This window comes from Capricornis sumatraensis, chromosome X (genome assembly GCF_032405125.1).
Source record: "Capricornis sumatraensis isolate serow.1 chromosome X, serow.2, whole genome shotgun sequence".
Lineage (NCBI taxonomy): Eukaryota > Metazoa > Chordata > Mammalia > Artiodactyla > Bovidae > Capricornis > Capricornis sumatraensis.
In genome coordinates, this window is record NC_091092.1 from 84,269,585 (window position 1) to 84,557,942 (window position 288,358).

General features: G+C 39.8%; 4 protein-coding genes, 1 non-coding gene and 2 pseudogenes across 6 annotated transcripts; 6 read left to right on the forward strand and 1 right to left on the reverse strand.

Moving 5' to 3' along the window:
* The first annotated feature begins 580 nt into the window (after positions 1 to 580).
* RP2 (RP2 activator of ARL3 GTPase) lies at positions 581 to 51,114 on the forward strand. Its single transcript, XM_068963038.1, has 5 exons — positions 581 to 682; positions 30,360 to 31,025; positions 36,217 to 36,331; positions 49,480 to 49,565; positions 51,023 to 51,114. Exons 1-5 carry the CDS (start codon positions 581 to 583, stop codon positions 51,104 to 51,106), a joined length of 1,053 nt encoding a protein of 350 aa, XP_068819139.1. The 3' UTR covers positions 51,107 to 51,114.
* A 24,769-nt stretch (positions 51,115 to 75,883) lies between these two features.
* On the forward strand, positions 75,884 to 76,533 carry LOC138071777 (large ribosomal subunit protein P1-like). Its single transcript, XM_068963201.1, has 3 exons — positions 75,884 to 76,032; positions 76,172 to 76,265; positions 76,339 to 76,533. Exons 1-3 carry the CDS (start codon positions 75,884 to 75,886, stop codon positions 76,531 to 76,533), a joined length of 438 nt encoding a protein of 145 aa, XP_068819302.1.
* Positions 76,534 to 87,860: 11,327 nt separating this feature from the next.
* Positions 87,861 to 227,451, forward strand: JADE3 (jade family PHD finger 3). Its single transcript, XM_068962649.1, has 11 exons — positions 87,861 to 87,935; positions 158,570 to 158,626; positions 159,410 to 159,489; positions 179,660 to 179,817; positions 196,175 to 196,365; positions 199,530 to 199,741; positions 204,243 to 204,410; positions 206,713 to 206,829; positions 219,998 to 220,468; positions 222,213 to 222,330; positions 226,541 to 227,451. Exons 2-11 carry the CDS (start codon positions 158,581 to 158,583, stop codon positions 227,449 to 227,451), a joined length of 2,472 nt encoding a protein of 823 aa, XP_068818750.1. The 5' UTR covers positions 87,861 to 87,935; positions 158,570 to 158,580.
* LOC138071020 (4-hydroxybenzoate polyprenyltransferase, mitochondrial pseudogene) lies at positions 164,187 to 166,010 on the reverse strand (annotated as a pseudogene).
* Positions 227,452 to 246,433: 18,982 nt separating the features above from the next.
* LOC138071164 (serine/threonine-protein phosphatase 2A catalytic subunit alpha isoform pseudogene) lies at positions 246,434 to 247,373 on the forward strand (annotated as a pseudogene).
* Positions 247,374 to 256,518: 9,145 nt separating this feature from the next.
* RGN (regucalcin) lies at positions 256,519 to 270,996 on the forward strand. 2 transcript variants are annotated; one of them, XM_068962157.1, is made up of 7 exons: positions 256,519 to 256,616; positions 256,837 to 257,014; positions 259,789 to 259,971; positions 267,251 to 267,466; positions 269,041 to 269,172; positions 269,529 to 269,683; positions 270,598 to 270,996. In XM_068962157.1, exons 2-7 carry the CDS (start codon positions 256,846 to 256,848, stop codon positions 270,646 to 270,648), a joined length of 906 nt encoding a protein of 301 aa, XP_068818258.1. In that variant the 5' UTR covers positions 256,519 to 256,616; positions 256,837 to 256,845; the 3' UTR covers positions 270,649 to 270,996. The 2 variants fall into 2 exon arrangements, with proteins under 2 accessions (XP_068818258.1, XP_068818257.1); XM_068962156.1 differs by having other exon boundaries at positions 256,535 to 256,616; positions 256,834 to 257,014.
* Positions 270,997 to 286,596: 15,600 nt separating this feature from the next.
* Positions 286,597 to 286,669, forward strand: TRNAE-UUC (transfer RNA glutamic acid (anticodon UUC)). The gene has a single exon. It is a non-coding gene; the product is annotated as a tRNA-Glu (tRNA).
* Positions 286,670 to 288,358: the final 1,689 nt, after the last annotated feature.

The following is a 288,358-nucleotide window of genomic DNA, read 5'->3' on the forward strand; positions in this document are numbered from 1 at the left end:
GGACCCTTCCTGCACAAGCAGGAATTCCTGTTCCCTCACCAATAGCATCACAAAACTGAAGTCTAATGTCAACTAGGCTGCCCTTCCGCGTCTAGAACTTGGAAACAGAACCTAGGGCAAAAAGACCTGGCTGTCGCAGATGTACTACCGGCAGCCGGACAGTCCAGTTGAGTTCTAAGAGGGGCGGGGCAGGTTGGGAGCTGGGTCGGCTGTGAGGGCGCCGAAGCCGGCCGGATCAGCCCCTGGAGGCTGGCGCAGGAGCCCGGCGAAGATTGGTTGTGTTCGTGCGTCGACCTCTCTTCATAGGCCGCGCAGGCTGCTCGCGGGGCTTTGATTGGTTCCCCGAGCGCTGAGCGGTCATTGGCTGCAGTGGGTCGTCAGGACAACTGAGAGGAAAAAGAACAGGGCTGTTGGGCCTGGCGGGTAAACCTGGGCTGCGGGCTACTGGGCGGTTCCGCGGGGCAGTATTCAGACCGCTGCGGGGCCCAGGCGCCCGGGGTTCACATCACAACTCCAGGAGGTGTCTGAGCCAGCGGGCCGGCGAGGAGTAGCGGCCAGTGAGACCCCGCGGGCCAAGACCATGGGCTGCTTCTTCTCCAAGAGGCGGAAGGCTGAGAAGGAGTCGCAACCGGAGGACGAGGAAGTGCAGCCGAAGCAGTACAGCTGGGACCAGCGCGAGAAGGTAGATTCCCTTAGCGGCTGGTCTCAGTCCTGCTGAGCAGCTCGGCAAGGGTCCCCCGCGGCCAGCAGCGCTAAGGGGGCGGGCCCAGCAGCTGCTGCCCTTGCGCGCGTGCTCTCTCCCGCGAGCTGTTGAAGTCGAAGTGAATGACTTTTGGGGGAGCCGTGAAATTGAACGCTAGAGAAGGCTTCAAGGAGGGCGGTGCAGCTCTGGATGGGGCCCTAGAGCTCATTGTCCAGGCACTTGGACACTGCGGGCTTTCCCTCCTCTCTGCATCCTGCTCTCCGGTCCAAGAATGGACTCCGGAGAAGGAAGGAGAACCTGGAATGCCCCAAATCACGTCTGCTCATTTCACTTGCAGCGCTGAGCAGGGTTTTGTCCAGTCCTCGAGTTACTCTTGGGACTGATCTCATCTCTTTTGCAGCTTATGTTCTTTCTGTGGCTGTTTTCTCTTTTCTGTTCCCTAGTCAGTAAATCTCTGGTGCCTCCTGATATATTCCACTGCAAAATTTTCTCAGTGACGAAGTGGACCATTTGACATATACAGCCCTGCTTTCCCTCCTCTTCGCCGAAAGGAATAATGAAAATCAAATCAGTCTTTGGAATGTGTGTTAAGACTGTAAGGTGAAAATAATCTACATAAGCTAGGCAGTATTTTACTGTTGAATGAATGAAAATGCCCTTATTTTTACTTTTCCCTATAGCCAGAAACGAAAAACCTTTGAACACGTCCACTACCTTTGAACAGTTTTACAGTCTTACACAAAACACACTTAGTCATAAATTTCATAATGCTTCCTCTTTCTACATAGTTCTCCATTTATGTTTAGAAAAATACTTTGATAGATCCATTAATTTTTTTCTCTTCTAAACAAAATGATAAAAATTTTTAAATGAGTGTTATGAACAGCTAATACAACTCCTTGCTTAATAAAACATCTTTATCAATGAATGCTTTATAGTAAATGTTTTATTAATGATTTGTTTTCATAGACCATCCTACATGATTTCCAGTCCCCCGCAGAATTTATTCACATAAACTCGGTTCTCCAAGTGTCAGATTTTAAAAATTGGATGCCTTTTTACAGACTTCTCAGCCCCATCTTTCTGCCCCTGCTTCATAGGGTTGCATAGTCGGTTTATTCTATTTTATCCATACTTGATAGCAGCATTTTTAAATTATATTTATTTTTAATTGATTGATAATTGCTTTACAATATTGGTTTGCTTTCTGCGATAATCAACATGAACTAGCCATAGGTGTACATATGTCCCCTCGCTCTTGAACCTCCCTCCCACCTCCCACCCTTTCCAACCCCTCTAGGTCCTTACAGAGCCTGGGATTGAGTTCCCTGAGTCATACAGCAAATTTTCATTGGGATAGCAGCATTTTATAATGTAGGAGTGGAAAGTACTGTACTTTCTGTCTGAAAGCAAGCCCTTTTAAAAATCTTTTTTATTGTTAGAGAATTACCAGCTTACATTTTGAAACAACAGAGATAACACATTTCCCAACATTGCTTTTTCTTTTTGGAATTTTTTATTCTTTTGGAATTACTAAGAATTCATTCTTGGACCCCTCTAATTTATGATGACCTGCTAAGGTTTTATATGATTTTAAAGTTTTTTTTCTGCTCCTTAACTCATGAGCTCAGTATGGGTAGTATACATATGTTCTATATTAATCCAGTGATACTTTTATTGAGTTTAGCATGGTCTTGCTTGCTCCTAGAAGATTTTAATTGTACCTTAAAAGAAACAGGATGTAAATACAGCCCAGAGAACATGAATGAGATATATTGAAGTTATATTAACAGAATGGTTTGTATTAAAAGTTTAGATCTCTGTAATGTGATCATGAAATATAAACAATTTTAAAGTTACATCAGAAAATTACCATTCAACTTGTAAGACTTAGCTGTAAAAACAAAGTGCATTGCCTGAAAAGTTTCCTTGCAACTTGGAAAAGTGGTGTTTAGACTTTTCCTTAGGTTGCATAATCAGTATCCTTATTGAGAGGCACCCTCAGGGGTTTGGATTTTGAGTTGTGTAATTGAGTCAGTCTTAGGGGACTGAAGCTAGAAGAAATTGTCTCAATTAGAAAGAATGTTTGGGGACTTAGGTGTTGTTATGACAACGGACTTACTGTAATCAACAGTGTAAGAAGCTCATTTTCTGTTGCTGACTTTGAAAAAGAAAAAAAACTTATACAGTTACTACATTGATAAGATGCAAAGTATTTTTGGATTGTAAGATCTGTGTTTAAATCCTTTGGAAAGAAATGCTTGTATCCTTGTTATCTGTATGCTGCTTCCCATAGCTAGGTAAATTATTCAATATATATGTCCTCAAACACCAAGGAAGACTCACAATGACAAGAATTATTTTCCATGCCCTTGAAGAGCTAACTGGCATTTTTAAATTAAAACAGGAAATATTTAAGTACAAAGGAAGGATGAGTAGTACAGAAAAATAGCTTTCATTTTCTAGTTACTTATACCGTTCTCTTCCTAGATGATAGAAATGGTGGCATAGGTATGAAAGTTGTGATTTTGAGCACGGACAATACATATTATATCCGCTCAGTTTTCTCAGCTACAAAATGAAACCTGGTAAAGATTTCTCTACTATTTAGTAAGGTAAAGACCTGTCCTGAGGAAGAGAGGTTAGATAGTATGGGCTACCTCTGAGGACAGAACTTGGACAGGCAGAACCAATCTTAATACAGTTCAGTTCAGTTCAGTCGCTCAGTCGTGTCCGACTCTTTGTGACCCCATGAATTGCAGCACGCCAGGCCTTCCTGTCCATCACCAACTCCTGGAGTTCATTCAAACTCACGTCCATCGAGTCGGTGATGCCATCCAGCCATCTCATCCTCTGTCGTCCCCTTCTCCTCCTGCCCCCAATCCCTCCCAGCATCAGAGTCTTTTCCAATGAGTCAACTCTTCACATGAGGTGGCCAAAGTACTGGAGTTTCAGCTTTAGCATCATTCCTTCCAAAGAACACCCTTAATACAAGGCAGATCATAACTCAAGAGTTGTTTATCACCAGAAGGGGTGGTGACCAATCTTCATGTTGGTCAGAACATTCACATAGAGGTTGGATGGTGATTTACTGGAAAGAAGTATCTACATTGAGTAGGGGGCTGTTTTTGAGTAGATGGTGTTTTTAACCTCTTAAGTACCTAAGGTATTCTGTTACCCATGGTTGCCTACCAAACTACCCCAAAACTTAATGTCACAGAATAATGGCAAGTACTTATTTTGCTTACAACTCTGCAATTTGTGTGGGGCTTAGCCTGATTGGCTCTCTGCTCTGTGTGTCATCAATCACGGCAACTTGACTGGGGGATGGAGGATCTGCTTTCAATATGACTTAATCACAGAGGTGACTGGCAAGTTGATGCTGGCTTTTGGCTGGAAGCTTAGCTGGGGCTAAGGGCCAGGGACCTCGTCATGTAGCCTGGGCTTCCCCACAGCATGATGGCTGGGTTCCAAAGGCAAATGTCCTGAGACTGACAGAAGCTGCGTGGCTTTTTCTAACTGCTCTCTTAAGTAATGTAGCATTACTTCTGCCTTTTTTTTTTTTTTTGGCCATACCTCGAAGCATGTGGAATTTGGGATCTTAGTTCCCCAACCAGACCAGGAATGGAACCTGTGCCCCCTGCCCAGAGTCCTAACCACTGGACAGCCCGGGAAGTCTCTGCCATATTGTTTATTGAGGCAATCACAGGTGTCACCTACATCCAAAGGAAGGGGTTCTCTTGATGGGAGAAATGTCAAACTTGTCGACTTGTTTTAAATCCTGTACATAAAGTTGTTACTTAATGGAAATAACTAGTTTTTTCTTTATACATTTAAAAATAGTTTCATTGAGATATAATTAATAGGCATACAACAAGTTCACAGAGTTCTGTTTCCATCACTGTGATGTAATTTTTTAACATGTTCATCCATCACAAAAGAAACCCAGATCCATAAGTAGTTGCTCCCTACTCCCCAAAACCCCAGGAAACTATAATTTTACTTTCAATCTCTAGAGATTTTGTCTATTTGGAACATTTATCAGTGAAATCATACAGTATGTGTTCTTTTGTATACTTTCACTTAGCATGTTTCTGAGATTCCTCCATATTATAGCATATATCAATAATTTATTCCTTTTTATTGCTGAATAACCTTAACATAGAGTAGATATTTTATTTCATCTTATTTATAAATAAATTTTATTTATTTTACTATCCATTTTGTTAGACATTTGGCTTGTTTCCACTTTTTGGCCGTTACATTCCACTCCTAAGTATATCCCAGAGAAATTAAAACATACTTCCACACAGAAGCTTGTACACATATATTCGTAACAGCATTGTTTGTAATGGCCAAAAAGTTCAAATAAGCCAAAAACTAGAACAGTATGATCATTTCCCCAAATTTCCTCATGCCCTTTTGTAGTCAACTCTGCCTCTAGCCTCTGATCAGTTTTTTTTTAAATTTTTTTAATTGAAGGATAATTGCTTTAGAGAATTTTGTTGTTTTCTGTCAAACCTCAACATGAATCAACCATAGGTATACATATATACCCTCCCTTTTGAGCCTCCCTCCCATCTCCAGCCCCATCCAATCCCTCTAGATTGATACAGAGCCCTTGTTTGAGTTTCCTGAGCCATATTGTAAATTCCAGTTGGCTATCTATTTTACATATGGTAATGTAAGTTTCCATGTTACTCTTTCCATACATCTCACCCTCTCCTCCCCTCTCCCAACGTCCATAAGTCTATTCTCTATGTCTGTTTCTTCATTGCTCCCCGGCAAGTAAATTCTTCAGTACCATTTTTCTAGATTCCGTATATATGTGTTAGAATACGATATTTATCTTTTACTTTCTGACTCACTTCACTCTGTATAAAAGGTTCTAGGTTCATCCACCTTATCAGAACTGACTCAAATGTGTTTATTTTTATGGCTGAGTAATATTCCATTGTGTATATGTGCCAAAACTTCTTTATCCATTCATCAGTTGATGGGCATCTAGATTCCTTCCATGTTCTAGCTGTTGTAAATAGTGCTGCAATGAACAATGGGATGCATGTGTCTTTTTCAATTTTGCTTTCCTCAGGGTATATGTCTAGGAGTGTGATTGCTGGGTCATATGGTGGTTTTATTCCTAATGTTTTAAGGAATCTCCGTACCGTCTTCCATAGTGGCTGTATCAATTTACATTCCCACCAACAGTGCAAGAGCATTCCCTTTTCTCCACACCCTCTCCAGCATTTATTGTTTATTGACATTTTGATGAGGGCCATTCTGAACGGTGTGAAGTGATATCTCGTAGTTTTGACTTGCATTTCTCTAGAACTGGACGTGGAAGAACAGACTGGTTCCAAATAGGAAAAGGAGTACGTCAAAGCTGTATATGTCACCCTGCTTATTTAACTTATATGCAGAGTACATCATGAGAAACACTGGACTGGAAGAAACACAAGCTGGAATCAAGATTGCTGGGAGAAATATCAATAACCTCAGATATGCAGATGACACCACCCTTATGGCAGAAAGTGAAGAGGAGCTAAAAAGTCTCTTGATGAAAGTGAAAGAGGAGAGTGAGAAAGTTGGCTTAAAGCTCAACATTCAGAAAACGAAGATCATGGCATCCGGTCCCATCACTTCATGGGAAATAGATGGGGAAACAGTGGAAACAGTGTCAGACTTTATTTTGGGGGGCTCCAAAATCACTGCAGATGGTGACTGCAGCCATGAAATTAAAAGACGCTTGCTTCTTGGAAGGGAAGCTATGATCAACCTAGATAGCATATTCAAAAGCAAAGACATTACTTTGCCAACAAAGGTTCGTCTAGTCAAGGCTCTGGTTTTTCCAGTAGTCATGTATGGATGTGAGAGTTGGACTGTGAAGAAAGCTGACTGCCGAAGAATTGATGCTTTTGAACTGTGGTGTTGGAGAAGACTCTTGAGAGTCCTTTGGACTGCAAGGAGATCCAACCAGTCCATTCTGAAGGAGATCAGCCCTGGGTGTTCTTTGGAAGGAATGATGCTAAAGCTGAAACTCCAGTACTTTGGCCACCTCATGTGAAGAGTTGACTCATTGGAAAAGACTGTGATGCTGGGAGGGATTGGGGGCAGGAGGAGAAGGGGACGACAGAGGATGAGATGGCTGGATGGCATCACAGACTCGATGGACATGAGTCTGAGTGAACTCCAGGAGTTGGTGATGGACAGAGGGAGGCCTGGCGTGCTGCGGTTCATGGGGTCGCAAAGAGTCAGACACGACTGAGTGACTGAACTGAACTGAACTGAATAATGAGCAATGTTGCGCATCTTTTCATGTGTTTGTTAGCCATCTGTATGTCTTCATTGGAGAAATGTCTGTTTAGGTCTTTTCCCCACTTTTTGATTGGGTTGTTTGTTTTCCAGGTATTGATTTGTATGAGCTGCTTGGATATTTTGGAAATTAATCCTTTGTCAGTTGTTTCATTTGCTATTATTTTCTTCCATTTTGAGGGTTTTCTTTCACCTTACTTATAGTTTCCTTTGATGTGCAAATGCTTTTAAGTTTAATCAGGTCCCACTTGTTTACTTTTGTTTTTATTTCCATTACTCTAGGAGAAGGCAATGGCACCCCACTCCAGTACTCTTGCCTGGAAAATCCCATGGACAGAGGAGCCTGGTGGGCTGCAGTCCATGGGGTCACAACTGAGCGACTTCACTTTCACCTTTCACTTTCACACATTGGGGAAGGAAATGGCAACCCACTCCAGTGTTCTTGCCTGGAGAATTCCAGGGACGGTGGAACCTGGTGGGCTGCCATCTATGGGGTCACACAGAATCGGACATGACTGAAGCGACTTAGCAGCAGCAGTAGCAGGAGGTGGGTCACAGAGGATCTTGCTTTGATTTATGTCATCGAGTGTTCTGCCTGTTTTCCTCTGAGAGTTTTATAGTTTCTGGTCTTACATTTAGATCTTTAATCCATTTTGAGTGTATCTTTGTGTATGGTGTTAGGAAGTGTTCTAATTTCATTCTTTTACATATAGCTGTCCAGATTTCCCAGCACCATTTATTGAAGAGGCTGTCTTTGCCCCATTGTATATTCTTGCCTCCTTTGTCAAAAATAAGGTATCCATAGATGCATGGGTTTATTTCTGGGCTTTCTATCTTGTTCCATTGGTCCATATTTCTTTTGTGTGTGTGCCAGTAGCATACTGTCTTGATGACTGTAGCTTTGTAGTATTACCTGAAGTCAAGAAGATTGATTCTTCCAGCTGCATTCTTCTTTCTCAAGATTGCTTTGGCTATTCGGGGTCTTTTGTGTTTCCATATGAATTGTGAAATTTGTTGTTCTAGTTCTGTGAAAAATGTCATTGTTAATTTCATAGGGATCACATTGAATCTATAGATTGTATTTGGTAGTAATTTGCATAATATTGATTCTTCCCAGGAACATGGAATATCTCTCCATCTGTTTATGCTATCTTTGATTTCTTTCATTAGTGTCTTATAATTTTCTGTGTACAGCTCTTTTTTCTGCTTAGGTAAGTTTATTCCTAGATTTTTAATTCTTTTTGTTGCAATGGTGAATGGGATTGCTTCCTTAATTTCTCTTTCTGATTTTTCATTGTTAGTATATAGAAATGCAAGTAATTTCTTGCATTTTGTATCCTGCAACTTTGCTAAATTCACAGATTAGCTCTAGTAATATTTTGATACTATCTTTATGGTTTTCTATGTACAGTATTATATCATCTGCAGACAGTAAAAGCTTTACTTCTTCTTTTCTGATCTGGATCCCTTTTATTTCTTTTTCTTCTCTGATTGCTGTAGTTAGGACTTCCAGAACTATGTTGACTAATAGTGGTGAAAGTGGACGCCCTTGTCTTGTTCCTGATCTTATGGTGAATGCTTTCAGTTTTTCACCATTGAGAATGTTTGCTGTAGGCTTATCATATATGACCTTTACTATGTTGAGGTAGGTTCCTTCTATGCCCATTTCTTGAAGAGTTTTAATCATAAAAGGGTGTTGAATTTTTTTCAAAGGCTTTTTCTGCATCTATTGAGATGATCATATGGATTTTATCTTTCAATTTGTTAATATGGTGTATCACATTGATTGATTTGCGTATATTGAAGAATCCTTATATTCCTGGAATAAACCCAACTTGATTATGGTGTATGTGTTTTTTGATGTGTTGCTGAATTCTGTTTGCTAAAATTTTGTTGAGGATTTTTACGTCCATGTTCATCAGTGATACTGGCCTGTAGTTTTCTTTTTTGTGTTGTCTTTGTCTGGTTTTGGTATCAGGGTGATGGTGGCCTCATAGAATGAGTTTGGAAATGTTTCTTTGCAATTTTTTGAAAGTATTTTAAAACGATAGGCATTAGCTCTTCTCTAAATGTTTGATAAAATTCTGTGAAGCCATCTGGTCCTGGGCTTTTGTTTTTTTTTGGAGATTTTTGATCACAGCTTCAATTTCAGTGCTTGTAATTGGGTTGTTCATAATTACTATTTCTTCCTGGTTCAGTCTTGGAAGATTGAACTTTTCTAAAAATCTGTCCATTTCTTCCAGGTTATCTATTTTACTGCAATATAGTTGTTCATAATAGTCTCTTATAATCCTTTGTACTTCTGCATTGTCTGTTGTAACCTCTCCTTTTTCATTTCTAATTTTGTTGATTTGATTCTTTTCTCTTTTTTTCTTGATGAATCTGGCTAAGGGCTTGTCAATTTTGTTTATCTTCTCAAAGAACCAGCTTTTAGTTTTATTAATCTTTACTATTGTTTCTTTCATTTCTTTTTCATTTATTTCTGCTTGGGTCTTTATGATTTCTTTCCTTCTACTAACTTTGGGGTTTTTTGTTCTTCTTTTTCCAGTTTCTTTAGGTGTAAAGTTAGGTTGTCTATTTGACGTTTTTCTCATTTTTTGAGGTAGGATTGTATTGCTATAAACTTCCCTCTTAGAACTGCTTTTTTTGCATCCCATAGGTTTTGAGTTGTCCTGTTTCATTGTGATTTGTTTCTAGAAACTTTTTTATTTCCCTCTTGATTTCTTCAGTAACCTGTTGGTTATTCAGAAATGTGCTGTTTAATCTCCATGTGCTTGTGTTTCTTACAGTTTTTTTTTTCTTGTAATTAATATTTAGTCTCATAGCATTGTGGTCAGAGAAAATGCTTGATATGACTTCAATTTTCTTAAATTTACTGAAGTTTGATTTGTGACCCAAGATGTGGTCTATCCTGGAGAATGTTCCATGTGCACTTGAGAAGAAGGTGTATTCTTCTGCATTTGGATGGAATGTCCTGAAGATGTCAGTGAGATCCATTTCATCTCATGTATCATTTAAGGCTTGTGTTCCTTATTAATTTTCTGTTTTGATGATCAGTCCATTGGTGTGAGTGGGGTGTTAAAGTCTCCTACTATTATTGTGTTACTGTCAGTTTCTCCTTTTATGTCTGTCAGTGTTTGTCTGATGTATTGAGATTCTCCTATGTTGGGTGCATAGATATTTACAATTGTCATGTCTTCCTCTTGGATTGATCCCTTGATCATTATGTAGTATCCTTCCTTATCTCTTGTAATCTTTATTTTAAGGTCTGTTTTGTCTGATATGAAGATTGCTACTCCAGCTTTCTTTTGCTTCCCATTTGCATGGAATATATTTTTCCATTCTCTCACTTTCAGTCTATGTGCGTCTTGAGGTCTGAAGTGGGTTTCTTGTAGACAGCATATATATATGTCTTGTTTTTGTATCCATTCAGCCAGTCTGTGTCTCTTGGTTGGAACATTCAATCCATTTGCATTTAAAGTAATTATTGATACATATGTTCCTATTGCAACTTTCTTAATTGTTTGGGGTTGATTTTGTAGATCTTTTTTCTTCTGTTGTATTTCTTGACTATATAAGTCCCTTTAAGATTTGTTGCAAAGCTGGTTTGGTGGTACTGAATTCTCTTAACTTTTGCTTATCTGAAAAGCTTTTTATTTCTCCATCAATTTTGAATGAGATCCTTGCTGGGTACAGTAATCTTGGTTGTAGATTTTTCCCTCTGGTCTGCAGAAAGATCAGCTGTTAATCTTATGGGGTTTCCCTCATATGTTACTTGTTGCTTCTCCCTTGCTGCTTTTAATATTCTTTCTCTGTGTTTAGTCTTTGTTACTTTGATTAGTGTGTGTCGTGGTGTGTTTCTCCTTGGGTTTATCCTGTATGGGACTCTCTGTGCCTCTTGGACTTAATTGACTATTTCCTTTTCCATGTTGGGGAAATTTACAACTCTAATCTCTTCAAAAATTTTCTGATACCCTTTCTTTTTCTCTTCTTCTTCCGGGACCCATATAATTCAAATGTTGGTGCATTTGAAATTGTCCCAGAGGTCTCTGAGACTACCTTCAGTTCTTTTCATTCTTTTTACTTTATTCTGCTCTTCAGAAGTTATTTCCACCATTTTACCTTCCTCCTCACTGATTCATTCTTCTGCTTCATATATTCTGCTTGATTCCTTCTAGAGTATTTTTAATTTCAGTAATTGTGTTGTTTGTCTCTACATGTTTATTCTTTAATTCTTCTAAGCCTTTGTTAGTTGATTCTTGCATTTTCCCCATTTTGTTTTGAAGGTTATTGATCATCTTTACTATCATTATTCTGAATTCTTTTTCAGGTAGTTTGCCTATTTCCTCTTCATTTATTTGGACTTCTGTGTTTCTAGTTTGTTCCTTCATTTGTGTAGTATTTCTCTGCCTTTTCATTTTTTTTTTTCACTTACTGTGTTTGAGGTCTCCTTTTCCCAGGCTCCAAGTCTGAATTCTTTCTTCCTTTTGGTTTCTGCCCTCATAAGGTTGGTCCAGTGGTTTGTATAAGCTTCTTATAGGGTGAGATTTGTGCTTAATTTTTGTTTGTTTCTTTGTTTGTTTGTTTTTCCTCTGCTGGGCAAGGCTGAGTGAGGTGGTAATCCTGTCTACTGATGATTTGGTTTGTAGTTTTGTTTTGTTTGCTATCTAGATGAGGCATAAACACAGGGTGCTACTGGTGGTTGGGTGACACTGGGTCTTATATTCAAGTGGTTTCCTCTGTGTGAGTTCTCACTATTTGATACTCCCTAGGGTGGCTGGATGGCATCACTGACTCGATGGACATGAATCTGAGTGAACTCCGCGAGTTGGTGATGGACAGGGAGGCCTGGCGTGCTGCGATTCATGGGGTCGCAAAGAGTCGGACATGACTGAGCGACTGAACTGAACTGAACTGAACTGAGGGTTAGTTCTCTGATAGTCTAGGGTCTTGGAGTCAGTGGTCCCACTCTAAAAGCTCAGGGCTTAATCTCAAAAAAGAACAGGGGATCTTCAATGGTGGGACCAGAATTCAAAAAAGATGTCCCCACAGCCCCACCAAGTTGGTATCTCCAGATGTGCATCTCCACCACATGCTTTGCAACACACAGCACTGCAACCACTCCCATCTGGGTCCCCAAGTCAGTCCTGTAAGCTCCACCTATCCAGGTTGGAGGCTCAGATCCTCATTTCACGAGAGTCCTGGTAAGACTTCTGTATCTAACCTTGTCTTCCGGGTTGTCATTCTGCAAGCAGGAATGTACTGGGGGTCACATAGTTTATGCCTCCAGTCCAGCTGCGTGCCTTGGAGGACATCCTTGCTCCAGGTTCCTCATTTATAAAATGAAGGACTAGACTTCATACCCTCTGTAGCACCACAGTCTCTCTGATCAGTTTTTTTTTATCCCTGTAGTTTTATCTTTTTGAGAATCTCCTGTAAGTGGAATCATGTAGTAGATAACATTTTGAATCTGGCTTCTTTCAGTTAGCATCATGCATTTAAGATTCATCTATGTTATTGCATATATCAGTTCCTTTTTATTGCTGAGTCGTAATCCATTTTTTTGAATGTACCACGTATCCATTCACCACTTGAAGGACATTTGGGTTGTTTACAAATTCTGGTAATTAGAAATAGTTACCAGAAATATTTGCATACAGGTTTTTGAACAGAAGTAAGCTTTCATTTCAATTGAGTGAATACCTAGGAATGAGACTTCTGATCATATGGAAGTTGTATATTAAACTTTCTAAGAAACTGTTAAAACCTTTTCCAAAATGGCTGTATTATTTTACATTCTTGTGAGTAACGTATGAGAAATCTAGTTTCTCTGCATCCTCACCAGTACTTGGTAAGGTCAGTTTAAAAAAGGATAGCCATTCTAATAAGAGTGTAGTAGTATTTCATTGTGGCTTAATTTGCATTTCCCTAACTCAACGAAACTATGAGCCATGCCTGTGTAGGGCCACCCAAGATGGAGGGGTCGTGGTAGAGAGTTCTAACAAAATGTGGCCCACTGGAGAAGGGAATGGCAAACCACTTCAGCATTCTTGCCTTGAGAACCCCATGAACAGTATGAAAAGGCAAAGAGATATGACACTGAAAGATGAACTCCCCAGGTTAATAGGTGCCCAATATGCTATTGGAAAAGAGTAGAGAAATAACTCCAGAAGGAATGAAGAGCCTGAACCAAAATAGGAACAATGCCCAGTTGTGGATGTGTCTGGTGGTGAAAGTAAACTCCAGTGCTATAAAGAACAATATTCCATAGGAACCTGGAACATTAGATCCATGAATCAGGATCAATTGTAAGTGGTCAAATAGGAGATGGCAAGAGTAAACATTGACATTTTAGGAATCAGTGAACTAAAATGGACCGGAATGGGCAAATTTAATTCAGATGACCATTATATGAACTACTCTGGGCAAGAATCCCATAAAAGAAATGGACTAGTCTTCATAGTCAACAAGAGTCCAAAATGCAGTTCAGTTCAGTTCAGTTGCTCAGTCATGTCCAACTCTTTGTGACCCCATAGTCTGCAACACGCCAGGCTTCCCTGTCCATCACCAACTCCTGGAGCTTGCTCAAACTCATGTCCATTGAGTCAGTGATGCCATCCAACCATCTCATCCTCTGTTGTCCCCTTCTCCTCCTGCTTTCAATCTTTCCCAGCATCAGGGTCTTTTCCAGTGAGTCAGTTCTTCATATCAGGTGGCCAAAGTATTGGAGCTTCAACTTCAACATCAGTCCTTCCAAGGAATATTCAAGACTGATTTCCTTTAGGATTGACTGGTTTGATCTCCTTGCAATCCAAGGGAATCTCAAGAGTCTTCTCCAACACCACAGTTCAGAAGCATCAATTCTTTGGTGCTCAGCTTTCTTTATGGTACAACTCACATCCATATATGACTACTGGAAAAACCATAGCTTTGACTAGATGGACCTTTGTTGGCAAAGTAATCTCTCTGCTTTTTACTATCCTGTCTAGGTTGGTCATACTTTTTCTTCCAAGGAGCAAGTGTCTTTTGATTTCATGGCTTCACTCACCATCTGCAGTGATTTTGGACCCAAGAAAATAAAGTCTGTCACCGTTTCTATTGTTTCCCCATCTATTTGCCATGAAGTGATGGGACTGGATGCCATGATCTTCATTTTTTGACTGTTGAGTTTTAAGCCAACTTTTTCACTCTCCTCTTTCACTTTCATCAAGAGGCTCTTTAGTTCCTCTTCTGCCATAAGGGTGGTGTTATCTACATATCTAAGAGGTTATTGATGTTTCTCCCTGCAATCTTGATTCCAGCTTGTGCTTCATCCAGCCTGGCATTTCTGTAGATGTATTCTGCATACAAGTTAAATAAGCAGGGTGACAATATACAACCTTGACGTACTCCTTACCTGATTTGGAACTAGTCTGTTGTTCCATGTCCATGTTCTAACTGTTGCTTCTTGACCTGCATACAGATTTCTCAGGAGGCAGGTAAGGTGGTCTGGTAGTCCCATCTCGTGAAGAATTTCCCAGTTTGTTGTGATCCACACAGTCGAAGGCTTTAGCATAGTCAATGAAGCAGAAGTAGTTGTTTTTCTGGAACCCAAAATGCAGTATGTGGGTGCAATCTCAAAAATAACAAAATGATCTTTATTCATCTCCAAGGCAAACCATTCAATATCACAGTAATCCAAGTCTATGCCCCAACCACTAATGCCGAAGAAGCTGAAGTTGAACAGTTCTATGAAGACCTACAAGACCTTCTAGAACTAACACCAAAATAAGATGTCTTTTTCATCATAGGGGACTGGAATACAAAAATAGGAAGTCAAGAGCTATCTGGAGTAACAGGCAAGTTTGGCCCTGAAATACAAAATGAAGCAGGCCAAAGGCTAACAATTTTGCCAAGAGAATGCACTGGTCATAGCAAACACCCTTTCCTAACACAAGAGATGACTCTACACATGGACATCACTAGATGGTCAATACTGAAATCAGATTGATTATTTTCTTTGCAGCCAAAGATGGAGAAGCCCTATACAGTCATCAAAAACAAGACTGGGAGCTGACTGTGGCTCAGACCAGATCATGAACTCCTTATTGCAAAATTCAGACTTAAATGGAAGAAAGTAGGGAACCGCTAGGCCATTCAGGTACAACCTAAATCAAATCCCTTTCAATTACACAATGAAAGTGACAAATAGATTCAAGGAATTAGATCAGATAGACACAATGCCTGAAGAACTATGGGTGGAGATTTGTAACACTGTATAAGAGGTGGTAATCAAAACCATCCCCAAGAAAAATAAGTAGAAAAGGCAAAATGGTTGTCTAAGAAGGTCTTACAAATAGCTGAGAAAAGAAGAGAAGCGAAAGGCAAAGGAGAAAGGGAAGGGAAGATATATCCATCTGCAGCGTTCCAAAGAATAGCAAGGACAGATAAGAAAGCCTTCCTCTGCGATCAATGCAAATAAATAGAGGAAAACAATAGACTGGGAAAGACTAAAGATATCTTCAAGAAAATTAGAGATACTAAAGGCACATTTCATGCAAAGATGAGCACAATAAAGGACAGAAATCATATAGACCTAAGAGAAGCAGAGGATATTCAAAAGAGGTGGCAAGAATACACAGAAGAACTATACCAAAAAATCTTCATGACCCAGATAACCATGATGGTGTCATCACCAACCTAGAGCCAGACATCCTGGAGTGTGAAGTCAAATGGACCTTAGGAAGCATCACTACAAACAAAGCTAGTGGAGGTGATGGAATTCCAGCTGAGCTATTCAAATCCTGAAAGATGATGCAGTGAAAGTGCTGCATTTATTATGTCAGAAAATTTGGAAAACTCAACAGTGGCCACAGAACTGAAAAAGGTCAGTTTTCATTCCTGTTACAAGGAAAGGCAGTGCCAAAGATTGTTCAAACTACCACACAATTGCACTCATTTCACACACTAGCAAAGTAATGCTCAAAATTCTCCAAACCAGGCTTCAACAGTACATGAACTGAGAACTTCCAGATGTTCAAGCTGGATTTAGAAAAGATAGAGGAACCAAAGATCAAGTTTCCAACATCCGTTGGATCATAGAAAAAGCAGGAGAATTCCAGAAAAACATCTACTTCTGATTCATTGACTGTGCTAAAGTCTTTGTGTTGATCACTATAAACTGTGGGAAATTCTTAAAGAGATGGGAGTACCAGACCACCTTACCTGCTTCCTGAGAAACCTGTATGCAGGTCAAGAAGCACCAGCTAGAACAAGACTGGGAAAAATGGACTAGTTCAAAATTGGGAAAGAAGTACATCAAGGCTGTATATTTTTACCCTGCTTATTTAACTTGTATGCAGATTACATCATGGGAAATGCCAGGCTGGATGACGCACAAGCTGGAATCAAGATTGCTGGGAGAAATATCAATAACCTCAGATATGCAGATGACACCACGCTTATGGCAGAAAGGGAAGAGGAACTAAAGAGCCTCTTGATGAAAGTGAAAGAGGACAGTGAAAAAGTTGGCTTAATGCTCAACATTCAGAAAACTAAGATCATGGCATCTAGTCCCATCACTTCATGGCAAATAGATCGGGAAACAATGGAAACAGTGACAGACTTTACTTTGGGGGGCTCCAAAATCACTGCAGATGGTGACTGCAGCCAAGATATTAAAACACAGATGCTCCTTGGAAGAAAAGCTGTGACCAACCTAGACAGCATAGTAAAAAACAGAGACATTACTTTGCCGACAGTGGTCCATCTAGGCAAAGCTATGGATTTTCTAGTAGTCAGGTATGCATGTGAGAGTTCGATGGTAAAGTAGGCCAAGCACCAAAGAATTGATGCTTCTGAACTGTGGTGTTGGAGAAGACTCTTGAGATTCCCTTGGACTGCAAGGAGATCAAACCAGTCAATCCTAAAGGAAATCAGTCCTGAATATTCCTTGGAAGGACTGATGTTGAAGTTGAAGCTCCAATACTTTGGCCACCTGATGTGAAGAACTGACTCATTGGAAAAGACCCTGATGCTGGGAAAGATTGAAAGCAGGAGGAGAAGGGGTCGACAGAGGTTGAGATGGATAAATGGCATCACTGACTCGATGGACATGAGTTTGAGCAAGCTCCGGGAGTTGGTGACAGACAGGGAAGCCTGGCATGTTGCAGTCCATGGGGTTGCAAAGAGTTGGACACAGCTGAGTGACTGAAAACAACAAATGACTAATTATGTTGAGCATTTTTCATTTACTTATCTGCCATCTCTATATTTTCTTTGGTGACGTGTCTATTAAAATCTTTTGCCCATTTTTTTTTTACTGGATTGTTTTGTAATTATTGAGTTTTGAGAATTTTTTTTTTACATATCCTGGATACAAGTCCCTTATAATGTGTGTCTTGCAAATATTTTCCCCTCAAATAATGAGGTGTCTTCTCTTGATATATTTTGAAGAAGAGTTTCAATTTTGATAAAAGTCCAATTTTCAATTTTTTCTGTCTTTAATATTTATTTAATTTACTTGGCTGCTCCAGATCTTAGTTATGGCACATGGGATCCAGTTCCCTGATCAAGGATCAAACTCAGGCCGTCTGCACTGGGAGCGAAGTCCCAGCCACTATACCACTAGGGAAGTCCCTTACTTTTTTCTTTTATCAATCATGTTTAGTTTCACATCTAGGAAATCTTTGCCTAACCAAATTATAAAGATTTTCTCATCTGTTTTCTTTTAGAATTTTATAATTTGGTTTTATATTTAGGTTCTCTGATCCATTTTGGTTATTTATTAAATATGATACAAGATATGGGAGGTGCTTTTTACTTTTTGGCCACACCTTGCAGCATTCAGGTCCCAACCAGGGATCAAACCCATGCCTCCTGCAGTGGAAGCATAGAGTCCTAACCACTGGAGAACCAGGGAAGTCCCAGAGATACTTTTTATTTTTTTACATATAGGTGTCTAATTGTTCCAGCACTATTTGTTGAAAAGACTGACCTCTATTGAATTGGCTTCACACTCTTGTCAGTGTATACATAAGTCTATTTTTGAATTCTATTCTGTTGCATTGATCTATTCACATAGTAAAGATTGGTTTCTATTTAAATATGGTTGAATTGAAGATGCAGCCAAGAGAATGTACTTAGGAGCCATACTGCCTAAATCTGAGTCTCAGTTTAAGCAAGCACTTACTGTGTCACCTTGGCCAGGTTATTTAGCCTCTGGGTACCTCAATTTTCTCATCTGTAAAATAGAGATAATTATATTGATAGTGTTACAGACTAGGGTTCTTGGCCTACCCCAATCAATAGCAATTGACTAGAGTCCAGACAAGAACAGATTTGAGAGATGGACTGAAAAGAAGTCCATCTCAGTAAAGAAGTCTGAGCCCCAAAGAATTGATGCTTTTCAACTGTGCTATTGGAGAAGACTCTTGAGAGTCCCTCGGACAGCAAGGAGATCAAACCAGTTAATCCTAAAGGAAATCAACCCTGAATACTCATTTGAAGGACTGATGCTAAATCTGAAGCTCCAATATTTTGGCCAGCTGATGCAAAGAACCGACTCATTGGAAAAGACCCTGATGCTGGGAAAGATTGAGGGCAGAAGAGGGGGCTGATAGAGGATGAGATAGTTAGATAGTATCACCGATTCAATGGACATGACTTTGAGCAGACTCTGGGAGATAGTGAAGGACAGGGAAGCCTGGCATGTTGCATCCATGGACTCACAGAGTCAGACAAGACTGAGTGACTGAACAACAACAGACAAGAAACTCAGGCAAGGCTTTACCAGGTCCCCTGCTGCAGCAGCAGAGTGGTGCAAGAACAAACAGCAGATCCCCTTGCTTGTTCACTCCCTGCTGGGGGTGGCAGCAAGCTTGTTCCTTATATGAGATGAGTGTAGGAGTGTGTCTAGGGGTCAGGCTGGAGGGGTGGCTTAGGTGTTTTGCCCACTCATGAGGTGGTGTCATGTGCAGACAGCATGCTGCAGTATCCTGCTTTTGCTCTTGACACACCCTGTTTTTGCTGCAGGCTCTTCAAAAGTGGCAGTTGAGTTTTTTGGTCTCTTTGTATCTTTTGGGTCCAGAATTTGCCCTAACTGAGCCAAGACTATGGTTTTTCCAGTGGTCATGTATGGATGTGAGAGTTGGACTGTGAAGAAAGCTGAGTGCTGAAGAATTGATGCTTTTGCACTGTGGTGTTGGAGAAGACTCTTGAGAGTCCCTTGGACTGCAAGGAGATAAAACCAGTTCATCCTAAAGGAGATCAGTCCTGGGTGTTCTTTGGAAGGACTGATGCTAAAGCTGAAACTCCAGTACTTTGGCCACCTCATGTGAAGAGTTGACTCATTGGAAAAGACTCTGATGCTGGGAGGGATTGGGGGCAGGAGGAGAAGGGGACGACAGAGGATGAGATGGCTGGATGGCATCACTGACTCGATGGATGTGAGTGTGAGTGAATTCCGGGAGTTGGTGATGGACAGGGAGGCCTGGCGTGCTGCGATTCATGGGGTCGCAAAGAGTCGGACACGACTGAGCGACTGAACTGAACTGAACTGAGCTTGCATGCAGTTATTTTTTAGTCCCGTGTAGTTTCTTTGTATTTTGTTGCTGGAGGAAACGTGTGTCTAGGTACAAGCATTGCAGCACTGCAGCAAAGGGTCCCAGGTCCCAGGCCTGCCTCAATAGTACACAACCTTCATAGGGGTTTTTATGAGGATTGAGTGAATGATTATAAAGCATTTAAATGGTGCCTGGTACCTATGTAATGCTTCTTATACTCCTGAGTTTTATTTTGAGCTTCTACCAAGACCAGATTTCCACTGAAACTAACAAATTCCATTATTTCATCTCAGACTACTATGGAAATTTAACTGTGGAGTTGAATAATAATGAAAAATTTCCATAACGGCTCAGTAAAAAAATAATATGTTCACTTTTGTTTTCAGTCAGGAAAATAATATTTTCCTTTGTTTAGTAGCTGTATCTGGGGAATCCCAATTCCTGAAATGTTTCTTTGATTTTGAGAGTATATCCACTACGTTTCAAAGCTTGTAGTTAGAAATATGGATTAAACTAACCTCACTTCATAAGTAATTCTTGTGAAAAAGTAGTTTAAAAACTTGAACTTTTGTGTTTGTCATTTGGGGTACTTTGAGGACTAGTAACTTTTGTAAAAGTATTACAGTACTAAACTTTAAGTTGTTTATCACTTTTTGTTTTGAAGAGCTTTCAGGAATTGTTGAGAAAGTAAGTACAGCAACATAAATCCTAAATTTCTTTTTTTGTAGATCATATTGATAGTCCAAATAACTTTATACTATAGAACTCTTTAGCTATAGGATTAATTTCTGAATGAATGTGAGAACTGAAGTGTCCAGGTGAAATACTTAGAATAGTAAATTACATTTAATTCCTCAGCATTAGCAGCTGTTATAGACTGATTGTTTGTGGTTCCCCACCCCCACCTCCAAATTCATATGTTGAATTCCTAACTCCCAGTATGGTTGATTTTATTTGAAGATGGGGCCTCTAAGGAAATAATTAAAGTTAAATGAGGTCATAAAGGTGGGACCCTGATCTGACAAGATTAGTACTCTTATAAGAAGAGACATCAGAAAGCTTACCCTGCACTCACCCAGGAAAGACCATGTAAGGATAATTCAAAAAGGCAACCATCCAAAAGACAAAAAGAGAGGTCTCTCCAGAAACCAACCCCAGTGGCACCTTGATTTTGTACTTCCCAGCCTCCAGAATTGTGAAAAATAAATTTCTGTTTTTTAACTTAACCAGTCTGTATTATTTTCTTATGGCAGCCAGCCTTAGTCTACTCAGACCATTATAACAAGATACCATAGACTGGGTGGCTTAAACAACAGAGATTTATTTTGCACAGTTTTGGAGGCTGGGAGGTACAAAATCAAGGTGCCAGCAGATGCAGTGTCTGGTGTCAGAGATAAATACTGCTGGACATTAGTTAAAGCAGTGAAAACAGATCTTGTTCAGTAACTCCTGACAGGGGAAACAGCTGAGTTCCATTCCAATTTGTGCAGCAGTGATTTAAGCCATTTAAGAGAGAATGAGGGATGGGGGAAGAGCAGGGCCTCAGTAGAGTCAGAGAAGTGAAAAATTACAAAGTTGGTCCTTGTAAATGAGAATAGGCCAGCCATGTTTGTTAGCTGGCAATTTAGAAGTTAAGATCTTATCTTCCCACAGAGACTGGTAAACAGAGACCCTGTCCTTCCTAATAATTACATTTCGTAGCAGTGGCTCTCTGGTCCTTGAGAAAGACACTTCTAGTAAGGAATACAGTCACAATTGTAAGCCCTTTTCAGTAAATGTTCTAAGAAAGGGAGGTCACGGGCCTATCATCAGATATTGGCTAGAACAAATAGTAAATGTTCATGTAAGGTTGAGCTTTCTCAGGCAGACATTTTAATAGGACATAGCCTTGTGCTACTAGAAGCCTTGCTAGAGTTTGGTCAAGTTACTTAGTGCAAGGATTTGAATGGGCTTGCAGCGTGCCAAGAGTTCTGTATTTCTCACTGGTGAAAGCCCTCTTCCTACTTGTAGTTAGCTGCCATTTTCCTGTGTATTCACATGCCCTTCTTTTCCTCAGTGCCTGCCTGCATCTCTTCTTATAAGGGCATTAATTCCATCCTGAGGGCTCCTCCCTCATGACCTCCTCTAAACCTAGTTGGGCTTCCCTCATAGCTCAGTCGGTAAAGAATCTGCCTGCAATGCAGGAAACCTGGGTTTGATTCCTGGGCTGGGAATATCCCCTGGAGAAGGACATGGCAATCCACTCTAGTATTCTTGCCTGGAAAATCCCATGGACAGAGGAGCCTGGCAGGCTACAGTCCATGGGGTCACAAGAGTCAGACAGGACTTAGTGACTAAACCACCAAACAAACCTAATTACCTCCAAAGTCCCCACCTCCAAATACCATCACATCAAGGGATTAGAGCTTCAAGGCATGAATTTTGAGACAACACATTCAGTCCATAATGCAGCCCAAGCCTAAAACAGCAGCTCAGTATTTTTGAAGTTAAGGATAGATTTTCTTTCTGCATTTGCAACAAGTCTTAACTACACTAGTGATATAGTACTAGTTATATTATAATTAATATAGTTGAAATTTCTGTATGTTAAATACTCTGTGTTTATAATATATCATAAGTCATTTCCCATGCCAAAAAAATAGCTGAATTCCTTTAAGAAGTATTAACTGTTTTATTTTTTATCTTTATCCAAACAGTGGTTTGTTTCCTACTTAATTCTGAGATAAATAATGCTTGCAGACTTTTGAACTTGCTATCTATGTCTTACACAAAGATAATTTGTCCAGGATCTTGAAGCCAAATAAATTCCCCAGAAAAATACATAAAATTTTTACATAAAAATTTTAAGGAGTTTCTGGTACAGTGAGAGTAACCATACTGAAGCTTGAAGATTTCCCCTTGCTCATTGAGTTTGAGGCCTTGGTAGAGACAGACCAACTCCTGGGCTCTTTTTTTAAAAAACAAAAAAACCTGTTGGTGGCACTCTGCTGCTGCTCTAGATCTTCTCATTCCCACTGTGGGAGGTGGACTGGTGCCAAGAGACAAGCTGAAGACTACAGAGTGTTTTTTATCCTGCTTAAGGCCTAAAGCAGAACCAACTTCAACCACTCTTGCATGTTGCTGACTAGATCAATATTCTATTATCCTGCTCCATGACCGCATTCCCATCCCCTTCCACTGTTTGTGTTTTTGTTCTTTATTCTTGATCATTCTTGACAGAAAGTTACCTAATTTTTAGATCCCCACCCTCCACCAAAAAAAAATAAACACCTATTTGGGGCTTTGCTGATGTTTTCTACTGTATATTTGATTTCTAAATCAGTAGTCATATTATTTTTATCTCTTTTCCTTCTACTACAGAAAGTCAGTTTATTCTACTTTTTATTGTCTAATTTCTTAGGATGGACATTTAATGCATTAATCGGAGAGTTTTTATTGCAGCTATATAAGCACCATTTTTGGTGCATTCCATAGATGGTTTTTTAACATTTAATCCTAAATATTTTAGGTTATCTATTATTTAAAATAGAGACTTTCTTTATGATCTAGTACTAGTACATGAAAACGAAGATCATGGCATCTGGTCCCATCACTTCATGGCAAATAGATGGGGAAACAGTGGAAACAGTGTCAGACTTTATTTTGGGGGGCTCCAAAATCACTGCAGATGGTGACTGCAGCCATGAAATTAAAAGATGCTTACTCCTTGGAAGAAAAGTTATGACCAACCTAGATAGTACACTGAAAAGCAGAGACATTACTTTGCCAACAAAGGTCCATCTAGTCAAGGCTATGGTTTTTCCAGTGGTCATGTATGGATGTGAGAGTTGGACTGTGAAGAAAGCTGAGTGCCGAAGAACTGATGCTTTTGAACTGTGGTGTTGGAGAAGACTCTTGAGAGTCCCTTTGACTGCAAGGAGATATAACCAGTTCATCCTAAAGGAGAGCAGTCCTGGGTGTTCTTTGGAAGGAATGATGCTAAAGCTGAAACTCCAGTACTTTGGCCACCTGATATGAAGAGTTGACTCATTGGGAAAGACCCTGATGCTGGGAGGGATTGGGGGCAGGAGGAGAAGGGGACGACAGAGGATGAGATGGCTGGATGGCATCATCGACTCGATGGACATGAGTTTGGGTGAACTCCAGGAGTTGGTGATGGACAGGGAGGCCTGGCATGCTGCGATACATGGGGTCAAAAAAGAGTTGGACACGACTGAATGACTGAACTGAACTGAACACTAGTACATGATGTTTTAAAAAAATCTCCCATGTGTGCTTGAGAGAAAAACATGTGTATACGCTACTAGTTGGATGCTAGAACTCAAACTTATTCATTGTGTATTCTGGATCTCCTAGAATTGTGGAATTTGGGAGGAGATGTTTTTGGTGGCGGGGGTTGGGGGTGGTCTGCTAGTCCAATCAATATTTGAGAAGCAGCATTAGAAAACACTCCTTAGATTTTAATTTGCTAATTCTGAGGATCTGGAGAGATCCTAAATCACTATCAAAGTTAATCACCACCCATTTTTTCTTAGCTCTTCACAAGCACAGGGTTTTTACCCTGTCCTGAATTTGCTCCCAAGGAATTCTAGACCAGCAGTCTGAGTCCCAGTAGGTGTAGGGGAAGTATTGTTGTCTCAAGATTTGGGAGGGGGAGAAGCAAGAGCAGAAATCTGAGTTTCCTTTTCTGTTTTATCTTTCACACCCACCACAGGGGTTTTTCATCATTTCCCCTTTTCTTAGTGTTTTTCTTACTTGGTCCATTTGAGATTGATCTTGGGCAGTTGGGAGCCAACAACTATGCTAGTTCGGTATCTTGGTAGAGACCAAACTGGAGCACTGTACCTGTATATGTATGCATCACCTGTAAAATCCTACAAATGGAATTGTTTGAACACCCCTTCCCACTTTAAACCTGTTTTGCCTCTTGTATTTTCTTTTTTTTTTCTTTTTGGTGTGTGACACTGTGCTGTGCTATGCAAAGTCACTTCAGTCGTGTCCAACTCTTTGTGATTCCACGGGCTGTAGCCCACCAGCATCCTTTGTCCATGGGATTCTCCAGGCAAGAATACTGGAGTAGTTTGCCATTCTCTTCTCCAGGGATCTTCCCCACCCAGGGATCAAACCCGTGTCTCTTATGTCTCCTGCATTGCAGGCATATACTTTATGACTAGCGCTACCTGCACCACCAGCATCCAATCACATAAACCAGAGCAGTGTTTTTTCAAACCTGTGGGTGGGATAATAGAAAATATTAGGGATTTAACACGAAATAAGCATAAGTGTTATTTTGTGAAACTTTAATTTCATTGGTATGTGTATGCAAATATTCATATATATGTGTACTGGGCTGTGCTGGATAATGTTCTAATGTGGATTGTAGTCAAAAAGATTGAAAAACCAGACTAGAGAGCTAGGTATCATGTTTGACTCATCCTTCTGCCTTACCTCCTACAGCCACTGAATTACTAAATCTGCTGATTCTACTTCCTCAATTTCTCAAATTCATCCTATCTTCCTCTTCCCTGCTAACCGCTGATCTAGTTCCAGCCCTTTCTGGATGACTGCAACCGTCTCTCCAATCCCTTATGATTATACAGTGGAAGTGAGAAATATATTTAAGGGACTAGGTCTGATAGAGTGCCTGATGAACTATGGACGGAGGTTCGTGACATTGTACAGGAGACAGGGATCAAGACCATCCCCATGGAAAAGAAATGCAAAAAAGCAAAATGGCTGTCTGGGGAGGCCTTACAAATAGCTGTGAAAGAAGCAAAAAGCAAAGGAGAGAAGGAAAGATATATACGCATTTGAATGCAGAGCTCCAAAGAATAGCAAGGAGAGATAGGAAAGACTTCCTCAGTGATCAATGCAAAGAAATAAACGAAAACAATAGAATGGGAAAGACTAGAGATATCTTCAAGAAAATGAGAGATACCAAGGGAACATTTCATGCAAAGATGGGCTCAATAAAGGACAGAAATGGTATGGACCTAACAGAAGCAGAAGATATTAAGAAGATGTGACAAGAATACACGGAAGAACTGTACAAAAAGATCTTCATGACCCAGATAATCATGATGGTGTGACCACTCACCTAGAGCCAGACATCTTGGAATGTGAAGTCAAGTGGGCCTTAGAAAGCATCACTACGAACAAAGCTAGTGGAGGTGATGGAATTCCAGTTGAGCTATTTCAAATCCTAAAAGATGATGCTGTGAAAGTGCTGCACTCAACATGTCAGCAAATTTGAAAAACTCAGCAGTGGCCACAGGACTGGAAACAGTCAGTTTTCATTCAATCCCTAAGAAAGGCAATGCCAAAGAATGCTCAAACTACTGCACAATTGCACTCATCTCACATGCTAGCAAAGTAATGCTCAAAATTCTCCAAGCCAGGCTTCAGCGATATGTGAACTGTGAACTTCCAGATGTTCAAGCTGGTTTTAGAAATGGCAGAGGAATCAGAGATCAAATTGCCAACATCAGCTGGATCATGGAAAAAGCAAGAGAGTTCCAGAAAAACATGTTTCTGCTTTATTGGCTATGCCAAAGGCTTTGACTGTGTGGATCACAATAAACTGTGGAAAATTCTGAAAGAGATGGGAATGTCAGACCACCTGAACTGCCTCTTGAGAAATCTGTATGCAGGTCAGGAAGCAACAGTTAGAACTGGACATGGAACAACGGACTGGTTCCATATAGGAAAAGGAGTACATCAAGGCTATATATTGTCACTCTGCTTATTTAACTTATATGCAGAGTACATCATGAGAAACGCTGGACTGGATGAAGCACAAGCTGGAATCAAGATTGCCAGGAGAAATATCAATAACCTCAGATATGCAGATGACACCACCCTTATGGCAGAAAGTGAAGAAGAACTAAAGAGCCTCTTGATGAAAATGAAAGAGGAGAGTGAAAAAGTTGGCTTAAAAATCAACATTCAGAAAACTAAGATCATGGCATTTGTCCCCATCACTTCATGGCAAATAGATGGGGAAACAGTGGAAACAGTGGCTGACCTTTTTTTGGGCTCCAAAATGACTGCAGATGATGATTGTAGCCATGAAATTAAAAGACGCTTACTCCTTGGAAGGAAAGTTATGACCAACCTAGATAGCATATTAAAAAGCAGAGACGTTACTTTATGAACAAAGGTCCGTCTAGTCAAGGCTATGGTTTTTCCTGTAGTCATGTATGGATGTGAGAGTTGGACTATAAAGAAAGCTGAGCGCCAAGGAATTGATGCTTTTGAAGTGTGGTGTTGGAGAAGACTCTTGAGAGTCCCTTGGACTGCAAGGAGATCCAACCAGTCCATCCTAAAGGAGATCAGTCCTGGGTGTTCACTGGAAGGATTGATGTTGAAGCTGAAACTCTAGTACTTTGGCCACCTGATGCGAAGAGCTGACTCATTTGAAAAGACCCTGATGCTGGGAAAGATTGAGGGTGGGAGGAGAAGGGGACAACAGAGGATGAGATGGTTGGATGGCATCATTGACTCAATGGACATGAGTTTGAGTAAACTCCAGGAGTTGGTGATGGACTGGGAGGCCTGGTGTGCTGCAGTTCATGGGTTCTCAAATAGTCGGACACGACTGAGCTACTGAACTGAAACTGAACTGAACTCCAATCCCCATGCCATTTGTCTTTATTCTTACCAGAATAATCATCCTAAAATGTAAATTTTGCTTATTTATTTCCTTTTGTGGTACCTTATTACCCATAGATCACTTCCAAGTTTCATAATATGGCCCCTGCCTTTCTCTCTAGCTTTATTTGCTCCTATTACAGTTTCACTGGTAACACCAAACCACTTTCCATTTTCCTCACACTCCCTGAAGAGTTATTTTGTTTCATTTCTTTCGTTTTTGCCTGATAAGGGAAGGGAGATCCTTTACTCCCATCCCTTTTACCTGGTGAACTTCAGCTTATTCATTCTCACTTTAAATAGGAAGTCTTATACCCCTACCTTCCCTACCCCTGGTGTTGCTTCTCTGTATTTCCAGAATATTCTGGGCATCTCTCATTACCCAGCCATGTTATTTTATTGTTTTTTTCCCAAAAAATTCAGATGTCCAATTTATTTATTTATAACTTTTAATTTTGTATTGGAGTATAACCAATTAATGATGCTGTGATAGTTTCAGGTGAACAGTGAAGGGACTCAGCCATACGTATATATGTATCCTTTTACCCCCAGACTCCCATAACATCAGCCAGGTTGTTTTAAAATTATTTGTTTAGTTAGTGTTCAGTCCTTTTATGGAAAAAACTGGCCATATTCATTTTCGTGCTTAAAACAATGTCTGGCTCTTATTGGGTGTTCAGGAGACTGAATGGGTGAGTGACTGAAGATCTAGAAAGTTAAAGTGCCTTTTTCATTCATGTTGCTTATAGGTGACCAAATTGAGACTAGAAAAGAGGTGCCTCTTTTGTTGCCTCATGCTACAGACCAATATTTCTTCTAGTACATTGTGTAAAACCAAATGAGTACAACAGTTATTGTGTAATACTGAATAAGTCACTTTAAGCTAGTTTGCAAATGATTAAGGTGATTAAATTATTCCTTTGTACATAATGAAGTTTTTGATGTACTATACCTATGGGAGCCTGTTTCTGCTACATGAATAGTTTTGCCTGAAACTTAATATTCACAAAGAGGTAAGACAGTGCAAGTAGATTTCAAAGTAATTTGGAGAAATCAAAATGGTCTTTTAATGACTGTATTTTGAGAGGTCAGCTAAAATTTAAAAGATAATGGAAACAATCTAGATGTCCATTAGCAGATGAATGGATAAGAAAGCTGTGGTACATATACACAATGGAGTATTACTCAGCCATTAAAAAGAATTCATTTGAATCAGTTCTGATGAGATGGATGAAACTGGAGCCGATTATACTGAGTGAAGTAAGCCAGAAAGAAAAACACCAATACAGTATACTAACACGTATATATGGAATTTAGAAAGATGGCAATGACGACCCTGTATGCAAGACAGGAAAAAAGACACAGATGTGTATAACGGACTTTTGGACTCAGAGGGAGAGGGAGAGGGTGGGATGATTTGGGAGAATGGCATTCTAACATGTATACTATCATGTAAGAACTGAATCACCAGTCTATGTCCGATGCAGGATACAGCATGCTTGGGGCTGGTGCATGGGGATGACCCACAGAGATGTTATGGGGAGGGAGGTGGGAAGGGGGTTCATGTTTGGAAACGCATGTAAGAATTAAAGATTTTAAAATTAAAAAAATAAAAAACTAATTTAAAAAAAGGAAAAAAAAAGATAATGTGACAGATTCCAGGTATACTGTTTAAAAGATTCTGTGGGTTTTAGTTTAAAATACCTAAAGCTAGAAATGGTGAAATTTGGGAAAAAAATTATGTTGTAGGAGTAGCTTAATAAATGTTTGAATCAAATTTGTAGATACAAATTCTAACATACAATGACTCTTATGCCTTCACGTTCTTCCATTTTCTGTAGCACATTGCAGAAATCAGTTGGGGTTTAGAAAGTAAGACCCGAGGCATCAGTTTATAGAAGAAAAGAGAAGCATATTCCAATCTGGGTGTATTTCCAAATTCAGAAGTTTTAAAGAAACAGGTTTTTTTTTTTAAGTGAAGCATCAGAAAAAGAAAAGGGTCAAAGCTGAAATATTACTTAATATCATCCAATATGTAGTGTCTATGTATGAGAATTTCCCCAATTGTTTCTAAAAATTACTTTTACAGTTGATATATTGAAACAGGATCCAGCAGTGTCCACACATTGTTTGGTTGGTTTGTCCTTGAGCCTTTCTTTATCTATAACAGTTTCCTCTCCCTTTTCCCTCCCATGCCTTTTATTTATTTATTAAAAAAAATTTGTCATGTTTATTTTCTCACTATGTTGCAAAGTCAGTAAGAGTTGGAATGTATTATTTTATCATTAAAAATTGTTCCTTCCCTTCTAGGCACCATGTAGGGCTCTGAAAATCTTTCAAGTGAATGTCAAATGAAGTAGGTCTTCTGGGACTCCTAGCTGAGTTCCCAAGGACTAGGAAGGCCATTTTCTTCATAAGTCCTACCCAGTTTAGGGTATCATAAAAGGCCCTGCAGCTCTTAGTTGCCCCACTGTATCCACTAGGTTAGCCAGAACCTACCAGTTTGAGAGATGGGTAGATGTGCCTGACTGCCCCACCAAGAGATTGGACTGATTGACCTCCTCCCATGGTTTCAATGACTAGAACCCAAAGGTAGCTTTCTACTTTGGGGACTGGGTACTCAGCATATGTAAGCTCACTGGAACCCTGTGTAGGAAACTGCCAGGTCTGGTTCTAAGAAAAGTTTGTGCCGTCACCCCCACCCACATCAACCAGACATGTCTCCCAGGAAGCAGGTGTCCTGGAGACAGAGTATGTCAGGGCTCTACAATCTGTCTGTGTGGTTATTTGTGATCTTTTTTCTTTCCCTGTATTTATGAGGCTCCTAGGAAGGAGCCAGGAGTGTATAGACCCCACCTGGGGAGAGTAAAGATGACTGATTCGTTTTCTGTGTGTCCTTAGCTCTGTACTTGATTGTATCCCTGCTGGCAAAGTGAGCAGGCCTCCCCATGTCCACGATCCTAGGCTTTCCACTTGTGTATTCCCAGGCTGGCAAACCTTGGAGCCTCTGGGCTCTGAACACTACACAGTGATCATTAAAACCTGGCTTGAGTCTCTGTTCTGGCATTTTAAAAAATTGTTCCTGACACCTAATAGACAATGTTTGCTGAATAATGTTAATAATACTGAAGGTCTGTGTTTTGTTCCTACAGGTTGATCTGAAAGACTACATGTTCAGTGGACTGAAGGATGTAACAGTAGGTCGCTTACCTGGGAAAGTGGCAGGACAACAATTTCTCATTCAAGACTGTGAGAACTGTAATATCTATATTTTTGATCATTCTGCTACCGTTACTATTGATGACTGTACTAACTGTGTTGTTTTTCTGGGACCCGTGAAAGGCAGCGTGTTTTTCCGGAATTGCAGAGATTGTAAGTGTGCATTAGCCTGCCAACAGTTTCGTGTGCGGGACTGTAGAAAGCTGGAAGTCTTCTTGTGCTGCGCCACTCAGCCCATTATTGAGTCTTCCACAAATATCAAGTTTAGCTGTTTTCAATGGTACTACCCTGAATTAGCTTTCCAGTTCAAAGATGCCGGGCTCAGTATCTTCAATAATACCTGGAGTAACATTCATGACTTTACACCTGTGTCAGGAGAACGCAACTGGAGCCTTCTTCCAGAAGATGCTGTCGTTCAGGACCATATTCCTCTACCTACTACCGAAGAGCTCAAAGCTGTCCGCATTTCCACAGAAGCCAGTAGAAGTATCGTTCCAGTGTCCCGGGGTCAGAGACAGAAGAGCAGTGATGAGTCATGCTTAGTGGTATTATTTGCTGGTGATTATACTATAGCAAATGCCAGAAAACTAATTGATGAGGTAAGGAGAAGAGAGAGAACTGAAACAGACATACACCTATATAGGAACAAACCACTTCCTGGAGAACATCCATTCTTTTCAAATTGGCTATTAGAAATACAGGCAATCCTTAAATTATAGTCCTCTGCCCACTATGGATTTATCTGAAGTTAGGCCTCAAATGCTTAACCAAAGAAACTTTAAAAACATAATTAATTCAGGAAGCATCCGTTAAGCACTCATTATGTGGAAGTTACTGTTACCATATTTCATTGATTATAGGATATACCTTTGTTTTCCAGTTTTGCTTCTCTGAAATGCGTCTTACAATTGATGGAAGTTTAGAGCTGATGAAATGTAATATATGCTGGGAGGAGAGATACACAGACAAAATTATCTTCCCTGAAATAATTTCCATTCTTTATCACAAAAGTAGTACTACAAAGTGAAGCATGACCTTTTATAATTAGTTACTGGGGAAATTTATCTGGAGTTTTTAATTGTTTAGGGTGTGGGAAAGACATTTAGAAAATCACCTTTTGGAGCTTGTTTTGACTGTGAGAGCAACCTCCACATTACTTTCCTTACTTCCCTTTGCCCTATTGCCATGAAGAGGAAGTTAGTGTGGTAGAATGAGGTGGCAGCTGGGACACCAGAGGTTGTAGGCTCATGATCAGGGGCTTTTAGTGCATTCAGGAGTAGAGAAGGGTTCTTTGGGTAGCAACTTTCACTTGAGAAATAAGCGAGAATCTGGAGGTTAGGAATTCCAGAAGTAGTAATTCCTGGTTGGTGGGTGCTCCAATGGGGAGGCAGCAGTAGGATGTATTGATTATCCATTAATCAAGCTTTCTTCAGGAAGTCTCTTTGAATTTGAAAATCAAACTTCCAGAAATGGAGAGGTAAACAGAAAACTCTTTTTGAATGGATTTTTTTAAGTTGTAACATTTCTGTCAAAAAGAATGGTTTTAGGAAAAGGAAAAACAACTACAAGTGACTGCTTCTCTGAAGCTTATACATTCCACAATGTAGAAAGCCCATGTCTGAAATCTACAAAGTATATCTGAGGTCCAGTTTTCCAAACAACTGAAGCCAAGTATAATCTTAAGAATTTGATATTTTCTTTTTGATTATGCCAATCTGATAAACATGTGCTATGGATCTGGTGAGATGTAGAAAAAGTGCTCTGGCCTTTGAGCTGTCTAATCACATGTTAATCCAACATCTGAGGTAAACATTTTCATTATACTGTATGGTGATTTTTTAAAAAAATCTACATACAGTTTTCAAAAGAAGTAATTATTCAGGTTAAACTCCTTTTTGGTTGATAGTTCAAAGAGAACATAAAAAATGTATAATATGTTTAAAGAAAAAAGCCATCGAAGCAAACACTGTCATTCTTCATGAGTCATCAGACATTCTTAACCTTTTAACTTGGTATCTGATATGTGAAATGACAGGTTGTGTGCACTTGAAAGTAACCTGACCAGAAAGATTTGTGTTCTTTATATAGCCTTCTGGATTACAGAATAACTGAAATAAAAATGCAACAATAACAAAAATTAAAATGATGACAATAATAATAATAGCTAACATTTATATAGTGTTTATTATATAGTATTTAAGTGAATTAACTCACTTAATTCAGAATAACCTATGAAATAGGTGCCATTGTTCCTCTTTATACAGATAAGAAATTGAGTCACAGAGAAAGTAAGTAACCAGCAAGAGGTCACTTGCTGGTAAGCAGCAGAGCCATGATTTAAATCCAGGGAGTTTGGCTTTGTAGACCATAGTCTTAACCCTTAAGCATGATACTGTTATGCTGCCTCAGAGGTAAAGGAAAGTTTGTAAATGCCTCGTGGAGTAGAAATGTGACCAAAAGTGTGTGAAGGCAAAACAGATACTACCCTCCAGCCTAGAAGGAAGAACCATGGAACTTTTTGGCTAGAGTTATCCTAACTAATTCTGAAATCACAGAATAAAGAGAACAAAATGAAGAAAATGCCGAGTACATGTGAACAGGGTATCACAACATGCTGAAAGATCAGTGACTTATATATTAAGAGAGAGATTACATAGTTTTTTTTTTTTTAATGAAGCTAGAGTTCCTTAGAAAATATGTGTAGAAGCTAGTTAGTGCTGAGATGGAAAAAAATAAAACTTGAGTCTTCCCATATCATAACACAAATGTCTTAAAACAGCTTAGACTAAAACTGTGATCTCTAGCTCTGGTTTTGTTAAACCTGAGGAGTAGCACAGAATGTTTTTCATACTGTTTTTATAAATTAAAGCTATTATAATAGTTTTTTGAGATAGAAAGTATAAAACTTGAGAGAGTAGGAAGTCTAGAAAAACTGGGTAAACCAGAAAACACATTTCATAGGAGTCAAGAGAAATTCTTGTTGTTCAGTCACTCAGTCATGTCCAACTCTTTGGGACCCCATGGACTGCAGCATGCCAGGCTTCCCTGTCCTTCACCATGTCCCAGAGTTTGCTCAAATTCATGTCCATTGAGTCAGTGATGCCATCCAACCATCTCGTCCTCTGTCATCCAAGATGGTTGGATGGCATCACTGGAGCCTCAATTTTCTCATCTAAAAATCAGATTTCCTGCTGGCTCTTAACTGCATCACAGATATGCATAGGATAAATTAAAGTAAAAGTAGTTTGAGTTGTTTGGAAGTAACCACATGCATACGGGCTCAGTCATATCCGACTCTTTGTGACCCCATAGACTGTAACCCACCAGACTCCTCTGTCCATGAAATTGTCCAGGCAAGAACACTGGAGTGGGTTGCCATTTTTTCCTCTAGGGGATCTTCCTGACCCAGGGATCGAACCCACGTCTCCTATTTCTGCATTGGTGAGCGAGTTCTTTACGACTGCACCATCTGGGAAGTAAAGTATTGGATAATTTAAGTTGGGTAGTTACTGCTACTTTCAAGTCTTTAAAAGTAGAATTTTCATGAAACAGTTTCTTCACATGTCTGCAGTGAAATATCAAACTAGATATACTAGTTTCATAGTGCATTATTTGTTTTTAGGTAATGGTATTTTGAATTAATCATTTTATTTTTTGTCAGTTTATGTATCTGACTATAAAATGAGAGGTAATGAGCAGTCTAGGGAATTAGAAACAGATGTAGGATTGTTTCTGATATTTTAAGTAACTTTGCAGTCATCATCTGGCAGTGATGTTTATGTAATTTTCTTCTACTTTTTAAATGGGTGTTTCTTTTTATTTCTGAGGCAGCATTGAGGGCTCTAAAAAAGGATTTGAGTTTGAATCCAATTTGATGAAATGGTATGGAATAATGTAGCCATAGAATGAAATACTATCAAACATTAAAACTGATTTTATAGTAGAATAGTTGGAAAATGTTTATAACTAAGTAAGTGAAAATTTGTAGAATATTATGTATCTGATTTTTTTAAGTAGATAAGTCTGGAAAGTTATATATACTAAAATGTTAATAGTTGTGGTTCTTCTTAGGAAGTGGATTAAGAGCAGAGTTTTCTTTTCTTGTTTTTAGTTCTATGGATTTTATATAAAACCTGTATTATTTCTGTAATGGGGGAACAAAAACTGGAAGGGTAAAAGGAAGTATACCAGGACTTCCCTGGTGGAGTGGTCCAGTGGTTAAGACTCTGAGTTTCCACTACAGAGGGCATGGGTTTGATCCCTGGTTAGGGAACTTTTAAGAGCCCACAAGCCACGTGGCACGGCCCAAAAAAGAAGGTGTACTTATTACAGCAGTGGCATCTTTGAGTAGTGGCAGTTTGGTCAATATTTCTTTGTTTCTGTTTTTTTTTCTTAATGTTCTATATTGAGCTTATTTGTTACTTTTATGATTAAAACTTTCAATAGGCTTTAATTGAGTCACTTTGCATTTTTAAAAAATCTATTTATTTTTAATTGAAGGATAATTGCTTTACAGAATTTTGTTGTTTTCTGTCAAACCTCAACGAGAATCAGCCCCAGGTATACATATATCCCCTCCCTTTTGAACCTTCCTCCCATCTCCCTCCCCATTCCACCCCACTAAGTTGATACAGAACCCCTGTTTGAGTTTCGTAAGACATACAGCAAATTCCCATTGACTATCTATTTTACATATGGTAATAAGTTTCCATGTTACTCTGTCCATAATTTTACATTTTAAAAAACTGTTTTCATAATTATCTTAAAAATTAATGCATACTCATTTTATATATGACTGAACAGTCCTATTCCTAAATATTTGCCCAAGATGGATGAAAATTATCACGCAATAAATTGTGTTTGCATGTTTAAAAAAAATGTGTACTCACTGTAAAGAACTATAGAAATAGAGTAGAAATAAACTTTTTATGCTGTACCTTGAATTATCTTTGTAGGAATGATTTTTAATTTATTTAGTCTGTAATCACATTTGAGCAAACCCAGGGAGATAGTTAAGGACAAGGAAGCCTGGCGTGCTGCAGTCCATGGGCTTGCAAACATGGTCATGACTTAGCAACTGAACAACAGCAGTCAGATTAATGGGATTCAAATCACAGCTCTGTCACTTAATAGTTGTGTGATCATGGGCAGATGTTTTACCCACTCTGTGCTTTAATTTCTCATCTGTAAAATGAGAGTAATAATAACTGTCTTGTAAGAGGGTTAAATATGTTATACATATAGAATACATAAAACTGCCTGGCACATACATAGTAAGTGCTCCATAAACAGAATCTATCATTGTTGTGCTATACTATGTAAATTTGAATCATGGTTTTTAAAATTAACATTATTATATAAGCTTCCCCCATTATTATTTGTTATATTTAATGAACTATGATATTTTATCATGTGAACGTACCATAATTTATTTAACCATTCTCCTCTCAATTGGGTATTTGCACTATCACCAAACTAAAGCTTCTATTTGTTAGTTTTAGGCAAAAAAATTTAAATAATGCTTAAAATTTTGAGGGCTAATTTGTGTTTCTTTGGCTCTTAATTGTAACAGTAAGCATAGCAGTACTCATTCTTAACCAGAACCATGCATCTGGAAGGAAGAATCTTGTGTATGTGAAAACTTGTTACAGTAAACACCCTGAATTACAGTTCTAACTAAAATGAAAATCAGAGTGCTGTGTTGCATTATATATAGAAAAATTGTAGAAGGAAAACATTGTTTTAGCCTCAGGTCATTTTAAAATCTGAATGAAATTTTATTTCCCACAGATGGTTGCTAAAGGCTTTTTCCTAGTTCAGACAAAGGAGGTGTCAATGAAAGCCGAAGATGCTCAAAGGGTTTTTCATGAAAAAGCACCTGACTTCCTTCCTCTTTTGAACAAAGGTACTTCTGGATGATTGGTATATTTTTTGTGGTTATTCTCTTAAACTGCTGATTTGACTTACTCTTGCCTTTAGTATTTCTCTTAAATTGTCTTCTCTTTGTCATTTGTTTTATGTTTTTCCTGTTACCATTCAGAAATGTCAAAATGTCACATCATCCAAAATGTGATATATAATTAACTAGACATTAATGAAGTGAAAGGTGAAAGTGTTAGTCGCTAAGTCATGTCTCTTTTTGACCCCATGGACTATAGCCTGCCAGGCTCCTCTGTCCATGGAATTCTCCAGGCAAGAATACTGGAATGGGTTGCCATTCCCTTCCCTTGGGTCTTCTCTACCCAAGGATTGAACCTGGGTCTTCCACATTGCAGATAGATTCTTTACCATCTAAGCCACCAAGAAAGCCCCATAGACAGATGGAAGGGACCTCATACATGTGAAGCACATGCTTTACCACTGATCTGCAACCCCCCCTGCAACTAGACATTGGGCATTAGGTTTTTTCCTTCCCCTGTTCTATCATCTTAGTTCTTGAAAGTCACATTTTATTATTATGTATCTTATCATGTTTAATTATTATTTTATTATTGTTGTATTATTATACTATAGTGAGTGACCATTTCTTTCTCGCTGCCAGTTATAAAGGACTTGATAAAGATTCTTTCTGCCTTCACTGAGTGTGCTTTGACCATACTGGAAAAGAAATAAGAAATATAAATCAAAGGGCATACCATTCTGTGTACTTAACATGATTGATTAAGTTTCTATGCATAATTAGAATTGTTTTCCCCAGTGGGCAAATGCCACCAGTAAATTTCGGATGCTGGAAATATGTCTACAAACAGAGGAACTAGAGTTCATGTGTACTTCTGAAGTGTTGCTGTTTGATTTGAAGGTGTCCTGATTCTAGAAGACAGAGTTCATCCGTCAGAGCAGGGATGTTGTTGCTAAAGATTCATCAGGCTTTTCTTGACTGGCCTGAGCAAAATATATAATAATACATAATGATGATTGGATATACCCTGGAAAGGGGGCACATCTGCATTCATATGCTCTTTATGTATAAATAAGTTGTAATAAACTGCAAAAAGCTATAGGAAAATATTGGAGGATTGTTAGGATAATATTAATAACTAATGCTGGGTGTGATTTAGCCCTTAAATATTAATACAATATATTTTATATACTTTTGTGACTCCTCTGGTAGTAGCATAGACTGTCTCTAACCAATGTATGAATCTATCCCAGATTATATATAGGAAATTATGACCTGGCTCCTTTGATGCAGCCTTATTGATACAGGAACATTCTGATGGAACCTTGAAAATAAATCTTTAAACCCTTAGCACCTTTCAGAAAAGTCAATCAAATAATAAGTGTAATAGACATATGAAAGTGTAAGGATTAGGGATGAAGTGGGCATATGAATAGACCTTAATTAATGATTTATATGCTCGTGTAATGTTAGTGAAGTGGAATAGTGAAGAGCAATTTCATAGAATTGCTCTAACAACAACCATAGTATGTGTTTTTAAGTCACATAACATTCCACATGGAAGAAGTGTTCTGTTCCTGCAAAAAGTAGAACTCAAACTAATGGACAGATGTTTTAAGAATTTCAGCAAATCAATATATAGACAGCTTTTAAAATCAGAGATGTCCATAGGAAGTAGTCAGAGACTAATGAGGCCATGTCAAAAGGTCACAGGAGTCAGTTTAAAGGAATCTCAAGGAATTTCCACTGGTCAAATTTGGGACAATTTGAGCATCAAAAGCATAATGAAGTGGGGAGTGTAGGTTCAATCCCTGTTTAGGAAACTAAGATCCCACATGCCACGTGGTGTGGCCGCCCTAGGAAAAAACCACAATAAGGAAGGGAGTTGATTTAACAACAACAGAAATCCATGGATCCATAGTGGTAATAAAAAAAAGAGGAGAGAGGAAATTGGCACTGGAACCATGGACCAGCATACCCAGTCATCTTGGAATCTACCTAACTGTATGATCTACATGGATATCATGAATGACTGCTAGATATTCCCATGATCCAGAAGCTTCCCATGTATGTGTTAGTCACTCAGTCATGTCCAACTCTTTGTGACCCCATGAACTGTAACCCACCAGGCTCCTCTGTCCATGGAATTCTCCAGGCAAGAACACTGGAGTGGGTTGCCATTCCCTTCTCCAGGGGATCTTTCCAAGTCAGGGATTGAACCTGGGTCTCCTACATTGCAGGCAGATTCTTTACCATCTGAGCCACCAGGGAAGCACTCTTCCATTAGCTTGAAATGACCAGTTCTCCAGGACCCCAAATGGTCTCACAGTAATAATCAGTTTCTCATCTAGGTAATCACAAATCATCTGTTTAAAATTTGTTTTTATAATCTGAGGAATATCTCTATAAAATTCATCAGCCCATGCTTTTTGTCTAATTTGAAAAATCAATAGTATTTAATGTATTCAGTTAATAAATGTGTATTAAGCACCTGGAGAAAGGAATGCAACTCCAGTATTCTTGCCTGGAGAATTCAGAAACGACTGAGCAACTGAACTGAACTGAACAACTAAATGAAAGGAATGAACCTTAACTGGATTTTGGATTAGGGTGGGGTGAACTCTAAAGTTGTAAAAGTCATTTTGGGGACAACTGGGGAATTTTGAAGATGATATTATGGAGTTATTGTTGTAGCCTTAAGTATGATAATAGTACTGTGGTCATTTATATAGGAGATGCATGCTGAAGTGTTATGATATCTACTATTTTCAAATGGCTCAGCAATGCAAAGTGTGTGTTTGTGCATGTCTGTGTGCATGTGTGTGTATGTGTATAGTGTGTGGCAAGGCAAATGTGGCCAAATGTTAGCATTTGATGGGTATAAGTAAAGAGCAAGGGCTTCCCAGGTAGTACTAGTGATAAAGAACTTGCCTGCCAGTGCAGGAGATGTAAGAGACGTGAGTTCTACCCCTGGGTCAGGAAGATCCCCTGGAGGAGGGCATGGAAACCCACTCCAGTATCCTTTCCTTGAAATCCCATGGACAGAGGAGCCTGGTAGGCTACGGTCCATAGGGTTGCAAAGAGTTGGTCACGATTGAAGCGACTTAACATGCATGCAAGCGAAGAGCAAATGGATGTTTGTCATTCTTCCAACTTTTCTATAATATCTGGAATTTTTCAAAATAAAAGTTGGGCAAAAATTTTAAGCGGCCCAGTAATGCATTGATTGATATGGAACAATGAACAGGCTGTCCATGGAGATATTCCTGTAGGTGTTGGAGGCATTGGGTCTTTATGTAAAAGTGGCCATCAGTCACTCTAAGGAGAGTTTCTCAACCTCACCAGTATTTGATATTTTAGATAATTCTTTGCTGTGATGGGTTGTTCTGTACATTATAGGATGTTTAGCAACATCCTTGGCCTCTACTGACTAGATGCCAGTAGCACACTGCCCCAATTATGGCAACCAAAAATGTTTCCAGACATTGCCAAATGCCCCTTCGGGGGCTAAATTTGCCCCCAGTTGCAAACCACTGTTCTGAGAGGGGAGGGGAGTGGACTTACCCTTGGGAAAATTTGCTTTTATTTCAAATAGTTTTTATTTTAGAGTCTCTAAATTTTCGTCATCAGTTAAAGTAGTCACAGTTATTTCCTTTCTATTAATGAAGCTATTTGACAGCTTAATGAGAGAATTCATTGTGTCTTTCATCCTGAGAATCCTTCGAATCTGACTGATTCTCAGAACTGCCTGGGGTACTATTAAAGATTTAAATTTCCAACTCCCACATCAGGATTGATTCAAATATCTCTGAGATATTCCCTTGGCATCTGCATTTTACAAAGTTCCCCATAAGGTTCTGATGATTAGTCAGATTTGGGTTCCTTTGTTTTAAAGGATCATTTATTCAGCAAACATAGATGAGATATGAGAAGTAGTAAAGGAAGAATCAGATAATATAGGGCCATGTGAGCCACTATAGAGACTTTGGCTTCTAGTTTAACTGAGATGAGAATCTACTAGACATTTCTATTTTTTTTTTAATAAACTCTATATTGGAATAATTTTAGACTTTCAGAAAAGTTACAAAGGTAGTACAGAGAGCTTTACTACTTACCTTCCTCTTATGTTGACATAAGCATGGTACATTTGTCAAAACTACATTGGTAAAATACTCTTTATTCAAACTATAAACCTTATTCAAATTTCGCCAGGTTTTTTTTTTTTTCACTTATGTCCTTTTTCTGTTCCAGAATTTAATGCGATCCCACATTGCACTTAGTCATCATATCTCCTTAATCTCTTCTAATCTGTAACAGTTCCTTAAGTCTTTCCTTGTTTTTCATAACCTTGAAATATTTGAACAGTACTGGTAAATTATTGTAGAATGTCCCTCGATTTGTGTGTGTCTTAGTGTTTTCTCTGGTTATACTGGGGTTTTGAGTTTTGGAGGAGAGGTGAAGTGCCTTTCTCATCACATCACATCCCATCACACCACACCATAGGGCACATGATAGCAACATAACTTAACGCTGGTGATGTTGCCCTTAGTGACTTGGTTCAGGTGGTATCTGCCAGGTTTCTTAAATACTGTAAAGTTCCTTTTTCCCCCTTTCTATACTCTTTGGAAGTTCTTTCTATGTTTTTTGGAAGTTGAATCTCTAAGAACAGTCTACACTCAAGAAGAAGGAATTAAGCATCACCTCCTAGAGAGAGGAGTATCTACATACATTATTTGGAATTCTGTATGAAAGATTTGCCCCTTCTCTCCCATTTATTTATTCAGTCATTTATGTCTGTCAGTAGGGACTCATAGATATGTATTTTATTCTTTGGGTTATAGTCCAATACTGTCAAATTGTTCCAATTTTATTCTTTGGGAGCTCTTTTAGGTTAATTCCTCTGTCTCTTTGACATGCCTTTTATTTCCTTTTTCTGGCATTATTGTGTTGGCTAGGTCTTGTTGTATAAACTAGTGAAAAGAGGACATCTCTGCCGTGTTTCTGATCTCAGGATAAAAAGTGTTCAGTCTCACCATTAAGAATGATGTTAGTTACAGATTTTTTTCATATATATCTTTTATTAGACTGAGGGAGTTTCATTCTATTCCTGGTTTGTTAAGTTTTTATCACACATGGATATTGAATTTTGTTAAATTCTTTTTCTGCATTTATTGAGATGACCATATTTTTTTTAAATTATTGAGTCATTTAATCTGGTCAGTGACTTTTGTTAATTTTGAATGTCATACCAGCCTTATATTCCTGAGATGTATGCCCTTGATCATGATGTTTTAGCCCTTTCATATATTGCTGGATCCAATTTGCTAATTGAGAATTTTTACATTTTTGTTCATGAAGCATACTATGTCTGTCATTTTCTTGTAGTATCTTTGTCTGGCTTTGATATTAGGGTAATACTGGCCTCATAAAATGAGTTGAGAAGTATCCTTCATCTTCTGTTATCTTGGAGAGATTATAGAGAATTAGTATCATTTTTTTTCCTTAAATGTCTGGTCAAATTTGCCAGCAAAACCATCTGGGCCTGAAGACTTGAGGGGAAGATTTGTAGCCATACATTTAATTAATTTATTTATATATTACATATAGAGCACTTCAAGATATATTTTTTTACCTTTGGTGAGTTTTGATAGTTTTTGTCTTTTAGGGAATTATTTCATTTCATCTGAGTTATCAAATTTATAGGTGTAGAATTTATAGTATTTCCTTATTCTTATTAATGTATGCAGAATCAGTAGTGATGTCCTTATATTCCTGTTGGTGATTTGAGGCTTCTCCCTCTCCCATTGGCCTTGATAGTTTATCACTTTCATTGATAATTTCAAAGAAAGAACTCTTTGTTTTATTGATTTTCTCTATTTCTCTTTTAAGTTTCATTGGTTTCTGCTCTAATGCTTATTTACTTTTTATTTACTTTGGGTTTGATTTGCTCTTCTTTCTCTAGTTTCTTAAGGTTTTAGTTTGCGTTACTGGTTTCGTCTTTTCTAATAGAGTAATTCGCATTATTCATAGTAAATGTGTTCTATAAAGTTGCTGTGAACATGAATCAGTGAGTACTGTACTGCTACTCCTAGGAGAAATGTAGGGCTAGGTTCCTGCAAGTCTCCAGTCACAGCATTTCTTTCAACCAATCAGCATAACCTTGTTGTACGTGTATTTCTGTTTAAAGCCCTCATTTAGTATATTTTTTTGATTTCATTAACATTGAACTCACAGCCAACAGCGCTATAACTTGTACCTGAATGAAGCTTATCTATTAATAACAGATATTTTCTCTGTAAGGCACATCACAGATTTCCTAAGCTTAAGAACATTAGACTGTACTTGAGCACTACATTTGAAGGCCGTTTTAAATACCAATATTACCAACAAAACATGTAAAAATGTGGTACTGAATGGACTGTGAAAAAGCCACTTCTTTACAGAATGAATGCTTAAACAAGAAGGCAGAGCATCACTTTGTTCAAATTTACCTTGGAGCATGGATGTGAGGCAGCTCATATTTTTTGCCACTTTGTATATGTCCATGAATGACCATGAAAAAAGTGCAAGTATTGATATTAGGTAAAATATTTTGCCTGTTTGGTAAAATAAATTTTACCAAGTAAGCAATTAGCAAATAAGGAACCTGCAAATAATGAAGATTGACTGTATATGTATTTTGTGTTAGAAATTTTCCTTTAAGTGCTGCTGTAGCTGCATCCTGCCAATTTTAATATGATTTATTTTCATTTAACTCAGGGTTTGGCAAAGTATGGCCTACTGTATATTTTGTAAATGAAGTTTTATCAGAGCACAGCCGCACTTGTTTATTTAATATGTTTTGCTGCTACATCTCTGCTACAGAGATGATTAGTTGTGGCAAACATTGTATTTAGACACTAAGCCTAAAATGTTTCCCATCTGGCCCTTTACAGAAAATGTGTGCTGACCCCTGATGTAGTAGTTTCCCTTGAGACGTTCCATTTGATCCATGGATTATTTAGAAGTATAATGTTTATTTTCCAAACATTTGAGAGATTGTCCAGATATGTTGCTATTACTGATTTCCTTCCTATCCTTGTGTCATTGCTATATGTTTTACTATTATATATGCTGCTGCTGCTGCTGCTTCTAAGTCACTTCAGTCGTGTCCGACTCTTCGCAACCCCATGGACTGTAGCCTACCAGGCTCCTCCGCCCATGTGATTTTCCAGGCAAGAGTACTGGAGTGGGTTGCCATTGCCTTCTCCATTATATATTCTACAAACACCTAATGCATTGTTCACATTATTAAACTGTCAGTTTTTTCTTTTTCTCAAGGATTTTGATAGACATTCAAGAACACATTCAATTTATCAGAAGTTGTTCCTCTACAAGAGTTGTCTGCTGTTAATCCCCTAACCACAGAAACGCTTCTGGGCATCTAATATCTTTTCAGCAGAAATAAGAAATAAGGTTGCAAGATTATTGTAGTCACTCAGGAGAGAAATATTGTCCAGTAAGTCCATTGTCATGGAAAGAGGTGGAGAGAAGGGAACAAATTCTAGATATGCTTTGATCATTTGTACATAATATCACGTATAAAGGCCTTATTTCTATGACTTATATACACTGCTAATCAGCAAAGAGAATCCAAAAGTCCAATAAAAAGAAGCAATGGATATGAAGCATTCACAGTACAAGTAAGTGAGGAACTCAACATCCTTCATTATTAGAGAAACGTAAAATAAAAGGAATATGTAAAATATCCTTCAGTGGGAAAAAATGGAGGTACTTAAGAGTGTGATCTCAGTGTTGAATAACTATACTCTTTATTTCATTTTTTTAAGTTTTTAAAAATATTTATTTATTTTTGGCTGCACTAAGTCTTTGTTGCTACACAAGGGCTTTCTCCAGTTCTGGCGAGCGGGGGCTACTCTCTAGTTGCACTGTCAGGACTTCTCATTGCAGGGGTTTCTCTTGTTGCAGAGCACATACACTAGGCACGCAAGCTCAGTTGCCTTGCGGTATGTGGGATCTTCCTGGTCCAGGGATCAAACCAGTGTTCTCTGCACGGTTGCAAGGCAGATTCTTAACGACTGGACCACCAGGGAAGCCCTTTATTTCAGTTTTAAAGAAAGCTTATGGAAGAAAAAGTTAATTTTTATTTTTATTTTTTATATTCATCCTACTGTTTTAAACTTTTTACCATGGTTATTTCTAAATATTTTCATTTACCATTTTTTTGTTTCTTGTGTCGTTTATGCAGGGCTTATTTTCTCCTTTTTTGATAATACAAGCTTCAACACAAGTGTAATGAAAGTTCTGGACAAGCCTTATTCACAATCTAAGAAATGTAGCATTGTTTCCTCCATTTCTTCTTCTTCTTATTCCTCTTCTTTCTTTTCTCCTTTTCCCCCCCTCACTGTTCCTCCTTCTCCACAGTTGCCAGCATTTCCTACTGGTTTTCTTTATTTTGTTCCTCTTCTTTCTTTTTTACTGCCCTTCTCTTCCCTCCCTTCTCCCTGAATTATGCATTATTTCTCTTTCACAGATTCTTACATGACTTCAAGAGAGCTTCTCAATAAAAGAGGGAATCAGTGTGATATATGAACTATTTTTCTCAAAGACTATTAGGCAAATATTCTTTTTTAACTTTGGAAAAAAATTATTTAACAGTTACCATGCCCTCCTAACTATATTTCGTTATCAAAAATGAAATTAACAATTTATAGTAAGCTCTCTGTACATCTTTTCTGAAATAATTTTCAAATTATTGAAATAAATGTAAAATGTCATTTTCAGAATCCTTTTTAGAATGTGTTTTCCTAAGTAGAGAGAGATAAATTGAGTCCCCTGATGATCTTGGCATTCTGCCTTGAGACAATTGCAGACTTAAGTTTCAAGAAAAGTGATACCAGGAAAACCTGATGGTATCCTTCAATTGAAAGGAATAAGATCAGTTTCTCTGAGTGTAGGCAGATGGGTTTTATAGGAAATAACAGTGAGGAGCAGCTTTACAAAGAAATAACTCTAAATTTCCGCTTAGAGTTCTCTTAATTCTGTTGAGTATTAAGCTGTGCATGTGTAGGGTAAAACCAAGTTTCTTCTGCAGTTCTTTTTCATGTTCATTGTCCTCAGGTTCTTTCTGCAGTTCTTCTTTTTCACATTCACTGTCCTTCTGTGGTACAAATTGATCCATATTTGTAAGAACTGGAACCTTAAGTGTCAACAAGGGACTTCCCTGGTGGCCCAGTGGCCAAGATTCCACACTCCCAATGTAGGGGGCCTGGGTTTGATCCCTGGGCAGAGAATGAGATCTATGTGCCACAATTTAGAGTTCACATGCTGCAACTAAGACCCAGAGCAGCCAAATAAATAAATAAATTTTTAAGTGCCAACTAGAAAAATATATCCACAACCTAAATGTTAAGAGTTGTGTTTTATTTGGGTGGAAAGTTTTAGGACTTCAAGCCTGGGAGACAGCATCTCAGGTAATCCTGAGACAACTGCTCCCTAAACTGTCCATTATTTTTAGAACAATTAAAAATAAGAAAAATATAGACATATTTTACTGGAGGTTTTAGAGCATAGGAATGCCATGGTCCCTTTAAAATGTAGCTTTTATCATTCTGGTCACTCTAAGAGTAAAACGGAGAGACCAGCTGGGAGGCTGTTGCTGTAATCTAACTGAAACGTGATAATGGCTTGTTCCAAGGTCATGTTAAATAACACAGAGTTCATTAGATAGGATATCCAGAAATCATTTTTGTTTACTTCAGAGTCTCACATTTTTTTCATGATAGTTCGAATATTTAGATTTAAAGCTACTGCAAGCTATTTAATAAGACACTCACATTAAAACACTGAAAACATGACCAGTGATCTTCTTGACCTCATAATTCAGTTTGAAATAATCACTTGAAGTAATCACTTTGAGGTCATTGTAGTCCTCATCATTAGATGACTGGAGATGACTGCTACTGCTGCTGCTAAGTCGCTTCAGTCGTGTCTGACTCTGTGCGACCCCATAGACGGCAGCCCACCAGGTTCCACCGTCCCTGGGATTCTCCAGGCAAGAACACGAGTGGGTTGCCATTTCCTTCTCCAATGCATGAAAGTGAAAAGTGAAAGTGAAGTCGCTCAGTTGTGTCTGACTCCTGGTGACCCCATGGACTGCAGCCTACCAGGCTCCTCCATCCATGGAATTTGCCAGGCAAGAGTACTAGAGTGGGATGCCATTGCCGTCTCTGCTTCAGAGATGACTAGAACTGCTTAAAAACGGCATTGTTGGTGGTGTAGTTTTTTTAAAATCTAGGGTAATGCACACATTAATCAAAATTGATACGCTTGTCCACCTTTTTGGTTGATGTTTCTTTGTTGGCAAATTAAGTCACTTATCAGAAGTTCTTAATGTTCTATTCAAAGGATAGCAACCAAGTTACATACTTGGGTAATTCTACCAAAACTGTATTTCCAAATTATAGATTTTATTGTCTTTGTAGAATACAGTAATAAATGTCTGACTTTATATATATATATAGTGTGTATATATAATATATGTGTTTATGTGTATATATGTATCTATATATATGTATGTATCTTTTAGTGATCCTGAATAAAAGCATATTCCGTTCTACCTTAATTAAAACTTTCCATTCTCTGCAAAACTGGAAACCATACATTATCAACTTTTTCTTTTTAGTTCAATATTTATTCAGTTTAAAACGCATTTTTAAACTTTTTTTTGCAAATTTCTATATGTACTATCTCTACTGTAAAGTAGCTTCCAATGACTCCATGTGTACCCATACCCCAGTTTTATCAACTTTTTGCCATACTTTAAAAAATAATCTATATTCTTTTCTGCTGAAGTATTTTAATCAAGTTTTGATATGTCCTGTCATTTCATCCCTAAACATTTCAATATATGTCCTAAACAAAATGAAGTTTAAAATAACTGTTTTCTTTTTAAATAAAGATATAATTTATATACTACACAAATGTTCTCCTAAGTGGTATGTATTATCACATCCAACATGATTAACAATTTCTTAATATCTACTGATTAGTCCATATTCAAATTTCCCTAATTGTCTAAAAACATTCTTTATGTATTTTTACAATTAATTTGATCCAAATCTAAAATTGGCCTCCTCACTCACTGGATGTGGTTGTTTTGTATCTTATATCACTCTTAACCAGAAACAGGTATTCCCCGTCCCCTGTTTGTTTCATGCCTTTGTCTTGTAAAAGAAACCTGGTCAATTGTCCCAGAGTATGCATGGGTTTGTTTAATTTGTCCTTCTGTAGTTCTTGTGGATTGGAAGTTAAGTCAAAGCCTTGTTTACACTCAGGTTTAAGGAGTTTTTTGGGGGGGAGTGGAGGGTAAGAATATTTCACAGGTTGTACTGTTTTCTGTAATGAGAACGCACATAATGTTTGATTGTTGTACTTCTAGTGATGCTAAGATTCTTAGGCTCAGGTGGTGACAATCTTTTTATTGTAGTTTCCTGTCAGTCTTCCCTGTGGGATGCTAAAGCCATTGATGATTGTTGCCTGATCCAGTTATTTTATTAACAGTTTCAAAATGATCATTTTCTAATTGTGTCACTACCTCTGCATTTATTAATGGATATTAACAGAACTTCTTGTACACTGAGCTATTTGACTAACTTGAAATATGCTTCATATCAGAAATGCAAAGTAAATAAAGGAAAAATCATTAAACATCCATTTTCAAAGTAAAAAGTTGGTGCCCTAGCAACGTTCAGTGGTGTCCAATGAATTTTGTTTGTGTCTTTTTTGAATGTTATGAGCTCATGACTTTATGTGTTCAGTATGTTTTAATAAGTTGCCATCATTATTCCTTCTGATCTCACTATGTATCATCTTTGGCCATTAGTAGCCTCTTCAAGCTGGCTCCTATATCCTTTTGATAAAACCCTATATCCTTTGATAGGCTGATTGTTTTTTGACTCAACAAGATATTCCAGGTTGATCTTACTCATTTCTTGCCTCAGACATAGACTCATCCATTTTTTGAGAAAATATTCCTCAGTTATCTTCTTTACTCAGCACCTATCTTGATCTACATACTGTGATGCTGCCAAAACTCAAACTTGTTCAATGTATCTAATTGTATAGTTGACTGTGACATAGCCTGCCTTTTCTATATTTGTTGTCTGTATTAAGTCACAAGCCCTTTTCTCTCCTTCTTGTGCCTTGTTCTGAGGCACATGTCTACATTCATCTTAGTATTTCATTCCTTAATACTTCATTATCCTCCCTTGTTCCATATTGTTTAATAGATTTATGTCTTTTTTCAAGAAATTTGTAATTTCCTGGAGGTCAGAACTTCTACATTACTGGGAGATAAAGAGCAAATCTATTAGGAATATAACTGAAAAAATTGAATTGAATTGAAAGGCTTGTTTTGTTTGGCTCACTTATGGCCATGTTTGTCAATAACTTGACACCAGTAGTGCCAGTGCTACATTTAAATCCCAGCCCAAACTGAATCACTAATCTTTACGCCAGAATTTCAAGTACAGGTGGTTTAAAAGTAATCAAATTAAGTATGGAAAAGGAGGCACAAATGTTCTATCCAGAGAATTAAAAAATAAAAGCTTGTTCTTTGGTTCTAGAATATAGTTTTATGGTACATTCAAGAAAACACTTTCAGATGATCATGACTTTTGGTACCTGGCCTCAATTCCTACTTGGCTTAGCTTCATTACTGGTGGCCCAAAACTTGGCTGTAAGTGGGAGAGTTGGAAGAAAGACTGGCTGCCTGGCAAAATGACTTGAATAGCTTTTGATCTTATTTGTCATTTTATCAGCTATTTTTTATATTGCTAAATGGATGGACTTTTTATAGTTTTCATAGAAGAATGAAAGCCAGAAAAGCCAGACTATTTACAACACTTAAAAATGTGACACTAGACCTGTAATGGCACTGACGCTATTTGTCATGTGATAAAACTCTATGTTAATTTGTTTTATGATTAGAGTAAGAAGTAGCTGAAGTGATGTGTCCTATCTGTCTACTCTCTTCTTTCTTTTCTCTTACCCCCAAAGAAAAGGCTGTAGATTTTTCAAGGAAGAATAAGAAGATTAATTTGAGAATAGATTTGTGTTCATGATAAGACAACACTTCCTGGGTTTGCTTATAGGTCCTGTTATTGCCTTGGAGTTCAATGGAGATGGCGCTGTAGAAGGATGTCAACTTATTGTCAACGAGACATTCAGGGGGACCAAGGTACAAGATACTGTTGACTATATTTCAATCAAACCTTTCATTTCCTTCTCTTTTCATTACAATTAAATAGTACTTTTAGCACATCATGATTTTTAAAACTTTGGTAAACAATTGAGAACTAAGTGTTGGTTTTTCCTTGCCAAACTGAAATTTTAATAGCTTAAAAATTTACAAAGTGTCTACATGTTAAAAATCTCAATCATACATGTTTCTAAAGTCAAATGTCTCACCAAATGTCTCTTCAAGTTCTTCCTTTTTTAAAAATAGTGATGTGTTGGGACTTCTCTGGCGGTGCAATGGTTAAAAATCTGTGTTTCCAGTGTAGGCAGCATAGGTTTCATTCCTGGTCCGGGAACTAAGACCTCACAAGCCACACAGTGTGGCAAATAAATAAAAATAGTGATATGCTGAAAATGTTACATTTCTAAGATTGTATACTTTAAATGGACAAGCCTATTGCTCAGTGTTCACTTTTATTTGCTTCAGTAATGCTTCATCAAAACTTGAGCTATATCTAGAAATCATTACATGTAGGTATTTTCTAGATGTGGTTGATGAGTCTAAGAATTTCAAATTTTAACTTAATATAGCTTAGAAACAAACATATAAGATGATTAAATGAGTATACGTAACTTTTTAAATAAATATCTGAGAGGAAACGTTTGGTTTTGTAGTCTGATTTAGCTTATGGGCCTTTGAATTTGCATAATTTAAAGTACTTTGTCTTTTGTCTCATTTGATCATTGCAACAAGTACTAAGGGAGAGGGCAAATATAATCAGGTTGAATAGAAAAGGAAACAGAGAGAAAATGTTTATATGATTTGGAGCTTTTAGATCTGAATGAGTTATAGATTATCTAATCCAACTTTCTCATTTTACAGATGTGGAAATGGAGCCCAGAGAGGTTGATTAAATTGTCAGCATCATTCAGCTAGTTATGATCAAGATAAATAGAACTCAGGTCTCCTCTGATTTCTGGCAGACATTTATAAAAGCTGTTTTTGAAGGGTTCTATTGAGTACTGCTTTATTGATGTTTGGAAAATAGTTAATTTAAAATTAGTAAAATATCTTTAGCAGCTTTGAAAAAAAATATCAAGTTTTGCTTCTTGGTCTATTGAGATTCTTATTAGAAAATAAAAGAAATTAAGAGTTCTTTACATAAATCTCTTTATTCAGTAGCTTTCATAATATTGGTTTACATATTTTAAAAACTGAAATTCCAAGAGTAGTAAAATACAACCAAAGCATTATAAAGCAAAGACTTTAATTATATCATAAATGCTTTAAAAAGAGCTCCATTTACATCATAGCTAATTGAAACTATACTGCATGAATTCTACAGAAAATCCAGAATTTCTTTTAAATAGCAAGCTTTTGACTGTTTTGTGGAGGATGTGGGCTTTGGAATTTGGGGATTACTAATACATTATTTTTTTCTCTTACATTTAATGTAGATATTTGTATCAGAAAGCAAGGAGACGGCACCTGGAGATGTAGACAGCTTCTACAATTTTGCTGATATACAGATGGGAATATGAAGTGCAATGCAGAACCAAGGACTTCGTATTAAGCCCTTTTCAATTTGTGTGTTAGCAATGGCTTTTTTTTTTAAACTGATGCTAAAATTGTTAAAGTCATTTTTAAAATAAATTGTTGAATGCTGCATCATTTACATGAGATTTGGAAAGAGTTCATTTTAAATTAAATAGTTTTAATCAGCTTAAAACCCACTTAACCCAGTTCAGTGAGATTGTAGGTTTTCTCTGCATATGATACTGTTATTAGAGAACAGAAGTGACTAGCAGTTCATTATTTTAATCCTAATTAAACGTTCTTTCAAATCTCTAATTTACACTTTACTCAGTACTCTATAATACTTGTTTGAGAATATCTTCCATTTTCTTTTTTAATTTAGAAGGATTTCTTACTAGCTGATCAGTTAAAATGAACCTGTGTACATTTTTCATGTATACATATCCAGTTAAATATTTGCTTCCTAGTTCCATAATATGGAAAATGAGATTTTGTATACAGAGTTGACATAATACATTGTAAATTGAATTTTTTAATTAATAGGTATTTGATAACCAGTTTTGCAAGTAACTCATGTTGGTATAACTGTTTAAAGACTAAACATTTGTATGCTTATTTGAATATATTCTACATTGTTTAGTTTTTTAATAAAACTGTTAGATGACTTTTCTGCTTCCTGGTAGGAAAAGGTATATGGAATAATGAAACTATAGAAGCCCAGTCACCAGCAGTTCACAAAGGTGATTACTGTTTTATCAACTCTTATGAGCTATTAGAATTAAAACAAAACCTTGCAGCATTTTTACGTAAGAAATACTTAAGCATCTTGATGAATTATACAGATTGTTAAGATGCTAGATAAATTCCTATCAATCAATGTTCAAGTCTGATAAAAATTATTTTGGTTGCTTTAAAGCATTTTCTCCAGATCAACCTGAACGTAATAATTTACCAGGGGGCAGGAGGGAGCTACTTATTTAAAAATCCACATTCTTGGACCAGTCCTTAGGTGCATTGATTCAGTGCCCAGGGAAAACTGATTTGAGAGGGTTGTTGTAACGGAAAGTAATCAGAAGATTTTGATAGGTTGATCTTGTGAGAAGGGACTGAACCTGCCATCTACATCATGTACTGTGTGCTTAGTTGCTCAGTCGTGTCTGACTCTTGCAACCCCATAGACTATAGCCTGCCAGGTTCCTCCATCCATGGCATTTCCCAAGCAAGAATGCTGGAGTGGGTTGCCATTTCCTTCTCCATACAGAGTAGCTAACTGGAAGTTAGCTTTCATAGGTCTATTTTTAAATTTAATTCTATTTTGATAAAACTAAGACTGAAAAAATCACTTGTAAAAATTCCTCTTAAAATTGTAACTAACAATTTATTTTCATGTTTGAACTCTTTGTGGATATTTTCAGATTCATTTACAACTACTGTATTGTATGTCCAATGTTCAGAAATAATACATTAAAAGACTTTTCACTTTAAACTAATAAGTAATGTTGACCACCTTGTATTAGCATCATATCATTTCAGTCTTTTTACAAGAGCATTCTATATTACATAACCTCTCATTAAAATCAAAATGATTTTATAAGATGCAAATAAAAATCAGTGATGGATTTAATATAATTTTGATCATAATTTACAAATGAGCTTTGCCAAATAGTGGTCAGAGGGCATTAATTTTTCTCATAGATAAGCTAAATTAAGCATATTCTTTCTGATCATAATTATATTATTAAATCTCGTTATTCACAGTTTTAAAAATCATAATACTTTTTGTCTTCCAAAAATATAGTACAATGTTATGCAATGCTATAGACTGAGTTCTTTATCTATGGTATTTTAGCAAAAACTCAGGAATATTACATATAAGGCAGATGCTAATTTAAAAATTTCCACTAAATTTAGTGTCTATTAACCAAAGCCTAAAATTTTATACTCTTCAGTTAGGTAAGAGCTTTTACCCAGATTTAGTTTGTCTTTTAGGACAGTTCTTGCTTCTGAATGTATGAAAAGATTTTTAAAAATAAGTAGTACTATGGTTGTTGTTTCTATCACCTTAAACCTTGATTATGATTAGTATTATACATTTTATTTCTGAATAGCTTTTGGATTCATGCAAATGTATTAGCAATGAAAACAGTAATTTTATTAAGTTTATAGATGTTTGACATATTAGCTTATTTCTCTTGTGTCAATAGTACTGCTTTTTACTTCTATATATTTATGTCTAGCTTTTGTATGTAATTTATCTAGTGTTTATAAAATGTGATTTGTAATAAATATTGTCAAAATGAAGTTGATTTAACACTAATTTTTGAAGAGCACTTCTATAGTATAAATTTATTCATATGTGTACCAAAATTTGATCATGACACAACTTTTTTAATGATAAGAGTAAAATACAGTGGTCTAATCTGTCTTATATTAGTGAGAAATGAACTGTATGCCATGTTGTGTGTACAAAGCTCTCTGGAGAAATGCAGAGGAAGTAGAAAACTTATTTTAATCTGAGGAATTTCCAGTATCATGTTCCCTTTGTTAAAAGATACATTTTGTTATGATTGAATACTTACTAAGATTAGGCATGTTTTTCTTCCATATTTGAGAAAATAGCAAATTGTGACATACTTTCAGATTTATTCAAGTAGACCTTATTTTTAAATTACTACCAAATTTACCAGCCTTTCTATCTAGCTTCTCCCTCTCCCAGCCCATAAATCAGAGAAACTTCAGATTGGTGAGTTTTTAAAATAACATTTATTATTATTATTTCTATGTATAAAGCTTCTACATGTACATTTAGAGCATTAGGGGAAAAAACAGAACTGCACAAGACAGCAGCAAAAATTACTTCCTGCTTATTGGATAATTCTTGCTGTGCTGAGTTTAAAATTTTTTTTTCTCATTTTTAACTCTGTTTTCCATAGGAAGAGAAGATATTGTAATTAGGGTATGATTCTCCTTCAAAATCCATTCTAGAAAATATTTCACCCTTTAAAAGTATAATCTTAAAAACTCAAATTTCATTTTAATTTTAGTAATGAAAACTTTTTTGTGAAAATGGTTTTGGGTTTCTTTTTTGGTAGAGTGTTTGAGGAGGGGAGATGATCCCCTGGAGAAGGGAATGGCTACCCACTTTAGTGCTCTTGCCTGGAGAATTCCATGGACAGAGGAGCCTGGTGGGATACAATCCAGGGAGTCACAAAGAGTCGAACACAACTAAGTGACTAACATACTTCATACACACCTTAAAGTTGGAGAAGCTTTGTCCTAGACTATTAGCTCCTCAAGCACTAAAATCAAGGCTTAGAAACCTTTGTATTCATAGAGAGTAGCTTAGGGTCCAGTGAAAGTGAAAGTCGCTCAATTGTGTCCAAGTCTTTGCGACCCCATGGACTATACAGTCCATGAAATTCTCCAGGCCAGAATACTGGAGTGGGTAGCCTTTCCCTTCTCCAGGGGATCTTCCCAACCCAGGTATCAAACCCAGGTCTCCCACATTGCAAGCAGATTCTTTACCAACTGAGCCACAAGAGAAGCCATTAGGGCCCAGTAATGTGATCATTGGAACTCTCTTGCTTTTTCCATGATCCAGCGGATGTTGGCAATTTGATCTCTGGTTCCTCTGCCATTTCTAAAACCAGCTTGAACATCAGGGAGTTCACAATTCACGTATTGCTGAAGCCTGGCTTGGAGAATTTTGAGCATTACTTTACTAGCATGTGAGATGAGTGCAATTGTGCAGTAGTTTGAGCATTCTTTGGCATTGCCTTTCTTTGGGATTGGAATGTAAAATGACCTTTTCCAGTCCTGTGGCCACTGCTGAGTTTTCCAAATTTGCTGGCATATTGAGTATAGCACTTTCACAGCACCATCGTTCAGGATTTGAAACAGCTCAACTGGAATTCCATCACCTCCACTAGCTTTGTTCGTAGTGATGCTTTCTAAGGCCCACTTGACTTCACATTCCAGGATGTCTGGCTCTAGGTTAGTGATCACACAATCATGATTATCTGGGTCGTGAAGATCTTTTTTGTACAGTTCTTCTGTGTATTCTTGCCACCTCTTAATATCTTCTGCTTCTGTTAGGTCCATACCATTGCTGTCCTTTATCGAGCCCATCTTTGCATGAAATGTTCCCTTGCTGTCTCTAATTTTTCTCCCCAGACAGCCATTTTGCTTTTTTGCATTTCTTTTCCATGGGGATGGTCTTGATCCCTGTCTCCTGTACAATGTCACGAACCTCATTCCATAGTTTATCAGGCACTCTATCTATCAGATCTAGGCCCTTAAATCTATTTCTCACTTCCACTGTATAATCATAAGGGATTTGATTTAGGTCATACCTGAATGGTCTAGCGGTTTCCCCTACTTTCTTCAATTTAAGTCTGAATTTGGCAATAAGGAGTTCATGATCTGAGTCACAGTCAGCTCCCGGTCTTGTTTTTGTTGACTGTATAGAGCTTCTCCATCTTTGGCTGCAAAGAATATAATCAATCTGATTTTGGTGTTGACCATCTGGTGATGTCCATGTGTAGAGTCTTCTCTTGTGTTGTTGGAAGAGGGTGTTTGCTATGACCAGTGCATTTTCTTGGCAAAACTCTACTAGTCTTTGCCCTGCTTCATTCCGCATTCCAAGGCCAAATTTGCCTGTTACTCCAGGTGTTTCTTGACTTCCTACTTTTGCATTCCAGTCCCCTATAATGAAAAGGACATCTTTTTTGGGTGTTAGTTCTAAAAGGTCTTGTAGGTCTTCATAAAACCATTCAACTTCAGCTTCTCAGCATTACTGGTTGGGGCATAGACTTGGATAACTGTGATATTGAATGGTTTGCCTTGGAGACGAACAGAGATCATTCTGTCGTCTTTGAGATTGCATCCAAGTACTGCATTTCGGACTCTTTTGTTGACCATGATGGCTACTCCATTTCTTCTGAGGGATTCCTGCCTGCAGTAGTAGATATAATAGTCATCTGAGTTAAATTCACCCATTCCAGTCCATTTTAGTTCGCCTCTTGAGAAATCTGTATGCAGGTCAGGAAGCAACAGTTAGAACTGGACATGGAACAACAGACTGGTTCCAAATAGGGAAAGGAGTACGTCAAGGCTGTCTATTGTCACCCTGCTTATTTAACTTATATGCAGAGTACATCATGAGAAACGCTGGGCTGGAAGAAACACAAGCTGGAATCAAGATTACCAGGAGAAATATCAATAACCTCAGATATGCAGATGACACCACCCTTATGGCAGAGAGTGAAGAGGAGCTAAAAAGCCTCTTGATGAAAGTGAAAGAGGAGAGTGAAAAAGTTGCCTTAAAGCTCAACATTCGGAAAACGAAGATCATGGCATCCGGTCCCATCACTTCATGGGAAATAGATGGGGAAACAGTGGAAACAGTGTCAGACTTTATTTTGGGGGGCTCCAAAATCACTGCAAATGGTGGCTGCAGCCATGAAATTAAAAGACGCTTACTCCTTGGAAGAAAAGTTATAACAAACCTAGATAGTATATTCAAAAGCAGACATTACTTTGCCGACTAAGGTCCGTCTAGTCAAGGCTATGGTTTTTCCTGTGGTCAGGTATGGATGTGAGAGTTGGACTGTAAAGAAGGCTGAGTGACAAAGAATTGATGCTTTTGAACTGTGGTGCTGGAGAAGACTCTTGACAGTCCCATGGACTGCAAGGAGATCCAACCAGTCCATTCTGAAGATCAGCCCTGGGATTTCTTTGGAAGGAATGATGCTAAAGCTGAAACTCCAGTACTTTGGCCACCTCATGTGAAGAGTTGACTCATTGGAAAAGTCTGTGATGCTGGGAGGGATTGGAGGCCGGAGGAGAAGGGGACGACAGAGGATGAGATGGCTGGATGGCATCACCAACTCGATGGACATGAACCTGAGTGAACTCCGGGAGATGGTGATGGACAGGGAGGCCTGGCATGCTGCAATTCATGGGGTTGCAAAGAGTCGGACACGACTGAGCGACTGAACTGAACTAATGTGATCATTACATTTAATAAATGTTTCTGACTGAATGAAATAATCCAGTGCTTCATTCTATTAATTCTTTATCAGATCTTAGTCTTTCCTGTAATTCCTCTCTTCACATACTCTCCTTGATTGGCTTGGAATAAAAACACTCTACAATATTTACTCCCTGCCCCCTCCCCGCATGTTTTGTGTTGAAATAGTAACCAGGGTCTCTGCCCACTGAGGCTCCTAGGGAGCTTTAAGAACATCAGTGGTATGCATTGTAAACAGATAAGAGCACAGCAGTTTCTGACTTAACTTTTCATCTGATGTTCATATTCAGGTTTTATTTAATGAGGAAAGTCTAGTCAAAGTCATTCAGTCGTGTCTGACTCTGTGCGGCCCCATGGACTATATAGTCCATGGAATTCTCCAGACCAGAATACTGGATTGGGTAGCCCTTTCCTTCTCCAGGGGATCTTTCCAACCCAGGGATCAAACCCAGGTCTCCTGCATTGCAGGTGGATTCTTTACCAGCTGAGCCACAGGGAAGCCCAAGAATACTGGATTGAGTAGCCTATCTGTTCTCCAGCAGATCTTCCCGATGCAAGGATCGAACCCAGGTCTCCCTCATTGCAGGCGGATTATTTACCAGCTGAGTGTGATAATTTATTGCAGAAGCAGTTGGAAACTAATAAAGCCAGATTTCTGAGAACATCCAGGCCATATCCCAGAGACAATAAGAAAAGCTTCATGGTATTTCTGTTATTCAGAAATGTAATATATCTATCGCTGAACCAATGTATTCAACCATTATCTGGTAATTATTTGCCCATCCAGTTATATATCCATTTCTCCAGTGCTTTTTATGGACCTCCATTTGGTTATCTAGGCTCTGGTCAATAATATAAAGAGGGGGCTATGCACAATAAATACAATCCATGCACACAAATACATAATAAGTACACTGTAGGCTCACAAGTGGGCACAGAGTAGTACTTCAAATGGTGGGCACTGGTAGGCAATACATATGCTGTTGTTAAAATCCAATAGTTAAAATATATATACTCTCAAGCTTATTTTGTAGGGGTACATGCCACAAATGAAAGTGAAAGTCGCTCAGTCATATCCGACTCTTTGCCACCAAAGAGTGGCAGTCCATGTATAGTCCATGGAATTCTCCAGACCAAAATACTGGAATGGGTAGCCTTTTCCTTCTCCAGGGGATCTTCCCAACCCAGGGATCGAACCCAGGTCTCCTGCATTGCAGGCAGATTCTTTACCAGCTGAGCCACCAGGGAAGCCCATTTAATGAGGAAACGTGTTGCATAAACCCGAGTGGTGCTGGGGCTGAGTTAATCAGCAGTCAGCTAGTTGCTTTGGGCTTGTGGGGAAAGTCACTTAGTCCCTCTCAGATGTTATCCTCCCTCTTTATCTCTTGACATCTTCCCACCTCGAGAGAGCTTAGGGATGAGAGTGGCATCACCATCAACAGAACACGTGCAGGATTATCCAGGGAAGTAGGGGAGGAGAAGAGTAACTCTGAGCTTCCTTTCCCCGAAGACCAGCATTATCATAGCAAATAAGTGGTAGAGCTGGGGTTTAAATGGCTGTGTCTTAACCATTATTACAAAGAGAGAGGCCTATCAAAATTACTTGTGGGTACCAATGGCACCCCACTCCAGTACTCTTGCCTGGAGAATCCCATGGACAGAGGAGCCTGGTGGGTTGCAGTCCACAGGGTCGTGAAGAGTCGGACACGACTGAGCGACTTCCCTTTCACTTTTCACTTTCATGCATTGGAAAAGGAGGTGGCAACCCGCTCCAGTGTTCTTGCCTGGAGAATCCCAGGGACAGGGGGGGCCTGCTGGGCTGCGGTCTATGGGGTCACACAGAGTCGGACACGACTGAAGTGACTTAGCAGCAGCAGCAGCAGCATTTTTCAAAATATATATGGCCCTTCAGGCAGTTAGAAAGTCTAAACAAGATGATTATGTAAAGCATTAAAAATGGGGGAAGAAGATCAAAGATGGGCAGAGAAACAACATTCACATAGCAAAAACCAAAGATCCATCTTGACGTACTGTGGACAAAAAATGTGGATTCCCATCTCAGTAAACAACAATGTTGCCCCAACCCTCACCCCAAGGTGACCCTCAGAGAAATTCAGATGGAGAAAAACAAGATAATGGCTCTAGATAGTTAAGATGCCTATCAAAGGAACAATTTCAACAACCAGTGCATCTTCCCATACACAGAAAAGCACTGAAATCATTAACTGGAGGTAACTGGATTTTTTGTGATTAGCAGTAATCTTTTGATGTTCAACTACTTTTTTTGCAAAAGCTCCTATATATCCTGGCCCCTCCCTCACCTCTTCAGAACAATTCCTTAGAGCTTTCTGAGTGGCTGGCTCCTCAGCTATAGTCCTCTCTCAGTAAGGTTCTCGAATAAAACATAACTCACAACTTTTATGTTGTGCACTTTTCTTCAGTGGGCAGTACTGATAAGGAGTAATGTTACTTGTAGGTTACAAAACTAAGGTCTACAACAGTGTAACCACTATGCTACCTTATGTATAAGAACAGGGGAGATAATAAGTACACGCACACATATATTCTTAATTTTGCAAAAAGGACTACTGAAAGGGCAAATAAACCAAAAATTGCCCACAAGAGGCAAGAGGAACCAACAGGGATGAGGTCAGAAGTGGGGCTGAGACTCCTTACAGCTTTGACTTTTGAACTTTGTAAATATATTACCTGTTTTTAGATCTGAGTTGGGGGTAAAAAGCAGGAAGAAGGTGGTTAGAGAGTAAAAGAGGAAAAGAATAAGAACAGATAGAAAAATTCACGAGAATACTTTTGCCAAAGACTATTTTTTTAACTTGGGAGGGAATTCGGTCCAGTCACTCAGTCGTGTCCCCATGGACTTTGGGACCCCATGGACTGCAGCACACCAGGCTTCCCTGTCCATCACCAACTCCCGGAGCTTACCCAAACTCATGTCCATCATGTCAGTGATGCCATCCAACCATCTCATCCTCTGTCATCCCCTTCTCCCGCCTTCAATCTTTCCCAGCATGAGGGTCTTTTTCAGTGAGTCGGTTCTTCACATCAAGTGGCCAAAGTATTGGAGTTTCAGCTTCAGCATCAGTCCTTCCAGTGAATATCCAGGACTGATTTCCTTTAGGATGGACTGGTTGGATCTCCTTGCAGTCCAAGGGACTCTCAAGAGTCCTCTCCAATACCACAGTTCAAAAGCATCAATTCTTCGGTGCTCAGCTTTCTTTACAGTCCATCTCTCCCATCCATACATGACTACTGGAAAAAACCATAGCTTTGACTAGGTGGACCTTTGTTGGTAAAGTAATTGGAGGGAATTTAGGGAAAGTAAAAAGTTAGTACACAGAGATGGCTGGAAAGAGATGACCTTTGGCTTGATAGCTTAGACTGAATCTGGGGTCCAGATAGAAAAGATATTACCTGAGTGACTGAGAGAGTTGAGGAAGAATCCAACTTGATGAAGGGATAGGAACCAAATAACTATCAAGTCAGTGGCACATCTTCTGTTGCTATTCCTGTGCATTACTCTGCCCTCTTTGGCATGTGTTCTCTCCCTGCAGTGGAAGCATGGAGTCTTAACCACTGGACCACCAGGGGAGCCCCTCCCACTTTTTTCTGTGAGTGTCAATGCCACTTATATTTCAGAAGAGTGCCCCTAAATCTTCTCATGAAGATCCATAGATAACGGTTATCTTTTAGTTTTTAAAATCACACTTTTTCCCTGTAGCATTTTTCTCTGATAATCATTGCCTTGTTCTTTAAACTTTCTCCCACCTTGGTTCCTGTGATAATGATGCAGTTATCCACCATCCAGGAATTCACTGAATGCTCCTTCTTGGGCCAGGCACTGTGCTAGATTCAATTTTTCCTTCTTCTTTGAGACTTAGTTTCTTTGGATAGCTCCTCATTTCTTTTTTATTCTCTGACCTTCATTTTCCCTCTTCCATCTCAGCTGTCATCACAGTACAAGGGTCAGTTGTGAATCCTCTGCTTTGATCACCATGTCCTCTCCTTTGGCTCCATGAACCTTTCTCACAGCTTCAACCAGAACCACTGAGGACAGCTGTTTATCTGACTGCTATTGCTCAGTCTTCAACTCTACCAAATATGTCCACTCCAGTAGTTAAATTTTAATTGTTCTCCTGGTCGCACCACATACTACACTGAACTCATCGCATTTCTCCTTCCTAGATGGTCTCCCTGTCCTGGCATCTTTGTTTTCATTGATGACACACAATTATCTCAGTTATACCATTGCATTTGGAGTCATAGTAGAATGTTCTTCCCCCACCCAACCCACCCCTTGCTAGGCAGCTCTGCTTTTGGTTTTTTTGGTTTTTTGCTAGGCAGCTCTTAACTAGCTCTGATGTTGAAATGTTTCTGTTCTCCATCCTCTCCTTTTCATGCCCATACTCATCAGCTTAATGTACCTGCATGGTTTTTATATCAGTCTTCTCACTAGAAACCCTATTTAAGATCTTTGCTCACTTCCTCCCATGCATCCCATACACTGCAAGGTTTTGCCCTACATAGTAGTTAAGAGCGTAGCCTTTGGTGGTAGTTTTCTAAATTAATTTCTATTGGAGTATTGTTGCTTTACAGTGTGTTAGTTTTTGCTGTGCAGCAAAGTGAATCAGCCATACATATACATATATCCACTCTTTTAGATTTCCTTCCCATTTTGGTCACCATAGAGCAATGAGTAGAGTTTCCTGTGCTATACAGTAGTTTCTCATTAGTATGTATATATCAACCTCAATCTCCCTTTGGGGGTGGTTTTGTTACCATTAATCTCACAGCATCTTATGACACTTCCTATTGTGGAACTCTTAAATAATTTCATTCTCTCCCAAGCTAGATTGTCAGCTTGGAGTAATCCAAATGATGAACACTTTCATTTTCAAGTCTAGGACCACTTTCTTAAAGAACAAAAACAACATCAAAAACCAAGTGGAGGGGAGTAGTGGAGGGATGAATTGGGAGTTTGGGATTAGCAGATGCAAACTATTATATATAGAATGGATAAACAACTACTATGGATAAAGGTCCTACTGTATAGCACAGGGAACTATATTCAATAACCTGTAATAAACCATAATGGAAAAGAATATGAGAAAGAATATATATGTGTGTGTATAACTGAATCACTTTGCTATACAAGAGAAATTAACATATTATAAATCAACTATAATTCAATAAAATAAATTTTTAAAAAACTGAGCAACAACTACATGCCAGGTACTTCCACAAAATTAACTTTGGCATAGCCCACAGCAGCTACCATAGGATGCTGACAAAAGTCAACAGTTACTTATTTGTCTAAAGAGCTCAGTCCTCCACTTTAGCCATTTGATCTCCTGGCTGTCGAATAGTCATGATCAGTGAAAACTGATCTTTGCTTATGTTCCTCTCCATGCCTGGAAACTTTGATCATTCTTACTGCCCCCCCTTACCCCAAAGCTTCAAATTCTGCCCTTCTTTCAGGACTGGCCTGATTTCTATCTCCTCCAGTAAGCCACTGGCATCTGATCGTTTGAACAAGTCAGGTCAGAGTTGCAAAGAATAATTATGGATTTAAGAACCATCAGATCTGGATTTGACTTAAATTCTGCTATATATACTACCTGTGTAGATCTCCAAAAGCCATATATGTCTATAGTTTTATCCTCTGTAAAATGAAAATTATGCCTGCTTTTCAGTTATTTTGAGTACTCAGTGAAATAAAGTAAAATTTCTAGACTAGTGTTAACTCTTCTTAATCATGCAGAACCCTGAAGTGTTACTTTTTGTGTGTCTTATTTTTCTAAAATGGCACAAAATTCACTGCAGACAGACACCAAGACTTCTGTACCTGCCGTCTGTTAGCCTCAGGCAGCCAAATACTGCCTGATTGTAGGTTTGAATACCAACGACTGTAGACTTGAACCATATCTACAAAACATCTTCACATCTCCATCTAGATTAGTGTTTGAATGAATAGCTGGGAACTATAACCTAGCCCTAATGGTGTTGGTTGGTGTTTCATTTTGTTTTTAAATTCCATCAGAACACTTTTTGATCTTTGTGAAAATAAATCACAAGCCTGAACAAGCTTCCAAGAAGACAGAATACTGGTTGGATGAATACAAATATAAACATGTATAGGGGGCTCTAGTACTCTAGTTAGTGTTAGTGTTAGTGTTAGTCACTCAGTCATGCCTGACTCTTTGCGACCCCATGGACTGTAGTCCACCAGGCTCCTCTGTCCATGAGATTTTCCTGGCAAGGATACTGGAGTGGGGTGCCATTTCCTTCTCCAGGGGATCTTCCCAAACCAGGGATCGAACCCAGGTCTCCTGCACTGCAGGCAGATCCTTTACTGGCTGAGCTACAAGGGAAGCCCTCTAGTACTCTAATGCCACTCAATCAGTAACTCTGACTGAGTACCCTAAGAACATTGAACTTTTATGAGCTGAGATGATGAGTCATATGTAACAAAGTCTTAAGCTAGGCAGCTAGGCAGCCCAACAACTCCAAAATGTCTTTAAGATCCTAGGTTGTATCTTCCTGCTCTGCCATCCTAAACATGTTAACTTTTTTCTTATGCCAATATCATGGCTTTCATACCTCTAAATATGGTGACTGCTTTCTAGGTAGAAATAACACAGAAGGGGAATGCCAAAAGGCCAGCTAAGTCTGTACTTTTCCATTGGGAAAATAGTAACTTTCCCAGAAGTCTCACTCAGTGGACTTCTACTTATATCTCATTTGCCAGAGTTCAATCAAATGGCCATCCTACCTTCTAGGAAGTATACCCTATTCTTACTGGGCATATTGTCTCCCTGAAAAATTAAGGTTCTGACAGTAAATTGAAAAGATCAAAATAATGGCTATTTGGTAAGCAACTATCAGTATTTGCAACATGAAACTTATAATCTGTATAGTTTAGAATATACCATAAACAAATAGGAGGAGGAAAGTTTAAGAACATTTCCCCAAATAGCCCAAAAGTTTTTTCAGAGGAATAAAGAATGGAATGAGATTATTTGGGTAAAATCTCTCAGAGGAGTAAAAAAATTCCCAAGAAATTTCTGAAGAACTTCGGGAACCAAATTATTGCTGTTGTGATTCAAAGAAACAAACAAAAACATGTATCCCGTTCAGTTCAGTCCCTCAGTCATGTCCAACTCTGCAACCCCATGAATCGCGGCAAACCAGTCCTCCCTGTCCATCACCAACTCTCGGAGTTCACTCAGACTCACGTCCATCGAGTTGATGATGCCATCCAGCCATCTCATCCTCTGTCGTCCCCTTCTCCTCTTGCCCCCAATCCCTCCCAGCATCAGAGTCTTTTCCAATGAGTCAACTCTTCATATCAGGTGGCCAAAGTACTGGAGTTTCAGCTTTAGAATCATTCCTTCCAAAGAACACCCAGGGCTGACCTCCTTCAGAATGGACTGGTTGGATCTCCTTGCAGTCCATGGGACTGTCAAGAGTCTTCTCCAACACCACAGTTCAAAAGCATCAGTTCTTCAGCACTCAGCTTTCTTCACAGTCCAACTCTCAAATCCATACATGACCACTGGAAAAACCATAGCCTTGACTAGACGGACCTTAGTCGGCAAAGTAATGTCTCTCCTTTTTGATATGCTATCTAGGTTGCTCATAACTTTCCTTCCAAGGAGTAAGCGTCTTTCAATTTCATGGCTGCAGTCACCATTTGCAGCGATTTTGGAGCCCAAAAAATAAAGTCTGACACTGTTTCCACTGTTTCCCCATCTATTTCCCGTGGAGTGATGGGACGAGATGCCATGATCTTAGTTTTCTGAATGTTGAGTTTTAAGCCAACTTTTTCACTCTCTTCTTTCACTTTCATCAAGAGGCTTTTTAGTTCCTCTTCACTTTCTGCCATAAGGGTGGTGTCATCTGCAGATCTGAGGTTATTGATATTTCTCCCGGCAATCTTGATTCCAGCTTGTGCTTCTTCCATCCCAGCGTTTCTCATGATGTACTCTGCATAGAAGTTAAATAAGCAGGGTGACAATATACAGCCTTGACGTACTCCTTTTCCTATTTGGAACCAGTCTGTTGTTCCATGTCCAGTTCTAACTGTTGCTTCCTGACCTGCACATAGGTTTCTCAAGAAGCAGGTCAGGTGGTCTGGGATTCCCATCTCTTTCAGAATTTTCCACAGTTTATTGTGATCCACACAGTCAAAGGCTTTGGCATAGTCAATAAAGCAGAAATAGATGTTTTTCTGGAACTCTCTTGCTTTTTCTGTGATCCAGCGGATGTTGGCAATTTGATCTCTGGTTCCTCTGCCAGTTCTAAAACCAGCTTGAACATCAGGAAGTTCATGGTTCATGTATTGCTGAAGCCTGGCTTGGAGAATTTTGAGCATTACTTTACTAGCGTGTGAGATGAATGCAATTGTGCTGTAGTTTGAGCATTCTTTGGCATTGCCTTTCTTTGGGATTGGAATGAAAACTGGTCATTAGAGATGCATAATTTATGGATGGCCTTGACTAGAGCACAGAAGGCCTAGAACAGTTTTCATGGCCTTCTGTCTATGCCATAAGATCCTGGTGCTTATATCTTCAGAAAGTCAGATACAGACACTTCTGAGAACTCACTTAGATGGTGGTTTCCAAGAGGAACCTCTCTCTCCTAAGCCACACATGGTGCAGTTTACTTCTAATATGGAAAATGATGGTTAGTCTCTAAAGTTGAGCATCCTCTGGAATCAGACAGTTCATCCCTTTTGAAATTTCCAATCTAGAAAAATCCTACCTAAGGAGAGAAGATAAAGTTCTAGATTCTGGATTTATACATAAAAGTAAAGACAGTGGTTGTATCATTCAGGATTCCACCAGAGAAACAGAATCAAGGAATTGGTTTAGGTGATTGGGGGCTGGCTAGGTAAGTCCAAAATCTGAAGTCTGTAGATGGGGGATCAGGATGGGCAGGCTGAAGCTCTGAGGCACAAGCTGATGCTACTGTTTATGGGTAGGATTTCTTCTTCAGGGAAGCCCTAGCTCTGAAGGCCTTCAACTGATTGAATTAGGTCCACCCAGATTATCTAGGATAATCTTCCTTACTTTAAGTCAACTGTTTGTAGACTTGAATCATATCTACAAATTGCCTTCACACTTGATTACTTGTTAAATGAATAGTTAGGAACTATAGCCTAGCCCTGTAACACTAATGGTGTTGCTTGGTATTTATTTTGTGTTCAAATTCCATCCTAACACTTTGTTCTTTGTGATAATAAATCACAAACCTGGATGAGCTTCCAAGAAGAAAGAGAGCCAATATTATCAATCTGTGGCATCAGCATTAATACATATTTGGTCTATAAAGGTCATTAGCCATCTGGTAAAAGGAAACTTCATCGATTATAACTCACCCATTGGGTGTATGCTATTGCTTGATTCCACTAAATTGTTTTCAACTTAGTGGGCTTCCCTGATAGCTCAGTTGATAAAGAATCTGCCTGCAATGCAGAAGAGCTGGGTTTGATCCCTGGGTTAGGAAGATCCCCCGGAGAAGGGAAGGCTACCCACTCCAGTATTCTGGCCTGGAGAATTCCATGGACTATCCGTGGGGTCGCAAAGAGTCCGGCACAACTGAGCGACTTTTACTTTCTATTGGTAAGAAAACTAGTTCTCCAACTCAATTGCAGTTAACACCTAAAAAGGAAGAAAGCATTTCAAGGCATAGGTGTGTATTTCTTCATCTGTAAATCATGTATCTATTTATTTGGCTGTGTTACACAGCTTTTAGGATCTTAGTTTCTCGATCAGGGATTGAACCCAGGTCCCGTCAGTGAAAGTGCTGAGTCATAACAACTGCACCGCCAAGGGAATTCCCATCATGCAACAAATGTTTAATGAATATTGGGCTAGATTAATTGACAACTTTTACTCTCCCTTGAAATAAAAATGGTGGATGTTTTAAATAATGAAACCTACACAAGAGTAAAAAGCATTTTGTTTGAAGCATATCTACTCTCTGTTAATGGTGTGGGGAAAGTTATTTTCTCTCTGAATCTCAGTCTGTGTACCTGTGAAGTGGGAATAATGATTACTATCTGGAGGGTTTGGGGAAGGATTAGATGAGAAAATGTAAGTTGAAACACTTGAAACACAGTAGATTCTCCATACATTGATTTTCTGTCTCCTTCCATGACAGCCTTCACAAGTGAAATCTTGTGAGTTAAAAGTTCTCTCCAGTGTTCTTTGCAGATTGTTTCTATTTGACAGCATTATTTTGGATATCAATATATGGCAAAGAATCAACCGAGGTTACCAGTGCTTGTGAATTTATCACACTGGCTATACGCTCTCACTGTAGTTTCCTTTCTATTTACTTATGTGCATGTTTACATGTTATCATTTCAACCGCGAGTGCAGATAAAATTCTCCATGTGTTTACAATTGCTTTTTTGTTTGAAAAATCAACAATTTTTCAAATTTTATCTGAAAATGTTCCTGAGTCATAGTCTCGAAGTTCTGAACAAAGGTTAGGTGTCATCAGATTTCACAAGTCTGAAATAATTTTTGGCTGAGGAAAAGGGAGCATATCTTAAATTCTTTTCCTTATCAGTCTTTCTCATGTGGCCTGGAAGATACATGGGTTGTTTTGTTTTATTATTAATTGTTAATTGTGGATCAACTGGTAAAGAATCCACCTGCAATGCAGGAGACCTGGGTTCGACCCCTGGGTTGGGAAGATCCCCTGAAGAAGGGAAAGGCTACCCACTCCAGTAGTATGACTTGGAGAATTCCATGGACTATATAGTCCATGTGGTTGCAAAGGGTCAGACACAACTGACAGACTTTCACTTTCACACAAATAATACCATTTTATTTTCCCTGAGAAAAATGGAAATAAATCTAAAATCCTGTTTGATTCCTACTCCCCATTGATAACTACCATCATCAATTTGGTCTGTATTCTTCCAGACCATTTGTCTATGGATTTACACATATATTACAGTACACAGACAGATGAAATTATATGGAAAGTAGCTGTTTTGCTTGTCTAAGGAAAATGGGGCCTATTATTGATTTTTATCATATAAAATTGGTGTGATGGGTAAGAGAGACTGGAAAGAAAAGAGAAGGATGGAAGGTCTTGCCAAAAGTGATAATTTAGTTCACTGTATTTCTTTGGCCTTTTCACTTTCAGTCTCCTGAGCCCATTTCGGGCAAGCTACACACCATCATAATGTCTACACGATAGCATAGGCAGTATAAAGATCTTACATCAGTTTTATCAAGGACTGGCTCAACAAAGACAGATACACAGTCCCCTAGGCCTTCTGAAAGTCTCTCTCCACTGAAGTCCAAGCATTAGTACTTCTAATTTACAAATTAAAAAAAAGAAAGAAAGAAAGAAAAATAGTTTTGGCTTTAAAGTGCAAGCTGAAGTAATCATGATGGCAAATTCTTTCTGTTTTCCAAGTGAAACAAAAATCTCTTTGTTAATCATTTCATTAATTTCTTTTAAATGATGAGGTAACTTCATGTTCCAGACAAGATGGCATCGGCTCATTTCTCCTCACTCCTCCCTGCTAAGTACAACTAAAATCCCTCAAAATAGATAAAAGTCCATCATAAAGAGAATCTGGTTCTGGAAAGAGGAATGTGGGCTGGCCAGATACCATAGGACTTGAGGAAACATAGAGGTGAGGTCCCTGGTTTCTCAATATTCTAGATTGGGTGCTGGAGAAGCCTGCAACTTAGAATCTCCAATCAGAGCAGACAGAAGCAAACAAAAACAAAGTCAAAGAAAAACCTGTTCTTTCTGGCCAAAGTACCTGGAAAGGAGAGAAACACAGTCCAGCAGGAGAGAAACCTTTTTGACAGCAACTGAGGGCCAGCACTAGACTTTGGTCCTCCATTCTGTAGCTGTAGTCAGCTAGGGAAAACGCTTTCCTATGCTTTCTTCTTCCTCAAAGAGCATAAACCGTGTGAGTGGGAGTCCTGTAGCACCAGACAGCCTGGGAAGCCCTCCCTACCCCCACTCCACCCCTCATGGAGAGCAAGCTGGAGCCACAGTGGCAGCCACAGTGGCACAGGTGGGAGTAGGGGGGAGGGAAAGGTGGGGGTGGGGATGGTTCTGTGCTCTGCCGGCAAGAAATCCACACCACTGTGGCCCCCCACACCACTGTGGCCCACCCCGCAACACCAGGTAGTCAGGGTTAGCACTTTCAGCCCCAGCAGGCCTGCCATCTCCCAACCCCCTCCCCTCAACCTGGTGACATGGGAAGGCCAGGGAGGCACAGGATCTCCTGACCCCCATCAAGTGGCAGGTGGTGGGGAGTCACTTTCCTCTCCCACCAGGGTGTTGGCTGAGAGCACACGGGGGAGTTTGGATCTCTGTCACTCCTCTCCCACAAAGCACAAAGAGAGGATCCAGAGAGCCCCTCCCCCTGCCTGCTGTGTCAGTGGAGACCAAGTGAGAGGTCTAGACTTTTACCCTTGTCTGCCAGTGGCAACTATTGCCCTCATTCTCTCAATAAGAAAGTGAAGAGAGGATCTTAAAGAGGAGGGGGCTGGGGTGGGATTCTTTAAATCTGTATAGGAAGTCCTGGAAAGATACCTGACTGACCACAAGGAAAAACCGACTAAATCAACATGTCTGAAGGTCTGAGAACTGAACTACAGTGTGGAATACCTCTTCACTTGTCAAGGTCGTTTCAAATAGTACACAAACAAAGCAGACAGGGGTAGTACTGCAAAGGTTCTAAAAACAAAATTGTCATTGGAACCACAGCCCACAAAAGAAGGCTAGCACCTGTGCACTAAACCTAAATAGGATTATTGCCTGCTGAAATAGAAGATTTAAGTAGTATCCAGAGTCTCCTAATGTGCAAAATGTCCAAGAGACAATGGAAAAACACTCATCATACCAGGATCTAGTAAAATCACACCTTGACTGGGAAAAAGAATTAACGGATATACCACTGAGATCAATCAGAGGTTATATTTATCTTGAACGAACTTTAGCGCAGCTGTCATAAAAAATGTTTCAGTGAGCAATTACAAATTCTCTTGAAACAAATGGAGAGGGAATTCCCCGGCAGTCCAGTGGTTAGTACTCCCTGCTCTCACTACCAAGGGCCTGGGTTCAATCCCTGGTCAGGGAACTAAGATTCCTGCAAGCCATGTGGCACAGCCAAAAAAAGACAAAGAAAAGAGACAAATGGAGAAATACATAAAATTTCAGCAAAGAGATAGAAGTTTCAAAAAGAGAACCAAAGTATAGAAATAAAAAATACAATAATCAAAAACTCATTGGAGGTGTTCAATAGTAGCATGAAGATGACAGAATAGAATCAGTGATTGAGGACAGAACAGTAATATTTCTCCAATCTGAACAAAAGAGAGAGAAAAGAGGGGTAAAACTTCCCCTGTTGTTGGACAGTAACAACAAAAGTGCTAATATTCATAAAACTGAAGTCACTGAAAGAGAGGTGAAAATGAATTCAAAGAAATAATGGCTGAAAATGTCCCAAATTTGGTGAAAGACATAAATTTACAAATTCAAGAAGCTCAGTGAAACCCAGATAGGAAAACTAAAAAATATCCACACTAAGACACATCATAAATAATTTCTGAAAACTAAAGATAAAGAAAAAAAATCTTGAAAGAAACTAAAGAGAAAAAAATGTATTATCTGCAGAATGACACTGATTTAGATGATGGGGAATTTCTCATCAAAAATTACAAAGGCTAGAAGGAAGTAACACATTTTTCAAAAGATGGGAGAAAAGAATAGTCATATCTGGGAATTCACTGGTGGTCCAGTGGTTACGACTCCATGCTTTAACTGTTGAGGGAATGGGTTCAATTCCTTGTTGGGAACTAAGATCTGCAAGCCATACAGTACAGCGCAAAAAAAAAAAAAAAAATCAAACCTGAATTCCATGATCAGCAAAATATCCTTTAGGAATAAAGGGGAAATAAAGACATTCCTGGATAAGAGAAAACTTATAACATTTTTTATTAACAGACTTACTATTAATGAATGATAAAGAGAAGCTCACCAAACAGGATGGAAATGGTAACAGAAGGAAGCTTGGAACTTTAGAAAGAAAGGGAAATAAGAAACCGTCACAATATTGTAAAGTAATTATCCTCCAATTAAAATAAACAAATTTATATTTAAAAAATAAAAGTAAAAAAAAAAGAATGAGAAAGTAAAAAAATTTTTTTTTTAATGAAGGGAAACAAATGTGTCGAAATAAGGATAAGTAGTAGATTATCCTTCTCCTCATGAATTTTTTTCAATCATGATGGATTGTTGAAGCAAAATTATAACACCATCTGATGTTGGGTTTCATGTATACAGAGAAACAGATAAGAAAACTGTATTTTAAAAGTGGGAGGGTAAAGGGACATAAATGAAAATAAGATTTCTACACTTTACTAGAATTGGTAAAATTATGGTCATAGTACATTGTGATATTACATATGTGTATTTTAATACCTAGGGCAAAAATTAAAAAAACTATACAAGGAATTCCCTGGTGGTCCAGTGGTTAGGCCTCTGTGCTTCCACTGCTGGGGGCCTGGGTACAATCCCTAGTCCAGGAACTAAGATCCTTCATGCCATAAGGCAGGGCAAAAAAAAAAAACCTATATAAAAGGATATACTCAAAAAAACAATGTAAATAAAAAATGGAATTCTAAAAAAACATTCAAGCAACCTACAGTTAGGCAAGAAAAGGAAAACAGAGGAATGAGAAATTGAGGGGAAAACAAAAAGCAAATAAGAAAACATTAGACTTTAGCCCTAAGGTATCAATGACTGTGCTAAAGGTAAATAGTATAAATACATGAATTAAAAATGTCTCTGTATTTTAATGGCATTTAACAGAATGGCTTTTAAAAATACCCTACTATATGTTGTCTACAAGAAACTCACTTCAAATATAACATGGGTAGGTAGAAAGTAAAATGATAGAAAAGGATATACTATTCAAACATTAATTTATAAAACTAGGAGTGCCTATATTAATATAAGATAAAGTAGACTTCAGAGCAAACAAAATTATAGGGAAGAAGAGGAATATTACATAGTGATAAAAGAGTCAATTCACCAGGAAGACATAGCAATCCTAAATGTGTATGCACCAAACACAGGGCTTCAAAACACATGAAGTAAACTCTAATAGAACTGGAAAGAGAAACAGACATATCTATAACTATAGTTGGAAACTTCAATATTCATTCTTCGCAATAGAACTACTAAACATAAAATCAGCAAGATTATACAGCTCAACAACATCATAAAACAAGAGGACCTAATTTATAGGACACTCCACCCAAAAACATCATAATTCACATTCTTTTCAAATACCATTCACCAAGATAGCTCATATTCTGAGTCATAAAACAAACTTCAACAAAATGTCAAAGAACTGATATCATACAGAGTATATTCTCAGACCATAATGGAATCAAATTAGAAATCAATAACAAAGTCAACAGGAAAATCCCCCAATACTAGGAAACTAAATAACACATTTTTCATTAATCCATAGGTCGAAAGGAAATCTCAAGAGAAATTTTAAAAAATATACTGAACTGAATAAAACTGAAAATACAACACATCAAAATTTGTGGAATGTAGCTAAAATAGTGCTGGCATGGGAATTTAGAACTAAATGCTTACATTAGAAAAGAGGAAAGGTCTCAAATCAATCATATAAGCTCCCATCACAGGAGACTAGAAAAAGAAGGACAAAAGAAAATGAACCCAAAGTGAGCAAGCAGAAGGAAGGAAATAACAAAGATAAGAACAGAAATCAACAAAATTTAAAAACAATAGGGAAAATCAATTAAACAAAAAGCTGTTTCTCTGAAAAGATCAATAAAATTTATAAACCTATAGAACTAATTGACTAAGATAAAAAAGAGAGAAGACATAAATCACGAATATCACAAATGAGCCAGAGAAATGTTTCCACAGATCCTGCAGCCAACTGAAAGGAAAATAAAATTCTCAACCCAGTACCCAAAGTCTTTGGAAGAAAGATGCCATGGAAATGTTTGCCTATAGCAAACATATAGTCAATCCGTAACCAAAATATTCATTTTAAAATGTCACTATTTGCTTTTTTTTTTCTTTCTCTCTCTCTCTCTTTTTTTTTTTTTTTTTTTTTTGGCCACATTGTGTGGTTCGTGAGATCTCAGTTCCCTAACCAGGGATTGAACCCAGGCCACAGCAGTGAAAGCCCAGAATCCTAACCACGAGGCCACCAGAGAACACCCCCAAAATGTCACTATTTGGAAAAGAAACTTGCAAATTATTGTATTTCTTTGACATTAGGAACACCCCCCCCCCAAAAAAAAAGCTACCATATGATCCAGGAATTCACTTCTGGGAATATATCCAAAGGAATGGAAATCAGGATCTCGTGAGATATCTGCACGCCCATGTTCAAGGTAGCAATATTCACAAGAGCCAAGTTATGGAGGCAACCTAAGTGTGTGTCAACAGATCAAGTAATGGATCAAGTAAATATGATATATGTGTGTATATATATATATATATATATTTATTTATTTATTTATTTTTACACCATATATTCAAGAATATCATTTAGCCTTAAAAAAAGAGAAGGAAATCCTATTATTTGTGACAACATTGATGAATCTGGAGGGCATTATCTTAAGTGAAATAAGTCAGAGAAAGACAAATACTGCATGGTATCACTTACATGTGAAATTTTTTTTTAAAGTTAAACTAATAGAAACAGAATAGAATAGTGGTTGCCAGGGACTGATGGGGTAGGGAAAACCGAGAGATGTTGGTGTAATGGTACAAACTTCCAGGGAATTCCTGGGTGGTTCAGTGGTTAGGACTCCGTGCCTCCACAACAGGGAACATAGGTTTGGTCCTTGGTCTGGGAACTAAGATCCCACATGCCACATGGGCCAAAAAAAAAAAAAAAAACTACAAACTTTCAGCTATAAAATGAAGAAGGTCTGAGAATCTAATGTATAACATCGTGAGTATGGTTGATAGTACTATATTGTATAATTGAAATTGCTAAGAAAGTAGAACTTAAATGTTCTTACCAAAGAAAAAGAAAGGGAGAGTAAATATGTGAGATGATGGATGTGTTTTTATTTTTTAAAAGAAAAGAATACTATGGGGAATTCCCTGGTAGTCCAGTAACTGGGACTCTGAACTTCGACTGCAGGGGACATGGGTTCAATCCCTGGTCAGGAAACTAAGATCCTGAATGCCATGTGGTGTAAAAATAAATAATTTTTTTAAAAAAGGAATACTATGAAAAACCCTATGTGTATAAATTTAACAACTTAGATAAAATGGACTGATTCCTTGAAAAACACAAAATATCATAACTGAGAAAATATGAAATTTATAATCTGAATGGTCCAATAACTATTAAAGAAATTAGATTTGTAATTTAAAAGGTCTTGGGAAGAAAAGTTCCAGGTCCACATGGTTTCACTGGAAAATTCTACCAAACATTTAAAGAATTAACACCAATTTTCCACAGTCTTTTCCAGAATATCAAAGAGAAGGGAGCATTTCTGTGTAAGGGGTTTCCAAGACCATCCCTGTGCTCATGCGCAATGATTCACTAGGACCTCAGCATACAATCAGACTCAAGGCTATTATTTATTACAGTGAAAGAGAACGGAGCAAAATCTTCGAAGGAAAAAGGCACATGGGCAAAATCCAGAGAAAACCAGTACAAGGTTCTAAGAGTCCTCTCCCAGTGGAGTCACACAAGATATACTCACGTCCTCCAGCAGAGTTGTGACAACACATGTTAAATGCTGTCTATCAGGGAAGCTCATTAGAAACTTAGTTCCTAGGGCATTTATTGAGAGTTGATCATATAGGCACTCGCTGCTTAGCACTTACCAAAATTCCAGACTCCCAGAAGGAAAGCAGATGATCAACATAAACCATACTGTTTGTACAGTTTAGGCTGAGTGGGATATTCTTATCAGTCCTTGGAATGGGAGGAACTCACCCCAAATCCAAGTTTCCAGATGCCATCAAAGAACCAACTTTGCAAACAGGACTTTCAAAGGATAACAGTCAGCCTGCTATGTTAACTCTTCCGCACAGCTTGGAAATCAGGAGACTTGAATTTTAGTCCCAGCATAAATCACATTTGTACAAACAGTTTAGGCATAGTGAGTCACTCTTATCAGTTCTGGGGATGGTGGAAATCCTCCTGAAATCCCAGTTCCCAGAGGCCCACCAAGGTCCTGCTATGTTAACTCTTTTCTGTACAACTTCTCTACTCATATTATGAGGCCAGTATTCACCTAATACAAAAACCAGACAAACACACTATGAAAAAACTCTCCAAACTTCTTTTAGGGACTTTGACACAGAAATCTGCAACAAATTATTCTATATCGAATCCAGAAAGGTATAAAAACAATTATACCATCACCAAGTAGGGTTTATTCCAGTTATGCAAGATTAGTTAAAAAATCAATATTCAATCAATGTAAACCAAACTATGATATCCACAGGCTATAGAAGAAAAATCATATGTTCATATCAAGTAATGTAGAAAAAGCGTGACAAAATTCACCATTCATTCATGATAAAAACTCTCAGCAAATTAGGACTAGAAGGGTATCTGCTCAACTTGACAAAAAAAGCATCTACAAAAACAAACACACAGCAACTAACAGTTTTCTTAATGGTGAAAGACAGAATGTTTCCCCCTAATATAGGGAACAAGGGAAGGATGTCTGCTCAGGCCACTCTGAAAGTTCTCATCTGCACAATAAGGCAAGAAAAGGAAATAAAAGGCACACTGATTGGAAAGGAAGAAATAAAACTGCCCATACTCATGGACAACATGATTGTCTATGGAGAAAATCCCAAAGAATCTACGCAAAAAACTGCTAAGACTAATTAATAAGTGGATTCAACAAAGTCAAAGGCTTTCCTCAGCTGCCGCTAAGGTACACAGTCCTTCCAAGGAAGCTAAGGCCCCGTTGGGGTGAGACCCTCATTTCATCTGGGCGACTAGCAGCGTTCCCAGCAGCCCCCACCTGGCACTCGCCCGCACCATAGCCTCCTTGGAGCTCTCCTGCATCTACTCGGCCCTCATCCTGCAGGACACAGTGTAAGATCAATCCCCTCATTAAAGCAGCCAGTGTAAGTGTTGAGCCTTTCTGACCAGGCTTGTTTGGGAAGGCTTTGGCCAATGTCAACATTGGTAGCCTCATCTGCAACGTGGGGGCCGGAGGACTTGCCCCAGCAGCTGGTGCTGATCCTGCAGGAGGTCCTGTTCCCTCCACCACTGCTGCCTCAGCTAAGAAGAAAGTAAAAGCAAGGAAAGAAGAATCTGAAGAGTCTAATGATGACATGGACTTTGGTCTTTTTGACTAAACCATTTTAGTAACACATTCAATAAAAAGCTGAGCTCTTTGCTGCAAAAAAAAAAAGTCAAAGAACAAGATCAACACCCCAAATTAACTGTGTTTCTATATATTAATAATGAATAAAGAAGTTGAAATTCTAATCACAATATTATTTACAGTCACTCCAAAGAAAATGAAATATTAAGTGGTATACACTTACAAAACATGTACACGATCTGCATGCTGAAAATTCCGAAATGCAATGAAAGAAATCAAAGAATATCTAAATAAATGGAGAGATATATATTGTGTTTATAGGTTTGAAGACTCAGTATAGTATAGATTTCAATTCGCCCCAAACTGATCTATAATTTCAACACAATTCCTATCAAAATCCCAGCAAGGTTCTTGTAGATAGAGACAGGCTCATTCCAAAATTTATATAGAAAGGCAAAAACCTTGAATGGTTAAAACAGTTTTGAAGAAGAATAAAGAAATACATACCTACAGTAATCAAGATTGTTTGGTGTTGTACAGCAGAAACCAATTCAACATTGTAAAGTGATTATCTTCCAATTAAAAATAAATTTTAAGAAAGACTGCTTGGTATTCACAGAGGGATAGACAGGTATAACAGGAAAACAGAATGGTGAACCTAGAAATAGCCCCCAAACAGCCAAATACAATATGCCCAACTGATTTTGACACAGGTGCAAAAGCAATTCAATGGAAGAAAAAATAGTTATTTTAACAAATTGTGTTTCAGCCATCAGACATTCATAGGCAAAAATATGTACCTTGACCTCAAGTTCACATTTTATACAAAAATTAATTCAAATGAATCATGGCCTTATATGTAAAATATAAAACTATAATACTTTTACAAGGACGTACAAGAGAAAATTTTGTGGGACCTAGGGCTAGCTGAAATTTTTCTCAGACATGACACCAATCCATGATACATAAATGCAAAGATTGATAAGATGGACTTCATCAAAATTAAAAGTTTTGACCTTCAAAATCTCTTAAAAGGATGAAAAGACCAGTTACAGACTGGGAAAATATTTGCAGATCACTTATCTGACAGAGAACTTGTATCTAGAATATATAAGGAATTCTCAAAATGTAATGGGCAGGGCTTCCCTGATGGCTCAGTAGTGAGGAATTTGCTTGCCAATGCAGGAAACACAGGTTCGATCCCTAGTCCAGGAAGATCCCACATACCAGGGAGCAACTAAGCCCCTGTGCCACAACTATTGAGCCTGTGCTCTAGAGCCTAGGAGCCACAACTACTGAGCTCACGTGCCACAACTCCTGAAGTCTGCATGCCCTGGAGCCTGTGCTCCACAACAAGGGAAGTCACCCCAATGAGAAGCCCCTGCTTGCCACAACTAGAGAAAAGACTGCATAGCAACAAAGACCCAGCAGAGCAACACACAAAAAAACTTACTGTTGTGGGCAAAATACATGAGCAGACATTTCACTAAAGAGGATATACAAATGGCAAATAAGCATATAAAAAGATGTTTAACAACATCAGCTATTAGGGAAATGCAATTTAAAACAAAGAGGCATCACAACACATCTATTAGAATGATAAAAATAAAAACAGTCACTGAAAAGTCAGGGCAAGGCCAGGATGAAAGGTCAGGGCGAGGTCAGGACGAAAGGTCAGGGAAAGGTCAGGCGTGTTGAGGCATGCCCAGGCATGTCGGGACATGCCCCGGCAGAGGGCGCTGCAGACACACCCCGGAGACGGGCCGGCAACCAAGCCGACCAATCAGGAGCCGACACGAAGCCCTCGCCGTCCAATCAGGAACCGACACGGAGCCCTTGAACACCAATCACCGCTGAGCCCGCGTTTTCTTCCTTATATGGGAGCCCCGGCCCGGGCTATAAAACCCCTTCCCCACCCATCACACCTCGCAGACTCAACAGACTCCCTTTACCCTGCAGACTCCCTTTGCTTCGCAGACCCCCACCTCGCTCCCCTGCTTACCCGCCCCCAGGAGTTCTGCCCGAGAGCGACCGCCCAATAAAAGGCCCTGTTCAACGGTCCATAGGGGTGGTTCCTTCTTCCCGCGGCATTTCTTACATCTGGCGCCCAACGTGGGGCTCGAGGTGAGGGCTTCTGGCACTCGCCGTAGAGGCCCCCTCGAGCTCCACCGCTTCGGTAGCCCCCCGGGCCCAGGCGGCTGACCAACCCCCCGGATGGCAGGATACAGGGTAATACCCTTCGGCTTTGGAGCCCGCCCTCCCTGGCGACCACTTCCTAGGACCCGGTAACCAGTGGCCACTTACTGGGTCCTCCCGGTCACCAGCTCGTGAGGGAGACGTCCCAAACGGCTGTGTAGACCTCCGGCTTCGGCCTTCCTCGGTCCCCAGCTCGGGAGGGAGATGTCCCGAACGGCTGTGCGGATCCTCCAGCTTCGGCCTTCCTTGGTCCCCCAGTACGGGAGGAAGACATTCCGAACGGCTGTGCGGACCCCCGGCTTCCCTTGGCACCCGAAGACGTTCGGGCAGCGAGGGTTAGTCTCCGTTTGGTGATCGCCATGGGATCGACGGCCTCCAAACCCGATCCCCAATATTCCACCCCCTTAGAGTGCCTGCTGGCTAACCTGTGGACCCTAAAACTAAAAGGATATATCTGCTCCAAGCAGCTCACTTTTCTGTGTTCACAAGCCTGGCCTCAGTATCCCCTAGATAATGGCTCACAATGGCCAGCCACAGGGACATTTGACTTTGACGTCCTCTGTGATTTAGATAACTACTGCCGGAGAACGGGAAAATGGTCTGAGGCCCCCTATGTTCAGGCCTTTTGGGCGTTGCACTCTCGCCCCACCCTGTGCACCATGTGCACTCCCCGCCAAATCCTGCTTATCCTGGCTCCCCCTATTCCACTCTCCTGGGCCAAACCAGCTCCTCCCGTCTCTGAGTCCTCTGCTTTCTCTGTTCCCCCGGAAGATCTGGTGGCCCCTCCTCTCTATACCTCTCCCACGGCCCTTACCCCTTCCACTCCGGACTCTCCTACCTCTGCTCCCGCCCCCAAGACTCCACCACCGGTCCCGGATCCTCCAGCCCTTAACCCTATCTTGTATCCTCCTTTTCCCCCCGGTCACTCCCTCCCCTTCCCCGGTTAGCTCCCACACTCACTCCCACAGCAACCCTCCGGGAGCCTCCCTTCCCCCTCCCCCAGCCCCGCTATTCCCTCTCCGACAAGTAGCCGGAGCTGAGGGTCTGGCCCAAGTCCATGTCCCCTTCTCCCTCCAAGACTTAGCATAGATTGAGGCCAAACTGGGTTCCTTCTCCTCCAACCCCACTCAGTACATTAAGCAGTTTACTGGTCTGACCCGCTCCTACGCCTTGACATGGCAGGACATATATGTCATCCTGGGGTCTACCACCACCCCCGAGGAGAGGCAGGCCATCTGGACGGCAGCCAAGGCTCAGGCCGACCAGCGGCACTATGCCAACCCCTCCCCCGAGCGCCCCCCCAGGGGCTCAGGTGGTTCCCGACACTGACCCTGATTGGAGCTACCAGGAGAGGGGTGGTGGCCAGCTGCGAGTACGCTATATGATCGAGTGTATCCTCAACGGGATGGAAACGTCCTCTCATAAGGTTGTAAACCTCCTCAAACTAGATGAGGTGACCCAGGGGCCCGACGAAAACCCAGCCATGTTCCTTAATCAGCTGACCAAGGCCCTCGTCCAATACACCAGGCTGTCACCTGAGTCCCCCATCGGGGCGGCCACCTTGGCCAATCGTTTTATCTCCCAGTCTGCCCCCGATATCTGGAAAAAGTTGGCCAAGGCCGAGGACGGCCCTCAGACCCCTATCCGAGACCTGGTGAAAATGGCTTTTAAGGTCTACCATGCCCGCGAGGAAACTGCCGAGGCCAGCCGAAAGGCAAGGCTCAAGCAAAAGGCCGAATTTCAGGCAAGCCTCCTAAACCAGCAAACCCAGACCTTGGTAGCAGCCCTGCGGCCGGCGGCGGGCTCAGGGCCCCAAAACCCCCCTCTGGGGACCTGCTTCAAGTGCGGCCAAGAAGGGCACTGGGCCAGGATGTGCCCCAATCCGCGACCTCTTTCCAAGCCGTGCCCGTTGTGCAAACGACGAGGACGCTGGGCTAGTGACTGTCCCCAGGCCTTTCGGGCCTCGACCTCTAGGGGCCGGGGACCAGAGCTCCCCAGGGAGACCTCCTGCCCTCCTTCATCTTTGGAGCTGCTGAACTTCGACAGTGACTGACGCCGCCCGGACTTGGGGACCCCAATAACCCAAGCCGAGCCCAGGGTAACGCTCCAGGTAGCGGGTAAGTCCACCAATTTTTTGGTTGATACGGGGGCTACCTATTCGGTCCTTCCCTCTTTCGGAGGCACTTTACGTCCTTCCCAGGTTTTGGTTATGGGCATTGACGGCCAACCCTCGTGTCCGCTCCAAACCCAACCACTATCCTGTCAGTTAGATTCCTGTCTATTTACCCACTCCTTTCTGGTCATTCCCTCCTGCCCTACTCCTCTCTTGGGAAGAGACATACTTGCTAAGCTGAAGGCCACTCTTCAGTTAGCTCCAGGATCGGCTGCCACGTCAGGGGCCTTCCTAATGCTACTGGTTGACCCTCCAACCCCTTCTGTTAATCCTGAGGTCTGGGACACCCGAGTCCTGGTGGTGGTTCGGCACCACCCTCCGGTCGTCATCCAGCTAAGGGACCCCACCTGTTTCCCAGCCCGGTCCCAGTTTCATCTACTTGCAACCTCAGGGGGCTAAAGCCCATCATCGACCGTCTCATGGGACAGGGTCTCCTGATCCCCACGACCTCCCCCTGTAACACGCCTATCCTCCCTGTTCGGAAGGCTTCAGGAGACTACCGGCTAGTGCAGGATCTCTGCCTGATCAACGCGGCGGTAATCCCTGCCCATCCACTTGTCCCTAACCCCTACACCCTCCTTTCTTCCATACCTCCTCAGACTTCTCATTTCACTGTTATTGACCTCAAGGACGCCTTTTTTACCATCCCACTCCACCCCGACTGCCAATTTCTCTTTGCGTTCACCTGGACTGACCCCGACACCCAGCTGACCACACAACTCACATGGACCGTACTCCCTCAGGGGTTCAGAGACAGTCCCCACTACTTCGGGCAAGCTCTGTCCCGGGACCTGGCTAGGTGCTCGCTCCGCCCTAGCACCCCACTCCAGTACGTAGACAACTTGCTCCTTTGCAGCCCCTCAGAAGAGACCTCCCGACAACATACTGCAACCCTCCTCAATTTCCTTGGTTCCCAGGGTTACAGAGCCTCACAATCCAAAGCCCAACTGACTCAGACTTCTGTCGTCTATCTGGGTCTCCGAATCACTCCGACCACTAAAGCCCTGACAGCCGACCGGTGTAGCCTCCTCCGGTCCATTTGCCCTCTGGCCGATGGAAACCAGATATTGTCCTTCTTAGGACTGACGGGATTCTTCCGACACTGGGTCCCAAATTATGCTACCCTGGCCAAACCTCTATATGCGGCAGCTAAAGAGACTCCTACAGGGCCGCTGTCTTCCCCCACTGAAGTGATTCGGGCCTTCCACGCTTTACGCTCAACTCTATTGGCTGCACCCCCTCTCTTTCTCCCAAATCCCAACTATCCGCACCATCTATACTCTGATGAAAAGGGAGGGATAGCCTTTGGAGCCTTGGTGCAACAGATTGGTCCCGAATTGCTGCCTATTGCTTACATATCCAAACAACTTGACCCCACGGCCAGGGGATGGTTCCCCTGCCTGCGGGCACTAGCGGCAGCGACAACGTTGTATGCCGATGCAAAAAAGCTGATTCATGACCAACCCCTGACCATCTTCTCGCCCCACCATCTTGGTGACCTTTTAGCCTCTAGATTTCTTTCTGAACTCAGCGAGTCCAGGCTCCAACAATTTCACCTGGTATTTCTGGACAATCCTCAGGTTTCCGTGGGCCGCTCCCCACAATTAAACCCGCTTTCCTCGCTACCCTCACTCCCTCTCTCCTCAGAACCCCCAACCCACTCATGCTCGGAGGTCCTTGAGTCCCTTATGCAACCACCCCACAACCTGTTCTCCAAACCTCTACCAAATCCAAAGCTAACTTTGTTCGTCGATGGGAGCTCAAAGCGAGACCCCAATGGAAACCGAAGGGCGGCCTATGCTGTGGTAACCACCCGGGAAGTCCTGGAGGCTCAGCCCTTGCCACCCGGGACGACTTCTCAGAGGGCTGAACTAATAGCCCTGACTAGAGCCTTACACCTAGCAGAAGGAAAAAGGGCCAATATTTACACAGACTCCAAATATGCCTTCTTGATTGCCCATTCTCACGGGGCAATCTGGAAAGAACGGGGCTTCCTGACCACTAAAGGATCCCCCATCTGTAATGCCCCCCACATTACTCGACTGTTGGATGCCTTATCCTTGCCCAAAGAGGTCGCTATCATACATTGCAAGGGACACCAAAATACTCATGACATTGTCGCTCTGGGTAACAACATGGCAGATCAAGTGGCTCGACAAATTACCTTACAACAAGCCCCCGAGCCCTTGCTGACTTTGAGATCCACCCGCAACCCAGATTATTCGAGCAAGGAAGCCAGAGCCTTGCTGGTGCAAGAAGGGGCTCAGAGGCACCCATCGGGATGGATATTGCTACATAATAAACCGGTGCTTCCTGAGCACCAGGCTAAGACCATAATATCCCAGATTCACAATACCCTCCACATCAGACCAAGAGCTCTCTTTTCCTTTCTCAGCCCTGTCTTTTCTCCCCCACATCTCAGACAGACCATATATGCTGTCCACCGATTCTGCCTAACATGCACCTCCACCTCTCCTCAAGGAGGACTCCGACCCCCACAGGAGACTCACCAGTTGAGGGGACATATGCCCGGACAGGATTGGCAGATAGACTTCACCCACATGCCCAGACATCGAGCCTGCCGCTATCTGCTGGTCTTGGTGGACACCTTTTCAGGATGGGTCGAGGCCTTCCCCACAGCCCGGGAGACGGCAGCGGCAGTGGCGGAGGTCTTGACAGCCCATCTCATTCCCAGATTTGGGTTGCCAAACTCTCTCCAGTCTGACAATGGGCCAGCATTCATCTCGCAGATCTCTCAGCAGGTAGCTGCGGCCCTAGGTATCGGCTGGCATCTTCACATCCCCTATCGGCCCCAATCGTCAGGCAAGGTAGAGCGGGTGAACGGCATCATCAAGACGCATCTGACCAAGCTAGCCTCAGAACTGCGGCTATCTTGGGTCGACCTCCTTCCTCTGGCGCTCACTCGCATTCGCACCACACCACACTCCAAAACAGGTTTGACCCCTTTTGAACTGCTCTACAGCAGGCCCTATCTCCTGACTCACCTCCCCGAGGGAGAGGCTCCCCCACTCGCGGGATACCTCCCCCTCTTCTCCCTCCTACGATCCTTGCTGAGGGAACACACAGATCGGGTCCTGCCACAACCGACAGACGATGCAGGGCCCACCCGGCCTCTGGCACCAGGAGATCAGGTACTGCTGAAAACCCTGAGTCCCCGCCCACTACAGCCTCGCTGGACGGGCCCCCATACTGTAATCCTCACCACTCCTACAGCAGCCAAACTCCTGGGACACGAGCGCTGGTACCACCTGACCTGCCTCAAACGAGCTCCCCCTGGTCTCCCAGAGACAGGGGTGGCCCTGGCCCCGACCCCTCCTCCTGATCACTCCTACCGCTCCACCCTCACGGGGCCGACCAAACTGACCATTACCCGAACCCCTCTGTCGCCGATTCCTGAGTGACTGAGACACCACCGTCCAAATCTTTTATTAAGAGGAGAGGGAGGAACACCTTAGGGAGAGCACCAGAGGGAGAGGACAGAAGGAACAGGACAGAGAGGAGGAGACGCAGAGAAAGGAACAAAGACGAGGGAAGGAAAGAACCAGGGGAAATGGAACCAGAGAGGGAAAGAGGAGAAAGTCAGAGAAAGCAACCGAAAGTCAGAGAAAGGAAAGAGAAGAGTTGAAGAGCGAAAAGGAGAGAAGGCAAAAGAAAGTAGGAAAGAGAGATAGAGTGGCGGAGAGAGTGAGAAAAGGAAGGAAGAGAAAGACTGAAACTGAAAGAGTGAGAGGAAAGAGAGACAGAAAGGAATTAGAGAGTGTGACAGAAGAGAAAGGAGAAAGCAAGGCAGAGAAGCAGAAAAGAGAGACAGAATCGAAGGAAAAGAGAGAGAGACGAAGGCAGAAACTGCCAGGAAGGAAGGCAAAAGGCGAGAGAGAGAGAGGCCCAGCAGGGCTGGTTTGAATCCTGGTTCCAGAGCTTCCAGAGCTCCCCTTGGCTGACAACTTTGCTATCTTCCCTAGTGGGACCGATCATCATTCTCCTACTGCTCCTGACTTTCGGGCCCTGTATCCTGAATAAGCTTTTGGCCTTCATCAAACAACGGCTCAACACGGTCCAGCTGATGATGCTGTGACAACAGCACCAAGGGCTTCCAACAAACACTCCGTGGCAAGATTAACGGCAGATGCCCCCTGTCATCCCGACCGTACCCTACCCCATTCCCGGCCGTACCCTACCCCTCGTCGCCCCCGTTCAGCAGGAAGTAGCCAGAGAGAGTCGGCGCCCCTTGTCCTATATCAAAAAGGCTGGGATGAAAGGTCAGGGCAAGGCCAGGATGAAAGGTCAGGGCGAGGTCAGGACGAAAGGTCAGGGCGACGTCAGGACGAAAGGTCAGGGAAAGGTCAGGCGTGCTGAGGCATGCCCGGGCATGTCAGGACATGCCCCGGCAGAGGGCGCTGCAGACACACCCCGGAGACGGGCCGGCAACCAAGCCGACCAATCAGGAGCCGACACGAAGCCCTCGCCGTCCAATCAGGAACCAACACGGAGCCCTTGAACACCAATCACCGCTGAGCCCTTATATGGGAGCCCCGGCCCGGGCTATAAAACCCCTTCCCCACCCATCACACCTCGCAGACTCCACAGACTCCTTTTACCCCGCAGACTCCCTTTGCTTCGCAGACCCCCCCCCCTCGCACCCCTGCTTACCCGCCCCCGGGAGTTCTGCCCGAGAGCGACCACCCAATAAAAGACCCTGTTCAACGGTCCATAGGGGTGGTTCCTTCTTCCCGCAGCATTTCTTACAGTCACTATACCAAATGCAGGCAAAGATGTAAAGAAACTGGATCTCTACATTGCTGGTGGGAATGTAAAATGGTATAGACAGTGTGGAAATTTTTGGCAGTTTCTTATAACACTAAACATACTCATACCATCCAACCCAGCAATTGCACTCCTGGGTATTTGTCACACAGAAGTTAATGTTTACACAAGAAACTCTGCATGAATATTCATCGAAATTTTATTCTTATACACAAAAATTGAAAACAACCCTAATACACATCCAGGTGAATAGTTAAACTGTAGTACATCCATAGCAATACTACCACTCAGCAATAAAAAGGAATGATCTATTGATATGTGCAACTACTTGGATGATTCACAAGGAAATGATGCTGAAATGAAGAAAAGCCAGTTTCAAAAGGTATGATTCCATTCACATGTGATAAAATTGCACAGTTCTATACATACAGACACAGAAATGAGTGCATTTAAAACTGGCGAAATCTAAGTAAGGACTGTGGCTTGTACCAATGTCAATATCTTGGTTATGTAAGATATTACCATTGGGGAAAATTGGGTGAAGAGTACTTGAAACTGTTTTGTAATACTTTTTTTTTTTTACAGATCCTGTGAATCTATAATTATTTCAAAATAAGTATAATATTGAGGTAAGGCTTCCCTGGTAGTTCAGCTGGTAAAGAATCTGCCAACAATGCAGGAGACCTGGGTTCCTTTCTTGAGTTGGGAAGATCCCGGGAGGAGGGCATGGCAAACCACTCCAGTATTCTTGTCTGGAGAATCCCCATGGACAGAGGAGCTTGGTGGGCTACAGTCCATGGGGTCACAAAAAGTCGGACACGACTGAGCGACTAAGCACAGCACAGTCCAGCAATACTGAGGTAAATAAAAGGAGGATAATAAATAAATGAGGTAAGTCTGAAGGATCACGAATATTTTAGAATTCACATATTTGCACATTATGAAATAGAACTACATCTTTAATACTGAAAACAGACAAAATACAAAAAGAGCCCACATTTTTGTTTAGCCTAGAAATGTGAATGAAAATGACAATTATGAGTTCATGGTAAAGAGTTTGCTGCTTAAACATCTGTATGAGTCAGTTTTCATCCAGAGACAGACACACACAGACGCACACACAGTCACACTTTTATTCATTCATTGATTAGAAGACATTGGCTTACAAATGTGGGGCAGGCAAAGCAAATCCAAAATCTATAGGGCACGCAGTCAGAAAGGAATGACCAGACCCATCCAGATTATCCAGGATAATCTCCCTCACTTTATGTCAACTGATCAGGAGCTTTAATTACACGAAAATACCTTCACAGCAACACCTCAGTTAGTGTTTGAATAACTGGGGGCTGTACCCTAACCAAGTTGACTCATCAAAAAGCCACACCTCATAAACCACTTGTGCCTGCAACTGAATAAATTTATTCTGTGAATAGCCACTTCGGCTTGAATATTATTATAGGTGTAATTCAAGCGCAAACGGCTTAAATCAATAGTGACCGACAACAAGTTGCATACAGGAGGGTCCACTTGTAGAACTTCAGAGTTGAAAGGGGCCATGAAAAGCTTAGGTAGCATTTCAACACAACCCAGGCACCTCCCCATCGTCGGCGTCTCCAGCCCTCAGAGGTGGTGAGGCGCCTCCAGGCTGCAGCGCACCCAGCAGGAGCTGAGAGGAACCCACCTGGAGCCCCGCGCGGCGCGTGCGGGAGCACTAAGTGGGCGGGGCCTCAAGGCGCGCGGCGGTGGCAAACTGCGCCCGGCCCGCCAGAAGAGCGCGCGGCGGTCAGAGCGGTCGGACAGCAGGGAGCCAGAGACGGGTAGGGCGAGCGCGGCCGGCGGTTGGCTGCGGGTGGGGGGGCGGTTGGAGTGGAACGCGGAGGTTGGGGAGACGGTGGAGAAGGAAGGAAGGGGAAGAGGCGGAGCGTGGGAGCGCACAGTGTCAGGAATACAATAGTGTTCCGCGCCGCTTCAGCCGCTGCCGCCGCCGCCTCCTTCGCTGCCGCCGCCGCCCAACCGCCTGCCCAGCGCTGAGGCCTGACGGGCCGGGCGGGCGGGCGAGGGCCGAGGGCGGGAGCTGAGGCGCGGGGGCCGGCCCCGGCGGATCCGGCGGCGGGGCGGAGGGCGGGGGGTAAGGGAGGAGATTAGGGGGCAGGTGCGAGGGAGGGGAGAGAAGAAAGCGAGCGGTTCAGGGGGCGGTTACCACCTCTGCCGGACTCGCCCGGCACGTTGCCGGGCCCTAGTGTGGAGCCGGGAAGGAGCAGCGGTCGCGCCGCGCCAAGGTAGGCGCCGCTGACGCTGGACGCGGGGCGAGCGGGTTTGGGGGGCGTCGCGTCGGGTGGGTAGCGGGAGTGGCGGCCTCAGGGAGTGGAAACGGGCGCCACGGAGCGCAACGTCCCAGACCAACCTCGCCGCGCTCCGGGTCGGTCCGGCTCCACACGGCGGTGGCCTCAGGCGTCCCCAGAGCCTTGGAGCCGAGAGCGTGTGTGGGCTGAGGTAAAAGTGCCCGGTGGCTCCTCGGCCGGCTCCGGGCAGCGCTGGGTGGCCGGCCCGGGGGCGTGGGTGGTGGGGGCGGCCGGCCGGGTTCGGCTGCGGCTACACTCGGGCAGAAATTGAGCGCCATAACTGTTGCGGCCGTTTCCTCCGGTGCCCCCTCCTGGCGCCCCCTCCCTCCCGGTTCACTGCCTGCTCTCGGGGCTCCCGGGGTCCGACCCGCGGCGTGAGGACGCGCTCTGCGGGCCTCCTGGGGCCGGAAGCTCCAGGGAGCGGGGGCGCACCCCGACTGTTTCGCTGTTGAGGGGCGGGAAGAACCGAGTCCCAGAGACTGGGGGCCGGGCGGTGCGGGCGGCGGCGTGGTCCCGCCGTTAGTGAGCCCCGGCGTCCCGCGGGCTGACGAACTTTCCCTCCCCCTCGCGTTATTGTTCCAGAGCTGCCGGTCCGGGCCGCCGCGACCGGAGAGTGCCGGGCGGTCCGGGGGGGCGGGGGTGGGAAAAACGGGAGGGCTTTCCGAATCTTACGGGAAAATTTTTCCCACAGCTGGGCACGGAAAACTTAACTTTTCTCAGCGATTGAGTTGGTTTTATTCCCCACGCCATGGTGATATCGATTAAAAAAAAAAAAAAAAAGTCTGCCTCCAATCTTTTCCTCTCGCTTTTCTCGAGCTACTGCTTCGGTGAAGTCCGACTTTAAATTGCACGCGGTAACCAACCTGCGTTTATTATTTGTGAGGGGGGAAAGCGGGGGGAGGGACCTCGAGTGTGGGACCATAATGGTGGTATGTGAAGGCATGTTTAGAAGTTGGTATCATTGTGTAGCCCTGGGACATATGCAGCTCCTAAGCATTTGGCAAGAAACTTGTTTGGCCGCTTCTCTGACTTTCTGAGATGCAAGGAAATCCATGCTCTCAGATGTTCATGGGGTTGTTTTGGATGTGAGATCCGTTGATCTGTAAAGCTGAGGTTGAGATCCCCGTGTCCGCCCCCCTACCCCGCGGGCCTCCTCGCCGCCCCCCCCCCCCCCACCGCGCGCGCGCCTGATTGTGTAAGAAATCAAAACCGTGTTGATGGTGATTCCAGTGGCCTGGAGGGAAAGGCGACCTCATTCTCTGATAAAGATAACTGTCTGCTTCTCTCAAAACTGGCGAAGTAATGGAAAATAATTTAGGTAAAGACTGGTTGCACAACATCTTGGCTTAGTTTAAGCAACCCAGAACCCACTTTCCCAGAGTAGTTCTCTTAAATACCTTCCCTGCAGCCATTTCTTGTCAGCCTGGGGGGTGAGGTGGCGGGAGCGGGGGGGGGGGGGGGGGGCGGGTGGCGGTGAGAAAGGAGTCGGCCTGAACAAAGCATTCTATTTTTATTTAATACTTTCATAACATCTGTAAACAATGGGAATGTGGATCCTAGGCCTCTGTACCCTTTAAATAGTGTAGTTCTCATGCTTTTATAGCATCATGTGGGTAAGTGAAATAGATGTAGTTTTTTTTTCCCCTCTCTTCTGTTTATAGCCTAGGAGTAAGGATCCCACCTGCTAACGCAGGAGACTTAGGTTTGATCCCTGGGTTGGGAAGATCCCCTGGAGGAGGGCACGGCAACCCACTCCAGTATTCTTGCCTGGAGAATCCCATGGACCAGAAGAGCCTGGCGGGCTATAAGTCCATAGGATCGCAAAGAGTCCAACTTGACTTAGCAGGCAGGCATTCTATCTACCTTTATAACGTGTCATTTTCTTTTTCATCTAAAGTGAGCTCTGAATTTAAATACTTGAACTATAAGAGGGTAAAAACTCTCTCCAAGGGTGAAAGAATTACATGAGATCTTCTCAGTGTTAGCTGCCATCACTGACACCTTTTCTTCAACTGTGCTCTTCTCTACAGTTTTGTTTGCTTGAGAAGTGCTTGTAACCTAGTCTTGGTGCCTTGACAGAGTTTCTTGCATTCTTCGTCCAGTCATTTCTGAAATATTCAGGGGTCCTTGTCTGGTTCTAGAACCTGCACTTTCATTCTCCCACTTTTCTGAGTCGTGTTGCTGTGAGTTGGTGAATCTTGGTCACAGGTAGGGGAGAGTGAAGAAGGGCCTCTCAGTCCTTTCTGAAGTGTTTGTGATAAGTTGGCCACCAGGAGTGACTTGGAAGCAGCCTGAGGGGCACCTGTGACCCACCTTCTGGCCTGTAGAGAAGGTTCCCAGGAGCAGGACAGATGATGGTTCATGGCTCCCATAGTTGAGTTGTATGGGTTAGAGAAAGTTAAAATATTTAAGAACAAAGGATGTTGAAGGCTGTAGGTTGAGTATGAATTTCTTTGGTAATGCTTGTCTTTTTTCTCCTTTGTGTTCCACCAACTCTAACAACCCATTTCTCCCCTAAGCTACACAAAGCCATTTCTTCTTTATACATACTTTGAGGTATGGCTGGAACTAAGCAAGTATTTGGGGGGGAGGCACGAGGCAGAAGGCATTGGGTGCTTTTGAAGACATGGCATTACAGAGGGCTCTAATAAGCCTTGATCAGGGATACAGAGGTTGAACATTGTGTAGGACATAATGCATCTACCTCCTCATAGAGCTTACACAAAACAGGAGCTGAGGAAGGTAGAGATCATATGCTGGTTTACATTAAGAAACTCTCATCCAAGGATAACTTACTATGATCTTCATTTGTCTCACCTTATAGGTGAGGGTTGAGTGTTGGGTGACACCCATGTGGCACTCTTCTGAAATGGCTAATATGGGGACACTTGAATGATTTCAAGTTTCTATCTGTTGTCCTACTTACAGTGGCTAGGAAAGCTGAAGCATTCTGTTTTGAGGAGTGGGGAAGGTCTAGGATGAGTAGGTAGAAGTGATGAATGAATAAAAGGGTGCTAGCAAGTGGTCGTTACAGACCAAGTAACTACTGCTTTGAGTTTTCCGTTTTCTGGAATCTTTGTGATTCCCCCAGGGTTATTTTTTCTTACTCTCTGTAAGTCTCTCCATAGACAATAGCAGCAAAGCTCTTACCATCAGATCTGTCTCTGTGCTGCTCTTGTGTGGGTGGAACAGTGAACAAGAAAGTGTGAGGAGAATTTGCCTGGCCCCATAACTGAGCTTGGGGAAGGGAAAGTAAGGACTCAGAGGGTAGCTGACTGAAGAAAGTAGGGTGCTTGGTGTGGGGAATAGTACTGGAGCTTTGTCCAATAGGAGATACCTATGCATTCATTAGTACTCTTCAAGCAATAAATAATTTAATCTCTGTCCCAACCCAGAAGTGGTGGCTGAACCCTGTTGCCCATGGGATTTTTGTCCTTTGATATTGGCTGATAGGCAAGGAAACATGACTCTGGAGTGTGTTTTTTGGAACAGGTGACAAGGTAATATGGTACCAGCATGGCCAGTACCTTGTGTGTTCAATCCCCTGGGAATATCTTTTTTTTATTTCAAATTTTCAGAACTTTTTATTTTGATATAATATTATAATTACAGAAAAGTTGCAAAAATAGTACAAAGAACTCCTGTATTCCTTTTACTCAAACTTACCATTTACTAACAGTTTGCTCCCATTTGCTTTATCATTTGCTCTGTTTTCTTTTATGACCCATTTGAAAGTAACCATTGAGATATTTGTCAAAGACATCTGCTCATGAGGGTGGCTCGAATGCAGCTGCTGGGTATAGCAAAATATTGGTGAGTGGTCTACCTAAAGTTGTAAAATACCCGTTTGTAAATAACATGGAATCTCTGGTGCTAGATATAGAAATCATTATCAGTTGTAAAAGTGGTTAAGATAAACTCCCTTTTTGTTGTCATTTTTGTCAAATTTGTTTTTAGCTATGCCAAACTTTAATATTTTTATGAAAATTCATTCTACCACTCCCCAACTTTGTACTTATTATATATTCTCCAACATTTTAATTTATTTAACAAATTTGTTTGCTAGGGGTATAAGAGGTAAAAGATATTCATCCCCTTGAAAGCTCAACATCCAGTGGAAAGGTAAGGAAATCTACCATCTCAATCAAGGGGAAGAGTATTCTGCTGAAGGAATTTACACGGCTGATTGGAACATCAGGCTGGTTAAGGATTTGAAGAGTTAAATACCTGGGTGTTGTTTGGGAAGTATGTAAATATGAAGATTCGTTTTTTCTGATGCTCGCTGCTCTTAGTTGAGAAGGTTCATGAGTTAGAGAAACCTTTGGTGTCATATACAGCACAGGCTGTAGGGTCATGCCAACTTGGATTTTAATCCATCACTTGATTTTGACCAGTTACTTAACTTCACTGTGCCTCGGTTTCTTCATCTGCCAAAACACACTTTTGAGGTAATAATTGCTCTATAAACATTCATCTTCCCTTCCAGAATTGCATTATGGGGGAAATAGCATGAAAGGGATTAGGTATTAAGGTGAAATCCAAGGAGGTGTTTCTATTTTTCTACAAATAAATATCTAATTACTAATTGTACTAAATTGCGATGAAGATTTACTATGAGGTAATAGCAATAACAGCAGTGATGATTTGTTAACCATTTCTTGTGTGCTAAGCATTGTGCTAAGTGCTTATCACATGGTTTCTTTCTGAGATATGAAGCTCAAAGAGGTGAAACAAAGGTAACTTGCCTAAAGTCAAACAGCAAGTAAGACGTAGAATGCTTCAGAGAGGGAGATGGAGACCAGCATGGTGCCTTGGATCCTGAAGGCTTAGCAGGAAAAAGCAGGGTAAAAGAGAGAAGGGATTGCCAGGCAGAGGGAACAGCAGGTGTTGTAAGGGCACTGAGGTGGGAGAGAGGTGGAAAGGATCCAAAGAGGTTTGACTAGGACCTGGAGAAAGAGATGAGACAGGCAGGGTAAGATTGACAGGGTCTTATGGGACCTCGTTAAGGAGCTTGTGTTTTACTCCAAGGGCTGTAGGAGGCTGCTAGAAGGTGTTTCTGTGTGTGTATGTGTGAATCCAGAAAGGCATCTCCTGAAGCCTAAACAAAAGTGGCTTAAGAGAGTCATTTCCCTTTTAGTGTCTCACTTAGTGATCCAATAGAGGCAATATTTCTGGCCCAAATGTGTAGATCTTAAACAGTTTTTACTGCCCACCATTAACATCGCTAAAAAGAGTTGCTGTGTGTGATGCTGGAAGAAGCTGGTCCTGTGGAATGCTTCTAGAAGGAGGTTTAATTGGGCTCGTATTACCTGATGCTTTTTAGGCTGCATTGAGGGAGCTCTTTCAGCTTTCACCAAGCCCTGTCAAATGGGGAAACAAGTAGAATTGAAAGAAAAAGTAATTCCTGGAAACCTGAGTTCATGTTAGAAATGGAACTGTTGACTATAAGACTTTGGTTTAAATATATCATGATAAAGATGCTTCATTGACTAAATGGAAATTTTTTGTGTTTTGTGTGTATGTGTGTTTTAGTGTGTGCCATCTGTGATGGCAGACAGCGCATTTGTGAGAATCCAGGAGGACTCAGGAATTTTTTCGATACTTACATATTTATTCTCATCCAGGTACTGCAGGTTTTTCTGTTTGGAACTATTATGTGCAGACTAAACTTCATAGGGGAAGATCAGTGTTCTCTTCCCCTTTCCATATGTATTGGACCACAGATATATTTACTTTGGAGTAGCCTATGTCAGTTAACTTTTTTTTGGAGGAGGGGAGGGAGGGTGGTTAGCTGGCAACTGCATGATCTAGGATGGCCTTGCTCATACATCTGGTAGTTGCCAGGCTGGTTGGTCTAGGAGGCCCTAAGCTGGGATGGCTCATCCTCACTCCAAGTGGTCCCTCATCCAGCTGGCTAGTTTGGACTTGTTAACATCATAGTCTCAAAGGCACAAAGAGTAGCAGATGAGAGCAAGCACCAAGGCAAAAGCACTTCTCAAGTGTCTGTCACATTTGATACTGTCCCATCAGCCCAACCACAGAAGTTCCTTGGCCAAGCCCAGAGTCATTGTGGGAGGGGACCATTACTACAATAATGCATATTAATTATTAATGAATATAATCTGTTTTCCTTTGATAAATCATTTTAAACACTTACTTATAAATGTAGTGTATTCTCTTTTTTTTGCCACACCACACAGCATTGTGAGATCTTAGTTCCTCAACCAGGGATCAAACCTGTGCCCCTGGCATTAAAAGCACAGAGTCTTAACCACTGAACCACGAGGGAAGTCCCAATGTAGTGTATTCTTGAGACTAAATAATATGATTGTGCCATCTCTCTTTTATCGGTTTGAAGCTGAGTGATGGTTTTTCTGGAAGGAAGCCAAAGGGTGACAGTGTGGCTCAAGATACAGTCTCATGAGTGGCTTGGTTGCTCACTGATCTTATATGGCTATTATCAAAGGAGCCCCTGGGTTTCCTCAACCTCTGGTTCAAGCTTTAGCACAAAAACTGTAATGTGCTAGACTGCACTAGGTTTTGAGGTCAAGCAAAAAGATAGTTAATTGGGAATCCATCACTACCTGAAAGATGAGAGAAACTTCTGCAGCCTTTCTTCATAACCTTTATGTGAGTTACAATTTTATCTAAGAGAAGAAATCCTTATTTGGGCATTATAACAAGGACAAAGAATTCTGTTAGGTATATTTTATTTGGTCAAAATTTAAAAATCTCTGTGTGGTTGCAGTGGAGAATCCACTGTTGTGCTACAGAGTTAGTGGCCAGTGATTAGTAATTTGGGGCATCAGCCGGCTTTTGCTTGTGACGATTTTAGAAGTAACACCTTTTACATACCTGAAATAGGCTTTGCAACCAGCTTGTGGCCTGAAATATATTACATGAAAATTCAGCTGGATCCTAGTAAGCACATGGGGAAAACTGAGTAGAAGGCTTTATTTTGTACATCTTAGAGCTCCAGAAAATTGCCTGGTGATAGAATCTCAGTATCTTTTTTTTCCTCTTAGGATAAAAATTAAACATCCCTGATATTTTAAGTCAATGACTTGGAAATAGCCATCAAAATTATATATGCACTTATCATTTGACCCAGCAAACACTTGCAGAAATGAATTCAATAAATACTTGCATATTACTTGGAGTATTGCTTATAATAGCAAAAGAGTGGTTATAGCCTAAGGATCAATCAAGGCTTGATTTCTACAGTAAAATATTACATTGATATCGCATGATCTTCAAGATGTACAAAATGAAAAATAAAGCAAGAAATAGAGCACTGTATATTGTATACTAACATTTGTGTATAATAGTACTCTTGCCTGGAAAATCCCATGGACGGAGGAGCCAGTAGGCTGCAGTCCATGGGGTCGCTAAGAGTCAGACACGACTGAACGACTTCACTTTCACTTTTCACTTTCATGCATCAGAGAAGGAAATGGCAACCCACTCCAGTGTTCTTGCCTGGAGAATCCCAGGGACGGCGGAGCCTGGCGGGCTGCCGTCTGTGGGGTCGCACAGAGTCGGACACGACTGAAGTGACTTAGCAGCAGCAGTGGGGCAGTAATACATGCATTTTTGCTTATATAAGCATAAAATATTTCTGAAAGGATACTCAAGACACTGAGCTTTGGGGCACACATGGCTGGGGTAGAGGGAGGGAAGGAGACTTCATTACATAAACTTTTATGTATACTTTTGGAATTTTAAGCCATGTGAATATATTACCCTATTTAAAAATTAAGGACATTTATCTAAAAAGAAATGGTATATGGTTATGGTGATATGAACTTCCATTGACCTGGTCAGAACTATCCTTGTTAAAAAATATATCCAGCCAGTTTTGTTTCCTAGAAATGCCTCAGAATAGCATACTTCTGAATTTTTAACTATAGCCCTACCTTTTCCAAAATGTCATATGAATGGAATAAATGCAATATGTAGCCTTTTTTGGTCTGCTTTTACATGATTCATCTAATAATACTTTTTCCTTTTTATCATTGAATGGCATTCCATTGTATGGATGTACCACGGTTTGTTCATTTACCTGTTTGAGGACACAACTTGGTTGCTTCCAGGCAATTATGAGTAAATCTGAATAAACATTTTGTGTGGACATAAGTTTTCAGTTCACTTGGGTAAATACCTAGGAATGGGATGGCAGAGTTTTTATAAGAAACTGCCAAACTATCTTCCAAAATGATTCTCTGTCATTTTGCATTCCCACCAGCCATGAAAATGACTGTGTGTCAAAGTTCATTTTCCTGTGTATGGATGTCCAGTAGTTTCAGAACCATTTGTTGAAAAGACTGTGTTTCTCCATTTGATTGCTTTTGTACTTCTGTCAATGCTTGTGACATATGACAATGCTTGTGTGGGTCTATGTCTGAAATCTCTATTCTGATGAGTTGATCTGTGTGTCTATCACTTTGCCATTACCACACTGTCTTGACTACAATAGATTCATAGGATTCTTCAGTTCAGTTCAGTCGCTCAGTCATGTCCGATTCTTTGCGACCCCATGAATCGCAGCACGCCAGGCCTCCCTGTCCATCACCAACTCCCAGAGTTCACTCAGACTCACGTCCATCAAGTCCAGTGATGCCATCCAGCCATCTCATCCTCTGTCGTCCCATTCTTCTCCTGCTCCCAATCCCTCCCAGCATCAGAGTCTTTTCCAATGAGTCAACTCTTCGCATGAGGTGGCCAAAGTACTGGAGTTTCAGCTTTAGCATCATTCCTTCCAAAGAAATCCCAGGGCAGATCTCCTTCAGAATGGACTGGTTGGATCTCCTTGCAGTCCAAGGGACTCTCAAGAGTCTTCTCCAACACCACAGTTCAAAAGCATCAATTCTTCGGCGCTCAGCCTTCTTCTCAGTCCAACTCTCACATACATATGTGACCACAGGAAAAACCATAGCCTTGACTAGACGGACCTTAGTTGGCAAAGTAATGTCTCTGCTTTTGAATATACTATCTAGGTTGGTTATAACTTTTCTTCCAAGGAGTACGCGTCTTTTAATTTCATGGCTGCAGTCACCATCTGCAGTGATTTTGGAGCCCAAAAAATAAAGTCTGACACTGTTTTCCACTGTTTCCCCATCTATTTCCCATGAAGTGATGGGACCGGATGTCATGATCTTCATTTTCTGAATGTTGAGCTTTAAGCCAACTTTTTCACTCTGGACTTTAACTTTCATCAAGAGGCTTTTTAGTTCCTCTTCACTTTCTGCCATAAGGGTGGTGTCATCTGCATATCTGAGGTTATTGATATTTCTCCCGGCAATCTTGATTCCAGCTTGTGCTTCTTCCATCCCAGCATTTCTCATGATGTACTCTGCATATAAGTTATGATGTACTCTGCATATAAGTTAAATAAGCAGGGTGACAATATACAGCCTTGACGTACTCCTTTTCCTATTTGGAACCAGTCTGTTGTTCCATGTCCAGTTCTAACTGTTGCTTCCTGACCTGCACATAGGTTTCTCAAGAGGCAGGTCAGGTGGTCTGGTATTCCCATCTCTTTCAGAATTTTCCACAGTTTATTGTGATCCACACAGTCAAAGGCTTTGGCATAGTCAATAAAGCAGAAATAGATGTTTTTCTGGAACTGTCTTGCTTTTTCCATGATCCAGAGGATGTTGGCAATTTGATCTCTGGTTCCTCTGCCATTTCTAAAACCAGCTTGAACATCAGGAAGTTCACAATTCACGTATTGCTGAAGCCTGACTTGGAGAATTTTGAGCATTACTTTACTGGCATGTGAGATGAGTGCAATTGTGCAGTAGTTTGAGCATTCTTTGGTATTGCCTTTCTTTGGGATTGGAATGAAAACTGACCTTTTCCAGTCCTGTGGCCACTGCTGAGTTTTCCAAATTTGTTGGCATATTGAGTGCAGCACTTTCCCAGCACCATCTTTTAGGATTTGAAATAACTCAACTGGAATTCCATCACCTCCACTAGCTTTGTTCGTAGTGATGCTTTCTAAGGCCCACTTGACTTTACATTCCAGCATGTCTGGCTGTAGGTAAGTGATCACACCATTTGTGATTATCTTGGTCTTGAAGATCTTTTTTGTACAGTTCTTCCGTGTATTCTTGCCACCTCTTCTTAATATCTTCTGCTTCTGTTAGGTCCATACCATTTCTGTCCTTTATTGAGCCCATCTTTGCATGAAATGTTGCCTTGGTATCTCCAATTTTCTTGAAGAGGTCTCTAGTCTTTCCCATTCTGTTCTTTTCCTCTATTTCTTTGCATTGATCGCTGAGGAAGGCTTTCTTATCTCTTCTTGCTATTCTTTGGAACTCTGCATTCACATGCTTATATCTTTCCTTTTCTCCTTTGCTTTTCGCTTTTCTTCTTGTCACAGCTATTTGTAAGGCCTCCCCAGACAGCCATTTTGCTTTTTTGCATTTCTTTTCCATGGGGATGGTCTTGATCCCTGTCTCCTATAAAATGTCACGAACCTCATTCCATAGTTCATCAGGCACTCTATCTATCAGATCTAGGCCCTTAAATCTATTTCTCACTTCCACTGTATAATCATAAGGGATTTGATTTAGGTCATACCTGAATGGCCTAGTGGTTTTCCCTACTTTCTTCAATTTCAGTCTGAATTTGGCAATAAGGAGTTCATGATCTGAGACACAGTCAGCTCCTGGGTTGTTTTTGTTGACTGTATAGAGCTTTTCCATCTTTGGCTGCAAAGAATATAATCAATCTGATTTTGGTGTTGACCATCTGGTGATGTCCATGTGTAGAGTCTTGTGTTGTTGGAAGAGGATGTTTGCTATGACCAGTGCATTTTCTTGGCAAAACTCTATTAGTCTTTGCCCTGCTTCATTCCGTATTGCAAGGCCAAATTTGCCTGTTACTCCAGGTGTTTCTTGACTTCCTACTTTTGCATTCCAGTCCCCTATAATGAAAAGGACATCTTTTTTGGGTGTTAGTTCTAAAAGGTCTTGTAGGTCTTCATAGAACCGTTCTAGTTAGCTTCTTCAGCATTACTGGTTGGGGCATAGACTTGGATTACTGTGATATTAAATGGTTTGCCTTGGAAACGAACAGAGATCATTCTGTCGTTTTTAGATTGCATCCAAGTACTGCATTTCAAATTCTTTTGTTGACCATAATGGCTACTCCATTTTTTCTGAGGGATTCCTGCCCATAGTAGTAGATATAATGGTCATCTGAGTTAAATTCACCCATTCCAGTCCATTTTAGTTCAGTGATTCCTAGAATGTCGACGTTCACTCTTGCCATCTCTTGTTTGACCAGTTACAATTTGCCTTGAATCATGGACCTGATATTCCAGGTTCCTATGCAATATTGCTCTTTACAGCATTGGACCTTGCTTGTACTACCAGTCACATCCACAACTGGGTATTGTTTTTGCTTTGGCTCCATCCCTTCATTCTTTCTGGAGTTATTTGTCCACTGATCTCCAGTAGCATATTGGGCACCTACTGACCATAGGATTCTTGAAATCATGTAATATGAATACTGTTATTTTTTCTTCTTTATCAGAGTTTTAGTGGTGAGAGAGGACATCCTTAATTTGATCCAATCTTGGAAAGTATTCCATTTCTCACTATTAAGTATGATGTTAGCTGCAGGGTTTTTTTTTAACCCTCTTGTGCTGAATAGGGCTTCCCAGGTGGTACTAATGGTAAAGAACCCACCTGCCAATGCAGAGATGGAAGAGATGCGAGTTCAGTCCCTAGGTCGGGAAGATCCCCAGGAGGAGGACATGGCAACCCACTCCAGTGTTCTTGTCTGGAGTATCACATGGACAGAGGAGCCTGGCGGGTTACAATCCTTGGGGTCACAAAGAGTTGGACATGAGTGAAGAGACTTAGCATGCACACACACTGAAAAGATTTAATATAGGCCTAAGGCTGCTATCTTTAGAAGACCCGCTTGAAAGATTGACCCTTGACTGGTATCTGGGAAATTGGCTTTTCAAACATTGTTAAATAACATTTTTAAAAAATTTATTTGGTTGTACCAGGTCTTGGTTGCGGCACGCACAGTCTTTGATCTTTGTTGCAGTGTGTGAATTCTTTAGTTGCAGCATGTGGGATCTAGTTCCTTGACCAGGGATCAAATCCAGGCCCCCTGTGTTGGCAGTGTGGAGTCTGAGCCACTGGACCACCAGGGAAGTCCCTCATTTTTGAAACATTTTGAAAAGAAAATATTATATTCTACATTCATTTATTCCTTTTCCAGTGCTTTTCATTTCTTTATGCTAATCCAAGTTCCTACCTTATTCTTAATCTTTCTGCCTGAAGAATGTTCCTTTAACATTAACTTTTATGCCAGATATACTGTCAGTAAATATTTTGTTTCTGTTTGAGAAAGTCTTTTTTTCCCTCACTTTTGAAGGACATTTTCATGGAATGTGGAATTTTCATGGAATGTTGACACTTTTTTCCTTTCTACACTGTTGCCTTGCTTGCATGGTTTCTGATAAGTCTGCTGTAATTCTTATCTTGTTCCTCCATAGTTAATTTGTCTTTTTGCCTCTGGTTCCCTTCAATCACTTTGTATTTGCTTAGGTGTGGCTTTCTTTTTTTCATATTTGTGCTGCTTGGTATTCTCTGAGCTTCTTGTATCTGTGGTTTGTTGTCTGTCACTAATTTTGAAAGTTCTCAGCCATTTTTTCTTCAAATAATTATTATGCCCAGTTCTTTTTTCTTCCTTCCTTCTGGGGTTCCAATTAGAAGTATGTTATTCTGTTTGATATTGCCCCACAGTTCTTGAATGCTGTGTTCTGTTTTTTTCTCTTTTGTCTCTTTTCATTTTTATTTTTATTGACCTGATCAGTAAACTTGATCTGTATGTTCACTTATTCTTTCTTTGTCTGTGTCAGTTCTGCTGTTGAGCATGGTGTGTTTTTACTGTTTTTTTTTTTTTTTTTTGAGCGTTTCCATTTGATTCTTTATCACAGTTAACACCTCTTTGGTGAAATTATCCATCTGCTCTTGCATATTGTCTACCTTTTCCATTAAGAGTTTTTAGCATAGTAATCATAATTCTTTTAGATTTCATTTCTGATAGCTCTGACTTCTGTGTCATACTGAGTCTGGATCTGATGATTGTTTTGGCATTTGTAATATCTTCCTGAAAGTGAAAGTGAAGTCGCTCAGTCGTGTCTGACTCTTTGCGACCCCATAGACTGTAGCCTACCAGGCTCCTCTGTCCATGGGATTTCCCAGGCAATAGTACTGGAGTGGATTGCCATTTCCTTCTCCCGGGGATCTTCCCAACCCAGGGCTCGAACCCGGGTCTCCCACATTGTAGACAGACGCTTTACCGTCTGAGCCACCAGGGAAGTTCAAACTGTTGACATGAATCTTGAAGAAAGCCAGTGAAGTGAAGTCACTCAGTCGTGTCCAACTCTTTGTGACCCCATGGACTGCAGCCTACCGTGCTCCTCCGTCCATGGGATTTTCCAGGCAAGAGTACTGGAGTGGGTTGCCATTTCCTTCTCCAGGGGATCTTCCCAACCCAGGGATCGAACCCAGGTCTCCCACATTGTATGCAGATGCTTTACCATCTGAGCCACTGCCTTTTGTTATACCTCATAAATAAGCTGAAAGCTGAACATGGGCAGGAGAACACAAGTTTCCTTCTGCTAGGCCTTTAGTGTGGGGATTTAAATTAATCAGGAGTTGGCCTATGTTCCATCTTTGTTTTTGCTATGGGCACCAGAGATTTCTGATTCTTCTAGTGATACCTTCTTTTTGACTCCTGCTTAGCTTTGGGTTTTTCCTTGTGCTTTTTCCCAAGAGCTGTCTCTTATAGCCCTCCCAGTTGTATTCCACCATTGCTAACCCAGTAGCTGGTTTTCCAGGTGGTGGTTGGTGGGGGAGGAGGAGTTCTCTGATGATTTGATTAACTCTCAGGCAGGTGCTAGAACTGCCTTTAGTGTGTCTTGAGTATGTCCTTCACAAGATTTCCTGCCCCTCTTCCGGGGGTGGAGCTTCTTTTTCTTTTACCTCTGTTCCTTCTCCCAGCTGCAATGAGTATCCACCAGTATCCTCAAGCCAGAGATTTTAAGTCCACCCCTCAAACCCCTGCAAATTAAGCCTTTTGTTCTCTGTGATAAAGGAAAGGGGTCTGGGTGGATTTCACAGTGAGTGCTGTTTTCCTCAGCCAACCAGCACCTTGGTGGAAGCTTTGACATTTTTCCTAATCCTCCCTGTAAAAACCTTGTGGGATTCCTTTTGGTAAAACTTGAGGATGGGAAACCCCACCCCCACAATGTGGAGTCCAGGAACTTCAAACTCTCATGATGTTTCCATACTCTGGTCTGCAGTAATTTGTCAGAATCTCTGGTTTAATCTTCCTACCAGCTTACACGTTCGGATCCTGTGTCTACCTGCAGGCACCAATCTCTTCAGATAGTGGGATGGGGGTTTGCCCTGTGACTTCATTTCTCTGATAGAGCCGTTGAGCATATCAAGAGGAGTCATTGATTTTCAGTGGATCTAGCTTCTTTCTTTTTGTAAAGGTGGAAATGATGGTCTCCCAATACTTTACATGACCGAACTGACACTTAAGTCCTCAAAGAAAGTTTTATTCTACATAAATCTCCAGTATGCAGCTCATAGAAATTTAGTGCAGGTTAGTTTTTCCCCCCTATTTTTATTTTTCTCATACCCTTGAATTTTATAGTTGTATGGTTAGGGAGCCAGGAATAATTGATTCTGGTTTGGCTACTGCCTATTTTAGACTTTAAAAACCTCTATACCACTGGCAGTATGTTAAATGTTTGTCTTGCTCTCTTTCAAAATTCTGTGTGTGCCTTTGTAATTATTGAGTATGTTGTTAGCAGTCAATAATAATTTGCTTCATTCAAAATTAGAGCATGGTTTAGCCTTTCTAGATTATAGGGTTTGTTGGTGACCATGTGTTTGTCATTTTTATTCTCCGCATTTCCAGGTGCAGTTCAGTTCAGCTAATATTTGAGTGCCCACTGTGTTATGAGTGAGGCACTGTGTTAAGTAGAATACAAGCCTAACCTGGTAAATAGAGTAACCAAGGGGTGCCTGAAGGCAGTGGAAGCCCCATGGATGGAAATATATTGTAACATTAGAATCATCTCCATTTTAATTGAGAAGGATTTTTTAAATTCTTTTTAAATTTTTGTTTTTAATTATACTAGTGATGCATGAATGCATTCTAGTAAAAACTGAAAAGTTGTAGAAAGAGCTGTGGTTGTCCATGACATCCTTATGACACTCATTCCATCACGTTCTCCTTTCCAGAGTTAATTTTGGTTACATACTTTTGTTTTAGTCTGCAAATTGCTATATTAAATATATCATCTAATAAGTTTACTGAAATACTTTTAATATTTTTTGGCCACACCACATAGCATGTGGGATCTTAGTTCCCCAACCAGGGATCGAACCCATGCCCCTGCAATGGAAGCAGAGAGTCTTAACTTGGACTTCCTTCAGGGAAGTCCTGTGAAATACTTTTATTTTTAAGGAAATAAGCACCCAAATTCATTTAACTTTTAAGGAATATTTATTAGAGGTAACTGTCATTCCGATTGGATGTGTGGCCTAATCATGGTTCTTTGCTTCACATTAAAATTTAACTCTTCTAATTTTTAAACCTGAAAACTAGTGTTGGTGATACATTGAACTGTAGAAGGTTATTGTGAGTAAATGAGAAATACAGAAATTAGTACTGACTGAAAAGATGATGACCTGTTGCCTTTTTCTTTATCATATGGTATATATGACTTTTGGGGGGATATGTATAGTTGTGTGGATTTTGACACATGTATATAGATCAGTGTAACCACTGCCAAAATCAAAGTACAAAACAATTCCATCACTTCAGGAAATTCCTTTGTGCTACCTCTTTCAGTCACATTCTGTTCCCACCCCAACTCCTGGCAGCTACTGATGTGTGCTCTGTCATACTCTAGTTTTGTCACTCTGATGTAACATAAATGTAGTCAGACTATATGTAATCTTTTGAATCTTGTTTTTTTCACTCAGCATAATGCTTTTGAGATTTCATCCAAGTTGTGTGTTTCAAATGGCTTGTTCCTTTTTATTATTGAGTAATCTTCTATTGTATGAATGTACCACATTTTGGTTGTTTCCAGTTTTGAGTGATTATAAGTAGAGCTGCTATAAAAGTTCACATGCAAGTGTTTGTGTGCCCATAAATTTGCATTTTTTTCTAGGGTAAATATCTGAGGGTGAGATTGCTAGAATTACACTGCCATTCATGGTAAAACTAGTTAGCTAAAGTTTGAATGCTAGAATGGATAGAATAGCAAAGAGCCAAGTTGTTTAAATCTTGCTTTTGCCTTTTTCTAGCTATGCAACCTCAAGTGAGTTTAACCTCTTTGTGCCACAGTTTCTTTATTTGTATAGTTTTAATTGAGTTTTTTTTTTTTTTTCCCTCACCACACCACTTGGCTTGTGGGATCTTAGTTCCTTGACCAGGGATTGAACCCACACCCTCTGCATTGGAAGGTAGAGTCTTAACAACTGGGCTGATGGGGAACTCCCCAGTTTCCTTGTTTGTAAAATGAAGTTCATATGGGCTTCCCAGGTGGCACTAGTGGTAAAGAACACACCTGCCAGTACAGGAGACACAAGAGACACTGGTTCGATCCCTGGGTGAGGAAGATCCCCTGCAGGAGGACATGGCAACCCACTCCAGTATTCTTGCTAGAGAATCCCATGGACAGAGGAGCCTAACAGGCTACAGTCCATGGGGTCACAGAGTAGGACACAACTGAAGTGATTTAGCATGCACGGGATTATGTGTGGAATTAATGGCATATTAAGAATAAAATGCTGATCAGTGTCTGGCAAACAAATACATTATTCTTATCATCTCATGTTTAATAGAACCTTTACTTGTCAGAAACATTTACCTTTAGTCAGTTAAAATGGAGAAATTAAATAATCCATAGGGGTGGTGTGTTTGGTAGGCAAGTCTTCAAAGTATGTTGTCTGTGAGTGAAATCTTAAAAGTTGTCCTTAGTGGTGAAAAAGTTTAGGAACATATAGATGTATGGGAGTCCTATATAATATCTGAAGCTTGGACCCACTTTTGAACAACCCAGATGCCCACTGTTAATGGTTTTCCTTGTCCTCCCAATGTTAAAGAATCAGTTCACCAAAAATTTAGTGTATTGCTATATTTTATAAAGAAGCTGCAAAAAGCTCAGAATCAGGTAGTTCAGAATCAGTTAACATTCTTTGAGTGCTTGCTGTATACCAAGCCCATGTCTAGACACTCCTCAAGTATATAAACCTGAGTATCTTCCCCATGAAATAATTTGGATAATCACTAAATGTTATTTTTATACTTTTTTAAAAAGCTAACTGTTAAGGACACTAATGAGGCATGATTTCTTGGAACCTCCATGATGTGAACCATCAGATCCTACAATAAAACACATATTTTTAAAGGAAGTCTCCCCAGTTTTGAAGAGCACATTGAGAGAATTGGCAAAAACTCAGCATGCCCACTCAGATCTCTCCCTAGAACACTATGTCATTAGAAAATGCAGTGGAGGTCCCTTTCTTGCATAACTGCTGTATACTGTGGTCCGGCTCAGTCTGAGCAAGCACCAAGGGCAGAGGAGATGTGTTTTCCCTTGAAGAACTTTTTCCTATCCTGTGATGTGCTCACAAAGGGCCACCCATTCACCTACCAGACAGTAGATGAAGCCCTGTATATGCAAAAAGGAACCTAAATATCCTTTCTTTTCCTGTCTGTTAGTTGAGTTGTTTGTAATGTTTCCCCATGATACAATCCATCAACTGAAGACAGTTCCTCACCTGGAATTTCAAAGCAACTAGGTGGAACAGTCTGGGAAGTCATTTCTGAGTTGTTTCCTCACTGCCTCGCCTCTACCAATACCACCAGCGCTCCAGCACTCCAGTTTACCTGGAGCCTTTCCTCACAACTGGATCATCATGTCCTCTTCGCCCTGCCAGTCAGTCCTGCCTGGGCCAATTCCAAATTCTTGGAAATTCTAGCTTAGCAGGAGATTCCCTGCTTCCCCAAAGGCCACTCATTTGGATGTAATCCTCTACACCATATTCTCTCATTTTAAGTCTTGTCTTTTGTATTCACTTTGGCACCTAATGCCATACTTCCTTACTCTGTGACTTATTTCATATACACATGACCTGAAGGTTACAACTAGACTGCCACTCCCATGGTGCTAGGAAGCCTTCAAATTCTCTACATTTTATCTCTCAGAAATACCTGAAACAGAAATGTTGCCTGCTGATGTTTTTATTTTCTATTGAAGTATAGTTGATTTACAATGTTGTGTTAGTTTTAGATGTACAGCAGAGTTATTCAGATACATATATATGTATGTATATAAGTGGCACTAATGGTAAAGAACCCGCCTGCCAATGCAGGAGACATAAGAGACGTGGGTTCAGTCCCTGGTGGCTCAGACAGTAAAGAATCTGCCTGCAATGTGGGAGACCCAGGTTGGATCCCTGGGTTGGGAAGATCCCCTGGAGAAGGGAATGACAACCCACTGCAGTATTCTTGCCTGGAGAATTCCATGGACAGAGGAGCCTGATGGGCTACAGCCCACAGGGTCACAAAGAGTTGGACACGACTGAGTGACTAACAGACACACACGCACACACACACAGATTCTTTTTCAGATTATTTTCCCTTATAAATTATTACAAAATATTTAGTATAGTTCTCTGTGCTATACAGTAAGTCCTTGTTGGTTATCTATTTTCTGCCTGCTGTTTAATTAACAAACCAAATACCACTTCTCATTTTGTGTTTAAAAATCACACATAGCATATTCTGATGGCCACATAAGTCCTGTGGAAAGCAGTAATTTGGGAGAAAGAAATACACATTTTGCAGACTGTCAAAAGAAAACTGGTATTTTCCTATGCTGCCAATGTGAAAAGTGTAGCTATACCGTCTGCCTGGGTAGAGCATGGCTTCACAGTATAGATTACAGTCAAAACTGCAGGCAGCTTTCACCTGGCTCCATCATAGTTTCCAGCCTTATCCACAACCCCTTGCCTACTTATAATATTAAGGAGCACTAGGATTTTTTCTTTTCAAATATAGACAAAACTTTGACTGTAAACAGTTGTATCCTACTTGTCACACGTGAAACTTGCATCTTACACAGGAGAGAGGGGTGTGTGTGTGTGTGTGTGTGTGTGTGTGTGTGTGATGAGTCTAAATTTAGCTGTCTCTAGGATAACCTTATATGCAGAATACATCATGAGAAATGCTGGGCTGGATGAAGCACAAGCTGGAATCAGGATTGCCAGGAGAAATATCAATAACCTCAGATATCCAGATGACGCCACCCTTATGGCAGAAAGCGAAGAACTAAAGAGCCTCTTGAAAGTGAAAGAGGAGAGTGAAAAAGTTGTCTTAAAAATCAACATTCAGAAAACAAAATCATGGCATTCAGTCCCATCACTTCATGGAAAATAGATGGGGAAACCGTGGAAACAGTGGCAGACTATTTTTGGGGGCTCCAAAATCACAGCAGATCATGAGTGCAGCCATGAAATTAAAAGACGCTTACTCCTTGGAAAGTTATGACCAACCTAGATAGCATATTAAAAAGCAGAGACATTACTTTATGAACAAAGGTCCGTCTAGTCAAGGCTATGGTTTTTCCAGTAGTCATGTATGGATGTGAGAGTTGGACTATAAAGAAAGCTGAGCACTGAAGAATTGATGCTTTTGAACTGTGGTATTGGAGAAGACTCTTGAGAGTCCCTTGGACTGCAAGGAGATCCAAGCAGTCCATCCTAAAGGAGATCAGTCCTGGGTGTTCATTGGAAGGAATGATGCTGAAGCTGAAACTCCAATACTTTGGCCACCTGATGCGAAGAGCTGTCTCATTGGAAAAGACCCTGATGCTGGGAAAGAAAGATTGAAGGCGGGAGAAGGGGACGACAGAGGATGAGATGGTTGGGTGGTATCACTGACTCAATGGACATGAGTTTGGGTGAACTCCAGGAGTTGGTGATGGACAGGAAGGCCTGGCTTGCTGCAGGCCGTGGGGTTGTAAAGAGTCGGACATGACTGAGTGACTGAACTAACTGAGGATAACCAGTTAAATCCAGAATAAACATTTTTTTATACTTCTAAATAAGCTTGCTTGTAAAAACTCCAATTATGCCCTTTAACACCTTGAGCAGAATCCATGTAAGCACTTGGCTTTAGGGAAACTGTCTCTAGGCTGATTTCCTGCCATGATCTCTGTACCACTCCAGGTCCAACTCAACTTCCTTCCAAATGGCTGTTCATAAAGATGCACGTTGCAAAGGCCTCTTCTGTATACCCACTTCTGCCACTAAGGCCACCATGCACCCCTCACTGCTCTCTGCATGTACTCCTGAGAGCCTAGCAGGTAAAGTCCGCCACAGCCAAGTATAACCTTTCCCATCATTCTTGCCACTTATGTCCGAAATCCTCTCCTCTACCCACTGTACCCAAGTGTACATTCACTAGAGTCTAAACATACCATGAGTCATCCTGCCACTCCGTCTGTACTGACCCTGCCTGAAGTTCTGCACATTCCTCTGTGTTTGTTCTAGCTGCATGTTTCTCAGGATCCACTCAGAAGCTCATATTTTTTTCACCTCAGTGGTTCCTACCATCTCTCAAGGCTCAAGAACTATGTGCTCAACACTTATATTCCCAAATGGGATAGTGTGATAGAGTGCTTAGTGCCCACCCAGTCTTACATCTCTGTATATATACCACTTTATAGTGTGACTTTGCAGCTCCTCCCATCAGGAGGTGGAATATATTTCTCTACTCCATGTGTCTGGGCTGTTTGTGTAACTTGCTTTGGCCAAATATGCAGCATGAGTAACTCTGGGTGACTTCTGAGCCTAGATCTCAAGAAGTCTTGTAGCTTTCCTCTTTTCCCTGGGAACTCTGAAGCAACCATGTGAAGAAGCCCCAACTAGTCTGCTGGAGGAAGAGAGATGGTGTGGAGAGGCCAGTCAACTGCTAACCATTAGACATGTGAGTGAAGCCATCTTTATTCAGCCCTGATCATATTGCCAGATGACTAACCTCATGAGGGACTCTAGGAAGGACTAGCAGAAGAACCACTCAGCTGATTCTTGCCCAAATTGCTGATGCAGAGAATTATGAACAAATAAAATGGTCGTTATTTTAAGCCACTAAGTTTCGGGGTGAATTGTTTCATGTAGCAATAAATAACTGAAAGGGCAGATTTTGTTCTGCTGTATTCCTGGCTTCTAGAGAGTATGTCCATGATAGGTTTTCAGTAAGAGATCGTGGATAACTGTCATTATGGTGTCATTCCTCTCTTTACTTAGTAAGCAACCAAACTTCCCAGTCCTCATGTCTCTCCCTGGCTCTCAAACAATTCAAAGCTTGAGCTCAACACTGTCTTCTAGAATGACACCTTGTAGTTCTTTTTTGCTCCACTGAACCAAAATCCATTCACTTGCTCCCTTCACACCCCTGTGACAGGTTGTATCTCTCAGCTCTACTCTGCATCCCTCACTACTTACCTCATTCACTAACTCTGAGGGGCCACCCATGGACTGCCTCAGTGCCATAAAGCTGTTCTCAATTTCCCAGCCTTCCATCATCACTCTGAACCCTAAACACCTGATTCACATGTGCTTATAGTTAGGAGAGACCCAAGAGATTGTCTAGGACAACCCCTTCTAGTTATGAATGAGGAAAGATGGTCTCAGATAAAAAATAATAATAGTAAATGGCTTATTCAGGGTCACATGGTGGCAGTCTCAATACCAGAACCCACATGTCATGTAGATTATCACCTAGTAGATTGCTTATTTATGCTTGGTTCCTGTGTATGCAACTGTGCCCTGTGATTTAGACTGTGAAAGTTCTTTGGAGACAGACATAATATCTTTAACTTCTGCTTTTTTTACACTCTCCTGCTATCCCCAAAGACTAACCAGTAACTATTGGACACATCAGTAGTCAATAAATACTTGTTGATTAATTGACATTTAAGAGGAAATTATGCTTGGAACTGTTTTGTATTTTGTTTCTGATGGTAATTGCAACCATAGGTATTTGTCAAAACTCGAACTGTATATTAAAAAGGGTAAATTATACTGTGTGTAAATTTTTCAATTAAGGTATAATTCAAAGCAATTATGCTGAAGAGATCTATTTATTTGATAAAAGTGGCTAAATGTATAGGTAATGTATTACTGTGAGAAAATAAATTTGTACATAATAGGCACTCAGTAACGTTAGTTTCCTCCCTTTACACAAATGCTTCATGATTACCTGTCAAGACTGTAAAAGAAAGCATTCCTGTCCTAGGAGATGCCTGGATCTCAGATGACTTCTAAGATCCTGTGATTGGTTTGAAAGGTAAATAAATTATTATTTTGGAATGTGTGTGTAAAGTAAAATACAGAAGTGCTACCACACTATTCTAAAGGTGAGCCCCCTAGAACCTTAAATTTTGTTTCCAAAGATTTAGACTCACATATAAAACTATTAACCCTCTGTTAATAGAGATTATTTTAAAACTTAAAAGTAATACAAAAGAATGATCAAATGTCCTTTCATTGTCATCCTGGAGCATTGTCTGAGAGGCCCACCCAGGGATTATTTAGTTCTCTAGGGAATTACATCTTTGCTTGGCTTATTATTCACTAATGATTAGGATCTAGACCTTTTGAAGAGACATGTTAACTTACAGATTTTTGTCTGGTAGAAATGAAAAAAAAATCTGTTCGGTAGAAGAAATAATCCCAAAGACTATGGATTAACTGTCCTATAGTGCATTAACCACATTTCTATCTAATTTAGCTATCTTATTTTAGCATTTTTACTTTCAGTATCTGTATATACTGAGTCTCTCAAATATTCTTTGAATCAGCCTTGCATAATTCTGGGCCCTCACTAATAAATTAGTCTTTGACATATTCATTCTGTATTTGTATATAAGTCACGTTTTTAATTGTTTTTAAGATTTTTTTTTGTTTTTTATTTTATTTTTAATTTAAATTTATTTTAATTGGAGACTAGTTACTTTACAGTATTGTATTGGTTTTGCCATACATCAACATGAATCTGCCACGGGTGTACACATGTTCCCAATCCTGGACCCCCCTCCTACCTCCCTCCCCATACCATCCCTCTGGGTCATCCCAGTGCACCAGCCCCAAGCATCGTGTTTTTAATTTTGAAAATTACATCTGACACTCCAAACATCCTATAATGTTGTCTGTGGACCATGCCCCATCCTATACAAAGTCACTGAAATCTACTACTGATTGCTGGTTTTAATGCTGTATGAACACCTTGAGATACATTTTTGATCATGCTGGTACCTAAAGAGGTCTTCTCAGGAAAAAAACTAAGTGCCTCTGCAAGTGCTCAAGAAAACTGCAGAAAGACTTTCTGGAACTACTCCCACAAAATTCGAAACTGTTGTTCTTTCCTATCCTGTTACTCTTCTCTATCTATAAACCAAGAGGATGGCATTAAGAACCATGGTTTTAGAGATCCAGAGCAAACAGTCACACTGGGCCCTTCTTTCCTGTTAAACATTAATCCTATAATCCGCTTTTGCTAGTAATGGCCATAAAATAACTATATTGGGGCACTAAAAATTGATAAACTAGCAGCTGCCTCAAAAATCTAATAGCTTTGGCAAAATATACTGCAGCTTGTTGTGATAGAGCCTCCTTTTCCCTAACAGGTTTTATTTTAACACTTTATTTTTCACACCACTGAATAGCATAATCAAATTAACAAATTCAGCAGATGCTCAGTGAGTTCCAGGTACTAGGCACTACTCAGCCCTGACTGCCCTCACCTTCTTCCTAAGCAGGCTCAGCTAGTACTCAGTATCAATCATTGATTTTCAGTTGTCCAGGATGAAAATGGAGACTAGAACGCAAATGTAGGGTTGCAGTCTGCCCTGTCATCACCCAAAAGATTTAAAATGGAGTCAAGCAAAAGAATGGATCTGTTTCACTTTAAAACAATTTAATGATCTACAACACCACTGAATATTAAATGCATAGATTTGAAACATCCTGAGAAACAGGAAGGGTGGGTTAAAACGTGGTTCACAAACAAACTGGTATTTATAAATATTCTGAAATCAGCTTGACAACTTTATTGAAAGAGGTATGAAACAAATACCTTCCAATAAATACTCAAACTCAAAAATAATCCAAATGTGCCCTTTCTCACAAAGACCAAAGTGCCAAGTTTCCATGCAGTGCAGGGAATCCTCTGCAAAGGAAGTCTGAATCAAAATTCTAAAACACCAGAGAGGAGGGGGTGAAGTGGGTTGAGGCTATGGAACAGGAATAGGAGAAATTTTTTCAGAGATTCAGTTTCTAGTTAATTGCCACCATATAGAAATATGATTGATTTCTGTATTGACCTTATATCCTGCTTCCTTGCTAGGCTGTTAGTTATAGGACTTAAAAAAGTAAATTCTCTGATATATTCTAAACAAACAATCATGTTGTTTAGGAGTAGGGATACTTTCATTTTCTTTCAATCTTTATACCTTTTATATATTTTTTGTCTTTTGTTGCACAGGCCAAGATATCTAGTATGAGCTTTAATAGGAGTGATGAAAGAGCACATCTTTTTCTTGTTTCACCTTTAAGTTCTTTATCAAGTTGAAGAAGTTCCCTTCTTTTCCTAGTATGCTAAGAGTTTCTATTAGAAATGCATTCTGAATATTGTCAGATGCTTTTGTCCTCATCAACTGATATGATCATTTGGTTTTTCTTCTTAGACTCAATATGTTGATTACACTGAATGACTTTCAAATATTGGACCTGCCTTGCATTCCTGGGAGAAACCCCATTTGGTTGTATATGTGTGTTCAGTCGCTCAGCTGTGTCCAACTCTTTGTGACCCCATGGAGTATAGCCCACCAGGCTCCTCTGTCCGTGGAATTTTTCAGGCAAGAGTACTGTAGTGGGTTGCCATTTCTTGTTCCAGGGGATCTTCCCAACCCAGGGATCTACCTGCATCTCTTTGCATCTCCTGCATTCACAGGCAGATTCTTTAACACTAGTGCCACCTGGGAAGCAAGGTGTTAGTTTTTTGGTGTGTGTGTGTGTGTGTGTGTGTGTGTGTGTGTGTGTGTGTGTGTTGCTGTTAGATTTGGTAATATTTTGTTGAGGGTATTTTCTGTTATATTCCTGAGGGATATTGGTCTATAGTTTTCTTTTTCGTATTATGTTTGTCTGGGCTTAGTATCAGGGCTTTATAAAGTGAGTTGGGAGAAATTCTATCCTCTCCTGTTTTCTAGAAGAGATCTTACAAAATTAGGGTTATCTTTTTTTTTTTAAGTTAGTTCAAATTTGCAAGCAAAACTATCTGGGCCTAGGCATTTCTTTCCAAAAAGATTTTTAGCTATGAATTTAATTTCCTTAATAATAGATGGAGCATTATTCAGGTTACCTATTTCATCTTCAGTGAGTTTTAGTAGTTTGTGGGGTTTGAGCAGTGTATTTCATTTAAGTTGTCTAACTTACATGCATAGAGGTATTCATCATAGTATCCCCCTTATTATCTTTTTATGTCTGTGGGGTCTATAGTGATAATCTCTTTTGTTCTGCATATTAGGTAATTTGTTCTTTTTTTCTTTCTCAGATAAGCTAGAGGTTTATCAATTTTATTGCTCTTTTGAAAGTATCAGCTTTTGTTTTCATTTATCTTTCTCTGTTATTTTTCTGTTTTCACCTTCATTGATTTCTGCTTTATCTTGATTATTTCCTTTTTCTGCTTGCTTTGAGTTTATTTTGCTTTTTTTAATAGTTTCCTAAGGTGGAAGTGTAGATTATAGTTGACCCTTGAACAATAGGGATTTGAACTGCATAGGCCCACATATATGTGGATTTTTTTTCAGTAGTAAATACTACAGTACTACATGATTGGTTGAATCCACAGATGTGGAACTGGCAATACAGAGGAATAGACGTTATGGAGGAACCATGGATAGGGAGGGCCGACAATAAGTTAGATAAGGATTTTCAACTGTGCAGAGGTTTGCCACCCCTGGCCCCTGCATTGTTCAAGGGTCAACTGTATTTATATGAGAGCTTTTTTTTAATCTAAATGATTATTTATTGCTATGAGTTTTCAAGTCAACAAATTGAGTTATGTGTATTTTCATTTTTCTTTAATTAAAAATATTTTCTAATTTCCCTTAAAAGTTTATCTTTGATTAATGAATTATTTAGGTGCATGCTATCCAGTAGCCAAGTGTTTGGAGCTTTTCCTCTTATCTCTCTGTTGTTGATTTCTGTTTTATTTCCTTTATAGTCAGAGAACATATTCTTTATGATTTCAATTCTTTTATGTTTGAGGTTTGTTTTGTGGCCCAGGATGTGGTCTTTCTTGTTGAAAGAATATATATTCTGCTATTGTTGGATAGAGTGTTCTGTATCTATTGGCTAATTCCACTTGGTTGATAATGGTGTTCAGTTCTTACGATTTTCTGTCTACTAGTTCTGTATATTAATTAGAGAGCAATATTGAAACCTCCAACTATAACTGGATTTTTCTGCTTCTGATTTTAGATTTAAGAGGTTTTGCTTCACCTATTTTGAAGCACTGTTGTTAGGTGTTTACAATTTAGGATTGTTAAGTCTTTGAGGTGAATTAAATAACCCTTTTAGCATTATGATACTCCCTTTATATCCCGCTTTATCCTTTAGTTTAATATACATTTATTCTATTATTATATATAGTTGAACAGCCACTACACACACAATTGTATGGTGTTTTTTTTTTTTTTTTTGAGTGGGAAGGAATTTGGGTCTCAGAAATTTTTGTGAGCCTGATACATGTTTTCTGGCAGTCATTTAAGTGAGTTTTTTAAAAGCCCCTTGAAGAAAATATGATAAAAGTTGGTTCAAGAAAACCAGCAATTAGATTTCAAAATTAAACTACCTGTGAAGATAGTAAACCAAGAATTGGAAAGAACTGGGGCAATTACTGTATATTTCCTATATACCCAAATCCACCCTGGGAAACAGAAGCCTAGTCTAATGGGAAGACATGATGCAAGCAGAATGTGGTGGTATGCCCAGCCACAACTGGTGGCCTGGCAAGTTTGTGGAATGATGAGGCTCTTGAGGATAGTTTGAGCAGGGATGAGAAAGATAGCTGTAGGCAACACACAGAATTGGAAACCAACTGAAATTGTGTTGATACCAACTACATGACTTTTCTCAGTAGCCTTATGGGAATAGATAAAGTGACTTGACCCATAATAACACTGATTAGACTTCGCAATGTTATTTTTAAATAAAACCAACCCTATTTCCCCACTAAGGTGGCTTAGAGATACTGCAGATAAAACATTTAAAGTTTTGGTCCAAGCTTTTTCTGTCCTCCCACACTTGAAAGGTATTTGATGAACACCAATTTCCCAATCCTAGCATCACTAGGGAGAAGGCAGTGGCAACTCATTCCAGTATTCTTGCCTGGAGAATCCCAGGGACAGAGGAGCCTGGTGGGCTGCTGTCTGTGGGGTCGCACAGAGACACGACTGAAGCGACTTAGCAGCAGCAGCAGCATCACTAGTTTACAAATCTTAGGGCTAATTAACTCCCTTCTCATTTACCTAATGTGCAGTTTCCATCTGTTTCAGTAACCAGTGTAAATAGCGTGATTATTTTGCATGAAGTTCAGTATTCTACAGATCCCAGTTTTGTGATTGAACCAGGAACTCCCACCTTTTATGTGAATTTTAGTGGTACCATGGAGGCCAAAGCATTTTAATTTAGGTTAGCCAGGATGTTTCATTTGTAAAACCCTCTTGCAACAGGTTTATTCAATTCTCTTTAAAATGGTGGCATTCCTTTACTTTTCACCTTTCAGAAGCAGCAATTACATAAATTGAATATTAGATTAGGTCTAAAAATGTGGGCCCTATCAACTTTCATTGTTTTTCTGTATATGATCATGATAAAGGATTAAGACAAGGAAAATCCAATTTAAAAAGTTTGTCCTTGCCAAACTCCATAAAATAGCCACTTTAGAGTAAACCAGCAGAGCATTGTATCACCCCCCAGAAGCTGTAGATTTCATCACATGCACCAATAAATCTGCATGGCTAGTTTCTGCACTCTTCTTTTACAGAATCTATTTTACACCGATTATACCAAAGAGCATTTTAAACACAGACATATCAACTCTCTCATAAAGCAAAAACAAAGACATTTCCCATATTAGAAACAAGATACACCATCACTTAAAGTCTTCAAACATTACTGCACTTTAATTTTCATAATTGGACACTGCATTCAATGAAACAATCTGCAGAAAAGTAGTTTTAACAGACAATTAAAATACTTTTAAGCAGACATTTATTAGGTAATTTTACAAACATTACTTACATTAATGGTAATGGTAGAACTGGAGAGTATTGTACCTTTATCCCTGTAACTTTCTTTGCTCTGAATTCTTTCTTTTGATTAGCATTTGCATTATATCTTTTTTCATCTTTTACCTCTCATCTATCCATATCATTATATTTTTAATTATTTTCTTATAGTCTGTGTAGTGAGATTGTGTTTTTTTAATTTGTTCTGACAGTCTCTGTCTTCTAATTGTATGTTTAGACCATTACACTTAATGTTATTGATATGCTTGGTTTAAACCTACCATTTTATTATTTTTTATGTTACCTCTGTTATTATTTCCTCTCTTTTCTACTTCCCTGCCTTTGGGGTTATTTGAACATTTTTAGTGCTCTATTTTAATTCATCTACTGTGATTTTTGAGTTTATTGCTTGGCATATCTTTTGTGGTTGCTCTAGGGATCATAATATACAGCTTTACACAGTCTACTTAGAATCTATACTTTACCACTTCAAGAGGAATGCAGAAACCTTGTACCCTGTAGGTCCCTTTATCCTCTCCCCTTTATATTTGTCTTATGTATTGCATCTACACATTTAAAATCCCTTCACACATTCATTATTTTTGCTATCAGTTGCCAAACACATTTTAAATAATTCAAGAGAAGAACAGTCTGTTATATCTACCCAAATTTTACTATTTATATTGCCATTTCTTCATTCCTAATGTGCTAAATTTCTTTCTGTTGTAATTTCCCAACTGACTGAAGAGCTTCCTCTAACAATTCTTTTAGAGTAGATTGCTGCTATAAATTCTCATTCCTGAAGGATATTTTTGCTAGATATAGAATTGTATGTTGACAGTTCTTTTTTCCCCACACTTCAAACAGGTTGTGTCATTTCCTTCTGACTTCCATGGTTTCTGGTAAAAGAAATCCACTGTAATTCAAACTTTTATACCCTGATAAGATAATGTGTTTTTCCTCTGGCTGCTTTCAAGATTTTTTCTTTGTATTTATGTTCAGCAATGTGATTTGGATATGTCTGAAAACAGGTTTCTTTGGGTTTATTCTGTTTGGGATTTTTTTCACTGCTCAGGCTATTCAAAGTCGTCCTATGAGCAGGCTGTGGCTCCAGAATAGATTGGAATAATAATGACAGAATACTTCTTATGAAAGTATATTTGCTTCATAGGGACCTTCACACAGTAGAAAAGAAGTCTTTCTGTATATCCCAGATAGAATTTAACATTAGTGAATAATAGTTGTAACTCTTGCTCCCTTTCAGGTATGTGGAAGATTATTGCAAATGGACTAGAATGGAGAGAATTGAGCTTCAGAGAGAATGAGTTCTGTACTTTTACACACCTAGTAAATTTGCAAGTCTCTAATTTAGCGTTCAAGTTCTGCTTACATTACTGTAATATGTTCTTATGCATTGACAGAATTTATCCCTCCTCCGAAGCTGAAATTTTAACATAAGTTTATGATGAGATGCTGATTTGAAATGTCTACTTTTTAAAAAAATCAGGGAAGGTTTGAAATTTAAATTCCTTCAGGGAGGCATCAAGTCTTGGTTTGAGCAAAGACTAGTACGCTCTAGTGTGCCAGCTAAATCTGGCCCACTACCTGTTTCTGTACAGTCCATAAGCTAAGAATGGGTTTTTCTGTTTTTAAGTGGTTGAAAAAAATCAAAAGAAGAATATCTGATGACGTGACAATTATATGAAATTCAGGTTTCAATGTCTATAAGTGAAGTTTTATTGGAACAAAGCCATGTTCATTTATGTACATAAATAAATGTCTGTGGTTTCTCTTATACTGTAATGGCAGAGTTGAATAGTTAAGACAGAGGCTGAGTGGCCTGCAAAGCCAAAAATATATAGTGTCAGGTCCTTCACAGAAAAAGGTTGCTAACTCCTTATCTAGAACAATGTCCAGTGAATTGAGTTAGGATGTCATTGATCTGAACTGTGTGAAAAGGGTAGCTGGAATTCAAACTTTGCTCTTTGAATAAGTGTCTTAGGTATAAGAAAAGTAGAAGATAAGAATTATTAACTGATTGCAGTACTAGTCTATTGACATGTATTAAATGTTTTCAGTTCTGCAATATTCTGTTCTTTTCAAAGTAGCCCTTTAGGAAATCCTGCATTTGCAGCACCATGAACAAACCTGGAAGGCATTATGCTCAGTGAAATAAGCCAGACAGAGAAAGACAAATACTGCATGGTATCACTTACATATGGTATTAAAAAGGCAGGGGGTCAAACTCATAGAAACAGATTAGAATTGTGGTTGCCAGGGGCTAAGAGGTGGAGGAGGTGGGGAGAGGTTGGTAAAAGGGTACAAACTTTCAGTTATAAGATGAATAAGTTCTGGGGATGTAATGTACAGCATGGTCACTATAGTTATCAATACTCTATTTTATACTCGAAAGTTGTTAAGAGAATGCTAGCTACCATGGTCTCAGTGGTAAAGAATTAGCCTGCAATGCAGGAGATGTAAAAGACACTGGTTCAGTCCCTGGGTCGGGACGATCCCCTGGAGGAGGAAATGGCAACCCACTCAAATATTCTTGCCTGGGAAATCCCATTGACAGAGGAGCCTGGCGGGCTATAATTCATGGAGTTGCAAAAGAATCGAAGGCCACTTAGTGACTAAACAACAAGGGAGTAGATCTTAAATGTTCTCACCACAAAAAGATAAAAAGGTAACTGTGAAGTGTTAACTTGATGGGGGGAATCCTTTCACAATGTATGGGTATATCAAATCAAATCATCACATCATACACTTTAAATATATTATAATTTTATTTGTCAATTATACCTCAGTAAAACTGAGGGAGAAATTAAATAAATAAAGGGCAAAAAAGTAAAATAGCCTTTCAGATCAGGAGGAATTGATTAGAAGAAAAGCCAGAACTGTTTCTACCTGGTTGAAGATGATTGTCAGTTGAGGGTATTTGAGGCCCAAGTCGGGGGACTTTGGGAGGTTTTCTTGGCTGGACGAGATAAAGGTCATTATTTAAATTTTGTTTTTCCTGCTTCTCTGTTTGGGCTTTTGTGAGTCTTTTTCTTTAGGACTAATGAGAGGAAATGGCTGATCACTTTTAAATGAAGAGGAAAGCCCAACTCAGACTAGGAATCATTGCCACTCAACTCAACCCCTATAGGTAGGCCTTTCCTCTGGGCTTACTGACCTGCCTTGCCAGCTGGCATCAGAAGTCAATTGAGATGTCCATGGCCTGTTTCTGCTATAACCTCTTCCCTCCATCTCAAGGACCAAATGAACCACATCTGAATTATGCATGCATTTAAGGACTTTTTTTTAAGTCTGAGTGAACTTCTGTTGCCCATTAAAATTTAAACATCTCAGGTGGGTTGCCTATCATAGAGTTCCTAGCAACAACCAATTTTAATGCATACACATTAATTTTTAGGATAAGAATATTTTTATCTTGATTTGGAAGCTTACCTTTTAGGTGACAGGAAAACAAATCTCTCTGTGCTATGCATGCATATGTATTTTCTATGTATGTGTGTTCTATAATTACATAGCCACTCTTGGATGTATTACTATCATGAAATATAGCTGTTCTGAATGTCCTTGGCCACACCATTCTGGAGGTGAAAGCAGGGTTTGAATATCAGTCCCTTAGACTTTTGCTATCTCTGTTATAGTTCTACAGCTTCCAGGGAAGTCTTCAAACATACTAGTTTACCCTGGAGGTATCTGGTATTTTCCTGAATAGGTATTCTAGAGCTCCAAGTGTCATCTCCCTCCTCTCCTCTTTCCTCTTAGCTTTGACCTCTAGGGCAGGGTCCTTGATGGGCTTCTAGTGTTTTCAACCGCTATAGGTTCTCCTGTGTTTGTACAGCCTTCAGTGCTGCAAATACCACTGACATGCCTGATTCTGTCCACATGGATGACCCAATCATACAGTACCCAGTTAAGGGTACTGGTGTCTATGCTATGACTCTTGACTCTCTCTCATCCTCCTGCTGCAGCTGGAGTTTCTGGGGCTGTGGGGGCTGCATGTCAGCTTGTTTAGATTTCTGTGGTAAGTCCATCTCTTACTAGATTCTGAACCAAGTCCTTGAAAGCTAAGCTTTTACATAAACCTGAATAACACCCTTCCTTCCCGTTTTCTGAGTCATTCCTCTCTCATATCTTGGGGGTATTGCCTCTAGATCCAGTTGATGAGCTACCATCTTCTTTGGGAACCCCTTCTTTACTAGGGAATTCTTGGTCCCTCAAGAAACTAGATTCTTAGTAAGATAGACTGCACACCTGACAGGTGAGAATCTGTTAATCACCTTCTACTCAAGTTAGGCCCCTCTGTAAGTCTTTGTGTAGGTACTGATAATATATGCCCTGTGGTACATATCCTTGAAGAGATTTTAAAACTGGACAGCAACTGTAGGAAGCCCAGAGCTTATTTTCTGCTTTTACCTAAACTAGGCCATCTCTTGCATTCATCTGAGATGTTAGCATTCGTTTGGCCTTCTCCCTGCCCAAACATTCTGCCATGTACCACCTGGTGCCCATTTCAGACCTGAGTCATTGACCTACCTATCCAGTGTTGCTGTTTCATAGAAGTTGACTGTCATTCTTCCCAAATCTTCATCTACTTTGGTATCCTATTCCAAGAATTGTTATCCTCTTTTTTCCTAGTTTCTTGAGGCAAGTGCTTTGATTATTGACTTGAGACTCTTCTTTCCTAATGTATTTAGTACTATAAACTTCCTTCCTAACACCAGTTTAGCTATGCCCCACAAATTTTGATATGTTCTATTTTCATTTTTATTCAGTTCAGTGTATTTTAAAATTTTCCCTTGATATATCCTCCTTGACCCATGGCTTATTTAGAAGTATGTTATTTACTGAGATTTTCCTGTTGTCTTTCTGATATTGATTTCTGATTTGAGTCCATTGTAGTCAAAAATGCACTCCACATGATATCAATCCTATTAAATTTGTTTAAGCTTGTTTCATGGCCCAAGATATGCTCTATCTTGGTATATTAACTGTGGGGGCTTGAAAAGAATGTAATCTGTTGTTTTGGATGCAGTGTTCTACAGATGTGAATTAAATCCTGTTGGTTGACTGTATTTGTTGAGTTCTTCTATCAGTATATCCTTGCTGATTTTCTTTCTACTAGTTCTGTCAATTGTTGAGAGAAGAATTTTGAAATCTCCAACTATGACTGGATTTATCTGTTTCTCCTTTCAAGTCAGTCAGTTTTTGTTTAACATATTTTGCAGTTCTGTTTTTTTAGAGCATACACATTTAGGATTGCTATGTCTTAGTAGATTGACCCTTCTATCATTATTTAATGTTCTCCATCTGTAGTGATTTTCTTTTTATTGATATTAATATAGCCACATCTGCTTTCTTTTGTGTAATATTTATATTTTATATCCTCCATTTTTTTCACTTTCAACCTACTTATATCCTTATATTTGAAGTGAGTTGTGGCAGACAACATATAGATAGATCATGTTTTTTCACCCACTCTGCCAGTCTCTCTCTGTCTTCTGATTGGCTTATTTGGACCATTTATATTTGCTGGTCATTCAGAGACCAATAAAATGTCTTATCTATAGAATGTATTTTCTAGATTTGTGTCTAACTGCTTCATGAGTGACTCTTAAATATATATTATAATGAAAAGCTCACTAGATGAGGAGCCAAGTGTCTTGGGACATAGGCCTTCCTTTGCCATACAGCAATTCTGTGACATTGGACAAATGATACTAAGCAGATCCATCTAAAAATGCTCACTGAGTTTCTGTTGGACGCTAAATACTGGGTTATGTACTAGAAACATAAAGATAAGACGTGACACACTCCACCTTCCTGGAATTTAGAGTCCACTGGGAGACATGTACAAATGATCAAATGATCACAGGGGATGAATATTATGGTAAAGTTTAGTACGGGCATTTTAAAGCTTTGTAGTGGGAGGGGAGATTAGGAAAGGCTTCCAACAGAGATGATGACTGTGCTGAATTTGAAATGACTGGTAGAGACTGACAAGGTAAAATGGAGCAGAGGAAGAAAATTTAGAATATTTCTGAGTTTTTGTTTTCTTGTGTTCAAGGAGATTGGCAGTCCACTCAAAAAAAAAAAAATTCAGCTCCTCACCCCCTGAAAACATATCTAATATTGTGTAATCTTGATATCCTCAGACCTTGGCATCCTGTGGCTCTGTTTGTACCCAGATTACATTGTTCTTGGTTCTACTGGTTCCTGCTGGTCTTTCAGGGTCCAGCAAAGTGTTTGTGGGGTATCTTACATGTGTTATAAGTCAATATTAATTAAAGCCATTATTCTTCTGTGCAAAATATTTGTACAGTAGATGCTTAGGATAGATGGTAGGGAAAGGGACAAATCATAGTCTTTAAAGGACTATTAATTTATGTTTGATATTTTTCACATTTCTAATTCCCATATTCACCCTAATGGTGTCTTTGTATAAAAGTAAGTTTATAATATTTGTTTCCCTCTTCCTAAATAATGTTTGTATTTATTAGTAAGGATTAAATAAATTTTTTTAAGTTCTTCAACTAGCTTAATTATTCTTAACTCCATTTTTGAGAGTTCCCATGGTTTTTCTAATAATTGATGAATATATGGTAATACAAAATACAGGAACTACAGGGTAACCTCCTTATGGTGTTCACCAGTGGTCATGCCTTTTAGAAGAGTATTTGGCTTGGGAAAACATGGAGAATAATAAAGAGTTGGAAAGCAAGACTTTAGAGTAGCTGGTAAAGCATTATGATTATTGACTCTGCAAAAGAGAAGGTTGAGGGTACTCCTTCAGTACTTGGGGATAATTTAAACAAAATTTTGTAGTGGCCAATTATAATATGAGTACTAAAAATAATATAAGAACTTTATTGCTATGATGGGCTTAAGAAAAGAAGGAAGTATTTCTAACAACTGTTGAGATGGATTCCAAAAGTATATAGTAGAATTTCCTAGCTGGGCCTGAGAGAAAAATTTCAGTCTCCCTTTTAGGAGTTCAGGTAAATGTAGAGAACTTAAGAGGCAGTGGGGCAGGATTAGGAAGGGGCATTCTTACATCATCACCCAGCCTTCCCATAGAAGTAGCATGAACTAATGGGGAGATACGGTTTTGGGAATCAGTCTATGGGTAAAAACCTCATGTCCATAATCCTTCACTGAGGCTCTTTTGTATAAATGGATAATATCACATGACTGCTGCTGCTGCTAAGTCACTTCAGTTGTGTCCGACTCTGTGTGACCCCATAGACGGCAGCCCACCAGGCTCCCCCCGTCCCTGGGATTCTCCAGGCAAGAACACTGGAGTGGGTTGCCATTTCCTTCTCCAATGCATGTAAATGAAAAGTGAAAAGGAAGTCGCTCAGTCGTGTCCAACTCTTAGTGACCCCATGGACTGCAGCCTACCAGGCTCCTCTGTCCATGGGATTTTCCAGGCAAGAGTACTGGAGTGGGGTGTCATCAGCTTCTCTGATATCACATGACAGGTATGATTAAATGAATTAAAGTATATGAAGTATTTACCACAGCAAAGGGTACCCCCATAAGTATGATACCCCAATCCCCTCTTTATATTCTGTCCCTAGCTTGGCTTCCCAAATTCACTGCTCATCCATCTCTTATACCTCCCTATAATCTACAGAGTGAATATTCTAGTCTATGCAGAATTACTTATTTCTTTGTCTGTTAGCTTGTTAATTTTATTTTGTTTTCAGCATGATGGGCCTTTCCATGCCATCATGTGTGTTATGCTCTTCACCTTGGAGAATTCACCTTGGTCCAGGGCTGGACTTCCACTTGGTGGACTCCAAACTCCAGTAAGGATGGACCCCTACTTAGGGATTGACTTAAGGTCACTTAGCTCTTGAGATCTGATCTTTATAAGCCAAGATGACAATTTATTGATATATAGTGGAAATTTAACTGATAGCATGTTGGTATGGTAGTCACTTCACACCAGATTGCAAGAGCCAGTTGTGTGTATCACTTTCAAACTCCATGATGAGTGACATCATCTTAATAGCTTGAAATTGACCATGGTGAGAGTATCTACATTTTAGAAATCAGTAAACTACAAATCAGAGCTTTCCCCCACCCTCCTGGAGAGCCTGTTAAACATTTATCAGCATACCGCTGATACTATCTGTCTCTTTGGGCAGGTTGTGTGGGAAGCCAAACCATCTTCACAAGATTTTTACACTTAAGTGTGGACTTGGACCAGGGACTTTAGTGATTCTCATATTTGATGTTACCAGCATGAGAGCTTTTCTCAGTCCTTTTCTGAAACTGTGGTGTTCCAGTTCTTCAGCCCAGAGGGCTGGGTACTTGGACATGAGCCCTGTCTTCTCTGAGCCATGCTTAGATGGGAACTTCTTACTGTGTGACTTTTCTGTTTGCAGTCCTGATCTACTTTCTATTCTGTCTTTCTCCATCCTAAGTGGAACATAAAATGTAATATTATTTTTGCTCCTAGCTGTAGTCAGTCACATTTCAATCCTGTTTCCCTAAAGTGAAGTCAAACTGTGTTGGTTTTTTTTTTTTTTTTTTTGCATCCAGGCCACTCCCAAATTAATTTGTTGGAAATTTTAGGTGTTGAGCTTTTTGGTCACCTGTACAGGCAGTATGAGGGTTTGCCCCCATGGGTGTTCAATCACATCCAAATGTGGATTTTACTAGTCATTTCTCAGAGTAAACACCTGCATTTTGCAATTATAGGTTCTTGAGATGTCTCATACTGAGAGATCCCATGCTGTTTGGTTGGTCCAGATCCTGCTAACGGGTCACTTCCAACATGGAATCTCCATACTGTCTCTGGATAGATTTAGTCACTATCCTTGCATGCTCCTAGGAAATTCAGAGCCTTCCCTTCTTTTTCTGTTAGAAACCCTATCACCCTGGTAATTTGTTTTCCTCTCCTTATCACTCCACCAGAGCTGTGAGCTCCTTGAAATTACAGGCCTTGTAGTTTTACTGTCCCTATATCTGCAGTATTGAGCACGGTGTCAGGCCTGTGGGATCTTGTATGTAAATTTAGATTGTGGGTAAATTAACAAATAACATTCTTTGAAATTAGGGAATGTGGAAGTTAAGTTAGCCTGTGGGAGTTTTTAAAATTAAGATTCCTTAAGTCCAAATTTTACATTGTGGGCTAAGAATCAATTCCAGACAGCCTTTTTGCCTCCTTTATAATATTTTTCAACTCTGATAATTGCTAAAGTATGTGAAATTGCCTTTGGGAAAATTCCCTATACAGGAAGGAACATGTTAAAGGATGTCACTCTTGGGTCTCCAGCTTTGTCCTAGAATTATGTGGGCAAATAAACTAATCCTACTGTTTAAAGGATGGTTTCCTCTCTGTGGATAGACAAGGGCTGACTTCTTTGATGCTGATTCATGAAATTCTGCCTGTTTAAAGGATGCCTGTGTTCTCCCTGCAGTTTTTTTGTGGGCTTGCTTTACTCACTGCAATTTTGACTTTATGTGCTCTGTTCCTAGTCACTGCCAATGAAGATTCAGGTTAAGTACCAAGTGTTATTGATAGGCAGACAAGAATTCAAAGGAAGGGAAGTTTACATGCTAAAGAAGGATAAATGGGGCAGAGGGAGTAGTGGTGGTGGTAGTGAGCAAAGAGAGAAAGCCTTAATTATACGTACATATAGCATAAGTGACAGTCTAAAATACAAGTGAAAGTAGAATGTACCTGAAGAGAAAGTGAATAGGTCATAAGTGCACAACTCTATTCATAACCTCAAAGTGAGCACATCCATTTAACCAGTGCCCAGGTCAAGAAAAAGAAAATCATCAGCACCTCAGAGGGCCCCTTCCTGACAATGACTTACCCCTTCCCTCTACCCTGAAGGTTACCAAGTTAGTGCTATCTTGAATTCCATCAATATTGATTAATGCCATCTTTTCACTTTGTATAGATGGAAAATATATACATAATATATCATATGGTTTTTAAAAATCTATACTGTGATGAACATGTCTCATCTGAACATTCTCACACATCTTTTGAGGAACAAATGTGTGCATTTCTGTTGGATATATAACTAAGAGTTGAGTCATAGGGTATGCTTATGATAAGCTTTAGTAGAAGTTGTCAGACAGCTTTTCAAAGCATTTATACTAATTTCCATTCTTGCCAGCAGCATACAAAAGGTACCATTTGTTCACATCTTTGATAACACTTGTGTTAATTTTTTGAATTGTAGCCATTCTAATGGACAGTAGCGGTATCTCATTGTGGCTTTATTACTTTTTTTAATATACTTCAAATGAATCCATTTTTTATTTCATTTTTAAACTTTTTATTTTGTATTGAGATATAGCTGATTAACAATGTTGTGATAGTTTCAGATGAACAGCAAAGGGACTCAGCCATACATATTCTATTTCTTTTTTAATGGAGGTATAACTTACATACAATAAACTGCAAAGATTTTAAGTGTAAAGTTTGATTCTTAACAAACATATATACTCATGTAACTCACACCCCAGTCAAGGTACAGATGATTTTCTGTCACTCAGAAAGAACCTTTTCATTTGACTCTCTCCAACCAGCAGCCATGATGCCAATTTTTGTCACCATAGATTAGTTTTGCCATTATTGAACTTTATGTAAATAAAATCATACAGTGTGTAAGCTAACATTTGGCTTATTAATACTTGGTTCGATATAATGTTTTTGAGATTTCATCCATGATGTTGTATGTATCAGTAATATATTCTGTTCTCATTGTATGAATGTACCAAAATTTGTTTATCTGTTCTCCTATTGATGGACATTTTGGGGTGTTTTTTTTTTTGAAGTCTTTTGTTGCTGTTTGTTCAGTTGCTAAGTCGTATTCGACTCTTTGTGACTCCATGGACTTCAGTACACCAGGCTTTGCTGATCCTTCACAGTCTCCTGGAGTTTGGTCAGACTAATGTCCATTGAGTTGGTGATGCTATCTAACTAACTCATCCTCTGCCACCCCCTTCTCCTTTTGCCTTCAATCTTTCCCATCATCAGGGTCTTTTCCAGTGAGTCGACTCTTGGCATCAGGTGGCCAAAGAATTGGAACTTCAGTCCTTTCAATGAATATTAAGGGTTGATTTCCTTTAGGATTGACTAGTTTGACCTTCTTGCAGTTCAAGGGACTCTCAAGAGTTTTCTTCACCACAATTCAAAATAATCAATTCTTTGGCACTCAGCCTTCTTTTTAAAGGTCTTACAGTGGTTTTAATTTGTATTTCCCTGATGCCTAATACTGTTGAAAATCTTTTCATAATTTATTGCCATTTGATAGTCTCTTGTGAAGAGCCTATTCAAGACTGTTGTCATTTTTCTTTTGAGCTGTTTGTATTATTAGTTTCTTGGAGTTGATTATGTAGCCTGGATATGAGTCTATTCTAATCTGAGAGAATCTTTTCACACTCTTGAGAGAACTGATGCTTTTGGTGTTGGAGAAGACTCTTGAGAGTCCCTTGGACTGCAAGGAGGTCAAACCAGTCAATCCTAAAGGAAATCAGTCCTGAATATTCGTTGGAAGGATTGATGCTGAAGCTTTTGGCCACCTGATGCAAAGAATTGACTCATTGGAAAAGACCCTGATGCTGGGAAAGATTAAAGGGAGGAGGGGAAGGGGACAACAGAGGATGAGATGGTTGGATGGCATCACCGACTGGATGGATGTGAATTTGAGTAAGCTCCAGGAGTTGGTGATGGACAGGGAAGCCTGGCATGCTACAGTCCATGGAGTCGCAGAGTTGGACACGACTGAGTGACTGAACTGACTGAAGAGTATCCCTTTTATACATTTATACAGGAATGGTCATAGCAGCGTTATCTGCAGTAACCAAAAACTGAAAACAATCCAAATGTCCTTTAGTAGGTGAATAGTTAAACTCGTATATCCAGGTAATGGAATAAAAAGAATGAACTATTAATACATGGAACAGCTTGAATGGATCTCGGGAGCATTATGCTAAATGGAAAAAGTCAATTTCAAAAGTTTATATACTGAATAGTTTCTTTTATATAACAGTCTTAAAATGACTATATTGAGGTATAATTTTCATACAACAATATTCATACTTTAAATGTACAATTTAATGCTCTTTAATAAATTTACCAAGTTATGTAACCATCTACATAATTCAATTTTAGAATATTTCCATCACTCCAATAAAATTCTTTGTGCCCATTTACCCATCACTCAGTTTCCCTCCCCTGAGCCCTTGTTGTTGTTCTTGTTTAGTTGCTAAGTCATGTCCAACTCTTTTGAAATCCCATGGACTGTAATGCACCAGGCCTCTCTGTCCATAGGATTTCCCAGGCAGGAATATTGAAGTGGGTTGCCATTTCCTTCTCTAGGAAATCTTCCTAACCAGAGATTGAACCTGCATCTCCTCCATTGGCAGACAGGTTCTTTACCCCTGGGCCACCAGGGAAAGCCCTAGGCAACCACTAATCTACTTTCTGTCTCTACAGGTTTGCCTTTTGTGGACATTTTGTATAAATAGGTTCATACACTGTATGCTCTTTTGTGTCTGGCTTCTTTCATGTGTCACAGTGCTTTTGAGATTCATCCGTGAATATACCATATCAGTAATTCATTCCTTTTTATTGTTGGATGGTATTACATTATATGGATATACCACATAATGATTATTCTCTGTGGATGGACATTTTTGATGTTTCCAGTTTGGGATTCTCATGAGTAATGCTCCTGTGAACATTTATGTACATGTCCTCATGTGGGCATATGTTTTCATTTCTCTTGAGCAGATTCCTAGGAGTAGAATTGCTGGGTTGTGTGGTAAATTTATGCTTAACTTCTTAAAAAAATTGCCAAACTGTTTTCCAAGGTGGCTGAGCCAAGTTATAGACCGACCAATCCCTGGAGAATGTTCCATATTCACTTGAAAAGCATGTGTATTTTGTAAATGAGAGGTGTGTTTTGTAAATGCCAACTAGGTCAATTTTGTGGTAGTGTTGTGTAAGTTTTCTATATTCTTGCTTGATTTTCTTTCTAGTTCTGTTGCCTTATCTAGTTCTGTTAGCAAAAGTGGGATGTTGAACTCCCTGTTAGTGTGAATTCTCTGTTTCTTCAGTTCTTTGACTTTAGTTTTCAGCAGTTTGATTATGATGTGTCTGGGTGTAGATTTCTTTGTATTTATTATGTTTGATATTCTCTCAGCTTGTTGGCAGTTTCCAGCCATTTTTTTCTTCAGATATTTTTCAACAACACACTGTTTTTCTTCTCTGTATTGGATTCCAGTTACACAAATGTTAGATCGTTTGTTGCTATACTACAGGTCTCTGACACTTTGATTTCCCCCTGCACAGTCTTTTTTCTTTCTGTTATTTAAATTGACTAGTTAGTCTGTTTTCGGTTTCACTGCCTCTTGCATTCTGCTATTGCATTCTTCCAGTCAGTTTTTTATTTCAGTTATTTTATTTTCCAATTCTAAAGTTTTAATTTGGTTATATCTTCTCTGTACTTTGCCAATAACTTGCTGTTTAACTTTATTTTAAGAGTATTCAAGTCTGGTGATTGCTCATTTGAGCAGTTTTATAATAGGTTTTTACCTACTTGTTAGATAATTTCAACATTTGGGTCATCTCACTGTTGGCACCTGTTGATTGTCTTTTCCCATGTTAGTTGGCATTTTTGTTTTCTTAGGTTTTATCCTGGACATTCTGAATATTATTAGACTCTAGATCTTGTTTCAGTCTAATGGAGAATGTTGATTATTTGTTCAGTCATCAGTTGACCTGGTTATGTTCAGACTGCAAGTTTCAGCTCACTTTCTGTAATGGGCTGTAGTTCCAATATGAGTTCAGTATTCACTGCCTTTGCAGTGCTATTTAGATCTGTCCCATGTGTGATGCTCACTGGTCAGTCTGAGACCTGAGTGTCTCTTAGCTCAGTTCTCAAAGTCTTTGACAACGCTAATTAGGATCAAATCCATGCATACACGATGGGATGGTGATCACAGTTATTCATAAGCAGCTTTATGGGTTAGCTTTCCTGAGGTCTTCCTTATTCATTATTACCATGGTAATTATGAATTATTACCTTACCATGGTACTTTCTGGTTTTTTAGAGATTTCCTTTTCAGTCCTCTATAGTCAGGAACCACCCGCTTTCACGATGTACTGCCTCCAGGGCATAAAGGACAGGCAGACAGAAAGAAAGTAAGAAAAAACAGTGGGACTTGGTTTTGCCCTTTTGGAGCTAAGCTATAAGCTTCACCAAATGGAATGGAACATTCTTTCCCTCAAGAGTTTTAACTCCTACAGTCTCACTATGCCAATCACTTTTGTTGCTATTGGCGCAACCTCCACCATGAGATTTTCTGGACACGAGAGAAAGGAAGAAAAGGAGAGAAAACCCCAGGGGATTTCCCCCCAGTCTCTCTGAGTTTTAAAAGTTCCCTTTTCCAAAAACAGTTCCTTGAGCCAGAATGTGTGTTCTAAACATAGTGCTCACTTTCAGGTTTTGGTATGTTTTCAGGCCAGGGAATACTGGAGGAAAAAAAGGAGTGAAGTTCAGTTGTACTGGGCACTCTGATACTCTTTCCTGATTCACCTGCTGATAATATACTTTAAGGAATTCTGTAACAGGTGCCCAAGCATTCTGTGCAGATTTTATAGCTGCTGCTTTCAGTGGACAGAAAGGTGAATATGGTGATTCCATCTTACTTACAACCAGAAGTCTAACTGATATTTTAAATGATGTTTTCAATTGGCTTCCTCAACTCCCCAAAGTATTTATATCTCTGAAATAATAGTTTCAAACATGCAGTGTTTGGTGTAGTTAAGTGGACAAAAGTTTCTACGTGTAAGCAGAGAAGCTGCACTATTGGCAGAATCATCACCTCCTGAAAAAGACACTTTTCTGCAAGGCATATATGGTAACTTCATCCGGAAGCACAGTTCTTTGTCCTCATGCAGCATATCATTGACCTCCTTGTTTTCCTTGGCCTTGCCTCTTTGTCACATTCTCTTACTTCTGACCTGCTGTTTTTCAGTAACCTTTGCCCCTCAGGACTTCATTCATCAACTCCTTTCTCTTCCTACTCCCTCCCCCATTTGTCTCTAGTTTCCCCACACTCTCTTATTCTGAACATTACATTCTTCCATTTTATCACCAGACCCTGTCTTCCAAGGATAAATACACTGCCCTTGGGATATAAGTGCTTGCACTTGAAGGGTGGAGAAGCTAGGCTGGGGAGATGGAGGATGAGTAAGCAGCTTTTGCTTATAGATTAGGGCCAGACCTGAGTCCCTGCAAGGCATTGTGGTGGTCTCGCCAGCTGCTCTTTCAGCATATTAAGGCTTTTCCTCTCATACAGTATTTCTGGTGAGAGTGGGTCTAGGTCTGGTGGAGCTCCAGCACAGCCAGAAATATTGGTCCAAAAAGAAGGTAGTGCTCAAGCCACACTAACCTCATTAACTTGGGAATAAGTCAGAGTCTTCTGAGCTATTTTGTTTTGCTGTTAATTGTGAGATTTAATAGGAAGAAACTATTAAATAAGTTACTTTTATGCAAGCATTTCCTATTGTTTGTTATGGTAGTACAGAATTACTGCAGGAAGGAAATCCTAAAAGGGCAAAAACACATGGGCAAAGCACAAGTTTTTATGTTGCAGCACACTTTCAATATTTTTATGGTGGAAACATAACATTCCTTAAAAACCACAGTGGGCTTCCCAGATGTCTCTTCAGATCCATCAGGTTCCAGACATGCAAAGACTGCTCAACTCATAATCTTCTGGGCCTGTATTAACTATGTATATTAACTATGTGTAGATAAAATTTGTAGGTACACAAAAGATATGGTACCTTTTGGAAAGAAAATCATCAGGTACAGCATGTTGTCTCATTTACTCCCACTGAAATTCATTATCTTCTTGTCTGAGAACAGGGCAGCAGCAGGGAGCTGCCTGAGTTCTGACCCACTGTTTTTATGCCAGACTGGCCCTCCTTATACAAGGACAAGTCAATGATACTCTTTTCCACTGATTAAATTTTTATTTTTTCAGGTCAATGATAACTGTTTTTCACTGCTAAGATTTTTGTTTTTTTTTCTTTTGGTAGTAGCCAAAGCAACTAGTTAGAATAATGAGTGTGTTTTCTTTTTAACTCTTTCATTTTACACAGTAATGCTCATTTCAGTGGCATGTTTCTGTGGAGATCTCGTTCACTATCAGAGCAATTTGACTTTGGTACTTTAGAAAAACAGTAAGTCACAGAAACAGTGATTAAATAGGCAATAGTTAATTATGTACATAAAGTCAACCAAGGCATGAGAATTAAAGTGAGTTTTATTAAGGCCAGTATAGTTCCTGAACATCCCCTGCCCCCCTCCCCCAGACCTGTAATAATTTTCAGGCCCAATTAAGTGAATTATTCCTCATTGATTGTAAAATATTCCCAGGTAAAACCATTAAAGGCTATATTGATTTTGGATTGTTGCATTATTTTTTAAAGCTTGTCTTGAGATAACTGTTGAATTTTCCAGAGTCTGTGAGCTCTAAACTGTGCGGTTCTTACCTAACCTTGATGGAACCTGAGAACTAGAAGGGCTTTGGGGATCATCAAATCCAGGTACCTTCCCAGTGCAAGAATCCTCTCCACGATATTCTGTCAGACAGTTGTTTGACTCTTTACCACTTTTCTCCCCCAAAGAATATATATATTTTTCCTCCATACATTTTTGATGCTATTCACTTATCTTTCCATGATAGGTCATTTTTTTATTCCCAAGCCAAGATCTGCCTTCTAGGGTCTCACACCATTATTCCTAGCTTCTCCATTACTGCACAAAGCAAATCTCCTTCACCCAACATGGTTAAAGCCATCTATTTTCCTACTTTCCCTTTCTCCCATCTGTGACCCCAGGCTAAAAAAGTTAGTGGTTCTTGCAACAGCTTATGTCAAGGATTTTTAACACATGGAAAATTTAAAGAATAATAATATAACCAACCAAAATTATCAACAATTAAGATTGATAGCTCAGTTGGTAAAGAATCTGCCTGCAATGCAGGAGACCCCAGTTTGATTCCTGGGTAGAGAAGATCCGCTGGAGAAGGGATAGGCTACCCACTCCAGTATTCTTGGGTTTCCCTGGTGATTCAGCTGGTAAAGAATCCGCCTGCAATGTGGGAGACCTGGGTTCAATCCCTGGGTTGTGAAGATCCCCTGGAGAAGGGAACAGCTACCCATTCCAGTATTCTGGCCTGGAAAATTCCATGGACTGTATAATCCATGGGGTTGCAAAGAGTTGGACACAACTGAGCAACTTTCACTTCACTTCATGATTTTATCATATTTTTCTTAAGTAAAAGAATTAAAGCATTACAGAAATGGTTATTTCTCCTTTCATCACCCCTTCTAGTGTCTTCATCCTCCCTCTCAGTGTCATGCATACATAGATATATATATATATAAACAACATATAGACTTGTTTTAATTTACACAAATGGTGTTATTATGGATATGTCTATATAGTTTGTCCATAAAGCAAATGTCTTAGATATTTTCATATGTTTTGTATTAATCTTCCCATTTACTGTGTATTGTATTAGTCATTATATATATAAAACATAAAATATTTGGCTGTCTGCCATCTGGGCATTTGGTCGGTAGTCCTGCCTCTTTTGAAATTAGATGATGTGGCTATGTGACTTTCTTTCGTCAATGAAATGTCAGTAAAAGTAATGGGTGCATTTTCAAATGGAAGTTTTAAGAGCCAGTATGAGATTACCATATTTCATTCCCCTGACAAATAGAGATGGGGTCTCCCTGTCAGCCTGGGTTTGAGAAAGCCTTGGACTTTCCTGCCAATTCACTTTTTAAACACGTAGTGTAAGGAATAAATAGACTTGCTGTATTAAGCCACTGAGATTTTAGGTTCCTTTCATTAGTTTGGCAAACTTATCCCATCCTGATTTATAATTACACCTACATCACTGATTTTAGCAGCTGCAAAGGATACTTCACAGTTTGAATAGACCTTATTCTATCTAGCCATTCTCCTATTGACAGAAGAAGCCTAAAGATTTACTGAAATTTGCTGTTATAAACAATTTTGTATTGGTAATTGTGTAAATTTGTGAGAGTTTCTCCAGAATATATCATCTAGAAATAGAATTAGCTGTGTCACAGGGTATGGATATTTTCAGTTTTATAGGATTCTGTCTTTGCTATCTAAAGTGGCTGTATCAATTTACATTCTCACCTTTTCAACTGTCATTTGTGTGACATGATTCCCAAACCTTTTTCCTAATCTTGGTTCCCTTCTCTGGATTCACTTTTGTTGGTTATTGTTTCTTTGTGATACTCAGACTGGAACTTGCTTGTCCTGTTGTTGTCCAACTGAGGTAGATGATATATTTTTGAATCCAGCCCAAGTTGAGTAGCTGCATCACCTTGGGGTATTTGCTGACATAGAAAACTGAACATCTATCATCCTGTATTTAGAATATATCCTGTATTTAAGAGTTTAAAAACTTTCAGTGGCTTTACATATGTTCTCATTCAATTTCATCCTCTTTCTGCTTATTATATTAGCTTTTGACTTTCCCTTTTCCTCTGATGTTACCCCTCCTATGTCAGTAATCCTAGGTTCATCTACATTACTGATCAAAGTTTGGATCAGCCAGGGCCAAGGGCATAGCTCTGTGTCCTACCATGAGACATGTTTCAGGTTTGCCTGTCTGCAGGATTCTCCATCTTATCAACTGGAAAATCCTGATGGCCTTTGTCAGCTACGCCACATATACTCTACCTAAAAAGAATTATCCCAATAAATGAATTGAGTGACTGGAACAGAAAGAAGTCTGGAATAAGTTGGGTGTGTCATGATTTTAGAGAGTCTGTGCTGAGTGTTAGTGATTATTTTTTTCTTTTTCAAGTACTTATCCAACTAGTGCTTTATTAATCTGGTATAGAATTTAATTTGGAGTGAGATTCAAGTTTTTTTATCAGTAATAATTATACCCTTTGAAAATAAGGGAGATTTTTGCCTCTCTCCAGTCTGTTCAGAGGTCTGGTTTCTGTGAGTTTTCATAGATGAAAGGAAGTGATTCTGCTGTCATAGCTGCAAATAGTTTTTTATCCCGGGGGAGAGGAACAGGGAGGTTTTTAGGATTATGAGCAGCCGGAATGCCTGTGCTCTCTTCCCCAGCCAATGTCTTTTCTTCCAGCACCAGAACCAAACCTTTTCATGGTTTAGGAACAAAAAGGATTCCCTTGGCCAGTAGCTGATGTTAGGCTTGTTGATGATCTTTCTCTTGTTCTTTGGGACCAACTGCATGTCTAATTCTTGTTCCTATTTTTGTATTAGGTTTCTTAGTTACATGTATCAGCATCCCAACTCAGATTAGCCTAACAAAGGAAAAGAAAGTTTACTGGTTTATGAATAACCCCATGGATGGATGGCTGCCTTTAGAAATGGCTGCATTCTCTCACTCATCACATCCCTGATCCTCCTCCTCTCACGTTTGCTTTCCTCTTAGTTTCACTCACAGGCAGGCTGTCTGCAGCAGATGCATTACTTGTTTTCCAGTACTTCTGTCAAAACCCTTGAATGACTTGTTGATCTAGCCTGGTTCATGTGCCTTAGACTCAAGAGATATGTATGTGTTGGGAAGCGAGGCAGAGATTGCCCTTACCCAGACTGCATGAACTGAGAGTTAGCCCTCATTCATTCCTCTTTCATTTTCATACATTTGCCAAGTGCCCACTATGTGATAGATGTCATTATTAGGCTCAGGGGTTATTATAGTAAACAACATAGTCAAAGTCTCTGCCTTCATTTTTTCAAAAGATATTTTTTGATTATTTGGTTGTGCTGGGTCTTAGTTGTGGCAGGCAGGATCTTTAGTTGTGGTAGGTGAACTTTTGTGGCATGTAGGATCTAATTCCCTGACCAGGGATCAAGCCACTGGGCCACCAGGGAAGCTCCATCTCTGCCTTCTTGAAGTGTATAAGTGTTTTTTTTAATGGACTTTAATCTGCTCAGAGTAATAAAGGAGGAGTTACTGGTGCTGGAAAGCAAATGACAGGGGTTCTGACCTACTCTGGGGCAGGTAAGGGAAGGCTACCCTGAGGAAGTGCTTCATGGATTGAAATCTGACATGAGTAGGAGTTAGCTGTGTGAAGTAGATAGGAAGATTGATGGCCAGCAATTGGTGGAGGAAGGTGGAATGTAAAGGGCCTTGGAGGTGGAAAGGAGCACGTTCCAGGCACTGAAATAAGGGCAGGATGTTTGGATCATAGAGACTGAAGGGCAGAGGGGTACATGTGGGGCTGGAGAAGTAGGTTGGTGCCACTTCTTGCAAGGCCTCGGGGCTTGGCGAGAGGTTTGAAAACCATACAAATAGCTCTAGTCCATGTGGGTAACTCACTTCCTTCAGCTGAGTCTAGATAATTAACTTGCCAGGATTACCCACATGGTTGGGACTTAAATCTAGGCACACCACAGCATCTGTCACGTGTCTAGACCTGGCTTAGGCATTGCCTCTCCCAGGAAGCAGTCCTTCCTGCCAGTGGGAAAGGGTAGGTGTTCCTCCATTCATGCTGCTCAGAAGACACTCATGGTTTTATACCCCATCTACACCTGGGCAGCACATGTTGATGCCAACCCAGGCTAATGATTGGCACTTGTGTGAAAAAGTAATGATTGGCACTTGTGTGAAAAAGTGTTGTCAAAGCAGGCCTGACTGGGAAGGGTCCCTTTGCTGGCATCTGGAACTTGGTTTTCAGGGGGATTCGCACCAGTACCATTCCCAGAACTGAGAAGGGTGGCCCAGTGTGCCTGAACTGTTTATACAAACAATGTGGTTTCTGCTGAACACCTGCTTTCCTTCTTGAGGTCTAGAATTTTTATATTTGCTAATCAGAGGGTGCCTATGTGGTCAACCTCCAATCAAAACTGTGGGCACTGAATCCCTAATGAGCTTCGTTAGTGGACAACATTTCATGTGTGTTGTCACAGCTTGTTGCTAGGGAAATTAAATGTATCCTGTGTGACTCCACTGGGAGAGGACTCTTGAAAGTTTGTGCCTGGTCTCCCTGTATTTCAGTCCACTGATTTTGCTTTGTATCTCTTCACTGTAATAAATCATAGGGGATGAGTGGTTATATGCTGAGCTCTGTGAATCTTCCTAGTGCATCACAGAACTTGGGGTGGTCTTGGGAAATCCTGACACAGCACCCCTGCAAAACCATTGTTAAGCATTTTTCAACACTTATTTTTGAAGGAGTGAATGAGTCTGGTGAGGAACTAGGGCAGAGAAAGAGGCTCTCTGGTGGTGGCACTGACTGTACTCTGCTTTTATTGGTCCTAAACTTGTACTTTCCACTCTACTGAACTTTAGGCCTGTGGAGGCCTGCAAGGGAACCTGTGATAGGGGATCAATGGAAAGGTTTTACACTAAGGAGTCACGATCAGATTTACATTTGGGGAAGAATAAATGCCCAAGAATTGTCAGGAGAATTTGTAAGTAGAGTCTGCTTTACCAGAATAAAACTTATTACAAAGCCAGTGTCATAAAAGTAGTGTTATAATGGACTAAAAATTTGATGTAACAGCCAGATTTCCTGAATTCCAGCCCAGGTTCCTTCATCAAATTTTTATTGAATTCTTTGATGAACTCTGTAAGAGTGAACTTGTGAAACTCGGTTCCTTTTCTGGTTTACTTCTGAGACAGATTATGCAAAAGCAAACATCATTTATACTGTCTGCAGTGGAACCCTCTGAACTTCTTTTTAGGTGGTTAGGATGCTGTCAACTGTCAAAGTAGGAATGTGGGGTTCTGAATTCAGAACGTGGGGAAAACAGTAAATAATCAACTTTTACTCCCGCCTGTGAATTGCTGATATTTCACATGCTAACAGCTTAAGAGTAATTTTGGCACTTTTGAGTTTTATAGTTTTTCAATTGGTAAAAAATATTCCTATTTTCACAATCTGCCACCATTGTTTTATCTTTCTTTGCATGTCAGGGCTGATGTTTCCTAAGGGGAAACCTAATTAGACCATGCAATAATCTTCTTGGGGAAATAGAGAAAGTTGGTTATTTAAAACACTAGATGAAAGATCTTATTTTCTTCAAAAACCTTTGAAAGAATAAAACATCCTGTACTGAGGGAACAGAGGTGGGATGATGGAGTTCTGCTGTCCCTGTTTTGCATTTCTATCAGTAAACTTGAAAGCACAGGATCTTCTGACCATTGAAGCTGAAATTATGTATTCACTGTTTCTCATGAAATAACATTTACCATTAAAAAGAGATTGTATTTATATTTGTCTTGGGAAAATTTCTATGCAGGAAATTCATAAGTTCAAGACCCGCAATAGTACACAAAAGCATCACATTGATTACATGTCCCATGTATTGGCTGATTCCTGAAATAGTGTCTCAGAAGGATTAAAATTGAGCCTCTGTTCTGAGCACGTGGTGTTGACTGTGGCTTGGGAATGTGCCAGTTAGTTGCAGCACCTGCGCCTCCTCACAGGGTCTTGTTGCTGCTGTCCAGGAAGATGGAGGAAAACTGCCTCAGCATTCCAGCCACAGATGCAAGGCTAGAAATCCTGTCTCTGAGGCTTCTTCTCCTGCTCTGACTGACAGGTGATCCAGAAACAATAGTCTAGCCAGCTGGCTGCAATGCTGGGGCAGGAAGAGCAGCAAAAATGAGAATAAAATCATCTCCTCCCCACCCCCAAGCCCACGCTAATAATAATGATTAGACACCTTTTTGTTGATAACCTCATCTTACATTAAACAACATTTAGGAATCCTGGGTGTGATGGCCTATTTGCAGTGTGTAAATAGAACATGGGAAGAGGATGCTCAGATCTGACCTAGAAATTCGAGATGTAGGTGGAGAGACCTAACACCCCACTGGGGACTCACAGGCCAATTACCTTGAGTCTGGTAACTGGAGTACAACTCCTAAAGGAAACTAGGTGTTTTGAACTAAGAAATAATATATGTATAGGTGAGGCTTCTTGCATTCTTTCTTTGTTTATTATAAGTCCTCAAAAGTTCATAGAAATTAAGGTTTTTCAAAGTGTGTGAGAGCATTGGAGACAAAGAAAGAGAAACAAAGGATAGGGCCTTTTCTTTTCTTTTTTTTTTTTTGTTTGTGAGCAAGATCCTGCAGTATCAGATTGAACAATATGATATTGCTGATACTCAAACATTTTTACCTTCAACAATGGCAATTTCATATGATTTAACTTGATATGTCTAAACTAATTTCACCACACAAATGCTTTGAAAATATTCTCAGCTTATTTTATTGGGCATAACTTTATCAGAGGAGGAAGGAGATCATAAATTCTTACAAAGTCATTTATAATAATTTATGACATAATCATGACATCAAATGTGTTTTTAGCAGTTCTATTGAAGTATAACTGATATATTAAAACCACACATTCCATTGTATATAATTTGATGAGTTTGGACTCTGCATATACCTGTGAAACCATCACTACAGTCAAGGTAATAGACATATCCATCACCTTCAGAAATTTCCTTCTGCCTCTTTTTTTGTGATAAGAACACTTAACATGAGATTTACCCTAGTAGATCTCTGGAACTTAATTCATCTTGCAGTTTTGAAATTTTACACTGATTGAACAATAATTTCCCATTTTCCCTTTCTCACAGTCCTTGGCAGCCACCATTCTACTGCCTGATTCTGTGAGTTTGACTATTTTAAATACCTCATATAAATGAAATCATACAGTATTTTTCCTGGCTTATTTCACTTAGCATAATGTCCTCCAGGTTCATTCATGTTGTCATAAATGAAAGGATTCCCTTCTTTTTTTAAGGCCAAGTAATATTCCATTGTGTGTATATACCACATTTTCCTTATCCATTCATCTGTCAAATGGACATTTGGGTTTTTTCTATTTCTTGACTACTGTGAATAATGCTGCAGTGAATATGGGAGAGCCAGTATCTCTTTGAGATTCTGACTTCAGTTATTTTGGATATATATGGCTAACAGGTGTGTGTGTATGTGTGTCTATATATATATATATATATATATATATATAAAGGTGCTCAACATCACTAATCATCAGAGAAATGCAAATCAAAACCATAATATCACCTCACACCTATTAGGATAGCTATTATATATAAAAAAGCTAAGTGTTGGTGAAGATGTAGAGAAATTAGAACTCTTTACTCCCACACTGTTGGTGGGAATGTAAAATGGTGTGGCCATTATGAAAAACAGTATGCAGATTCTTCAGAAATTAAGAATAACAGCTACCATGTGATCCAGCAATCTCATTTCCAAAAATAATGTTTGTTTTTAACTTGGATATTCTTGAGAGAGAATCCCAAAGAAATCCAGAGCCCCAAGGCCTGCTGTCTTAAATACAATAGCATTGTGATCAGTGGTCTAGATAGTCTGGGGTAGCCTGGAATTTTTAGTTCATTTCTGGCTCAGTACCTGATTCACTAGGCTTTCTTAGGCAGTCATTAGGCTTGACTATAAATCAGTTGTTATTCTGACATTTCATAACTTCGTTCTCAAAATGCATGTTGGAGACACTCCCTTGTTCATAATGTTTTTGAGGCTCTCCTTTTCGGAATTACCTTTGGAGCCATTTAATAAACCACATGCAGAATTGATTATTTACTTCATTCATTCAATAAATGTTTCAGTTTTTTCAAATTTTTTTTTTATTGAAGGATAATTGCTTTACAGAATTTTGTTTTCTGTCAAACCTCAATGTGAATCAACCATAGGTATATATATATCCCCTCCCTTTTGAACCTTCCTCCCATCTCCCTCCCCATCCCACCCCTCTAGGTTGATAGAGAACCCCTGTTTGAGTTTCCTGAGCCATACCGCAAATTCCCATTAGCTATCTATTTTACATATGGTAATGTAAGTTTCCATGTTATTCTTCCCATACATCTCACCCTCTCCTCCCCTCTCCCATTTACAAGGTTGGGCACTATATCAGATACAGAGGCAGATGACATGGACATAGAAGGTGGTCCAGGGAAGGAGTGTGAACAGATGCATGTGTGCAGGAAAGCACCAGGACATGTGAGTGGGGAGCAATGAGTGGCACATCTTCCCTAGAGAAGAGACTGTGCAAGGAAAATAACACTGGCAAGGTGACCCACAGCCACATTGTGGAATGCCTTGGATACTAAGAGTGCTGCTGGTGCTGCTAAGTCGCTTCAGTCGTGTCCGACTCTTAGCGACCCCATGGACTGCAGCCCACCAGGCTCCTCCATCCATGGGATTTTCCAGGCAAGAGTACTGGAGTGGGGTGTCATTGCCTTCTCTGGGATACTAAGCCTGGGAGTCTGAAATTTGTGCTGTGAGCAGTAGGGAGCCATTGAATGTTTTACGCTTTTAGAGTTTTTAACTGCCGCTAATGACAGTAGAATTGGAATTGTAAATCAGTCTTACAGTTTATTTCCCCAGCTTGTTACTGACTAAAACTGGTTTTACATACCTCCATCACATGCCCATTTGAATAGATTTTGAATAACATTTGATTCTTTCCAAAAGTGAAATTCACTCTCAAAGGAAGAAAAAGTGCTTCCATTGACCTTATTCAAAGAAATATGATACACCAAAGGGACAAAAAGCAAATTCAAATAAAAAATGTCCTAAGTGTTTTGAAGAATTGCGTTTGCTTCAGAGGATCTCTTGGAAGTCAGCCTATAATTGAATGTGTGAATTCTGGTATATTTGGGTTTTTAATTACTTCATAGTTACATACATGTGTGTAATTAACCTTTTGAGTTGGTATCTGCCCTGTCTTTACTGGAGTACACTGAAGGGTAACAGTGTGCAGATAGAGGATGGGGATTATAAATAAAAAGAATAGGGGTTCTAACAGCAATGCTGAGTTCTCTTCAGGTGAGATATTAGGGGTGTGGGCCATGTAGTTAAATGCTTATTGTAGGTACCACTGCCTCTGGTCTGAAGAGGTACCTGCCTTGGCATCAGGTAGGATGAGAGACTTACATATAGAGTGACATTTGCTATTTGTGTGGCCGTTATTACAAATTTCTTCTTTGGGATCAGATGGTTGACTCCCTCTGTGATCTTGGCATTAGCTAGAGTACCCTTCTAGAGTACTCTAGAGTACTCTTCTCTAGTGGAGCCCAGCAGTAGTGCCTGCTTTGGATAAGTATTTACTGTCTAAAGTGTCAGTATAGTAGGGTTGTGGTATGTAATGAAATTTCTATTCTATATTTAATCATTAAAAACTGACTTCTAAATTCTATCAGTTAACTCTTGCTGTATACCTTGCTACTTCAAAAGTTAGTGGCTCAAAGTAGTAATGATTATTTGTTCTGTGAGTTGGCCATTTGGGCTGGGTTCAGCTGACCAGTTCTGTTCTTAGCTGGTCTCCTTTATACCTGTTGTCAACTATAGGTCAGCAGGGAGCTCTGTTTCTCAAGTTGGCTATGACTGTCAACTGGGACAATGGTAGAGGGTAAGAGTATTGGGCTATCCATCTCTTAACCTACAGCAGTCTACCCAGGCTTGTTTTCATAATAGCTGGGCAGGTTTCTAAGACTGAATAGAAGCAGCAAGGCCTCTTGAGGCTTAGAATTGGCATAGCATCACCTCTGCTACATTTTGCTGGCCTAGGCTAGTCACAAAGCCAGTCCAGATTCAAGGAATGGGAGGGAGCTTCAAAATCACCTTGAAAGAGCATAGATAAAGAAGAAGGTGGAGAATTGAGACCATTTGTGCTATCAGACAAATGCAGATTACTCTTCTTAAAGGCTTCAGTTACTTCTGTAACATTTAAAAACTCATGTGTTCTGTATATTCACATCATTTGTATTCACAGGGTTAAAGACTGATCAGAAACAAGAAAGTATTAAGTTTTTCACAAGTCAGAGCCGTGATTATAGTCCTTTCGTGAAGTTGGCTTTTGGGGGGTACTTGGATGTTCTGAATGTGCCTCACATTTTAAATCAAAGCTCCTCCATCCATGGGATTTTCCAGGCAAGAATACTGGAGTGGGTTGCCATTTCCTTCTCCATGGGATCTTCCCATCCCAGGGACTGAATCCGGGTCTCCCACATTGCAGGCAGACTCTTTTCTGTCTGAGCCACCAGGGAATTCCTTTAACTCTGGATCCTTGCTACTAAGTGATGTGATGAGCATAACTGGAAATTTAAAAATGTAGCCACAGATTCTTTGACATTACCCTCATCAGGAGGTAGAGCCTATATCTCCTTCCAGTTAAATCTGGGTGGGCTTGTGAATGCTTCAACCAGTGTGATAGAGTATGTGATTCTGAGGCTGTTATAAAAAGCATGTAGCTTCTGCTTTGTTCATTAGAATATTTATGTTGGGACTCCTGAGCTGCCATGTAAGAAGTCTGTTTACCCCGAGGCTACTATGCTACAGAGGCCTTGTGTAGACAGTTCAGAGGTAGTTTCTGCTAAGCCCAGTCATCTCTGTCAAAGGGGCTAGCTGAGTGAAGAATCCTCTAGATCATTTCCAGCTGCTTTGAGTCTTTCCAGCTGTGGTCCCAGACATCATAGAGTAGAAAAACAGCATCCCTACTGTGTGTCACCTGAATTCCTGATTCACAGAATTTGTAAGATGATAAAATGATGGTTCTTTATGCCACTGCGTTTTATAGTGGTTACATAGCAGTAGATAACTGGAACAGAAGAAGTGAATGGCCATGGCTGTATTCCAGTAAAACTTGTTTCATGAACACTGAAATAAGAATTTTTCATGTCATAAAATATTTTTTTTTCAACAATTAAAAAATGTAAGGGCCATTCTTACCTCATGGGCTATACCAAAAATCAGCAGTGAGCTAGATATGGCCTATAGGCCAGCGCATTTGACCCCTGCTCCAAAAGATTATGTTGTACTTGTAACATTTAAACCTAAGGGCTTTCGTCAAGATGACTCTGCTTTCATGCTTCACACCCATTTCTCCTGTCTAAATAAAGTGATAATAGATAAAATAAAAAATCAGAAAGACACAATCTGTGATGAAGAAAAGATAAATCTCTGGACCAGAAACATATCAAATAGTAAGTGAAGATTATTGGTCATGAGCTTCTAGTTACTGACCTACTGGACTCTAGATCCAGAAGAACGTAGAGATGGCCGAGAATTGTTTTTCTGTAGATAATGGAAAATCAAAACACTCTGTGATTGGAAGAAATGATCCCTGGCTGTGCAAAGTCAGAGGTTGCTCATGAACAGAGACTGAAAAAGATGTTACTTCCATTTGTAGTGACAGACAGACAAGCAGAGAGAAACTCTGTTTGGTTTTTGTGTGTGTGTGTGTGTGTGTGTGTGTGTGTGTGTGTGTGTGAAGTTCACTGTCTGCAGCTGTACTTTTATCCCTATTGGTGGGATGGGACTGAGAATGCTGGGAGGAAGCCACTCTCAATGGAAAGGGTCAATGAAGATGGAGGGAAATGAACTTTCTCCAAAGTTAGCTTACAATCTAAAACCTCAAAGTGAGAACAGTTGTCCAAATTAGCCACCAGCAAATACATTTACTCCCAGTGAGAATCATTTTAGAGTGATTTTAAAGTTTATTTTAAAAGAGCTAAAGAAACAATAACTTCAACTATAAATTTCTTTAAAAACCCACCCATACTTGGTAGGAACTCATATTCTAGTTGGAGATTTTTAAACATGTACCGGTGACTACAAAATAGCTTATGTAAGCGATGGTGCTGTACACAGCCCACTCTGAGAGCATACTGCTTTGGCGGCAGTTGTCAAGGGGGTGAGTCAGACAAGGGAGGCTTTTTAGAAGAGGTGACATGTTTGCTAAGCCTAATGAGAATGAGTTTATGTGTTTGCGAAGTGAGGAGGTTAGAAGAGAGCCTTCCAGGCAGAAGAGATAGTATAATTATATAAAGCAAAGGGGTGAGATGCAATGTGAGTGTGGAAACTACAGAGGTTCAGCATTGTTTGAGCATAAAACTGGAGCATAGTGTGTTGAGGGATAAAGCTGCAGAAGTAGGTGTAGCTCAACTTTGGAGGATCTTGTTGGCCTTGATGAGGACATTAATAAAGATCTGGGAGCGAAGGGAAGCCATTAAAGTTTCAACAATGAGGGGGCATGGTCCAATTTGTGTTTCAGGTAAGTCTCTGGCATTTGGGTAGAGGGTGAATTGAGGACAACAAGATCAGGAGCCCCAAGACAAGTTAGGAAGCCGCTATTGCAGTTTCAGGAGATGGTTAAGTCCCAAGCTAGGAAAATGAAGGCTGAAATGGGATAGGAATATTCATTTAGAAGATTATTTCAGAGGTTAACTTGGCAGGGTTTGATGAGGATGTTCTAGGATGAGAGAAAGGAAGAGTTAAGGAATGTTTTCTAGATTTTGTAGCTAAGTGGAGGGTGCCAAATGAAACCACTAGAAAGGAGAAAACCAGTAGAAAAAGATAATGGTGTTGTTGTTGTATCATCTTTCAGGTTGATGTGTCTGGTTGGTGGGGGTTGGGGATGTGTGTAGGAGGATGGTGGTGGTCAATTTTTTTTTCTTTTTTTTATCTTTTCCTTTCCTTCCTCTGTCCTCCTATGCCTCTTTCTATTCTGCGAGCCATAACATGGGTTTAGTGTAGTAGGGCACTTTGGGGAGACACCACCACTTACAAGATGGTTAGAGGAAGAAAAGGATATGAGGGAGCAATATAGGGAACCTGGAAAAAAGCCTTTGGAAACCAAGGAATCTGTTTCAAGAGGGAAAGTGGGAGGGAGGGACTGAACAATCATATGTCAAATGCAACATACAGATACTTAAGAGAAGGGGGTTGAGACTGCACAAACTGATGACTTTTCCAAGAACTCTATAGAAGCCAATTGAGGAGTGACTGAGAGCCAGGAAAGGAAGACAGACCATAGACTACATTTTGAGAAGTTTCCAAAAGAAGGGAAAGAGATTAGGTATTAAAAAGAGAAAAATGAGGGCTTCCTGGGTAAAGAATGCTGGTAAAGAATCCACCTGCAATGCAGGAGACCCCGGTTCAATTCCTTCCTGGGTTAGGAAGTTCCCTTGGGGAAGGGATAGGCTACCCACTCCAGTATTCTTGGGCTTCCTTGGTGGCTCAGATGGTAAAGAATCTGCCTGCAATGTGGGAGACTTGGGTTTGATCCTTGGGTTGGTAGGATCCCCAGAAGGAGGGCATGGCAACCCACTCCAGTATTCTTGCCTGGAGAATACTCATAGACAGAGGGGCCTGGCAGGCTACAGTCCATGGGGTCGCAAATAGTCAGACACAACTGAGCAACTAAGCACAGCACACAGAGAAAAATGATGTAAGGCAAGAGATAATCTGGGAATAAAGGTAGGGAGAGATTGTAATCTGTTAACAGAAACAAGTCTTAGTATAAAGGCAGACTTTTTTTTCTAGTCACAGAAAGCTATTCTTTGTTTAGAGCTGTCTAAAAATGAAAATGGATTGCCTTATTAGATAGTTGCTCCCTGTCACTGGCATGGTCAAATAGAGGTTAGATTTAGATGTGTAGAAAGATATATTGGTTGGTGAGTGTCTTTGGGTGTTTTAGTCTCTGTTCAATTCTCAACACTTTGCCCAAAGTGTTTTAAGCATTATAAACTGATGAGTTATTCTGTGGACTTGTGTTGCCTGGCAGCTCTCCATAGATTGATCAAATCAATGGACCAAGTTAACTTACATACCTTTGATCTTGAAGGATGAAATTAAACTGCAGATTCTCAGATAAGAAAATATTGAGGCTCAGTGTCCAGGAAAGTTTCATCACTATGACAGTCAATCATGGTCTGAGTTCACAGGTATTTTTGACAAAGTAGTCATTTTCCACATACAACACCAAAGCCTTTATTTCAGATTTTTGAGAGTTTTATTTTTTATCTGTCCATCATTTTTGTAAAACACTGTTCCTTGTAATAATTAAAATTGTACTGAGATGGATAGAGAAGAAAAACCTGTTTCCTTTCCTCTTTCTGTGATTCATATTCCTATATGGATGCTTTTAGTTTACATAGAGGTTTGTTTTTTTTTGTTTTTTTTTTTTAAAGGCCAAGAGCAGATAGTTTCCATCTATGCTCTCTAGTCCTCATCTTAGATCTTTTTAGTGGTTCTTTTGGGTCGTGTTTAAAACAGTTCAGGGGTAAATTTTGCTGTTAGTCTCAAATGACTACTTATCTGTATCCAAATCTGGCTTCCTGGGGTACTGAAGCATGAACGGCATAAATTACTGAACTCAACTAATTCTCAGAAAGCCACATTTTAGTCAGTACTTTCCAGCTTTCTCACTCACTTCTTTTACAGAATTAACAAGTGGTATAACTAATTACTTAGACTTTTATTCCTTTTCAAGTTGTACATTTTAAATTCTGTTAACCTTTTGAAAATGTTAATATGTAATAAAACAACAAATCCATAACAGAAAAACTGGAAAATGCAAGTATTGGAGAAAAACAATTCCCCTGACCCAAGAATAAGCACCAGGTGTGGTGGATATTTATCTTTTAAGGAAAAATAGATGCATCCTTGTTACCAACTGACTTTTTCCTTCTTATGGCCCTCAGATAAGGGGTCAGCCCCCCAGTTACTTCTAGTCCTGTAAATTTTACTTGTTTGTTTCCTTGTTCTGAGAGAATGCAGTAAGTGAAAATCTCTCAGGTTGATTTTCCTTTCTTAATACTCTCCCATCATGTTAGGAACATGAATAAAATGCCCCTTTAATCGTATACTTAAGTTTTTAGCAGTCACATTTTTTATTTTGAAATAAGAGATTTTGAGATAATATGTCTAAATTTAGAGAGGAATTGCAAAAATAATATAGAGAGCAAATTTCCTCTTCGAAACAAAATGGAGTAGACACATTTCACACTGTTGGAACTAAATACAACAATACAGGTAGTTTAAAAGTAAATGGGTGGAAAAAGACATACCATGCACATGCCAATCAAAAGAAAGCTGGGGTGGCTCTACTAATATCAGATAAATTAGACATCAGAGCAAAAGAAAACTACAAAAGACAAAAGGAGCACCACATAATGATTCAGAGGGTCAATCCACCCAGAAGACAGGACAATCTTAAATGTGTATGCACCAAACAACAGAACTTCAAAGTACATGAAGCAAAACTCTCAGATAACTGAGAAATATTAATAGATATAAATCCATAGTTACAGTTGGGAACTTCAGTAGCATTATATACTTACTTTTCAAGTACACATGTAATATTCACCAAGATAGACTATATCCCAGGTCATGAAAAAAAAAAAAACCAACAAATATAAAAGAATTAAAATCATACAGAGTATATTATCTGACCATAATGGAATCACACTAGAAATAAAAAACAGACTACAGGAAAGTCTTCAAACACTTGGAAACTAAACAACACACTTATTAATCCATGGGTCAAGGAGGAAGTCTCCAAGGAAAATAAAGTGCCTTGACCTGAGTGAAAATGAAAATGCCGCATATCAAAACTTGTAGCTTGTAACAAAATCAATGCTGAGTGGGAAATTTATAGCACTAAGTGCTTATATGAAGAGTAGATGAAAAGTCACAAATGAATAAGCTTCCACCTTGAGAAAATAGAAAAAAGAAGAGCAAAATAAACTGAGAGTAAGATGGAGGAAGGAAATAATAAAGAATACTTAATATAATTGAAAACAAAAACAATAGAGAACAACAATGAATCCAAAAGTTGGCTCTTTGAAAAGAGAAATTCTGACTTAATTGGTAATGGGTGCAGTTTGGGCGGTGGAATTTTTACAATCTCCCCAGATGATTTTTAATCCCAGAAAATGTTTAATAAAGATTGAGAATCTCTGCTGGGGAGGCCAGATAATTTTCTCAGGGTTTAAACTGTGTTGGCATCTATTGCCCAGCCACTTTTCATTTCTCCTGAGAAAAATTTGTAGCCGTTTCATTTTCTCTCACTTTTTGTTGTCCTTAAAGTCAGTGCTGATCCTTTCCCTTATATGTTAACTTCCCTGTCTGACTACTCTTTGGCCTTTAGTATGTCTCTGATCAGAGGTGAACATTTAACTGTAACCCCCCTCCACTTCACACCCTCGCCACCTTGATTGATTTGGGATTAACCCCAAAACCCCCCTCTGATTGGTTTGTCATACATCATTGGTCACTAGCTTTAGGCTGTGATCACCCAAGCCATAGTAACAGTGTGTCTAGCGCACGTGGTCTTGTGACCTGTCTCTGAGGGAGCCAAAAGACTTGGTTTTTCCATTCTGGTGGCCAGTGCAGTGCCTGCCCTCTATTAATACAGTACTAACAGTTGATGTGCAGTGGATTTGCTCTTGCTCAGTAAGTTTGGGGTTGTTTATTTGTTTGACCTTACATGTGAGACCTGTTATTCTTTCTAAAATCTGGGATAAAGGTATTTTTCCTCCTAATAAATTCTGATAATCATTTTAAATCAGGTAGATGTTATTGTCAATGTATTAGGGGTACATGTGACTAAATTTAAATGTGGCAGCAACCCACAGCAGGAGATAAGACATAATGAAAATCATTATTTTTTAAAGTTGTTTTGAGTTTCTTTCTAGAGAAAGAGTTATGTATTTCATAGTAAAAGCTGTTGTGATTTACTTAATTCTTAAGAGGTCTTATTTGCAAATGGTATTTTATCTTAAAAGGATTTATGCTTTGTACATATATCTCTTTATTCTTAAGATGCCAAACCTACTTATTTATCTGGGTAGTTGAAATTGTTGAATATATGTTATAAATTAAAAAGAAAATGTGGGGAATTCCCTGGTGGTCCAGTGGTTAGGACTCTGTGCTGTCACTACCATGACCCAGGTTCAGTCCCTGGTCAAGGAACTAAGATCCTGCAAGCCATGAGGTGCAGTCAAAAAAAGGAAAAAAAGAAAATGTACTACTAAGTTTTAAAAAGTTATTAGAACTGAAGTCTTTTTGCTTAAAAGACACAAAACAGATTTTAATTTAGAAAGGGTCTAGGACCATTAGAATAGGCCACCCAAGCTAAAAACCTTCAAGTGAGGTCTGATTAACCAGTGGGCTGAGAGATTGGAAAGGAAGGAATGTTGTTAGGATAGTGATAATTCAGTTGTATGCTTCCAATTTTTAATATTCTATCATTAAAAGAAAGGTTTCTTATAGTTTAGATTAGAGGTTGACAAGGTGTGACCTGTGAGCCAAATCTAGCCTGCCACCTGTTTCTGTATGGCCTGGGAGCTAAGAATGGCTTTTAACATTTTTAGTTATAGGTTTAGTGAAATGTTCAGTGAATTTGAAAAATGAATAGTATTTCATTATATGTGAAAATTATGTTAAATTTGAATTTTAGTATGATAAAGTTTTATTAGAACAGAGCCACGATCATTTATTTGTTTATGTACTCTCTGTGGTTGCTTTCGTACTACAATAGCAGATTTGAGTAATTGCCACAGAGACCATGTGGCCTACAAAGCCAAACATATTTGCTGTCTGGTTCTTTACAAAAAATTTTGCTGAACCCTGATTTAAACTCCCTTCCCAATGTGGCCTTCCCATGCAAGATGATTTCTATCCAGGAGGTTTGAAATTTGTTAACATGTCTATTAACATTCAAGAGGGTAAGCTTGTTTCCTGGCAACAGGGATAACTGTGGTTGACATAGAAATACTTTACTGAGTGGCAGGCACCTATCTAGGTAAATTTGTATTTTCTTCTTTTTTCTTTAATGGTTTTTGAGAGCTTTGGAAAAGAGTTGACCTCCAGACTACTCATCTGATCACAGGGGACTCATGAGTCACACAATGTGTCTTTTAATTTTTAAAAACAAGCTTTAAAATGACTGAGATGAAGGCAGGCTTATTTTTAGAAAGTACAGAAAAGTTCATCTACTTCAACTTCTGGTATCTTTTTTAAAGACACAGGAGAAGCAGTAAAATATGTAGGATATGTTCTTTTTCTTCTGATTTTTTTGTTTACTCTGTTCAGTATTTATGGTTTTAGTTACTGGACTACTCAAGAAATACATTTATAATATTTATGACTTCTATTTAAGGAAAAGTTTGGGAGGTTCTTTGCCCACATGGGCAGGAATTGATCCTTAAGGATGAAAGAAGTGTTCTACTCTGGTCTGACTAGTGGCCTAACTCAAACGTCTCTCTCCATTAATGGCTCTGAACGGTATTCCTGAAAGTCTCAGGGAGCTGGACTTTCAGATGCTCTTTTACTTAAGGATTACTTCCAAATACCACCATGGATTTATCTTCCCTGATTTTTATCTCAGTTCTTCTTGAACCTGTTTACATTTTCATTCTGTTCCACTTCTTGAGCTGATGAGTTCACTAAGTTCCCTAAGCATTGCTTAAAGTCCTGCTTTCTTTTTGATAAAATTGCCTTTAGGTTACAGGGAGTGCCCCTTTGTTACTTTAACTTTGTGTTTGGGTGAATAATGTCAACAATTTCCACACTCTTCTTGATTCTTATCAATCTGTTTCATTCCTGTAGAGCAAGATTTCTCAGCCTTGGCAGTATTGACATTTGGGGCCAGATAAATATGTGCATTCCAGGATATGTAGCAGCCCCCTTGGTGTCTATCCCCTAGATATCAGTAACAATGCCCCTTGCCAGTTGTGACAACCAAAGGTGTCTCTAGATATTGCCACATTGTCCCCAGGGAACAAAATTGCCTTCAGTTGGAAACCACTGCTTTAGATATTTGTCTTTGTCTGTTTTAAACTGTAAGGTTTGGTGCTTTGGGGACTAACTTTATAAATATGGAGGTTTATATATCCAATTGATTATATTGTGCTTTTCTGGATTTTTTCCAGCCCTGCTTGATGTCCATCTTGAACAACAGTGAGAATCACTTTCATAGTTTCAGTTTTTCAGGTCAGCTGCATTGTTTGTGAGTGACATGGGGAACAAATACCTTGAAATCTTAGAAGTTTTTTCTAATTATAAATGTCCTGTGTGTACTGTAAAAAATGTGGAGAATGGAAAAAATTGGAAAGAATGTTTGTCACTCAGAAAACTTCAGTGTTATTCATGCAACTAATGTCAGTAAATTGGTTTATGGCCTTCGTTATTTTCTATATATTTTATTTCATAGATACAATCTTGCTATAAAACTAATTTTATACTTTTTTCCACAACATTTTAACATACACATTTTCTGTATATCATGTTTAAATAATTGAATGAAATACCATATTAATATACTTTATTCCTCTTTTGTTTGATAGCTAGATTTCATTTATTTTTATTAGGGAGCTTTAATGAACATTTTGTTCATAAATCATTTTCTGTGTTTTGAATTATTTTTCAGATATGGATGTTGGAAGTAGAATTCCTGGATCAAAGGGTGTGGATATGTTTAAAGTGGAGCCTCAAATTATTTTTAAGCTGCTGCATAGCCCCACAGATGGCACTCAATTGTGGCTCTTTGCACTGACCATGCATTTCATAAGTATGTCTGGTGGGCATATAGAAGGAAAGGAAAGGGCTATGTTTGAGTTAATCACTTTTCCTGCCCCCCCTGCTCTTCTGGAACATTAATGGGGAATCAAGAAAGTGAAGTCGCTCAGTTGTATCCAACTCTTTGCGACCCCATGGACAGTAGTCTGCACCAGGCTCCTCCATCCATGGGATTTTCTAGGCAAGAGTACTAGAGTGGGTTGCCATTTCCTTCTCCAGGGAATCTTCCCGACCCAGGGATCGAACCCAGGTCTCCCACATTGTAAACAGACGCTTTACCATCTGAGCCACCAGGGAAGTCCTAATGGGGAATCAAGTAGCCACCAAACCACAGGCTTAGATTCTCAGCCCCAAATAATCCTAGTTGGGTTGACTTCCGACAGTGCTCCTTTAAGAAGGAGTTTCACCCAAGGAAGGCATTTACTTTATACAATTATATTTTGCCTGGCTTACAGCACTTAAGATAAATCAGAATCCTGTTAATCGTTTTGAGTGAGATTATAGTAGGAATAAGATCTGAAAAGGCTTCTCTGGTGGCTCAGATGGTAGAGCATCTGTCTGCAGTGCAGGAGACCTGGGTTCGATCCCTGGGTTGGGAAGATCCCCTGGAGAAGGAAATGGCAGCCCACTCCATTATTCTTGCCTGGAAAATCCCGTGGATGGAGGAGCCTGGTGGGCTAAAGTGCAAGGGGTCACAATGAGTCGGACATGACTGAGTGACTTCCCTTCCCTTCACTTCAAGGTCTGAAAACTGCCTTCAAATTACTGTTCTCGGGGTGCAAGGTGAGGGCTGGTACATATTTCATTTCTGCTAAAACAAAGGAATACTCATTGTGGGAGGTAAGGAAGAAAATAACGCCTTTGTAAAGTCTGTATCCTAAATAGAAGACTAGACTATAAACAGCTGAATAATGTATCCAGATGTAAGACAGTGAGGTGCTTTGCACTGTACTTATTTATGGTTTTGCTTAGCAAGAAATTTTATTCCAAAGTTCTTGTTAAAGTGTGCCTCCAAGTGAAGTTTCACATGTTGTTTTAGGGGTGGCGAGAAGCAGAATCTGGGACTGTATTTGAATGTACTTGATTTGTTGAGGGAATCCTCTCAGGAGAAACTTACAAGGGAGCAAGGACAAGAAGGTAGGGAAGAGGAAGGAGCTAAAGTGAAGATATGGTCTTAGGAAAGTCTAGCCTTAGCCAGTTATGGTTAGGGGCAGGTGTAGAGCAATTATTGGCTGCTGGCTGCCCCTGGGAGGGAAAAAGAGTATAATCTCCCTGGCAGGACTCCAGCCCTTGGGGAAGGGGACAGCTGTGAGCCATTAGCCCCCAACAGGCAGTAGCTGGGAGATGGGTATGCTAGCTAGTAAAGGAGATCTGGGTGAGGCATCTTTTACTCTTTCTCATGTGCAGTGTCTTGTGCAGGACACTGTGCTGAGACCTGGGGGTAAAAGATGAATTTGACATAGTTACTGCTTTGAAGATGGTTGTGGTCTTGTGGCAGGGCTGACCATGTAAAGAATATTTACAGTGCAAATGAAGAGCATTTTACATGGACTGAAGTATGTATAGAGAGAACCTTACTGAGGAGATCCAACAAATGAGTCAGACCAGGTTGAGAGAAAATGGGATAGTCCGGGTAAATAGGCAGGGTACTGTAGGCAGAGGGAAGAGCCCTGTCCAAAGGGTGGCAAGTATGAAACAAGATGATAGATTCCATGTGATACATGGAATCACATGGGGCATAGCATGTGCAGGAGGTAGGGGAGCAGCAGCTGATGAGATCTGACAAATTGAAGCTGAAATGCTGTGGACCTCCAAGGCCATGCTCAGGAAGCTTGGACTTAGAAGGGGCAGCATTCCTGCTGTTAACTCCCTAGCCTGCCTCAGGTCTCAGGGTCAACTTGGAGTATCCATTCTCCGTATACCTGCCAGCTGTGCTCTGCCCTCTGGTGGCCATGTAGCTCCAAGCATGTTATTTAAACATTTCTGGTGGCTCAGGCAGTAAAGAATCTGCCTTCAATGCTGGAGACCAGGTTCAATCCCTGGATCAGGAAGATCCCCTGGAGAAGGGAATGGCAACCCCCTCCAGTATTCTCTCCTGGGAAATTCCATGGACAGAGGAACCTGGTGGGCCTCAGTCCATGGGGTTGCAAAGAGTCGGACACGACTGAGTGACTAAAACTTTGACTTTGAGCTCCAATTTCCTCATCTGTAAAATGGTGGTAATGATATTTATAGAACTGCTGTTGTTCTATAAACTTGATTAAAAGTAATAAAGACAGATCTAAAGGTTTACCATCATGGAATTATTCTGCTGATATTTACTGTTCTTTGTCATTTTTCTATAGTAATTAAAACAGCAGTGATCACTGAAATAGATCAGTGGACTTTAACAGCCCAGACCCCCAAATTTGCTTGCTTTGCTTTCTTTAAGTTATAAGCAACCCACTTTCCAGGACTGGTGTTATTGGTGTTAATCTGTTTCCTAGGCTCTTTATTGATAATACAAGATTTTTGGTTTCCATCTATAACAGAAAAGGATTGTTACTATATTAATTTAGAAAGTACCATATTTGGAAATTCCCTGGTGGTCCAGGGGTTAGGACTTGACACTTTCACTACTAGGGTGTGAATTCAGTCGCCATGCATGTCTCATAATTTTTTGATGAAAACTGGGTGTTTTAGATAATATAACAATTCAGTACCGGCGCCCTGCCACCCGCCCCCAGGGCTCTTTAGTGACTGGCTGCATTATTTTACTGAAGTCTATTTACTCTCCCCATTTGCCTGAAAGTGTGTGTAGTCTCTCTCTGTCTCTGTCTCTGTCTCTCTCTGTCTCTGTCTCTCTCTCTCTCTGTCTCTCTCTCTCTCACACACACACACATAGATGCTTAAACCACTGGAAATTTTATTTAGAGACATTAGTTTTCCCAATATAGGAGCTTTTTGTAACATTCCTCAGCACTGAAATACTGGGTTTCATTTGTCTGGGCTTCCCTGGTGGCTCAGAAAGTAAAGAATCCACCTGCAATGCAGGAGACCTGGGTTTGATCCCTGGGTTGGGAAGATCCTCTGGGGAAGGAAATGGCAACCCTCCAGTATTCTTGCCTGGAGAATCCCATGGGCAGAGGAGCCTGGCGGGCCTATAGTCCATGGGGTTACAAAGAGTTGAACACAACTGAGCAATTAACACTTTCACTTTTCATAGCATTCCTTGCGATAGATGTAACTTTAAGTTAGGCTAGTTGTTTGTCAGTTGGGAACAAGGGAGAAAGCACAAAAGGGGGAAAAAGGACAGGCAGAAAAGCAATGGGTTGTGCTTTCAACCATTTTTCCTTTTTGCACTTCTTTTTCTTGGGGATGGTCTTGATCACTGCCTCCTGTACATCATGAACCTCCATCCATAGTTCTTCAGGCACTCTTACTAGGTCTAATCCCTTGAATCTATTTCTCACTACCACTGCATAATCATAAGGGATTTGATTTGGGTCATACCTGAATGGTCTAGTGGTTTTCCCTATTTCTTCAACTTAAGTCTGAATTTGGCAATAAGGAGTTCATGATCTGAACCACAGTCAGCTCCCGGTCTTGTTTTTGCTGACTGTATAGAGCTTCTCCATCTTTGGCTGCAAAGAATATAATCAATCTGATTTCAGTATTGACCATCTGGTGATGTCTATATGTAGAGCTTTCTCTCGTGTTTTTGGAAGAGGGTATTTGCTATGACCAGTGTGTTCTCTTGGCAAAACTCTGTTAGCCTTTGCCCTGCTTCATTCTGTACTCCCAAGGCCAAACTTGCCTGTTACTCCAGGTGTTTCTTGACTTCCTACTTTTCCATCCCAGTCCTCTATAATGAAAAGGACATCTTTTTTGGGTGTTAGTTCTAAAAGGTCTTGTAGGTCTTTGTAGAATCATTCCAAGTTCAGCTTCTTCAGCATTACTGGTTGGGGCATAGACTTGGATTACTGTGATATTGAATGGTTTGCCTTGGAAACGAACGGAGATCATTCTGTCATTTTTGAAATTGCATCCAGGTACTGCATTCCGGACTCTTTAGTTGACCATGATGGCTACTCCATTTCTTCTAAGGGATTCCTGCCCACAGTAGTAGATATAATGGTCATTGGAAAAGACTCTGATGCTGGGAGGGATTGGGGGCAGGGGGACCAGGGGACAACAGAGGATGAGATGGCTGGATGGCATCACTGACTCAATGGATGTGAGTCTGAGTGAACTCTGGGAGTTGGTGATGGACAGGGAGGCCTGGCGTGCTGCGATTCATGGGGTCGCAAAGAGTCAGACACGACTGAGCGACTGAACTGAACTGAGTTAAATTCACCCATTCCAGTCCATTTTAGTTTGCTGATTCCTAGAATATCGACGTTCACTCTTGCCATCTCCTGTTTGACCACTTCCAATTTGCCTTGATTCATGGACCTAACATTCCAGGTTCCTATGCAATATTGCTCTTTACAGCATTGGACCTTGCTTCTATCACCAGTCACATCCACAACTGGCTATTGTTTTTGCTTCGACTCCATCCCTTCATTCTTTCTGGAGTTATTTCTCCACTGATCTCCAGTAGCATATTGGGCACCTACTGACCTGGGGAGTTCCTCTTTCAGTTTCCTATCTTTTTGCCTTTTCATACTGTTCATGGGGTTCTCAAGGCAAGAATACTGAAGTGGTTTGCCATTCTCTTCTCCAGTGGACCACATTCTGTCATGACCAACCTAGACAGCATATTAAAAAGCAGAGACATTACTTTGCCAACAAAGGTCCATCTAGTTAAAGCTATGGTTTTTTCCAGTAGTCATGTATGGATGTGAGAGTTGGACTATAAAGAAAGCTGAGCAGAGAATAATTGAAGCTTTTGAACTGTGGTGTTGGAGAAGACTCTTGAGAGTCCCTTGGACTGCAAGGAGATCCAACTGGTCCATCCTAAAGGAAATCAGTCCTAAATATTCATTGGAAGGACTGATGCTGAAGCTGAAGCTCCAATACTGTGGCCACCTGGTGCAAAGAACTAACTCATTTGAAAAGGCCCAGATGCTGGGAAAGATTGAAGGTGGGAAGAGAAGGGGACAACAGAGGATGAGATGGTTGGATGGCATCATTGACTCAATGGACATGAATTTGAGTAAACTCTGGGAGTTGGTGATGGACAGGGAGGCTTGGCATGCTGCAGTCCATGGGGTCACAGAGATTCGGGCATGACTGAGCGACTGAAATGAACTGTGCTTTCAAAGATGGGACGTGCCTCACTTCTTTCTTCAGCCAGCCTTGTCTCATGCCTTTCAACCTTGGCCTTTGACATCTCTACCTTTGTAACTGCTTTTCCTTTCTTGCTCATCTCTTATTGGGGATCCCTGACTGATAATGACCCAGTGGCTACCCCTCTTTGTTTGGTTGGATAGTGGTCATGTGGCCACATTTGAGGCTCTTGCCAGTCCTATGTCATTCATCCTCTGCAGCTTAGATTTCCTCCTAAAGCTAGTATGTGGCCTCACCCAGTCTTTCACACTCTATATTGGGGAGAATTTGGTAGAATTCTTCTCCCACCACTCTAGGTCATTTGAGAATATTCTTAACAAAAATAATTTGATTTGTGTAATTCACCTGCTGCTGCTTCCTGAACAGTGTTGACTGCCCTATGGGATGGATCTGTGTGTTGAGTATTTATTCAGTGTTGTCTTCTCTTTCCCAGGATGCTCCAGGATGAAACGCCATAGAAATATCAGCAGCAGTGACAGTTCAGAGGACAGTGAGTAGAACCAGCCAACAGCTGGTAACTCTGTATCTATAATCTGTTAGAGTTTCTTTGACTTGAGAACAAGCTGTTTCATGCTTCTTTCAATGGGTTAAAAAATGTTTCTAAGAAGGAAAACTTGGGGTACCATTTTTCTTACTTGTTTGAATTCCATTAGACATAGGTAAGTTAGATGAAAGAATTGGTTTTGTGTGGCATATAGCATTTTGTTTTGCACTTTTTACTTACTCAGGCAACAAAAGCCACATCTACCAATGGAACAGTGCTTTTCTAGAAAGAAAAGTGTGAGAGCATAAATTGTAGACCCTACAGTTTTTACAGTAGACCCTACAGTTTTTATTTTAGCTGAGGTACTAAGTGTTTGGATGTGTCATCATTTGTAAAAGACAACAACTTTATTAACAGTACCATTTGGGAAAATGCTGAAGGATAGGCAGATTACTTGCTCCACATTTTTAGTTTTTTCAGTTGCTTTTGCGGATACTTTTTCTCTAGATGGAACATAAATTGTCTTGTTCTAAATTATAATGAAGTATGATTATACCAAATTTAATCTCCTCAGTATTAGCATTGTTGAAGCTTTTGCACCCTGGAATGTCACCTATAAATGTCATTAAACTCCTTTATGAGGCTTTTGTGGTTGCAATTTAACTATTTTCTTTAGTGATATGAGGTCACCGTGCTCTTCTCCATCATGTATTTCACATACTCTTGGATGACATTTAGTTATAATAGCAGGTAATAAGTTTCAGTATTTTTTATAATTATCTTTTACAGATCCTTCCACTTCCTCTACTTTTGGCTCAATGTATAGGAGCAAGTCAAAAATGCCAAATGAACGCAAGAAGCCTGCCGAGGTGAGATCAGATATTAAATTTTTAGACTTAAAAAATTAGACAGCTACCTTCTGCCTACATATCTACAATACCCAGATCTTAGAGATGTGAGGAGTAAACTATGTTCCAGTGGATAGGCTTGTATTTCTGATGAAAACAAGTCTATCTACTTTTTTTTTTTTCAAGAAAGATTCCGTTTTATTTTTCCTTTGGGAAAACAGTGGTCTACACTCTGCTTCCATTTTGGTAATGGCACCTAAGTGCCTGGCTTTAGAATATAAATCCTCCCCTAGCCAAGAAGTCAGAGTAACCCAGAGAATTGGGATGGACCAAAAGAGCCAATGATCTGGCCTATGGTAGGAAAGATCTGAGTTGGTAAGTGGGAGGCAATGCAGAAAGGGTAGATGAAGAAGTCATTGATAGAGAAGGAAAAGACTGGGTTGGAGATCTTTGGGGCTATGGTAAATGTTCACAGCCTTCAGGGCACTACCACGAAGCCAAAAAAAAATGTCCCGGTCCTTGTGAGGCTGGTCATCTGCCTCAAGGGCAGCAAAGTGCACTTGGATTTGGAAATAGTTTAGTGGATCTTACAGACTTTCCTCTGTGATAATTAAATGATGAGAAACTGATCTTGCCTATCTTCACTTCTACTATAAGTAGTCTTTCTTGGCTGCAAAGGAAAAGAGAATGTATTAGCAAACTATTGCAGCATTATATGTTATCACAAAGTTAGTGGCTTAAAGCAGCACACATTTATTATCAGTTTCTGTGTGTCAGGAGTCTGGCTACAGCGTGACTAGATTCTCTCTGTTCAAGGTCTTTCAAGGCTGCAGTCAGTGTGCTGGCTGGGCTGTGTTCTCATCTGGAAGTTTGATTAGGGAAAAATTTGTTTCCAAGTTCATTCAAGTTGCTGGCAGAATTCATCTTCTGGCTGGAGTACTGAGAGGTCCCTGTTTGTTGTCATCGTTGGTTTTTGGTAGAGGACCACCCTCCACTCCTAGGTTGCTTATAGTTCTTTGCCATGTGGCCTTTTCCATGGGTCCCCTCAAAACACAGTAGCCTACTTTGAAATCCAGTGAGGAGAGAGTATTTTACTCCAGTCTGACTGAGGCTTATATAACATAATCATGAGAATGATGTCCCATCATGTTTGCCATTTTCTATTGATTAGAAAGAAGGCCAGGTTCCATTTGACCTCATGCAGGGTGGTGGGGGGAGGCATTGCTTTTGGGTGTCAGAGAGAGCATTCCTCCCTTTCTCAGAGATCACTTTTCTGTCTTTTGCCAGGGATCTTTCTGGGCACAGTAGACTATCAGTGTGTATTTATATGTGCCTGTATCATACAGAAAAACTTAGGAAATAAAATACACATAAACAGGAGTAAAACAAATTTCCCATCTATCCAGAGGTGGCTTTGACTGCAGAATTGATGAGAAAGAAACCTTCCTACTTTCCCATTTAGGACAACCAGTCCTAGAAGGTAAAGTGACTCAAGAGCTTTGAGTCACAAGGCCTGCTGCCTCCAAGTTAGAATATCATTCTTTAGCAAAAGATTGAAGACCTGGGCTACTGGAAGCAAATTTTTTTCATTTATATGCCCCATTCTGTTAAAAAAGAAAGAACCTGATATAGCAAAACCAGCCTTGGCATTAGAAGAGATTGATTCCATGTTTTGCTGGTTTATTTCATCTCTCTGAGGTAATTTGTTTTGTTGTTATAACATGGACATTATCACATCTACCTCTCATAGGTTCCATTCATTGAAATTTTATGTGCTAGAGCTTTATATTAGATTGTCTAATTGTTTCCCAAAAGTAAGCAATTATAAAAATATTCTTAGATGCTTCCATCATTTGAAAATTTTATTTAATGGCTTATTTATATCTGTATGAACTCATGTATATTTATTTTATACTTTGGGTTATAATCCAATACCACATAATATATTGTATTGCCAAAGTTAGTCTGTAATCAGTGAAATTATGTCTTATTTTTCTCTTTTCAATCTCTATTGATTTCTGCTTTTATATTTATTATTTTCCTCCTTTTTGCTTTAGTTTTATTTTGTACTTTTTTCTAGACTCTTGAGGTTGATGCTTAGGCTTTGAAAGTTTTCCTTTTTTCTAATATAAGAATTTTAGTGCTGTAAATTTCCCTTTAAATACTCCTTAGCTTCACCCCATTAATTTTGGTATGTTTATTTTCATTTTCATCCATTTCAGTATTTTTATTTTCCTTGAGACTTCCTCTTTAATACATGTGTTATTTAGAAAAGTGTTGTTTAGTTTTCAAGCATTTGGAGACTATTCTTGCTATCTTTCTGTTACCGATTTCTAGTTTGAGTTCACTTTTGTCACAGAACATAATCTGTATGGTTTTAGTTCTTTTACAGGTGTCAAGATTTGTTTTCTGGCACAAGATATGGTTTATCTTGGTGAATATTTCATGGGCACTTGAAAACAATGTGTATTATGCTGCTGTTGGGTCCTATTAGTTGATGGTACTCTTCTGTATCCTGGCTGATTTTCTGCCTAGTAGTAGTATCCATTGTTTAGAGAGGGCTGTAGCAGTCTCCAACTGTAATCGTGGATTTCCCTCTTTCTCCTTTTGTTTCTATCAGATTTGCTTTGTGTATTTTTAAGTTCTGTTGTTAACTACATACATATTTAGGATTACTGTACCTTTTTGGTGAATTTATCATCATGTAATGTCCCTCTTTGTCTTTGGTAATTTTATTTTTCCTGAAGTCTATACTATCTAATACTAATATAGTTTCTGGCTTTCTTTTGATTCATTTACATGGTATATGGTATATTTTTCCATCCTTTTACGCATATGATTTTTTTTGAAATGGGTTTCTTATATAGTTGGGTCATTTTTTACCCTACTCTTTAAATCTCTGTCTCTTTACTGGCATATTTAAAACATTTATATTTAATGTAATTTTTATTATGATTTGGTTTAAGTCTGCCGTTTTACTGTTTTTCTATTTATTTTCTGGTTTTTGTTTTCCCTCTTATTTTCTGTCTTGTGGATTACTTGAATATTTTTTAAAATTCCTTGTTGATTTTTTTTTTCTTCTTTTGGCTGTGGCATGCAGCTTACAGGATCTTAGTTCCCCAACCAGGGATTGAACCTGAGACCTCAGCAGTGAAAGCAGAGTCCCAACCACTAAACCACCAGGGAATTTCCCCCATATTGATTTTTCTATGGTGGCTTTTAAGATTTAAAGACACATATATCTTTGTGTAGATTTTTAGTGGTTGCTCTTGAGAAGCAACCTTTTAAAGAGAGGACCATCTTCCAAAATGACTTATCAGTCTACTGTTCTCTACATTTTATATATACTATTTTGAGTGAAGTGAAAGGAAGGCTACCACCATTTAGGTTTGTTTATCCACCCCCCACTTTTATCATATAGTTATTTAAATATTTTCTCTATATACATTGGGAACTACATTAGACAATGTTAGAATATTTGCTTCAACCATAAAATATTATTACAAAATTCAAGAGGAAAGGCGTAGTCTGTTTTGTTTACCCATATTTTTATTCTCTTGTTCTTTCTTTATTCCTGATATTCCAACTTATTCCTTTTGTTTCCTTTCTCAATGAAGAACTCCATTTAGCTATTCTTTTAGGGGAATTCTGCTAGTGATTAATTCTCTTAGTTTTCATTCATTTGAGAATGTCTTGTTTTCACCTGAAGGGTATTTTCACTTGATGTAGAATTCTGGTTTGACAAAACTTTTTTTTCAGCACTTGAAAAATGTGCTAGTTCCTTCTTGTCTCCATGGTTTCTAATGAGAAATCTGTTCTCATTCAAATGGTTGCTCTCCTATAGGTAACCAGTCACTTCTTTTCCAGTTGCCTTCAAGATTTTTCTTCATCTTTAGTTTTCCAAAGAAAACTTTACAACTGCATACCTGAGCACGGATTTCTTTGGATTTATCCTGTTTGAGATTTCATCCTAAATTAGATTATATAATGAGTTTATATCTTCTCCCAAGTTTGTTTTCAGTCATTATTTCTTCAGCTACTTTTCAGCTTCACCTTTTTTTCTCTTCTTCTGAGACTTCAGTTGCTTGAATGTTAGATCCTTTGTTATTTTCCCACAGATCCTTGAGACTCATTTTTTCCAGTGTATATTCTTTCTGTTGGTTAGATTAATTTCTCTTGTTCACTGATTCTTTTTTTTTGGTAGGTAAAAATATTTTATTTGCTTACTTAAATTTCTCCTAAAATATAAAAACCTGAATGGTTTCCTGAATTGCAGCTTTTGGCAGTAAATAAAGGTCAATACAAAGATCAGTAAAGCCCCAACTTTCTGTAGCAGCTTTTTATTTTTCCCTGAAAAAGAGAGTCCATTTTCCTAAAGAGACATTCATTCAGATGAGATGTATACGAGGGTTTTTTGCTAAAGTGCTAAAAATCATATAATTCCTGTAACTCTAGGTGAGAATTACAACAGGAAGAAAGCATTAAATACTCCAGGTCACTGCAAATCCTGCAAAGTCCCCTGGTGTCTGTGACAGGAGAAGAATCTGACATGTACATACTTGAACTAAAATCTAGGCCACAGTGCTCTAAAACTTCATTTACTGGTCTGTAATTTATTAACATACTGTAAGACTTGCTCAAATCTAATTATATGGTAACAAGACCTGAGAGTGTTTGGTAAAAATTTGTTTTAGAAATCCTTAGATAAATTTAATTTGCTAATTTTCTATTCTGTTTTCTTTATTTTACTTTGTTTCATTGGTCTCCTTTGCTTTCCACAAATTCCTAAGGACAGTCCCTAAAAAAATTATTAATCCTGTTGTTTGGTTGGAGGTAAGCTTTTCCCAACAGTCTTCAGGTCTGTGGCTCTCCAGAGTATAAACCTGGTGAGCCACATGGGCTCCTATAGCAGCCAGGGCAGTGTAGTAGGGTGAAATCTGACCGCTCTTCACTCCCACCAGGCTCAGCACCCCCAGCAGGCCACACTGAAACCACTGAGTCACTTCTTGGTGTCTTCACAGAACTGCAGTGCTATGGACTTAAGCCCGATCAAAGCATCATCTCTTTTATTCTGATGGGCATAGATAGTATCATATATTAGAGTCCACATAATTCCAGAAAAATAAAGAGGAAGGCAAGTGGATGGATCACAGGAGCCCTTGATAGCAGACCACCCAAGTAATGCTCCTCAATTAAATGTCAGTCCCAAGGCTAACTGAGGCCAGTATTTAATTCCTTTCTTTGGCGGGTAGGTGATGACAAGAAGTAGGGATGCTGCTCCAAGAGCTGTAGTAATTCAAACACAGAAGAATGCCCAGGGCCAAGGTCAGCTGTTCCCCAAGAAAAACAAAGGATCAAAAAGTTGAAATGTCTCCAGCAGCTATTGGGTGACTTACTGTTCTTGTAACCTTTTTATCATAGTCCTGGTCCCACATATCATTAATAGTACAGCCTGCTTCACACATCAGAACAGCTCCAGTGCCGAGGAGAGATAACATGTACCAGTCTGGGAGACAACCTGGGTCTGCTGCCAGACCAGTGCTCCAAGTACATGGTAAACAGAGCAGCCAGGTTTCTAGGGGCTTGTCTAACCACATGAGGCACAGGTAGAGCAGCAGAGGGCAGGGCACCGAGTTCACGATCATGGCTGCCAACAGGGTCAGTGGATGCCCGCTTGGCCCCTGCCCAGCTGAGGGCTGCCAGTTCGTAGCATGGAGCCCATGGGCCATGCATACGAGCACCAGAGAGCAGCTGCCTGAGCCCCACAGCCACGCCTGCACCGCAGCCCTCAGGCCCCACGCCGCCCACTCCCAGCTCCTGTCCCCTGATTCTTTATTCTGTTAATTCCATTATTCTATTGAGCCTATAGTATCTATTTATGTCAATTATTATGTTCAGTTCAGTCGCTCAGTTGTGTCCGACTCTCTGTGACCCCATGGACTGCAGCATGTCAGGCTTCCCTGTCCATCACCAACTCCCGGAGCCTACTTAAACTCATGTCCATTGCATCGGTGATGCCATCTAGCCATCTCATCCTCTGCTGTCCCCTTCTCCTGCCTTCAATCTTTCCCAGTGTCAGGGTCTTTTCCAGTGAGTGGTTCTTTGCATCAGGTGGCAAAAATATTGAAGTTTCAGCTTTGGCATCAGTCCTTCCAATGAATATTCAGGACTGATTTCCTTTAGGATTGACTGGTTGGATCTCCTTGCAGTCCAAGGGACTCTCAAGAGTCTTCTCCAACACCACAGTTCAAAAGCATCAGTTATTCTCTGCTCAGCTTTCTTTACAGTTCAACTCTCACATCCATACATGACTACTGGAAAAACTATAGCTTTAACTAGATGGACCTTTGTTGGCAAAGTACTGTCTCTGCTTTTCAATATGCTGTCTAGGGTGGTCATAGCTTTTCTTCCAAGGAGCAAGCGTCTTTTAATTTCATGGCTGCAGTCACCATCTGCAGTGATTTTGGAGCCCCAAAAAAGTCTCTCACTGTTTTCATAGTTTCCCCATCTCTTTGCCGTGAAGTGACAGGAGCGGATGCCATGGTCTTAGTTTTCTGAATGTTGAATTTTAAGCCAACTTTTTCACTCTCCTCTTTCAATTTCATCAAGAGGCTCTTTAGTTCTTCTTTGCTTTCTGCCATAAGGGTGGTGTCCTCTGCATATCTGAGGTTATTGATATTTTTCCTGGAAATCTTGATGGCAGCTTGTGCTTCATCCAGCCTGGCATTTGGTTTTTCCTGTGGTCATGTATGGATGTGAGAGTTGGACTGTGAAGAAGGCTGAGTGCCGAAGAATTGATGCTTTTGAACTGTGGTGTTGGAGAAGACTCTTGAGGGTCCCTTGGACTGCAAGGAGATCCAACCAGTCCATTCTGAAGGAGATCAGTCCTGACTGTTCATTGGAAGAACTGATGCTGAAGCTGAAGCTCCAATACTTTGGACACCTCATGCGAAGAGTTGACTCATTGGAAAAGACTCTGATGCTGGGAGAGATTGGGGGCAGGAGGAGAAGGGGATGACCCAGGATGAGATGGCTGGATGGCATCACTGACTCGATGGATGTGAGTCTGAGTGAACTCCGGGAGTTGGTGATGGACAAAGAGGCCTGGCGTGCTGCGATTCATGGGATCGCAAAGAGTCAGACACGACTGAGTGACTGAACTGAACTGAACTCTGCATAGAAGTTAAAGAAGCAGGGTGACAATATACAGCCTTGACGTACTCCTTTTCCTATTTGGAACCAGTCTGTTGTTCCATGTCCAGTTCTAACTGTTGCTTCTTGACCTGAATACAGATTTCTCAGGAGGCAGGTCAGGTGGTCTGGTATTCTCTTTTCTTTAAGAATTTTCCAGTTTGTTGTGATCCACACAGTCATAGGCTTTGGCATAGTCAATAAAGCAGAAATAGATGTTTTTCTGGAACTCTCTTGCTTCTTCCGTGATCCAGTGGATGTTGGCAATTTGATCTCTGGTTCCTCTGCCTTTTCTAAATCCATCTGGAAGTTCACGGTTCATGTACTATCGAAGCCTGGCTTAGAGAACTTTGAGCATTACTTTGCTAGCGTGAGATGAGTGTAATTGTGTGATAATGTGAACATTCTTTGGCATTGCGTTTTTTTGGGATTGGAATGACAACTGACCTTTTCCAGTCCTATGGCCACTGCTGAGTTTTCCAGATTTGCTGGCATATTGAGTGCAGCACTTTGACAGCATCATCTTTTAGGATTTGAAATAGCTCAACTGTAATACCATCAACTCCACTAGCTTTGTTTGTAGTGATGCTTCCTCAGGCCAGCTTGACTTTGCATTCCAAGATGTCTGGCTCTAGGTGAGTGATCACACCATCATGATTATCTGGGTCATTAAGATCTGTTTTGTATAGTTCTTCTGTGTATTCTTGCCACCTCTTAATCTCTTCTGCTTCTGTTAGGTCCATACCATTTCTGTCCTTTCTTGTGCCCATCTTTGCATGAAACATTTCCTTGGTATCTAATTTTCTTGAAGAGATCTCTGGCCTTTCCCATTCTATTGTTTTCTTTTATTTCTTTGCATTGATCACTGAGGAAGGCTTTCTTGTCTCTCCTTGCTATTCTTTGGAACTCTGCATCCAAATGGGTATATCTTTCTTTTTCTCCTTTGCCTTTTGCTTCTCTTCTTTTCTCAGCTTTTTGTAAGGCCTCCTCAGGCAACCATTTTTCCTTTTTGCATGTCTTTTTCTTAGGGATGGTCTTGATCACTGCCTCCTGTACAATGTCACAAACCTCTGTCCAAAGTTCTTCAGGCCCTCTCTCTATCAGATCTAATCCCTTGAATCTATTTGTCACTTCCACTGTAAGGGATTTGATTTAGGTCATACCTTAATAATCTAGTGGTTTTCCCTACTTTCTTCAATTTAAGTCTGAATTTGAAAATAAGGATTATTGTATTATTGTATTATTGATTATTGTATTATTTCATTTCAAATTTTCCATTTGGTTATTCTTTATATCCTCTTATTTTTTTACTGAAACTTTCATTTTTTTTTAAACATGTTTGTAATTTCTCGTTGAAGCATTTTTGTGATGGCTGCTTTAAAATCCTTGTCAGATAATTAAAACATTTGTGTCATCTTGGTGTTGGTGTCTATTTATTAGTCTCTTCTCATTCCTGGTTCTTAGTATTCTGAGACGTTTTCTATTGCATCCTGGGCTAGGTTTTCGTGGGGTGGGGGTGGGGGGTTATTATGATAACAGACACCAGGTCTTTTCAAAAAATTTTTTTTGTTTATTTCATTTTTGGCCATGCTGGGTCTTCACTCTTGCACAGGCTTTTTTCTAGTTGTGGAGAGCAGGGGCTACTCTTCAGTTGCAGTGCATGGGTTTCTCATTTCAGTGACTTCTCTTACTACGGAATATGGACTCTAGGGCAAGTGGGCTTCAGTAGTATCAGCACATGGGCTCAGTAGTTGTGGCTCCTGGGCTCTAGAGCATAGGCTCGATAGTTCTGGTGCACTGGCTTAGTTGCTTTCAAGCATGTGGGATCCTCTCAGATCAAGGATCAAACCCGTGTCTCTGGCATTGGCAGATTGTTTCTTCACCAATGAACCACCAAGGAAGCTTAGACACTAAGTCTTATTTAAATCTGTTTTGGCAGGCCTCCATAATAACCAGACCGGTGGGGAAGAGGCGTGCTGACTTCTTACCACCAGTTGCAGATTTCCCTACATTCTTCATCCTAGTTCTGTTATCTCTCTAGGGAGGTAGTTCTGTTCTCTCTGGGAATGGGGAAGGGTAACTCATTACTACTTGGCAGGGATGGAAATCCGCATTTTGTTGCCTCCACTTATAGCAGGGAGTGGTGTGGTAACAGTTGCTGCATTACTGATGGACAGTGGTGACAGTCTAGGCTCCCTACCCAGTCTCTACTGATATCGCATTGAGGAGGAGGAGGAATGCCTTGTTATTGCTAAGTGAGAGTGGATGTCAAAGCCTTTCAGATGATGTCATTAGTTCCATAGGGATTGTTCTTTTTTAAAAAACATTTTTATCATCTTTTTTGAGATATTCTTACAGCATACAGTTCATCTACTTACAGTGTATAATTCAGGGTGTTTTAGTATATTCACAGAGTTGTGTGGGTAACCATTACCAGAATCTAAATTTAGAACATTTTCATCACCCCAGAAAGAAACACCCTATCCATTAGCAGTTAACTCCCCAGACCCCACTCCCAGCCACTGGCAACCACTAATCTAATTTCTGTTTCTATGGTTTTGCCTATTCTAGACATTCCATATAAATGGAATCATACAATATATGGCCTTTTGTGACTGACTTCTTTCACTTAACATTTTCAAGATTCATCCATGTTGTAGCATGTATCAATACTTCATTTCCGTTTTATGACCAAATGATATTCCATTATATGCATATATCACATTTTAAAAATCAATTCTTTAGTTGATAGAAATTTGGGTTGTCTACATTTTTTGAATATTATGAGTAATGATGCTGTGAGCTTTCATATACATGTTTTTAGTTGGACATATGTTTTCAAAAACACTTAGATGTAGGATTGCTGAGTCCTGTGGTAACTGTTTAACCACTTGAGAGAATGCCAGACTGTCTTCCAAAGGGGCCTCATCAGTTTATATTCCCTCCAGCAGTGTACAAGGGTGTTTGAAATTAGTTCTTACTATGGGTACAAGAGACTTGGAATTCCTCTGGTGACCTTGTTTTTGTCTCCTTTCTTGACCTTTTCCTTTATGCTTGTCCTCAGAGATTTTGTCTTCTGCAGCTCTTCTAGTATAGCTACTGTTATCATTGGAGGCTTTAGTGTGGTGGTAATGGTATTAAATATTTAGGATATTTAGGCGGAATAGTGTTCTCTATTCTGATTACATCTCAATCTTAGGAGTGCGTAGTAGTCCTGTGTGTGGGAGCAAGGTTGGGGAGTGGCCTTCAGGGATAGAGCATTTTGCCCCTGCCCACTATTATCCTGTCTGCCTATAGCAGGTATCCTCTGATATTTTCAGTCTGTGTCCTTGAGATTCTCTCTCTTGAGATTAAGACTTTTTTCTCCCTTGAGTAACACAGGGAAGCTGAGGCTGGGTGCTTCTCCCTTCCCATAGCACCAGTCAAATTATTTCAGTGCCCTCACTTGAAATCCTTCTTCTGTAGATGAAGCCTTTTGTTCAGTAAGGGAGCCAGGACACTGAACACCAGCAACCCAGACAGTACCACTGGGGGAGCTTTTTCTCCAGGTTCTCTCCCTAACTTCCCTGTGAGAGCCCTCCTAGATTTCTAGAGAAAAAGCTTACAAGAAGGTGGGAACTCCCTATGAGTACAGCCCCCAGAAACTTCATATTCTCTTAGTAGTCCCCACTTGGCCCCCAGAGATTCATCAGAATTTCTAATTTAATGTTCCTACTGTGACCTCTGCCCGAACTAAGTAAATGCTTCTGTCCTATGTCTCCCTGCAGACATGCTTGTCTCTCTTTGAGTCTGACCATTTGTCCTGTGACTCATTTCTCTAACGGTTTCACAAAAAATCGTTAATTTGCTGCCTCTCCTGCCTTTTTCTTCTTGTAAGGATGAGAATTTCTTTTTTCTGACTCCCTACAGGTCCAAGATGAAACCTCATGTGTTTTTTTAAAACTAGGAGTTAATCATTGAAATGCAGTATAAATGATCTTTTTCTCTGAGGCTTAATTGGCTACACAGATAGACAAATATTTTCTTTGATGTTTAGTGCTTTGCTGAGATTCCTGTGTGTGCCTCCCCCTGATTTATCCTCTAGAGAAACATTTCCTAGGGGTGTGTGAATTCCACATATGTTCAGGGGCTTTGATACCTTCTGAAAATTGTATGCAGACTTTTAAGGATATGTTTTTATGTATATTTTTTTCTGAGCTAGTAGCCTTCTTCTGATTCTCAAGTGAGCTGCTATTCTTGAAGAGGTTTTTAAAAAGCTAATTGCTGTAGAAAAAGTTCATAGTACTAGGTGACCAATTTGAATATATTAAAAAATCTTTCATTCTTTCTCAAAGCCTGGATATTTTCACCTAATATTAGTCTAACTGGTCTATAAAACATATCAACCTATCTTAAAAGATTGACTGCGTGTCTCCTCTAGGCCTACAGTCTCATTTGTTACATCTGAGACTTTCATAGCAGCAGGGTGAAAGCTCATATATTTCAAGTCAGCAGAATACACTGCATACTCTCAAATAGAGCCTATTCATATCATTTTACCTGTATCTCTAACAAACTTGATTATTTGGTTTTCTGACCCACAGCAGATAAAAAGTACTAAGCTTGCAAATGCACACTTATTGCACAAAAACTGACATTGAGGAATGGGAGAAAAACTTTGAAAGCAAACTTCAGATGTCATCTCTTATGCAAAAATTGCTCAGATCTTCAAGTCAGACTCAGTTGCTCCCACTCCTCCATTACCAGGATATATCAATATCATGGTAAATACCTCTGTGATACAGGGTAAGGAGAATTATCAAACCTACCTAAGCAGCCTAAAAGTACATTGCTTTTTGGGAATCAGGGTTTCAGTTGATGTCAGCCCATAGCCATCAGAAATGTCCTATTTATTCTTTATAAGAAACCTAAGAAATATTTTAAACTATCTGAAAGATATGTCCATGTTTTTTAAAGCTTTAAACTGAGAAATCAGTTTCGCTTCACTGGAGAAACCACTGTGGGACATAATGTCTTGACAACATTTTCTATTTTTGTTTATAGAAATTCTTTGCTAGGCTTTCTCTGCTTTGAATGGTTTATTCTTTTTAGATAACCTGAAAAGTCTCTTTTTGCATTAAGATTTATAATTCTAAGAAAATCACTTACAGTTTATTCCTTTTGATTAGATATAGTTACTGTGTTTGCAGCTGTTTTTTTTTTTTTAATGCTTTTGGGGTGACATCTGTTTGTCATCAGTTATGTATAGTTTTAGATTTAGTGACTATTAATCAAAACTGATCAATCTCTCTGCTTCATTATACATGGACCAGACAGTGTTCCCCTTTGTGTCATATAGGAAGTAAATGTTTTGGCTTTTCCTCTAAAAAATGTCACAGAAATGTTCAGACTAGCTGTGCTTTAAGAAACTGCACACTGAGAGATGTTAGTGAGAACAGTAAAAGCCAGAGCTGTCCATGAAGGGCATTTTCATTTTGTGGCTCTGGCAGGTTAAGCATTGATATTCTAATTGAATTCGTAGTGAGGCCTCCTTTGTTTCTGCAAGCATCTGAGGGGCCAGGATGGGCATGCACTGTTGGACTTGGCATAGCTTCTGGGCTGTATGTTAGGCTGTGAATTCCCTCTTTGACCATAAATGAGCAGATATCTGGTAAGTACAAAGTCTTTTTGTTTCAGGAACTTTTTGGGGAAACTACCAGTGCATATAAAATAGGCACACAATTAAGAACTTGTAAAACTTCTAAACTTCATTACCTAGGTCAGTGTCAATATCCAGATCCCTCATTCACAATCTTTAATTTAGCAGCAAATAACCATGTTTCATTTTGTGAAGCTTCTGCATTATCTTGTGACCTATAGAATGTTGGTTCAAGTTCTCGATGGGGCTCTTGCTTGGGAACACTGTCTTTGGAAGTCAGACCGTCCACGTTTTAGTTGAGCCATGAACTCACGTCTCCTTTTACCTATCAACAATTTATGGACTGGAAAAGAGAACTTTCTGCTTTTAGAACTAAAGCTGAGACTATGTTGATGATAGTAAAATAACTGCAGCTGAGGTTTATTTAGCAATTACCATGAGCCCAATACCATACTAAAGATCTTTACATAAATTCACCTGTTTAATCCCCACAACTATCCCAGTGATGTTAAGGGTTCTTATTCTTGTTTTACAGATAAGTAAACTGAGACATAGACAATTTAGACAACTTCCCCAAACTAGTAAGTGGTAAAATTAGTAGACCAATCCCAGCAGTCTGTCCCTAGACCCATATTCCTTTCTTTATAAAGATTTTTAATTTATTTTTAACCATTTAAAACATTTGTTTGGTTCAAATATCAAACTATGAAACAAAATACATTCAGAGAGATCCAGCTTTTGTCTCTCTTTTCTCCCTTTTTCCCTTTCTCTCTCTTGTCCCTATTTTCTCCCCTTTTCTTACCGTTAAATGGTTTTCTTTGTAAGTTCTTGGCTTATCTTTTTATTGTTTCTTTATGAAAAATAAATACAAATATGAACATATGTGTATACTACTATATATGAATAAAACTGATACCTCTATCAGGATACACTATAACTATTTTGTTTGCCCATGTTTATTTTAAAAACCTTAAAAAATACCTTTTCTTACCAGAAGCAAATTCATGAGACCAGTCTGGTAAATATATTTTGTATCACTTTGCAGATATCTTCCTGAGTACTGAACTTGCATTCCTATCCCCTCTTCAGCATTTTATGTTCTGCCTCATACTTGAAATGTTTGACTTCTACAGCAAGATAAGGCAGACTCTTGCACTCTGCCTTGAGTAAAAATGCTTCTCTGGAAACCTTTGATCTGATGCTATTTAATCTGGCTAGCTTGTAAAATTGAAATCAAGCTTACCATGTAAGTCTTTTTTCTAAAGGTGGAAGAGAGAATTACAGTAGTCATTGGATTTAGCTTTCATTTGCTTAAGAAAAATAGGTATGAATTGATTGGTATTTCTACAGTCCCAGGTTCCCCAGACTTCACAGTATTCCTGTTCCCTGGGAGTTTGCTATTTCTGAAGCAATGGACAAGAGCCAAATTTCATTGGCCTCTGCTTTTTCTCTTTGTCTAGAGTCTTCAAGTTTCTCTTATGTTTGGTAAACGTGTGTATTAGTTTCCTAGGGCTGCTGTAACACATTACCACAAACTGAGTAGCTTAAAACAACAGGAATTTATTTTCTCACAAGTCCAAAATCGACCAGATTGCTCCCTCCAGAAACTTTAGGGAAATTCTGTTCTTGCTCTTTCAGGTTCTGATAGCTGTCAGCACTTAATGACTTGTGGATTAATGAATCATTCCAGTCTCTACCTCTATGGTTGTGCTCCCTTCTCTTCTGTCTCAAATTTGCCTCTGCCTTTCTCTTATAAAGACACTTGTTACTGGATTTAAGGCCTACCTGGATTTTCCAGGATTATCATTTCATCTCAGAATCCTTAAATTATTTTTATCTGCAAAGAACTCATTTCTAAAGTAATGTAACATTGACAGGTTCCAGAAATTAGGATGTGGACATGTTTTTGAAGTTGGGCTGGGCCCCATTCAGCCCACTTCTGTGTCTCTAGGCTAACTTAGAAAATGCTACAGAACAGATTTTCATAAGCAATTTTATCAGGTGTGAAGACATGGTATATATTGCTATGTGATTGTTACTAAACCCAAAGCATGACTTTGCAGTCAGTTGATTTATTTTGAGAAATATATCATATGGAAAATAATGAAATATTTTAGGAGGTTGAAAAATACTTGGTTGTAGTAGTCTTTCCAGAGCTAAGGTAGGATTTCCCACAGAACCCTGTTTCACAGAGGCAGTAGTTGAGCACAATTGTAAATTTCTACCTCTTCTTAACCACTGTCTCATTAAAGGCACTGGTAATTTATAGAGATGGTTCAGAGTCTTCAGCAAAATGGTGATTCAGTTTCTCCCACTGGCCACCCAGAACACTGAGCTCTGTGCAAAATATGTTAATAGATATGTCTGTGATCCTCTCTTACTTCCTTATACAAAGCATTATGTAATAAACCTCCCATTTTTGTTTCCTATAGACTTAGCTTTCTCCCCACACAGTACCCAATTAATTGGCTAGGATTCTTCATAGGAAGGTCATTTTGTTACCACTTCATCACCAAGCATGTTCAGCGTTGGTTTCCTGTTCAGGTCATATTATTAATTCTAAATCTTCCCTAAATGAAACCAATAGGCATTTGTAGAGTTGTCCCTGCAAAGTAGCAAATGGAATGAGTCCTTATTCATTTAAATGACATCATTGGAAGGACTGATGTTGAAGCTGAAACTCCAATACTTTGGCCACGTGACGCGAAGAGCTGACTCGTTTGAAAAGACCCTGATGCTGGGAACAGTTGAGGGCAGGAGGAGAAGGGGACGACAGAGGATGAGATGGTTGGATGGCATCACCGACTTGATGGACATGGGTTTGGATGAACTCCGGGAGTTGGTGCGGAGAAGGCAATGGCACTCTACTCCAGTACTCTTGCCTGGAAAATCCCATGGATGGAGGAGCCTGGTGGGCTACAGTCCATGGGGTCGCTAAGAGTCGGACACGACTGAGCGACTTCACTTTCACTTTTCACTTTGATGCATTGGAGAAGGAAATGGCAACCCACTCCAGTATTCTTGCCTGGAGAATCCCAGGGACAGGGGAGACTGGCAGGCTGCCGTCTATGGGGTCACACAGAATCGGACACAACTGAAGCGACTTAGCAGCAGCAGGGAGGCCTGGCGTGCTGTGGTTCATGGGGTCGCAAAGAGTCGGACACGACTGAGTGACTGAATTGAACTGATTATATGATCGTTCAGTCCTGTACTTTGTGAAATGTCAATTTAAACAGACTAGACCAACTGAGAATTAATTGCTTTATTGTATCATACTCTATACTTCAACTTTCATGGTAATGATGACCCTATATGTGAGACAGGAGAAGAGACACAGATATAAAGAACAGACTTTTGGACTCTGTGGGAGAAGGCGAGGGTGGGATGATTTGAGAGAATAGCACTGAAACATGTATATTAACTACCATATGTGAAATAGATGACCAGTCCAAGTTCGATGCATGAAACAGGGCACTAAAAGCCGGTGCACTGGGACAACCCTGAGGGATGGGATGGGGAGGGAGGTGGGAGGGGAGTTCAGGATGGGGGACACATGTACACCCATGGCTGATTCATGTCAATGTATGGCAAAAACTACTACAATATTGTAACGTAATTAGCCTCCAATTAAATAAATTAATTTTTTAAAATGTCTTCAACTTGAGAGGTCAGAGAAAGCAACCCAATAGTGTTAAATTCACATAATGTTCTCCATTTATTGGATAAATCAAATAAAAAAATCACCAGAAAAAAAAGAATTCAGCAAGGTGGCAGGATATGATGTTAACATATAAAATCAATAGCTTTTATAATCAAGTGGAAGATGCCTAGGCACGTTGTAATGTAGGAAGTTTAAAAAGTACTCAAAGAGTGGGATGTGTCAAAAGTGCATAGGTGCAAGCCAGCCTGAAAGAGCTCCCAGTGACCAAAGGTAGAACAATTTCAGCATCAAAATAATTAACAGTAATACTGAATTATAACCCAAAGAATAAAATAGATCCATGAGGTTCTGGGGGCTTCCCTCATAGCTCAGTCAGTAAAAGAACCTACCTGCAATGCAGGAGACCTAGGTTCGATCCCTGGATTGGGAAGATCCCCTGGAAGAGGGCATGGCAACCCACTCCATCTTGCTTGGAGACTCCCATGGACAGAGAAGCCTGGCAGGCTACAGACCATGGGGTTGCAAGAGTCAGACACGACTTAGCAACTAAAACAACAAACCACCACATGAGGTGCTAATGATATAAATAAATAATTGAATGAATGAACAAAAAAATAGGGAGAAGGGGCAGGCTTTTTTTTTTTTTTTTTAACAGAGGAATTCCAATTCATAAATGTAGGGCTGGTAGAACTGAGGAAGATGACAAATCACCATTAGAATACCATAACAAAAGTAATAACTTTTGCAGGGAAGAAATATGTCAATGCTAAAATTAGTCCATGACAGTTTGAGGAGAAACAGGGTGTTTTTTATAATCTCAAAGTACCTCCTCTAAGATATTTATTAAGTAGAAAGGAAAATATAGTAACCTAACAGCTGAGAAAACCAGCAAGACACACTATCTTAACCAACTGATCAAGTTTAACATCACCACTAAGATGACATTGGCATCATACATTCCTTATATAATGGGATAAGAGAGTCATAGCATCCTTTCTGTGTTGTTTTTTGCTCAAAAATGAATAACCTCAATCAAATCAGGAGAAAATACCAGACAAACCCAGATTGTACAGACATTATATAAAGTATGTGACCGATGCTCTTCAGAAGTGTCAAGGTCTGGAAAGAAAAGGAGAAACTATCACAAACTGGAGGATACAAAGGAGACATGACAAGTACTGCAAAATGTGATTCTGGATTGAATTCTGGAACAGAAAGACATTAGGGGGAAAATTAGTTGTAGATGAATGCATTTCCTGGTTTAGGTATACTCTGGTTATACAAGATGTTAACATTAGAGAGAAATATAAGAAGGATATATGGGATCTCTGTATTATTTTTGTAACTTCTCTATAATACTAAAATTATGTCTATGTAAATAATTTTAGGACATTGTACAGGAGACAGGGATCAAGACCATCCCCATGGAAAAGAAATGCAAAAAAGCAAAATGGCTGTCTGGGGAGGCCTTACAAATAGCTGTGACAAGAAGAGAAGCAAAAAGCAAAGGAGGAAAGGAAAGATATAAGCATCTGAATGCAGAGTTCCAAAGAATAGCAAGAAGAGATAAGAAAGCCTTCTTCAGCAATCAGTGCAAAGAAATAGAGGGAAAGAACAGAATGGGAAAGACTAGAGATCTCTTCAAGAAAATTAGAGATACCAAGGGGACATTTCATGCAAAGATGGGCTCGATAAAGGACAGGAATGGTATGGACCTAACAGAGGTGGCAAGAATACACAGAACTGTAGAAAAAAGATCTTCACGACCCAGATAATCATGATGATGTGATCACTAATCTAGAGCCAGACATCTTGGAATGTGAAGTCAAGTGGGCCTTAGAAAGCATCACTACGAACAAAGCTAGTGGAGGTGATGGAGTTCCAGTAGAGCTATTTCAAATCCTAAAAGATAGTGCTGTAAAAGTGCTGCACTCAATATGCCAACAAATTTGGAAAACTCAGCAGTGGCCACAGGACTGGAAAAGGTCAGTTTTCATTCCAATCCCAAAGAAAGGCAATGCCAAAGAATGTTCAAACTACCACACAATTGCACTCATCTCACATGCTAGTAAAGTAATGCTCAAAATTCTCCAAGCCAGGCTTCAGCAATACGTGAACCGTGAACTCCCTGATGTTCAAGCTGGTTTTAGAACTGGCAGAGGAACCAGAGATCAAATTGCCAACATCCGCTGGATCATGGAAAAAGCAAGAGAGTTCCAGAAAAACATCTATTTCTGCTTTATTGACTATGCCAAAGCCTTTGACTGTGTGGATCACAATAAACTGTGGAAAATTCTGAAAGAGATGGGAATACCAGACCACCTGACCTGCCTATTGAGAAATCTTTATGCAGGTCAGGAAGCAACAGTTAGAACTGGACATGGAACAACAGACTGGTTCCAAATAGGAAAAGGAGTACGTCAAGGCTGTATATTGTCACCCTGCTTCTTTAACTTCTATGCAGAGTACATCATGAGAAACGCTGGACTGGAAGAAACACAAGCTGGAATCAAGATTGCCAGGAGAAATATCAATAACCTCAGATATGCAGATGACACCACCGTTATGGCAGAAAGTGAAGAGGAACTAAAAAGCCTCTTGATGAAAGTGAAAGAGGAGAGTGAAAAAGTTGGCTTAAAGCTCAACATTTAGAATACGAAGACCATGGCATCCGGTCCCATCACTTCATGGGAAATAGATGGGGAAACAGTAGAAACAGTGTCAGACTTTATTTTCTGGGCTCCAAAATCACTGCAGATGGTAATTGCAACCATGAAATTAAAAGACGCTTACTCCTTGGAAAGAAAGTTATGACCAACCTAGATAGTATATTCAAAAGCAGAGACATTACTTTGCCAACTAAGGTCCGTCTAGTCAAGGCTCTGGTTTTTCCAGTAGTCACGTATGGATGTGAGAGTTGGACTGTGAAGAAGGCTGAGCGCTGAAGAATTGATGCTTTTGAACTGTGGTGTTGGAGAAGACTCTTGAGAGTCCCTTGGACTGCAAGGAGATCCAACCAGTCCATTCTGAACGAGATCAACCCTGAGATTTCTTTGGAAGGAATGATGCTGAAGCTGAAGCTCCAGTACTTTGGCCACCTCATGCGAAGAGTTGACTCATTGGCAAAGACTCTGATGCTGGGAGGGATTGGGGCCAGGAGCAGAAGGGGACGACAGAGGATGAGATGGCTGGATAGCATCACGGACTCAATGAACATGAGTCTGAGTGAACTCCAGGAGATGGTGATGGACAGGGAGGCCTGGCGTGCTGCGATTCATGGTGTCGCAAAGAGTCGGACATGACTGAGCAACTGAACTGAACTGAAATAATTTTAAAATAAGGTGATAGCTAAATAATTATGAATTATCATAGGATACTTGTTGATTAATTTGAGAGAGTTAAGGATTTTTATTTTACAGAGACTTTTTAAGAGTAACCTGTACTGTTGATTTAAATTCAAGGAGCCCAAGAAAATTCAGGAAAAACCCCTTTACTCTTTATTAAATCCAGAATAAGCTGACTTTCCTGTCAATTCTTCACACCCTTTCCAAATAGAAGTTGATCTGACCATTTAGGAAGTTGGAGATGTCTCTCTTGCTGGAGTGCAGAGTTGGTGGGGATGGTCTTTTTAAAAGGAGAACATTAAATGGTGTTAATTCCATAGTAATGGTCTTCTCAAGGTGTGTGCAATGTCTTAACAGGTATTCCGGAAGGACCTTATCAGTGCCATGAAGATTCCAGACTCTCACCATATTAACCCTGACAACTATTACCTCTTCACGGATACATGGAAAGAAGAGTGGGAAAAGGGAGTCCAAGTACCAGCCAATCCAGACACTCTTCCACAGCCTTCCGTCAGGTATTTTCATGGTTGTATCTTTGATTTAGGGGATGAATGCTCTTATAGTAGTCTGTGAGTTGCTTGAGGGGAGACTTTGAGTGGCTAAATATACATTTATAATGCTAGGTCACATACATGTTCAGCAATTCACTCAGACCAATGGCAGATTATACCAGACTAAGATAGGTCAGTAGTCAGTCAGACTCTTTATTTAGGGATATAATATGTATCTATTCACAGGATAAAACTGTTTGAAGTCCAATCTGAAATTATGATAAGGTTTTGGAGACCAAGATTTCCCAGTCTGACTCAACAATCAGTAGCATTTATTAGCCTTTGAAGAGAAACAGAGCACTAATTACATAACCCTATAATAACCCTATTAATATATAACTCCATGAGAAGTTGCTTCATTTTAATAGGGGCCTCATAGTGATAGCATCTGTAAACAGAGGGCCAAAACATAGAGTTTGTAAAATGCATAAACCCAAGTAAAAGGGGATAACTGGAATAATTGGGTTAACCATAAGCACACAGCCTTCCTTTGCAAAGACTTGAGAAGAAGTTTAAGTAGGAGAGTATTTTTTGCCAAGAGGACATGGTAAGTTTAGCTCTTCAAGAGTAATGACTAGTTTTGGAAGCCATTTTTTCCTACTGGTCTTTGCCAGTGTTTTGCATGAAGGCCAGCATGAAATAAAATGCTTGGTATAAGTTTAAATGAATGAGTGAGGGAAAGAAGGAATAGCATCAGATAAAGGGGCTGGTGGGACCTCCTGGTTACTATGAGAAATTGTACATCTCATTGTACAGCTATCTATTTCTAGTACATATTAGGTTCTTAAAGATCAGAGACCACATTCTTGAATTTTTGGTCCCTAGCATCAGGTTCTTGGAGAAGGAAATGGCAACCCACTCCAGTATTCTTGCCTGGAGAATCCCAGGGACAGAGAAGCCTGGTGGGCTGCCGTCTCTGGGGTCACACAGAATCTGACACGACTGAAGCGACTTAGCAGCAGCAGCAGGTTCTTAGGTCTTAGTCATGTTCCAGAAATGCTTATCAAATCACTTCTAAAAATGCAAGCCCAGGCTGTCCCACCCACAGAGAGACTGTCTATTCTCTGTTAAGAAAAACTTCAGTCTTGCCCAACACACATACTTACCCTCACTAGCTCATCATCATTGCCACAATCTCTAGAAATCACAACAATATCATGAATGAACATAAGAGTCAGACATTTTCATGTCTTTACTGTCAGTATTTTTATATACTGTTGCAGTAACAGCGAGGAGCCTAGACTACCACCTTAAACCAGTAATAATCATGTATCCCTCTCCTTCCCATCTGTGGTAGTATCAGAAACTTTCACCACTCCTTAGAGATGATGAGGATACCTCCCCCTGCCACATGGTATCAGTGAAGACCATATAGGGAGCAGTAGTAAGGTTATCAGAGAAGGCAATGGCATCCCACTCCAGTACTCTTGCCTGGAAAATCCCATGGACAGAGGAGCCTGGTGGGCTACAGTCCATGGGGTCGCTAACAGTCAGAGACGACTGAGCGACTTCACTTTGACTTTTCACTTTCATGCACTGGAGAAGGAAATGGCAACCCACTCCAGTATTCTTGCCTGGAGAATCCCAGGGATGGCGGAGCCTGGTGGGCTGCTGTCTATGGGATTGCACAGAGTCGGACACGACTGAAGTGACTTAGTAGTAGTAGTAGTAGTAAGGTTATCTTACCAATCCCAGCAAGGGAGGTATCAGTGGAGGCCTGGTGAGAAGCCAGAACTCTCAGCCTCCCCCAGTAGTAACAAAGAATTCCTGCCCCTGAATGTCAACATAGGCCAAATGGTGAACCAGGACTTCTACAATCACCTAACAGTGATGAGGTGATATCCTCCCCAACCAGATCTCCAGCCAGAGCAGTGTCAGAGGAAGCCAGTAAACATAAAAGGTTTAAAGAAGATCCAGAGTCTTGTAGCATAATACACAGGTTCCAGTGGAGGAAAAACACTCATATCAAGAACTAAAAAGATCTCAACTTGATCAAAGATAATCAGTAGCTGCCAGTACCAACGTGACAGAGATAGTAGAATTGTCTAACAAAGATTTAAAAGGAGCCATCATAAAAATGCTTCAGTGAGCAATTATGAACACATTTAAAGCAAAAGAAACAGTAGTATATCCCCCCTCTTTCATACCTGATATTGGCCATTTTTATCTCCTTTTTTACTTGCTATAGGTTGGTCATTTTTACTGACCATTTCACAAAGCCATCTTTTTATCATGAATTAATAAACGTATTCATTGTCTTGAAACCAAACAGGCCCAAGTTGCTTTCTGTTTATCTGAGTCAGCTCTCTATAAACTCATTTCTCTCAAACTTGCTGTGTAATAAAAACCAAGATATTTCGTTTCTTCTCTGCAATTAACAAGAGATGGCAAAGGGCTCAACCCTCTGAATCAAAGGGTTCTTGATTCAGTCAGAAACTACTACTTCTTGGGCAGAAGGTTCATAGTCTCTTGCGTTTTCAGTCAATTTGATATCTAACTCATTATTACTATCTATACTGTAATCTATTTTTTCAAGGAATCGAGGTTCATCTTCATCCAAAACATAAGTAGTGGGGCTAGTTACTTTGCAGCTCCATTCAATCAAGTCATTTTCAAAGTCAAGCAGACTGGAAGGCAGATTATATTCAAATGGGGATATCAGTCTTTTCAAACATGATAGGCCAACACAAAATTTTGCTCCCATCTCTTCCAATTCTTGAGTACCAATCTGTAAACCCTTATATGTTCCCTGATCACAGCTACACAAAGTACTCTCCATGGTATAGCTTCTTTGTGCTTCTGTCTTTCTCCAAACTACAACATGTGCTGTAGATTCTTTAGATTTTTCTACTGTGAAGCTGTATAGCTGCTCATGCAAAATGCTGGGGCAGTGTGGCTCAGAATCTTAGGCAATGTTCGGTATCCCACATGTTCCACAGCATCACATGAAGCTGCATTGTCATTCATATGCCACACTGTCTGTTTGGTGCTGCAGCCATACATAAATAACATTCTTCTTTCAGGAGTAGCCATGATAATCACAATAAACCAGTGGTAAGCACTTCACTGCAGCCAGGTATTATAGCAGACCCTTGACATGATAAATTGTAGAATGTAAATCTGAATTTGGAGTTTGGTTTCATTATCTTTTCTGTTTTTAATTTATTTCTGTTCTTATCTCTACTACTTCAATTATTTTACTTGCTTTGGATTTATTTTGTTCTTCTAGTTTCTTGGATGGGAGCATAGCTTATTGATTTGAGATATTTCCTCTTTCCAATATGAGCATTTAATGTTATAAATTTCCCTCTCATCACTGCTTTAGCTATGTCACAAAAATTTTGATGTGTTATATTTTCATTTTCATTCACTTTAGTGTATTTTTTCCTTTGAGACTTTTTCACTTTTTTCCCCTTGAGACTTCTTTTATTTAAAAGTGTGGTTTTTACTTTATTTGAATATTTTCTTATCTTTCTATTACTGATTTCTAGTTTTGATTCCACTGTATTAGAGAACACTCTGTATAATACCAATTTGTTTAAATTTGTTGTTTTATTTTATAGCCCAGGATATGGTCTATCATGGTATATGTTCCATGGGTGCTTGAAAATAATGCCTGTGCTGCTGCTGTTGGGTGGAGTATTCTATAAATGTCAGTTCAATTCTCTTAGTTGATAGTGTTGAGTTCTATCTCCTGGATGATTTTCTGTCTGTTCTATCACAGAGGTTGAAGTCTCCAGCCATAATCGGGAAGTTATTTTTTCTCTTTTCATCCCAATCAGTTTTTGTTTCAAATATTTTGTATCACTGTTGTTTGGTGCACATATATTTATGATTGCTATATTTTATTGGTGAATTTATCCTTTCTTTATTATGTAATATTCCTCCCCATCTCTGGTAATTTTCTCTGCTATGAAAGCTACTTAATCTGATATTAATGTTGTCACTCTTGCTTTCTTTTCAGTAATGTTTGTATTTATATCTTTCTCCTTTATTTTACTTTTGACTGATTTATATGCTTCTATCTTAAGTGTTTTTGATAGCATATATTTGAATCGTTTTTTAATCCATTCTGCCAACCTTTGACTTAATGTGTTTAGACCATTTACATTTAATGTAATTAATGATATGTTAGGGCTTAAGTCTGTCCTAACAGACTTTTATTTTATTGTGTGTGTATATGAGTGTTCTCTGTTTTTTATTTTTCTCTTTTGTTTTTCCTGCCTTCCTGGGGGTTATCCAAACAAATTACCACAACTTACTCAATGTGAAATAATCAGTTGAATAGCCTCATAACTATTAATGAAATTGAATTTGTAATTAAAAACTCTCCATAAAAATACCTCTAGGCCCAGATGGTTTCAACTGGGAAATTCTACCAAACACTTAAAGAAATAAAAACTGATAATACTGAAAGAGAAATTTGAATCAAATCCAATGTAGTTATAGAATAAATAGTTGAACATGGGAATGTGGGTATACTGTTGCAGTTTGAGGCTCTAGATATGCAGCTAGAGGAACTTAATGAAGGCAGACATACAGACATGAAGAAAGTGATTGTGATTAAAAGAATGAAGATGTTCCAGATAAAATGATGCCAGAATAAAACCCACATTAAAGGAACTCTCAAAAAATTTTACAGCAGTGAAAGCACAAAGGACAAAATGTTGGAAACTAATCCAAGTTCATAGAACAGTATGACAACTTTCCAGGACATAGAAGAGTTGCTTATTCTGTTTCATAAGTTTTGTAAATTAAGAATTAAGCACTGTGCTCTTGATAAGTTTTACAAAGAGATAAAAGAGTTTAAATTCTCAGTGTTTCAAATGATAGGGTGTTAAATGCGTATTGGTTTTAATATTTTTTATTTCCCTATATAATATAGCCAACAATAAGGGAGTAAAATGTTTTGACAAAAATTTTAAAGGTCACTGAAAAATCATAATTTCCCCAGTGATTATTAAGATTGCTTTTCACAGTTTCATGCACAGTCATTTTTACAGTACAATACCACTGTGCAAAGTGAGGACTACCTGCTTTGGTGACAGCAGATCATTGGGTGTTTTGGAAGTGGCCAGTGGAGCAAGAGGATATAAGAGAACTTTTAGAGGTGATGGTTATATTTATTATCTTGGTTGTAGTTCTTGTTGCACAAATTTATATGTGTGTCAGAACTTGTTAATTTGTACATTTTAAATATATGTAGCTTGATAGGTCATTTATACCTCAATAATGTTAATAAAAATATCATCCATATATATAATTATAAAAATATGCAATCAAAAAATATGCAATCATCACAAATAGAGGAGTGTGTAGATGGTAAGAAAATGTGGTAGTGGGCACATGACAGCACAGCAGTATGTGATTAGAAGAGAAAAGGAAAGACAACAAATGTGACTATAAGCTACTTAAGAGCAGAAGCCTTACTGCCTAATAGTAGGTTTTCAGTATACATTTATCATTGTAAAGAGAATAGGATAAACGAAGCAAAGAGGAAAGTGGGTGGGTTTTAGGAAAGAAAATTAGTAAACAACCAAAAGATATTATAGTTGACCCTTGAACAATGTGAGCTTGAACTGTGCAGGTCCACTTATATGTGGATTTTCTCAATAGTAAATACTATTGTAATACAGTCTGCTGTTGTTTGAATCAACAGATCCAGAACCACAGATATGGAGGGCCAACTATAAATTATATGTGAATTTTTGACTGTGTGAGGTGTCAGCACCCCTTACCCCTGTCTTGTTCAAGGGTCAACCATACATTCCTACCAGCATTTTATGAGGATTCCATTTTCTCATCCTAACCAACACTTCTATTTTTTAAATTATAGTTATCCTAGTGGGTATGAAGTACATCTCATTGTGATTTTGCATTTGCTTGTTGGCTAATGATGTTGAGCATCTTTTCTTTTTTATTGTTTATTTATTTGTTTATTTTTGGCTATGTTGTGTCTTAGTTGTGGCACCTGGTCTCTCTAGTTTTGTGGTACAGGCTCAGTAGTTACCCCTGGGCATGTGGGATCTTAGTTCCCAGACTAGGGATTGAACCCACATCCCCTGCATTAGAAGGTAGATTCCTAACCACTGGACCACTAGAGAAGTCCTAACATCTTTTCTTTATGTGCTTATCAGCCAGTTGTATGTTCTTGGAAGAGAGCTTTTGTACTTTATTACAAAGAGAAGAAGCTTTTATGTGGTTAGCAAATACAATGGTTTTTTTTTTTCCTTTCCTGTGAAACGTTACTGTTCAAACTGTAAAGTGAAACATGTCAGTTCATCTCTTTATGTTCTGTCATATTCACTTTGGAATGGCTGCCTTTGGCTGCTGAAAATCTAGCCTTTTAGTGAAAAGGGTGATGATGTCCCCTGACTAGCAGTTGTAGAATGTTCCATTTTCACTTGATGCATCCATGCATACCTCCTATGTATATCTCTTTGGGGAAATTATTCACATCTTTTGCCCATTATAAAAATGTGTTAATTTGTCTTTTTATTGTTAAATTGTAAAAGTTCTTTACATAGTCTAGATACAGGTTTTTTACCAGATACATGATTTGTGAATAATTTCTCCCATTCTCTGGGTTGTCTTTTCACTTCATTGATGGTGTCCTTTGAGGCACAGAAGTTTTAATTTTGATGAAGTTCAGTGTATCTATTTTTTTCTTTTGGTTGCTTGTCCTTTTGGTGTCATATCTAAGAAATCATTACCTAAACCAAGATGAAGTTTTATACCTAGAATTCTTCTCAGAATTCTGTAGTTTTAACTCTTATATTTGGGTCTTTGATCCATTTCAGTTTATTTTTGTGTATGGTGTGAGGTGTTAAAGGTCTGACTTCATCCTTTGGCATGTGGATAACCAAGTGTCCCGACACCACTTGTTGAGCAACTTCCTTTTTGAAAATGGACACTATATCCCAACCTCAACCACCTTGGTTCCACCAGGCTGCTAAGAAAGAAAGCATGGTTCTTGAATAACTAAGAAATCCCAGTTCCATTTTTTTAAATCCCCTTTCACAAATCTACCAAATTGATTTTTTTAGTTATTCATATTTTAAACTGAGATGCTAATTTCTCTACTGTCCTTTCACTCTGTCCAAAGATGCTACTTTTTCCCACTATATAGGACAATATCAGATATGTTCCTTTTTATTGGTTAATTTTATAACTTTTAATGTTAGTGTTTCTTTTTATATGTTTTTGTTGTTTTTTCATAGATTACAAATTTCCTAGCAGTTAAGGAGGTGCCTGGTAACAATGTGGTTATTTACACTATTGAGAGAATACTTAGTTTTTGAAATTAAAAGATGTAGCTTTATTCTCAAAATAAAGTGAAGTATTTTCTTCTGACACAACTGCCAAATCTAAACAAATGTAAATGTTTCATAACAAACCCTTGCTATGATTGCATTTAAATTTAAAACTAATATTTTCAATGATTATTATATTACTTTCATATACAAAGAAATATTCACAGGGTGGTTTATGCACATAAAACTCAAAACCTGCACCTCAAGAATCAGTGCTAGAGTCATCTTTGGAATAGTGATTTTAGTTTTGACCAAACATTATTACATTAAATTAATATTGTTACATTAAAAAAATAAAAAGAAATGTTCACTAATAGTTATTTAATTATAAAAATTCTTCCTGCCTCCCAAACTTAAAAAATTAATCTGTGTGTAAAAGCATGAGGACATTCCTTGATTTTGTGCTAAATGTTTTTAATAAAGAATGTTGCAGCAGTTCACAATACCATATAAAAAGTATCAGAATGTAAAAATAAAAATCTTAATATATTATGTTGAGTTGACTCCTCCATATTAGTTTTAGTAAAATTTAAACCTTGTTGGTTGGTTATTTTCTACTGATGGATATCTCTAGAGAGAATATCCCAAAATATAAATCTGTTAGAGAAATTTAAGAATGAATCTAATGTAATGCAATAGTTACTTAAGTGGAAACAAACATGAAAATACTGGGAAATAACTTTTAACCATTATGTATGTATTAGTCATGATAGGCCAAATGCTATAACAAACATCTCCAAGAATCTCAGCATCTTAACACAATGAAAGTTTTATTTTTTGCACATGTCTCCATCCAGTGTGGGTTTGGGATGTCAATCATCTCTGCCACTCACAGTCATTCAAAGACTCAGGCTCTTTCTGGAGTGCCTCCTCTATCTGCTAGGTCTTTTCCCACTCTTCCACCCCCAAACTTCTAAATCCAGTTTGCAGGAAAAGACAAGACAGCATGGAGGGTGATGCAGGTAGATTTGGAGGGGGTCTAGATTTTGAAGTAGATGATCCGCACATATGCTATTAGCCAGAACTCGTTCATATGGCCCACCTAACTGCAAAGGGTACTAGGGAATGCAGCCTTGCTATGTGCCTAGATGGAAGACATCTAGGGTTTGGTGAACATATTAGCATTTCTCTCTTACACTTTGGTAGTGGCATTACAAACTCAAAGCTACATGAGCACAGGAGCCTTACTGATTTTATTCACCACTGTAACCCTCTAGTTGATGCTATGATGTGTACTGCCCAGATTCCCATTTAGTATTAGGACCTGTCCACATGATCAGGATAGCCTGACTTCTTACATGGCAGCTCTGGGCTCCAAGAGTGAGTATTCTTAGAGATAAGAAGTAGAAGGTGCCATTCTCAAGGCCTGGGCTCAGAAAATGGCACAGTACTACTTCTACCATATTTTATTAGAGCAGTCTCAGACTGAAGAGGAGGGAAATTGACCCTACCTCTTGACAGGACTATCAAAGGATTTGTGACTATCTTCAGCCCATCACAATAGTAATGTTTATAATGTTTGTATTTGAGTTACTTGTCTTATTGCCTACAGCCAGATTAAGTCAATCAGCTAGAGAAACTTAAATACTAATAAAACTAAACATGCTTTTTATTTATTATCTAAGTCACAAGATTGTCAAAATACTTCAGAATTGTGTTTTCTAATGGACTTATAGAAGAAATTTTGGATGTATATGAATTGACATGTTTCTTGGGTCCTAGAATTACTCTTATTCTTTGCTGTAGTAACTGAAAAGGGATGGAAAAAGATACAGCAGATAGGTGAAGCAAATCCTTTTAGAATTGTTCTGGCTTTCAGGTAAGGTTTTCCTCTCTGTTCCATTGTTGTTTCTGCAATTCTCTTGTCCTTTAGGATAGTGTAGTATGTATATGTGGTGATTGAGGTGAGGGGTACAGAGAATTATGAAACAGAGCCATCTTGCACTGCAAGTTTCAGCTGTTTAGATAAGCCTGTTCATTACCACAGGAATTTTTTGAAGTTAAGTTCAACGAATAAAAATGATAGTAACACCATTACATGTTTTTTAGGTAGACTGGATGATTTTGATGCTCATCAGTGATAAGCTTCAGATAGTTTTTGTTTTGTTTTCATCTGTTTATTTAAAATAATTTCTTTCACAGTAAGGGTCCGATGGAAGGAAAACAATGCTTTATGTTTGTTTGAAAGGAAGCATGCATTATAAGTTATATTACACATAAATGGTTAATGTTGTATGTGTGTGCTTGTGTGCCCATGCTCACTCTCTCAGTCATGTCTGACTATTTGTGGCCCCATGGACTGTAGCAGCCAGGCTCCTCTGCCCTTGGAATTTTCCAGGCAAGAATACTGGAGTAGGATCCCATTCCCGACCCAGGGGTGGAACCCTCATCTCTTGTGGCTCCTTCATTGGCGGGCAGATTCTTCACCACTAGCACCACCTGGGAAGCCTTAGATGAATTATTAATTGACTTACTGTAGAAACAAAAACATCAGAACACAAATATTAACTGTATGTGTGTGCTTATACAACATGTACATGCTGCTGCTAAGTCGCTTAAGTCATGTCCGACTCTGTGCGACCCCGTAGATGGCAGCCCACCAGGCTCCCCCGTCCCTGGGAGTCTACAGGCAAGAGCACTGCAGTGGGTTGCCATTTCCTTCTCCAGTGCATGAAAGTGAAAAGTGAAAGTGAAAGTGAAGTCGTGTCCCACTCTTCGCAACCCCATGGACTGCAGCCTGCCAGGCTCCTCCGTCCAAGGGATTTTCCAGGCAAGAGTACTGGAGTGGATTGCCATTGCCTTCTCTGACAACATGTACATATGTATGTACAAATAAATGGGAATATTCTGTAGCTTGCTTTTTTCAGTTAACAAATATACTTCTGAGTCATTAGTGATACTGAAAGAGAGGATGATTAAATACCCAGAGAGGCCCCTATTTCTCCTTGGAATGTAAATGTTTGGTTAACTAGGTTACAGACAGCAGTACTTTCTTCACTAAACTCTAGACTCAAATAGTAAACACCAATGCAGCATTTCCACTTGGATGTCCAATAGACATCTCAGACTTAAAATGTCCCAAACTGAATTACTGATGTTCTTCCCAGACTAGTTCCACCTGTAATTTTATACATTTAACTGATAGCAGATTCATTCTTCCTGTTCAGTCTTTCAGACCAAAATTCACAGAATCATCTTTGATTCTTCATTGCCTCATACCCCATATTCAGTATCAAAGGGGATCCCCTTGGTTCTACTTTCAAGATGTATCAGATTTCATATATATAAGTCAAAGGAAGAATGGCCCCTAGTGATATAGGGAGCACAAGCCTACCTCCCACTCCACTGCTGTATTTCACCATCATACTTCTCTCACCTCCCCGTACTCTCCTTGCCCCACTCTTCAGCTCTTTTTCCTTTCTGTTTTAGGCAGCAGCAGTCCACCATTTTGCTTTCAGTTATGAGAATCAATAAAGAGTACTTTTATATACACATCTATCTTATTTAAAGTTTAAAGCAGTCTTTTGGTGGTTTTTCCAGTTACTATTGCTCTATAAATTGTTTTTTCAGTTACTGTTGCTCCCCAACTTATTGTCAGGCAACCATGTTTTTATACTTATAGGTTCTGTGGGTCAGAAATTCAGACAGGGCACAGTTGGGATGGTTAGTCTCTGCTCTGTGATGTCTAGGGCCTCAGTGAGGAAGACTTGAAGTTTGGGGTGACTCAGTGGTTGGGGACTGGAATCATCTAAAGGTTTTTTCACTAACATGTCTGCTCCCTGGGCTGGGATGATGTAAATATTGCATGTGGCCTCCCTGTTTGATTTGGTTTCCTCATAGCATGACAATCTCAGTGTAGGCAGACTCTTCACAGGCCTTAGGTACAGGGGTCCATATGCATGTGTTCCAGCAAACAGGGTGAAAGCTGTTTTCCCTTTTATGACCCAGCCTTGCAATTCTCATAGCATCACTTCTGCTGTATTCCATTGGTGGAAACGGTCATATGCCCTCCCTGATTCAAGATGAGGGGAAATAGACTTCACCACTTGGGGGAGGGACAGAGTCACATTGTAGAAGAGCATGTGGAATTTTTTAAATACCATCTGTCATAGAGGTTATAATTGTCCTTTGTTTCATAGATGAGACATGGAGTCTTTCAGAGAAGCAAGAGTGGCAAGATTAACAAGGGGCATCTTGGGAAACTATTCCTAGGGATATTATTAAAAGGGACTTCTATTTAGTTAGCTTTTAAGACATTTACTCAAGCCTTTTAAAAGTCCATGATGTTATGGTATTTGTGCAATTTTTATGCTATTCACAAATGATTCTGATCCACTCATTAGGAAATGAAGTCTCTTTAATAATAGTCTCTCCCTGTTAAATATTTAGATCAACTGAAGACTCACTGAGGACTAAACACTGGAAGAGGCTATAGGTCAGCTTAGAGTGGTTCCAGCTTCCTTTTAATGCCTCTTTAGTGTCACAGCAGTGTTCACATAGGCCAGAGGTCAGCTGACCTACCCTGAGGAGCAGGTGGAGAGGCCTTCTTTCTATGAGGCTAAGCAGGTGTGGTTGTGGGTCCTTTGACCAAAATTGGTCATCCAGAAAGTTATTAGACTTTCATTTACATTCAAACATCCAAATTTAAAATTGCACTTACTACATCACCCTAACAAAATTGCTCATACCTCTAGGCTTGTGTGCTTTTGCTATGTTGTTCAGTGATCTGATGACCATTCAGAGAATGTCCCTCTACCTAGCGTATAGTGGCCAGAGAAGAAAATCACCAAGGAATGATCCTGGGATTTCCACCAGCTACAGCAATATAATGTGTACTTGAAGATCTTAAAGCTGAATTTTACAAAACCCAAAGCAATATTTTTTCACTTATTGTTATAGACCTTCCCTCTATCATAAGAATTTCTCCTTGTGGGTATCCTTTGGCATTACTGTTTCAGCCTATAATTTTTTTTTTATTGTCATAGGCTTAGTTGTTAGATTCAGACATATGAAAAGATGAATGAGATATCATCATCATCATGTTATAAATTTTGCATTGAAATATACACACAGAAAGATATAACTAATGCATAACTGTATAACTCAGTTTTCATGATACACTTCTTTAACCTCCACCCAGATCAAGAAATAGAGCATTATCAACACCCAAGAAGCCCTCCTTCTCCTCCCCACTGACTTCATTCACTATAGGTGACAGTTTTGCCAGTTTTTAACCTTCATAACTGAGACTGGGTTGTTTTGTTCCTCATTATGGTTGTGAGATTCATCCATGCTGTTGCATGTAGCATTTCATTAAGTTTCACTTGTGTGTAATATCCCATTGTGTGAATATACCACACTTTATTTATCCATTCTGCTTTTGATAGATATTTGGGTTGCTCTCAGTTTTCAGCTATTATGAAAAATGCTAATATGGACATTTTTGTTCATCTTTTAGTGTGTGTGTATATATGTATGTATGTATGTATATATATGTATGTATACTTTTTAAAGTATATTCCTAGGAGTGGGTTTGCATATGTTCAGCCATAATATCTGCTGCCAGATAGTTTGCCAAAATGATTGTACCAGTTCACACTTCCAGCAGCAGTGGTCTGTTTGCTGCATTTCCTTACAAGCACTTAGTATCTTCAATTTTTGGTCAATCTTTTCAAGTTTAGCCATTCTGGTAGGTAATGATTATGATTTCAGTCTGCATTTCTGTATTAACTGATGAAGTTGAGAACCTTTTGAGATTTTTGCCATTTGGATAGCCTTATTTGTGAAGTGTCTATTCAAATTTTTGCCCAGTTTTTAATTGACTTATCTGTCATTTTCTATTTGATTTGTAAAAGTTTATTATACACTGTTGATAAACAGCGTTTCCAATCTCTTCCTTTATGGTTAATGACTTTGTGTCTTACTTAAAATATCTTTGTCTATCCCAAGGTCATAAAAATATTCCTTTTTATTTTCTTCCAGAAGCTTAATAAATGTATTAGTTTAAATCAAGAACATCTATAGGTCTACCTTGTTCCACAGGAAATTTGAGGCAATTAAGATGAATAGATAAGCAAAATATTATTCCTTTTAGAAAAAGATGAATCTTGAAAAAAATATTCTATAATTACCTCATAAAGCATGCACCAAAAAGCACAGCATATTTAATCTCATAGACTGTGGAGAATTCATATGCATGTCTTGGCCTTTTCAGTTGGGTTCATTTCAGTGGGAAGCAGGCCTCTGATAGCATTTCCCAAATTTTTAGCTTCCATTAATTATTTTAGAGTTCCACTTTTTCCTCAAATATTTTATTGCCTTTGACTTTAAAAGCTTCGTATGGTTTTTAAAAAATTAAAATATGTGATTGCATGTAGTTAACAACATGCATTATTTGGAATCATAAGTTTCTAGAAGAATGCTTAGGAAATATTCACTCTATATTTACAGAGTGGACTGTGCCTCTGTATATTAGGTTGGTACAAAAGTAATTGCATTTTCAGACCATGAATTGTAAATCATTATAACTAGGCTCAAACACATCTTTAAATTAATCAAAGTAGGAACCATTACAATCAACACATTTTTGCTAATGAGAAATAGGTTTGTTTTTTCCTGTAGTGCAAAACTCCATGCTTCAGGATTCGATGAACTCTTGGAAAGTATTCTCTGCCTTGTGCTGGTTGTGGAAGTGTTTTCCCTGAGAAAAGTTGTCAAGATGCTTGAGGAAGTGGTAGTCGGTTGGCGAGAGGTCAGGAGAATATAGCAGATGAGGCAAAACTTGATAGCCCAATTTGTTCAACTTTTGAAGCATTGGTGATGTGATGTGCAGTTGGGCAGGCATTGTCGTGGAGAAGAATTGGGCCCTTTCTGTTGATCAATACCAGCTGCAGGCGTTGCAATTTTCAGTGATCTCATCAACTTGCTCAGATGTAATAGTTTTGGTAGAATTCAGAAAGCTGTAGTCAATCAGACCACCAAAGAGTGACCATGACCTTTTATTGGTGCAAGTTTGGCTTTGGGAAGTGCTTTGGCGCTGCTTCTCGGTCCAGCCACTGAGCTGGTCATCGCTGGTTGTCATATAAAACCCACTTTTGATCACACATCACAATCTGATCAAGAAATGGTTTGTTGTTGTGTAGAATAAGAGAAGAAGACACTTCAAAATGACAATTTTTTTTAAATTTTCACTCAGCTCATGAAGCACCCATTTAATGAGTTTTTTCACCTTTCCAATTTGCTTCAAATGTTGAACAACCATAGAATGGTCGATACTGAGTTCTTCAGCAACTTCTCATATAGTTGTAAGAGGACCAGTTTCAATGATGCTCTCAATTGGTTGTTGTTACTTCCGATGGCCAGCCTACACTCCTCATCTTCAAGGGTCTTGTCTCCTTTGCAAAACTTCTTGAATCACCACTGCACTGTATGTTCGTTAGCAGTTCCTGAGCCAAATGCATTGTTGATGTTGTGAGTTGTCTCCCCTGCTTTACAACTCATTTTGAACTTGAATAAAAAAATTGTTCGAATTTACTTTTTGTCTAATGTCATTTCTATAGTTTAAAATAAATATAAAATAAACAGCAAGTAATAAGCCATTAGCAAAAAACATAAAGCAAGAAATGTACATTAAAATGATGTGTAACATAGCCATGTTTATTTAAGGATGCATTCTAATATCAAATGGCAAAATTCAACAGTGCAAAAGCACAGTTACCTTTGCACCAACCTAATATAGTTATGTGTATTCATATGAATACATTTATGTTTATGAATCATTCTACATACATAGTAACTCTAAAGTAGGGAAACTGGCTCCAGAAGGCTTCCAGAGAAACAGTTTTCACTATTTTATATATGTATATATATTTCTTTCTCTCTTTTTTAGATGGCTTACCCTGTTCTTTGTATATCTATTTCTTTATTTTTTAGATGGCTTACCCTATTCTTTAAAATTTCCAGGGAATAATTATTCAGATCCCCTCTTGGTTATGTGTTCTGATACTTCATGTAGCATCTAAAACATTGATTATGGAGCCAGTCATTGGTGTGAGAATTTCTGTTTCTTCCCTTATTTGGTTTCCTTTCCTTAGGATCTTAAGTGTCAGGAGAGGTTAGGGGAAATATGGGTTGACTCAGGCCTGCTAGATAATTTGATGGAAGAATGGGAATCTTTCATCCCATTGCCTTATCCTGGCCCAGACTTACAGTCACTATCATTTATGGTTGATAAATGCCTTAAGTTTGTATAAATCTATAGCTTCTTGGCTTTAACTCATCTGTATAAATAGTGAAAATAAGAGATATAAAAATAACAATGGCATTATTAATCATCCAGCTTTTTACTATACACTGTCCTAAGCACTTTATGTATTTTATTTCATATAATCATAATAACCCTATAAGTTTGATACTATTATAATTTATGATTATCATCCTTATATTTTAGCTAAGAAAACTAGACTTTATAGAAATTAAGTAATTGCCCAAGATCACCATGTGAATGAATGGAAGTAAAAAACAGATTGTGTGAGTCTATAGCCTATACTCTTTACTACCGTCCAGTATGGCCTCTATGATAGAAAACATGAGTTTAGCTAAAACTTACCTTTGGTGTAGAATCTGGCTGTGCCTTTGTACAAGTATCACTCCTTCTGCTATTTACCCTTCTAAATAAATGTGGTGGCCATTGCACCAAGAATGCACAATGCAACAACATTTTATTAGAATGAGTGGTAGTAGGGACTTAGGAGCCACAGGGTAAATGAAGCATTTCATTAAAAGTCAGAATATTTGCAGCAAATGACAAAACTGGATTTGTAGAACGATTTGCCTTCTAAAAAGGGGTCTTATCATGCCTTTCAGTTGGCAGAGCAGGGGATTTCCCCAGGGTGGGAAGGGAGAACATTTAGCTCCACTGTATGGCCTGAGTGCTGTTGAGCCATCCAGTCAGTGCATAGAATCTGTCATTCGTTGATTGTTATCACTATCTTTTTTTTCTTTGCTAGGGTTATGGCCGACAAGAAAAAAGAGGTCCTGTTTGTCCGGCCCCGGAAATATATCCAGTGCTCCAACCCAGAGACCACAGAGCCTGGCTACATCAACATCATGGAGCTGGCGGCATCTGTGTGCCGCTATGACCTAGACGACATGGACATCTTCTGGCTCCAGGAACTCAATGAAGACCTCACAGCAATGGGTAAGTTGTTTCCTCACATGTAACTTGTTCCTTGTCTGAATCTGTTATTTTTTTTTTTTAAGTTGTCAGGACCATTTAACTTGCTTTCATTCTGTGGCTTCCTTTCTTTTCTGGGCTCTTCATTTATTTTCCTCTTGAATCTTAATGAGGCATTTCCTGAAGCACATAAATATATTGAAGTAGAGCAGTGGTATTTAAATCTGACCTTTTCTTTCCTTGTTTATGGTAAATATCATGGCTCAGGGATGGCAAGTAGGTTTCATGAGGCTGTTTCCCATTTCTGAGTATGTTGAGAAGGATTCTGAGACTGTTTTTTCACTCAGCCCTGGAAAGTACTGTGATCAGTGAGCAGGGCCAAGGGTAGTGGCACCTCTAACATTGCCACCTAATGTCAAGAAGCTCCAACTTTAGCATTAAGCAGCACCACTGCAACTGACAGGTTGATATAACCAAGGATGCCTTAATGAAGGATTTAGAATTTTGCTGCCTGGAAGAAGAATGGCAGGCCTAAGGCAAAACATCCCCGAAGCAGTTCTTGGCCACCTCCGGTGAGTTCTAAAGTTGTCATGCAACTCTCAAAAAATAGAATAAAATGAAGCAAAAATAAGCAAACAAAAAACTTGGAAGTACACATAGTAGTAATTTTAAAGTAAACATGCCATACAGTACCATACCAGCAATGTTTGGAAATTCTGGGCTGAAAGGAAGCTCACCTTATACTCACACACAGTTCTTTTTGACCTGTCTTCCATCTAAACAGTGTTTAGGTCCAAGTGGTCCTGTGAAACTGGGTGGTTCTTAACTCTCTGTATGAGATACAGTAAAGGATACATTTGCTTTTGTTTGAATCACATTTGTTCTTTGTTAGTACAGGGATCAGTGGTGTTCCTTTTCTTCCCTCTTTTTTCTTTCTTTTGAGGTTCGTATCTGAATGCATGTGAATAAAAAATTAAAATTATATTAAATTCAGTTTGGCATGATAGTGATAGTTATTCTGCCAGTAACCGATACTTATTTCTTGCTTTCTAAAACTTTTTGTTTAGTGTCTTCTCTTGTTCTGCCTTCTAAGAGGAAAGAGAGGAGTCAAAAAAAAAATTTAGGGTGGGAACCCCAAAGAAAAGGGAATAAAAAAACTGACAGGGAAAATGAGAGTATGAGGGTATAATCAAATGGATCGATGGCTCAATGTGCAATTGTATTTATGAACCATATAGCATTCATATACACTGAAGACATTACAGTGCTGCCTTCAACATGACACTGCCTTATAACAAAATTCCTTTGGTATTTCACATTAATTCTCTTAGGATGAGTTTTTTTAAAAAGATTTTTGAAAGTTTTAAGTCTGAAGAAAAGCTGCAGATTTAATACAGTATACATACCCCTCATGCAGTTTGTTTCCCCTCATGTTAGCATCTCACTTTACTATGGTACATTTGTCAGAGCTAAGAAACCAGTGCAGGTACAGTGCTATATTACCTAAATTCTAGACTTCATTGGGTTTTCACCAGTTTTTCCACTAATGACCTTTTTCTGTTCCAGGATCCCATCCATGATACCACACTGCATTTAGGCTTGAATGAGTTTTTAAAAGAGGATAACTTTATCTCAAGCCTTCCTTTAGAGTGTTATTGTAGTAAGGTTTTAAGAACTTAAAGTTTAAAAAATAATATTAACTTCAGCATGTTTTTAATTCAGATTAAGGAATTCTAAAAATTGAGAGCTTACTGCATGCTATACTATACATACTATACTATACATTGCACCATACTAAGCAATGTATGAACATGATCTCATCTCTGCCTCATAAGAAAACAAGAGTTTGGTATTATTATCCTTATTTTTATAGATAAAGAAGCTAAGGCCTAAAGAGGCCAAATAACTTGTCAAAGCTTCAGTTCACTTCAGTCTCTCAGTCGTGTCCGACTCTTTGCGACCCCATCAACTGCAAAACTTATGTAACCAATATGAGGTCAAGTGGGAATTTGAACCCAAGTGTTTTTTTAACCAGACACTATAGTCCTTCACTTCATGGGGAAAAGTGTATAATTTGTCTTGGCTGGAAAAATTAAACATACTTCCTGAGTAGTTTTTGGTTTTATAAGTAGCTACAGCATTGAAAAGGTAGTTTATATGAAATTCTAAAGTTCCTTAGGGTCTTATATTACAAATTAAGTGAAATATTTGGGTAAATTTGTTTTGGATCATTTTGAGAATTATTCCTGGGTTTATAAGCTGTTGGAGTAAATACATGTGTGCTCTCACAAAATCATCAGTCCCCCTAAAAAGAAAAATGTTAGTTGTTACCGATAGCCATCATATGAATCTTTTGGTTGGGTTATTATGTATAGAAGACTGAGAAAAATTAAAAGTATAGAAGGAAAAGGAATCAAGAGGCAAAAAAAGGTAATTTCAGAATTTCCAATTAGATTTATGAATGCTGATAAGTTTATTTTATATTATAGTTTGTCATTAGAAAATACTATTGGATTTTCTAAAAATCAGATTTGAAAAACAAGTATTTCATATGTATAGTCACATATACAGTACCTAGAATTTTCTTTTATGAATTAATACCTTTTTGTATGAAAATTTCCATTAAATGTGCTCATTGGAACTAGTTTGCTGAGAATGAATTGTTATTTATATCCAAATAGTTACATGATTCTAATTATTACACTATAAATTAAAGTGTTCAAAATTACAAAGTTCAGTGAAAGTCCTCCCTCAGTGGGATTAAGAGAAAACAGATTCAGAGGAGATCCCTGGTGGTCTAGTGGTTAGGATTCCAGGCTTTTACTGCCATTGCCCAGGTTCAGTCCCTGGTTGGGGAACTGAGATCCTGCAAGTTACGTGGTGCAGCCAAAAATAAAAAAGAGAGAAAACAAATTTAGGAGGAGACTGGCTAGGATTTGGACAGAAAATTGAAAGGGTCAGTGTATATAACTTACAAGGAATATGGTGAAATGTATTTCTCCTTTTATGTGTCAAACACTAATTTTAGAACAGCTCTAGTAAAAGATTCTTTAAAATCTGGTTTTAAAATCAGGGAAGAGATGATTTTATCCTTTAGAATCCCCACACCCTTGCACCGGGCTCACAGTAGGTGATTTGGGAATGACAGCTGACTGATGGGTTGATTGATTGTTTGTATTTCTGTGCAGGTTATGGGCCAGTTGATGAGAATCTTATGGAAAAGACAGTAGAAGTCCTGGAACGCCATTGCCATGAAAATATGAACCATGCTATTGAGACAGAGGAAGGGCTAGGCATAGAGTATGATGAAGATGTGATCTGTGATGTGTGCCGGTCTCCAGACAGTGAAGAAGGGAATGATATGGTGTTCTGTGATAAGTGTAACATCTGTGTGCATCAGGTTAGTGAGAGTGGAGACCGCCACCTCCCCACGGTCACCCTTTCTGAAGCTCAGTGATGATCTCCAGCACCCATATCTGGGTAGCAACTTGCATTTAAGGGTGAAAATACCAACTTGGCCTGGCTGTTCTCCAGTAATTCCTTTAGAAATAATACTTCTTATGATCCCCAAGTTGACTTATTAACTTTAATCCAGGGGGCTAAACCCAGGTCTTCATTGTGTATCATCATGCCCAAGCCATTGAGATCGCCTTGTTTAATACTTTTACAGTCCCCTGGGGAGTCTCCTTGCTACCTGCCTGGGAGTCTCTCCTCTGCCTTGGAGTCCCTTTTATATTATCAGGTTATACCCATGGTCAGTAACTCACTCCTTGGTGAGTTTACACTTTCTGTATCTGGAAGTGCGGACTTCTCATTCTGGCACCCAAAGCTCTCCTCCATCTCCCAAATATACCACTCCCAGGAAACTTGGTCCACTCTACTTTTAAACAGTAGAATTTTAGGATTGTAAAAAACTGACCCACTCCTTAATTTTACAAATAATACCAAGAGAGATGAAGTGACTTTACCCAACCTCTTAAAGCCTCTCCCACTTCTGGCTAACAAAACTTTACATATCTTTCAAGATCTAGTTCAAGTCCTTTCTTGAAGTCCCTTACCCTAAGTAATTTTTCACCCTTTTGAATATGTGTGTTTCATTCATTTCATTAATTTATCTAGCAAATAGGTATGCAACACCATCCACGTACCAGAACTCTGCTGCATGCTGAAGACACAGTGATGAAGAGGCAGACAAGGTCTTTGCCCCCAGGGAAATCAGAGTCTGGTGTAGGCTCTACGAGGAAACTGCCCATTGAGCATAGTATGCCAAGTGTTTTTGTAGATAGAAGTCCATGCTGCTGTAGAAGTGCATGGGAGGGATAGAAGTTGGGGATAACTTCTAGGAGGTGCACCCAAACTGAATCTTAACAGCTAAAGGGAAATGCCAGAAAAAAAAACAGCAGCATGTGTTCAGGCAGGGAGGAGAACATGTTCAGGTGGGGTAGTAAGAGTAGGCAAAGTATGTCAGAGGCAACTCTGAGCAGTTCAGAACTGTGGAGAGTGATGGGGTCGAGTAGGGAAGGCATGGAGGGTGAGACTAGAGAGACGTGAAAGGCCTTCCCTGATAAACTAAGGAACTTCGGTTTTGTCCTGTCAACCCTGAAAGGATATGATTTGTAATTCAGAAATGTCATTCTGGCTACAAAATTACTCAAATGATTAAATAATACAGGAGAGAGAAACCAGGATGTAAGACTTTAATTCTCTGGGCCACCTAACCTAACCCTTTGTATTAAAAGGTATTCAGAATTATTCTGTAATCAGTTGGGTCTCTTTCTTCCTTTTACTTGCATCCTTTTGGAGTGAATTTTGAAAATTATCTTCACTCTACCAGGTATTAGCATTTATGTCCCACCTTTAGTGACAGAGAAAATCTTTATCACTTAAGTATGAACTTAAATATATAAATATCTGACAGCACAGGTCCACAGCCCCTTCTCTGCATTTCCAGAATTTTAAAGCTGTGAAAACTATAAGTTTTTTTGTTTGTTTGTTTTTTATATAAGTTTGGCACCAAATGATTTGAGGGAAGATGCAGGACTTACCCAGTGTGAGGCTTTTTGTAGTCTTTAGTCCATTTTGTGAAAATACTCATATTTTGTTAGAGAACTATTAATGTATTGTATTTGATTATATGGTACTGCCCTGATCCCATTATGGGGTTATGTAATATGCCATGTATATACTGTATTACTTTCCTGAGATATGCACAGTTCTAAATTTCCTGATGTTTCTTACCCTAGAGTTTTCAGATAAATGATTGTGGATCTTTAATAGATTTGAAGGTAATAGTACCAAGATCATCTGTATACGTTTTCTGTATTTTTCCTTCACAGTTAGGACAAAATATTAATGAATTACTTCCAGGTTATTTGGGTAACAAAATGTAGCATAATAATTCTCCTTAAAGGTATTTTACTTTGAAAACATACCCAATAATGACTATAAATGGTCCCTTTCCTCACGTAGAAAGAAATGACAATAACATGTGACCAGGCCTTGCAGAATGTAAGCTGGTATGTATTAAAGCTGAATGTTGGTGCCACACAAAGTTTCATGTAAGAGAATTCTTCCGAAGTGAGTATGTTCACTTGAATTCTAAAGAGATTCTTAGGTTAGAGCTCCCTCTGTTGACTGAAAAGTGACTTTAAATGATTTGGAAGATTTGGTTTACTTAACAGAATTGGGGACATGTTGACAATTGTTTTTATTAAACATAATTTTTCTTCTTTACTGCCACCATATTATATCAAATATTTGTTTCTTCATGACTACAATACACTTACGGTCAGTGCTTTAAAAGAGAGTTTTATTTTACATCAGTAGATTTTGGATTTTAAAAAGAACTTAAATTTTTTTCATTAAAAAGTGTGAAAATTGGGACCATTCCAAGTCCCTTAATGTGTTCCATTTTCTGCTTCTTAGCCCAAATATTGAACACTCAAACTGAGGCCTAAATTAATTTACCTGAAGGTACATGCTCGTAGTTTTTATACCTGTCATATATATAATGTTTGGCACTAAATTTATTAACCCCCTGAAGTTATATGTGAAACATATATTCGTGCATGTGGGCAGTTTTTTTTTTTTAAATGAGAGTCCAGCCTTCATCATTTGGTAGTCTAGGAAGAGTTGAGAGCAGCTACAGTGAATTACAAGCTTCTGTGATCTTATGACTAGGAATAAGTCTACATAAGAGCTCAGTAAAAGATTTTCTACCCAATAAAACGGCCATATAATAAAGGGTATTCCTAGAACCAGCTACTGGTTTTTCTTCTGCTGGTCTGAAAGAGGCTCTATTTTAGGGAGGAAGCTTGCTTTCATTTCTTTGCAGACTTTCTGAATTTCAGAAAAGGAAAAAGCTTTGAAGGTTAGGGACCTTATAAAATGATGTCCTGCTTTTGTGAGAGCAGCTTAGTTAGAATCCAGCTTCAGTTCTTGAGTTAAATGTATTTGTTCTACCAAACCACCTACTCAAGCTCAGCATAGAGAGCCATCCAGATAAATTGATAAGGAACCTACCCCAGTGACCTTACAGTATCACTGAGGAGATAAAACATAACAGTTAGAGAAGAATACATGATATTGACCAAGTACCCCTTATGAAATGGGCCTTAAGTAGTTTGCCAACCCCTGGTTTTAGATGGGGTTGGGGGTGGGAGCAGAAGGAGATTTTAGAGGCTTTATTGCTGGGCATTGGTATGAAAACTATAGCAGCCAAATAGAAGGATTGAAGGTATGAAGGAAAAAGAAGAGAATTTAGAAATAAATCAGTCCAGGCATGACATGAATAAGGACTTTGATGGAGTAGTTGTGGTGGAGATGGAGAAGGTGGTCAGAGTCTAGTGACCACTCTGAAGGGAATATTAGCAAGCCCAGGGGACAATAGATGAAGGAAAGTGGATAATAGGGATCAAGGAATTTGGATCTGGATGCTGCAAAGTATGGTGGTGATATGGATAGAGTTTGGAAAGGGGACTAGGCTAGTTGGGGGCTAACATGATAATGACTGTTGAATCTGAGCTTTGGGTGAACTCTCTGGGGCAGGCACAGACTTTGAATCTGCAATGGTGAATCAATCATTGGTAAAGGTATGCTAGGCCACCTGGGGAGCCAAGTGGCCCTCAGCTATAGTCTCTAATGGTCAGGATTAAGCAGTAAGGGGGAAGGATGGGTGAGATTAGAGGTAGTGAAAAGGAAATCTAAAATATTACCCAATCTAATCTCCCTCCCCTCCATAGTAGTTTATTTATTTATTTATCCATCTTTATTCTGTAAGGAATTTGAAGTGGCTTCAAGAACTCATTATGGAGTATTGTGATTAGTCTAATATTGTGTTCGGTTTAGGATCCATTAAGTCCCTTTTCCTTCAACCGAAGCAAGTAATTGCTCTAATTTGTTGAGAGTGCTTTTTTATGCACCAGGCACTATCAGGCTCTTTAACATTAGCTCATTTGCTTTTCAGAAGTGTCATTCTGCTTATTTCCTAACACTTTTTCCTTGATCACAACAGTGCATGACATACAGACATTGTTCAGTAAGTATATGACTGACTGATTATAATACATAAGCATTGAGAAAACTTTAGAAAATGGAGGCAAAAAAGAAAAAAAAATGTAATTACAAAACTCATAACAGTTGAGCTAACCTTTGTGTGTATATCCTTCTAGTCTTATTCTGTTGCCCTTAAATCAATTCTCATAGAGAGACATGCTGATCTTAGAACAGATGCTTGAAGTTGCTTTTTATTTCGAGTGTTTTAAAATTACTAAATCCTGGATATGAGCTTGTTTGACCTTTTCTCCTAAAAGTGGAGGGTACTCAGTGACCATGTACCAGAGCAGACATTGGCCCAGTAAGTAGATGCTAACCATTCCCTGCTCTCCTTCCCGTGCCTCCAGGCCTGCTACGGCATCCTCAAGGTCCCAGAAGGCAGCTGGCTGTGTCGCTCCTGTGTCCTGGGCATTCATCCACAATGTCTGTTATGTCCAAAGAAAGGTGGAGCCATGAAGAGCACCAAAACAGGGACTAAATGGGCTCATGTCAGCTGTGCCCTATGGATTCCAGAGGTAAGAATTCATCCAGGTCTGTGAGCCATTTGTTCTCCCACAGCATTCAAACTGACTCAGGCTTCATAGAGATGCTTTATGCCTGCCCATGATTTTGAGTTGATAATGGTTTACCTTGACCTCTGTCACATCCTTCTTGGATGCATGTGAGCCCATGCTAATTAATTTATAGGTGGTACTACCAGTGGTATTGGATACATTTGGATGAGAAAAGAGGGGATAAGCAGCAGATATTTTTAAGGTAAAACCTACCTTAAAAGTAATCCCTGGTGGCTCAGATGGTAAAGTGTCTGCCTGCAGTGTGGGAGACCTGGGTTCGATCCCTGGATTGGGAAGATCCCCTGGAGAAGGAAACGGCAACCCACTCCAGTACTCTTGTCTGGAAAATTTCATGGACTGAGGAGCCTGGTAGGCTATAGTCCACGGGGTCACAAAGAGTCAGACACGACTGAGCGACTTCACTTTCACTTTTCACTTACCTTAAAAGTACCATATCTTGGATTTCCCTGGTGATCCAGTGATGAAGAGTCTGCCTGCCTTGGGTTCAATCAGAGGACATGAGTTCAATCTCTGGTCCAGGAAGATTCCACATGCACGGGCAACTAGGCCCGTGCACCACAACTACCGAAACCGCATCCTCTAGAGCCTGCAAGCTGCAACTTCTGAACTGAAAATCCTAGGTACATAGGTATTCTTATGGATATGTGTACTGAGTCTGACTTTTTTCGACCCCATGGACTGTAGCCCACCAGGCTCCTCTGTCCATGGGATTTCCCAGGCAAGAATACTGGAGGGTTGCCATTTCCTACTCCAGGGGATCTTCCTGACCTAGAGACCGAACCTGCATTGGCAGGCGGATTCTTTACCACTGTGCCGCCTGGGAAGCCCTCTTACGGATACAGAAGTCAGTATTTTTTTTTTTTTTAATTTGAGTAGTGGTTTTGTTTTTCTTACTAAGAACATCCAGCTAAATAGACATGTGAAATGAACCCTGAGGTTTCTGGCCATAGAATCACTAATTTCCAGTAGCAAATTCCCTAAAAAAGCAGATTCTTTCAAAATATTAAAAGTCTGAAAAAAATGTTAAAAGTCTGGAATATGACTCAGAGTTTTTTTCAAAAGACGCTTTCTCACCATTGACCTTCTCTTATGGTTTCTAGTACCTGATTTTTAGTACCTTTGGGCCTGTTCAAGATGTCCCTGATCTTTCTACTGTTGCTTTCTTGGTGTGGGTGGAACTTGTACTCATTTGACTGTCCTTGTTCAATGGTCCTTCACTTTTTTAAAGTTGTTTCTGTACTGAGACGACCCAGAGGGATGGTACGGGGAGGGAGGGGGGTTCAGGAACACGTGTATACCTGTGGCGGATTCATGTTGATGTGTGGCAAAACCAATACAATATTGTAATTAACCTCCAATTAAAATAAATAAATTTATATCTAAAAAATTTTTTAAACACGCATTATATATTTTTAAAGAGAAGGAAAAGAAAACACTTCTTACCAGAAGTTGCTTGACCCCTTATTTTCACTCACACACACACACACACACACACACACAAATTTCCATCTTTTTTTAAAAAGCATTTTTTCCAGCACTCTCTCAAAGACTCGTTTCACTTTAAAGCTACTTTGAGTACATCGTTAGGACTCTGCTTCTACTGCAGGAGGCATGGTTCAGTCCCTGATCAGGAAACTAAGATCCTGTACACGTGGCATGGCCAAAAAAAATGAAGAATAAACAAAGCAAGCAAGCTACTTTGGCTGGGAGAATAGACTAAGCTGGTAATAGTTACATGATTTTAAAGACTGATTTTAAAATGTTAGCATCCTCATCTTTTCTACTTATGTGCTGCAGATTGCTTCTACTTTCCAATAATATTATGTCACTGCCACTGTTTTTCATCATTCATTAGTTAAATGAAAAAAACAAGGCGTGTGGCACCATCTCAAACATGTAAGAGGTGCTAGATTTTGTGAATCTTAATTCTTTTCCTCAGTAGCTTTCTTTGGTTCCTAAGTAAAGTGTAGATATCTTTGATTCATTAAGGTAACCATGCTTAGCCTCTACTTCTGCCCTCTCCTCCTATATATGAATTGTTTATATTACTGGAAATGATTGAAGGCCTGAGCAGTGGCTAGAGACAGGTTTCATTTATTCTTAGTTCCATAATAACCTTAAGAGATATGGCTCACCTCATTGTTTTGATGTTCTGAGCTGCGAGTAATACCACTCACGGTTTGTGAAAGGTACTTCTGCATGCCTTGGTGCCTTCTGCCTTATGGTGGTGTTTTATTTGTAGGTCAGCATTGCTTGTCCTGAGAGAATGGAACCAATCACAAAGATCTCCCATATTCCGCCCAGTCGGTGGGCCTTAGTCTGCAGCCTGTGCAAGTTGAAGACAGGTGCTTGTATACAGGTAAGTCCAATGAAAAGTGGTTGAGTGGGTTAACACCAAATTAGCCAAACTTAACCTCCCAGTTAGAGCATCCTGCTAACTGAAAGCTTACTCAGGAAGCCACCTCCCACTCACTTCTGGAGCTCTGCTACTGTGCAGACCATTTCTGGAACCGTTTTTTGGATGGTGCCTCTGGACCCTTCAGCTTATTCTTCTCAGTAGCCATAGTGGTAGTTAATTTCCATCCTTTGCTGTCAGATCTGATGAATTAGGTGAGTTCTGAAGCTAGATGATCCTGGATGGAAACAAGCCATAACTTCTAAACAACCAGGTCCGTGTTCTTGTGTGACTTACCCATGGAGGATGGACGACTTAGGTTCCAGGGCAGTTTGACAGATGATTCTGTTATTGGACTAAGTGCAACTCACTTAATAGGAAAGATGCATCTAAATGGATAAATTCAGGTTTGATAGACTTGAAAGTCATTCTCAAAGGTACAGTTGTTGCATATGGTAGTGCAAGTAGAGTTTTCTGAAACATCTGAGGCATAGAAATTTAGCTGTTTGAAGTAGAAGTTGTAGCTGGCGTACCCAAAAGCAGCATTTGGGGGTTGGGTGGGGTGGAGAATGGCCAGTCACACCCAGAAAAGGCAGAAATATTGATCCTTCATAATCTAGTTTTCCAGAATGTCATCTCACCTTTTATTCCAAATGTAATAAGGTGGCTTTCCTGGCAAGAAGAGAGGAAGGGCTGACCTTCCACTCCCCAGACCTCTTGCATAGGAGCTACAGGCTGGTTGCAGTTAGGTTTACATGTTCACTTTCTTCACAGAAAGGGGGCCATATGATGTCATAGTTTAGGGACAGTGTCTCTAGGTGTTTCATGAGGTTTCTTGCTATCTGATTCTTCTTGTAGATTTTTAAACTCATTTTAACATTTGACAGGACTGCATACTTTGTCTTGCTTTTTTAAAAAAAAAATTTCCGGCTGATCTTATTTAACTATAGCACTTTAGCAAGTATAAGGAGGAAATTGTTTAAGGAAAACTATTTCCATCAGGTCTACTGCATTAACACATTGCCTTTTTATGCTTTTCTAAGTTCCCTCCTGATTGCTCCCCAGATGTGAGCTTCTTGAGGGCCAAGGTTATGCATCATTGTTTCCCTAGCACAAAGGAGAATGCCTGCCCAGTGTCAGCCCATTGAATAACTATAACTGTATTTAATTGTATCATAGATTAAATGTAATATGCATTCTCCCCAGTAAAAAAAGTATTTTCCATGTTTTCATAATTACCATATAGTCATTTTATAATAGCACATTGAATTTATATCCATTAATTTACTTACTGTCCTTATTGTTCTCCCTGCATTTTCCCCCATATTTGCTGCTTTAAAGGATGGTTTTTTTACAGCAGTTAGTAATTGGCATCATGACTGTGATGAGAGAAAAAAACACCATATTATCACATTCTGCCCTGTATTGTAGTTACTTACCTACAAGTCTTAGCTTCCCTAGGAGGCTGCAAGCTTGGACTGTTTCATCCTTCGATCCTCCAAACCCCTGACATGGCAGATTGACAATAAATATTAGATCGATAGGTGGAAGATGGATGAATAGATGGATGGAAAAAACATTCTGGAGTGGGTTTTTCATTTGCACTGAAGTGGGTTTGTTTTTATTACTTAGAGTTTAGGTTCTGGATTTTGTAAAGGTCTTTCCAAATTAAGACTTAATTTTTTTTTACTGAGTAAATTAGAGATTTAATGAAGTTCCAATGAAGTCTTAGTTCTTCTCAATCTTAACAGATCCAACACCTTTTTATAACAGATAATTTGTAATACATCTATACTACCTTTACTTTTGTAATATCTCTGCTTAGTATACTATGAGTTTACTAAATGAAAGTAGTGGCTTAAAATATGGTTGTTAAAATACAGATATATAATAGCTAATTCTCAGCTTTCTTGTTGAGGTAATAAAAGAAAATACATTCATCATTTTACTTGTTTCAACATTCCCCTTCTAGTTCCTCTGTTGCATGTAGTTTCATGAACCAGCATTAAGTTCTAAGCAAAGGATAATCTGGCTTCAAAATTCTGACTCTGGTGTTTCCAGCAAGTAGTGTTAAGCAATGAGAAGATTCAGTAACACTTTTCATCATTCCAGTTGCTTTGTTCTGGTGGACTTCTCTGAATGGCCCAAACTAGACATGTTTTGGGTTTTTTTGTGTGTATGTGACTGTCTCCATTTTCTACATAATGACTCTCCTTGGGAATTCAGCCATCATTATCTTGTCATGCCTTGATCCCAGACTCCACACCCCATGTATTTCTTTCTGGCTAATCTCTCTTATTTGGACCTTTGCTATACCACCTCAACTATCTCCCAAATGCTGATGAGCATCCAAAGCCACTGGAGAAATAGCAGCTACGTAGGATGCATAGCTCAACTTTTCTTCTTCCTTGGTTTAGGAGCCACTGAATGTATACTTTAAATAATGTCCTTTGATTGTTAGGTAACTATCTGCCAGCCTCTCCATTATAGTTATCATGCATTCGTAGCTATGCCAACAACTGGCAGCAGTGGCTTGGGTAAGAGATTTCAGCAACTCTTTGGTGTAAACAATGTTGACTTTCTTGTTACCTCACTGTGGTCAGTATCAGGTGGAGAATTTCTTCTGTGAGGTACCTGCCATGCTTCAATTATCATTGTGTTGATACATGGATCAGTGAAGTAGAGATGTATGCTGCTGTGGTGATCATAAAAGTCTCTTAAAATTTTGATTATTAGGAATTTCACTTATTCAACAAATATTTGAGTGCCTAATTGTGTGCCAGGCATTGTTCTAGGCACTTTGGATTTATCAATGGACTAAAAAAGAACTTTGCACCAGGGAACTTACATTTTGATTTGAGAGAAATCAGTGATAAGCAATAGATACTAAATAGCACATTATAAGACAGTATGTGCTATGGAAAGGGAAAATGTGCCAAAATATGAAGTATAGAAAGAAGATGGGGATTGTCAGGCAGGGGGCATACACTACAAGTTTAAGTAAAGTGGTCAGAGTAAGACTCACCATAGTTGTGACATGTGAGCGAAGACTCGAAGGTGAGAGAAGACACTGCATATATTTGGGGTAAAAATGTTCCCAGTAGAGGGATCAGCCAGTGCAAAGGCCCCGAGACAGGAGTGTGTTTGGCCTGTCTGAGTGATAGGAAAGAGGCCAGTGAGACTGTAATGGAGTGTGTAGGAAGAGAAAATCAGAGAGATTACACAGGGACCTGACTGGTTAGGGCAAGGGTTGGCAACTTTTTTCTGTATAGGGCCAGGTAGTAAATATTTAAGCTTTTCAAGCCATATACTCTGTGTCACAATTAGTCATCTCTGTCTTTATAGCACAAAGGCAGCCATAGACAGTACTTAAGTAAATGAGCATGGCTATATACTAATAAAACTTTATGGACTCTAAAATTTGAAAGTCACTTTGTCATAAAATATTCTTTTTCTTTTGATTGTTTTCCACTTTTTAAAAACATAAAAACCATCTTAAGCTCCCATTCTTATTTCTTGGGCCACAAAACAACAGGCAGCTGGCTGCATTTGGTCTGCAGGCCATGGTGTGCAAGCCCATGGTGAAGGGTTCCCAGGGCCCTTATAAGGTCTTTTATTTGAGGACTTTCCTGGCTGTCCAGTGGTTAAGACTCCAAGTTTCCAAGGCAGAGGGTATGGGTTTGGTCCCTTTTCAAGGGAACTAAGATGCCACATGCCACACAGTGCTGCCAAAAGATTTTAAAAAAAAAAGATCTTTTGTTTTTGCTCAGCATTTAAAGGGGGAGCTTTGGCAGGTTTTGAGCAGATGAGTGACATAATTTGATTTATATTTTTAACAGATCACTATGGAATGATGTCTAAGATTTGCTTCAAAACAGTCTGGAGAGCAGGGTACTACAGAGGTTAAAAATGAAACAAGATAGGTCATACATTAATTATCAAAGCTGGATAATGAATATATAATGAGTGTTCTCTATGCTTTTATGTAGATTTTTCCATAGTAAAATGTAACAAACAAAAATAGACACTCTGGCTTCTTATTTGGAGTAGACTGTGAGAAGGGGAGGTTAGGAACGAGAAAAGCAATTCGGAAGCTTTTACAGTAATCCTTGAGAGATGTCTGGGGTGGCTTTGTCTGGAGTGATAGCCCTGTGGAGGTGGTGAAAAGTGATTGGGTTCTGGATGAATATTGAAAATAGAGCCAACAGGATTAGCTACGAATAGGACACATGGTGAGAGAGAAAGATAGGAGCTGGGGATGTTTCCAGACTTTGGCCCAAACAGGGAGAAGGGTAAAGTTTCCATATACTGAATGGAATAATCTCCAGTTAGAAGAGATGTGGAGGGAAAGATCAACATGAGTTCAGTTTTAGATATTTACGTTTGAGATGTCTATCAGATATCGTAGTAGAAATGTCAAACTGATGGTTGTCTGTGGGACTTGTGAGGAAGTTTTGGACTGAAGACATAAATTTGGGAGTCGTTGTCGTGTAGATATCTTTACCCTGAACTGGGTAAGTTCACTGAGTGAGTGTGTGTAGATAGAGAGGAGAATAGTACCAAGCACTAGACCTTGAAGCATTCCAGTGTTAAGTAGTTGGGGGAATAGGGAGAGAGAGGAGAGGAGACTGAGAAGTCATCAGGGAGACAGGAGGAAACCAAGAGAGTGTAGTAGCCTAGAAACCAAGGAAAGAAAGCATTTCAAGGAGAAGGAAATGATCAGTGATGTAAAAATACTGCTGAAGTAAGATGAGGACTACAAATTGATCCCTGAACTTAGCAATGTGATTATTAGTAATCTGGATGAGCAATTTAGGTGGAGTAGTGATGGCAAAAGCTACATTGCCAAAGGTCAGGGCAAAGAAATAGAGTAGGAGGTCTGGAAAAGTGGGGAAAAGAAGTTCACTCTTTAAGATGGAAGAAATTTTGGACTCTGTGGGAGAGGGAGAGGGTGGGATGATTTGGGAGAATGGCATTGAAACATGTATACTATCATGTAAGAAACGAATTGCCAGTCTAGGTTCGATACAGGATACAGGATGTTTGGGGCTGGTGCCCTGAGATGACCCAGAGAGATGATATGGGGAGGGTGGTGGGAGGGGGGTTCAGGATTGGGAACTCATGTACACCCGTGGCAGATTCATGTCAATGTATGGCAAAACCAATACAGTATTGTAAAGTAAAAATAAATAAAAAATAAAATAGAATGGGAAAAAAAAGATGGAAGAAATAACAAGTGTGTACGGTCAGCCCTCCTTTTCCACAGGTTCCACATCCACAGGTTCAACCAATGGCAAATTGAAAATATTCAGGAAAAATTCCAGAGAGTTCCAAAAAGGAAATTTGAATTTGCCTTGCACAGATAACTATTACATAGCATTTGCATTGTATTAGCTTTTATAATGTTTTAAAGTATGGGAGGACGTGCATAGGTTACATGTAAATACTTCGCCATTTTATCATTATATAAGGGATTAAGCATCCGTGGATTTTGGTACCCACAGGAAGTCTAGAACCAGTTCCCTGTGTATTACTGTAGCTCAGTCGGTAAAGAATCTGCCTGCAGTGCAGGAGACCCAGGTTCGATCCCTGGGTCGGGAAGATACCCTGGAGAGGGAAATGGCAACCCACTCCAGTATCCTTACCTGGAAAATTTCATGGACAGAGGAGCCTGGTGGGCTGCAATCCATGTGGTCACAAAGAGTCGGGCACGACTGAGCGACTAACACTTAACACTGTATGTTTGCTTGTTAACATATAGAACATAACAGTGTGCATGCAAAGAGAGTGACCCAGAGGAAAAACTGCTGGATAGAGGTTTTTCAGTAGGTGAGAGAGGGGCGGCTTCAGGTAAGAGCACAGATTGTTCTTCCTGGGTAACAGACTCAAAGGCAGAGTATGTAGGCACAGTATTAAGTAGGTGTGCTGCTGGGAATCTGCATAGTGCTCTTTTGATTGTTGTAATTTCCTCAGTGAGGCAGGAAACAGAATCATCAGCTGAGAGTTAGGATGTGGGTGAAGTCTCCAGTCTGGGGAGAGAAGAGGTGTGAAATAGTGTTTTGGTTTGGGAAAGTGCAGTTTAAGTGCCGGGCTGCATTAAAGATCTTCCCCCGAGGTGAGGGAGAGTGAACTGCAGGTGACCTTGTGAAGTGTGGTTGTGTTTTTCTCCACCTATGTTCTGCTTATACCAATATACTGTATTTGTTTACTGCTTTTGATTCCCATACAGGAAACACGATTCTAAATTACTTACCAGTTTGGAATTAACTTAATGGTGGCTTAAAAGGGAAAAGGGGTTTTGGTCTCTTTTGCCACAGTAAAACCCTGGTGGCTCAGAGGTTAAAGCGTCTGCCTGCAATGCGGGAGACCTGGGTTTGATCCCTGGGTCGGGAAGATCCCCTGGAGAAGGAAATGGCAACCCACTCCAGTATTCTTGCCTGGAGAATCCCATGGATGGAGGAGCCTGGAGGGCTACAGTCCACGGGGTCACAAAGAGTTGGACACGACTGAGCGACTTCACTTTCACTGGCTACAGTAAAACTAGATGTCAGCTATGGAAAACAAAGCACACTCTATTAGTATAAGCCGAATATGGGTGGGGGTCAAGTTTTATTAGCATCATTGTTTTTCAGAGGTTTATTTAAGGGTATTTGTGATTAGTCACACATTTCGAGTACTTTGCTTTATAAACTCTTCATAGAGATTTCTTAACTGTGAATTGTATTTATTCTTCCTACCTTCCAGCAGTGGGGAATACCCACATCTCTCCCCTTCTTTGGATTTGGAAACATTCATTCGGCAAGGATAGAATATTACACTGGTGGTTTTGGGATCTAGACTAGCCACTATCTACAGCCTCCATATCTGGGAGCTAGAACCTTTCTTCTGAGGATGAAAGTTTCTGGTAATCCTGGAACAGATCCTAAAGACTGGGTTCTAAACAGATATCCCAGACAGCTCCAAATTTTGCCTAGACCATGGACATACAGTCCATCTGCCACCTTTCCAGAATTCCTTTAGGGTCCTTATGTATCTTATCTTCAAGCCCCATTAAGCCTAAATCTAGATGTTTTAGGCCTTCCTTGAGGGAAAAAGAAAGAAAGAACAGTTGTTAAAAATATGACATTTGAAGCCAGATTCCTGGGGTCCAAATCCTGGTTCCATCTCTTGTTTGTTATGTAGTCTTCAGGAAGTTACCTACCAGATCTGTTCCTCAGTTTCCACAACTACAAATGGAGATGATAAAATAGTACCTACTTAAGGAGGTGGTGAAGAACTTAACACGGTGCCTAACAGATACTGAATACTCAGTAAATATTTGTGGTACTAGTAATTGTACTTGTTGTTATTGTTCATATTAATATTATTTCCTGGCATCAATCTGACTTTGTTGATGTAAAGTCCTGGCATTCATCCAGCCAAACTGAATAGAATCATTAAACATTTGGTGCTGGTATAGGTGCCCCTTTTGACAGTAGAGGAATGTGGGCATGTCTGGAGTTACATGCATGTATATTGAAGTCAGAATAAATTGGTGGGCAGCCAGGAGTTTACTGTTAGGCTAACAGTAAACAGCTTTTGACTATGAGGGAAGTGAACTTTTTTAAAACAAGTGAAAATCTTTGACAAGTGGGGAAATGCAAGTATGTCTACTCAGTGACTATTAAAGGTGGTACTAGTAGAGAAGGAAATTAAATATTAAGATTAAAGGGCACCAAAAAAAATAAGAGGGAAAGCACCTTAATATTTTTTTCATATATTCCAAATTTTATTTGTGAGTACAGATTGTTCCTGTTCTAAGATATTTCTGGTTCTTGCCTTCAGGCATATATAGTCTATTAAGGGAGACCAGATACAAACATGAGAAAAGTTAAATAACACTCAAGTGACATCACCCATCAGACCTTGCAGACCCTTAGGGATGAGAGATCAGAAGGACTGATGACTATTGTTGGTGCTAGAGTTTAAGTACATAACAGCTAAATAAGTTTTGTAGGCTGACTTTGAACCATTTATGACATGGTGTCAGTGACCAGACTTTGAGAAAATTGCTCTGATATCACCCATTTGTCTGTTCACAGATTACTGGGTATTAAGGGTAAGTAACCAAATGGACACTGTCCTGCAGCAGGATAAAAACTGCTGAGGACAAATGCACCAGGCCCATGGTGTTTAGCACAGATGTTATCTGCTTTTGAGGAGTACACACTGTTTTCTTTTAGGGCGAGGAATAAAATATTTCTTTAAAGAGGCAAGAAACAATTTAATTCCTAAATCAGTCTCTGGTGTTCTTTTTCAAAGATTTTTATTCTAACCACCCTATCTGATTCAATTCTCATCCCACAAGAAACTCCAACTCCCCTTACAAATGTGAACATGTAAGGATAGCATTTTCCCTCTAATGAAAGTATTTCAAAAACTCATTTCTCTTCTATAATTTCTGAAAAATAAGTAGAAAATTATTTCTTCTTAACCCCTTTAAAAGTAAACCACAGTGAGATATTACTTCATACTCATTAGGGTGGTAATAATCAAAAAAGCAGACAATAACAGTTATTGGCAAGAAGGTGGAGAAATTAGAACACTTATGTGTTGCTGGTGGGAATGTAAAATGCATAACTACTGTGGAAAACAGTTTGGCAATTCTTCAAAAAGTTAGACATAGAGTCACTATATGTCTTGGTAATTCCACTTCTAAGTATATATCTACAAGTTAGAGGTCCCCAAGACCACCCTCAAATTCAATAATTCATTAGAAGGACTCATAGAACTCAAAAAACAATTATACTCATGGTCATAGTTTATTACAGTGAAAGAATACAGATTAAAATCGGCAAAAGAAAGAGGTACATAGAGCAGGATCCAGAAGAGACCAGGCACAGAGCTTCCAGTTTCCTCTCTAAGAGGAATCTTGTGGACAGTGCTTATTTTTCTCAGCACTGATGTATGATAATACACAGAGTATTGCCAACCAGCAAAACCACCCAAGCCTTGGTGTTCAGAGATTTTATTAGGAGTTGGTCACGTAGACATGACTGACCACCTGCATAGCTGGACTTAGTCTCTAGTCTCTCCAGTCCCTCCAAAAGTCAGGCTGATACCACATGACTCAGAGCCTCCACCATAAATCACATTGTTAGCAGAGACTTATCTGACATGGCCCAAGGCCTCCAGGTAAATAAAGACACTTATCAGACAGGACATTCTGAAGGTTAAGAGGTTACCTCTCAGGAGCTAGAGGCAAAGGGCCAAAGTTTTCTTTGGCAAAGTTAATCTTTTATTGCACGTTACCAAAGAGAAATGAAAACATATGTCCACACAAAAACTGGTACACAAATCTTCATAGCAGCATTATTTCATGATAGCTAAAAAGTAAAAATAGTCTAAATGTCCATCAACTGAAGAATGGATAAACAAATGTGGTATATCCAATATAATGGAATATTATTTGGCCATATTTTTAAAAGGATGAAATTCTAATACATGCTGCAACATGGATGAACCTTGAAAACATGCTAAGAAAGAAACCAGATATCAACTGCCACCTATGATTCCACTTACATGAAATGCCCAGACTAGGCATTTCTATAGAGACACAAAGTAGATTAGTGGTTGCTCAGGGCTGGGATTGGGAACAGGGAGTGGCAAATAGAAATGAGATTTCTTTTGGGGGTGATGAAAATGTAGTGGAATTACATAGTGGTGGTGGTTGTACAACTCTGTAAATACACTAAAAACATTGAAATGTTTTAAATTGAATTTAATTTAAATTTTAAATTGAAATGTTTAAAATTGATGAGTTTTGTGGTGTGTAAATTATATCTCAGTAAAGCTGTTCTTTTTAAATGGGCATTAAAACACCACCACCCCTGTCACCTTAAGTGATTACAGTAGAAATGAGATATTTACAAAAGCATTTTGTTTAATAGAATGTGCCAAATACATATTTTTGGAAAAAAGTAAAAAGTTACTTGATTGGTTAGCATTTCTCCTTTATCACCAAGATAAGTATGTGGACTTCCAGCTTTGAGTATGACCTTAGAATGACCTTTTTTGAAACTAGATGGATTTTATGGCAATTTCCTAGGGACATTTCATTTTTCATCTATGTACCCAATTCTTGTTCATGTTATTGTCTTTTATTTTGAGTAATTTATATTTATGTGTCTACATTTTATAAATTTGATCTGAGAGAGATCTGTTTTTAGCTTCCCATCAGTAGTAGTTTTATGTCACACACTCATCTCCTTGAACAGAAAACATTCCTTTTGCTTTCTCTTCCCTCATTTTTGTCTATTAAACAGCAGAAGAGCACTATGCCCAACATTTTTAACCTTTTCCTATGGAATGCCTTTTGCTACTTGTTTTTTAAACGACCAGTTAGTTTCTTAGTCAGGGGATAACAGGAGGTATCCAGATAAAAGTATAGTCTGGGCTTTTCATCATCCTTGTTTTCATGAGGCTTTTCTTAAGGATACAAATTTCAGTGTAATGGAACAAACTCTTCCAGTTAAGCTAAGTTGGGGTGGGCTGTTTTAGGAATGCAGTAGGTGGCTAGAGTACCACTTAACTGAAAAGTAGGAGTTGAGGGTAGGGGGCAGTTTAGGTAGAAAATCGGGTACTTTACAGGAAGTACAAGTAATAATGGGCTTCCCTGGTTGCTCAGACAATAAAGAATCCACCTGCAATTCAGGAGACACAGGTTCAAGAAGATCCCCTGGAGAAGGAAATGGCAACACACTCTAATATTCTTGCCTGGAAAATTACATGGATAGAGGAGCCTGGTAGGCTACAGTCCATGGGGTCGCAAAGATTCAGACACGACTAAGCAACTAACACTTTCACTACTTTCACAAGTAATAACACGTATGAGGTTGGATAAGATGATCTTTGAATTGTTATTCATCCTTGGAATTCTTTATCCTGTGAAATTAGATTAAGTGGAATCTGCTCCCATTAAAGCTTTGGTGGTTGCCAGTATTCTTTGTTTTAATTGGAAGATAATTGCTTTACTATGTTGTGTTGGTTTCTGCTATACAACACATCAACCATAAGTGTTTGTATGTGTGTATGTGTATACATACATACATATATATATCCCCTCACTCTTGAGCCTCCCTCCCAGCCCCCCATCCTACCCCTCTAGGTCATCACAGAGTGCTGGGCTGGGCTCCCTGTGTTATATAGCAGCTTTTCATTAGCTATCTATTTTACACATGGTAGTGTGTATATATGTCAGTGCTACTCTCTCGATTCCTCACACCTTCTCCTTCCCTCACTGTGCCCACAAGACAGTCCTGTACGTCTTGTCGTTCCCTGAAGATAGATTCATCAGTACCATTTTTCTAGATTCCATATATATGCATTAACACACGATAGTTGTTTTTCTCTTTCTGACTGACTTCACTCTGTATAACAGGCTATAGGTTCATCCACCTCATTTCAACTGACTCAGATTTGTTCATTTTTATGGCTGATATTCCACTGTATATATGTACCACAGCTTCTTTATCTGTTCATCTGTTGATGGTCATCTAGGTTGCTTCCATGACCTAGCTATTATAAATAGTGCTGCAATGAATATTGGGGGTGCATGTGTCTTGAATTACAGTTTTTCAGAGTACATGCGCAGTAATGGGATTACTCAGTTATATGTTACTGAGTTATATGATAGCTTTATTCCTAGTTTTTAAAGAAATCTCCATACTGTTCTCCTTACTGGTTTTATCAATTTACATTCTCATCAGCAGTGCAAGAGAGTTCCCTTTGCTCTGCATCCTCTCCAGCATTTATACTTTGTAAAATTTTTTGATGGTGGCCATTCTGACCAGCATGAGGTGATAACTCACTATTATTTTGGTTTGCATTTCTCTAATAACGAGCGATGTTGAATATCTTTTCTTGTGTTGCCAGTATTTTCAAGTGTTGAATTTCTCAATCTTTAAGGAAGCCTTCCAGGTTTTTCATTTTTTTAGTCTTTATTCGTATCCAAGGTCATTTTCTATGTTTTGTTATCAAAAACCCAACATATAGATAATTGAGCAGTCTGCCCTCCAGATGCATGCTTCCAAAAGATGTGAGACTTGGCTTTAATCATGGGAATTCCCACTATATCTTTTGAAACAGATCCTCCATTGCTTTCCTTCTTTTATTTGCATAAAAATATAAATACATGTGCATGTTAAATCTTTGGGAGGAAAACTGTAACATAGCCATAACAAATGGTAATTGAAACTAACTGAAGCACAAGAGTCTAGCAGTCATGGGCTAGGTTCTCTTTGCCTCCCTGTGAATCCTCAGTGCATGTCCCATAATGGTACCTAAGAAATGTGTTACATCTATGAATGGAAGAATATTATAAACTTAATTCCAGATTGTCTGTAACCATACTGTCCAGTAGAACTTTCTATGATGTGATGGAAATTTGTGCTGTTCAGTATGGTTGAAATGTGGCTAGTGTGACTAAGGAATTGCATTTTTAATTGTATGTAATTTTAATTTTATTTTATATGTAATTTAAGATAGCCAGTTGGCTACCTTAGCTACCATGTTGGACAGCACAGCTCTATAAGACCAATTTCAAGAAGTTAGGTTACTTAAATATTGGAGTTCCTGTGACTTTTTTAGAACCAGTAGCTGTTCTGGCAGTAATATTGCTTCTGTTTTTCTTTCATTTGTTCAGAAGCATTTCTTAAGCACTTGCTAGTTCAATAGTTGATGACAATGCAAAGATGAATGACACAGCTTCTGTCTTTAAGAACCATGGCCAGGAATTTTACATTTGTTATGCTCTAAGTATAGTTTAAAAGGACCATTAGGTGATATTGGGGTCACAGAAAAAATACAGCATGACTCTTTATAGGGGCCAAAGAAGAATTCTCAGAAAAACTTAACGCTTGTGCTAAAATTTAAAGAAGAGTTTGAAAAAAAATTTTTTTTGCCTCTGTTTTTACTGTTTTGTAAAAGAGCAGATTTTCGGGCTTTCTTGTAAGGTGTCCATCATAGTCAGTTTAAGACCAACTTTCTCCCTGTCTTTTCTTTGCTTCCTATGAGCTCTCAGTTTAGGCAGGTAAATAGAGCTTCCTCTTCCCCACACAGCCCTGCTGCCTTAACACATCTTTTCTCCCCACAGTGCTCAATAAAAAGTTGCATCACTGCCTTCCATGTCACCTGTGCCTTTGAGCACAGCCTAGAAATGAAGACCATCCTAGATAAGGGGGATGAAGTAAAGTTCAAGTCATACTGCCTCAAGCACAGCCAAAGCAGGCAAAAGCTCAGGGAGTCTGAGTACCCCCTACACAGGGCTTCAGAGCAAAGCCAGGCCAAGAGTGAGAAGACCAGTCTGCGGGCGCAGAAGCTTCGGGAGCTGGAGGAGGAGTTCTATTCCATGGTTAATGTGGAAGATGTGGCCACAGAGCTGGGGCTGCCCATGCTAATTGTGGACTTCATCTATAACTACTGGAAGCTGAAGCGGAAGAGTAACTTCAATAAGCCATTATTTCCTCCAAAAGAGGAAGAAGAAAATGTCCTGGTACAGCCAAGAGAAGAGAGTATTCACACTCGCATGAGAATGTTTATGCACCTACGGCAAGACCTAGAGAGGGTAAGGTGACCAACTATGACCTAGTGTATACGTCTTGGTCTGCATAGGAATGGAGGCCACACTTCTAGATTAAAAAAAAACAACAACAACCATTTATAGTTGTAGTATAGGCTTCTGTGCCCTTGCTTATCTTCTGATTTCACTGTGGCCCCAAATGTTGGGCTTAGTTGAAATTCTACTAGACACATCAGAGAACAGAAGAGTCTATCCTCACTTAGATGCTTTATGAACCTTAAATATGAAATAAATTTTTCACTTGGTTTACTTTTTTTTCCACTGTTGAACCTAAATTGGCTCAGCTATATTTTACTGACACACTTATGAGACTGCAGGCTGAAGAAAGAGTGAATTTTGCTTAGGAAAGTGCCAGATCAGAGTTTCTTAAACTTGGTACTATTGACATTTGGGACTGGATGGTTCTTTGTTGTGGGGGACACTGTAAAATGTTTAGCAGCATCCCTGGCCTCTACCCACTAGATGCTAGTAGCAAACCCCCAACATGCCCAATTGTGATAACCAAAAATGTTCCCAAATTACCAGATGCCATCTAGGGGTGAAAAATTACTCCTGGTTGAGAGCCTCTGCCAGATAATTCAGTGTAACTCATGAGATGCACACACACACACACACACACACACACACACACACACACACTCACACTCACACTAAATTAGGTACTGTAGGGATTTAAAGATAAGTTAGGTCCTGTGTTTACCCTAGAGAATCTTATAATCAAGTGTAATGGTGGCTTGTTTTTTTCTCTGCTACCAGAATTTGGAGAGGAACTAATAGATTTTTTGTTGTTCAGTCACTCAGTCATGTATGACTCTTTGCGACCCCATGGACTGCAGCACGCCAGGCTTCCCAGTCCGTCACCATCTCCCAGAGTTTGCTCAAACTCATGTCCTTTCAGTCAGTGATACCATCCAAACATCTTATCCTCTACCATCCCCTTCTCCTCCTGCCTTCAGTCTTTCCCAGCATCAGGGTCTTTTCCAGTGGCCAGAGTATTAGAGGTTCAGCTTCAGTCCTTCCAGTGTTGCAAGGTTGATTTTACTCACTTTTTAAAATTTAACTCACACATATATAGCACTTACTATGTGGTACCACTCTTCTAAGCATTTTGTAAATATTAACTCATAATCCTGACGTGCATATGAAGAAGGTACAGTTATCCCTATTTTCAGATGATTAAACTGGGACACAGAAAGTTTGAGTAACTTGTCCAGATGGGAGAGCATGAGAGAGTGAGGATTTCACCCTTGTGGCTATGGAAACTTAGCTGAAAGTGTGAGCAAAAAAGGTACTTCCAGTCTTCCCAGCAGACTTTTATCCTGCTGGTCCAGCACTCATTAGAATACTGGATCCAGCATTGCCACCATTTACTCAGGGATCTAAAGGGAAAGCTAAACTGTTAAGTCATCATTCAGTTCTCCAGCCTGACTGCACAGATAAATATCAAGCCCATGACACAACAGGAATAGTAGACTTGAGAAGGTAGCTTTGGAGCTTTTGCTTGTGCTGCTGATTGATACAGGAACCATGATCCCAGCATTGACCGTGCCATGTGAATACCTATGTAGCAGCTCTCTTTATGCAGCTTTTAGGTTCTGTCTTCTCTCCTCAGCCCCCCACCCCATGTAACTTAAAATTAACTTGTCTTAATTTTAGCTAAACAATGTTCAGTTGTCAGGTTTGTGTAACATGACAAAACTCTCTTATTTGTTGGGGGTTGGGTTTACAGGTCCGAAACCTGTGCTACATGATAAGCAGACGAGAAAAAATGAAACTATCATACAACAAATTACAAGAACAGATCTTTGGTTTGCAAGTCAAGCTTGCTAATGAGGAAATTGCTGCAGGTAAGCTGTATAAATTTTGTATCGTTTCACTTTAAAATCTTTTAAATTCATTTGTTCTAGTCCAACCATGATGTAACATGGCCCATTTCACTGTTGACTCATGAGGCAAGAAATCCCAGGGTAGAGTTGGTGGAGTTGCAAATCTAGGACAGGTAACTTACGTCCCAGACAGATATTGGAGGCTGTTAGTTGGAGCCATGAAATGATTCTAAAATCATTGGATTAATTTAGAAATCAGTAGGATCCGATCTAATCCTAGTTTCCGGAAAACATTTAATTCCAGGGTTACTCATCCTAACAATCTGTTATATTAATGACAAATCCTTAGCCAGAATTTAGTAGGAGATCTGGGTTCTTATCTTTTCACTTATTCACTGATGTTTGTTGAGCACCTCCTATGAACTAAGAGCTGAGCTAGAAGACAGAGCAGCGAGCAAGACAGAATTCCTTCCTTCAGAGAACTCTGCCCACTTGGTGAGAGAAACAAGTGAACATAATTATAGTACTCTAAGCATAGGAGCTTGGCTGTAATGATGACAGTCATATTCAGAGATATTTGTAACCTCCCTTTGCCTCATTTAATACAGAGGTCAGTGGCAGAGCCTGGGCAACTAGGGGTCACTGAGCAATGTGTGCAGAACCCAGCTTCTGCCAAGGGCCAGCTATAGAGCAAGAGAGACACCCAGAAATAAGGTGTCAGGTAGGTGTCAAAGTCTTATGGAAAGTTGTGAGGATCAGAGGCCACGGCACAATGGTGTAGGAGGAGACAGCAGGGCTGCTCAGCCATAAGAGTACCATGATAGACAAGACAAGGAGAACCAGAGGACAGGAGGAAGAGCCTCCATGGTGCCAAGGAAATTGGCCCCTAGACCATGTGGCTTCTGATTAGTGGGACCCAGCCCCATAACTGCTTGTGGCAGCAACAGATGGCAGGCCCTGATAGAAGTGGGGACTGAGTGTTCAGTTTGGACCTTGAGGGAACAGATGTCCACTGGGGCACGTAATAGTTGTCTTCTCTGTATGTCATCTTTGTGAGGCTGCAGTGAGATGGTAATGGGCAAAGGACAAGTCCTTATACAAAAATAAATTGTTTGATACTAGTGCCCTTTTGATTTCAGAACACTCAGAATAATAGAGAGAGGAAGACTTGTCCTAAATATGATCATAGAGTTGATATAACCAGGTAATTGTTGCCAGTACTCCCAAGGCCAAGCCCATAACAGCAGAAATATTATGATTGGCAGAAACATCATGATCTTTTCTGGGGGCCTTGCCACTACAAAACCTGCCCCACACCTCCATGGTGGTCATTCATAGTGAAGAAATTATTTTAAGTTAAGGACATAAAATATATGGGAACCACCAAAACCTGTACTACATTCTTGTGAGTTTGTATTTGACTTGCTTTAGGAAGACTGGAAGGTGTGATCTGAAATGTCTATGTTCAGAGTAAAAGAAAGGGAAAGTGTTGGTCGCTCAGTCGTGTCTGACTCTTTGCAACCCAATGGACTGTATGTAGCCTGCCAGGCTCCTCCGTCCATGGGATTTCCCAGGCAATAATACCAGAGTGCCATTCCCTCCTCCAGGGGATCTTCCTGACCCAGGGATCGAACCTAGGTCTACCACATTGCAGGCAGATTCTTTATCATCTGAGCCGCCAGGGAAGCCCGACTGTGTTTAAGGCAAGTTCTGAATGCTATGCGGTACCCACTCATGCACATGTACAGACACACAAATAGGAAGGCCCTATTCTAAACCATTGCTAGTGACATTCTTTTCAGAAATAGAAGGAGCAGAAAGGATGTATGAGGCATCACACTAGTCTTTGTGATTATTTTTACAGACTAGGAGAACAGAGGTGAAGAGGTTGGGAGTCACACAGCAAAAAGTGGCAGTGCTAAGTTTTCCACCTGTAGCAATTCCACCCTAACCTCTAGTTCAGCTAACTTCAGCTGCTATATGCACATATCAAACATAGCTACTTGTTCAGTATTTGGAAGAGTGGGTATGTGAACACTGCTGTAAGAATGTATGCCTTTATTTGTTTATTTTTTTATTGAAATATAGTTGCTTTATAAAATTATATTAGTTTCAGGTGCACAGCATAGTAATTCAGTATTTTTACAGATTGTATTCCATTAAAAGTTACTAAAAGATAATGGCTATAATTCCCTGTGCTATACAATACATCCTTGTTGTTTATTTTATACATACTAGTTTGTATCTCTCAATCCCATACCCTAATTTTTCCCTCCCCCTTTCCCTCTCTCCTTTGCTAACCACTAGTTTGTCTTCTATATCTTTGAGTCTGTTTGTTTTGCATATATAATCATTTGTATTATTTTTTAGATTCCACGTATAAGTGATGTCATAAAGTATTTGTCTTTTGCTGCTGACGTATTTCACTTAGCATATTCTCTGGGTTAATCCATGTTGCTGCACATGGTAGAAGTTCATTCTTTTTATGGTAATATTCCATTGTGTGTGTGTGTGTGTGTGTGTGTGTGTGTGTGCATATATATATATATATATATATCTCACCTCTTCTTCATCCATTCTTCTGTTCATGGGCGCTTCAGTTGCTTCCATATGTTGGCTATTGTAAATAGTGCTGCTGTGAAAATTAGGGTGCACATACCTTTTCGAAATAGTGTTTTTGTTTTGTTCCAGGTATATACCCAGGAGTGGAATTGCTGGGTCCTATGGTAGTTCTAACTTTAGCTTTTTGAGGAACCTCCCTACTGTTTTCCATAGTGGCTGCAGCAGTTTACTCCCACCAACAGTGTACAAGTGTTCCTTTTTCTCCACATCCTCTCCAACATTTATTATTTGCAAACGTTTTGATGATAGCCATTTTGACAGGTGTGAGGTGATATCTCATTCTGGCTTTGATTTGCATTTCTCTAATAGTTATTAATGGTGAGCATCTTTTCATGTGCCTGTTGGCCATCTATATGTCTTCCAAAAAATGTTCAAATATCAAGTTGTATGAACTGTTTTATGTATTTTGGATATTAACTCATCATTGGTTGTACCATTTGCAAAAAATTTCTCCCATTCTGTAGGTTGTCTTTTCATTTTGTCAGTGGTTTCCTTTGCATGCAAAAGCTTTTAGGTTTAATTGGGTCCCATTTGTTTATTTTTGCTTTTGTTTCTTTGGTCTTAGGAGACAGAGCCAAAAAAAAAAAAAATACTGCTGTGATTTATGTCAAAAGTGTTCTGTTTTCTTCTAGGAATTTTATGGTTTCAGGTATTACATTTTAGGTCTTCAATCCATTTTGAGTTTATTTTCGTAAATGATGTGAGAAAATGTTCTAATCTCACTGTTTTACATGAAGCTGTCCAGTTTTCCCAGCACCACTTGTTAAAGAGACTCTTTTCTCCATTGTATATTCTTGCCTCCTTTGTTGCAGGCAAGTGTAACTGACCACAGGTGTGTGGGTTTATTTCTGAGCTCTCTAGTCTGTTGCATCAATCTGTGTGTCTGTTTTTGCACCAGTACCATGCTGTTTTGATTACTGTAGCTTTATAGTATAGTCTGAAGTCTGGGCACATGATACGTCCAGCTTTGTTCTTTTATTTCAAGGTTGCTTTGGCAGTTCAGGGTCTTTTGTGGTTCCATATGAATTTTAGGATTATTTATTGTAATTCTGTAAAAAATGTGGTATGGCCATTTTAACAATGTTAATTCTTATAATCCAAGAAATGTTTTGTGGCTTCACATATGATATATCCTGGAAAACATCCCATGTGCACTTGAAAAGAATGTGTATTCTGCTGTTTTGGGATGTAATATCCTATAGATATCAGTTAAGTCCAACTTGTCTATTGTGTCATTTAAGATTACTGTTACTTGTTAATGCTCTGTCTGGGTGATCTGTCCACTAATGTAAGTGGGGCGTTAAAGTCTCCTACTATTACTGTATTATTGTAAATTTCTCTTTCATCTCTGTTAGTATTTGCTGTTTATATTTGTTGTTCCTCTATTTGGGTATATGTGGTAACAGGTGTAATACCTTCCTTTTGTATTCCTCCCTTTATCATTATTTAATGTGCTTCTTTGTCTTTGTTATAGACTTTGTTTTAAAGTATACTTTGTCTAATTATGAGTATTGCTGCCCCCACTTTCTTGTTATTTCCATTTGCCTGAAAACAGATGCTGTTATTTAGATTGGTTGTTAAAATAAACCTTTCTTTTTTTTAATCTCAGGACTTCCTGTGACAAATGCACTAGAAAATTCATTGTTTTACCCACCACCAAGAATTACCTTAAAGTTAAAAATGCCCAAATCAGCCACAGAAGATGGCAGTAACAGCTCCACAGAGCCTGATCATGGACCTCTCTCTCCTGATGACAGCTCCCCTGTTTGTAATATGAGGAGCATGCAGGTGGCTCAAGATTCACTGGAAATGAGAATGAAGTCATACCCAAAGCGTCCACAAGAGAGCCAGACTGACTGTTTACTGACCAATCCCAGCGATGATAGAAGTGAAGCAGAGGATCCCAGTCCTGCTTGCAAACCTCCATCTCCTAAGTTCTATCATGGGCAGTCTCTGGGAAAGCCTCTGGTCCTTCAGGCTGCCCTGCATGGACAGTCTTCCATTGGGAATGGGAAAAATCAACCTAACCCCAAGTTTGCCAAATCCAATGGCCTAGAGGGTACCTGGTCTGGGGATGTCACCCAAAAAGACAGCTCAGGTGAGATGTTCTCTGACCAGGAGCCCATGCTCAGCTCCCACTTGGGTAGTCAGGGCAGCCTTAGAAAATCTACTGTAGAGCACTCCAGCAGGTCCTTTAAGGAGGCCACCAATAAGTGGATGAAGACCACAGAGAGCCTCCAGCGCTATGTGAAGGCAGCCAAGAATATTAACCCCAAAGAGCAGCTCTGGGGCAAGCAACTTGTTAGGCGGTCTGCAGGGAGAGCTCCATATCAGGAGAATGATGGGTATTGCCCAGATGTGGAGCTGAGTGATTCAGAAACAGAAAGTGATGGGAATGAAGAAAAAGTCAGGGTAAAGAGAGAGAGTTCAGACAGGGAAAATCCTCCCCATGATTCCAAACGGGATTCCCATGGTAAAAGCAAGACATATCCTCTTTCCCACAGTTCAATGCAGAGGTGATTAGAAATTCCAAGAAAACCTCCATCTTTGCCTTTGCCTCATATATTGGGGAAAACTCATACACCAAAATGACTATAGTATATGTTGGGAGGAATTGTAGTAAGATGGAATAAATTTTTCCACACTAAATTGGTTTGCAGTTTTTGAACTAGTATCAGGTCTAGTTTTTACAAGCACATTATAGGGATTACATATTGTTCAAAAGTTTGGGTGCTTGTGGGTTTTTTTGCCAGAGGCCAGTGAGAACAGCTGGGACCAGAGTAATTTGCTCAGTAAATACTTTGGGGGCAGCATTCCAATTATATTAACACATTGATATACATACATATTAAGAGTCCATGCATTGTTAATGGATTTGCAAGAGACCATGATTATCAGACACTAAAACTATTTATCTTTTGAAGCTACAGCATGTGACTCCCAGACCTGGTGTCTGTAGGAAGTTTCTAACTCCACTGGTACCTGGAAACACTCTTCAGGGAGAGACCAGGGACCAATATTTCAGATACTGTCAAACTCACTACCCTCTTCCTTTGCTCTGCACAAGGTTGAGTTCCTTTCACAGTATCTTAATTTACCAAGTCAATACACCTAATGCTTATAAGTGTTCAGTGCCTGTTCCTAGACTTGCTTGTTGGGGACACACTCGTAACTATTTCACCCAGCTAACAAGCATAAAAAGCTAACTTGTGGATAGTGTTTACAAAAGTAATACTTTCAAGGAAAATGCTCTGATTCTCTCAGTTTAGGCGCTTGTGAAGGATCCCAGAGCCTTTCCCAAAGTGAGAACATTTCTGAGGGATTTATATCAGGTCAGGGTTTTTGTGTTAACTGTTTTCAAATAAGTTTGGCTTAAATAAGTTTGGCTGACAGTTTTTGTATGCCTGCTTTAATGTTTATAAAGTTTTTATTGAGGTATAATTAAAAGATAATAAAGTGCAGAGAAGTTAAATATTCTTATCTGCTTTAATTTTGAAACAGATTTTTATTGTCAAACAGAATTTGAAAGCATGTGTTTAAAAACACATGGATATAATTTAGCTTTGTACCAACTATGAATCCAAGGCAATTTCCAAAACAAAAAGGCTGGAGCTGTTTTTCAGAAGTTGCTCATACTCTGTTCCCAAACTATCAGCCTTGATTAATTCTGGGGAGGAAGAGAATAGTTAGATTGGTGGAGGATAAAACATACCTGCTTTCCCATTTAAAGAAGAAGAAAATGTTACAGTTTTTAAAATGTGAAGCCAACTATATATACTCTGCTCACTTTTCTTAGCCTTAAATTAATGTTCTCTTTCTTCTATTTTGGGAACATGTAGTGAGACTTTTCAGACAATGAGGCCATTTTAGATTTTTAAAGTTGCTTCCTGGTGAAATATCCCAGCTGCAGTAAAGGCAGGGGCCCTTCTCTCCATAAATATGGGAAACTCAGTAGTTTTCAAAACCTCTTTCCCACTTTTGTTTCTGTAGCCTTCTTTGGTTTTATTTCTTCCTCCTTTTCTGAAAATTTCTGTATTTTTCCTCTGCTTTGGCTACACCTTCAAAATGTTTCTTTTGTGCCTGTGTACATGTGTGAACATGCCATAGCATGTGTGATCTGTGTCCTGTATTTCATTTGAATACAAAGGGAAAGGCTATGGATTATCCAAATGAGGAAGAGAATTTCTCCAATTTATGCACTAGGTTTCTGTACTTTTTCTTTGCATTTCCTGGGTTAGATAATAATTTGACACCTTCATGGTAATGACATTCTAGTGGAGCTATGTTATAAACTCCTCTGTTAAAGGCCAGTACAGTAACCTGTGTCCTTTCATGCCTTTCAATTCTGAGTGAGTGGGAAGAAAAGCAAACATTGAAAAAAGTGCTTCAGCCAAATTCCATATATGTAATGCCATTGGGATAGTATTGACAAAAATAATTTCAGTCAGGGAAATATAGTTGTAATATTTTTACAGAATTTTCCTAAATAAATGAAGGAGCCTTCAGCTGTATACATTTCAACTGCCCCAAAATGTATTTGCTACATTTTGCTGTTGTTTGAAGTATTACCTCTTAACCTTCTTGTTAAATCTTTTTCATTTTGTCTTATATAGTCCAGTTTTCAAAGACAAACTGTCTTTTTTCAAATGTCACCTTTTTACCAATACTTTTTCATTAAATTATGAAAACTGCTAACTGCTATCAGTGTGGTAATTTTTTATTTGGGCATCTGGGCTTTTGAAAAACTTACATATGTGCCTTTTATATAAAAAAAATCTTATTCATTAAACAAAACAGATGGTAAGGGGAAAGGAAGAAGAAGGAGCGATTGAATGTTTAGAAGCACAAATTCATGATTTGTGTCAATACTAGGGACCAAAGAGAACTCTGAGGAATTGGACTCTACCTGGAAATCACAATTTCATTGGGCTGTTAAGATGGAACCATAGGGTCAACAGAAATCACTAGGGAAATGGATCCTATCTAAAGTCACAAAGCTCAGAGGGCTTAGATCAAGCCTCACTTTTAAATATACATTCTTTACAATATTCATTCTATTTGGAGTCATGTGAATATATTAATGTAATAAAGGTTATGTCGTGTCATGGGGATTTTGAGGACATTATAAACATTTTCATTATGTTTGCAAAATGTATTTGGTAAAGGTCACTGGGTAAATCATTAGTGAAGATAGTTAAAAGATAACTATCTTTTATAGTTTCTCTCCCCCTTCTCATTTCCCCTCCTTCTTCCCCCTCCCCCTGCATTTTCCCCAACACCACATTCATAGATAACTCTTCTGATTCAGTAAATTTCTAGGTAAAATGTTGTGGTACCAAAACTACGAATAACACTCTTAGCCAACAAAAGCTTTGGGTTTATGCTGATGTCTGTATTTCTAATAAGAGATGAACCTTTGTTTTTACGTTGAAGAAACTCAAATTCACAGAGTAAACTAGAGGATATACAGTCCTGGGGCTTTTCCCCTCCAGGACTTTACAGGCCTCAGTATGCTTGCTGACCCTTAAGAATGGAAGGAAAATACATGATAGGATTAAAACCTAATTCACCACTGAATAATTTTCATGTAATATTTTCAAAAATTTATCTTATTTATAACAAATATTCATTAGATTTTCATAATCTTAATTCACATTTTTCAAGTTTTATGAAAAGCATCAATTACATATTAATTTTTTAAATAACTTAATAAAGGCCTACCCTGAGACTGTCTCTCCTACACATGGAGCTCTGTAATAGTTCACCACTGTTGAGGGAGGCTTCTGTGAATTCAGTTCATTTTACTTCGTGGGTTGGAACGAATTGCATGACCTACCATGAGGACAGTTATCCTTGAAGTGAACCAATATGAAGGGGGTGGTCACACCCCAGACCAGTACCTTCTGCCTTGTCCAGTCACTGATGAGTTCTTTGCCTTGACACTCCCTGAATACATTATCTTAATAAACAGAACATCCATCATTTTTCATCTTGTTCAAGTGAGTTTGGGTGTGAGCATTCCAACCTCAAGTCCTGGACACTCCCAAGCATTAATTTCTCTTCCCCTGACTATTCTTCCCACCCTACCTTCTCAGTTTCATTTTATTTTAACTGATTGTCAGGTTATAAACTAACTAAAAAGATGGAATTGGGCTGATTAAGCTGTACTTGCTATAGCAAGTTTCTACTCAGCTTCTCCCTGAAGAAAGCAACCTGAGAGGGGGTTACTCATGAATTCTGTACCACTTGATTCTTGCCGTATGGACAGATGATTGGACTAGTCATCTAACACAAAGGCAAACAGTTCAAAGGCTCACATTCAAAGGACAAGATAATTCACACAAATCTGGACTCGACAGGCCTCGTGGCAGAGCTAGGACCTGGTGAACTTGACTTCTCCATAGCTAGTCTAACCTGTAATTGGCTAAATAATGGCCCCCTAAAGATGCCCACCTTCTAATCCCTGGAATCTGAATGTGTTACCCTGCATGATAAAAAGCACTCTGCATGCATGCTAAGTTGCTTCAGTCGTGTCTGACTCTGCAACTCTATGGATTATATCTTACCAGGCTCCTCTGTCTGTGGGATTCTCCAGGCAAGAATACTGGGGTGGGTTGCCATGCCCTCCTCCAGGTGATCTTCCTGACCCAGAGATCAAACCCACATCTCTTACAAGTCTCCTGCATTGGCAGGCAGGTTCTTTACCACTAGTGCTACCTGGGTAGCTGGAAAGGATTTTGCTGGTGTGATTAAGGTTAAGGACCTGAAATGTGGAAATTATCCTTGGTTGTCCAGGTGAACCCAACCAGTATAATAATAAGGGCACTTTTAAGAGGGAGGCAAAGGGGATTAGCATTAGTAGAAGGAGGAGTGTGATAATGGAAGCAAGAGGTTGGAGTGATGCTAAGAAGGGCCATGAGCCAAGGAATGCAGGTGACCTCTACAAACTGAAGAAGGAAAAGAAATGAAGTCTCCCCTGAAGTCTCCAAAAGGCACCCAGCCCTGTCTACACCATGATTTTGGACTTCTGACTTCCAGAACTATAAGAGAATAAATTTGTGCTGTTTTAAATTGCTAAATTTGTGGTAATTTGTTAACAACAGAAATAGGAAACATACATTAGGCAGAGAGCAAGTGCTTCTTATCCTTCAGGAGCACATTCCTCCTCACCAAAGGGCCCGCCTGGCCTGCAGCTGAGCACTCTAGGTTGGTCTTGTTTTTTCAATCTTAGTTGAAACAGTTTCTGGAAATGTAAAAAGTACAGGTGGTTTTTTTCAGTCAATAAAATCCTTCCTCTTAGAAATTAGTTTTTTCTCTCCTTCTCCCCCACACTTACTTTTTCCAAGGTAGCCTTTGGTACTTCTTAAGTAGCCTTGGGTAATCTTCCATGGGCCTGCTTGATCCAGTGTGGCTGGATCTGGCACTGCCTAAGGACTTGCCATAGGTTTGGATGTCCATGTTGTCTGAAAAATTGTCCTGGGGAAGTGGAAACAATTCACTGCTATTTCTTGCGGGGAGGGGGGGGGGGGACAGGGAAGTGATAGAAGACAGGCGGGGCTCTCATTATGAGGAACGATTCTCTAATTATCACAGCCTCCTATAAGGAGATGGGTAGCCGGGAGAATTAAGAGTTCTTGAAGGTCCCAGGGACCTGAGCAGAGTTTGAGGATTAAAGAATGCAACTCTATAATGCCCACAAGAAACACTTTTAAATATAAGGCATGAATAAGTTAAAAGTAAGAAGATGGAAAAGAATACCATGTTCACACTAACCAAAAGAAAGCTGGAGTGGCTATATTAGTATCACATGAGGGCAAATTCATCAAGAGGCTATAAAAGCCTTAAATGTTTACGCACCTAATAACATAACTTCAGAATACATTAAGGAAAAGCGATTTGAACTTCAGGGAGAAGTGGACAAACCTGCAATTACAGTTTATGTCTAATTAATAGAACAAGTACACAAAAACAGGATATAGAAGATTTGAACAAAACTATCAACTACCTAGGTTTAATTGATACCACTCCACTCTGCAATAGGAAAATATACATCTTTTTTCAAATGCAAGTGGAGCACTCACCAAGATGGACCATATTTGGGGCCATTAAACAAGTCTTAATAAATTTAAAACAATTCAAAAACAAAGTATGTTTCTCTGACCAAAATAGAATAAAGTTAACAAAAAAACCTATAGACTATAGACTGGGTGGGTTAAACAGGAATTTATTTCTCACAGTCTGGAAGCTGGAAAGTTTATGATCAAGTTGCCATCAGATTCATGTCTGGTGAGGGCCCATTTCCTGGCTTGTAGACAACTGCTTTCTCACTGTATACTCACATGGCCTTTCCTGGGTGCCTACTCATGGAGAAAGACATCTGTTTCTCTTATAAGGGCACTAATCCCCTCATGAGGCCACCCTTCTAGCCTAATCTAGGTTTTCTCCCAAAGACTCCACCTCCAAATACCAAATCACTGTGGGCTAAGGCTTCAACAAATGAATTTGGGGACACACAAACATTTCAGTCAATGTCAAACAAACAATGGCCAAGTGAGGTTTATTCCAGAAGTGCAAGATTGAGTTAATATTCAAAAAAAATGTAATTTGCTGTATCACAAAGATACATAAAAAGCATTTGACAAACTTCAATATTCACTCCTGATAATGCTTAGCAAACTAAGGATAGAAGGGAACTTTCTGAACCTGATAAAGGACATGTATGAAAAACCTACAGCTAACATCATATTTAATAGTGAAAGACTTCATGTTTAACCTCTATGATCAGGAATAAGACAAGCGTATCTGTACTCAATACAGAGAGTAAGAATTCAACACTATACTGGAATTTCTAGTCAGTGAATTAAGGCAAGAAAAAGAAATAAAAGGCATCCTTATTAGAAAGGAAGAACTGTTACTTTATTCTCAGATGACATGATTTTCTATGTAGAAAATCAGATCGAATTCACCAAAAAAAAAAAGCTACCAAAACTAGTAAGTCAGTCTAGCAAGGCTGGAGGATAAAAGATCAATATACAAAAATATATATTAACAAAGAACAATCAGAAGTTGAAATTTTTAAAATAATACCATTTATGAAAGAGAAAAGTATCATATATTAACACATATGTATGGATCTGGTAGCTCAGCTGGTAAAGAATCCGCCTGCAATGCAGGAAACCCCAATTCGATTCCTGGATTGGGAAGATCCTCTGGAGGAGGACATGGCAATCCACTTCAGTATTCTTGCGTGGAGAATCACCATGGACAGAGGAGCCTGGCTACAGTCCATGGGGTCGCAAAGAGTCAGACATGACTGAGAGATTAAGCACAGCACAGCACATATATCGAATCTAGACATGGGTTTGATCCCTGGGTCAGGAAAATCCCCTGGAGGAGGAAATGGCAACCCACTCTAGGATTCCTACCTGGAAAATTCCATGGACAGAGGAGTCTGGTGGGTACAGTACATGGGGTCGCAAAGAGTCAGACATGACTGAGCAATTGAACGCACACACACATGGAAAAGTGGTACCAATGAACCTATTTTTAGGGCAGGAATAGAGGCACAGACATAGAGAACAGATTGTAGAAACAGTGGGGGATGGAAAGAGGGATGAATTGATATAAAAACACTACCATGTGTAAAATAGATAGCTAGCGGGAAGCTGCAGTATAATACAGGGAGCTCAGTTCGGTGCTCTGTGATGACCTAGATGGGTGGAATGGGAGAGTGGGAAGGAGGCTCAAGAGGGAGGGAATATGTGTATGCATACAGCTGATTCACGTTGTTGTACAGCAGAAACTAGCACAACATTGTAAAGCAATTATATTCCAATTTAAAAACGAATGCAACATAAAATAATAAAAATAATACCATTTATGACAGCATCCAAAAAAGTGAAATTCTTATGTATAAATCTGACAAGAGATGTGAAAGACCTTTACAATCATTAAAACATTACAGAGGTGGGAAGTTGCTATACAACACAGGGAGCTCAGCCTGGTGGTCTCTAGAGGGGTGGGATGGGAGGGTGAGGGCAGTTCAAGAGGGAGGGGATATATACATATACATACATACATACACTTATGGCTGATTTGTATTGTATGGCAGAAACCAACAGAACGTTGTAAAGCAATTATCCTCCAATTAAAATTTTTTAAAACATTACTGAGAAAAATAAGAGACCTAAATAAATGGAGAAAGACACCATGTTGATGGATCAGAAGGCTCAATATTATTACAATTTCATTCATCCCCAAGTTGATCTACAGGTTCAATACAATTCCAATCAAAATCACACCAGGAAAGGAGGCATAGAAGAACATACCTCAACATAAGAAAAGCCATATATGATGAACCCACAGCAAACATTATCCTTAATGGTGAAAAATTGAAACCACTTCCTCTAACATCAGGAACATGACAAGGGTTCCCACTCTCACCACTACTATTCAACATAGTTTTGGAAGTCCTAGCCACAGCAATCACAGAAGAAGAAAAAAATAAAAGGAATCCAGATTGGAAAAAAAGAACTAAAAGTCTCACTGTTTGCAAATGACATGATCCTCTATATAGAAACCCTAAAGATACCACCAGAAAATTACTAGCACCAACCAATGAATATAATAAAGTTGCAGGATATGAAATTAATACACAGAAATCCCTTGCATTCCTATATACTAACAATGAGAAAACAGAAGGAGAAATTAAGGAAACAATGCCATTCACCATTGCAATGAAAAGAATAAAATACTTAGGAATAAATTTACCTAAATAAACAAAAGATCTATATATAGAAAACTATAAAATGCTGATGAAAGAAATCAAATATGACACAAATAGATGAAGAAATATATCATGCTCATGTATTGGAAGAATCAATATAGTGAAAATGAGTATACTACCCAAAACAATATGGTATAAAAAGGCAAAATGATAGGATACTGAAAAAGGAACTCCCCAGGTCGGTAGGTGCCCAATATGCTACTGGAGATCAGTAGAGAAAAAACATCAGAAAGAATGAAGGGAGGGAGCCAAAGCAAAAACAATACCCAGTTGTGGATGTGACTGGTGATAGAAGCAAGGCCCAGTGCTCTAAAGAGCAATATTGCATAGGAACCTGGAATGTTAGGTCCATGAATCAAGGCAAATTAGAAGTGGTCAAACAGGAGATGGAAACAGTGAACATCAACATTCTAAGAATCAGTGAACTGGACTGGAATGGGTGAAGTTAACTCAGATGACCATTATATCTACTACTGTAGGCAGGAATCCCTCAGAAGAAATGGAGTAGCCATCATGGGCAACAAAAGAGTTCAAAATGCAGTACTTGGATGCAATCTCAAAAACGACAGAATGACCTCTGTTCATCTCCAAGGCAAACCATTCAATATCACAGTAATCCAAGTCTATGCCCCAACCAGTAATGCTGAAGAAGCTGAAGTTGAATGGTTCTATGAAGATCTACAAGACCTTTTAGAACTAACACCCAAAAAAGATGGCCTTTTCATTATAGGAGACTGGAATGCAAAAGTAGGAAGTCAAGAAACACCTGGAATAACAGGCAAATTTGGCCTTGGAATACGGAATGAAGCAGGGCAAAGGCTAATAGAGTTTTGCCAAGAGAACGCACTGGTCGTAGCAAACACCCTCTTCCAACAACACAAGACTCTACACATGGACATCACCAGATGGTCAAAGCAAAATCAGATTGATTATATTCTTCGCAGCCAAAGATGGAGAAGCTCTATACAGTCAGCTAAAACAAGACCAGGAGCTGACTGTGGCTCAGATCATGAGCTCCTTATTACCAAATTCAGACTTAAATTGAAGAAAGTGGGAAAAACCACTAGACCATTCAGGTATGACCTAAATCAAATCCCTTATGATTATACAGTGGAAGTGAGAAATAGATTTAAGGGCCTAGATCTGATAGATAGAGTGCCTGATGAACTATGGAATGAGGTTCGTGACATTGTACAGGAGACAGGGATCAAGACCATCCCCATGGAAAAGAAATGCAAAACAGCAAAATGGCTGTCTGGGGAGGCCTTACAAATAGCTGTGAAAAGAAGAGAAGCGAAAAGCCAAGGAGAAAAGGAAAGATATAAGCATCTGAATGCAGAGTTCCAAAGAATAGCAAGAAGAGATAAGAAAGCCTTCTTCAGCGATCAATGCAAAGAAATAGAGGAAAAGAACCGAATGGAAAAGACTAGAGATCTCGTCAAGAAAATTAGAGATACCAAGGGGACATTTCATGCAAAGATGGGCTCGATAAAGGACAGAAATGGTATGGATCTAACAGAAGCAGAAGATATTAAGAAGAGATGGCAAGAATACACAGAAGAACTGTAGAAAAAAGATCTTCACTACCAAGATAATCACGATGGTGTGATCACTCATCTAGAGCCAGACATCCTGGAATGTGAAGTCAAGTGGACCTTAACATCACTACGAACAAAGCTAGTGGAGGTGATGGAATTCCAGTTGAGCTATTTCAAACCCTAAAAGATGATGCTCTGAAAGTGCTGCACTCAATATGCCAGCACATTTGGAAAACTCAGCAGCGGCTACAGGACTGGAAAAGATCAGCTTTCATTCCAATCTCAAAGAAAGGCAATACCAAAGAATGCTCAAAGTACCGCACAATTGCACTCATCTCACACGTTAGTAGAGTAATGCTCAAAATTCTCCAAGCCAGGCTTCAGCAATACGTGAACCGTGATCTTCCAGATGTTCAAGCTGGTTTTGGAAAAGGCAGAGGAACCAGAGATCAAATTGGCAACATCCGCTGGATCATGGAAAACACAAGAGAATTCCAGAAAAACATCTATTTCTGCTTTATTGACTATGTCAAAGCCTTTGACTGTGTGGATCACAATAAACTGTGGAAAATTCTGAAAGAGATGGGAATACCAGACCACCTGACCTGCCTGTTGAGAAATCTGTATGCAGGTCAGGAAGCAACAGTTAGAACTGGACATGGAACAGACTGGTTCCAAATAGGAAAAGGAGTACGTCAAGGCTGTATATTGTCACCCTGCTTCTTTAACTTCTATGCAGAGTACATCATGAGAAACGCTGGACTGGAAGAAACACAAGCTGGAATCAAGATTGCCAGGAGAATTATCAATAACCTCAGATACATAGATGACACAACCCTTATGGCAGAAAATGAAAAAGAACTAAAAAGCCTCTTGATGAAAGTGAAAGAGGAGAGTGAAAAAGTTGGCTTAAAGCTCAACATTCAGAAAACAAAGATCATGGCATCTGGTCCCATCACTTCATGGGAAATAGATGGGGAAACAGTAGAAACAGTGTCAGACTTTATTTTGGGGGGCTCCAAAATCACTGCAGATGGTGATTGCAGCCATGAAATTAAAAGGTGCTTACTCCTTGGAAGGAAAGTTATGACCAACCTAGACAGCATATTGAAAAGCAGAGACATTACGTTGCCAACAAAGGTCCGTCTAGTCAAGGCTATGGTTTTTCCAGTAGTCATGTATGGATGTGAGATTTGGACTGTGAAGAAAGCTGAGTGCTGAAGAATTGATGCTTTTGAACTGTGGTGTTGGAGAAGACTCTTGAGAGTCCCTTGGACTGCAAGGAGATCCAACCAGTCCATTCTGAACGAGATCAGTCCTGGGTGTTCACTGGAAGGACTGATGCTGAAGCTGAAACTCCAGTACTTTGGCCACCTCATGTGAAGAGTTGACTCATTGGAAAAGACTGTGATGCTGGGAGGGATTGGATGCAGGAGGAGAAGGGGACGACCCAGGATGAGATGGCTGGATGGCATCACTGACTCGATGGACATGAGTTTGGATAAACTCTGGGAGTTGGTGATGGACAGGGAGGCCTGCAATTCATGGGTCGCAAAGAGTCGGACACGACTGAGTGACTGAACTGAACTGAACCCAAAACAATCTATAGATTCAATGCAATCCCTATCAAGCTACCAATGGTATTTTTCAGAGAGCTAGAACAAATAATTTCACAATTTGTATGGAAACACAAAAAAATCTCGAATAGCCAAAGCAATCTTAAGAAAGAAGAATGGAACTGGAAGAATCAACCTGCCTGACTTCAGACTATACTACAAAGCTACAGTCATCAAGACAGTATGATACTGGCACAAAGACAGAAATATAGATCAATGGAACAAAATAGAAAGCCCAGAGATAAGTCCACGCACCTATGGACATCTTATCTTTGACAAAGGAGGCAAGAATATGCAATGGAGAAAAGACAATCTCTTTAACAAGTGGTGCTGGGAAAACTGGTCAACCACTTGTAAAAGAATGAAACTAGAACACTTTCTAACACCATACACAAAAACAAACTCAAAATGGATTAAAGATATAAATGTTAAGACCAGAAACTTTAAAACTCTTGGAGGAAAACATAGGCAGAACACTCTCTGACAAATCACAGCAAGATCCTCATGACCCACCTCCCAGAGAAATGGAAATAAAAACAAAAATAAACAAATGGGACCTAATTAAACTTCAAAGCTTTTGCACAATGAAGGAAACTATAAGCAAGGTGAAAAGACAGCCTTCAGAATGGGAGAAAATAACAGCAAATGAAACAACTGAGAATCTCAAAAATATACAAGCAGCTCATGCAGCTCAATTCCAGAAAAATAAACAACCCAATCAAAATGTTGGCCAAACTAAACAGACATCTCTCCAAAGGAGACATACAGATGGCTAATAAACACATGCAAAAGATGCTCAAAATCACTCATTATTGGAGAAATGCAAAACAAAACCATAATGAGGTATCATCTCACACCAGTCAGAATGGCCGCTATCAAAAAGTCCACAAACGATAAATGCTGGAAAGGGTGTAGAGAATAGGAAACCCTCTTACACTGTTGGTGGGAATGCAAACTAGTACAGCCACTATGGAGACCAATATGAAGATTCCTTAAAAAACTGGAAAGAGAACTGCCATACGACCCAGCAATCCTACTGCTGGGCATACACACTGAGGAAATCAGAATTGAAAGAGACATATGTACCCCAGTGTTCATTGCAGCACTGTTTACAATAGTTAGGACATGGAAGCAACCTAGATATCCATCAGCAGATGAATGGATAAGGAAGTTGTGGTACATATACACAATGGAGTATTACTCAGCTATAAAAATGAACACATTTGAGTCAGTTCTAATGAGGTGGATGAAACTGGAGCCTATTATACAGAGTGAAGTAAGTCAAAAAGAGAAACACCAATATAGAATATTAACACATATATATGGAATTTAGAAAGATAGTAACAACAATCATACATGCAACACAGCAAAAGACACACAAATGTAAAGAACAGACTTTTGGTCTATGTGGGAGAAGGCGAGGGTGGTATGACTTGAGAGAATAGCACTGAAACATGTATATTACCATATGTAAAATAGATAACCAGTGTAAGTTCAATGCATGAAGCAGGGCACCCAAAGCTGGTGCTCTGGGACAACCCAGAGGGATGGGGTGAGGAGGGAGGTGGGAGCGAGTTCAGGATGGGGGGACACATGTGCACCCATGGCTGATTCATATCGATGTATGGCAAAAACCACTACAATATTGCAAAGTAATTATCCTCCATTTAAAATAAATAAATTTTTTAAACTCACACCAGGATTTTTGAGGGAGGGGAGAATTGATACACTCGTTTTAAAATTTACATGAAATTGCAAGGACCTAGGATAGGCAAAACTACTTAGAACAAAAAGAATGAAGTTATAGAGGACTGACACCACCTGATTTCAAGTCTTAATTATAAAGCTACAATATGGTGAAGGACAGGGAAGCCTGGCGTGCTGCAGTCCATGGGGTTGCAAAGAGTCGGACATGACTGATCAACTGAACAACAACAAATCAAAACAATGTGGGATTGCAGTAGAGATAGACATATAGCTCAGTGAAACAGAATAAATTTATAAGTAGACTCATATATGTGAGCAACTGTTTTTCAACAAAGGTGTGGAGCAATTTAGTGAAAAGAGACGTCTTCAACAATCCTCTTCCCTAGAAGTGTGCTAGACACTCTGGAGTCTGAGTGCCACAACTAGATAGTAGCCCTCACTGCCACAATTGGAAAAATCCCGAGTGCAGCAATGAAGACCCAGTTCAGTGCCACACACACAAAAATCTTGTGCTGGAAAAATTAGATATCCATATGTAAAAAGTAAAACAGTTCTTATGAATGCCTCACACGATACATAAAATTAATTTCAGAATGAGTCAAACAGCCAGATCTAAAATAATAAAAATTCTAGACAAAAATAAAACCTTTAGGATCTTGGTTAGGTAAAAATGTCTTAGATATGGCACCAGAAGTGCTTTCCTTAAAAGAACATACTTATATTACACTTTATCAAAATTAAAACTACTTTTTGAAAGACACTGTTATAAGGATGAAAACTGAAGTCAGATTGGGGAAAAAAAGGTTTGCAAATCACTTATCTGATAAAAGAGTGGTATCCAGAATGTGTCAAGGATACTTACAACTTAATAACAGGAAAATAACCTAACTGTGGACTTCCCTGGTGGCACGGTGGGTAAGAATCCTCCTGCCAATGCAGGGGACACAGGTTTGATCCCTGGTCTGAGAAGATTCCACATGCCACAGAACAACTACGCTCCTCCACTGCAACTACTGAGACCACATGCTGCAACTGCTGAAGCCCAAGCTCCTAGAGCTTGTGCTCCACAAGAGAAGCCACCACAATGAGAAGCCCAAGCACCGCAATGAAGAGCAGGCCCCACTCGCCCCAATAGAGAATGCCCTCAGAAAGCAACGGAGACCTGGAACAGCCAAAAAAGGAAAAGAAAATAATCTAATTTAAAAATGAGCAAGGGGACTTCCCTGGCAGTCCAGTAGTTAAGATTTTGCCTTTCCAGTGCAGGGTGTGTGTGTTTGATCGCTGGTCAGAGAGCTAAACCCCACGTGCCTTGTGGCCAAAAAACCAGAACATAGAAAACAACAGAAACAATACTGTAACAAATTCAATAAAGACTTACAAAAAATTTTAAAAACAAACAGGAATTTGCTATATGATGTAGGGAAACCCAGTGCTCAGTGACAACCTAGAGGGGTGGAATAGGGTGGGATGTTGGAGGGAGGTTCAAGAGGGAGGGGATATATGTATACCTATGGCTGATTCATGCTGATGTATGGCAGAAACCAACACAATAGTGTAAAGCAATTATCCCTCAATTAAAAATAAATTTTAAAAAATGAGTAAGCCATCTAAGCAGGCACTTTAGTGAAGACAATAAATGGCAAATGCTCACATAATAAGATGCTCAACCCCATTAGTCATTAGGGAAATGAAAATTAAAACCACAATGAGATACCATTACACTTCTAATAGAATGGCTAAAATTGAAAAGACTCACCATACCCCGTGAACTAAAACTCTCATATAATGGGAGAAGGGAATGTAAAATGGCACAGCCACTTTGGAAAACAGTTTGGAAGCTTCTTACAAAGTTAAACATACATCTACCGTAAGATTCAGCCATTCTGCTCATAAATATTTACTCAAGAAAAATGAAAGCAAATGTTCATATACAAATTAGAACACAAATGTTCATAGTAGCTTTGTTTATGATTGCCCAAACTAGAAACAACACAAATGTCCACCAACACTTAAATGGATAAACAATTGTAGTATTTACATACAGTGAAATATCTCTTAGTAACAAAATGAAATGAACTACACACACAGCAGGGTGGATAGTTTGATTCTCAAAATAATTATACTGAGTAAAAGAAGCCAGACAAAACAGAAAACATACTGTATAATTCCATATATATATAAACCTAGAAAATGAAAACCGATCTAGAGTAACAGTGGATCGGTGGTCACCTGGGAGTTAGGAGCACAGGGAGATAGGACAGAGAGATAATAAAGGGGCAAGAAGAAACTCTGGAGAGTGATGGATATATTCCTCATCTGATGGTGGTAATGGCTTCAGGCATATGTTGAGATTAACCAAATTATACTCTTTGTATATGTCAGTTTATTGTATGTCTCTTATACATCAATAAAGCTATTAAAATAAAACCTTAGAAAGACTTAAAAAAAAAAAGACTTCTTAAATTATGTCTCTGTGCCCCTAAGAACTTTGTTTCATTGGCCTGGAATCAGGAGGTTTTATTTAGCTTCTGATAGGTAATGGTTGGGCTTCAGCCAGGCTCTAAAGACACAAGATTGCACAAACACCGACCTGACGGCTCATGAAGTTCTCATGAGGGTCTTCTGAATCTAAAACTGCAACTCTTCCATGCTACATACCCGCTCCTTCATATTTTCCTACTAGCATACTCTCTACCTGGCATAATTTCTCTAGGGTCAATTTGAAATTACCATGGCCACATTGGGGAATTTTTGACATGAAGACTGTTCACTTAAGAGGGCCCCAGGTTCAATCCCTGGTCAGGGAACTAAGATCCCACAAGCTTTGTGGCATGGCCAAAAAAAAAAAAAAGTACATTAGAACAAAAAGGGAAGAAACTCTCATGAGGAAATTGTTTAAAAAGAGAATATTTTTAACATAAGAGACTATATTAGCTTTGTTTTTATACTTCAAGGATTAATGAATGGTAGCTTTAGATTTATTTAGATTGGTAAAATTGTCAGTGGCCTGAGTTATTGTCCAACCAGCTGTAATCTCAATATCTATATATCTGTTTATCTCTTTCTCTTTCTTTTGTTTGTCAAAATGTGGTTTCTGTATCAATACATTCTTTCTTCCCCTTCAAAAAGCAACATAAATAGCCTTTAAAAAGTAAAATTTCACATTTGTCTGAAGCTGTGCATGCTGTCACTCAGTCATGTCCAACACCTTGCAATCCCAGGGGCTGTTCCCCACCAGGCTCCTCTGTCCATGGAATTTTCAGGGTAAGAATACTGGAGTGGGTTGCCATTTCCTACTGTAGAGGATCTTCCTGACCCAGGGATTGAACCTGAATCTCTTGCTTCTCCTGCATTGACAGGCATATTATTTACCACTGTACCACCTGGGAAATCTTGTCTGAAGCTGCTGCTGCTGCTGCTGCTAAGTCGCTTCAGTCGTGTTCGACTCTGTGCAACCCCATAGACGGCAGCCCGCCAGGCTCCCCCATCCCTGGGATTCTCCAGGCAAGAATACTGGAGTGGGTTGCCATTTCCTTCTCCAATGCATGGAAGTGAAAAGTGAAAATGAAGTCACTCAGTCGTGTCCAACTCTTAGCGACCCCATAGACTGCAGCCCACCAGGCTCCTCCATCCATGGGATTTTCCAGGCAAGAGTACTGGAGTGGGGTGCCATTGCCTTCTCCGTGTCTGAAGCTGGGTCCTCCTAAATTTTTTTTGTCCCTCTCTCTGTTTTACCTCTTTAGGAAATTTTTAAAGATTAACTGATCAAAAAACATTCAGTTGTTATGTGTATGTACACTTTTCTAGTCCAAATAAAGCCATCAAAATGTCTAAAAACAAGAAAAGAAACTGTTATTAATGATGCTTCTTCTTGTCGACACTGAAAAGTGTACTTACATAATAGCCTTTGTTATTCTGATTATGAGAAAAGAACTTAATTCCAAGATGAAGGAGAGATTTTGATACAACTGAGAGTCTTTATAAATTAGTTTACCATTTAAAAATAATGTCACCACAATATTTTGGTTTGTACAAAACCAAGGTTAAATTATTTAAACTTTCTAAATTTCTTACACTGGTTTTATGAGTTAAGTAAGTTACCATTGTCTCCATAATTTTATGAGAAAATATATATACAAACAAATGACAATAACAAATGCATTTTTAAAGAGTTTAATTTTATGAAATTCTTAAGTTGCTACAAATCACAAAAATTTAACATATTAGCTAAAATTGAAATTTCCAAATCCTGACTACCTTTAAGGCCTTAGATAAAAGGTTAAGTTAATTAATAAATAATCTTTGGCTGTCTGGACAGTTACTATGTAAGAAACAGATACAAAACACTGGTCATTGAACACAATTTTTTATTCTTATCCCCTGGAACAGCACTGTCCTTATCTTCCATAAATTCGGGAAAAGTGAAGAGAACTAATGAGATTTCAAAACCAAAAAATTTAAAGCTCTCAGAAACTCCTTGAATGTCCATGGCCTAAAGTCTTGCCATTATCCTTAATAGCAGTAAGATCTGTCTCCTCTAGGATCCACAAGTTACCTCCTTCTGAGTAAATAACGGGTTGCCCCAAGGATTTGGAAAGTACTCTCCATCTTAGACTCTACCCTATGACATGCTGATATCACTAATTACAGCAGAGGACGCATACCTTCAGTTTTATCACCAACAAGTACAGCTGTTTTTTTTGAAACACCCACCTAAGCAGCCTCTGCATGATCCCAAACCTGAAGGCTTGGCTTCCTGAAGAGGCATCAGAGAAAAACTGCCCTTGAGCCTCAATGGAAAAGAGATTTTCAGGTACTGTTAGCAATTGACCCAACAAAACTCCAAAGTATTGAAGTTATGTTTTCAAACTTAAAAGACATATATCACTTCATCCTGAATACTGGATGGCCATTCCATTGGCACAATTTAACACTATTCTTAGGATCCCTCCAGGAACTGCTGACTGCAGAAGTGGACAGCTTCTGCCCAAGGTTAATCTCATTCTTCAGCGGCCTTTTTCTTTCCCTTTACCACTCATCATGCCTGTTATTGTACTTTACACCCCCCAGTAAGTCTTCTCAATATGTTCTCCCTTACCTTCATCCTGCGACTTTTGACCCTATATGACCTTCTGCCACTTAAAAAGTAAAACGTCCTGACAGGTCTTTCTCAAACCAAAACTACTGCTCTGAACTTAACTGTTTGCTGACAAAATTTTAATCATTTTTCTTTTAAACACTTGAGAAGATACATTTCCTATTAAGGCCCATTCTGGTTCTTCTGGGCTTCCCTGGTGGCTCAGACGGTAAAGAACTTGCCTGCAATGCAGGAGACCTGGGTTTGATGCCTGGGTTGGGAAGATCCCCTGGAGAAGGAAATGGCTACCCACACCAGTATTCTTGCCTGGAGAATCCCATGGACAGAGGAGCCTGGTGGGTTACAGTCCATGGGGTCGCAAAGAGTTGGACACGACTAAGCCACTAACACACTTGTCTGGTTCTTAAGTTTCCCTTACATCATCAATCCCAAACTTTGGTCATATAGTAACTGGCCTCCAGTTCTGCAGCTCCGGTTCCAGCCCTTCTACTCCTCCGCATCCCACCACCTCCTGACACTGTGCATGGCGTCACTACACCAGCAGCCACCATTACAGAGAGCAGAGCTCTGGAGCTAGAGCAAGTGGAGGAGGGCAGCGGCTGGTGGCCAAGCACAGAGGGTCGAGCTAGAGGGCCAGCGCTGGCACCAAGCAACCACCAGTACCTGCACAAGTACCCTGGGAACTGGCGACGGCATGTGCTTGTGGCACGTGTGCGGGTGGCAGTGTGGAAAGAGCGCGGTTCGGGCGGGTGGCATCATGGACGAGAAGGTGTTCACCAAGGAGCTGACCAGTGGACCAAGCAGCTGAACAAGTGCAATCAGCTGTGCGAGTCCTAGGTCAGGAGCCTCCACCAGAAGGCTAAAGAAATCGTGACAAAAGAATCCAGTGTGCAAGTCGTTCAATGTCTAGTCACTGTCTGTAAAGATGTGCACGGGAAATTTCACGATCTCATGGAATTGTTTAGAATTGGTGGCACATCACCAGATACGAATTACTTGTTTATGGGCAATTATTTTGACAGAGGATATCATTCAGTGAAAACAGTTACTCTGCTTGTAGCTCTTAAGGTTCATTACCATGAAAGTATCACCTTTCTTCAGGGAAATCATGAGTGCAGACAGATCACACAAGTATATGGTTTCTATGATGAGTGTTTAAGAAACTACAGAAATGCAAATGTTTAGAAATATATTACAGATCTTTTTGACTATCTTCCTCTCACTGAATAGGATATCACTTCCTATTACTGGATGGGCAGATCTGTCTACACGGTGGCCACTCAGCAGCCATAGATAACACTGGATCACATCAGAGAACTTGGTCATCTACAAGAAGTTTTCCATTAGGGTCCAGTGTGTGACTTGCTGTGGTCAGATCCAGATGAACAGTGGAGGTTGGGTTATATCTCCTCGAGGAGCTGGTTACACCTTGGGGCAAGATATTTCTGAGACATTTAATCATGTCAATGGCCTCACTTTGGTGTCTAGAGCTCATCAGCTGGTGATGGAGGAATATAACTGGTGCCATGACCTAAATGGAGTAACGATTTTCAGCGCTCCAGACTGTGGTAACTAAGCTGCAATCATGGAACTTGATATTCTAAAATATCAAGTTTTCTTGCAGTTTGAAAATACTCCCAGCACCTTGCAGAACTGACCCACATGTTACTCATGGTACCCTAGACTGCTTCCTGTAATGAAATTTTAAACTTGTACAGTTTTGCTCTTTCCATGCCATATAATGGATATGGGAAGAGCAACTCCACAAGTGTCAGAGAACAGTTAACACTCAAAAAAACTTGTTTTCACATGGACCAAAAAGATGTTCCATATAAAAATACAAAGCCTCTTGGAAGGACTGATGAAGGACTCAGCTGAAGGACTGAAGCTGAAGCTGAAGCTCCAATACTTTGGCCACCTGATGCGAAGAGCCAACTCATTGGAAAAGACCATGATTCTGGGAGAGATTGAAGGCAGGAGAAGAAGGGGGCAACAGAGGATGAGATGGTTGGATGGTATCACTGATTCAATGGCCATGAGTTTGAGCAAGCTCTGGGAGATGAAGGACAGGGAAGCCTGGTGTGCTGCAGCCCATGGGGTCACAAAGAGTTGGACACGACTGAGAGGCTGAACTGAACTTGTCATCAACAGCCATGACCACTTTAGAATGAACCAATTCATTGCATGCTGAAGCGACATTGTTGGTCAAGAAACCAGTTTCTGTCCTAGCGCTATTTGTAGTTACTTTGCTTTCTCTGAGAAACTGCAGATAATAAGATGTAAACATTAACACCTTGTGAATACAATTTAACTTCCATTTAGCTATAGCTTTACTCAGTATGCCTGTAGATAAGAATAGCAGCAATCATTGGAGCTTAATGAACATTTTTAAAAATAAGCACCAAAGCATCCCTTCTATTTGTGAGTTTTGAAATAATTTTGTTTATTTTTAGGGATACCATTTGATTTAATCATATGATTTGTCTGCCTTCAATTTATCTCCGCTTCTAAAATCTTGGCCTCATATTGTCCTTTGTTACTGTCAGAACCTGGTGATTTGTTTTGAACGGAGTTTTTTTTTTTTCTCCCTCCTATAAAATGATGTTACTGCACAAGAGCACTGCAGTGTTTTTTCATAATAAACTTGTGAACTAAGAACTGAGAAAGTCAAATTTTAATTGATCAATGGGCAAGACTGGTGTTGTTTATTTAAAGGATGCATCAATTGATTAATTTTAGAATCTGTAGAATTCCAGATAAAGAAAAATAAGAATCAAGGCCACTAAAAAAACTGACCTCACATCAACAAAATACTTCTACTGAGGCTTGCTGTTCAGTTGCTCAGTCATGTCCGACTCTTTGTGACCCCATGGACTGCAGCACACCAGGCTTCCCTTTTTTTTTTTTTAACCTTGCCACAAGGCTTGCAGGATCTTAGTTCCCCAACCAGGGATCAAAACCAGGCCCCCTGCAGTGGAAGCACGGAGTTCTAACCATTGGACAACCAAGGGTACAAATACTTTTCTCTTCAGAGACTGTTCTTTTGGGGAACTGTTTACTTCCACTCACATTACCCACCCATTTTAAGGGACATATAATTAGCTCACGCAAAATGATACTTATACTTCCAATAAGGTCTGTGCTCCATTAGGATACCATTTCTTTTGTGATCATCAGACTTATGCCCACCCGCCACACACTAACTTATCCAATATATTTGAGGTAATTGTTAGAGATTTTCAGATATTTAAAACTACCTGTCTTCCAATGGATCAAATTCTCATGAAAAGTAGAGGGAAACAGCAGAATCTGGACAGCTCCAGAAAGGTAACTGACTCTTCATGCATCCTCCGTGAGCTGCAGTTCCCACGCTGGTGAAAATGTGGCCCCAAACCTGTCTCTTATCTTAACAGATGCCATAAATGACACAACTTCTACTCAAGAATACCCCCTCACCCCCCCCAAAAAATGTCTAAATTAATTAGCTAGATTGTCACTAGCAGTCTTATAGCCCTTGATTTCCTTGGCTAGCAGAGGAAAGGGTTCTCCTTTAGCAAACACCTCTTGATGCATTTACATAAATACTACAGGTCAATAGAACAATTTCTGACGAGGCTGAAAGAAAAAGGCACCGGGCTGTCTACAAGAGACCAGCTGAACCATAGGGCATGTTTCCATGGCCTGGGTTAGGTCACCTAGGCTTCTATGTCCAGGGTCTATTACAAGGATGAATGATCATCATTTTGTTTCTGGTAACTGCCTGTGGTGCTTTGGGGCAGAGCCTGTCCAGAGTCTTAAATGCCATTGAGCAGCCCTTGTCACATCACAAGATTCAGCACTTCATCCTGCAATAAAAGGAGCATGAGAGACCTGCCCAAGTCCTTTTGCAGACAGCTCTCTCAGTGCTACCTCTGGATCAGCAAAAGCTCAGTAATGGTGATGATTAGAACACATAGATTCATGTCCTGTGGCCTGACCTCATCTGGCCTTGGATGAAAGGGAGGAGCAAGGGAGACATGCAGCCTCTGACATGCAGGAGCTGGCCTGGCACTCACCACAAGGCCTTGGTGTTCTCCTGTTGAACTGATTCCCAACATCAGACAAGGCCACTCTGTGACTAATGGATCAAGACCAAAACTAGACTAATAAACATTGTCCAAATTCCCAAAATGACTAAACATTACCCTCTCCTAGCTCATATGAATAAATGGGCGCTGCTTCTTTGTCAATCACTCCCTTCGCCTCACCTTTCTAGATAAGAATTAATATACCCAATCATAAAACCACTCTCACTTTCTAAGAACCTCCAATCCTTGGAATCTCCCCCACAAATCGCCTTATATGAGGCCACATCCCATAAAAGAATCTAACACCTTCTTATTGAGACATCCCGTGGTATGTATGTTCTCCCTCATGACAAGGAATCAATGAACTCAGATTTGCATGACTAGATGAACAAATTAATGAATGAAAGGACTTACATCATAATAAAAGATCCAGGACTTGCCCCCTAAGAGCTCATGATGTAGCAAGAGAGACAAAGAAACAGTTCTCAGTCAGTGTGATGAATATCATAATAAAACATAAAGACAGGATGCTGCACAAGTGACATATCAGAGCCAGGGGTGTCAGTGAAGGCTTTCTGGGACAGGGGAAACTAGGGTGAATCTTAGGTAGAAGTTAGCCCAGTACAGAGGCAGGGGTTGGATTCAGTGGGAGGAAAATAATGTTTTAGTCAGAGAGAGTAATAAGCTCAAAGGCAAGAAGCAGAGAGAGTATATAACTAGACCATGGCTGAGGTCAAGCAGGGACTACCAACAAGTCTTCTGGGCCTTATATGCTTTTAGGTCCACTGAAGGGTGGTAGGATTAAATTGTATTTTATGAAGATTCAATAACCACATACTGTGATCAAAGTTAAAAAATCATTTACCTCCAGATGTTAAGATGGATACAGCATCACTTTTGTTGTATTGCAAAAAAGGCATAAATTGAATTAACCTTGAGGAAAAATTAAATGATTGCAAATTAAGGAACATTCTACATTTTGAATTTCAAAAATATCAATGTCATGAAACAAACAAACAAAAAACGCTGAGAAGCTGTTCCAGGTTCAAGGAAACTAAACACCATGCTTTACCCTGGACTGGATTTGGGAATGAAATACTTTTCTTCTTTTGCTAGAGAGGATGTCAATGGGACAACTGATGTAACTCAGCTAGATAATACTATGTCCATGTTAATTGCCTGATCTTGGGAATTCCCTGGTGTTCCAGTGGTTAGGACTCTGCATTCTCACTGCTGCTGAGGGCTCAGTTTCAATCCCTGGTCAAGATTCCCAGGAGCCATGTGGCACAGCACCTCCCCCCCAAAAAAATTGCCTGATTTTGATAATTGTACTGCGGTTATATAAGAAAATGTCCTTGTCTTCTGGAAATGTGCACCATATTTAGGAAAAGGAAAATCATGTCCATAACTAACTCTTAAACTGTTTAGAAAACTGCTCAGAAAAAAAATATATATATATGTAAATGAAAGAAGCATAAAGCAAATGTGGTAAACTGTTAATATTTGGGGAATCTAGGCGAAGGATAGTCATGAATTCCTTATATTATTTCTGTAACTATTCTGTAAGACTGCAACTTTGTCAAAATACAATTACCCCTTCAGCAAAAGATGGAGAAGCTCTATACAGTCAACAAAAACAAGACCGGAGCTGACTGTGGCTCAGATCATGAACTCCTTATTACCAAATTCAGACTGAAATTGAAGAAAGCAGGGAAAACCACTAGACCATTCAGGTATGACCTAAATCAAATCCCTTATGATTATACAGTGGAAGTGAGAAATAGATTTAAGGGCCTAGATCTGATAGATAGAGTGCCTGATGAACTATGGAATGAGGTTCGTGACGTTGTACAGGAGACAGGGATCAAGACCATCCCCATGGAAAAGAAATGCAAAAAAAGCAAAATGGCTGTCTGGGGAGGCCTTACAAATAGCTGTGACAAGAAGAGAAGTGAACAGCCAAGGAGAAAAGGAAAGATATAAGCATCTGAATGCAGAGTTCCAAAGAATAGCAAGAAGAGATAAGAAAGCCTTCTTCAGCGATCAATGCAAAGAAATAGAGGAAAAGAACAGAATGGAAAAGACTAGAGATCTCGTCAAGAAAATTAGAGATACCAAGGGGACATTTCATGCAAAGATGGGCTTGATAAAGGACAGAAATGGTATGGACCTAACAGAAGCAGATGTTAAGAAGAGATGGCAAGAATACACAGAAGAACTGTACAAAAAAGATCTTCACGACCCAGATAATCATGATGGTGTGATCACTCATCTAGAGCCAGACATCCTGGAATGTGAAGTCAAGTGGGCCTTAGAAAGCATCACTATGAACAAAGCTAGTGGAGGTGATGGAATTCTAGTTGAGCTATTTCAAATCCTGAAAGATGATCCTGTGAAAGTGCTGCACTCAATATGCCAGCACATTTGGAAAACTCAGCAGTGGCCACAGGACTGGAAAAGGTCAGTTTTCATTCCAATCCCAAAGAAAGGCAATGCCAAAGAATGCTCAAACTACCACACAATTGCACTCATCTCACATGCTAGTAGAGTGATGCTCAAAATTCTCCAAGCCAGGCTTCAGCAATACATGAACTGTGAACTCCCTGATGTTCAAGCTGGTTTTAGAAAAGGCAGAGGAACCAGAGATCAAATTGCCAACATCCTCTGGATCATGGAAAAAGCAAGAGTTCCAGAAAAACATCTATTTCTGCTTTATTGACTATGCCAAAGCCTTTGACTGTGTGGATCACAATAAACTGTGGAAAATTCTGAGAGAGATGGGGATACCAGACCACCTGACCTGCCTGTTGAGAAATCTTTATGCAGGTCAGGAAGCAACAGTTAGAACTGAACATGGAACAACAGACTGGCTCCAAATAGGAAAAGGAGTACGTCAAGGCTGTATATTGTCACCCTGCTTCTTTAACTTCTATGCAGAGTACATCATGAGAAACGCTGGACTGGAAGAAACACAAGCTGGAATCAAGATTGCCAGGAGAAATATCAATAACCTCAGATATGCAGATGACACCACCGTTATGGCAGAAAGTGAAGAGGAACTAAAAAGCCTCTTGATGAAAGTGAAAGAGGAGAGTGAAAAAGTTGGCTTAAAGCTCAACATTCAGAAAACAAAGATCATGGCATCTGGTCCCATCACTTCATGGGAAATAGATGGGGAAACAGTGGAAACAGTGTCAGACTTTATTTTGGGGGCTCCAAAATCACTGCAGATGGTGACTGCAGCCATCAAATTAAAAGACGCTTACTCCTTGGAAGGAAAGTTATGACCAACTAGATAGTATATTCAAAAGCAGAGATATTACTTTGCCGACTAAGGTCTGTCTAGTCAAGGCTCTGGTTTTTCCAGTAGTCATGTATGGATGTGAGAGTTGGACTGTGAAGAAGGCTGAGCACCGAAGAATTGATGCTTTTGAACTGTGGTGTTGGAGAAGACTCTTGAGAGTCCCTTGGACTGCAAGGAGATCCAACCAGCCCATTCTGAACAAGATCAACCCTGGGATTTCTTTGGAAGGAATGATGCTAAAGCTGAAACTCCAGTACTTTGGCCACCTCATGCGAAGAGTTGACTCATTGGAAAAGACTGTGATGCTGGGAGGGATTGGGGGCAGGAGGAGAAGGGGACGACAGAGGATGAGATGGCTGGATAGCATCACTGACTCGATGGACGTGAGTCTGAGTGAACTCCGGGAGTTGGTGATGGACAGGGAGGCCTGGCGTGCTGCGATTCATGGAGTCGCAAAGAGTTGGACATGACTGAGCAACTGAACTGAACTACCAAAAAATAAATAAATAAAAGCATGTAGTTGAAAGGTTCTATGTGTTAGCACTGTGGTGGGACCTGGGGAGGTGAGAGTGAATAAGATGCTCCCATACCCTACTGGACTCACAGTCTAGGAGGCCATCTTGGCAGCAGATCCAAAGGTGTGAGACAGGATCTCCAAGAAGTTGACAATTTGGGCAAGAAGCGGGGAAGGCCTGAGTGAACTAGGGCAGTACGAACATAATTAGAAGGACACTGAAGGGACAATATTTATGACCTGGTAACTAACTGGACTTGAGGCAAGGAACAAGCGAGGTCTAGTGTCCGAGTTTCTTAGACACACCATTGGTTGGACCATGGTCCCAGTCACCTAGAGAGTGCCCAGGTGGTTTGTGCAGAGGAAGGGCTTGATTTTGGACAGCTCAATGATGCTGTTAAGTAGAGGGTTTGAGATACAGGACTGTAGTTTAGGGGAGGCATCTGAGGTGAGATATATTTGGGGGAGTCATCAGCAGTGAGGAGTTAGAGGAAGCTGCTGGGTAGGAAGAAGACACAAGGGAACCTCAACATCTGGAGAGGTGTACAGCACAATGATTCACAATTTTTAAAGGTTATATTCCACTTATAGATATTATAAAATATTGGCTATATTCTGTGCTATACAATATTTTTTGTATCTTATTTTATACATAGTATATTATACATATATACATAGTATAATAGTTTGTGCCTCTTTATCCCCTACCCCTGTCTCTTACCCCATTCCCCTTCCCTCTACTCACTGATAACCACTAGCTTGTTCTCTATATGTGAGTCTGCTTCTTTGTGTTACTAGTTTCTTGTATTTTTTAGATTCCATCTATAAGTGAGATCCCACAGTATCTGTCTTTCTCTGTCTGGCTTATTTCACTTCACATCAACTAAAGCCTCTCCTCTTCCCCAACCAAAAAAAAAAAAAAAAAACCATTTTGCAAGAGTTGGCCTCCACTAGGAAAACTGAAGGTTTGTTTAACCGCTTTGAACTTTCCTTTTGAACCTATTTGTGTTTAATCAGACCCTCGACCCAATCTCTCATTGAGGCATTTCAATATCTTTTTTCTGTTAAGTCAGAGATAACCTTTAGCTATCCGTCCAAACTCCAAAGCTTGGGTTCACTGGGCCCCAAGCCTTTGCCCCACCTCCCTGCCCCCGGTAGCTCTGCCAGATTCTTGCAGCCAAAGAGTAGAGGACGGCGTGGAGGGAGCCGATCCCCACCCCCACCCGCAGCCCCGGCCAGGCGACTGTCCATCTGACCTCCAGCCTCCTCCTAGTCATCAGCCTGGTGAGTTCCCCGGGTCGGGCCGGCCTCCCGGCCCCCTCCCTGGAGAGGCACCATCTGGCAACAGCCACCCCCACCCACAAACCCGCGCGGCCGGAAGAAGACCGATCGCCTCCGCCACCCCGGGGACCCGCGCCCCGCGCGCACCCCACGGGGCCGACGGGGGCTGGGGACTAGGCAGGCGCAACGTTCAGCGTTCCCGCGGTCACGCGAGGCCGCAGCCGCGCCGCCAGCCGGTGCGCGGGGGCGAGGCCCCCTCGCCCGCACAGATGGCCCCGCGCAGCGCGGCCATATGACGTCGTGTCCCCGCCGGGCAGGCCACCCATTCACAGCCATGGCCTCTCACGCCCTGCTCTCTGAAGCCCGAGCGGAAAGGGGTTATTAGCATCACCCAGCTTGCGCCACGGAGCGTGGGGCTGAAAGTTGCGATTGCAAAAGTCCCGCGTCTGATCTTGGGCCTTATCTCAAATTGATAGCAGGAAGGCCTTTGGAACCTCTGCCAATTTTGAACAACCAGTGAGATGCTACAGCGCTGACAGGCCGTATGTGAGGACGATTTGAGCTGTATGTTTCTTTAAAAAAAAAAAAACTGTTTATAGAAGGAAATATTAAACCAAAGATTACTTTTCTTTTTTTTCCCCCTGTCAATTTGCCCATCTGTGTGTGGAACCACTGACTTCAAATCAGATAGCTGTCAGGAAAAAGGATAAAGATGCAGGCAATTTTGATTATCATTAGGACAGAGTTTGGGAAAGAGAGAAGGCTCTGAAAAGTTGTCTTTCCTCTCCCACATGAGTTGCTTAAGTAAGGATTTTTTTCTTTTCCGATAATTTTTCTTTTTCTTCTACCAGTTCACCAGTCACAGCCTCTGGCCTAAAAGTCCCAGCATAGACTGTTCCTGCCTAAATTCCACATATGTGCATTAGTATACTGTATTGGTGTTTTTCTTTCTGGCTTACATACAATATTGTAAAGTAATTAACCTCCAATTAAAATAAATAAATTTATATTAAAAAAAAATGTTCCTGCCTGTGGAATTCAAGAATCCTTGCCAAACTGGCAGGGTGTCTTCCTAGATAGCAAGGAATAGCTAAGGGCCTGTCATTTCCTACAAGGGTACCCCAGAGAGGTCTTTTTCTCCCCCTTTTCTGGTGTCTGAATTTGAAAATGAATGTTATAGAGAAAAGACTGGTGGTTACCAAGGGGGAAGGTTTGGAGGAGGGATGAAGTGGGACATTGGAGTTAACAGATGTAAGTTTTTATATATAGAATGGATAGACAAGGCCCTACTGTACAGCACAGAGAACTGTATTCAATATCCTAAGATTAACCATAATGTTAAATAATATATTTTAAAAAGAATGTACATATATATGTATAACTGAATCACTTTTCTGTACAGCAGTAATTAACACAACATTGTAAGTCCACTGTATTTCAATTTTAAAAAAGAAAATGGATGTTAGTTCTAATTTAGTGTATTTAGTGCATTTCTAAAAATGCAGAGAAGGAAGATTGGCCTTTGGGCAGTGAGAGAAGGCAATCGACACCATGGGCGGATCTGAAGGGCAGAGAAGAAGGTGACCTGCAGACACCCAATGAGGGAACTTTCCGCCCCCTGACCAGCCTTGGGGGCTTGGGTGCTGGCATAAAAGCAGCCTTGCCTTGTCCAACCAGCCAGCTCTCTCTGGGAGTCAGCTAGAGCCAAGGTGTGGATGTTGGAGTGTTGTTTTTGTTCTCTTTTTTACAGAAACCTTGGAAAAAAAAAACACTGGTAAGTTGATTGAAGATGTCTTGTGTTATGGCTTCTTTTTTCTTTTTTATGCATCTCCTCCTGCCACATTGCATATTTTGTTCTTACCTGGAGAAACTGTGTCCAGCCTTTCCAGTTCCGATTTTAAAAACAGCCTCTATTGGGATCTTACCAGGGTCTTAAGTCAGGTGTTTTACTGAATTTGCTCTATGCGATGACATATCTCTGTTGCCTTCAGTAGGTCTCCCCCATGACAATGTCTTCCATGAAGATTGAGTGTGTTTTGCGGGAGAACTGCCGCTGTGGTGAGTCTCCAGTGTGGGAGGAGGCGTCCAACTCTCTGCTCTTCGTAGATATTCCTGCCAGAAAGGTTTGCCGGTGGGATTCTCTCAGCAAGCAAGTGCAGCGAGTGACCATGGGTAAGGATGAAGGATGGGCCTGGATCTGCCCACACAGCCATTTCTTCCCTGGGGAGGGGCAGTCACCTAGTGTGTTTTTCCTCTGAGACTTGATTGTTAAAGCTTATGCTTGAAAACTATTGCATTGTCACCCTTTCTGGATCCCCCACTTTGACCCAAGAGTAAAATCTGGATAGTCAATACTTTCTTCTTCCCCTGTGGGTGCTGTGCCACATTCCCTGTCTTGTTTGGGATGGTGAGTCACAGTCCAAGAAAGTAGGCTCTTTTCTTAATACCTTCAAACACCGGCATTGAAAGTTGGAGACCCAGTTTGTGGCACAGCAAAGGTTATCTACCTTGGGTCAGTCCAAAGCCTTAGTTTGCAAACAAATAAACAACAGATATATCCTCTCTTTGAATGTGCAAAGAAGAGCTTTTGGACTTAGAAAGCACAAACCTGGACTTTCTGTTTGTTGTTTTAAATGGGATTCACAAGAGAGTTTCAAGCGCTTGTTAATGGCCCTGTGATTTCCCAAGGAGGGGTTTAACACCTTCTATGGCCCAAGGGTATGGGCTTCAGAAGTAATAAAGAAGTGTCTTTTCCTTATTGTGCTGGTGGGAAAGAGATACCAGGGTCCTGTGACCTTAGGACACTCTCTCAATTCGGAACTGGGGACTTTTTTTCTTTTTAATGAGAGGGAACAGCTTTTAATACACTCAGGGACATGACTGTGGCTAAAGGCAATAATGACTATGACCTGCTATGATCAGAGTGGGGGGAGGGACCCACGACCTTCTTTAGACTCCCTTTCCTAGGGTGCACATATTAAGGATATATGTGAATTGTGAAAGTCACTCAGTCGTGTCCAACTCTTTGCAACCCCATGGACTATACAGTCCATGGAATTCTCCAGGCCAGAATATTGGAGAGGATAGCCTTTCCCTTCTCCAAGGGATCTTCCTAACCCAGGGATTGAACCCAGGTCTCCTGCATTGCAGGTGGATTCTTTACCAGCTGAGCCACAAGGGAAGCCCAAGAATCCTGAAGTGGGTAGCCTATCCCTTCTCAAGCAGATCTTCCCGACCCAGGAATTGAACAGAGGTCTCCTGCATTGCAGGCGGATTCTTTACCAACTGAGCTATCAGGGAAGTCCAGGGATATATTCCTACCCTAATCTGCAAAACAAAGACAAAAACCCAAACCCTCTGAAGGGCTTAAAAGCTAACCGGGTAGCTCAACTGATAAAGAATCCGCCTGCAATGCAGAAGACCCCGGTTCGATTCCTGGGTTGGAACTGAGCAGACTGAGCGACTAAGCACAGAATACATCACAGGCCACAGGTTGGGATCCCTGATGAGGATGTGACGCTTCTAATAGTGTCCTGCACATTCCCTGAGAGTCTTCCCAGGTGGAATGTGTGTGCGAGTGCTCAGTCGTGCCCAACTCTTGGTGACTCCATGGACTGTAGCCTGCCAGGTTCCTCTGTCCATGGGATTCTCCAGGCAAGAATACTGGAGTGACTTGCCATTTCCTCCGCCAGGGGATCTTCCCAATATAGGGATCAAACCCGAGTCTCTTGCATCGCCTGCATTAGCAGGCAGATTCTTTACCACTAGCGCCACCAGGTGGTAAAGAATCCGCTAGCACCATCAGATGGTAAAGAATCCGCTAGCGCCACCAGGTGGTAAAGAATCCATCTGCCAATGCAGAAGATGTAAGAGACACAGGTTCAATCCCTGAGTTGGGAAGATCCCCTGGAGGAGGAAATGGCAAACCAGTCCAGTATTCTTTCCTAGAGAATCCTGTGGACAGAGGAGCCTGGCGGGCTACAGTCCATGGGGTCACAAAGAGTCGGACATCACTGAGCACGCGCACACACATTCCCTGGGACAATTCACGGCTGGAATCCACTACTTTGCAGGGCTTTTAGCTAAGAGCCCTTCCCAAACACCCAGATGCTCCCAAGCACCGTCTTGTACAGAATAGCTGCTTGCAAAATGTTTTCACCATAAATTCTGTCAATTTGTTTCCCTTGAGCAGTCACCACAGTAATCAATTTATCCACTTAAAAAAAAAGTTTCCATGGAAAAATATTAAACCCAGGAAACCTAAAATTTAAATATACAAAATAGAGTACTATAAAGACAATGTGAGTTTTAAATCACTGTATCTACATTTCTTTTTTTTTTTACTATGCTTACTACCAAAAAGGATTTGAAAAGAAAATTTCAATTAAAAGTATACAAAATATGTCCCTTAAAAAAAGATAAGTCCTAATTAAAAAGAAAAACAAGACAAGCCCTTTTTTGGAGAGAGAGATGGTGCAAAACCCTCTTGCTAGAACAAAACACAATTTTTGTCTCTGAATTTCCTGAAGATCAGGCAAATTGAGTATCACTTCTTCTGTGTCAACTGTCCTGGTACACACACACACACACACACACACACACACACACACACACACACACACACATACACACACGCTTAGGAACCTCTCCTCTGAACCTGCTTTGGTGCCTGCCCCAGTGGATGGTGACTGCTGTGGTTTGACTTCTCTGCTTTGCCCACTAGGCTGGGAGCTGGACTTCATCCATCTTTCCATCCCTGATGCCCAGAGCAGCACACACGAGTTCATGCTCAATGAATATACTCGGTTATGTAGCCTTCACTGTTCAACAGAAAGGAGGGAGCACTCCTATTGTCAAAGAGCTGCACACACCTAGATATGCGGTATAGTGTGATGGCTGCAGTGTGACTGCTGGCTACCTTCTAACTGCTGCTTTTGCCTCTGCAGATGCCCCTGTCAGCTCTGTGGCCCTTCGCCAGTCGGGAGGCTATGTTGCCACAGTTGGAACAAAGTTCTGTGCTTTGAACTGGGAAGATCAGTCAGCAGTTGTCTTGGCCACAGTAGATAAAGAGAAGAAAAACAATCGATTCAATGATGGGAAGGTGGATCCCGCTGGGAGATACTTTGCCGGTATGGTTTATTGTTAAAACCTACTTACTGAGATTTGGAGCTTCCCAGGTGGCTCAGTGGTAAAGAACCCCCCTGCCAAAGCAGGAGATGCAAGAGATGAGGGTTCGATCCCTGGGTTGAGAAGATCCCCTGGAGGAGGGCGTGGCAACCCACTCCAGTATTCTTGCCTGGGAAATGCCATGGACAAAAGAGACTGGAGGGTTACACTCCGTGGGGTAGCAAAGAGTCAGACATGACTGAATGACTTTAAAAAAAACACAGAAGAATATGACTTATAAAAGTCTCACAGCTGCAGTGGTAAAAGAAGTATCCATAATGGGTCTTGGGTTCTTCTTTTCTTATTACTTAAGTCACTTGTATCCAAAAAAAAAAAAAAATCCTATGAGAAAAACTTCATAGATATTCCTTTCAATTGCTGTCTGAGGCAGCCTAAATTTGTATGGTATTGTGTAGTTTAAATAAGTTTTAAGACAGGGTTATACTGTGATTGCTGTTTAAATTGGAAATAATTTCAAATTTACAGGAAAAAAAAGTAAGAACAGCACAAACAACACCCGTATAGCCTTTACCTGCTGCTGCTGCTAAGTCACTTCAGTCGTGTCCAACTCTGTGGGACCCCATAGACGGCAGCCCACCAGGCTGCCCCGTCCCTGGGATTCTTCAGGCAAGAACACTGGAGTGGCTTGCCATTTTCTTCTCCAATGCATGAAAGTGAAAAGTGAAAGTGAAGTCGCTCAGTCGTGTCCCACTCTTAGTGATCCCATGGACTGCAGCCCACCAGGCTCCTCTGTCCATGGGATTTTCCAGGCAAGAGTACTGGAGTGGGTTGCTATTGCGATAGCCCTTACCTAGACTCACACACACAGAGTCAGACACGACTGAAGCGACTCAGCAGCAGCAGCAGAAGACTCACCTATTAACAGCATTTTGTTCTGTCTGTTCTTAGTACATATAAACATTTTTCTCCAGGATCATTGAAAGTAGGTTGTATATATCATGTATCTTTACTTCTAAAATACTTCCCTGTGAGTTTCCCAAGAAAAAAAATTATATATTCTTACATAACCACAGTACAGTAATCAATTCAAAGAAGTTTAACATTATATAAAAATTTTATCTGATGCACTGCCTACATTCCAATTCTGTCAATTCACCAAATTCACCAACCTTTTTACATATATATTATTTATATATAATAGTTTATTATTAAATATATAACATATTATATAAAATGTATGCTATATATATTAAATATATAATTATATAATATAACATTTATATAGTTTATATAAACATTATATATAAAAATGTTTTTAAGAGTAGTATTTTTCCTTCTAGTACAGAATCCAGTCTAAGATTATGTACTGCATTTAGTTGTCATTTCTCTTTCATTTTTTTTCTTCTAGAACAGAACATACCCTTTCTTTTTTTTTTATGACATTGCCATAAAGTACTGAAGACTACAGTCCTACCCAACTCTCCTCTGTTTTGATAGAACATTCCTCATGTTGTTGCATTTGTCTACTGTTTCCTTGTGATTAGATTGATGCTATATATACATTCATGTGGAGAAGGCGATGGCACCCCACTCCAGTACTCTTGCCTGGAAAATCCCATGGATGGAGGAGCCTGGTAGGCTGCAGTCCATGCGATCATGAAGAGTCGGACACGACTGAGCGACTTTACTTTCACTTTTCACTTTCATGCATTGGAGAAGGAAATGGCAACCCACTCCAGTGTTCTTGCCTGGAGAATCCCAGGGACGGGGCAGCCTGGTGGGCTGCCATCTATGGGGTCGCACAGAGTCGGACACGACTGAAGCGATTTAGCAGCAGCATACATTCATGGCTGGAATCACTGCACAGCTCTGTCCTTTTCAGGGTTCCCATCTGGGTACCATCTGTCCCCCATCAATAATACTAGTTTTGATCACCCAGTTGAGGTCTTAGATTTCTCTACTGCATAGTTACTATTTTTCATTGAGATTTATAAGCAGCTTGTGGGGTTTGTTAGTGATATATTACTGTGTAACAAATTACCCTGAAATTTGGTAATTAAAATAACAAACATCTATTATCTTCTGAAGGTCAAAAACCTGAATCTGGCTTAGCTGGATGGTTCAAGGCTATGTCATGAAATTGCAGTCAAGTTGTTGTTTGGGGCTATAGCCTTGGAGGAGGCTAGAGCCTCTAAAGGGGTCTGGAGGATCTGCTTCAGAGCTCACTCACATGGCAGTTGGCAAGAGGTTTCAGTTTCTTACTACGTGGGCCTCTCCATAAGATTGCTCAGGACCTGGCTTCCCTAGATCCGGTGATGAGAGGGAGGGAGGGAGGGAGGGAGAGAGAGAGAGAAAGAGAGAAAACACTCAAGGTGGAAGCTACAGTCCTATTATAAGCAATCTCAGAAATAACATAGCATCACTTCTGCCAGTGCTATTGGCCACATAATTATGGAGGGGACTAGACAAGGGTGTGAATACTGGGAGGCAGGGATCATTCAGGGCCATCCTAGAGACTGGCTACAACATGAGGAGACACTTTAAGTCCAAGCAAATATCCTGGCCCTCATCAAAATTTCTCCCTTAGGTTTTATGTTACTTGATGATTTTTGCTTGAAGCCATCTTTAAGAAGATGGCCGCAGAATGACTTATACACAGCTTAAAATGAATTTTAAGTCTATGTTGAAATTAATAATGCATTTCATATTTAGTTCTCATTTTCATCCCAACATAACAACCCTATAGTTAGCCAAGTGTTAGGTGCTCAGTTGTGTCAGACTCCTTGCAAACCCCTGAACTATATAGCCCACCAGGCTCCTCCATCCATGGGATTCTCCAGGAAAGAATACTAGAGTGGGTAGCTATTTCCTCTTCCAGAAGATCTTCCCGACCCAGGGATTGAACCCAGGTCTCCTGCATTGCAGGCAGATTCTTTATGTCTAAGTTACTAGGGAAGCCCAATAATTAGCCAAAGTTGATTCTAAATGCCTGCTGTTTCCACTCCCCACTCAGTCCCTCACATCATCAGCCATGCTGTCTGGCTTCATTCACTTTCAACATTGAAGGTAGGTAAGATCCGAGCAGGTGGTGTGAATAGTTTCCCATCTACCTGGACTTTATACAACCACAGATTTAGTCCAAGACAGGTTGAAAGATTAAAGCTGAGAATCCATTGGAAGCCCTTCAGCCAGTAATTTCTGTGGGATGAAGAAATATGATCAGATACCCTGCCTCCTGTTGAAATTGATTTTCTCTCTCCCTCTTAGCTATAAGTGTACAGCTCTGTGGCATTTGGTGAGACAAAATTATAATGTCCTCAGAGGCCTGATTTCTTAGCCTGGAGTCCCCAGTCCCTAGCTCTTAACCTTTGCCCTCTGGAGACCCCATAAAGTTGTAGGCATCAGTGTGAGTATACACACTGGTCGTGTGCATCTCTCAGTAGCATCAAAGAACCTTTTTCTACAGAGAGTTCATAGCTTTCGGCAGGTGTTGAGAGCTGTCCCTGGCCCAGAAAAGGGTGAGATCATCTGATAATCTGGATGGGGTCTCTTAGTGGTGGGTAGTACCCTGAAGGTATCCCAACACCCATGTTCTCACCTGTTGGGTCTCACTACTAGACAGTGATGCATGAACCAGGGCTCCAGGTTGTTCTTTCCCACTAAAGAAGAGCCCTTTCCAAGCAGTGGGGGATTCCCTTTCATGTTACAGACATCTCTTTCTGTGAGGCAGGTAGTGGGGGAAAGAGATGAGTTGGGGAGGGGGTGCAGTGGAATAGTAACGAAACAAGCCCAATTGTCTTATAGCAAGAAAATAGGGAGGAAGGATTTACCCTGTCCAGCTTCCTATTCAGGCTTCCCAGTTTCAGTCCATTTTGCTCTCACTTACTCTTCTTTCAGATGTAGTATATCACAGTAAATGAGCTTTCCAATTTCTACATTATGTGAAATTATACTCTGTCCCTGGAGGTCACACTCAAATCTAAGTGAATTGTCCATGGGCACTTGAGTTAGTGGAGTGTTTTCTATAAATGTCACTTAGGTCCAGTTGGATGATGGTGTTCAGTTCTTCTATTTTTTTGCTGATTTTCTATCTACATGGATCTATTATTGAGAAAGGGATGCTGACATCTCCAGCCAGATTTATGGATTTGTCTGTTTCTCTCTTCAGTTCTGGCTTTTCCTTTGTGTATTTTAAAGCTCTGTTGTTAAGAGCAGGAACATTTAGGATTATTATGTCAGCTTAGTAAAGTGACCATTTTCACAATATATAGTACTCCTATTTATCCCTGGTAACTTCCTTTGCTCTAAGTATATCTTATCTGATATTAACATAGCCTCTGCAGTTTTTTAAGTTAATATTTGCATAGTATGTATCTTGAGCTTCCCAAGTGGCGCTAGTGGTAAAGAACACGCCTGCCGATGCTGGAGATGCAAGAGACGCAGGTTCGATCCCTGGGTGGGGAAATCACCTGGAGTTGGAAATGGCAACCCACTCCAGTATTCGTACTTGGAGAATCCCATGGACAGAGGAGCCTGGCAGTCCATGGGGTCACAAAAGAGTCAGACACAGCTGAGCGACTGAGTACACAAGCACACGCTTTGACTTAGAGCTACCATTTTGTTATTTTGTCTTCTTTCCCGCTGTATTTTTTTTGTTATTCTGTTTCCCTTTTCCTGCCTTCTTTTGGGTTATTTGAGTATTTTATAGAATCCAATTTATTTATTGTGATTTTCATCATATCTTTCTGTGTAATTTTTTAAGGGCTCCTGAAGGGGTTGCAAATATATAGTTAATTTTTCAGTCTATCTAGAACCAATATTTTACCACTTCAGTTGATAATCACCCATTTATGTTATAGTTGTCTTTATATACATAGATTAAAAATCCCATCAGAAAATGTAATTTTTGCTTTCTATTATATTTACTCATACATTTACTATTTCTATAGCTCTTTCTTCATTCCTGATATTCCTTTTGGTATTTTTTTCTTTCAATATTTCCTTTCTATCTGAAGAACTTCCTTTAGCGATTCTTTTAGAGCAAGTCTGCTGGCTATGAATTCTCTTAGTTTTACTTCACATGAGAATGTCTTTATTTCTCCTCTCTTCTTCAAGGGTATTTTCACTTAATACAGAATCCTACCTAGGTTGACAAATTAAATATTCATCACTTCCTTCTGACCTCCAGTTTCTCATGAAAAATCAATAGTCATTAAAATCATTATTCTCCTATAGGTAGTATGTAATTTTTCTTTTATTAATCTTAAGGATTTCTATTTAACCTAAGTTTTTGGAAATTTAATTATGATGTGTCTAGGTATAGGTTCCTTGGGCTGATCCTGTTGAGGTTTATTCAGCTTCTCAAAGGGCTTCCTAGGTTGGCGCAAGTGGTAAAGAACCCTCCTGCCAATGCAGGAGACGTAAGAGACGCGAGTTCGATCCCTGGGTCCAGAAGATTCTTTGGAGGTAGTTCATAGTTCAGTCGCTCAGTTGTGTCCAACTCTTTGAAACCCCATGGACTGCAGCACACCAGGCCTCCCTGTCCTTTATCATCTCCCAGAGTTTGCTCAAAGTCATGGCCATTGAGTCAGTCATGCCATCCAACCATCTCATCCTCTATCGTCCCCTTCTCCTTCCCACCATCAATCTTTTCCAGCATCAGGGTCTTTTCCAATGAGTCAGCTCTTCTCATCAGGTGGCCAAAGATTTGGAGTTTCAGCTTCAGCATCAGTACTTCCAATGAATATTCAGGACTGATTTCCTTTAGGATGGACTGATTTGATCTCCCTGTAGTCCCAGGGACTCTCAAGAGTCTTCTCCAACACCACGGTTCAAAAGCATCAATTCCTTGGAGGAGGAAATCAATCAAACCCCTTGGAGGAAGGCATGGCAACCCACTCTGGTATTCTTGCCTGGAGAATCCCATGGACAGAGGAGCCTGGTGGGCTACAGTCCACAGGGTTGCAATGAGTCAGACACAACTGAAGCGACTGAGCACACACGCACCCACCAGTTCCAACCTGCTTTCTATTAGGCAGCATTAAGTGTGCCCCTCAGTGGTCAGTCTGAGAATCAGAAAGAGTTCTATCCATTAGCTCCATTCTCCAAGTCTTTTAGTATGCTAATTAGAATTAGATGCGTACATGGACAAGCAGATCACAAACAACTTTATGAGATTGCATTCCTGAGCATCATCCCTCTTCACTAGCTTCTAGTACTTTCCAGCTTCCTGGAGCTCTCCTTTTCATTCCTCCAGCCAGAAACCACCCACTTCTATGATTATTCTGCCTTCAGGGCCAAGTGGCAGGCAGAGAGAGAGAGAGAGAACATGAAAGCAACAGCATTTGAGCTGCCCTTTTGTCCCTGAAGCTTCACTAAATGGAGAGGAATGGCACCTTTGATTCCTGTAGTTTCCTGTTGCTGACGGCTCTCTGCCTTTGCTGCCCTAGCTGCAAAATTGCCTGGGGGCTGATGCATGAGAAAATGGAAAAAAGGGAATGGAATATAAGCAGGGGATTTCTTCCACTCTCTTTCTGTCTCTGAGCCGCAGGAGTGTTTTCTGCTCCTTGTGCCAGATTCGGAGGTTTCTCTTGGACCTCGTTCTGCCTGCACCACAGTGCTCACTTCCACGTTTCAGGCTGGGTTGAGTTCAGGCCGGGACATGTGTTGTGCTGTGTTTAGTCCCTCACTGGAGGATAAAATGGAGAACTTGAAACCTCGCCACTGGTTAGGTGATACTTCAAATTCTGTGTTCTTCTCTGAGCCGACTTACATCACAGAGTTCTCAAAAAACTACGCTGTGTGTTTTGTCCAAGTCTTAGAGTTTGCTTCGGTGGTTCAGAGGGTAAAGAGTCTGTCTGCAACGCAGGAGACCCAGGTTCGACCCTGGGTTGGGAAGATCCCCTAGAGGAGGAAATGGCAACCCACTCCAGTATTCTTGCCTGGAAAATCCCATGGATGGAGGAGTCTGGTGGGCTACAGTCCATGGGTTCGCAACATGACTGACTGAGCAACATGACTGAGCAACTAACATTGGAGTTTGCTCAGTGGGAGAAAATGAGGTTGGTGCAGATGTCTTGAACTAAAACCTCTCCGGGTAGTTTTAATTAGCATGGCAAGCAAGGTAGTTGCCATTAAAAAAACAAAGCATAGGACCCAGATTGGGACTATATCTTCATTTCCTTGATTTCATCATGGGGAAGGAGCCCTGGTGAGAGAAGATGACACCGTGCACAGGCAGGATGCTGTGTGGCTGAGCTCCATGCTCTTTGGGTTTTGTAGGTACCATGGCTGAGGAAACAGCTCCGGCAGTTTTGGAGCGCCGCCAAGGGTCCCTGTACTCCCTCTTTCCTGACCACCATGTGGAAAAGCACTTTGACCAGGTGGACATCTCCAACGGTTTGGATTGGTCTATGGACCACAAAATCTTCTATTACATAGATAGCCTGTCCTACTCCGTGGATGCCTTTGACTATGACCTGCAGACGGGAAAGATCTGTATGTGCCTTTTCATTCTTTTTCATGGTATCTTTTTCACATGCATATGACTAGTCAGCTGCTGCTCCCTTAATCCATTTGAAAAGGTCCTTACTTTTCAGAGAATTGCCCAATGTTATAATTCCAATACTGTAATGATTACCAGACTTGACTATGCTGCCCGTCAAGCCATGGCTGTCAGCAGGAGACCTGGGTTCAGTCCCTGGCTCTCAGCCACGGCTTTCATGGCTTTAGCTCTCAACTCAGTATGGCCGCTATTGTCATAAGATGGCTGGGTCCTCAATCTTTTTTCTTGCAACCATCACTAGAAAGAGGCTCTCTGTAAAACGGATCCTGTTCTGCCGGCCAGTGTTTAAAGTCAAATAATATACAGCCGAATGGGACAAAAGAACAGAAAATCAGAGTTTGGGGTTGATATTTCTTATTTGTACTTTAGTTAACTAAAAGCAAATACTCAAAGACAAATTAACAACCGTTCAAAATGGAAAAATTAAAAAGGTAGTTACAGATTGTTCAACTCTACCACTGGGCTCTAAATGAGCCGTAGTTGGAAGCTGGGATGGAAGGAATTATTGGGAGGAATTTAAAAGGGCATGCTTGAAACTTTCATGAAAGGTGCCAGACCACAAGAGCAAAACCAATCATAAAAATGACTTGAAAAATATCCTAAGAGTCTATACAGATTTAATCAGAAAATTTCCAGCATAGATGTTTTGCTTTGAAATATGTAGTGCCCTATTTCATGACTGTTTTTACCCATTTTACTTACACATGGTTTCAACATTCCTTCCATTATACCTCAATCTGATTACTGTAATGACTTGAATTGTATAGTGTAAAGTTCCTCTGAATTTTGATGTTTGTTTTATTTTGTATATTATGATTTTCTTTAAGGCCAGCCAGCTGGTTTCAAAATACCCCCTTTTTTCAGAAACAAGCCCTTCTAATATTTAGTTTCAATAAGGTGATTTTGGAGCATTTAATTGGGCAGAAACAGAGCCTTTACATCTTGCCAGTTTTTGTGCATGAACTGTTTGCAAATCGAACCCAGGCCCTCGGCAGTGAGAGCATGGAGTCCTAACCACTGGACGGCCAGGGAATTCCACAAAGCAGGCAATTTTGGAAGTAAAACGGCAAAGGTTTAACCATAGACTGAAGTGTATCTGAGGTGGGCAGGCAGGGCTTCAGTTCAGGTAAGTCTCAAAAAGGTCTTTTGGTATTTTATTAAGAATTCTGCTTTCCTTTTTCTCTCCTCCTCTGAAAGCTTAAGAGAGCCGTGTCTGTATGCAGACTGAAGGGAGCAAATCCACCCCAAATCCTACAGTGAAAAATCCTTCGTTGAAGGATGCCCACTCATGTTTCTAAACTTTTTTAGAGTTAGGAATCCTCCTGAATCATCCTGCCTGTGGCACCCACTTGTCAGACCCTGGATAAGCAGAAGTAATCAGTATTTATAATCAACTTGATTGCTCATTGTTTGATGCTCACAAGTGAGTGACCTGTGGTTTTGGGGTGGGCGTGTATGTGTGAGTGTGGTTTGGTGTTGTTTTGGTTTGTTTTCTTTTTTACCATAGCCAACCGCAGAAGTGTTTACAAGCTGGAGAAGGAAGAACAAATCCCAGATGGAATGTGTATTGATGTTGAAGGGAAGCTCTGGGTGGCCTGTTACAATGGAGGAAGAGTGATCCGTTTGGATCCTGAGACAGGTAGGCCCACAGCAAAATGATAAATTCCCACCATGTCTAGAAAACACCAGACACTAGGGGCCAGAGAAACTTCCTGACTAATGAAGTTATAGAGAAATATATTCAAAGGTCTCAGTTGGATGATTTTGTAAATAAAGGCCAAAGATAAAGCAAATGTTATGGTCAGAACTCCTGTATCTGTAGAGGTAAATCTTTTTTCTCAAAAGAAATTGTCAAGAAAGATAGGTGAAACTCCTGGGAGAATTGACCTTCAAATCTTCTTTGAACTTTCCTATTGCTCCACAAGGGGTCCCAAAAGGTTGTGTAGTTGGAGATTTGCTGGAGCTAGACTTTGAATGAAATATTTGGTGATCTAGGGAAAAGACTCCAAACTGTGAAGTTGCCTGTTGATAAAACAACCTCATGCTGCTTCGGAGGGAAGGATTACTCTGAAATGTACGTGACCTGTGCCCGGGATGGGTTGGACTCCAAGGGTCTTCTGCAGCAACCTGAGGCTGGTGGAATTTTCAAGGTGATCTGGCTATCTCTTATATTTTGAGGGTGAGGTGGGAGATTTTCAGTTAAGTAACTCAGTAATTAGTGCTTTTTCATACTTTCCAAACATAATTCTACTTGGCATTTTAAGCTCATCGTGCTAGACTTAAAAACATTTTATTTAGATTTTCTAGACTTTAAGTTAGGCTTTCCTGGTGGCTCAGTGGTAAAGAATCTGCCTGAAATGCAAGAGACGTGGGTTCAAGATCCCTGTTAGATCCCTGAGTTGGAAAGATCCCCTGGAGAAGGAAATGGTAACCTATTCCAGTATTCTTGCCTAGGAAATCCCATAGACAGAGGAGTCTGGCGGGCTACAGTCCATGGGGTCAACAGAATTGGACACAACTTAGAGACTAAACTACCACCACCACAGACCTTAAGTTATCTGAAGTCCAGGACAATGTGTTTAGCTTACTTTGGACAGTACTTTAAAATATTTTTTGCTTCAGTAGTGTTTGTCTAAATTCTATAAATCAGTAGAATAGGCTTAGAAAATCAATGTTTAAAACGCGCTGATAAGATTAGCGATTGCTTTGATGTTACAAGAATATTTTCATGTTCTTAACTTTTTGGCAGTGAAAGAAACACTGGTAAAAATTATAGACATTTTGAGTTGAAAAGAAATGTAGAAATCCCTTGCTAAACAGATAGGAAGAAGATAGTAATAAATTCAGCTTTCAATCCCAATTGTAAATGGTTGCTAGTTGAATTATTATCATGTGAATAATTGGTTGGACCATAAATACCTAATCAAATAATTCTTTTTTATTATAGAAAATAAAACAAGGATAATAGTTGGCTAAATATACTATTGTGAATCATAAAAAGGCTTTTGGAGAATACTTGTGAATTACCTTGTATCAGAGTTTCTCTCTTTTCTTTTTTTAACAGATAACTGGCCTAGGAGTCAAAGGAATTCCTCCCTATCCTTACACAGGATGAGTGACATCCTCTTCCTAGTGGAGGAGACGTAGAGGACAATTAGAAAATTCTGGAGCTGAAATTTCCATCTAGTTACCAAAAACGAAGTAATGACATTAACAGGATTAAATTTTTATTTACAATTTTTAAAAGGTAGAGCATTTCTAACAAGGGGTGACAGGTGATCTTGATAACCTACTATAAGGCCTTCTGCAAAGGTACTATAGAAATATAGGGGTGTTTAACTATCAATGAAGCTTCTTGATTCTTTGCAAATTGCGGGTGGAGTTGAGGGAGGGAGAAGAGACTGTATCTGTTCTTTACTCTGCATTCCATACTTACTATACCTAAAGCTTCAAAACACTAATAAATAGTAGTCTGGCAATGACTTATTGTGATTATGTTCCTTTTTATTTTCATCATAATCATATAAAAAATGCTGCAGAAAAATGTTTTAAATGCTGCAAAGCCAGCCTATCTTCATATTACTCTTCCTATATGTTATTTTACAAACTAAAACATTGCTAGAGGATAAGAATAAAACATTTTGGCAAAATGCATGATTCCAACTGCCACTTAGATGTAGATGTAAAAGTAATGTATCACTTTGGAAAGAACACTTAAAAAAATAGCTTTATTGAGTTATAATTGACCTACACATATTACATATTTAAAGTGCGCAGTTTGATAAGATTGACGTGTATGTGTGTGTGTGTGTGTGTGTGTGTGTGTGTGTGTGTGTGTGTATTCATGGAACCAACACCTCAAATAAGATAATGAATCTATCCACTACCCCAATACCTTCCCTGTGTCCCTTTGTGTCTTTCCTTTGGTCCTTCTGTATGCCTGCCCCCATCCCCAGGAAACCACTGATCTGATTTCTGTCACTATAAATTAGCCTTAAAATTGAATACTGTGATTTCTCAACTTCTTTTTTTTTTTCAATATTGCTTTAGCTCTTTTAGTTCCTTTGGCCTTCCATATAAATTTTAGAATCAGCTTGACTATATCTATGAAAAATCCTGGAGCAATTTTAATTGAAATTGCTTTAAATCTGTAGAACAATTTGAAGAGAAATGGCATTTTTACTATTTTGATTCTTCAAATCCATGAACGTGGCATGTCTTTCCAATTATTTAATCCTATCTGACTTCTTTTATCAGCATTTTGTAGTTTACAGCATACAAATCTTATACATGTTTTGTTAGATTTATATCCAAGTATTTCATTTTCTGGAGCTGTCATAAGTATCATTATTATTTAATTTTTTTGTTTCCAGTTGTTCATTGCTCACTTATGGGATTATGATCGGTGTTTGTAGGTTGACCCTGCAAGTGATGACTTTACTAAACTCACTTATTAGTTCTTTATTACTTCCTTGACTATCTCTAGAGGTTTTCTGAGATTCTTTGAATATATAATCATGTCCTCTGTGAGTAGGCAGTCTTATTTTGTCCTTTATAATATGTACATTTTAACTTCTTTTTCTTGCCTTATTGCACCGACTACAACTGCTGGTATTATTTTGAATAAGAATAGTAAGAGTGGATATCATTGCCTTATTCCCAGTCTTAGGAAAAAAGCACGCAATCTTTGTTCATTAAATATGATGTTCAGTTCAGTTCAGTCGCTCAGTCATATCCGACTCTTTGCAACCCCATGAATCGCAGCACGCCAGGCCTCCCTGTCCATCACCAACTCCCGGAGTTCACTCAGACTCACGTCCATCGAGTCAGTGATGCTATCCAGCCATCTCATCCTCTGTCGTCCCTGTCTCCTCCTGCCTCCAATCCCTCCCAGCATCAGAGTCTTTTCCAATGAGTCAGCTCTTCACATGAGGTGGCCAAAGTCCTGGAGTTTCAGCTTTAGCATCATTCCCTCCAAAGAACACCCAGGGCTGATCTCCTTCAGAATGGACTGGTTGGATCTCCTTGCAGTCCAAGGGACTCTCAAGAGTCTTCTCCAACACCACAGTTCAAAAGCATCAATTCTTCGGCGCTCAGCCTTCTTCACAGTCCAACTCTCACATCCATACATGACCACAGGAAAAACCATAGCCTTGACTAGACGGACCTTTGTTGGCAAAGTAATGTCTCTGCTTTTCAATATGCTATCTAGGTTGGTCATAAGTGTTCTTCCAAGGAGTAAGTGTCTTTTCATTTCATGGCTGCAGTCACCATCTGCAGTGATTTTGGAGTCCCCAAAATAAAGTCTGACACTGTTTCCACTGTTTCCCCATCTATTTCCCATGAAGTGATGGGACCAGGTGCCATGATCTTCGTTTTCTGAATGTTGAGCTTTAAGCCAACTTGTTCACTCTCCTCTTTCACTTTCATCAAGAGGCTTTTTAGTTCCTCTTCACTTTCTGCCATAACGGTGGTGTCATCTGCATAGCTGAGGTTATTGATATTTCTCCTGGCAATCTTGATTCCAACTTGTGCTTCTTCCAGCCCAGCATTTCTCATGATGTACTCTGCATATAAGTTAAATAAGCAGGGTGACAATAAGCAGCCTTGACGTACTCCTTTTCCTATTTGGAGCCAGTCTGTTGTTCCATGTTCAGTTCTAACTGTTGCTTCCTGACCTGCATATAGGTTTCTCAGGAGGCAGGTCAGGTGGTCTGGTATTCCCATCTCTTTAAGAGTTTTCCACAGTTTATTGTGATCCACACAGTCAAAGGCTTTGGCATAGTCAATAAAGCAGAAATAGATGTTTTTTTCTGGAACTCTCTTGCTTTTTCCATGATCCAGAGGATGTTGGCAATTTGATCTCTGGTTCCTCTGCCTTTTCTAAAACCAGCTTGAACATCTGGAAGTTCCTGGTTCACGTATTGCTGAAGCCTGGCTTGGAGAATTTTGAGCATTACTTTACTAACGTGTGAGATGAGTGCAATTGTGTGGTAGTTTGAGCATTCTTTAGTATTGCCTTTCTTTGGGGTTGGAATGAAAACCGACCTTTTCCAGTCCTGTGACCACTGCTGAGTTTTCCAAATGTGCTGGCATATTGAGTGCAGCACTTTCACAGGATCATCTTTCAGGATTTGAAACAGCTCAACTGGAATTCCATCACCTGCACTAGCTTTGTTCGTAGTGATGCTTTCTAAGGTCCACTTGACTTCACATTCCAGGATGTCTGGCTCTAGGTGAGTGATCACACCATCATAATTATCTAGCTGTAGTAATTTGTAGATGGCCTTTCTCAGGTTGAGGGATTTCTGTTCTAGTTTACTTTGCTGAGAGTTATTATTATTATTATGGATAGATTTTATCCATTTTTTCTGCATTTGTTGATATGATCATATGGCTTTTCTTTTTTAGACATTGCTATGATAGATTTTTATTCCTGGGATAAACCCTGCCCTGGATTATTCTTTTTATATATTACTGGATTCAACCTTCTAAAATTTTGTTTAGGATTTTTGTATCTGTGCTCATCAGGAATATTTGTCTCTAGTTTATTTCTACTGTCTTTGTCTGGTGTTGAAATCAAGATAATACTAGCCTCAGAAAATGAATTAGAAAGTAGTTTTTCCTCTTCTATTCTCTGGAGAAGATGGTGTTTATCTATGGTTATTTATTTTATAAATACTTAGCAGATGCACCAGTGAAGCCATTTGGACCTGGAAATTTCTTGTTCAGAAGGTTTTTCAAACTTTCCTAAGTAATTATAAGGCTACTCAGGTTATTTATTTAATCTTGGTGAGGTTTGCTAGTTTCTGGCTTTCAAGGAACTGTTCATTTTCATATAAATGGTCAAATTTTTATGTGTTGTTCATAGTGTTTCCATATTTTTTAATAATGTCTATGAGGTTTGTAATAACATCCCCCTTTTCCTTTGGTACTGATTATTTGTGTCTTCTCTTTATTCTTTGTCTTTCCAGAAGTTTATCTGGTTATTAATCTTTTAAAAGAACCAATTTTTTATTTCATTGGTTTATCCTGTCTTCATTATTTTATTCCTTCTGCTTTATTTCTATTTATGTTTATTTGTATATATGTCTATTTCTTTTTCTAGGTTCTTAAATTAGAATCTTAGATTATGTACTTGAGACATTTCTTCTTTTCTAAAACAAGCATTTAATGCTATAATTTTTCCCTCAGCACTGCTTTTTCTGCAGCCCACAAAGATTGATATGTTGTATTTCCATTTTGTTAAGTTCAAAATATTTTAATTTCCTTGGAGACTTTCTTTAAGAGTGCTGCTTAATTTCCAGATGATTGGAGAGCTTTATTGTTATCTTTTTGGCAGTGATGTCAGGTTTAATTTCATTATGGTCAGAGAGCATACGTTCTATAATTTCAGGTCTTGAAATTCATTGATGTTTGATTTGGGACCTAGGTAAGTATTGCTATCTTGCTAAGTATTATATGTGCATTGAGGAAAATGTATATTCTGCTGTTGTGAGTGGAGTGTTCTACAGATGTCAGTTAGATTCAGTTGATGGTGTTGTTCAGTTTTACATCCTAATTCTGTTAATGAGAAAGGAGTGTTGAAATCTCCAAATATAATTTTGAATTTGTTTCCCTATTCAGTTCTGACAGTTTTGGGCTTGTGTATTTTGGAACTCTGTTGTTAGGTGCATATACCTTTAGAATTGTATGTCTTCTTGGTGAATTGGCTCTTCTTCAATATGTAAGGTCTCTCTTTATCCCTGGTAATTTTCTTGGCTCCAAAGTCTCCTTTGTCAGTTTCTTTTGGTTCATATTTGCATGGTATATCTTTTTCCAAACTTTTATTTTTCAAGTACCTATATCATATTTGAAATGAGTTTCTTCTAGATAGCATATAATTGAGTATTTAAAAAATGAAGAATAACTGATTTACAATATTGTGTTAGTTTCAGGCGTAAGTTGAGACATTTTAAAAAAATCTTCTAATAATCTCATATTTTAACTGATGTGTTTAAACTATTTACACTTGGTATAGTTTCTGATATGTTGGAATTTAGTCTGTCATTTTATTATGTGCTTTCTCTCTCTCTCTTTTTTCCTTTTTAACACTCCTCTGTTTGCTCCTCCCTGCCTTCTTTTGGGTTAGTTGAACTTATTCTTGTGTCTATCATGATTTTGATTGTATCTATTTACGTTAATTTTATGACTATTTTGGGGATTATAAAATACATAGTTAATTCTTCATAGTCTATTTAGAATCAATGTTTTGTCACTTTAATTGGAATGTATAAACTTTACCACCATAGATGTCCCTTTACCCTTCTTCCTTCATGTTATAAGTGTATTATATACTATATCTGTATACATACTATATCTACATACCATATTTATATCATCAGTGTTAAATTTTTTGCTTTCAACTATCAAGCATATTCAATTCTTTTTTTTTTTTTTTTGGCCATGCCACGTGGCTTGTGAGATCACAGTTCCCCAATCAAGAACTGAACTCAGGCCACGGTGATGAAAGCCCAGAATCCTAACCACTGGGCCAGCAGGGAACTCTCAAGCATGTTTGAAAGACCTCAAGAGAAGAATGCTATATTTACCAAGATACTTACCATTTTTGTTGTTCTTCATTTCTGATATTCCAAGTTTCCTTCCTATATTATTTTTATTGTCTGAAGAACTTCCTTTAGCAGTTCTTTTAGAGTAGATATGCTGGCTATGAACTCTCTTAATTTTTCTTTGTAGGAGAATGTCTTTATTTCACCCTCACTCTTGAAGGCTATTTGCACTGGATATGGACTTCATGGTTGATAGTTCTTTTCTTTCAGCCTTCTAGCTGTTTAAAAATGTGCCATCTCCTTCTGGTTTTCATGGTTTCTGATGAGAAATCTGCAGTTGTTGAAATCATTGTTCCACTACAGGCAAAGAGTCATTTTTCTCTAACTGATTTCAAGATTATTCAATCTGTCTTTAGTTTTGAGCAATTTGATTATAATGTGTGTGAAGATGAATTCTTTGGGTTGATCTTGTTTAAGGTTTGGTCAGCATCTTAAATCTATAGGTTTATGTCTTTTACCTAACTTGAGAAGTTCGGGGGATCCATTGTTTCTTAAAATATTTTTTTTTTTTTGCCTCATATTCCTCTTTGTGGGATTTCAATTACCTGAATATTAGACTTTTTATTGTTTTACCACAAGTTCCTGAAGTTCAGTTAATTTTTTCAATATTCTTTCTTTCTTGTTCAGGTTGGATAATTTTTACTGATCTAGCTTCAAATTCACTAGCTTTTGTTTCTCTGTTATCTCTATTCTGCTGTTGAGTCCATCCAGTGATGTTTTTTGTTCTTGCTGTTGTTTTACTTTTCAGATCTAAAATATCCATTTGGTTAATTTTAAAAATTAACTTATTTATTTTAATTGGAGGCTAATTACTTTAAAATATTGTGGTGGTTTTTGCCATACATTGACATGAATCAGCCATGGGTGTACATGTGTCCCCCATCCTGAACCCCACTCCCACCTCCCTCCCCATCCCATCCCTCAGCATTGTCCCACTGCACCAGCTTTTAGTGCCCTGTTTCATGCATCGAACTTGGACTGGTCATCTATTTCACATATGGTAATATACATGTTTCAATGCTATTCTCTCAAATCATCCCACCCTCGCCTTCTCCCACAGAGTCCAAAAGTCTGTTCTTTATATCTGTGTCTCTTTTGCTGTCTCACATATAGGGTCATCGTTACCATCTTTCTAAATTCCATATATATATGTTAATATACTATATTAGTGTTTTTCTTTCTGACTTACTTCACTCTGTATAATCGGCTCCAGTTTCATCTACCTCATTAGAACTGATTCAAATGTGTTCTAGTAGTTGAGTAATATTCCACTGGGTATATGTACCACAGCTTTCTTATCCATTCATCTGCTGATGGACATCTAGGTTGCTTCCATGTCCTAGCTATTGTAAACAGTGCTGCGATGAACACTGGGGTACACGTGTCTCTTTCAATTCTGGTTTCCTCTGTGTACATGCCAAGCAGTGGGATTGCTGGGTCGTATGGCAGTTCTATTTCCAGTTTTTAAAGGAATCTCCACACTGTTCCCCATAGTGACTGTACTAGTTTGCATTCCCACTAACGGTGTAAGAGGGTTCCCTTTCCTCCACACCCTCTCCAGCATTTATTGGTTGTCGACTTTTTGATAGCTATTCTGACAGGTACCTCATTGTGGTTTCGATTTGCGTTTCTCTGATAATGAGTGATGTTGAGCATCTTTTCATGTGTTTGTTAGCCATCTGTATGTCTTCTTTAGAGAAATGCCTGTTTAGTTCTTTGGCCCATTTTTTGATTGGGTCGTTTGTTTTTCTGGAATTGAGCTGCAGGAGCTGCTTGTTTATTTTTAAGATTAATTCTTTGTCAGTTGATTCATTTGCTATTATTTTCTCCCATTCTGAAGGCTGTCTTTTCACCTTGCTTATAGATTCCTTCGTTGTGCAAAAGCTTTTAAGCTTAATTAGGTCCCATTTGTTTATTTTTGTTTTTATTTCCATTACTCTGGGAGACAGGTCATAGAGGATCCTGCTGTGATTTATGTCAGAGAGTGTTTTGCCTATGTTTTCCTCTAGGAGTTTTATAGTTTCTGGTCTTACATTTAGATCTTTAATCCATTTTGAGTTTATTTTTGTGTATGGTGTTAGAAAGTGTTCTAGTTTCATTCTTTTACACGTGGTTGACCAGTTTTCCCAGCACCACTTGTTAAAGAGATTGTCTTTTCTCCATTGTATATTCTTTCCTACTTTATCAAGGATAAGGTGTCCACAGATGCGTGGATTTATCTCTGGGCTTTCTATCTTGTTCCAGTGGTGTATATGTCTGTTTTTGTGCCCGTACCATACTGTCTTGATGACTGTAGCTTTGTAGTAGAGCCTGAAGTCAGGCAGGTTGATTCCTCCAGTTCCATTCTTCTTTCTCAAGATTGCTTTGGCTATTTGAGGTTTTCTGTATTTCCATACAAACTGTGAAATTATTTGTTCTAGTTCTCTGAAAAATACCATTGGTAGCCTGATAGGGATTGCATTGAATCTATAGATTGCTTTGGATAGTATACTCATTTTCACTATATTGATTCTTCTGAATCATGAATATGGTCTATTTCTCCATCTATTTGTGTCATTTTGATTTCTCTCATCAGTGTTTTATAGTTTTCTATATATAGTTTTTTTGTTTCTTTAGGTAGATTTATTCCTAAGTATTTTATTCTTTTCGTCACAATGGTGAAAGGACTTGTTTCCTTGATTTCTCTTTCTGTTTTCTCATTGTTAGTGTATAAGAATGCAAGGGATTTCTGTGTATTAATTTTATATCCTGCAACTTTACTATATTCATTGATTAGCTCTAGCAATTTTCTGGTGGTGTCTTTAGGGTTTTCCATGTAAAGGATCATGTCATCTGCAAACAGTGAGAGTTTTACTTCTTTTCCAATATGGATTCCTTTTATTTCTTTTTCTTCTGATTGCTATGGCTAAAACTTCCAAAACTGTGTTGAACAGTAGTGGCGAGAGTGGGCACCCTCATCTTATTCCTGCCTTTAGGGGAAATGCTTTCAATTTTTCACCATTGAATATAATGTTTATTGTGGGTTTATCATATATGGCTTTTATTATATTGAGGGTTCCTTCTATCCCTGCTTTCTGGAGGGTTTTTTTTTTATCATAAATGGATGTTGAATTTTGTCAAAGGCTTTCTCTGCATCTATTGAGAGAATCATATGGTTTTTATCTTTCAATTTGTTAATGTGGTGTATCACCTTGATTGATTTGCAAATATTGAAGAATCGTTGCATCCCTGGAATAAAGCACACTTGGTCATGATGTATGATCTTTTTATTATGTTGTTGGATTCTGTTTGCTAGAATTTTGTTGAAGATTTTTGCATCTATGTTCAGCAGTGATACTGGCCTGTAGTTTTCTTTTTTTGTGGCATCTTTGTCTGGTTTTGGTGTTAGGGTGATGGTGGCCTCATAGAATGAGTTTGGAAGTTTACCTTCCTCTGCAATTTTCTGTAAGAGTTTGAGTGGGATAGGTGTTAGCTCTTCCCTAAATTTTTGATAGAATTTAGCTGTGAAACTGTCTGGTCCTGGGCTTTTGTTTGTTGGAAGATTTCTGATTACAGTTTCGATTTCCGTGCTTGTGATGGATCTGTTAAGATTTTCTATTTCTTCCTAGTTCAGTTTTGGAAAGTTATACTTTTCTAAGAATTTGTCCATTTCTTCCAAGTTGTCCATTTTATTGGCATATAGTTGCTGATAGTAGTCTCTTATGATCCTTTGTATTTCTGTATTGTCTGTTGTGATTTCTCCATTTTCATTTCTAATTTTGTTGATTTGACTCTTCTCCCTTTGTTTCTTGATGAGTCTGGCTAATGGTTTGTCTATTTTATTTATCTTCTCAGAGAACCAGCTTTTAGTTTTGTTGATTTTTGCTATAGTTTCCTTTGTTTCTTTTTCATTCATTTCTGCCCTAATTTTTATGATTTCTTTCCTTCTATTAACCCTGGGGTTCTTCATTTCTTCTTTTCCTAGTTGCTTTAGGTGTAAAGTTAGATTATTTATTTGATTTTTCTCCTGTTTCTTAAGGTAAGCTTGCATTGCTATGAACCTTCCCCTTAGCACTGCTTTTACTGAATCCCATAGGTACAAATATATGCAGGCTAAACAACATGCTTCTGCTGCTGCTAAGTTGCTTCAGTCATGTCCGACTCTGTGCGACCCCATAGATGGCAACCCACCAGGCTTCCCCGTCCCTGGGATTCTCCAGGCAAGGATACTGGAGTGGGTTGCCATTTCCTTCTCCAATGCGTGAAAGTGAAGTCGCTCAGCCGTGTCTGACTCTTAGTGACCCCATGGACTGTAGCCTACCAGGCTCCTCTGTCCATGGGATTTTCCAGGCAAGTGTACTGGAGTGGGGTGCCATTGCCTTCTCCAAAACAACATGCTTCTGAATAAACAATAAATAACAGAGGAAATTTTAAAAATGCATAGAAACAAATGAAAATGGTTAATTTTTATGTCTTTTTTATATTCTAATGCTTTCCATTTTCATATTTGTTTTGAGAATTTTCATGATTGCTCATTCAATCATTTTTACAAAGTGCTTAGCAGATAATTCCAACATCTGCATTATCTCATTCTTGGCACCTGTTGATTGTCATTCCCCACTTGAATCAAATATTTCATTGTTCTTTATATGCTGAGTAATTTTGGATTGTATCCTGGACATTTTGAATATTACATTATGAGACTCTAGGTCTTGTTTAAATCCTATAAAGACTGTTGATTGCTGTTTCTGTTTTAGTCACTAAGTTGCATCCAACTCTTTGTGACACCACGGACTGTAGCCCACCAGGCTCCTCTATCATGGGATTTCCCAGGCAAGAAGACTGGAGTGGGTTGCCATTTCCTTCTCCAGAATATCTTCCCAACCCAGGAATCGAACCCACATCTCGGGCATTGGCAGGCAGATTTTTTTACCATTGAGCCACCAGGGAAGCCAGAAGAATGTTGATACATTTGTTTTAACATACAATCTTCATAGTTAAGCTCAGTCCACAGGTTCTATCCTATCTTCTGCGAGTGTGGTTCCAGTGTCAGTTCAGTTTTCACAAGCTTTTCAGTGTTATTCAAGTCTGCCTCATGTGTGTACTCCCCAGTGGTGAGTCTGGGACCAGGGGAGAGGTACAGCATTAGCTCAGTTCTTAAAGTCTTTGGATCTTTAATCAAGATCCAATCCATGCACGTGCAGGTCAGTTGCTGGGGAAAGAAACTCCATAAAGTTGTTTATGAATACCTGGGCTCAAGCTCAATCTGCAAAGGCCTTTTCATTGGAGATCTCATGCAAGCATGGTGGATCTGAAGCCTCAGCCAGCCTTCTGCCCCAGTCTTCACTGCAGTCCTCTAGTTGTCTGATCTCTGCTTGGTCCTGTCCTACCTCCATTTCTCAAGGGAGTTCAGAGAGCAACTAGGCTGGGGTGAGGAGACTCCCAGCACTCCTGAAGGGTATGGAAAGCTTTATTGTAGACCATCAGGAGACCAGGGATGATCTGACACACAAAATAGGGCACCTTCTCCTTCCCTTAATTCAGCTGGCTCACCTCTAAATTTCCAAAGAGTGGCAGCTGTGGAATGGCTGAGGAGGCACATCATTCAAGGTAGATCAGAGAGTGGTGAAATATCAGAGGATCTCCAGGGACCAAGGTGGCTTGTCTAAGGACTTTGAGGAGCAAATCTAGAATTTCAGGTGATCCCAAGCTTCCAGAGTGACTCTCCTCTCTCCAAGACCCCTAGACCCAGAAACTCAACCTAGTGGGACCCAGGCTCTAGCCCCCTTCCCTGGCAGTGGAAGTCTTTCCCATGACAAACAACCCCCTTGCACTATCTGAGTCTTTTCTGGCTAGCTGCCCAGATGGCCATCTAGTCAACCAAACTTCTAAAATAACATCTACTTGGCAGTGAATCAAGATATCTGTTTAACTCACAAATGCACAGTTCAGATCAACCCCTGAATCAAAACATCTTGTCAAACCCCAAAGCAGATCATCTGGTCACCTTGACTTATCAAAGGGAAATTTTTTACTATCCCTGAGGGTACCTGCACATTTCTTGCTGGGCATGCCAAGAATGCAAGGCCCTAGTCACTCTTTACTCAGTTTATTTTTCAGAGTTGTGTTTGCAGCAAGCTCCCTTGAGAAATGAGGTAATATTTCCTTCCAGACAAAAAGCAGGCTTGTTGCTGCTTTTTGGAGCAATTAATACCCCAAATTTAGTGTTCCTTTCCACTATGTGCACAGGCATGTATCTAGGCTCACCTGTATTACCCGCTTGGAGAACCAGTTCAAACACTATGCTAGCTCTTTGGCTACTGCTTTTGCTGTGAATAGTAAAGTCCTTTATCTCTGACCCAGGAGTCTCATGTCTTCTGCTTGAAACAGGATAGCATGTTAGCTTGCAAGTAGGGTAAAATCTCAGTGTGAAAGAGTTAGTCGCTCTTAGTCATGTTCAACTCTTTTGTGACCCCATGGACTATAGCCCACCAGGCTCCTCTGTCCATAGAATTCTCCAGGCAAGAATACTGGAGTGGGTTGCCAGTCCCTTCTCCAGGGGATCTTCCCGACCCAGGGATAGAACGTGGATCTCCTGCATTGAAGGCAGATTTTTTACCATCTGAGCCACCCTTTACAGTTCTGGACATTGATCTGCACTCATCAGACACTGAGTCCAGAGTCCTCAGGCCAGGCAGTAACACCAGCTCCTCATACCAGGTACTAGATCCTGTCTCCCCCCTGCCAGATACCAACTCCCAACCTCTCCTGCCAGCTACTACTGCCCCAAATCCCCCTCCAGAAGCTAATTCCACACATATAGTTCCAGAATCTACCTCCTGCTTTATGCTTCAGAGACTAGATTCCAGTCTTTCCCTACAGAGACCACGTTCTGACCTCTCCTGCCAGAAATCAAGTCAGGCTCTCTGCCTCCCATCCTGTGCCATGATCAATAAGTTCTCCAATTTCTCCACCAGAGGCCAAATCTCTACTCCCCATCCAAGTGCTAAGTCCCAATTTCAGCTCCAGGATCTAAGTCCTTGTTCTTAGTCATGAGATGAAGTCTCCAATTTTCAGTGAAGAGGCTAAGTCCCAACTTCCGCAAGTGATCACCAAAGCTATCTAACCACCTGCCCTTAACCAAACATTTCATGGTACCATTTCTCAGGCAGAGGAGAAAGGAAAGGGGAGAGACTAGCAAAGGTAGACCCTGGAGTCTTCCAGAGAAGGTACAGAGTCCCTTCAGGACTGATCCTAGGAAAACCAGGAACAATAAGAGACTCTGAGCAGGCCCTTCCTACCTTCTGTGGCTGGTTGGTCTGTTGATAATGACCCAGGCACCTAGAAGCCCTCTTTCTTGGGTAGAGGAAGTTGGAGAGCAGTGGCACAACATCAGAGGCCTTTCAGGATGGACCCACTGGGAAAAAGGGGTAAACCCAAGTATAAGCACATGTTCTCCCAACAGCATTGGCTAGACACACAACCTGCACCTGGACACTTTGTGGCCTCATTCCTGGAGAAGGAAATGGCAACCCACTCCAGTATTCTTGCCTGGAGAATCCCATGGACGGAGGAACTTGGTGGGCTACAGTCCACGGGTCACAAAGAGTCAGACACGACTGAGCGACTTCACTTTCACTTTCTTATGTAGGGGACAAAAGATTCATGAAAATAGCACAAGTCAACTCTGGTGTTTTCCCTGGTGGGTGCAGTGAGTGGCCTTTCAGGAGGGGCAATGTCAGAACTGGATGGATCTGAGGACCCAAGCAGCCCCCCTCTCTGCATCCAGCTAGTCTTCCAATAACTACCAGTGATCTGTGCTCCAGTTTATCATGTGAAGGAGCAAAGGAATCCCATGCAATGACCCCACGAGCCAATGTGAAGTATAAAGAAATCTTTCAGAGGAACCTCCTATGGAACAGGGACCATTTGAAACCTCATCTAAGCTCCACCCTCTCCAGCCTAACACTGTCACTCTCTCATGCTGTAGTCTGGAAAGTTGACTGACTTGGTCAGCTCGCCTGGACCTCCACACAGGGTGCAGAGGCCTTTTAGGAGGTCCCCTCCACACATCTAGCTCTAGGAAAAGCCTCAGGTCAAGCTCCTCATACCTCAGGAGGCTAACACTTTCACATCAACCCTGTTGCTTCCCAGCCCCAGTTCTCAGAGGTGAGGTCAAAGAGTAGTAGGACAGGCTTCCTGGTCCTTTGATGGCTTCCACACAGGATAAGCTTGTGGGGCCCTGGGTTCCTACTTTGCAATCAGTAGGACCAGTGCCAGGAGCCCTGGGGGCCTCTTCGGGAGAAGAGGCCTTTATGAAGAAAGCTCTGACATTCAGGGCTAGTCCCTACCTCCAGATCAAACTCCTCCTCAAACTGCAGCAAGTTAACCAGGTTACTACAACCCAGTGACATCTTGGTTTTGGTTATCAGCTAGAAGAAGTCATTTGCATTTGAAAAGACTTGAGCCCTTGAGAGTCCCTGCAGTGAAGGAAGAAGCATATCAGGTGGAATTTCAGCAGACCGCAGGGCCATCTGAAACCCAACACTATGCTCCCTGACCTGTAAATAGCTAGCTGCCTAGCATAGTTCTGATTGTCCTCTGACCCCTCCAATCCTAACCTGAGGAGGTCTAAGAGGAGCAGAACTAGTACCAAGGGGCCTCAAGAGCCTGTGCAAGGGGTGCAGAGACTGTGGGGGATATCTGTGGGAAGTCCATGGAATTCAACACAGAGGACTCAGAGACCTTTTAGAAAAGGCCTACTGTGGAACTGGGGTGATCCCAATCCCCAAGACATGCTCCCCCAATCCCAGTTGTAGCCAGCTATCTAACCAATGTCAAGTAAGGAGCTTCTTGGCCCTCTTTCTCAGCCATACCTAACCCTGACCCCAAAATTGAACAATTAAATATGGACCTCAACTTAAACTTAATCCCAAACACTGATTCAGATCATGAACTCAACCTTCACATTAATCATAACCCTAAAGTTAAAGCTGTGGTTTTTCCAATAGTCATGTATGGATGTGAGATTTGGACCATAAAGAAGGTTAAGCACCAAAGAATTGATGCTTTTGAACTGTGGTATTGGAGAAGACTCTTGAGCATCCCTTGGACTGCAAGGAGATCAAACCAGTCAATCCGAAAGAAATCAATCCTGAATATTCATTGGAAGGACTGATGCCAAAGCTGAAGCTCCAATGCTTTGGTTACCTGATGCGAAGAGCTGACTCATTTGAAAAGGCCCTGATGCTGGGAAAGATTGAGGGTGGGAAGAGAAGAGGACAGAGGATGAGATGGTTGGATGACATCACTGTCTCAATGGACATGGGTTTGAGCAAGCTTCAGGAGATGGTGAAGGACAGGGAGGCCTGGTGGACTACAGTCCATGGGATCTCAAAGAGTCGGACACAATTGAGCAACTGAACAACAACAAAACCTAGTTTTAAACTTGACTATAAACCCTAACCCTAACCCTAAAACTAACCATAAACTAGATCCTAAACATTACCTGATCATGACCCTGACTCTAACTAACCCTTAACCTAATCTTAAACTTGATTTTTACCCTAACCCTATCCCTAATCATGAACCTGACCCTGACTGAAACCTAACCAGAACACTAACCCTTACTGAGAACCTGGCATAACTTCACATCTAACTCTAATCTTGACCCTGAAGTTAATACTAAACCCTAATTCTGACCCTGACAATGAGCTTGATTCACTCTGATAGCGATTCTGAAACTGACACTCACTCTAACTCTGACCATGAACCTGACACTAATCATGAAATTAACTGTTTCCCTGATCCTGTACCTTACCCTGATCCTAAATCTAGCCATAACGTTGGTACTAATATTATCTCTAAACCTGATCCTATGCTTATTTTGCAAGAAAATGTGTTATTCTGATCTTGTTTTTACATATACTGTTAATAATAAAAAGATTTTCTCTTATTAGTCATAAGAAGTTACTTTTAAGAAAAATGTGTTATTTTAATGTTTTCACTGACCTTGTCCTCACAAATACTGCTAAGTTTCATCGAAGTTTACTCTAAATCACAGTAAGTAGCTACTTTGGAGAAGAATGTGTGATTGTGGGCACATTTTTACATATACTACTTAGATTAATCTAAATTTGCTCTTTCAAGAATTTGTTTTCTTGGTAAAGAAACTGAGATTCTGAGCTTGTTTTAAAACATACTGCTTCTTTTTGTCTAAGTTTGCCCTAATTTTCACTGAGGATTTACTTCTAAGAAGAATGTGTGATTCTAAGCTTGTTTTCATTTATATTGCTTAATTCCATTTAAGTTTCACTTAATCACTACATGCATAATTTTTTAGAATTATGTGTGATCCTGTGCTTATTTAAACATATACAGCTTAGTTTCTTCTTCATTTACTCTATCCATAAAAGTAGCACTTTTAAGAAAAATTTCTGATTCTGAATATGTTTTAAAATAAAGCTCTTGGGAGTTCCCTGGAGGTCCAGTGGTTAGGACTCTGCACTTTCACTGCTGAGGGCCCAGGTTCAATCCCTGGTCGGGGAACTAGATCTGACAAGCCAGGTGGCATGGCCATAAGTAAATAATAAAATAAAGCTCTTAGTTTCACTTAGATTTACTTTAACTCACTGTAAAGAGTTTATTTACAGGAAATATGTGATTTTAAACTATTTACATAGAAACTGCTAGTTTCATTCGATTTTATTCTAACTGGTATTGAGAAGTTACTTTGAAGAAGAATGCAGATTCTGAGCTTGCTTTCTTTCTTTTCTTTTCTTTTTTTAGAGGCTAATCTTCTTAAAAAATATTTATTTATTTACTCGTTTGGCTGTGTCGGGTCTTGGTCGGGGCACGTAGGGTCTTTGCTGGGGGCTCTTGGTTGTGGCTCCCGGGCTTCTCTCCAGTTGTGACAAGTGGGCTCTAGAGTGCAGCCTCAGTGGCTGTGGCACAAGGGCTTAGTGGCCCCACAGCATGTGGATCTCAGTTCTCTAACCAGGGACTGAACTCGAGTCCCCTGAATTGGAGGGCAGATTCTTAACCACTGGACCACCAGGGAAGTCCCTGAGCTTATTTTCATGTAAGTACTTCCTTTCATTTAGATTTATTGAAACCCAATTAAGACTTTTTTGATAAAAGCCCAAGTTATTTGAAAGTAAATTATTTGGTTTTGTCTAGATTTCTTCTAAGTCATATTGAGCGGTTATATTGGAGAAGAATGTATGATTCTGGTTCTGCTTCCATCAAATATAGACAGGGACCAGATTTGTACTCCCACACGAAACAATCAAAGGACCCTGACAGAATGAATGAAACAATAGGGGGCTTCTTTGACATGTACACACTGCTATATTCATTGCTTATTTATTTATTTTTGGCTATGCTGGGCTACAGGACTGGAAAAGGTTAGTTTTCATTTCAATCCCAAAAAGGAGCAATGCCAAAGAATGTTCAAACTACTGCACAATTTCACTCATCTCACACACTAGCCAAGTAACGCTCAAAATTCTCCAGGCCAGGCTTCAAAAGTACGTGAACCATGAATTTCCAGATGTTCAAGCTGGATTTAGAAAAGGCAGAGGAGTTCAGTTCAGTTCAGTCTGACTCTTTGCGACCCCATGAATCATGGCACGCCAGGCCTCCCTGTCCATCACCAACTCCCAGAGTTCACTCAGACTCACATCCATCGAGTCAGTGATGCCATCCAGCCATCTCATCCTCTGTCATACCCTTCTCCTCCTGCACCCAATCCCTCCCAGCATCAGAGTCTTTTCCAATGAGTCAACTCTTTTCATGAGGTGGCCAAAGTACTGGAGTTTCAGATTCAGCATCATTCCTTCCAAAGAAATCCCAGGGTTGATCTCCCTCAAAATGGACTGGTTGGATATCCTTGCAGTGTAAGGGACTCTCAAGAGTCTTCTCCAACACCACAGTTCAAAAGCATCAATTCTTCGGCACTCAGCTTTCTTCACAGTCCAACTCTCACATCCATACATGACCACTGGAAAAACCATAGCCTTGACTAGACGGACCTTAGTCGGCAAAGTAATGTCTCTGCTTTTCAATGTGCTATCTAGGTTGGTCATAACTTTTCTTCCAAGGAGTAAGCGTCTTTTAATTTCATGGCTGCAATCACCATTGGCAGTGATTTTGGAGCCCCCAAAAATAAAATCTGACACTGTTTGCACTGTTTCCCCATCTATTTCCCATGAAGTGATGGGACCAGATGCCATGATC

Coding starts and splice junctions, on each gene's coding strand:
- RP2 (XM_068963038.1), top strand. CDS start 581: ATGGGCTGCTTCTTCTCCAAGAGGCGGAAGGCTGAGAAGGAGTCGCAA. Junction 36,332..49,479: donor CCTTCCTCTTTTGAACAAAG/GTACTTCTGGAT, acceptor GTTTGCTTATAG/GTCCTGTTATTGCCTTGGAG. Junction 49,566..51,022: donor AGACATTCAGGGGGACCAAG/GTACAAGATACT, acceptor CATTTAATGTAG/ATATTTGTATCAGAAAGCAA.
- LOC138071777 (XM_068963201.1), top strand. CDS start 75,884: ATGTCTGCTCAGGCCACTCTGAAAGTTCTCATCTGCACAATAAGGCAA. Junction 76,033..76,171: donor GAAAATCCCAAAGAATCTAC/GCAAAAAACTGC, acceptor CTGGGCGACTAG/CAGCGTTCCCAGCAGCCCCC. Junction 76,266..76,338: donor CCCTCATCCTGCAGGACACA/GTGTAAGATCAA, acceptor TTGTTTGGGAAG/GCTTTGGCCAATGTCAACAT.
- JADE3 (XM_068962649.1), top strand. CDS start 158,581: ATGAAACGCCATAGAAATATCAGCAGCAGTGACAGTTCAGAGGACA. Junction 196,366..199,529: donor TGAAGACCTCACAGCAATGG/GTAAGTTGTTTC, acceptor ATTTCTGTGCAG/GTTATGGGCCAGTTGATGAG. Junction 204,411..206,712: donor GTGCCCTATGGATTCCAGAG/GTAAGAATTCAT, acceptor TTTTATTTGTAG/GTCAGCATTGCTTGTCCTGA.
- RGN (XM_068962157.1), top strand. CDS start 256,846: ATGACAATGTCTTCCATGAAGATTGAGTGTGTTTTGCGGGAGAACTGC. Junction 257,015..259,788: donor AGTGCAGCGAGTGACCATGG/GTAAGGATGAAG, acceptor TTGCCTCTGCAG/ATGCCCCTGTCAGCTCTGTG. Junction 259,972..267,250: donor CGCTGGGAGATACTTTGCCG/GTATGGTTTATT, acceptor TGGGTTTTGTAG/GTACCATGGCTGAGGAAACA.